Source organism: Ranitomeya imitator, chromosome 5 (genome assembly GCF_032444005.1).
Source record: "Ranitomeya imitator isolate aRanImi1 chromosome 5, aRanImi1.pri, whole genome shotgun sequence".
Taxonomy (NCBI): Eukaryota; Metazoa; Chordata; class Amphibia; order Anura; family Dendrobatidae; genus Ranitomeya; species Ranitomeya imitator.
In genome coordinates, this window is record NC_091286.1 from 627,310,983 (window position 1) to 627,599,340 (window position 288,358).

The following is a 288,358-nucleotide window of genomic DNA, read 5'->3' on the forward strand; positions in this document are numbered from 1 at the left end:
GCCTCCAATTTGGACACTTATGCCGGTAAAGGCTCTATAATCTGGCTCCACTCCTCCATACAAAGGATTACATGCTTCGACACTGGTGCCGCTATTCACCTTCCTCTGCGATTTAGAAAAAAAAGGCCTATTTTTGTATACAGCTCCAATGCAGACCTATGTGTCTCCATGATAAAAGGAAAGAATCAAACTCCCTTTTTTTCTGATCTTGAACAATCTCTTCCATCTGCTCCCAACTTCTTATGAAGCTGCCACATGTACGTTACCTTAAAGGTAGAGGAAAAAATGGACGGAAGGTCAGACTATGTAGGATTTGTTTTTTGTCTGTTACCGTGGAAATGTATAGGTTTGTAGAGGGCCTGGAGACACAAACTGGTAGGAACTTCGGAATGCAGATTACTTGCAAAGTGTGGATCATCTATCTATCTATCTATCTATCTATCTATCTATCTATCTATCTATCTATCTATCTATCTATTATCTATCTCATATCTATCTATTATCTATCTATCATCTATCTATCTATCTATCTATCTATCTATCTATCTATCTATCTATCTATCTATCTATCTATCTATCTATCCCATATCTATCTATCATCTATCTATCTATCTATCTATCTATCTATCTATCTATCTATCTATCTCATATCTATCTATCTATCTATCTATCTATCTATCTATCTATCTATCTATCTATCTATCTATCTATCTATCCCATATCTATCTATCATCTATATATCTATCTATCTATCTATCTATCTATCTATCTATCTATCTATATATCTATCTCATATCTATCTATCTATCCATCTATCTCATATCTATCTATTATCTATCCATCTATCTCATATCTATCTATCTCGTATCTGTCTATATATCTATCTGTTTGTCTATCTATCTATTATCTATCTATCTACAGTATCTATCTATCTATCTATCTCTCTCATATCTATCTATTATCTTTCTTTCTATCTATATATCTATCCATCATCCATCCATCCATGCGTCTATCCCTTTAGAATTTTCTCCATATTTCACCATTTTTTAAATGTAATATTCACGGCTGTTTTATACCGATCGTGTACAGTGATAATCATGTGAGCAACGTGTTTATTGTATGATGGGAAATCCCATGGATTTACTGTGATTCCGGCCTCTAACATTGAGTCGTGGAGGTCGTATGAAGTGTGAGTCTCTGGCGGCGGCTCATGACTCCCTGGCAGTTCACCCAGTGACTGGCATGATGCACACCAGTGAGTCAGTGCCTTCTGTTCATGGAAATGAATCTTGACATTTCGGTTACGCTTGGTTAGGGAACGACTTGCTGTCTTTTCGGTTTGCATGTCAATGTTAAAGTGACTTTTCTTTTCTGTAAATAGTGTATGTGCGATGTGCGGTATTTCCCAGTCTGACTATGTAATAATTTAATATGTACAAGTTTTTTTTTTATTAAATAAAATACATACTATGTACATGTGTCCATATTACTTACTGACTGTTACTCTTTTATTTTGTTTGAGTTTAAAGTGGTAATCCCACCTGTGATGCTATGACCCCTGTTACAGGTAGGGGGCGCTGCATGGTCTTCCCAGGATATGCACGGAGGACTACTGAGGCCGTGAGAGTGCATGGCAGTTGCACGCACAAATATGATGGTGAGACAAAGTCCTGCATTGTTGTGAATGGCCAGTATGTGTGTTACAGAGGAAGTTACTCTGCGCTGTCAGCTTAAAGCAATGTTGTTGTTCTGGGACCTGTAGTCCCACAAGAATAGTTCTTGGTATGATTATGAAGGGAAGCTGGCAGGGCTAGTTATGAGAGATGGGCGGGTCGAACTAGCCACACACACACTCCCATCTAGGGGAATGGTTTCAACCATATAATGTGACTGAGGTCTGGTCACATGGTCTCTGAGTGTGGACCTGAAAGGTCCATGTACTGAAGGTCCTGGAGAGCCTATGTGTTGGGAGTGCCGTTTCTCTGAAGAGCACGTGGTGAGGCTTTGGACCTCATGGCCTGGGGTGTTGGACAAACGTCCAGAATAGCACCCGGACAAGCCACATGCCTGTGTGTTGGACAGTCCCAGGTGGGATGGACGTCCTGAATAGCACCCGGACAAGCCACATGCCTGTGTGTTGGACAGTCCCAGGTGGGATGGACGTCCTGAATAGCGCACAGTGAAACCGTGGTCCTGAATGGTCTGTGTTGGGAGCTCCTGTGAGTGGAGTCTTCCTGGAGCACCTGAGACCGTGGACCTGGATGGTCTGTGTCGGGGAAGCTACGGTCCTTCCGTGGCTCTGGACTGACTGATGTGTGCCTACCAGGCAAGTTGGTGATCCCCGTGAGGCAGCTTTCCCAGGAAAGAGGACTGACATGGAGTTAGCGTGTGGAGCAGGAGCTCCTGTAAGGTACCATAGACTGATGATGCTTATGATACTGTATGAACTGTGCGGTCACCCTATGGCAACTGGTCAGATAAGGATCAGCGTGTTTAGTGATGCAAGCTAATGATGTGAAGCCTGATATAAAGACTGTCCATCTGTTGTTGGTTTTGGTGGTCTATGCTGTATAAAATAAACCCACATAGACTGTTTAAGTGAAAAATCGTGCCCGTGTGCTTGAATTCCGTGCCAAGCGAGTGTCCCCCCAACACATGCTGTAGGCGCTATCTTACACATCCAAGAAATATGTCATATCCATAAATGTACCATAACAGTCTAATATGTCCAGAAACTAACCAAATTCTCATGCTTTATAACTTGCTACCCACTCTTTTTGAGCAGGCAGTTCTTCTAGATCATCATTCTGCCAGCACTGTATGTGCTGGAACTTCCTTTTTTCCCAACTTCACAGCATACATTACTTTTGCCTTTCTCCAATGGCTGGCCTGCCCTGAACTAGAAATCCAACTCTTTGTCTTAGTACAATTTAACAGTCAACAGGGCAGGAGCCCCCTCTTCCTCTAATCTATCTCATGGTGTCTGCTGCTAGAGACGGATTACACTTGACAACAGGCAGTGGACAGCAAGTTAGACAGAAAGGAGACACCTAGTGATTTACCAGACACCAGATAAAATGATTTTTACTGATGATGAAGCTGTGGTTAACATTCAGTAGACCTGGGAGTATAGAAATTTGTAAGATGAAAGCCGAATATTCAGATTCTCCATACGTCTGTGGACTTACAAAATTGTTGATGGCCCATAAATGGTAAAAGTGTGGTACACCTATATTTTGATGTAATTTTCATTAATCCCAAAGCAATATTATCCATTTACGGATAATCTGAATTGCACTTTGTACGTGTCAATCCTGCCGATTCTTGCGCCAATAGTCAGGTTTTGGCACCAGCTGAATTTAATTTGGCACAGTAAGAAAGATAGTACAGAGGGCGTAAGTCAACATGAGCAAAAATGTGATATTGTCAGTGAGGAAGGAAGGAGGGAAAAGGATAAATACGCACAGTTGAATAATCATCCCTATAACCTTCTCGACATATTGATACCACAAGGTTGCCTTACGTTGCATTGTCCTTCATTTTCATATAGAGGCCGTTGATGTTTTTCTGGAGATCCTTACACTTGTGATGCTGTTGAATGGTCTCCAATGTCCGCGAGGATCAGTGGACTGGTCAGGTCACCCATTACATAGAACACTAATGTGCAATCCAAGACTTCTGAGCTAACGATGGAACTGATGGACACGTACATTTATTTACGCACTTGGCCAATAATATTAATGATTGTTCATGTGGTCCTCGTACGTGAGGAACATTACTGTGCATTTCAGGCGGAGGTTGATACGGAGAGATTTATGCTACTTTTACTGCAAGACATGTTCATAGTGTCCATGAACAGTTGTCGGAATGAAGAAGACACCATGTTGTAGAGGACGGGGTTCACGGCAGAACTGACGTAGAACAACGTGTTTGTCAGCATGTAGAAATAGTGGTAAAATGTGTACAGGAACCTGCAGGAAGAAAGTATCAAGATTAAAGACCACATCCAGTTTGAAGATTGGGCAACTAAACCATAGGGCCACCAAACAAAATGTAGAATGGGTCCCAACTCCACTAAGGCCCTTTTCACACATCAGTTTTTTGCTGTCAGGCACAATCCGGCGAGTTTTGAAAAAACGGATCAGGCAACAGTTGCTGCCGGATCAGTTTTTTTCTCATAGACTTGTATTAGCGACGGATTGCGATGGATGGCCTCACGTTTCATCCGTTTTTTGCCGGATCCGTTGAAAATTTGTTTTCCGGGAGCCGGAGAAAACAGACATAGGAACGTTTTTTGTGTCCGTCCAAAAAACGGAAAGCGATGGATCCGTCGCCATCCGTCGTTTCCTATAATGGAACCCTGTGGCGCCGGATTCGTCAAATGATGGAATCCGGTGACGGATTCCTTTTTTTTAAACTAAGCATGCATTTTCCATTCTGGGGTCTCTCTCTCTCTCTCTCTCTCTCTCTCTCTCTCCTCCACAGAATACAATTAGCTAGATCAGCTAGTGGGATCTGGCTAAAAACCGGATCCATCACATCAGTTTTTCACAATTTACGACGGATCCGTTTTTTTCAAAATTCGCCGGATTGAGCCAGATGGCAAAAACCTGATGTGTGAAAGTAGCCTTAGAGATCCTCCAAATCCTCTTTTTTTATTATCAATTCCTCCTATCATGGCATGGTTGGATCTAAAGCTATCCACATATGTAACTGCTTTGCTTACTCTCCGCAGGGGATATTTTGTAGTGGAATTTTTGGATTTTGATGTGGAAATGTTGCAGATTTCACCTTTTTGCAGTGCAAAGGGTGAAATCCGAAGCTGCAGAGTTGTTTAATTTTGGTTTTGGATTCTCTTATCCCCAATGGTGTTGCAGTAATACACAATGGATTTTCCACCAGAAAATTCTCTGAATATGCCACACCATGTGCATGTACCTTTGGAGCTCCAAATCCTGTTTTATTTTTGCCAAGACAGGGTAAGGACCCCTTCACACATCCTGGTGATTCCTGTACAGGAAATACCAGTACAGGTGACATCTGTGGTCCGTGTGCTATATAATCAGGGCTTTGTGTGTTTTTTTTTTAAAATAATTTAAAAAAATGCGTGGGCTCCCGCATAATTTGAAAACCAGCAGAGGGAAAGCCGACTGCTGGGGGCTGATATTAATAATCTAGGAAAGGGGCCATTAGTCCTAAATGTTCTCAGGTTATTAATAACAGCTCACAGCTATTTGCTTAGCCTTTCCCAGTTAGTTTACATGGGGACCCCAGAAAAAAAATGATGTAAGGTCTCCCTACAAATTCTAACCAGCAAAGGCTAAACAGACAGTTGTGGGCTGATATTAATAGCCAGGGAAGGGGCAATGGATATTCGCCCCCCTCCCAAGATAATAAATTCAACCCTCAGCGGCCCCAGAAATGGTGCATCAATAAGATGCGCTTAAGCTCGCTTTTGCACTTGCCCTGGTGCGGTGTCAAGTGGAGTAATAGGGTTGGGGCTGATATCATCTTTGTATTGTCAGTTGACATCAAGCCCAGGGTCTGTGAGCTGATATTAATAGCCTGGGAACTTTTTGGGATATTGTCCCCGTTCCCAGATTAGTAACATCAGCTCCAGCCATGGATTTTCCCTCGGCTGGTTATCAAAATTATGCGGTAGCCAACACCAATTTTTTTATTTAATTCTTAATTTTAGACATGATGTACATAGCGGGTGCTGGATACAACTCCCATCATTGTCGCCTGGTTGTGCTGACCTCAGGAAGGCTAGGCGACAATGATGAGAGCTGTCTTCAGCACACGTCATCTGGGAACAGCGGTAACTGTACCGCTTTTTCCCAGGCGCTGGCACATGTCATCTGTTTTCACGTGTGTCGCACGCATTTTTGCGCAAAAAAGAACATGTCTTCTGGTTATTCCCATGGACACATGGTCCATGTGAAAAAACCTGATGTGCACAACACCATTGAATACAATGGGTGTGCGTGTGTCCGTATTTGCAGTTCTTAAAAAACGTACCACATACGGACATGAAAAATGAATGTGTGAAGGGGCCTCTCATCTTTAAAAATTGTGTACACATTTGGGCAATTCATCAAGACTGGCAAATCTCTCACTGGTCTTCAGTAGGTGGGGATTTGGAGCATATGCTCCTGATTCATTAAGATGCTCTCGTGTATTTATTTTGAGGTCTGGGTTCAATTTTTATTTAGGCATCCATAGCATTTTGGGATCTAGTCTGTTGTCATCCCAACAGACTAGATGTGAGTCTGGGCATCTATATTTTTTATGGGTTTGGAAGTGTATGCGCACCACTGCTGCATTAATTCTCTTCTTTCCTCGGCTTTCCCATAGACAATAGATTTAACACTGGAGTACATCTCAGAGCCCCGTTCTCCGGATCAGTACAGGGGATGTGGAGAGATGATCACTTTTATAACCATTAAGATTGATAAAAACATATGGTACTCACCCAGACCATTCATCATCCGGAATGTAGCAAAACATCAGTCTCCTGGCGTGATAAGGTAACCAGCATACAACGTAGGCAATCACAATCGCCCCTGTTGATTGCATAAAAGAAAGTGTGAATATCCTGAATAAACATCTCATAGTAATGACAGGATGGCGAAGACTTCACTGATATCTGTGCAGCATCGTGTGTGGCTCAGATTGCAACTATATCCACAATAATATGGCTGATTATTGACATAAGAATCTATCTATCTATCTCTCTATATATCTATCTCATATCTATCTATTTCCAGTTGTGCTCAAAAGTTTACATACCCAGGCAGAATTTTTGCTTTCTTGGCCTTTTTTCAGAGAATATGAATGATAACACCAAAACTTTTTCTCCACTCATGGTTAGTGGTTGGGTGAAGCCATGTATTGTCAGACTACTTTTTCTCTTTTTAAATCATATTGACAACCCAAAACATCCAAATGACCATGCTCAAAAGTTCACATACCCCCATTTCTTAATACCGTGTATTGCCCCCTCTAACAACAGACAGCTTGAAGTCTTTTGTGGTAGTTGTGGATGAGGTTCTTCATTTTCTCAGATGGTAAAGCTGCCCACTCTTCTTGGCAATTCCCTCCAGTTCCTGTATATTCCTGGGCTGTCTAGCATGAATTGCGCGCTTGAGATCTCCCCAGAGTGGCTCAATGATATTGAGGTTGGGTGACTGAGATGGCCACTCCAGAACCTTCACTTTGTCCTGCTGTAGCCATTGACAGGTCAACTTGGTCTTGTGTTTTGGATAATGAGTGATTCTTTACTAAAATTTAAGAGGGGACTGGATACCTTTCTTGAAAAGTATAATGTTACAGGTTATATATACTAGATTCCTTGATAGGGCATTGATCCAGGGAACTAGTCTGATTGCCGTATGTGGAGTCGGGAAGGAATTTTTTTCCCCAATGTGGAGCTTACTCTTTGCCACATGGGTTTTTTTTGCCCTCCTCTGGATCAACATGTTAGGGCATGTTAGGTTAGGCTATGGGTTGAACTAGATGGACTTAAAGTCTTCCTTCAACCTTAATAATTATGTTACTATGTTACTATTGTCATGTTGGAATGTCCAAGTGTGTCCCATGCGCAGCTCCCGAGCTGATGAGTACAAATTTACCTCCAATATTTGGTGATAACGTGCTGCATTCATCTTTCCTTCAACTTTGATCAAGTTTCCTGTGTCTTTGTAGCTCACACATCCCAAAAACATCAGCGATCCACCTCTGTGCTTTACAGTAGGAATGGTGTTCCTTTCATCATAGGCCTTGTTGACCTCTCTCCAAATGTAACGTTCATGGTTGTGGCAAAAATGTTCAATTTTTGTCTCATCACTCCAAATTAACTTATTCTATAAGTTTTGAGGCTTGTCTCTGTGCTGTTTTGCATACTGAAGGTGAGATACTGTGTGGCATTTGCGCAGTAATGGCTTTCTTCTGGCGACTCGACCATGCAGCCCATTTTTCGTGCCTCCTTATGGTGCATCTTGAAACAGCCACACTACTAGTTTTCAGAGAGGATGGGGACCATATGCCAGGATGGGGGACCATATGCCACTGGGGATATGTACAAGGATGGAAGCCATAATCATCAACATTAACTAAAATAAACACTTGAAATAGATGACTCTGCTTGTAATGACTCTATGTAATATGAGTTTCACTTTTTGTATTGAAGAACTGAAATAAATTAACTTTTTGATGATATTCTAATTTTGTGAGAAACACCTGTACTACGATGGATGGACATATGTCAGGATGGGGGGGCATATACCAGGATGAAGTGGAGCATATACCAGGATGGGGAGCATATTCCTTTATATCTGCAGTCTGGAACCCCTGTTCCTGTCTGTGGCTGCACCTTGTAGCCTCTGCCTGCTCTGATACCCCTGCTGGCTCTCTGCTGCCCCTGTCTGCTCTTTGTATGAGTTGTTTTTTTCTACACTAAAATCTCAGTATTCAGGTTAAATTGCCATGTTGCAACTTGGTCTCTAAAAGGTTCACCATCACTGTTGTAGTACATGACTTCAATAAAAATGACGCCAGAGTCAGCGCTTGCGTATACCACGATCTCCGGCGGCATTTTATTGGAGACCCTGTATATGCAAAGTCGCAGACACAGTGTGTTAAAAAAATGGCGTAAAATTTAAAATGTACTTTTTTTCTGTGTTTTTGTGCTGTTCCAATAAACACAAAGGAAATAAACGTGTATAACAAACGTGTATTTGCAATTATTTCTTGGGGAAATACTTTTTCTGGAACAATTTCATGGGTTCCAACACTTTCAGCCATCACTATAACTGTAAGTTAGGCCAGAGTCACACTACCTTAGAATACCGGACCATGCAAGTGCTGTCCGATTTTTACGCATCGGTGTCCTCTGAAAAGCCGGCAATTCATGTGCCACACACAGTAAATCACAGAGTGACAGGTTAGAATAGAATAGATATATACACATAGAATACATAGATATATAGATGCCAGTGATACACACATGCATATACAGTACAGACCAAAAGTTTGGACACACCTTCTCATTTAAAGATTTTTCTGTATTTCTATGACTATGAAAATTGTACATTCACACTGAAGGCATCAAAACTATGAATTAACACATGTGGAATTATATACTTAACAAAAAAGTGTGAAACAACTGAAAATATGTCTTATATTCTAGGTTCTTCAAAGTAGCCACCTTTTGCTTTGATGACTGCTTTGCACACTCTTGGCATTCTCTTGATGAGTTTCAAGAGGTAGTCACTGGGAATGGTCTTCTAACAATCTTGAAGGAGTTCCCAGAGATGCTTAGCACTTGTTGGTCCTTTTGCCTTCACTCTGCGGTCCAGCTCACCCCAAACCATCTCGATTGGGTTTAGATCTGGTGACTGTGGAGGCCAGGTCATCTGGCGTAGCACCCCATCACTCTCCTTCTTAGTCAAATATCCCTTGGGGTCATTATCCTGTTGAATAATAAATGATGGTCCAACTAAACACAAACCGGATGGAATAGCATGCCGCTGCAAGATGCTGTGGTAGCCATGCTGGTTCAGTATGCCTTCAATTTTGAATAAATCCCCAACAGTGTCACCAGCAAAGCACCCCCACACCATCACACCTCCTTCTCCATGCTTCACGGTGGGAACCAGGCATGTAGAGTCCATCCGTTCACCTTTTCTGTGTTGCACAGAGACACGGTGGTTGGAATCAAAGATCTCAAATTTGGACTCATCAGACCAAAGCACAGATTTCCACTGGTCTAATGTCCATTCCTTGTGTTCTTTAGCCCAAACAAGTCTCTTCTGCTTGTTCCCTGTCCTTAGCAGTGGTTTCCTAGCAGCTATTTTACCATGAAGGCCTCCTGCACATAGTCTCCTCTTAACAGTTGTTCTAAAGATGTGTCTGCTGCTAGAACTCTGTGTGGCATTGATCTGGTCTCTAATCTGAGCTGCTGTTAACCTGCAATTTCTGAGGCTAGTGACTCGGATAAACTTATCTTCAGAAGCAGATGTGACTCTTGGTCTTCCTTTCCTGGGGCGGTCCTCATGTGAGCCAGTTTCTTTGTAGCACTTGATGGTTTTTGCCACTGCAGTTGGGGACACTTTCAAAGTTTTCCCAATTTTTCGGACTGACTGACCTTCATTTCTTAAAGTAATGATGGCCACTTGTTGTTCTTTACTTAGCTGCTTTTTTCTTGCCATAATACAAATTCTAACAGTCTTTTCAGTAGCACTATCAGCTGTGTATGCACCAGACTTCTGCACAACACAACTGATGGTTCCAACCCCATATATAAGGCAAGAAATCCCACTTATTAAACCTGACAGGGCACACCTGTGAAGTCAAAACCATTCCCGGTGACTACCTCTTGAAGCTCATCAAGAGAATGCCAAGAGTGTGCAAAGCAGTCATCAAAGCAAAAGGTGGCTACTTTGAAGAACCTAGAATATAAGACATAATTTCAGTTGTTTCACACTTTTTTGTTAAGTATATAATTCCACATGTGTTAATTCATAGTTTTGATGCCTTCAGTGTGAATGTACAATTTTCATAGTCATGAAAATACAGAAAAATCTTTAAATTAGGTGTGTCCAAACTTTTGGTCTGTACTGTATGTATATATATTACATATATAGAAGAAAAGCTGGCAATTCAACAGCCGCGTAGTGTAAAATGCTGTCGGCGTAGAATAGATGGGTTACAGGTAGATATATAGATGTCTGTGACAAATACAATTAATACAGTGTGTGCAGCATACTGTACATATATTTAATTAATAGAAGATGATTTTTCTGAAAAAAAAATGGCGTGGGCTTCTGCATAATTTTTGTAACCAGCAGAGTTAAAGCTGACAGCTGGGGGCCAATGTTTATAGCCTGGGAAGGGGGTAATATCCATGGAGCTTCCCAAGCTATTAATATCAGCTCACAACTGTATACCATATATACTCGAGTATAAGCCGAGATTTTGAGCCCAAATTTTTGGGCTGAAAATGCCCCTCTCGGCTTATACTCGAGTCACGGTCGTCGGCGGGTGAGGGGGAGAGGGGTCTGTTGCATACTTACCTGCTCCCGGCGCTCCTATGCTCCCCCTGCCTGTCCCACGGTCTTCGGGTGCCACAGCTCTTCCCCTGTTCAGCGGTCACATGGGACCGATCATTAAACTTATGAATATGGACTCCACACCCATAGGGGTGGAGCCGCATATTCATTCCTCTAATGAGCGGTGCCAGTGACCGCTGACAGAGGAAGAGGCTGCGGCACCCGAAGACCAGCTGTCCGGGAGAAGGAGCGGGACGCCGGGAGCAGGTAAGTATTACATATTCACCTGTCCACATTCCACCCGCCGGGCGCCGCTCAGTCTTCCCGTCCTCTGCACTGACTGTTCAGGTCAGAGGGCGCGATGACGTATTAGTGTTCGCGCCGCCCTCTGCCTGAACAGTCAGCGTGGAGAGACGCCAAGACGGGACACTGAGGTAGCGAGAGGTGAGTATGGCTTTTTTTTTTTAATTGCAGCAGCCGCAGCATTATATATACCGGTAGCACAGTTTTATATGGCACATCTATGGGGCGATAATGAACGGTGCAGAGCACTATATGGCTGAGCTTTCTATGGCACATCTATGGGACAATAATGAACGGTGCAGAGTACTATATGGCAGAGCTTTCTATGGCACATCTATGGGGCAATAATGAACGGTGCAGAGCACTATATGGCAGAGCTTTCTATGGCACATCTATGCGGCAATAATGAACGATGCAGAGCACTATATGGCACATCTATGGGGCAATAATGAACGGTGCAGAGCACTATATGGCACAGCTTTATATGGCACATCTATGGGGCAATAATGAACAGTGCAGAGCATTCTATATGGCACAGCTTTATATGGCACATCTATGGGGCAATAATGAACGGTGCAGAGCACTATATGGCACAGCTTTATATGGCACATCTATGGGGCAATAATGAACGGTGCAGAGCACTATATGGCACAGTTTTATATGGCACATCTATGGGGCAATAATGAACGGTGCAGAGCACTATATGGCAGAGCTTTCTATGGCACATCTATGGGGCAATAATGAACAGTATGGAGCATTATATATGGCACAGCTTTATATGGAGCATCTATGGGGCAATAATGAACAATATGGAGCATTATATGTGGCACAGCTTTATATGGAGCATCTATGGGGCAATAATGAACAGTATGGAGGATTATATGTGGCACAGCTTTATACGGAGCATCTATGGGGCAATAATGAACAGTATGCAGCATTATATGTGGCACAGCTTTATATGGAGCATCTTATGGGGCAATAATGAACGGTATGGAGCATCTATTTTTATTTTTGAAATTCACCGGTAGCTGCTGCATTTCCTACCCTAGGCTTATACTCGAGTCAATAAGTTTTCCCAGTTTTTGTGGCAAAATTAGGGGGGTCGGCTTATACTCGAGTATATACGGTACTTAACCTTTATTGCCTATTAAAATGGGGGACCCTAAAAAAGATGATGTAGGGTCCCCATATAATTAATAACCAGCAAAGGCTATGCAGACAGTTGTGGGCTGATATTAATTGCCTAGGAAGGGGCCATGGATACTGGCTCCCTCTCAGGCTAAAAATACCAGCTCTCAGCCGCCCCAGAAAAGAAGCATCTCCAAGATGCCCAATTCTGGCACTTAGCCTCGGTCTTCCCACTTGCCCTGTAGTGATAGCAGGTGGGATCAGAGTTGGGGGGTTGATATCACCTTTGTATTCTCAGGTGACATCAAGCCCTGAGGTTAGTAATGGAGAGGCATCAACAAGACACCCCCATTACTAATGTTATGGAAATTTGGTTTGGATAAATCTATCCCTGTGTGTGCTGCGGCCGTTCCCAATAAGACTGAGTATTTTGAGTGCTCATCAAGAATGGACTGTACACAATTGTGACAGAAAAGCATTCCATCAATACTGATGATTTATTGTACATACATAGTTTTATAATTGCATATAGAAAGGAATGGTTAGGGGTGGTTAGTTAATTACCATATTGTCTGCTCCTCTGTTATTGACTATCTAAGTATATATGGAATAATGTGATTAATGCACATATGAATACTGATTAAGCAACTAAACTGTAGTTCTCTGCATCTAGGACAAAGTTGAGACATCTGATCAGCACTTAATACATGTGGCTTTGTTCCGCTTTTCGGGTGCCTGGAAAACATCGAGGAACCATCTGGCCTAGCTCATGTGGTCTGGTCGAGCAATTGATTATAAACTAGCTGACTATATATTAGCTGTGGATATATGAGTATATATGATTATAGAGGAGTATACATGCAAGTGAGATCTACATGATATATATATTTCCATCACAAGCCCCCCTTAGATATCACTTGCCCTAATCCTAGCCTACTGTCCCAAAGCGCTGCAACTCTTTTGTGCTGCCGGTGAACTGACACAAGCCTAGCGCCTACGCCCCAGTCCGTACAGACTACACCAGCAAAATAATAAAAGAAATTATATCATAAGTGACCACTTGCAGGTCTTGTTTTGGTGCTTACAAAGGCCCTCCTGATAACTGTCCCCAACACACCAGGAATGAACCTGCTTGGCCAGCCTCTGCTCACAGAGGTTATCTCCTTAGCCACCATTTCTGGAAGCACAGCTCTTAGGGACCATTTAAGCGCTAGAAAAGGACATACAGGGAATTGGTCAAGGTAAAGATTAATTTTTAACAGTTTTTTTTGCTGTTCTGTACCCTTTTAAATATAAATATCACTGCCTCTAAAACCCCTTTAATTTGAAAAGGAACACTCATTTTAGTGCGCGGTCTCTTCAGAATATCATGGCAAACAACAAATATGCAGCGTAAATATCACTGTCTTGTTTTGCTGTATCTAGGGACATTGATTATGAAGTTTACCAACTCATCATTATTCTCATGAGGTAGCGTCTTCCCATAATGAAACATCAATCAAAGACGGAGAATAAAAATAATCTTGGTTTCGTTGTAATTTGCTGCCGTTACAACCATATTCTCTGGGTTATATTACTATGAATCTATCTCCTTCCCGCACCTTACGGAAGTCACAAACTACAGTATATCAGGCGTGATCCTAAATATGGGTTCCAGTCTGGCAGTCCTGGAGGAGAACATAACAAAATCTGCAGGATGGTCAGAGAAATTAATCTATATATAGAAGTAAATTAATCCAAGGCGCAGGTAGGAATGTGAGAAGTGAAACGCGTCGCCCAAAGATAAATATTCAATCAAACGCAATGATGAGAATACACATAAAGGATTATGATGGGATGGTGGTTTCTGCCTGACCCGGGAAGTTCATATTAATAGGGACCTATTTTATAGAAATAATTTATGGGTGGAAGGCTAGGTTTTATTACTACTCACAGGGAAGGCAATTCCCAATATATCAGTTGAATGGTCCATCTTAAATATCAGAGATGAGAGAGAAAATGTTTTTCTGAACCAGATCTTTACTTGAGTTTCCTGTAACTTACATGATGACAGCGTATAATTATTTATCTACATACTGTATATTCTACTTAACATATACAAATTTAGGAAGACATTGCTTTACTAATGCCCAACATCCTATCCATTTGCTTTCACAATCAAATCCTTATAAATGGATTTTGGGTTCAATCTCTGGTCAATCAGGATTGTTTCAAATTTTGACAATGTGCGCAATTTATCATAAAATCAAGGGAAATATGCAATGGACCTCTGGTTGACTATGGTTTCATTTCCTTTGGAATGACGCAGAACTGCATGGTTAGCAAACAAGTGGTGGAGAATTGGCCCAATGGACACATAAAAGGTGGTGAAGTGCAATACAACACCAAGACCTCGTTTTCAATAGATATTCACTTAAAAATGTCTTACTTTTTATGCAGTTCTCTGTTCTGATGCAGATTTGTATGCATTTTTTAGAACTATTTTCTCACGCTTTTGTTTGGTGTTTTTAACTTCAATGTCAAGTTTAGTGTAATTTCCACCAGGTACCTGCGGAAAAAAGTGACAGACCATGATGCATGTGTAAAGTGCTGCAGAGCGGTATTCGCGACAGAGATGCTGTCCAGTTGCACTCTGGCAATTTAGAGATAAGAGATGTCCTAGTCCCAGTGGGCTGTAGGGTGTGGGGTACATCACACTCACTTGTAGGCCACAGGTCTCCGCTGCCTCCAGGCTTCCGTCCTCAGGAAGGTTATTTTTAACAGTCAAACTTTTACTAAACAGTCCAAGTTCATCAGGTGGGAAAGGACACAGAAATTGACACTTCCTTCCTCCTTAGCACAACTTCTCTTCTGTTCTGTCACCCATTCATCTTGACTACCTCCAAGCCCGCTGACTCCATCAACCTCAGGGATTCATTTTCCGGCAGTGTACCACGGACCGGCCACCTGCCCCACATGTAACACCATGTCCCAGACCTCGTGACGTTGGAAGACCAGGCCAACTCTGTGTTACCTGGCCTGAGCTCTAGGCTCCAGACATCATTAGAATGTCTATCGGGGATCTCCATTTCACCGCCCACTGCCCTGAACGTTTGGCCCATGCTGCGCCTAGCAGCCCAGCCCACCTGAACTTGAACTCTCCTCCACACTTCACTAGCTGACACTATGGGCGCCCATCTTAAAGGAAAGGTCTTTAAAGGGGATTTTGAAATAAAGAAAGTTTGTGACGCCACCTGTGGTATTCGGTCAGAGGTGACCAACGATGCTTAAAGGGGTCCTTTGAGGTGATGTGATGGCAGCCAGATGGTAAACTTCCCACAGGTGAAGTGGGTCCCCAGGGCTCCTGGTGAATAGATGGAAGATGGTGAGTGGTGCAGTAAAGAACGAAGGACGCAGTTGTGCAGTCTTTTTACCTGGTTTACTGATGGTAGCAGGCAGCTTCAGTCCTGGGTACCAGATCACAGGTAAAGACAGCCTGGGTCTGGCCAGATTGGAAGCAAGTTCACAGTTCAGCATTACCAGGTGGAGTTAAAAGCCTTCCTTCTAGCGCTGTGGTGTAGTTCCTTACTGCCTATGGCTTCTTAGCAAGGTCCTCTCTGTTATCTCTGTTCTTTATTGAAGTGGGACACAAACCCATATGACAGGTGACTTGAGCCTTTTTACAGGGTCTCTATCATGACTCGGGCTCTATGGGTCACTGTGTCTCCTGGGCTTTAGGGCAGACAGGTTGCATGTAGTCTAGCTGTCTTACCGGTTTCTGCTGAGCCTCCTAGAGTATGACACAACCTCGGTCTTCCAGGTTACCGGTATCTGCGATCTGTCAGGGAGGTAGCCCAGTCGCTGCTATTCTCCCTTGTTGTCACTCTCCTGTGCTCTCTGCAGCACGTTAGCTAAAGGCTGTTCTTCCTTCTGTATCTCGCTATCTAGGAGCTACAGCACCTCAGGCTGTACGGCCCCTCACCCGTCCTTCTGCCTTAGACTGCTCCAGTATGCTGTCCAGCACCAACTGACTAATTCTTCCCAACTGCCTAGCAACTAACTCCTCCTCCTGACCAGAGAGAGCAGCTCCCCTTCAGTCGGGTGTAGAGCTCTCCCTTCTGGCCTGGAGTCAGAACGGTGTTGTATGTGCTTTGTGGTTATCTGATAAAGGGAATCCTTCATCGCTTCCAAGCGTGACATCACTCTTCCCGTGATGAAAGCAATGCCACTGTGACAACCAGGACCCTGGGGCGTCACACTAGTGCCCACTCACTGGGCTAATCCTAACCTTAACCATTTCCTATCTACATGCTAACCTGTTCCATATTCATGCCGTCCTAAGTTTATCCTTATGCTATACTGTACAACACCATAATACAATATATCACATTACATTACACACACGTTACTTCACATATAAAGCCACACAACGGTATTTGCAGTGTGTCTGTTGTCTTCATGGGCTGGAACAGGGTAAGGCAGTCAATATCCTTACACACGGACTGCCTGCGAATCTCCTGACTTGAACGTGACAGTCTCATTCATGTGAGTCTATGAGGCTGTCAAGTTTGGGTCAGGAGACCAGCGAACAGTCCATGCGTCATGGTCCATACTTGGACCATGACTGAATGCAGCATTACACGGACACATGACCTGTCCATTAGCCTCTGCTGATGGCAGGGTGCTCCAGTTACTGTAGCTAGCAGACCCTGAGACCATGACATGGCTTTGAGTTGCGATCAAATCATAGGGGTGCCAGTGAGGTTCAAGTGGGAGCCCCCCACTGTCAACCATCTAGGTGCTACTGTTGCTAATGGCAACTAGTGGCAGCCACAATGGGTGGTAACACTGATCGTGACAAATTGAGCAGGGTGTAAATTGTAGTATATAACTCACACCCGCTCACCCTCTACCAGTTAAGTTCTATGCTTATTCCTCAGCATAAGGACCCTCAGAATAGGTACCCTTAATAATTCCTGTAAAAAGGCATAAAAGGGTTAAAAAAGTAGTTTTTACTTGTCTGCTGTTTATGCTCCACACTCCTAGTAAAAGCATATGTGTTATTTTCTTCCAATCTTCTTATGCAGCTGTACTTTATACCATCAGACCATGAAAGTCCCAGGCCATCTGCTTCTAGATTAATTAAGATTTATTTAAATTGCAATAGTAAATTGAGTATGAGGTTTAAGAAAAGAAAATGTTGCATTGAGTAGAAACTGTGGAGTGCTTCACTAAGTTCAGAATAAAAATTAAGTAGAAATGTTGATCAGTCTTAAAGGGTGACTGTACTTTCAAGAAATTTTAAGAATAAATTGCCATGTGCATTCAGGAGGTATAACACCATTTCTGGACATTTTATGACTAGTATCCAGAATTTTAACAAGTTAATTCTCTCCATGCTCTGTGTCTTAATTTGTAATTGGTTCTGAGCTGGTGGGAGGAGGCTACCTTTTATTAAATCTGACATACACAGCACAATACACAAAGATGGATTCCTGTTCTTCATTCTTAGTTAGCTCACAGAGACAAGCAGTAGAAGCAAGGAGGAAATTATTCAAGAATACTGAGCTGTGTGGATGTGAATACAGCTCTGGGGTGAGGTAAAAGAATTGTTAGAACGCTCAGGATGGTCTTTCTGTGTCTCTCTTTGCTTGTTTTTTTTTCAGTCTGCTTCTTACTTCTCTATTCTCCTCCTCTCCCTATACAGTATGAGTGGATGTGTAATCTGACACCTCACTGTGCTAGCAGTTCCTCCTGTCTTCAGTAAGGCTAGTTTCACAATAGCGTTCGGCAGGACTGCGCACCGTCAAAACGACGCATGCGAATGCGAAGGCATCCGCATACATCCGCATGACCTGCGTACCCAATGTTAAAGATAGGGCACGCAGTAGGCAGGCAGACTTAGGCGGAGCTGAAGGAAGAAGCGGCAGTGGGCGGGGCTTAATGGTCGAAGAGGGCTGCCATCCGCAGCCCTGCTCAACGCAAATGTGAAACTAGCCTAAGACAGGGTTTAATAGCTATTTTCAAACTGAATGATAAATTTATGAGGCTGGGGTAAGGGAAAAAGTGGCTCCAAAGGTGGATAAGGAAACAGATTTCTCTGATAAGACATATTACAGAGCTTCCTATAGTCACATGTACTTTTGATTTATGGAGTTTGTTTCCAAGGTCTGTTCCTATTTAACATTAAAGAGAACCTGACAGGTTTTCCCAACACTGGTGGCATTTAGGATACTTAAGTCAAGTGAAGGAAGCGTGAGAATGGCGATTGCGTCATGAGAAGAGGCGCCTAAGCAAGACCATTGGACTGGGTCACACTGTACAGAAGTATGATAAATGTTAATTTTTGTGCTATACAGAGGGGATTGGGAACTTACGCAAATCATACTAGAATACTGTAAAAGAAGCCTTAAAGGTGGTGGCCATACTTTATATTGGTAAAACTTGGTGACAGGTTCCATTTAAAGGCATAGACAAGAGAAGAGAACACAATGATTTTTTGTGACAATGGCACCTGTGATGGATAAGATATATTAGGCAGCAAATGAGCATATTTTGTGGGGTGTCCACAACTGGACCGATGCAATCAGGATGCCCACACATCAGACTAGAGCAAGAAAGTTAACAATCTTTGCAAAAATATAAATGAGGCAGCACTCCAAATACTTTACACAAATCAACAAAGAAAGGATCCATGTAGGGATAGTCATACGAAATCACAAGACTTTGGTCCATCAGCCAGGACAGAAATCTCTGGCCGTTAAACAGGAGACTTGCAAATCTTTTACCTTCCGGCTTTTGATTACCCACCGACTTTGTGTGTCTTACCACAGTGATGATATGGCGTTAGTGAGTCGTCTGCTTGGGCAGTGGGGTACTCGGTACCGGGTCCGGTCGCACTTAAAGGGATTCGTCACGGTGGCTGTGACCCAATCCGTGGCCCTGGGTGCCCAAATAAAGGGAAAGGTCTTTTAACCCCTTCATGACCATGGGATTTTTCATTTTTCCGTGTTCGTTTTTCACTCCCCTCCTTCCCAGAGCCATAACTTTTTTATTTTTCTGTCAATTTGGCCATGTGAGGGCTTATTTTTTGCGGGACGAGTTGTACTTTTGAACGACATCATTGGTTTTAGCATGTTGTGTACTAGAAAATGGGAAAAAAATTCCAAGTGCGGTGAAATTGCAAAAAAAGTGCAATCCCACACTTGTTTTTTGTTTGGCTTTTTTGCTAGGTTCACTAAATGCTAAAACTGACTTGACATTATGATTCTCCAGGTCAGTACGAGTTCATAGACACCTAACATGACTAGGTTATTTTTTAACTAAGTGGTGAAAAAAAATTCCAAACTTTGCTAAAAAAAAAAAAAAATTGCGCCATTTTCCGATACTCGTAGCGTCTCCATTTTTCGTGATATGGGGTCGGTTGAGGGCTTATTTTTTGCGTGCCGAGATGACGTTTTTAATGATAGCATTTCGGTGCAGATACGTTCTTTTGATCGCCCGTTATTGCATTTTAATGCAATGTCGCGGCGACCAAAAAAATGTAATTCTGGTGTTTCGAATTTTTTTCCCGCTACGCTGTTTAGCGATCAGGTTAATGCTTTTTTTTAATTGATAGATCGGGCGATTCTGAGCGCGGCGTTACCAAATATGTGTAGATTTGATTTTTTTTTATTGATTTATTTTGATTGGGGCGAAAGGGGGGTGATTTAAACTTTTTTTTTTTTTTTTTAACATTTTTTTCAACTTTTTTTTTTTTACTTTTGCCATGCTTCAATAGCCTCCATGGGAGGCTAGAAGCAGGCACAACGCGATCGGCTCTGCTACATAGCAGCGATCTGCTGATCGCTGCTATGTAGCAGAAATGGAGGTGTGCTGTGAGCGCCGACCACAGGGTGGCGCTCACAGCCACCGGTCATCAGTAACCATAGAGGTCTCTAGGACCTCTATGGTTACCATCCAGATGCATCGCCGACCCCCGATCATGTGACGGGGGTCGGCAATGACGTCATTTCCGGCCGCCCGGCCGGAAGCGGTAGTTAAATGCCGCTGTCTGCGTTTGACAGCGGCATTTAACTAGATCGCGATTCTGCCCGCACCTATTATGGGCACATGTCAGCTGTTCAAAACAGCTGACATGTCCCGGCTTTGGTGCGGGCTCACCGCGGAGCCCTGCATCAAAGCAGGGGATCTGACCTTGGACGTACTATCCCGTCCAAGGTCAGATAGGGGTTAAGGGATTTGTAATAAAGTTTGTTCATGACGCCACCTGTGGTATTCGGTCAGTAGAGACCGACGCTGCTTAAAGGGGTCCTCTGGGGTGATGGTATGGCAGCTAGATGGTATAACTTCCCACAGGTGAAGTAGGTCCCCAGGGCTCCCGTGTGTAGATGGAGATGGTGAATGGTTCAGTAAATAGCGAGGACACAGGTTTGCAGTCTCTTTACCTGCTTTACTGTAGCTTCAGGCACCCACAGTCCAGGGCATCAGATCATGGGTACAGGCAGGGTCCGGCCGGTTTGGAAGCAAGTTGGGAGTCCCCCTCACCAGGTGGAGGTAGAAGCCTTCTTATAAGTACGGTGGTGTTGTGGTTCCTCACTACCTAAGGCTTCTGATAAGATCCCCACGATTCTCACTGTCCTCCATAAAGGTTAGGACACAAATCCGTATGACAGGTGACTTGAGCCATTTTATAGGGTCTCTATCATGACCTGGGCTCCATATGTGCCAAAGTGTCTCCTGGGTATTAAGGCAGACAGGTGATGTACAGTCCAGCGGTCGTGCCGGTCTCTGCCGGATCTCATAGAGTTAGACGCGGCCTCGGTCTTCCGGCTACCGGAATCTGTGCACGGCCAGGGAGACAGTCCATACGCTGCTTTGCTGCCCTGGTGTCACTTCTCCTTTGCTTCCTACTCCTGCACACTTTCCACAAACTGTCCTTTCCTTCTCAATTCTTGTTCTCCAGGAGCTGTAGCAACTCAGGCTACACGGCCCCTTCAGTCCTGCTGACACTCAATTTCCCACTGCCTTCCTATCTGTCCTCTGACAGACTGACTTCCTTTCCCTCCAGACCAGAATATAGGGAGGTTCCCCTTAATCCGGGTTCAGAGCTCCCCCTTCTGGCCTGGAGTGTGAACGTGTTGCATGTGTGATTACCTGGTGAAAGATATCCTTCCTTGCTTCCAAGCGTGACCTCACTCTCCCCGTGGGGAAAGCGATGCCACTGTGATGACCAGGACCCTGGGGTGCCAAATTAGCCCTGGTAATTTAAGAGATTTGTGAGCCTCCTGTCCAGTGAAAGGAGACTGACCTGGCTGATGGACTAGAATCCCCATGAATCGATCAGCTCCATGTAAGGGTTTCTTAAAAGGATATTATTTGTCTTCGTTGTATTGTTTTCCATTGACAGCACATGGGCACATTATTATTATTAATAATTTTTAAAGCACCATTAATTCCAGGGTGCTGTACATGTGAGAGGGTTTCATAATTAGCACATATATAGAAAATAAAGTAAAGAAACTGACAGGCTGGTATAGATGAGAAAAGGACCCTGCCCTCGTGGGTTTACTATCTGTATGGTAATGGGGAGAAGATAGAAAGTCGGAGGGTTGGATTCATTCCAGTAATAGTGAGATGGCAATGGGGTTATTGCAGGCTGTAGGTTTTCCTAAAGAGATGAGTTTTCAGGTTGGGCCTGAAGGTTCCAAATGTGGAAGACAATTAGAGGTGCAGAGACACTGAATTCCAGAGGACTGGGTTACTCGTGAAAATATTTGGAGGCAATTGGGTCAGCAATGTACAAAAGTGGGAGAGAGAAGTTAGCTTTGGCAGTTAGTAATTCATTAACAATTTTAGTCACACAGTTTCAGTGCAGTGGTGTGGACAGAAGCCGGATTGTAGGTTGTCGAATAGTGTGCTGGATGAAAGGAGGAAGGAAAGTTCAATATGGACGTGCTGTTTGAGGGTTTTTGAGGGGAATGGGAGTAGCAATATGAGGGTAACAGAAAGAGGTTGGTTCAAGGGATGGCTTCTTTATGATAGGGGTGTTTGTTGTCTGTTTGAAAGCAGTTAGTTAATGATAGGTTGTAGAGGTGGCTTAGGGATGAGGAAAGCATGGTGGTGAAGTTATATGGTGGTGGGATGGTATAGGGTCTAGTGCACAAGTGGTGAGATGTGGAGAGAGAATGAGTAAGTTTTTCTTCAGTGGGAAAGAACAATATTATTATATTCTATGGTGCTGTTCAGATGTGTAAATTATTTTGTGGACAGATGGTCCACATATATAAACAGAGACATGTCCTACTTTGGTGCGCTCTGGGTCCATAAATAAACGACTCCTCAAAAAGAATGTAAAGCACATGGATGATATCTATGTTCTGGGTGTTCATATGGGTCAGTTGCTAGAAGAAGCTTGGTAAATCTTCCATGTATTTTTTCTTGCTTGAAAAATGGAGGACACATGGAAGGGAAAAGAAAAAAAAAACAACATATCGCATGCAACCAACAAAAGAGAAAGACAGTCAGCTTTTTGTGGATGCCTTACAGAGCTAAAACTTCAGAAATAGGACAATAATGTCCACCAATTACTTCACTACATGTTTTCTGTGCTCTCTTTATATATGTATTTCTCTATCTATCTATCTATCTATCTATCTATCTATCTATCTATCTATCTATCTATCTATCTATCTATCTATTAAAGACATTTAAGCTATCATAGTTTGCACCATTTTATGATTTTTTTCTTTTTTTAAATAATCGTTACATAATATTATTATTACAGTATATAATATGCCGTAAAATTTGAATTTGCACACTAAATCCATCCTGAACATGTTCCTTGGTTGAAAAAATCCACAAAGCAATTGTAACCTCAATTGTAATTTGTCATTTTTTACAAAATAACTATGTTGAATCACGGTTCACTGAATAAAACAAATAAAATTAGTAATTCCTTCCAATTCCCCCAAAATTTTGAAGGTGTTTATTAACGAATAGAAATAAATGGCAATTGTTTTATTTTTTGTAAAACACTATGCACATTACAGAGCAGATTTATTTTGATGTAATATATACTGTATATATAATATATATATAGATGATAATTTGCATTGTGCAGTGTACAAGAAACAGTGATGAAAAGGTTCCAAAAAAGAAAGCCAATTATCACACCGGAATAAGTCTGTAATTAACTCTGTATACAACCCTCATTTGGACAAGAACATGATGTTGCCAATTTTCTCTACAAATTACAAGTACATGTACATAGTAATTCATCCATCCAGAATAAGAAATAATAAAAAAATATATACCGTAAATTCTAAACATAACTAGAAAGTTACCATTTGCTGTAACACATTTACTTATCTTTGCATGAGGCCGGGGTCACACCTGCGTGTGCAATGCGAGAAACTTGCACGAATCTCTCACATCAATGCCGCCGGCACTGCCGCCGGCACTCAGGACTGGAGCATTCAGCTGCATGTATTTCTATGCAGCCGCACGCTCCGGTCCGAGTGCCAGCGGCAGTGCCGGGTATTGATGCGAGAGATTCGTGCAAGTTTCTCGCATTGCACACGCAGGTGTGACCCCGGCCTTATGGTGTTAAACGTCTCCATATAAGACCATGATATCGGCTACCACAGCTAAAAACATTACTGCCAAAATTACTGTTCATTATATTAATTGTAGCCTACATTTTGCATCAGTTTCAGGTTATTTCTCTAATTTTCAGTTGTTTTTGAGCTAGTGGGTGGACACTAGCTTCTATGAAGTCTCCTTTACAAAGTACACACAGATTTGAGGGATTGCAGCTCTCCTTTCTCTATGAAGCACATGATCTGCAGCAACAGCATGGAGGTCATTAATAGAGATGAACGAACATTGTCAGCTCCCTCCTTATTCGGCAAGCTATAGCGCTTCCTGAAGAAGCTGCATCAGGAACTTGGATACCTGGAGCGCTCCCGATAATCAGCTACATAGAGTGATAACTCTATGATTATAACTTTCCACTGACGTGCTGCTATGGTAAACAAGATAGACTGGTGCCTCAATGAAAATTATAGTATAGCGATATCCTGGATGAAAACCTCTTCCAGAGTGATCTGGACCTTAGGGTACCGTTACACTATACGATTTACCAACGATCACGACCAGCGATACGACCTGGCCGTGATCGTTGGTAAGTCGCTGTGTGGTCGCTGGAGAGCTGTCACACAGACAGCTCTCCAGCGACCAACGATGCCGAAGTCCCCGGGTAACCAGGGTAAACATCGGGTTACTAAGCGCAGGGCCGCGCTTAGTAACCCGATGTTTACCCTGGTTACCAGCGTAAAAAAAAACAAACACTACATACAGTCATGGCCAAAAGTATTGACATCCCTGCAATTCTGTCAAATAATACTCAGTTTCTTCCTGAAAATGATTGCAAACACAAATTCTTTGTTATTATTATCTTCATTTCATTTGTCTTAAATGAAAAAAACACAGAAAGAATTGTCCTAAAGCCAAATTGGATATAATTCCACACCAAGCATAAAAAAGGGGGTGGACAAAAGTATTGGCACTGTTGGAAAAATCATGTGATGCTTCTCTAATTTGTGGAATTAACAGCACCTGTAACTTACCTGTGGCACCTAACAGGTGTTGGCAATAACTAAATCACACTTGCAGCCAGTTGACATGGATTAAAGTTGACTCAACCTCTGTCCTGTGTCCTTGTGTGTACCACATTGAGCATAGAGAAAAGAAAGAAGACCAAAGAACTGTCTGAGAACTTGAGAAACCAAATTGTGAGGAAGCATGAGCAATCTCAAGGCTACAAGTCCATCTCCAAACACCTGAATGTTCCTGTGTCTACCGTGCGCAGTGTCATCAAGAAGTTTAAAGCCCATGCCACTGTGGCTAACCTCACTAGATGTGGATGGAAAAGAAAAATTGACAAGAGATTTCAACGCAAGATTGTGCGGATGTTGGATAAAGAACCTCGACTAACATCCAAACAAGTTCAAGCTGCCCTGCAGTCCGAGGGTGCAACAGTGTCAACCCGTACTATCCATCGGCATCTGAATGAAAAGGGACTGTATGGTAGGAGACCCAGGAAGACCCCACTTCTTACCCCGAGACATAAAAAAAACCAGGCTGGAGTTTGCCAAAACTTCCCTGGAAAAGCCTGAAACGTTTTGGAAGAATGTTCTCTGGTCAGATGAGACAAAAGTAAAGCTTTTTGGGCAAAGGCATCAACACTGAGTTTACAGGAGAAAAAAAGAGGCATTCAAAGAAAAGAACACGGTCCCTCCAGTCAAACATGGCAGAGGTTCCCTGATGTGTTGGGGTTGCTTTGCTGCCTCTGGCACTGGACTGCTTGACCGTGTGCATGGCATTATGAAGTCTGAAGACTACAAACAAATTTTGCAGCATAATGTAGGGTCCAGTGTGAGAAAGCTGGGTCTCCCTCAGAGGTCATTGGTCTTCCAGCAGGACAATGACCCAAAACACACATCAAAAAGCACTAGAAAATGGTTTGAGAGAAAGCACTGGAGACTTCTAAGGTGGCCAGAAATGAGTCCAGACCTGAATCCCATAGAACACCTGTGGAGAGATCTAAAAATGGCAGTTTGGAGAAGGCACCCTTCAAATATCAGGGACCTGGAGCAGTTTGCCAAAGAAGAATGGTCTAAAATTCCAGCAGAGCATTGTAAGAAACTCATTGATGGTTACCGGAAGCGGTTGGTCGCAGTTATTTTGGCTAAAGGTTGTGCAACCAAGTATTAGGCTGAGGGTGCCAATACTTTTGCCTGGCCCATTTTTGGAGTTTTGTGTGAAATGATCAATGTTTTGCTTTTTGCTTCATTCTCTTTTGTGTTTTTTCATTTTAGACAAATTAAATGAGGATAATAATACCAAAGAATTTGTGTTTGCTATCATTTTCAGGAAGAATCTGAGTATTATCTGACAGAATTGCAGGGGTGTCAATACTTTTGGCCATGACTGTACTTACATTCCGGTGTCTGTCCCTTGCCGTCTGCTTCCCGCACTGACTGACTGCCGGCCGTATAGTGAAAGCACAGCACAGCGGTGACGTCACCACTGTGCTCTGCTTTCACTTTACGGCCGGCAGTCAGTCAGTGCGGGAAAGCAGACGGCAAGGGACCTGACGGACACCGGAATGTAAGTATGTAGTGTTTGTTCTTTTTTACATTTACGATGGTAACCAGGATAAACATCGGGTTACTAAGAGCGGCCCTGCGCTTAGTAACCCGATGTTTACCCTGGTTACAAGCGAACGCATCGCTGGATCGGTGTCACACACACCGATCCAGCGATGACAGCGGGAGATCCAGCGACGAAAGAAAGTTCCAAACGATCTGCTACGACGTACGATTCTCAGCAGGGTCCCTGATCGCTGCTGCGTGTCAGACACAGCGATATCGTATGGATATCGCTGGAATGTCACGGATCGTACCGTCGTAGCGACAAAAGTGCCACTGTGAGACGGTACCCTTAGATTTGGCCGAAGGTTCACCTTCCAACAAGACACTGACCCTAAGCACACAGCTAAAATAACAAAGGAGTGGCTTCAGAACAACTCTGTGACCATTCTTGACTGGCACAGCCAGAGCCCTGACCTAAACCCAAATGAGCATCTCAGGAGAGACCTGAAAATGGCTGTTCACCAACGTTCACCATCCAACCTGACAGAACTGGAGAGGATCTGCAAGGAAGAATGGCAGAGGATCCCCAAATCCAGGTTTTGCATCATTCCCAAGAAGACTCATGGCTGTACTAGCTCAAAAGGTTCCACTCAATACTGAGCAAATTGTCTGAATACTTATGACCATGTGATATTTCAGTTTTTCTTTTTTAAGAAATTTGCAAAACTTTCTACATTTCTGTTTTTTTTCAGTTAAGATGGGGTGCAGAGTGTACATTAATGAGAAAAAAATGAACTTTTTTAAATTTACCAATTGGCTGCAATGAAACAAAGAGTGAAACATTTAAAGGGGTCTGAATACTTTCTGTACCCACTGTATATTTTCGCACAGTTGTTTTACTAGTCAAATTTTATATCGAAACATACCACTCCAATACAATACTCACGTTTTGGCTTTTTGGATATGTAGCATTTCTTGTTACATCTTTTTTTGGGAAATGGGGTTACATTTTGCTAGAAAGATAGAAACTAAAAATATACACATTTAACTTTTTGCATGGTGTTTTACTAGTCCGATTTGACAACCGTGCATGCCATAACAATACTGTAGAAAAAAATTGGAGTCCAGCTCAACAGGATTGGATTTTCTTTTTCTTTTTCAAAAGAAAATTTTACATGGTCGACATGTCCCAGTCGACGCGTTTCGACTGCACTAGGCAGTCTTACTCATGAGTCATGCAGCTACGGCAACTCCAACATAGTGTTCAAGCACACTGAAGACACTCTATTAGCACACAAGCATACTCACATAGCACCTTATCCGAGCTCGTTCGTTCATAACTTTAATACCTATTAATATTAATAAATTATGTATCAGTGCACATAGAGGATTATTGTAACCTAAAAATAACACTGACATATATATCTGCTGGACATGATTGTTAGACCAATCATTGTTTATCTACAAACATCTTTATTGAAAATGCAAGTTGCACTGCGGGAGCTAAGGAAAATATTTTACAACAACAACTTCTTCTAGTTCATTTTTTGGATAAGATAGTCAGCTTTTGTTCTCAGATGACATGAATCCGGAAGAGTTTGGGTAGGGTGATAGGGGCACTGTCAGTGGTAGTCACATTATAAGTTAGTACACATCTAGAGGTGGGATTCAGGTGGCAGTTTGGATGGGGGAAAGTAGATTTCTCACACTAAGGCAACTGTAAGACGAGTCAGGGATGATTATGACAACGAAGATAACGATTGTGTGGTGGACAAGACCTGGGAACCAGATTGACATGCGGAGGAGATGTCACTAGAGGAAAAGGAGGGTGGTGTGGGCTATAAAGAGCTGAGTCAGAGTTACTCTTTGCTGAGCTTGGGGAAAGTTGAGGCCACCACTACTACTGTTGGTGGAGGAAGCTCAACAACGCTCTGGTCATGGTGGTGGGTGTATTGGCAAAGATCGAATAAGAAGTATGGTTCTCCATGAGCACTGAAGCAGCATCTCCTCTTCTTGTGGGAAAAGCAAACTGACCAGCAATGTAATAAAGGCTCAAGCCTTTCTCGTCTTGATGTTTCTGGTTGTCAAGCCCAATTCTCAAGCAATGTGTGGTCATTGTTATCACCAATAATCACCCTCAACTACTGCTTTCCATACTCTTCACCCTTTACAACATTAGTAAGCCATATGTATGACCAAGAAATGTGTCCAGTTGTACAATAGGCAAACATTTTATTTAAAAAAAAATTCTTATCTTATTGGTTTGCAGTTTTCATTAACCAAATTATCATTTTATTTTTTTTAAATTAGGATTTTTTTGTGTTTTGACTGGAGTAAACTTCTCCAGTAGAATCCAGTGCAGAATTGGGTTCCTGCCTAGACTGGGAACATAAATGACCATGGTAGTGTTATTTTCCATCACTCATTCACATGATTGGAGATGTTGATCAAACCAGGAATCAAACCCTAACTAAATGTTTGAACACCATTTTAGAAACAGAAAATAATATACAATGTTGTTAGGACATATAATGTCAGTGACACAAGAATGGATGGTCTTCATCAAGTCTTCTTCCTTATGGGCACTGTTTAAAAAATGAATGGTGAACCAGATTTGGCATGGACCACAGATCTAGGTAGGTGACTTCTAAGTAGGTCCATGTAGCTCACTAATATCAATAAGTTTAGCGAGCTGCATCCACCTTCTTCAAATCCCATCATATAGTTTCTATGGGATACAAGTCAGATGGCGACTCCAAGATCTTCCAGGCATTGATCGAGGTATGAGGTTTGCTGTGGATCATTGTCCGATAGGAAAGTCTAGTGGCACCCAAGCTTCAGCTTTCTCACAGAAGACATGTTTTCTCATGATGTTTTCTCTTCGAATTTCTAGATACAGAAATTAAATCGATCTTGCAGTCCACACACTGAAGGTTTCCAGTGCCAGAGGAGGCAAATCAGCCATCACCATGATTCACTGTAGACATCACCTAGCCATCACCATACTTCAATTAAGGCATGGTATTCTATTTCAGTGTGCTTGATTCTTCCTCCTTCAGATATACCAATGACCCATAGGCTCAAAAAGTTCCAGTTTTGTTTCATTGCTCCGCAGATCAGAATCCCAAACTCCTGAGACTTAGTAATATGATTTTGAGCATAACGGAGCCAACTTTTCTCGTGTTTTAGGGTCAGTACATGTGTATATCTTGGGAGTTTTGGCATGAAGACCTTTAGCATTTAGTGTACAAACAAAAACCTCAGAAATACAAGGGTTTGTATCCACCTGCAACAGCTTCCTTTTTACGCCGCATATTTTTGAGCTTATGAACTCTGGTTCCAATTGTATCTGTGAGAACATTCATTTGTCTTTGAATATTTTTGTATCCTTGTTATTGTTTGTGTAGCACAATGATGTGTTTGCACCCATTAAAATAAAAGTACTTATACTCGCCTCCCGTACTGGCACTATTTTAGCAGGATTGGCACTCGCTCTCCCATGGCTCATGTGAGGTTGTTACACCATACAATCCCTATAGTCCCTGTCCCCACCTTCGAACGCATACGTATCAAGTATCATCTTGATTACTTATATGTCTGAAAGTGGGGACAGTGAAACTGGCACTGATTGGGCGCATGGCTCATGTGATGTGACAACCTCACGCGAGCCACGTGAGAGTGAGTTCCAACATCACTGGAACAGTGCCGACACCGCTGGAATGGCGCCGGCATCGGACGTGAGTATAAATGAGTTTATTTTAATGGGGGCATACACTCAGATTGAGAAGAGGTTGTCCGAATAGCTGGCAATCCCTTTTTAAAATTTTGGACTACTCTCTTGACAACCCAAGAAGACTAGACAACTGGATGCAATTACCCACGAGGAATGAGCTACTTTTCCTTAGAAACTCTTCTCACTGTGTATTTCATTTGCATTACTAAATATTAAAGATACTTGTGATGAAAGGGGGTGCATAATTCAAAGTCTGTAGTAGTCAATAAAAGGGGCATTTTGTGCTGAAGTTGGAGAAATCAATTGTTATATTAGTTGTGTTGAGATATATAAATGGTTCTTGTGGGACTGGTTAATTGCAAACATAATATACCTAATTTGCATTGGGTTGAATAATTTTGATTGCAACTTTGTATCAATGTGTTCAACTCCCCCTGCAATAAGCATGTTGCCTGCAGATTAGAAATCATCTTGCCTTTTTTGTTTTGCTTCTTTACTGTTAATCACTTGTTTCTCTGTTCTGCTGGCTGCTTACTATCTAAAACATTTAATGAAGGGAAAATTAAAAAAAATAATAAAGTGTAAAATAATGATGGCGCACTTGAGAATGAAACAGTACTTGGTTTACAAAATAACCTATTGCTCTTGATGCAAATTGTAATGGTTACTGTAACTTTTGTGAGTAATTTATCCTAGTTGATTCCTTTGCTTCTAAACCCACAAAAACATCATCAATCAACTGAGAATTCAATATCTGAAATCAAAGTGATTGCTCGTGTCCTTGTAACGTCCTTGAGTACCAACATTTTCGTTCTGCCGTCAGAGGGTCTTATTTACCTTTTAAAATGGGTTTAGAATTGTTATAGAGAAATGATTTCAGGTTTCATCAGTTTGAAGTTAGATTTGACCAGCTTTTCCATGTGTATACACAGTGAGTGCAGAAGAATTTGGACATTATAAAGCACAAACTATGGAGCTGCAAGGGACTAAATACAGGTTGTAATTTTACCTCCGTGCAGGTCTCATATAAGGACACGATTAAGGCTAGGTTCACATCGCGTCAAGTACATGGCTTTAAACGGATGCGTTAAACGCATGTACAGAAAAGGAGCAAAATATGTGAAATTCGTCGTCACGGTAACGCTAGCGTTAACGCATGTGATCGCGTTTTTTCATTTTGATGTCCGTTTACGAAGTATCCGTTTGTCTGCGTTTGTCACTGTCAATAAAGTTGTTCTTTTTTTTTTCCCTTTTGTCATTGTCGGGTGTGGGCACAGACTCATTCTCCATTTTGAAAGCATTGAGTGAACTTCTGCTAGCAAGATGTTTGTGTCTGAGCTCGTCAGATTTCGCTTGATGCGGTTGCGACTTCGGCAGAGAACACTCTGTCACGTGCAGTAGACCTAAATGTGTGGGTGGTATATTCCTCCTTTAATGGCCGAAATCACATTTCCTGTCACATGACACATGTGACCACCCTCAAACGCTATTAAAACGTGTGGTCTTATTTGGAAATTTTTCATGATTTGCGTCTGACTGCGTTTGCCATAGCCTTCTATGGCAGAATGAACGCTTCCGTTAGTAGTGCGTTAGCTTGACCGGACCCGAGAACGCTGCAAGCCGCGTTGAAGGTCCGTCAGAAAAAAAACGTTATGTGACAAACGCATACCAATTTAGGGATGCGTCACGATGCGTTAGACAATGCAAGTCTATGGGCGCGTTAGTATGTGCGTTACATTGCGTTTTTACTACTTAAAAACGAGTCCGTTAGACGGACACACCTAGCGCAATGTGAACCCAGCCTTAGTGCTCAAATAATACCACCTGTGAAGGCTTAAGTCATAGCGAGTGGCCCAAATAACCACTCTATATACTAAATATCACATTAGATGATAGCAGTGTACAGTGCTCAAATAATACTGCCAAATATTGCTTAAGTAATGGGATTTTACAATCCATTGATCATTTTGTAGCACCATGAAGAGCAGAAGTAGTACCTCTATAAACATCTGAAATAATACCACTATTTGGAGTGTTCAATCAATATAACCATACGTCTGTTAAGGTTAAGTGAGGTTCCTATTACTAGGTCTCCTGTTTTTTTGGAGAACTAGAGTCTATGGACATTGGTCCAACCAAGCTAATGAGCTGTGGGTCATATCATCCCGCTTAATACTGGTGTCTCTGTCCTTTCAAGTTTATGAGACTCATGATGGAAGAGGCATCTCAGCTTGACTAAAAAGAGGTTAAACCTGGCTTCCAAAATGTACAATTCAAGCAAAGCCACTAGTGACCAAAGAATCTATAGTTCAGCAAGTTAAATAACTTGCCTCAACTTTTTTTTTTTACAAGGCTAGAGGTGGCCACTAGGGTTAAGCGAAATGGATCGGCCAATTTCATAAGTCGCCGACTTTCTGCAAAGTCGGGTTTCATGAAACCCGACCCGATCCCAGTGTGGGATCGGCCATGCGGTACGTGATCTTCGCGCCAAAGTCGCATTTCATATGACGCGTTCAGCGCCAATTCTCAGCCAATGAAGGTGGACGCAGAGTGTGGGCAGCGTGATGACATAGGTCTCAGTCCCCACCATCTTAGAGAAGGGCATTACAGTGATTGGCTTGCTTTCTGTGGCGTTACAGGGGCTATAAAGGGGCGTGCACGCCGACCGCCATCTTACTTCTGCTGATCTGCGCATAGGGAGAGGTTGCTGTAGCTTCGTCTGAAGCAGGGATATTGTTAGGGAGGAAAGCTTAACCCCCAAACCGCTTGTGCTGTAGCGATTTCCATTGTCCAACACCACCTTTTCTTTGCAGGGACAGTGGAGGCTAGATTTCTGTGCATCAGCTCTGTAGCTTATAAGGCTCCCTGATAGCTGCATAGCTGTTTGTACGCCGCTGTGCAAACCAACTGCTTTTTTCAAAGCAAAAATCCTGTTGCTCCTTCTTTTATGCACAGTTCTCTTGTTTCTTTGTCCACACTCTTGTGTGCAGCAGTCCTTTTTATTGCTGCCATACTTGTCCTTTGATCATTGTAGGGAGATTGAAATTCTACTACAGCCTTTGTATTTTTTGATATATCTGTCAGCCACTTTCTGCCACTCAAACTGTGTAGTGTAATACAGTGGGCCTGATTTTTTCCTGCATTCTCCCACACATAAAAAAGGGAGATTTATATTGCCACTGAGTGCATCTGCGTCAGTCCTGTTTGTGGCATATCTGTCAGCCACTTTCAGACACAGAAACTGTGTAGTGTAATACAGTGGTCCTGATTTTCCCAGCAGTCTTCCACACTAATAAAGGGAAATTTCTATTGCCACTAAGTGCATCTGTGTCAGTCCTGTTTGTGGCATATCTGTCAGCCACTTTCAGACACAAAAACTGTGTAGTGTAATACAGTGGGCCTGATTTTCCCAGCAGTCTCACACACCTATAAAGGGAAATTTAAATTCACAACAAGTTAACGTACACCTTCTAACTGGTTTTACAGTACCATATAACGATTGTTAGTTTGGTTACATTTTTCCAAGAATGAGGAAGTCTGTTGGAAGAGGTCGTGGCCGTGGGAGGTCATTGTCAGCTGGTAATGATGGTAGTGGTGGTGGAGCATCAGGTAGTCGTGGGAAAAGCAATATAGCACCTAAGTCTCGAGTTGTTGAGCCAGCTACACAAGGCCTCGAACGCTCCCTTTTCTGGGAGTAGGAAAACCGCTTTTAAAGCCGGAGCAGCAGGAACAAGTTTTGGCTTTCCTTGCTGACTCTGCCTCTAGCTCTTTCGCCTCCTCTACGGAATGTGCAAAATTTAAAAGCAGGATGTCGTCAGTGGATGCTCCCGATCAGGAACAAGTCGCTTCCTTGTGTCCTTCACCCAGAACAACAGAGAAGGATGCGTCAGGCGACCCAACGGGATACTCCATGGAGCTCTTTATACATACTGTGCCTGGGTTAGAAAGGGAAATTGTTAACAGGCCATGCCCATTACAAGATGAATCGGACATGCAGTGCACAGATGCACAGCCACAGCTAGATTATTATGCTGTTCCATTGACTCAGATCACAACATTGCCCTCGCAGTGTACTGATCCAGAATCTGACCCTGATGAGACTATGGTGCCCCCTCCCGAATGCTATACAGCACCGGCTTACTCGGTGACACAGAGGAAGGTGCACAGGACATAGAAGAGGAGGTGATAGATGACCCAGTTGTTGACCCCGATTGGCAGCCATTGGGGGAACAGGGTGCCGCCGGCAGTAGCTCTGAAGCGGAGGAGCAGGAGCCGCAGCAGGCATCAACATCGCAACAGCTTTCATCTGGCAGGCCCGTATCTGGCCAAAAACGTGTGTCAATACCAAAAACAGTTGTAGGACAGAGTGGCCATCCGGTTAAAGTAGCTCAGTGTGCAATGCCTGAAAAGGTATTCGATAGTTGGAAGAGTGCAGTCTGGCAATTTTTTAACCAAGATCCGAATGATCAGTGCAAAGTCATCTGCAAGAAATGCTCAAGGACCTTTAGCAGAGGTCAGAATGTGAAAAATCTAAACACAACTTGCATGCGTGGACATTTAACCACCATGCAAATGCACAAAGCGGCTAGGGGCGCTGCATATAATATATATGAATGATGATGTCACTCCTGCTGCGGATATATGGACACCACTACCTAAAATGTCCAATGTTGTGAAAAAAACACAAGTAAATCTTATACATATATCTATATCTGCGCTGGGGACATCATAATGCGCAAGCCTGAACATACAAGAACTATAGAAATGTCTATTCTGATTAAAATAGGTAATAACCCAATTGTACGATACTGCAGTATTCAGATGCACATATAAACTGAGAGAAAAAGAAAAAAATGATTACCGGAAAATAACTAGTGGTCGTCTATTAGTCCGGATTCCTCCACTGTTTGTCCGTTGATGGGGAAAAAATTGTACTGTCTTGAGGTAGATATATATCTTGAGGTAGATATGTGAGGAGAGGGAGTAAAAAAGCCTGTCCCGGCCGGTGACAGACCCCACTCACACACTCACAAGATTGTTCGTTCTTCAGCGCTGCACGGCGCCTTCACACGCTGATGGCCGGCGAGGTGCAGGAAGCTTGCAAGACCTCGCGTGACGTCACACCCACGTGATAGTTCACGTGGACGGCTAAGGAATACACACTGTGCCAAAAAGGTGCTGGTCCTGTCCAACGCGTTTCGGAGTCTGCGGACTTCTTCTTCAGGGATGGATCAGTGCGTATCATTAGGCTTATTTATATTGCATTGCGGGTGGAAGTGTTGAATTTAATTGATTCAAAACCAAAAGTGCAGCTGCTGTAGATTTATACAAAAAGTGAAAATACCACGTTCTAAGTATTGAAAGCAAAGAGTTCTATCTCACTGTTAAGTCCATTTGGAATTAATGTGTTTAATTCAAAAATCCACTTGCTTTCCTCCCGTGACATCTGATGTATAAAATTGCCTCGCCGCCAGTTCTTCTTCACAATTTTAATGCCCGTGACTGTAATATTTTTTTTTATGGAGCCCCCGTGATATTCTTCAAAATGCTTCGATAGTGGGTGTCCCGCAAATTTATTGTTAATATTGCGCAGATGTTCCGCTATGCGTATATTCATGGGACGGATGGTGCGCCCTATATACAATTTTTCACACGGGCATTTGATGCCGTACATAACTCCTCTGGTGGAACAAGTTATAAAATCCTTAATGTCTACCACATTATCTTTATAGATAATGCTCGGTTGCTTCTCAATGTTCAATTTTCTACATGGAAGACACTTTTTACAAGGAAAAAAGCCGGACAAGGTCTGTAAGGTGGACAATGGTTTAGGAAATGTCGGTTTACGAACAGGCGGAGCTAATATATTACCCAAATTACTAGCCCTCCTGTAGATAAATCTTGGGCGTTCAGTTAATTTGTTACCGATTATTTTGTCTTCCTTTAATAAATTCCAGTGTTTGCTGACAATATTTCTTAAAAGGTGGCTGTTGGAATTATATGCCGTAATTATTGGTATCACCTCATTTCCTATGGTATTATTTTTATTCTCTTTTGGTTCAAGTAATTTCTATCTTGGCTTCTTTCCTACTTGGTCCATAACCCGTATTAAACTTTCCTTGTCATATCCTTTCTGACAAAACCTGTCAATCAGAGTGCTGGTCTCCTTTTGGTAGTCCTCTGTTTTAGAGCAGTTTCTGTGGGCTCGTATGAATTGGCTCTTAGGTACGTTTAGGAGCCAACTGGGTAAATGGCAGCTGCTTAATGAGATATAGTTATTAAAGTCAGTGGGTTTGTGGAATAAGGTGGTCTGGATTTTGTTCTCCTCTATAAAAAATTTTAAATCTAAAAAATCAATTTCTTTATTATTTGTAGTAGCTGTAAACTTTAAAAAATAATTATTTTTATTAAGACTATCAATAAAATCTAATAATAAAACTGGACCCCCGGCCCATATAAAAACTATATCGTCTATAAAACGCTGCCATAGGACCAGGTTCGCCCGTGGGAGTACACCTGTATAGATGTGTTCTTCCTCCCATTTTCCAACATATAAATTAGCATAACTAGGGGCGAACCTGGTACCCATGGCAGTGCCCCACTGCTGGGAGTAGTAGTCCTCACCAAAATTAAAATAGTTGTGGGTTAATATAAAATCAATACATTCAATAATAAAACCAATCTGATCACAAGGTAAAGTGCCGTCTTTGCATAAAAAGTGTTGAACCGTTTCGCATCCTTTTTGATGCTGAATGACCGTGTACAAGGAAGTAATATCCAAAGTGCCCAGTATATAATGGTCCTGCCATTTTATGGTCTGTAATATTCGTAGAATATGTGCGCTGTCTTTTAAGTATGATGGAAGTGATAGACATAGTTTCTGTAAATGACAGTCAACAAATCTAGACAGATTGCTGGTGAGGCCTCCTATGGCTGAAATTATTGGTCTACCTGGCGGGTGTACTAAGTCTTTGTGGACCTTCGGCAAATAATAAAAATATGGGACTCTGGGGTGTGCTGTATTTATATAGTCATATTCAGATTTATTTAAAAAACCTTTCTGGAGTCCCATTTTTATTAAATTTTGCATCTCGCAAGTGAAGCTCTCAGTTGGATCTCTTTCCAATATCTTATACGTGGTTTTGTCCCCCAATAGGCGTAAGGCTTCTTTATTGTAGTCCTCAGTATTTAAGATGACTATTCCTCCCCCTTTATCTGCCGGTCTTATTGTAATATTTTGGTTATTTTGGAGTTGCCTAATAGCCATGCGTTCCTGATAGGTCAAATTGTATTGGTATTTGGAACATTTTTTGTTAGATATTTTTCTGATGTCGTTAACAACATTTTTTTGAAAGGCATTAAATGCCTCAGAATATTCCTGAGTCGGATGAAAGTTAGATTTTTTCTTTAGAGAAGTATGACGATATGGGTCAAATATAGCTGTATTCTCGTCTACTTCATTACTAACAATTTGTCTCTTCATATAATGTTTTTTGATGGCTAATTTCCTCATGAACTGTTTCACTCCAATGAAAGCTTCAAACTTATTAAATTTTGTACTTGGTGCAAATTTTAGGCCCTTATTCAATAAAGTGACCTCCTTATTATCTAAAGTGAGCTTACTAAGATTAAAAATTTTTTGTTCTACCGGGGTGGATTTATTTTCTTGTTGTTTTTGTGGTTGTTTACATTTATTCTTTTTTTTGGTAAATTTCCCGGCCCTGCATCCCCTCTTTCGTGGTTTTTTCGAACCACCTGAAAAAAAGGAAGGTGACTTTGTTTAGTTCTCTGAGTTTTTGATTTTCTCTGTTCCAAGGCTCGAGTGGAGTTTCTGCTAGTTGTTGGCCCTTGAGGGCTCTGTTCTCTCTGATTCTTCTCAGGAGAAGTTGTTGCATTGTCAAGTGGAAAAAATCTATTCTGCGTATTGACAGAGGGTATCGGGGTAGAGATTTCAGGCCCGTTGCTTAAAGTACACTCTTCAATATCTAGGTGGGTATTTCTGTTACCCTCAATAATTTCGCTTGGAGATTTCTCCACATCTGAGGTGACATGGATGGAAAATCTCTCGCTTAAAGATAGTGTGGAACCCTCACCATCTTGAATTTCGTCAATTGTAACTAGTGGATTATTTTTTCTTGTAGAGCTCTCATTTTCATGGTGCGATATATTCTCCCTAGTGCAGTGGGGGTTCTCACTTAGATTTGTCTCGTATGGTTGAAGAAAGCCACTATTTTCTAATCTTAAATCTCTAAAGAATTTTTTTTGTTTTTTCTCTATGATCTCTTTTTCTTTTATTTTAATGCGTCTTCTAATGCTATCAGTCAAATGTATAATTTCCTGAGAAGTTTCAAAAGGTTTTATCTCCTCAAATAAATCAGAAATTTCGTTACGAATTTTGATTAATTCATCTTTTCTTTTTTTGATGATAAACGATACCACACTTCTAGAGAAGTCCTTGAACATGGCGTCCCATTCGGCCATGGTATCTAAATCACCAATATCACCTGATAAAGGCTTGTAAACCACCAAACCTTTGGGTATATGATTTATAGATAAATATCTTTCCAGTGTGGCTATCTCCCATAGATCTCGCATTTCTTTTATTAGATGTTGTTCCAAAGCTTTTAACGAATCAATAGCTTTACTGAGATCCTCCTTACTGGGATCTACGTATGTAGTTTGTAAATCCGTTTGAAAGAACCTATGGATCTTATAGATCCTCTCTTTTCTGTCACACCAAAGTTCACTCATCATCACTGGTAAAATCGAAATGCTGCAGCCCCTCAGCAACAGTAGTTGTAACAATTTTATAAAAAGATATAAAATGTGTAAATGAAAATGCACAAAGCGGCTAGGGGCGCTGCATATAATACAGTTAGGGCCAGAAATATTTGGACAGTGACACAAGTTTTGTTATTTTAGCTGTTTACAAAAACATGTTCAGAAATACAATTATATATATAATATGGGCTGAAAGTGCACACTCCCAGCTGCAATATGATAGTTTCCACATCCAAATCGGAGAAAGGGTTTAGGAATCATAGCTCTGTAATGCATAGCGTCCTCTTTTTCAAGGGACCAAAAGTAATTGGACAATGGACTCTAAGGGCTGCAATTAACTCTGAAGGCGTCTCCCTCGTTAACCTGTAATCAATGAAGTAGTTAAAAGGTCAGGGGTGGATTCCAGGTGTGTGGTTTTGCATTTGGAAGCTGTTGCTGTGAGCAGACAACATGCGGTCAAAGGAACTCTCAATTGAGGTGAAGCAGAACATCCTGAGGCTGAAAAAAAAATCCATCAGAGAGATAGCAGACATGCTTGGAGTAGCAAAATCAACAGTTGGGTACATTCTGAGAAAAAAGGAATTGACTGGTGAGCTTGGGAACTCAAAAAGGCCTGGGTGTCCACGGATGACAACAGTGGTGGATGATCGCCGCATACTTAATTGGGGGAAGAAGAACCCTTTCACAACATCAACTGAAGTCCGGAACACTCTCAGTGAAGTAGGTGTATCTGTCTCTAAGTCAACAGTAAAGAGAAGACTCCATGACAGTAAATACAAAGGGTTCACATCTAGATGCAAACCATTCATCAATACCAAAAATAGACAGGCCAGAGTTAAATTTGCAGAAAAACACCTCAAGAAGCCAGCTCAGTTCTGGAAAAGTATTCTATGGACAGATGAGACAAAGATCAACCTGTACCAGAATGATGGGAAGAAAAAAGTTTGGAGAAGAAAGGGAACGGCACATGATCCAAGGCACACCACATCCTCTGTAAAACATGGTGGAGGCAACGTGATGGCATGGGCATGCATGGCTTTCAATGGCACTGGGTCACTTGTGTTTATTGATGACATAAGAGCAGACAAGAGTAGCCGGATGAATTCTGAAGTGTACCGGGATATACTTTCAGCCCAGATTCAGCCAAATGCTGCAAAGTTGATTGGACGGCGCTTCATAGTACAGATGGACAATGACCCCAAGCATACAGCCAAAGCTACCCAGGAGTTCATGAGTGCCAAAAAGTGGAACATTCTGCAATGGCCAAGTCAATCTCCAGATCTAAACCCAATTGAGCAGGCATTTCACTTGCTCAAATCCAGACTTAAGACGGAAAGACCCACAAACAAGCAAGACCTGAAGGCTGCGGCTGTAAAGGCCTGGCAAAGCATTAAGAAGGAGGAAACCCAGCGTTTGGTGATGTCCATGGGTTCCAGACTTAAGGCAGTGATTGCCTCCAAAGGATTTGCAACAAAATATTGAAAATAAAAATATTTTGTTTGGGTTATGTTTATTTGTCCAATTACTTTTGACCTCCTAAAATGTGGAGTGTTTGTAAAGAAATGTGTACAATTCCTACATTTTCTATCAGATATTTTTGTTCAACCCTTCAAATTAAACGTTACAATCTGCACTTGAATTCTGTTGTAGAGGTTTCATTTCAAATCCAATGTGGTGGCATGCAGAGCCCAACTCGCGAAAATTGTGTCACTGTCCAAATATTTCTGGCCCTAACTGTATATATGAATGATGATGTCACTCCTGCTGCGGATATATGGACACCACTACCTAAAATGTCCAATGTTGTGAAAAAAACACAAGTAAATCTTATACATATATCTATATCTGCGCTGGGGACATCATAATGCGCAAGCCTGAACATACAAGAACTATCTGATTAAAATAGGTAATAACCCAATTGTACGATACTGCAGTATTCAGATGCACATATAAACTGAGAGAAAAAGAAAAAAATGATTACCGGAAAATAACTAGTGGTCGTCTATTAGTCTGGATTCCTCCACTGTTTGTCCGTTGATGGGGAAAAAATTGTACTGTCTTGAGGTAGATATATATCTTGAGGAAGATATGTGAGGAGAGGGAGTAAAAAAGCCTGTCCCAGCCGGTGACAGACCCCACTCACACACTCACAAGATTGTTCGTTCTTCAGCGCTGCACGGCGCCTTCACACGCTGATGGCCGGCGAGGTGCAGGAAGCTTGCAAGACCTCGCGTGACGTCACACCCACGTGATAGTTAACGTGGAAGGCTAAGGAATACACACTGTGCCAAAAAGGTGCTGGTCCTGTCCAACGCGTTTCGGAGTCTGCGGACTCCTTCTTCAGGGATGGATCAGTGCGTATCATTAGGCTTATTTATATTGCATTGCGGGTGGAAGTGTTGAATTTAATTGGTTCAAAACCAAAAGTGCAGCTGCTGTAGATTTATACAAAAAGTGAAAATACCACGTTCTAAGTATTGAAAGCAAAGAGTTCTATCTCACTGTTAAGTCCATTTGGAATTAATGTGTTTAATTCAAAAATCCACTTGCTTTCCTCCCGTGACATCTGATGTATAAAATTGCCTCGCCGCCAGTTCTTCTTCACAATTTTAATGCCCGTGACTGTAATATTTTTTTTTTATGGAGCCCCCGTGATATTCTTCAAAATGCTTCGATAGCGGGTGTCCCGCAAATTTATTGTTAATATTGCGCAGATGTTCCGCTATGCGTATATTCATGGGACGGATGGTGCGCCCTATATACAATTTTTCACACGGGCATTTGATGCCGTAAATAACTCCTCTGGTGGAACAAGTTATAAAATCCTTAATGTCTACCACATTATCTTTATAGATAATGCTCGGTTGCTTCTCAATGTTCAATTTTCTACATGGAAGACACTTTTTACAAGGAAAAAAGCCGGACAAGGTCTGTAAGGTGGACAATGGTTTAGGAAATGTCGGTTTACGAACAGGCGGAGCTAATATATTACCCAAATTACTAGCCCTCCTGTAGATAAATCTTGGGCGTTCAGTTAATTTGTTACCGATTATTTTGTCTTCCTTTAATAAATTCCAGTGTTTGCTGACAATATTTCTTAAAAGGTGGCTGTTGGAATTATATGCCGTAATTATTGGTATCACCTCATTTCCTATGGTATTATTTTTATTCTCTTTTGGTTCAAGTAATTTCTGTCTTGGCTTTTTTCCTACTTGGTCCATAACCCGTATTAAACTTTCCTTGTCATATCCTTTCTGACAAAACCTGTCAATCAGAGTGCTGGTCTCCTTTTGGTAGTCCTCTGTTTTAGAGCAGTTTCTGTGGGCTCGTGTGAATTGGCTCTTAGGTACGTTTAGGAGCCAACTGGGTAAATGGCAGCTGCTTAATGAGATATAGTTATTAAAGTCAGTGGGTTTGTGGAATAAGGTGGTCTGGATTTTGTTCTCCTCTATAAAAATTTTTAAATCTAAAAAATCAATTTCTTTATTATTTGTAGTAGCTGTAAACTTTAAAAAATAATTATTTTTATTAAGACTATCAATAAAATCTAATAATAAAACTGGACCCCCGGCCCATGTAGAAAATTGAACATTGAGAAGCAACCGAGCATTATCTATAAAGATAATGTGGTAGACATTAAGGATTTTATAACTTGTTCCACCAGAGGAGTTATGTACGGCATCAAATGCCCGTGTGAAAAATTGTATATAGGGCGCACCATCCGTCCCATGAATATACGCATAGCGGAACATCTGCGCAATATTAACAATAAATTTGCGGGACACCCGCTATCGAAGCATTTTGAAGAATATCACGGGGGCTCCATAAAAAATATTACAGTCACGGGCATTAAAATTGTGAAGAAGAACTGGCGGCGAGGCAATTTTATACATCAGATGTCACGGGAGGAAAGCAAGTGGATTTTTGAATTAAACACATTAATTCCAAATGGACTTAACAGTGAGATAGAACTCTTTGCTTTCAATACTTAGAACGTGGTATTTTCACTTTTTGTATAAATCTACAGCAGCTGCACTTTTGGTTTTGAACCAATTAAATTCAACACTTCCACCCGCAATGCAATATAAATAAGCCTAATGATACGCACTGATCCATCCCTGAAGAAGGAGTCCGCAGACTCCGAAACGCGTTGGACAGGACCAGCACCTTTTTGGCACAGTGTGTATTCCTTAGCCGTCCACGTGAACTATCACGTGGGTGTGACGTCACGCGAGGTCTTGCAAGCTTCCTGCACCTCGCCGGCCATCAGCGTGTGAAGGCGCCGTGCAGCGCTGAAGAACGAACAATCTTGTGAGTGTGTGAGTGGGGTCTGTCACCAGCCGGGACAGGCTTTTTTACTCCCTCTCCTCACATATCTACCTCAAGATATATATCTACCTCAAGATATATATCTACCTCAAGACACTACAATTTTTTCCCCATCAACGGACAAACAGTGGAGGAATCCGGACTAATAGACGACCACTAGTTATTTTCCGGTAATCATTTTTTTCTTTTTCTCTCAGTTTATATGTGCATCTGAATACTGCAGTATCGTACAATTGGGTTATTACCTATTTTAATCAGAATAGACATTTCTATAGTTCTTGTACGTTCAGGCTTGCGCATTATGATGTCCCCAGCGCAGATATAGATTTAACCACCATGCACTTGCAAGCCTGGACTAACTACCAAACGTCCCGTAACGTTGTTGCACCCGCTCACAATGAAGCTAGTCAGCAACGCTACATTCCTTCCCTCACTGTAAGCCCACCGTTTACCACACCACCTGCAGCAAATGTGGAGGTATCGTCGCAAGGCCAAAGCAGTCAGGGATTCACTAGGTTCTTGGTAGGAAACACTGTATGTAGGCCAACAGCAAGAATACCAACCCTCTCTCAGTCTGCCATGTCCACCACCACCCCCGCTAGTTCCACCATATGCAGCTCTCCAGTCCAGCTCACCCTACAAGAGACTCTCGTTAGGAAAAGGAAGTACTCATCCTCTCATCCGCGTACACAGGGTTTGAACGCCCACTTTGCTAGACTAATCTCGTTAGAGATGATGCCCTACCGGTTAGTTGAAAGCGAAGCTTTCAAAGCCCTGATGGACTACGCAGTACCACGCTATGACCTACCCAGTCGACACTTCTTTGCGAGAAAAGCCATCCCAGCCCTCCACCAGCATGTAAAAGACCGCATTGTCCATGCACTCTGGCAATCTGTCAGTAGAAAGGTGCACCTCACAACAGATGCATGGACCAGTAGGCATGGCCAGGGACATTACGTGTCCATCACGGCACACTGGGTTAATGTGTTGGATGCAGGGTCCACAGGCGACAGCCAGATTGGGACAGTTCTGCCTAGCCCACGGTCTAGGAAACATTTGGCTGTAGGTGTTCACCACCCGTCCTCCTCCTCCTCGTCCTCTAGCAGAAGCGAGAGCTCGTCCACAGACCGCAGTCGCACGACCACTCCATCCGCAGCTGCCAGTGTTGCACACGAGGTGTCCCATTATGGAACAGCTAGTGGTAAGCGTCAGCAGGCTGTGTTGGAAATGAAGTGTTTGGACGACAACAGACACACCGCGGAAGTTCTGTCCGAGTTCTTGCAGCAAGAAACTCTGTCATGGCTGGGCAGTGTACATCTTGAGGCAGGCAAGGTAGTCAGTGATAACGGAAGGAATTTTATGGCTGCCAAGGTGGAACTCCACACTGCACATGCCTCAGAGGCTGTGCGAACAGAGGCGTGCTGTTATGTATTTGTGGGAGGATACACATACACGGGCAGGCAGTTTGATGGCAGACATGGAGTTGTCAGGTGTGCAGTGGTCGAAGCTACAAGACCTGTGTCAAGTCCTTCAGTGTTTTGAGGAATGCACATGCCTGGTTAGTGCAGACGACGCCATCATAAGCATGAGCATCCCCATAATGTGTCTGCTGATGCAAAGTATAACGTACATAAAGGAGCAGGCGTCTGCAGCCGAGGACGAGGGAAGCCTTGATGACAGTCAGCCATTGTCTGGTCTGGGAAGTCTCCTGGACGAGGTGGCGGACGAAGAGGAGGAGGATGAGGAGGATGATGGGGATGAATATTTTTGGGAGGAGGAAGCTTCTCAGGGGGCAATAGAAACTGGTGGCGTTGCAAGGTCAGGTACAGGGTTTTTGAGGGAGACAAGTGATGTTGATTTTCCAAAAAGTGCTCCTCAACCAGCACAAGCAGTGAATTGACACCTGGAACATTGGCCCACATGGCGGATTATGCCTTGCGTATCCTAAAAAGGACCCCCCGCAATGATGACCGATGACGATTACTGGTTGGCCTGCCTTCTGGATCCACGCTATAAAGGGAAATTGCAAAATATCATGCCACATGAGAACCTTCAGCAAATATTGGCAACCAAACAAGCAACTCTTGTAGACCGTTTGATTCAGGCATTCCCAGCCCACAGCGGTGGTGATGGTTCTCACATGAGCTGCAGGGGACAACATGGCAGAGGTGTTAGAGGTGCACAAATCAGAAGTGGCGTTGGACAGAGGGGTTTTATGACCAGGTTGTGGAGTGATTTCGCAATGACCGCAGACAGGACAGGTACTGCAGCATCAATTCAAAATGACAGGAGACAACATTTGTCCAGTATGGTTACTAACTATTTTTCCTCCCTTATCGATGTTCTCCCTCACACGTCATTCCCATTTGATTACTGGGCATCCAAAATAGACACCTGGCCTGAATTGGCAGAATATGCATTGCAGGAGCTTGCTTGCCCAGCAGCTAGTGTGCTATCAGAAAGAGTATTCAGTGCTGCTGGTTCAATACTGACCAAAAAAAGGAGTCGTCTGGCTACCCAAAATGTTGATGATCAAACCTTCATTAAAATGAACCAATCATGGATTTCTAATTATTTTGCCCCACCTTTCCCGGCTGACACCTAGCTTTCCTGTAAAAAGTTCTTGCTTTTGGACTGGTCTTACTGACTGTTCCAATTTCTCCATTTGCAGCTGTTGTATGTCAAGCATATGCCATTTTTACACCTCCCTAAATGGGCTGACTCCCCCCACGGGGCCGTGGTCACCACTTGGCGCAAGCACCCGTGCGAGTGCCGTTTGGCTGAAGAGGTGGGTGTGCCCACTTTTGGGCAATGGCACTGGCACAGGGTCCCTCATAGTACAATGAAGTGTCTCTGGCGGTGGTGGTGCGCACCCAACGTCAGACACACCGTTGTAACATGAGGGGCCCTGGGCCAGTACCGCCAGCCACGAGAGAGTGTTTCCTCCCCAGCTCAAACAGTGCTCTACCACTTACAAAATTAATTCTCACTGCTCCACCACTGTTTAGTCTATGCGGTTAAATCCTTCAATGACACTGCCAATACCAATTTGTTGACATGTATGATGCTAGTAAAAATATTCAGGGGCCTTGTCCTACATTTACACCAGTTAATACTTTGCGCCAAATACCACTGTCTGCAAGTCAGCAGAGGAGCCCACCCCTGTATGCCACCTGTTTATTTGTTTTTTTGTTTTTTTTGCCAGACATTAACCTCAATTTATTATTTTGGCCTACTAACTGTGTCAGACACTCCTTCCAATTGTCCTCCGCTGACCACACCAATGCTGCCTGTGTACACCTGGAACCTATTTAAGAGTGCATAGAGCCTACTTTTTTAATTTTAGGCCTTGTAAGTCTGTCTGCGGTTCCTCCTTCCAATTGTCCTCCGCTGACCACACCAATGCTGCCTGTGTACCCCTGGAGCCTATTTAAAAGTGCATAGAGCTTACTTTTTTAATTTAAGGCCTAGTAAGTCTGTCTGCGGTCCCTCCTTCCAAATGTCCTCCGTTGACTACACGCTGACCACACCAATGCTGCCTGTGTACCCCTGAAACCTATTTAAAAGTGCATGGAGCCTACTTTTTTAATTTTAGGCCTAGTAAGTCTGTCTGCGGTCCCTCCTTCAAATTGTCCTCCGCTGACAACACCAATGCTGTCTGTGTACCCCTGGAACCTATTTAAAAGTGCATAGAGCTTACTTTTTTAATTTTAGGCCTATTAAGTCTGTCTGCGGTCCCTCCTTCCAAATGTCCTCCGCTGACAACACGCTGACCACACCAATGCTGCCTGTGTACCCCTGGAACCTATTAAAAAGTGCATAGAGCCTACTTTTTTAATTTTAGGCCTAGTAAGTCTGTCTGCGGTCCCTCCTTCCAATTGTCCTCCGCTGACCACACCAATGCTGCCTGTGTACCCCTGGAACCTATTTAAAAGTGCATAGAGCCTACTTTTTTAATTTTAGGCCTAGTAAGTCTGTCTGCGGTCCCTCTTTCCAATTGTCCTCTGCTGACCACACCAATGTTGCCTGTGTACCCCTGGAACCTATTTAAAAGTGCATAGATCCTCCTTTTTATTTTAGGCATAGTAAATCTGTCTGTGGTCCCTCCTTCCAATTGTCCTCTGCTGACCACACCAATGCTGCCTGTGTACCCCTGGAGCCTATTTAAAAGTGCATAGAGCCTACTTTTTTAATTTTAGGCCTTGTAAGTCTGTCTGCGGCTCCTCCTTCCAATTGTCCTCCGCTGACCACACCAATGCTGCCTGTGTACACCTGGAACCTATTTAAGAGTGCATAGAGCCTACTTTTTTAATTTTAGGCCTTGTAAGTCTGTCTGCGGTTCCTCCTTCCAATTGTCCTCCGCTGACCACACCAATGCTGCCTGTGTACCCCTGGAGCCTATTTAAAAGTGCATAGAGCTTACTTTTTTAATTTAAGGCCTAGTAAGTCTGTCTGCGGTCCCTCCTTCCAAATGTCCTCCGTTGACTACACGCTGACCACACCAATGCTGCCTGTGTACCCCTGAAACCTATTTAAAAGTGCATAGAGCCTACTTTTTTAATTTTAGGCCTAGTAAGTCTGTCTGCGGTCCCTCCTTCAAATTGTCCTCCGCTGACAACACCAATGCTGTCTGTGTACCCCTGGAACCTATTTAAAAGTGCATAGAGCTTACTTTTTTAATTTTAGGCCTATTAAGTCTGTCTGCGGTCCCTCCTTCCAAATGTCCTCCGCTGACAACACGCTGACCACACCAATGCTGCCTGTGTACCCCTGGAACCTATTAAAAAGTGCATAGAGCCTACTTTTTTAATTTTAGGCCTAGTAAGTCTGTCTGCGGTCCCTCCTTCCAATTGTCCTCCGCTGACCACACCAATGCTGCCTGTGTACCCCTGGAGCCTATTTAAAAGTGCATAGAGCTTACTTTTTTAATTTTAGGCCTAGTAAGTCTGTCTGCGGTCCCTCTTTCCAATTGTCCTCTGCTGACCACACCAATGTTGCCTGTGTACCCCTGGAACCTATTTAAAAGTGCATAGATCCTCCTTTTTATTTTAGGCATAGTAAATCTGTCTGTGGTCCCTCCTTCCAATTGTCCTCTGCTGACCACACCAATGCTGCCTGTGTACCCCTGGAGCCTATTTAAAAGTGCATAGAGCCTACTTTTTAAATTTTAGGTCTAGTAAGTCTGTCTGCGGTCCCTCCTTCCAATTGTCCTCCGCTGACAACACCAATGCTGCCTGTGTACCCCTGGAGCCTATTCAAAAGTGCATAGAGCTTACTTTTTTAATTTTAGGCCTAGTAAGTCTGTCTGCGGTCCCTCCTTCCAAATGTCCTCCGCTGACCACACGCTGACCACACCAATCCTGCCTGTGTACACCTGGAACCTATTTAAAAGTGCATAGAGCCTACTTTTTTAAATTTAGGCCTAGTAAGTCTGTCTGCGGTCCCTCCTTCCAATTGTCCTCCGCTGACCACACCAATGCTGCCTGTGTACCCCTGGAGCCTATTTAAAAGTGCATAGAGCTTACTTTTTTAATTTTAGGCCTAGTAAGTCTGTCTGCGGTCCCTCCTTCCAAATGTCCTCCACTGACCACTTCAAGTTTGTATGTTCTAGCGCTGCAGTGTGCTGCCTTATTTATTTAACCATATACGAGTTGGCGACTCTAGGTTCAGCACCTGTTCACACTTAGTCTATATTTGGATGTGCAGGTCAGGTTTGTGAAATGTATTCTCTAGCCTTCTGATCGTGCACTCCGCCTTCTAGCCACAGGTGTTTTAATTACAGCAGGTCCAATACCCCTCCATAGAGAGAGAGAATTTTAGTCTAGGAAGAGGTTTCACATGTACCCATTCAGATGGAGACGTTTATTCTCAGCGAGGTAAGGCAAGCGTAGGACCTGGTATAAGAGAGATGCCGTAAAGTGGCTACCAGGTACACATAAAATTGGCCATTTTTATGCGCTAAACGCTCTCATTTTTCATATTTATAGTGCAGTAATGCAGTTCAAATTTCGTATTTCAAGTTTGTATGTTCTAGCGCTGCAGTGTGCTGCCTTATTTATTTAACTATATATGAGTTGGCGACTCTAGGTTCAGCACCTGTTCACAATTAGTCTATGTTTGGATGTGCAGGTCAGGTTTGTGAAATGTATTCTCTAGCCTTCTGATCGTGCACTCCGCCTTCTAGCCACAGGTGTTTTAATTACAGCAGGTCCAATATCCCTCCATAGAGAGAGAGAATTTTAGTCTAGGAAGAGGGTTCACATGTACTCATTCAGATGGAGACGTTTATTCTAAGCGAGGTAAGGCAAGCGTAGGACCTGGTATAAGAGAGATGCCGTAAAGAGGCTACCAGGTACACATAAAATTGGCCATTTTTATGCGCTAAACGCTCTCATTTTTCATATTTCTAGTGCAGTAATGCAGTTCAAATTTCGTATTTCAAGATTGTATGTTCTAGCGCTGCAGTGTGCTGCCTTATTTATTTAACCATATACGAGTTGGCGACTCTAGGTTCAGCACCTGTTCACACTTAGTCTATGTTTGGATGTGCAGGTCAGGTTTGTGAAATGTATTCTCTAGCCTTCTGATCGTGCACTCCGCCTTCTAGCCACAGGTGTTTTAATTACAGCAGGTCCAATACCCCTCCATAGAGAGAGAGAATTTTAGTCTAGGAAGAGGTTTCACATGTACCCATTCAGATGGAGACGTTTATTCTCAGCGAGGTAAGGCAAGCGTAGGACCTGGTATAAGAGAGATGCCGTAAAGTGGCTACCAGGTACACATAAAATTGGCCATTTTTATGCGCTAAACGCTCTCATTTTTCATATTTCTAGTGCAGTAATGCAGTTCAAATTTCGTATTTCAAGTTTGTATGTTCTAGCGCTGCAGTGTGCTGCCTTATTTATGTAACTATATACGAGTTGGCGACTCTAGGTTCAGCACCTGTTCACAATTAGTCTATGTTTGGATGTGCAGGTCAGGTTTGTGAAATGTATTCTCTAGCCTTCTGATCGTGCACTCCGCCTTCTAGCCACAGGTGTTTTAATTACAGCAGGTCCAATATCCCTCCATAGAGAGAGAGAATTTTAGTCTAGGAAGAGGTTTCACATGTACCCATTCAGATGGAGACGTTTATTCTCAGCGAGGTAAGGCAAGCGTAGGACCTGGTATAAGAGAGATGCCGTAAAGTGGCTACCAGGTACACATAAAATTGGCCATTTTTATGCGCTAAACGCTCTCATTTTTCATATTTATAGTGCAGTAATGCAGTTCAAATTTCGTATTTCAAGTTTGTATGTTCTAGCGCTGCAGCGTGCTGCCTTATTTATTTAACTATATACGAGTTGGCGACTGTAGGTTCAGCACCTGGTCACACTTAGTCTATGTTTGGATGTGCAGGTCAGGTTTGTGAAATGTATTCTCTAGCCTTCTGATCGTGCACTCCGCCTTCTAGCCACAGGTGTTTTAATTACAGCAGGTCCAATACCCCTCCATAGAGAGAGAGAATTTTAGTCTAGGAAGAGGGTTCACATGTACCCATTCAGATGGAGACGTTTATTCTAAATGAGATAAGGCAAGCGTAGGACCTGGTATACGAGAGATGCCGTAAAGAGGCTACCAGGTACACATAAAATTGGCCATTTTTATGCGCTAAACGCTCTCATTTTTCATATTTCTAGTGCAGTAATGCAGTTCAAATTTCGTATTTCAAGATTGTATGTTCTAGCGCTGCAGTGTGCTGCCTTATTTATTTAACTATATACGAGTTGGCGACTCTAGGTTCAGCACCTGTTCACACTTAGTCTATGTTTGGATGTGCAGGTCAGGTTTGTGAAATGTATTCTCTAGCCTTCTGATTGTGCACTCCGCCTTCTAGCCACAGGTGTTTTAATTACAGCAGGTCCAATATCCCACCATAGAGAGAGATAATTTTAGTCTAGGAAGAGGTTTCACATGTACCCATTCAGATGGAGACGTTTATTCTCAGCGAGGTAAGGCAAGCGTAGGACCTGGTATAAGAGAGATGCCGTAAAGTGGCTACCAGGTACACATAAAATTGGCCATTTTTATGCGCTAAACACTCTCATTTTTCATATTTCTAGTGCAGTAATGCAGTTCACATTTCGTATTTCAAGTTTGTATGTTCTAGCGCTGCAGTGTGCTGCCTTATTTATTTAACTATATACGAGTTGGCGACTCTAGGTTCAGCACCTGTTCACACTTAGTCTATGTTTGGATGTGCAGGTCAGGTTTGTGAAATGTATTCTCTAGCCTTCTGATCGTGCATTCCGCCTTCTAGCCACAGGTGTTTTAATTACAGCAGGTCCAATACCCCTCCATAGAGAGAGAGAATTTTAGTCTAGGAAGAGGTTTCACAAGTACCCCTTCAGATGGAGACGTTTATTCTCAGCGAGGTAAGGCAAGCGTAGGACCTGGTATAAGAGAGATGCCGTAAAGTGGCTACCAGGTACACATAAAATTGGCCATTTATATGCGCTAAACGCTCTCATTTTTCATATTTATAGTGCAGTAATGCAGTTCAAATTTCGTATTTCAAGTTTGTATGTTCTAGCGCTGCAGTGTGCTGCCTTATTTATTTAACTATATACGAGTTGGCGACTCTAGGTTCAGCACCTGTTCACACTTAGTCTATGTTTGGATGTGCAGGTCAGGTTTGTGAAATGTATTCTCTAGCCTTCTGATCGTGCACTCCGCCTTCTAGCCACAGGTGTTTTAATTACAGCAGGTCCAATACCCCTCCATATAGAGAGAGAATTTTAGTCTAGGAAGAGGTTTCACATGTACCCATTCAGATGGAGACGTTTATTCTCAGCGAGGTAAGGCAAGCGTAGGACCTGGTATAAGAGAGATGCCGTAAAGTGGCTACCAGGTACACATAAAATTGGCCATTTTTATGCGCTAAACGCTCTCATTTTTCATATTTCTAGTGCAGTAATGCAGTTCAAATTTCGTATTTCAAGTTTGTATGTTCTAGCGCTGCAGTGTGCTGCCTTATTTATTTAACTATATACGAGTTGGCGACTCTAGGTTCAGCACCTGTTCACACTTAGTCTATGTTTGGATGTGCAGGTCAGGTTTGTGAAATGTATTCTCTAGCCTTCTGATCGTGCACTCCGCCTTCTAGACACAGGTGTTTTAATTACAGCAGGTCCAATAACCCTCCATAGAGAGAGAGAATTTTAGTCTAGGAAGAGGTTTCACATGTACCCATTCAGATGGAGACGTTTATTCTCAGCGAGGTAAGGCAAGCGTAGGACCTGGTATAAGAGAGATGCCGTAAAGTGGCTACCAGGTACACATAAAATTGGCCATTTTTATGCGGTAAACGCTCTCATTTTTCATATTTCTAGTGCAGTAATGCAGTTCAAATTTCGTATTTCATGTTTGTATGTTCTAGCGCTGCAGTGTGCTGCCTTATTTATTTAACTATATACGAGTTGGCGACTCTAGGTTCAGCACCTGTTCACACTTAGTCTATGTTTGGATGTGCAGGTCAGGTTTGTGAAATGTATTCTCTAGCCTTCTGATCGTGCACTCCGCCTTCTAGCCACAGGTGTTTTAATTACAGCAGGTCCAATACCCCTCCATAGAGAGAGAGAATTTTAGTCTAGGAAGAGGTTTCACATGTACCCATTCAGATGGAGACGTTTATTCTCAGCGAGGTAAGGCAAGCGTAGGACCTGGTATAAGAGAGATGCCGTAAAGTGGCTACCAGGTACACATAAAATTGGCCATTTTTATGCGCTAAACGCTCTCATTTTTCATATTTCTAGTGCAGTAATGCAGTTCAAATTTCGTATTTCAAGTTTGTATGTTCTAGCACTGCAGTGTGCTGCCTTATTTATTTAACTATATACGAGTTGGCGACTCTAGGTTCAGCACCTGTTCACACTTAGTCTATGTTTGGATGTGCAGGTCAGGTTTGTGAAATGTATTCTCTAGCCTTCTGATCGTGCACTCTGCCTCCTAGCCTACAGGTGTTTTAATTAGAGCAGGTCCAATACCCCTCCATAGAGAGAGAGAATTTTAGTCTAGGAAGAGGTTTCACATGTACCCATTCAGATGGAGACGTTTATTCTCAGCGAGGTAAGGCAAGCGTAGGACCTGGTATAAGAGAGATGCCGTAAAGTGGCTACCAGGTACACATAAAATTGGCCATTTTTATGCGCTAAACGCTCTCATTTTTCATATTTCTAGTGCAGTAATGCAGTTCAAATTTCGTATTTCAAGTTTGCATGTTCTAGCGCTGCAGTGTGCTGCCTTATTTATTTAACTATATACGAGTTGGCGACTCTAGGTTCAGCACCTGTTCACACTTAGTCTATGTTTGGATGTGCAGGTCAGGTTTGTGAAATGTATTCTCTAGCCTTCTGATCGTGCACTCCGCCTTCTAGCCACAGGTGTTTTAATTACAGCAGGTCCAATACCCCTCCATAGAGAGAGAGAATTTTAGTCTAGGAAGAGGTTTCACATGTACCCATTCAGATGGAGACGTTTATTCTCAGCGAGGTAAGGCAAGCGTAGGACCTGGTATAAGAGAGATGCCGTAAAGTGGCTACCAGGTACACATAAAATTGGCCATTTTTATGCGCTAAACGCTCTCATTTTTCATATTTCTAGTGCAGTAATGCAGTTCAAATTTCGTATTTCAAGTTTGTATGTTCTAGCGCTGCAGTGTGCTGCCTTATTTATTTAACTATATACGAGTTGGCGACTCTAGGTTCAGCACCTGTTCACACTTAGTCTATGTTTGGATGTGCAGGTCAGGTTTGTGAAATGTATTCTCTAGCCTTCTGATCGTGCACTCCGCCTTCTAGCCAAAGGTGTTTTAATTACAGCAGGTCCAATACCCCTCCATAGAGAGAGAGAATTTTAGTCTAGGAAGAGGTTTCACATGTACCCATTCAGATGGAGACGTTTATTCTCAGCGAGGTAAGGCAAGCGTAGGACCTGGTATAAGAGAGATGCCGTAAAGTGGCTACCAGGTACACATAAAATTGGCCATTTTTATGCGCTAAACGCTCTCATTTTTCATATTTCTAGTGCAGTAATGCAGTTCAAATTTCGTATTTCAAGTTTGTATGTTCTAGCGCTGCAGTGTGCTGCCTTATTTATTTAACTATATACGAGTTGGCGACTCTAGGTTCAGCACCTGTTCACACTTAGTCTATGTTTGGATGTGCTGGTCAGGTTTGTGAAATGTATTCTCTAGCCTTCTGATCGTGCACTCCGCCTTCTAGCCACAGGTGTTTTAATTACAGCAGGTCCAATACCCCTCCATAGAGAGAGAGAATTTTAGTCTAGGAAGAGGTTTCACATGTACCCATTCAGATGGAGACGTTTATTCTCAGCGAGGTAAGGCAAGCGTAGGACCTGGTATAAGAGAGATGCCGTAAAGTGGCTACCAGGTACACATAAAATTGGCCATTTTTATGCGCTAAACGCTCTCATTTTTCATATTTCTAGTGCAGTAATGCAGTTCAAATTTCGTATTTCAAGTTTGTATGTTCTAGCGCTGCAGTGTGCTGCCTTATTTATTTAACTATATACGAGTTGGCGACTCTAGGTTCAGCACCTGTTCACACTTAGTCTATGTTTGGATGTGCAGGTCAGGTTTGTGAAATGTATTCTCTAGCCTTCTGATCGTGCACTCCGCCTTCTAGCCACAGGTGTTTTAATTACAGCAGGTCCAATACCCCTCCATAGAGAGAGAGAATTTTAGTCTAGGAAGAGGTTTCACATGTACCCATTCAGATGGAGACGTTTATTCTCAGCGAGGTAAGGCAAGCGTAGGACCTGGTATAAGAGAGATGCCGTAAAGTGGCTACCAGGTACACATAAAATTGGCCATTTTTATGCGGTAAACGCTCTCATTTTTCATATTTCTAGTGCAGTAATGCAGTTCAAATTTCGTATTTCAAGTTTGTATGTTCTAGCGCTGCAGTGTGCTGCCTTATTTATTTAACTATATACGAGTTGGCGACTCTAGGTTCAGCACCTGTTCACACTTAGTCTATGTTTGGATGTGCAGGTCAGGTTTGTGAAATGTATTCTCTAGCCTTCTGATCGTGCACTCCGCCTTCTAGCCACAGGTGTTTTAATTACAGCAGGTCCAATACCCCTCCATAGAGAGAGAGAATTTTAGTCTAGGAAGAGGTTTCACATGTACCCATTCAGATGGAGACGTTTATTCTCAGCGAGGTAAGGCAAGCGTAGGACCTGGTATAAGAGAGATGCCGTAAAGTGGCTACCAGGTACACATAAAATTGGCCATTTTTATGCGCTAAACGCTCTCATTTTTCATATTTCTAGTGCAGTAATGCAGTTCAAATTTCGTATTTCAAGTTTGTATGTTCTAGCACTGCAGTGTGCTGCCTTATTTATTTAACTATATACGAGTTGGCGACTCTAGGTTCAGCACCTGTTCACACTTAGTCTATGTTTGGATGTGCAGGTCAGGTTTGTGAAATGTATTCTCTAGCCTTCTGATCGTGCACTCTGCCTCCTAGCCTACAGGTGTTTTAATTACAGCAGGTCCAATACCCCTCCATAGAGAGAGAGAATTTTAGTCTAGGAAGAGGTTTCACATGTACCCATTCAGATGGAGACGTTTATTCTCAGCGAGGTAAGGCAAGCGTAGGACCTGGTATAAGAGAGATGCCGTAAAGTGGCTACCAGGTACACATAAAATTGGCCATTTTTATGCGCTAAACGCTCTCATTTTTCATATTTCTAGTGCAGTAATGCAGTTCAAATTTCGTATTTCAAGTTTGTATGTTCTAGCGCTGCAGTGTGCTGCCTTATTTATTTAACTATATACGAGTTGGCGACTCTAGGTTCAGCACCTGTTCACACTTAGTCTATGTTTGGATGTGCAGGTCAGGTTTGTGAAATGTATTCTCTAGCCTTCTGATTGTGCACTCCGCCTTCTAGCCACAGGTGTTTTAATTACAGCAGGTCCATTACCCCTCCATAGAGAGAGAGAGAATTTTAGTCTAGGAAGAGGTTTCACATGTACCCATTCAGATGGAGACGTTTATTCTCAGCGAGGTAAGGCAAGCGTAGGACCTGGTATAAGAGAGATGCCGTAAAGTGGCTACCAGGTACACATAAAATTGGCCATTTTTATGCGCTAAACGCTCTCATTTTTCATATTTCTAGTGCAGTAATGCAGTTCAAATTTCGTATTTCAAGTTTGTATGTTCTAGCGCTGCAGTGTACTGCCTTATTTATTTAACTATATACGAGTTGGCGACTCTAGGTTCAGCACCTGTTCACACTTAGTCTATGTTTGGATGTGCAGGTCAGGTTTGTGAAATGTATTCTCTAGCCTTCTGATCGTGCACTCCGCCTTCTAGCCACAGGTGTTTTAATTACAGCAGGTCCAATACCCCTCCATAGAGAGAGAGAATTTTAGTCTAGGAAGAGGTTTCACATGTACCCATTCAGATGGAGACGGTTATTCTCAGCGAGGTAAGCCAAGCGTAGGACCTGGTATAAGAGAGATGCCGTAAAGTGGCTACCAGGTACACATAAAATTGGCCATTTTTATGCGCTAAACGCTCTCATTTTTCATATTTCTAGTGCAGTAATGCAGTTCAAATTTCGTATTTCAAGTTTGTATGTTCTAGCGCTGCAGTGTGCTGCCTTATTTATTTAACTATATACGAGTTGGCGACTCTAGGTTCAGCACCTGTTCACACTTAGTCTATGTTTGGATGTGCTGGTCAGGTTTGTGAAATGTATTCTCTAGCCTTCTGATCGTGCACTCCGCCTTCTAGCCACAGGTGTTTTAATTACAGCAGGTCCAATACCCCTCCATAGAGAGAGAGAATTTTAGTCTACGAAGAGGTTTCACATGTACCCATTCAGATGGAGACGTTTATTCTCAGCGAGGTAAGGCAAGCGTAGGACCTGGTATAAGAGAGATGCCGTAAAGTGGCTACCAGGTACACAAAAAATTGGCCATTTTTATGCGCTAAACGCTCTCATTTTTCATATTTCTAGTGCAGTAATGCAGTTCAAATTTCGTATTTCAAGTTTGTATGTTCTAGCGCTGCAGTGTGCTGCCTTATTTATTTAACTATATACGAGTTGGCGACTCTAGGTTCAGCACCTGTTCACACTTAGTCTATGTTTGGATGTGCAGGTCAGGTTTGTGAAATGTATTCTCTAGCCTTCTGATCGTGCACTCCGCCTTCTAGCCACAGGTGTTTTAATTACAGCAGGTCCAATACCCCTCCATAGAGAGAGAGAATTTTAGTCTAGGAAGAGGTTTCACATGTACCCATTCAGATGGAGACGTTTATTCTCAGCGAGGTAAGGCAAGCGTAGGACCTGGTATAAGAGAGATGCCGTAAAGTGGCTACCAGGTACACATAAAATTGGCCATTTTTATGCGCTAAACGCTCTCATTTTTCATATTTCTAGTGCAGTAATGCAGTTCAAATTTCGTATTTCAAGTTTGTATGTTCTAGCGCTGCAGTGTGCTGCCTTATTTATTTAACTATATACGAGTTGGCGACTCTAGGTTCAGCACCTGTTCACACTTAGTCTATGTTTGGATGTGCAGGTCAGGTTTGTGAAATGTATTCTCTAGCCTTCTGATCGTGCACTCCGCCTTCTAGCCACAGGTGTTTTAATTACAGCAGGTCCAATACCCCTCCATAGAGAGAGAGAATTTTAGTCTAGGAAGAGGTTTCACATGTACCCATTCAGATGGAGACGTTTATTCTCAGCGAGGTAAGGCAAGCGTAGGACCTGGTATAAGAGAGATGCCGTAAAGTGGCTACCAGGTACACATAAAATTGGCCATTTTTATGCGCTAAACGCTCTCATTTTTCATATTTCTAGTGCAGTAATGCAGTTCAAATTTCGTATTTCAAGTTTGTATGTTCTAGCACTGCAGTGTGCTGCCTTATTTATTTAACTATATACGAGTTGGCGACTCTAGGTTCAGCACCTGTTCACACTTAGTCTATGTTTGGATGTGCAGGTCAGGTTTGTGAAATGTATTCTCTAGCCTTCTGATCGTGCACTCTGCCTCCTAGCCTACAGGTGTTTTAATTACAGCAGGTCCAATACCCCTCCATAGAGAGAGAGAATTTTAGTCTAGGAAGAGGTTTCACATGTACCCATTCAGATGGAGACGTTTATTCTCAGCGAGGTAAGGCAAGCGTAGGACCTGGTATAAGAGAGATGCCGTAAAGTGGCTACCAGGTACACATAAAATTGGCCATTTTTATGCGCTAAACGCTCTCATTTTTCATATTTCTAGTGCAGTAATGCAGTTCAAATTTCGTATTTCAAGTTTGTATGTTCTAGCGCTGCAGTGTGCTGCCTTATTTATTTAACTATATACGAGTTGGCGACTCTAGGTTCAGCACCTGTTCACACTTAGTCTATGTTTGGATGTGCAGGTCAGGTTTGTGAAATGTATTCTCTAGCCTTCTGATTGTGCACTCCGCCTTCTAGCCACAGGTGTTTTAATTACAGCAGGTCCATTACCCCTCCATAGAGAGAGAGAGAATTTTAGTCTAGGAAGAGGTTTCACATGTACCCATTCAGATGGAGACGTTTATTCTCAGCGAGGTAAGGCAAGCGTAGGACCTGGTATAAGAGAGATGCCGTAAAGTGGCTACCAGGTACACATAAAATTGGCCATTTTTATGCGCTAAACGCTCTCATTTTTCATATTTCTAGTGCAGTAATGCAGTTCAAATTTCGTATTTCAAGTTTGTATGTTCTAGCGCTGCAGTGTACTGCCTTATTTATTTAACTATATACGAGTTGGCGACTCTAGGTTCAGCACCTGTTCACACTTAGTCTATGTTTGGATGTGCAGGTCAGGTTTGTGAAATGTATTCTCTAGCCTTCTGATCGTGCACTCCGCCTTCTAGCCACAGGTGTTTTAATTACAGCAGGTCCAATACCCCTCCATAGAGAGAGAGAATTTTAGTCTAGGAAGAGGTTTCACATGTACCCATTCAGATGGAGACGGTTATTCTCAGCGAGGTAAGCCAAGCGTAGGACCTGGTATAAGAGAGATGCCGTAAAGTGGCTACCAGGTACACATAAAATTGGCCATTTTTATGCGCTAAACGCTCTCATTTTTCATATTTCTAGTGCAGTAATGCAGTTCAAATTTCGTATTTCAAGTTTGTATGTTCTAGCGCTGCAGTGTGCTGCCTTATTTATTTAACTATATACGAGTTGGCGACTCTAGGTTCAGCACCTGTTCACACTTAGTCTATGTTTGGATGTGCTGGTCAGGTTTGTGAAATGTATTCTCTAGCCTTCTGATCGTGCACTCCGCCTTCTAGCCACAGGTGTTTTAATTACAGCAGGTCCAATACCCCTCCATAGAGAGAGAGAATTTTAGTCTACGAAGAGGTTTCACATGTACCCATTCAGATGGAGACGTTTATTCTCAGCGAGGTAAGGCAAGCGTAGGACCTGGTATAAGAGAGATGCCGTAAAGTGGCTACCAGGTACACAAAAAATTGGCCATTTTTATGCGCTAAACGCTCTCATTTTTCATATTTCTAGTGCAGTAATGCAGTTCAAATTTCGTATTTCAAGTTTGTATGTTCTAGCGCTGCAGTGTGCTGCCTTATTTATTTAACTATATACGAGTTGGCGACTCTAGGTTCAGCACCTGTTCACACTTAGTCTATGTTTGGATGTGCAGGTCAGGTTTGTGAAATGTATTCTCTAGCCTTCTGATCGTGCACTCCGCCTTCTAGCCACAGGTGTTTTAATTACAGCAGGTCCAATACCCCTCCATAGAGAGAGAGAATTTTAGTCTAGGAAGAGGTTTCACATGTACCCATTCAGATGGAGACGTTTATTCTCAGCGAGGTAAGGCAAGCGTAGGACCTGGTATAAGAGAGATGCCGTAAAGTGGCTACCAGGTACACATAAAATTGGCCATTTTTATGCGCTAAACGCTCTCATTTTTCATATTTCTAGTGCAGTAATGCAGTTCAAATTTCGTATTTCAAGTTTGTATGTTCTAGCGCTGCAGTGTGCTGCCTTATTTATTTAACTATATACGAGTTGGCGACTCTAGGTTCAGCACCTGTTCACACTTAGTCTATGTTTGGATGTGCAGGTCAGGTTTGTGAAATGTATTCTCTAGCCTTCTGATCGTGCACTCCGCCTTCTAGCCACAGGTGTTTTAATTACAGCAGGTCCAATACCCCTCCATAGAGAGAGAGAATTTTAGTCTAGGAAGAGGTTTCACATGTACCCATTCAGATGGAGACGTTTATTCTCAGCGAGGTAAGGCAAGCGTAGGACCTGGTATAAGAGAGATGCCGTAAAGTGGCTACCAGGTACACATAAAATTGGCCATTTTTATGCGCTAAACGCTCTCATTTTTCATATTTCTAGTGCAGTAATGCAGTTCAAATTTCGTATTTCAAGTTTGTATGTTCTAGCACTGCAGTGTGCTGCCTTATTTATTTAACTATATACGAGTTGGCGACTCTAGGTTCAGCACCTGTTCACACTTAGTCTATGTTTGGATGTGCAGGTCAGGTTTGTGAAATGTATTCTCTAGCCTTCTGATCGTGCACTCTGCCTCCTAGCCTACAGGTGTTTTAATTACAGCAGGTCCAATACCCCTCCATAGAGAGAGAGAATTTTAGTCTAGGAAGAGGTTTCACATGTACCCATTCAGATGGAGACGTTTATTCTCAGCGAGGTAAGGCAAGCGTAGGACCTGGTATAAGAGAGATGCCGTAAAGTGGCTACCAGGTACACATAAAATTGGCCATTTTTATGCGCTAAACGCTCTCATTTTTCATATTTCTAGTGCAGTAATGCAGTTCAAATTTCGTATTTCAAGTTTGTATGTTCTAGCGCTGCAGTGTGCTGCCTTATTTATTTAACTATATACGAGTTGGCGACTCTAGGTTCAGCACCTGTTCACACTTAGTCTATGTTTGGATGTGCAGGTCAGGTTTGTGAAATGTATTCTCTAGCCTTCTGATTGTGCACTCCGCCTTCTAGCCACAGGTGTTTTAATTACAGCAGGTCCAATACCCCTCCATAGAGAGAGAGAGAATTTTAGTCTAGGAAGAGGTTTCACATGTACCCATTCAGATGGAGACGTTTATTCTCAGCGAGGTAAGGCAAGCGTAGGACCTGGTATAAGAGAGATGCCGTAAAGTGGCTACCAGGTACACATAAAATTGGCCATTTTTATGCGCTAAACGCTCTCATTTTTCATATTTCTAGTGCAGTAATGCAGTTCAAATTTCGTATTTCAAGTTTGTATGTTCTAGCGCTGCAGTGTACTGCCTTATTTATTTAACTATATACGAGTTGGCGACTCTAGGTTCAGCACCTGTTCACACTTAGTCTATGTTTGGATGTGCAGGTCAGGTTTGTGAAATGTATTCTCTAGCCTTCTGATCGTGCACTCCGCCTTCTAGCCAAAGGTGTTTTAATTACAGCAGGTCCAATACCCCTCCATAGAGAGAGAGAATTTTAGTCTAGGAAGAGGTTTCACATGTACCCATTCAGATGGAGACGTTTATTCTCAGCGAGGTAAGGCAAGCGTAGGACCTGGTATAAGAGAGATGCCGTAAAGTGGCTACCAGGTACACATAAAATTGGCCATTTTTATGCGCTAAACGCTCTCATTTTTCATATTTCTAGTGCAGTAATGCAGTTCAAATTTCGTATTTCAAGTTTGTATGTTCTAGCGCTGCAGTGTGCTGCCTTATTTATTTAACTATATACGAGTTGGCGACTCTAGGTTCAGCACCTGTTCACACTTAGTCTATGTTTGGATGTGCAGGTCAGGTTTGTGAAATGTATTCTCTAGCCTTCTGATCGTGCACTCCGCCTTCTAGCCACAGGTGTTTTAATTACAGCAGGTCCAATACCCCTCCATAGAGAGAGAGAATTTTAGTCTAGGAAGAGGTTTCACAAGTACCAAATCAGATGGAGACGTTTATTCTCAGCGAGGTAAGGCAAGCGTAGGACCTGGTATAAGAGAGATGCCATAAAGTGGCTACCAGGTACACATAAAATTGGCCATTTTTATGCGCTAAACGCTCTCATTTTTCATATTTCTAGTGCAGTAATGCAGTTCAAATTTCGTATTTCAAGTTTGTATGTTCTAGCGCTGCAGTGTGCTGCCTTATTTATTTAACTATATACGAGTTGGCGACTCTAGGTTCAGCACCTGTTCACACTTAGTCTATGTTTGGATGTGCAGGTCAGGTTTGTGAAATGTATTCTCTAGCCTTCTGATCGTGCACTCCGCCTTCTAGCCACAGGTGTTTTAATTACAGCAGGTCCAATACCCCTCCATAGAGAGAGAGAATTTTAGTCTAGGAAAAGGTTTCACATGTACCCATTCAGATGGAGACGTTTATTCTCAGCGAGGTAAGGCAAGCGTAGGACCTGGTATAAGAGAGATGCCGTAAAGTGGCTACCAGGTACACATAAAATTGGCCATTTTTATGCGCTAAACGCTCTCATTTTTCATATTTCTAGTGCAGTAATGCAGTTCAAATTTCGTATTTCAAGTTTGTATGTTCTAGCGCTGCAGTGTGCTGCCTTATTTATTTAACTATATACGAGTTGGCGACTCTAGGTTCAGCACCTGTTCACACTTAGTCTATGTTTGGATGTGCAGGTCAGGTTTGTGAAATGTATTCTCTAGCCTTCTGATCGTGCACTCCGCCTTCTAGCCAAAGGTGTTTTAATTACAGCAGGTCCTATACCCCTCCATAGAGAGAGAGAATTTTAGTCTAGGAAGAGGTTTCACATGTACCCATTCAGATGGAGACGTTTATTCTCAGCGAGGTAAGGCAAGCGTAGGACCTGGTATAAGAGAGATGCCGTAAAGTGGCTACCAGGTACACATAAAATTGGCCATTTTTATGCGCTAAACGCTCTCATTTTTCATATTTCTAGTGCAGTAATGCAGTTCAAATTTTGTATTTCAAGTTTGTATGTTCTAGCGCTGCAGTGTGCTGCCTTATATATTTAACTATATACGAGTTGGCGACTCTAGGTTCAGCACCTGTTCACACTTAGTCTATGTTTGGATGTGCAGGTCAGGTTTGTGAAATGTATTCTCTAGCCTTCTGATCGTGCACTCCGCCTTCTAGCCACAGGTGTTTTAATTACAGCAGGTCCAATACCCCTCCATAGAGAGAGAGAATTTTAGTCTAGGAAGAGGTTTCACATGTACCCATTCAGATGGAGACGGTTATTCTCAGCGAGGTAAGCCAAGCGTAGGACCTGGTATAAGAGAGATGCCGTAAAGTGGCTACCAGGTACACATAAAATTGGCCATTTTTATGCGCTAAACGCTCTCATTTTTCATATTTCTAGTGCAGTAATGCAGTTCAAATTTCGTATTTCAAGTTTGTATGTTCTAGCGCTGCAGTGTGCTGCCTTATTTATTTAACTATATACGAGTTGGCGACTCTAGGTTCAGCACCTGTTCACACTTAGTCTATGTTTGGATGTGCTGGTCAGGTTTGTGAAATGTATTCTCTAGCCTTCTGATCGTGCACTCCGCCTTCTAGCCACAGGTGTTTTAATTACAGCAGGTCCAATACCCCTCCATAGAGAGAGAGAATTTTAGTCTAGGAAGAGGTTTCACATGTACCCATTCAGATGGAGACGTTTATTCTCAGCGAGGTAAGGCAAGCGTAGGACCTGGTATAAGAGAGATGCCGTAAAGTGGCTACCAGGTACACATAAAATTGGCCATTTTTATGCGCTAAACGCTCTCATTTTTCATATTTCTAGTGCAGTAATGCAGTTCAAATTTCGTATTTCAAGTTTGTATGTTCTAGCGCTGCAGTGTGCTGCCTTATTTATTTAACTATATACGAGTTGGCGACTCTAGGTTCAGCACCTGTTCACACTTAGTCTATGTTTGGATGTGCAGGTCAGGTTTGTGAAATGTATTCTCTAGCCTTCTGATCGTGCACTCCGCCTTCTAGCCACAGGTGTTTTAATTACAGCAGGTCCAATACCCCTCCATAGAGAGAGAGAATTTTAGTCTAGGAAGAGGTTTCACATGTACCCATTCAGATGGAGACGTTTATTCTCAGCGAGGTAAGGCAAGCGTAGGACCTGGTATAAGAGAGATGCCGTAAAGTGGCTACCAGGTACACATAAAATTGGCCATTTTTATGCGCTAAACGCTCTCATTTTTCATATTTCTAGTGCAGTAATGCAGTTCAAATTTCGTATTTCAAGTTTGTATGTTCTAGCGCTGCAGTGTGCTGCCTTATTTATTTAACTATATACGAGTTGGCGACTCTAGGTTCAGCACCTGTTCACACTTAGTCTATGTTTGGATGTGCAGGTCAGGTTTGTGAAATGTATTCTCTAGCCTTCTGATCGTGCACTCCGCCTTCTAGCCACAGGTGTTTTAATTACAGCAGGTCCAATACCCCTCCATAGAGAGAGAGAATTTTAGTCTAGGAAGAGGTTTCACAAGTACCAATTCAGATGGAGACGTTTATTCTCAGCGAGGTAAGGCAAGCGTAGGACCTGGTATAAGAGAGATGCCGTAAAGTGGCTACCAGGTACACATAAAATTGGCCATTTTTATGCGGTAAACGCTCTCATTTTTCATATTTCTAGTGCAGTAATGCAGTTCAAATTTCGTATTTCAAGTTTGTATGTTCTAGCGCTGCAGTGTGCTGCCTTATTTATTTAACTATATACGAGTTGGCGACTCTAGGTTCAGCACCTGTTCACACTTAGTCTATGTTTGGATGTGCAGGTCAGGTTTGTGAAATGTATTCTCTAGCCTTCTGATCGTGCACTCCGCCTTCTAGCCACAGGTGTTTTAATTACAGCAGGTCCAATACCCCTCCATAGAGAGAGAGAATTTTAGTCTAGGAAAAGGTTTCACATGTACCCATTCAGATGGAGACGTTTATTCTCAGCGAGGTAAGGCAAGCGTAGGACCTGGTATAAGAGAGATGCCGTAAAGTGGCTACCAGGTACACATAAAATTGGCCATTTTTATGCGCTAAACGCTCTCATTTTTCATATTTCTAGTGCAGTAATGCAGTTCAAATTTCGTATTTCAAGTTTGTATGTTCTAGTGCTGCAGTGTGCTGCCTTATTTATTTAACTATATACGAGTTGGTGACTCTAGGTTCAGCACCTGTTCACACTTAGTCTATGTTTGGATGTGCAGGCCAGGTTTGTGAAATGTATTCTCTAGCCTTCTGATCGTGCACTCCGCCTTCTAGCCACAGGTGTTTTAATTACAGCAGGTCCAATACCCCTCCATAGAGAGAGAGAATTTTAGTCTAGGAAGAGGTTTCACATGTACCCATTCAGATGGAGACGTTTATTCTCAGCGAGGTAAGGCAAGCGTAGGACCTGTTATAAGAGAGATGCCGTAAAGTGGCTACCGGTTACACATAAAATTGGCCATTTTTATGCGCTAAACGCTCTCATTTTTCATATTTCTAGTGCAGTTATGCAGTTCAAATTTCGTATTTCAAGTTTGTATGTTCTAGCGCTGCAGTGTGCTGCCTTATTTATTTAACTATATACGAGTTGGTGACTCTAGGTTCAGCATCTGTTCACACTTAGTCTATGTTTGGATGTGCAGGTCAGGTTTGTGAAATGTATTCTCTAGCCTTCTGATCGTGCACTCCGCCTTCTAGCCACAGGTGTTTTAATTACAGCATGTCCAATACCCCTCCATAGAGAGAGAGAATTTTAGTCTAGGAAGAGGTTTCACATGTACCCATTCAGATGGAGACGTTTATTCTCAGCGAGGTAAGGCAAGCGTAGGACCTGGTATAAGAGAGATGCCGTAAAGTGGCTACCAGGTACACATAAAATTGGCCATTTTTATGCGCTAAACGCTCTCATTTTTCATATTTCTAGTGCAGTAATGCAGTTCAAATTTCGTATTTCAAGTTTGTATGTTCTAGCGCTGCAGTGTGCTGCCTTATTTATTTAACTATATACGAGTTGGCGACTCTAGGTTCAGCACCTGTTCACACTTAGTCTATGTTTGGATGTGCAGGTCAGGTTTGTGAAATGTATTCTCTAGCCTTCTGATCGTGCACTCCGCCTTCTAGCCACAGGTGTTTTAATTACAGCAGGTCCAATACACCTCCATAGAGAGAGAGAATTTTAGTCTAGGAAGAGGTTTCACATGTACCCATTCAGATGGAGACGTTTATTCTCAGCGAGGTAAGGCAAGCGTAGGACCTGGTATAAGAGAGATGCCGTAAAGTGGCTACCAGGTACACATAAAATTGGCCATTTTTATGCGCTAAACGCTTTCATTTTTCATATTTCTAGTGCAGTAATGCAGTTCAAATTTCGTATTTCAAGTTTGTATGTTCTAGCACTGCAGTGTGCTGCCTTATTTATTTAACTATATACGAGTTGGTGACTCTAGGTTCAGCACCTGTTCACACTTAGTCTATGTTTGGATGTGCAGGTTAGGTTTGTGAAATGTATTCTCTAGCCTTCTGATTGTGCACTCCGCCTCCTAGCCTACAGGTGTTTTAATTACAGCAGGTCCAATACCCCTCCATAGAGAGAGAGAATTTTAGTCTAGGAAGAGGTTTCACATGTACCCATTCAGATGGAGACGTTTATTCTCAGCGAGGTAAGGCAAGCGTAGGACCTGGTATAAGAGAGATGCCGTAAAGTGGCTACCAGGTACACATAAAATTGGCCATTTTTATGCGCTAAACGCTCTCATTTTTCATATTTCTAGTGCAGTAATGCAGTTCAAATTTCGTATTTCAAGTTTGTATGTTCTAGCGCTGCAGTGTGCTGCCTTATTTATTTAACTATATACGAGTTGGTGACTCTAGGTTCAGCACCTGTTCACACTTAGTCTATGTTTGGATGTGCAGGTTAGGTTTGTGAAATGTATTCTCTAGCCTTCTGATCGTGCACTCCGCCTTCTAGCCAAAGGTGTTTTAATTACAGCAGGTCCAATACCCCTCCATAGAGAGAGAGAATTTTAGTCTAGGAAGAGGTTTCACATGTACCCATTCAGATGGAGACGTTTATTCTCAGCGAGGTAAGGCAAGCGTAGGACCTGGTATAAGAGAGATGCCGTAAAGTGGCTACCAGGTACACATAAAATTGGCCATTTTTATGCGCTAAACGCTCTCATTTTTCATATTTCTAGTGCAGTAATGCAGTTCAAATTTCGTATTTCAAGTTTGTATGTTCTAGCGCTGCAGTGTGCTGCCTTATTTACTTAACTATATACGAGTTGGCGACTCTAGGTTCAGCACCTGTTCACACTTATTCTATGTTTGGATGTGCAGGTCAGGTTTGTGAAATGTATTCTCTAGCCTTCTGATCGTGCACTCCGCCTTCTAGCCACAGGTGTTTTAATTACAGCAGGTCCAATACACCTCCATAGAGAGAGAGAATTTTAGTCTAGGAAGAGGTTTCACATGTACCCATTCAGATGGAGACGTTTATTCTCAGCGAGGTAAGGCAAGCGTAGGACCTGGTATAAGAGAGATGCCGTAAAGTGGCTACCAGGTACACATAAAATTGGCCATTTTTATGAGCTAAATGCTCCCATTTTTCATATTTCTAGTGCAGTAATGCAGTTCAAATTTCGTATTTCAAGATTGTATGTTCTAGCGCTGCAGTGTGCTGCCTTATTTATTTAACTATATACGAGTTGGCGACTCTAGGTTCAGCACCTGTTCACACTTAGTCTATGTTTGGATGTGCAGGTCAGGTTTGTGAAATGTATTCTCTAGCCTTCTGATCGTGCACTCCGCCTTCTAGCCACAGGTGTTTTAATTACAGCAGGTCCAATACCCCTCCATAGAGAGAGAGAATTTTAGTCTAGGAAGAGGTTTCACATGTACCCATTCAGATGGAGACGTTTATTCTCAGCGAGGTAAGGCAAGCGTAGGACCTGGTATAAGAGAGATGCCGTAAAGTGGCTACCAGGTACACATAAAATTGGCCATTTTTATGCGCTAAACGCTCTCATTTTTCATATTTCTAGTGCAGTAATGCAGTTCAAATTTCGTATTTCAAGTTTGTATGTTCTAGCGCTGCAGTGTGCTGCCTTATTTATTTAACTATATACGAGTTGGTGACTCTAGGTTCAGCACCTGTTCACACTTAGTCTATGTTTGGATGTGCAGGTTAGGTTTGTGAAATGTATTCTCTAGCCTTCTGATCGTGCACTCCGCCTTCTAGCCACAGGTGTTTTAATTACAGCAGGTCCAATACCCCTCCATAGAGAGAGAGAATTTTAGTCTAGGAAGAGGTTTCACATGTACCCATTCAGATGGAGACGTTTATTCTCAGCGAGGTAAGGCAAGCGTAGGACCTGGTATAAGAGAGATGCCGTAAAGTGGCTACCAGGTACACATAAAATTGGCCATTTTTATGCGCTAAACGCTCTCATTTTTCATATTTCTAGTGCAGTAATGCAGTTCAAATTTCGTATTTCAAGTTTGTATGTTCTAGCGCTGCAGTGTGCTGCCTTATTTATTTAACTATATACGAGTTGGCGACTCTAGGTTCAGCACCTGTTCACACTTAGTCTATGTTTGGATGTGCAGGTCAGGTTTGTGAAATGTATTCTCTAGCCTTCTGATCGTGCACTCCGCCTTCTAGCCACAGGTGTTTTAATTACAGCAGGTCCAATACCCCTCCATAGAGAGAGAGAATTTTAGTCTAGGAAGAGGTTTCACATGTACCCATTCAGATGGAGACGTTTATTCTCAGCGAGGTAAGGCAAGCGTAGGACCTGGTATAAGAGAGATGCCGTAAAGTGGCTACCAGGTACACATAAAATTGGCCTTTTTTATGCGCTAAACGCTCTCATTTTTCATATTTCTAGTGCAGTAATGCAGTTCAAATTTCGTATTTCAAGTTTGTATGTTCTAGCGCTGCAGTGAGCTACCTTATTTATTTAACTATATGCGAGTTGGTGACTCTAGGTTCAGCACCTGTTCACACTTAGTCTATGTTTGGATGTGCAGGTCAGGTTTGTGAAATGTATGCTCTAGCCTTCTGATCGTGCACTCCGCCTTCTAGCCACAGGTGTTTTAATTACAGCAGGTCCAATACCCCTCCATAGAGAGAGAGAATTTTAGTCTAGAAAGAGGTTTCACATGTACCCATTCAGATGGAGACGTTTATTCTCAGCGAGGAAAGGCAAGCGTAGGACCTGGTATAAGAGAGATACCGTAAAGTGGCTACCAGGTACACATAAAATTGGCCATTTTTATGCGCTAAACGCTCTCATTTTTCATATTTCTAGTGCAGTAATGCAGTTCAAATTTCGTATTTCAAGTTTGTATGTTCTAGCGCTGCAGTGTGCTGCCTTATTTATTTAACTATATACGAGTTGGCGACTCTAGGTTCAGCACCTGTGCACACTTAGTCTATGTTTGGATGTGCAGGTCAGGTTTGTGAAATGTATTCTCTAGCCTTCTGATCGTGCACTCCGCCTTCTAGCCACAGGTGTTTTAATTACAGCAGGTCCAATACCCCTCCATAGAGAGAGAGAATTTTAGTCTAGGAAGAGGTTTCACAAGTACCCATTCAGATGGAGACATTTATTCTCAGCGAGGTAAGGCAAGCGTAGGACCTGGTATAAGAGAGATGCCGTAAAGTGGCTACCAGGTACACATAAAATTGGCCATTTTTATGCGCTAAACGCTCTCATTTTTCATATTTCTAGTGCAGTAATGCAGTTCAAATTTCGTATTTCAAGTTTGTATGTTCTAGCGCTGCAGCGTGCTGCCTTATTTATTTAACTATATACGAGTTGGCGACTCTAGGTTCAGCACCTGTTCACACTTAGTCTATGTTTGGATGTGCAGGTCAGGTTTGTGAAATGTATTCTCTAGCCTTCTGATCGTGCACTCCGCCTTCTAGCCACAGGTGTTTTAATTACAGCAGGTCCAATACCCCTCCATAGAGAGAGAGAATTTTAGTCTAGGAAGAGGTTTCACAAGTACCAATTCAGATGGAGACGTTTATTCTCAGCGAGGTAAGGCAAGCGTAGGACCTGGTATAAGAGAGATGCCGTAAAGTGGCTACCAGGTACACATAAAATTGGCCATTTTTATGCGCTAAACGCTCTCATTTTTCATATTTCTAGTGCAGTAATGCAGTTCAAATTTCGTATTTCAAGTTTGTATGTTCTAGCGCTGCAGTGTGCTGCCTTATTTATTTAACTATATACGAGTTGGCGACTCTAGGTTCAGCACCTGTTCACACTTAGTCTATGTTTGGATGTGCAGGTCAGGTTTGTGAAATGTATTCTCTAGTCTTCTGATCGTGCACTCCGCCTTCTAGCCACAGGTGTTTTAATTACAGCAGGTCCAATACCCCTCCATAGAGAGAGAGAATTTTAGTCTAGGAAAAGGTTTCACATGTACCCATTCAGATGGAGACGTTTATTCTCAGCGAGGTAAGGCAAGCGTAGGACCTGGTATAAGAGAGATGCCGTAAAGTGGCTACCAGGTACACATAAAATTGGCCATTTTTATGCGCTAAACGCTCTCATTTTTCATATTTATAGTGCAGTAATGCAGTTCAAATTTCGTATTTCAAGTTTGTATGTTCTAGTGCTGCAGTGTGCTGCCTTATTTATTTAACTATATACGAGTTGGTGACTCTAGGTTCAGCACCTGTTCACACTTAGTCTATGTTTGGATGTGCAGGCCAGGTTTGTGAAATGTATTCTCTAGCCTTCTGATCGTGCACTCCGCCTTCTAGCCACAGGTGTTTTAATTACAGCAGGTCCAATACCCCTCCATAGAGAGAGAGAATTTTAGTCTAGGAAGAGGTTTCACATGTACCCATTCAGATGGAGACGTTTATTCTCAGCGAGGTAAGGCAAGCGTAGGACCTGTTATAAGAGAGATGCCGTAAAGTGGCTACCAGGTACACATAAAATTGGCCATTTTTATGCGCTAAACGCTCTCATTTTTCATATTTCTAGTGCAGTTATGCAGTTCAAATTTCGTATTTCAAGTTTGTATGTTCTAGCGCTGCAGTGTGCTGCCTTATTTATTTAACTATATACGAGTTGGTGACTCTAGGTTCAGCATCTGTTCACACTTAGTCTATGTTTGGATGTGCAGGTCAGGTTTGTGAAATGTATTCTCTAGCCTTCTGATCGTGCACTCCGCCTTCTAACCACAGGTGTTTTAATTACAGCATGTCCAATACCCCTCCATAGAGAGAGAGAATTTTAGTCTAGGAAGAGGTTTCACATGTACCCATTCAGATGGAGACGTTTATTCTCAGCGAGGTAAGGCAAGCGTAGGACCTGGTATAAGAGAGATGCCGTAAAGTGGCTACCAGGTACACATAAAATTGGCCATTTTTATGCGCTAAACGCTCTCATTTTTCATATTTCTAGTGCAGTAATGCAGTTCAAATTTCGTATTTCAAGTTTGTATGTTCTAGCGCTGCAGTGTGCTGCCTTATTTATTTAACTATATACGAGTTGGCGACTCTAGGTTCAGCACCTGTTCACACTTAGTCTATGTTTGGATGTGCAGGTCAGGTTTGTGAAATGTATTCTCTAGCCTTCTGATCGTGCACTCCGCCTTCTAGCCACAGGTGTTTTAATTACAGCAGGTCCAATACACCTCCATAGAGAGAGAGAATTTTAGTCTAGGAAGAGGTTTCACATGTACCCATTCAGATGGAGACGTTTATTCTCAGCGAGGTAAGGCAAGCGTAGGACCTGGTATAAGAGAGATGCCGTAAAGTGGCTACCAGGTACACATAAAATTGGCCATTTTTATGCGCTAAACGCTTTCATTTTTCATATTTCTAGTGCAGTAATGCAGTTCAAATTTCGTATTTCAAGTTTGTATGTTCTAGCACTGCAGTGTGCTGCCTTATTTATTTAACTATATACGAGTTGGCGACTCTAGGTTCAGCACCTGTTCACACTTAGTCTATGTTTGGATGTGCAGGTTAGGTTTGTGAAATGTATTCTCTAGCCTTCTGATCGTGCACTCCGCCTCCTAGCCTACAGGTGTTTTAATTACAGCAGGTCCAATACCCCTCCATAGAGAGAGAGAATTTTAGTCTAGGAAGAGGTTTCACATGTACCCATTCAGATGGAGACGTTTATTCTCAGCGAGGTAAGGCAAGCGTAGGACCTGGTATAAGAGAGATGCCGTAAAGTGGCTACCAGGTACACATAAAATTGGCCATTTTTATGCGCTAAACGCTCTCATTTTTCATATTTCTAGTGCAGTAATGCAGTTCAAATTTCGTATTTCAAGTTTGCATGTTCTAGCGCTGCAGTGTGCTGCCTTATTTATTTAACTATATACGAGTTGGTGACTCTAGGTTCAGCACCTGTTCACACTTAGTCTATGTTTGGATGTGCAGGTTAGGTTTGTGAAATGTATTCTCTAGCCTTCTGATCGTGCACTCCGCCTTCTAGCCACAGGTGTTTTAATTACAGCAGGTCCAATACCCCTCCATAGAGAGAGAGAATTTTAGTCTAGGAAGAGGTTTCACATGTACCCATTCAGATGGAGACGTTTATTCTCAGCGAGGTAAGGCAAGCGTAGGACCTGGTATAAGAGAGATGCCGTAAAGTGGCTACCAGGTACACATAAAATTGGCCATTTTTATGCGCTAAACGCTCTCATTTTTCATATTTCTAGTGCAGTAATGCAGTTCAAATTTCGTATTTCAAGTTTGTATGTTCTAGCGCTGCAGTGTGCTGCCTTATTTACTTAACTATATACGAGTTGGCGACTCTAGGTTCAGCACCTGTTCACACTTAGTCTATGTTTGGATGTGCAGGTCAGGTTTGTGAAATGTATTCTCTAGCCTTCTGATCGTGCACTCCGCCTTCTAGCCACAGGTGTTTTAATTACAGCAGGTCCAATACACCTCCATAGAGAGAGAGAATTTTAGTCTAGGAAGAGGTTTCACATGTACCCATTCAGATGGAGACGTTTATTCTCAGCGAGGTAAGGCAAGCGTAGGACCTGGTATAAGAGAGATGCCGTAAAGTGGCTACCAGGTACACATAAAATTGGCCATTTTTATGCGCTAAACGCTCTCATTTTTCATATTTCTAGTGCAGTAATGCAGTTCAAATTTCGTATTTCAAGTTTGTATGTTCTAGCGCTGCAGTGTGCTGCCTTATTTATTTAACTATATACGAGTTGGCGACTCTAGGTTCAGCACCTGTTCACACTTAGTCTATGTTTGGATGTGCAGGTCAGGTTTGTGAAATGTATGCTCTAGCCTTCTGATCGTGCACTCCGCCTTCTAGCCACAGGTGTTTTAATTACAGCAGGTCCAATACCCCTCCATAGAGAGAGAGAATTTTAGTCTAGAAAGAGGTTTCACATGTACCCATTCAGATGGAGACGTTTATTCTCAGCGAGGAAAGGCAAGCGTAGGACCTGGTATAAGAGAGATACCGTAAAGTGGCTACCAGGTACACATAAAATTGGCCATTTTTATGCGCTAAACGCTCTCATTTTTCATATTTCTAGTGCAGTAATGCAGTTCAAATTTCGTATTTCAAGTTTGTATGTTCTAGCGCTGCAGTGTGCTGCCTTATTTATTTAACTATATACGAGTTGGCGACTCTAGGTTCAGCACCTGTGCACACTTAGTCTATGTTTGGATGTGCAGGTCAGGTTTGTGAAATGTATTCTCTAGCCTTCTGATCGTGCACTCCGCCTTCTAGCCACAGGAGTTTTAATTACAGCAGGTCCAATACCCCTCCATAGAGAGAGAGAATTTTAGTCTAGGAAGAGGTTTCACAAGTACCCATTCAGATGGAGACATTTATTCTCAGCGAGGTAAGGCAAGCGTAGGACCTGGTATAAGAGAGATGCCGTAAAGTGGCTACCAGGTACACATAAAATTGGCCATTTTTATGCGCTAAACGCTCTCATTTTTCATATTTCTAGTGCAGTAATGCAGTTCAAATTTCGTATTTCAAGTTTGTATGTTCTAGCGCTGCAGTGTGCTGCCTTATTTATTTAACTATATATGAGTTGGCGACTCTAGGTTCAGCACCTGTTCACACTTAGTCTATGCTTGGATGTGCTGGTCAGGTTTGTGAAATGTATTCTCTAGCCTTCTGATCGTGCACTCCGCCTTCTAGCCACAGGTGTTTTAATTACAGCAGGTCCAATACCCCTCCATAGAGAGAGAGAATTTTAGTCTAGGAAGAGGTTTCACATGTACCCATTCAGATGGAGACGTTTATTCTCAGCGAGGTAAGGCAAGCGTAAGACCTGGTATAAGAGAGATGCCGTAAAGTGGCTACCAGGTACACATAAAATTGGCCATTTTTATGCGCTAAATGCTCTCATTTTTCATATGTCTAGTGCAGTAATGCAGTTCAAATTTCGTATTTCAAGTTTGTATGTTCTAGCGCTGCAGTGTGCTGCCTTATTTATTTAACTATATACGAGTTGGCGACTCTAGGTTCAGCACCTGTTCACACTTAGTCTATGTTTGGATGTGCAGGTCAGGTTTGTGAAATGTATGCTCTAGCCTTCTGATCGTGCACTCCGCCTTCTAGCCACAGGTGTTTTAATTACAGCAGGTCCAATACCCCTCCATAGAGAGAGAGAATTTTAGTCTAGAAAGAGGTTTCACATGTACCCATTCAGATGGAGACGTTTATTCTCAGCGAGGAAAGGCAAGCGTAGGACCTGGTATAAGAGAGATACCGTAAAGTGGCTACCAGGTACACATAAAATTGGCCATTTTTATGCGCTAAACGCTCTCATTTTTCATATTTCTAGTGCAGTAATGCAGTTCAAATTTCGTATTTCAAGTTTGTATGTTCTAGCGCTGCAGTGTGCTGCCTTATTTATTTAACTATATACGAGTTGGCGACTCTAGGTTCAGCACCTGTGCACACTTAGTCTATGTTTGGATGTGCAGGTCAGGTTTGTGAAATGTATTCTCTAGCCTTCTGATCGTGCACTCCGCCTTCTAGCCACAGGAGTTTTAATTACAGCAGGTCCAATACCCCTCCATAGAGAGAGAGAATTTTAGTCTAGGAAGAGGTTTCACAAGTACCCATTCAGATGGAGACATTTATTCTCAGCGAGGTAAGGCAAGCGTAGGACCTGGTATAAGAGAGATGCCGTAAAGTGGCTACCAGGTACACATAAAATTGGCCATTTTTATGCGCTAAACGCTCTCATTTTTCATATTTCTAGTGCAGTAATGCAGTTCAAATTTCGTATTTCAAGTTTGTATGTTCTAGCGCTGCAGTGTGCTGCCTTATTTATTTAACTATATATGAGTTGGCGACTCTAGGTTCAGCACCTGTTCACACTTAGTCTATGCTTGGATGTGCTGGTCAGGTTTGTGAAATGTATTCTCTAGCCTTCTGATCGTGCACTCCGCCTTCTAGCCACAGGTGTTTTAATTACAGCAGGTCCAATACCCCTCCATAGAGAGAGAGAATTTTAGTCTAGGAAGAGGTTTCACATGTACCCATTCAGATGGAGACGTTTATTCTCAGCGAGGTAAGGCAAGCGTAAGACCTGGTATAAGAGAGATGCCGTAAAGTGGCTACCAGGTACACATAAAATTGGCCATTTTTATGCGCTAAATGCTCTCATTTTTCATATGTCTAGTGCAGTAATGCAGTTCAAATTTCGTATTTCAAGTTTGTATGTTCTAGCGCTGCAGTGTGCTGCCTTATTTATTTAACTATATACGAGTTGGCGACTCTAGGTTCAGCACCTGTTCACACTTAGTCTATGTTTGGATGTGCAGGTCAGGTTTGTGAAATGTATTCTCTAGCCTTCTGATCGTGCACTCCGCCTTCTAGCCACAGGTGTTTTGATTACAGCAGGTCCAATACACCTCCATAGAGAGAGAGAATTTTAGTCTAGGAAGAGGTTTCACATGTACCCATTCAGATGGAGACGTTTATTCTCAGCGAGGTAAGGCAAGCGTAGGACCTGGTATAAGAGAGATGCTGTAAAGTGGCTACCAGGTACACATAAAATTGGCCATTTTTATGCGCTAAATGCTCCCATTTTTCATATTTCTAGTGCAGTAATGCAGTTCAAATTTCGTATTTCAAGTTTGTATGTTCTAGCGCTGCAGTGTGCTGCCTTATTTATTTAACTATATACGAGTTGGCGACTCTAGGTTCAGCACCTGTTCACACTTAGTCTATGTTTGGATGTGCAGGTCAGGTTTGTGAAATGTATTCTCTAGCCTTCTGATCGTGCACTCCGCCTTCTAGCCACAGGTGTTTTAATTACAGCAGGTCCAATACCCCTCCATAGAGAGAGAGAATTTTAGTCTAGGAAGAGGTTTCACATGTACCCATTCAGATGGAGACGTTTATTCTCAGCGAGGTAAGGCAAGCGTAGGACCTGGTATAAGAGAGATGCCGTAAAGTGGCTGCCAGGTACACATAAAATTGGCCATTTTTATGCGCTAAACACTCTCATTTTTCATATTTCTAGTGCAGTAATGCAGTTCAAATTTCGTATTTCAAGTTTGTATGTTCTAGCGCTGCAGTGTGCTGCCTTATTTATTTAACTATATACGAGTTGGCGACTCTAGGTTCAGCACCTGTTCACACTTAGTCTATGTTTGGATGTGCAGGTCAGGTTTGTGAAATGTATTCTCTAGCCTTCTGATCGTGCACTCCGCCTTCTAGCCACAGGTGTTTTGATTACAGCAGGTCCAATACACCTCCATAGAGAGAGAGAATTTTAGTCTAGGAAGAGGTTTCACATGTACCCATTCAGATGGAGACGTTTATTCTCAGCGAGGTAAGGCAAGCGTAGGACCTGGTATAAGAGAGATGCTGTAAAGTGGCTACCAGGTACACATAAAATTGGCCATTTTTATGCGCTAAATGCTCCCATTTTTCATATTTCTAGTGCAGTAATGCAGTTCAAATTTCGTATTTCAAGTTTGTATGTTCTAGCGCTGCAGTGTGCTGCCTTATTTATTTAACTATATACGAGTTGGCGACTCTAGGTTCAGCACCTGTTCACACTTAGTCTATGTTTGGATGTGCAGGTCAGGTTTGTGAAATGTATTCTCTAGCCTTCTGATCGTGCACTCCGCCTTCTAGCCACAGGTGTTTTAATTACAGCAGGTCCAATACCCCTCCATAGAGAGAGAGAATTTTAGTCTAGGAAGAGGTTTCACATGTACCCATTCAGATGGAGACGTTTATTCTCAGCGAGGTAAGGCAAGCGTAGGACCTGGTATAAGAGAGATGCCGTAAAGTGGCTGCCAGGTACACATAAAATTGGCCATTTTTATGCGCTAAACACTCTCATTTTTCATATTTCTAGTGCAGTAATGCAGTTCAAATTTCGTATTTCAAGTTTGTATGTTCTAGCGCTGCAGTGTGCTGCCTTATTTATTTAACTATATACGAGTTGGCGACTCTAGGTTCAGCACCTGTTCACACTTAGTCTATGTTTGGATGTGCAGGTCAGGTTTGTGAAATGTATTCTCTAGCCTTCTGATCGTGCACTCCGCCTTCTAGCCACAGGCGTTTTAATTACAGCAGGTCCAATACCCCTCCACAGAGAGAGAGAATTTTAGTCTAAGAAGAGGTTTCACATGTACCCATTCAGATGGAGACGGTTTTTCTCAGCGAGGTAAGCCAAGCGTAGGACCTGGTATAAGAGAGATGCCATAAAGTGGCTACCAGGTACACATAAAATTGGCCATTTTTATGCGCTAAATGCTCCCATTTTTCATATTTCTAGTGCAGTAATGCAGTTCAAATTTCGTATTTCAAGTTTGTATGTTCTAGCGCTGCAGTGTGCTGCCTTATTTATTTAACTATATACGAGTTGGCGACTCTAGGTTCAGCACCTGTTCACACTTAGTCTATGTTTGGATGTGCAGGTCAGGTTTGTGAAATGTATTCTCTAGCCTTCTGATCGTGCACTCCGCCTTCTAGCCACAGGTGTTTTAATTACAGCAGGTCCAATACCCCTCCATAGAGAGAGAGAATTTTAGTCTAGGAAGAGGTTTCACATGTACCCATTCAGATGGAGACGTTTATTCTCAGCGAGGTAAGGCAAGCGTAGGACCTGGTATAAGAGAGATGCCGTAAAGTGGCTGCCAGGTACACATAAAATTGGCCATTTTTATGCGCTAAACACTCTCATTTTTCATATTTCTAGTGCAGTAATGCAGTTCAAATTTCGTATTTCAAGTTTGTATGTTCTAGCGCTGCAGTGTGCTGCCTTATTTATTTAACTATATACGAGTTGGCGACTCTAGGTTCAGCACCTGTTCACACTTAGTCTATGTTTGGATGTGCAGGTCAGGTTTGTGAAATGTATTCTCTAGCCTTCTGATCGTGCACTCCGCCTTCTAGCCACAGGCGTTTTAATTACAGCAGGTCCAATACCCCTCCACAGAGAGAGAGAATTTTAGTCTAAGAAGAGGTTTCACATGTACCCATTCAGATGGAGACGGTTTTTCTCAGCGAGGTAAGCCAAGCGTAGGACCTGGTATAAGAGAGATGCCATAAAGTGGCTACCAGGTACACATAAAATTGGCCATTTTTATGCGCTAAACGCTCTCATTTTTCATATTTCTAGTGCAGTAATGCAGTTCAAATTTCGTATTTCAAGTTTGTATGTTCTAGCGCTGCAGTGTGCTGCCTTATTTATTTAACTATATACGAGTTGGCGACTCTAGGTTCAGCACCTGTTCACACTTAGTCTATGTTTGGATGTGCAGGTCAGGTTTGTGAAATGTATTCTCTAGCCTTCTGATCGTGCACTCCGCCTTCTAGCCACAGGTGTTTTAATTACAGCAGGTCCAATACACCTCCATAGAGAGAGAGAATTTTAGTCTAGGAAGAGGTTTCACACGTACCCATTCAGATGGAGACGTTTATTCTCAGCGAGGTAAGGCAAGCGTAGGACCTGGTATAAGAGAGATGCCGTAAAGTGGCTACCAGGTACACATAAAATTGGCCATTTTTATGCGCTAAACGCTCTCATTTTTCATATTTCTAGTGCAGTAATGCAGTTCAAATTTCGTATTTCAAGTTTGTATGTTCTAGCACTGCAGTGTGCTGCCTTATTTATTTAACTATATACGAGTTGGCGACTCTAGGTTCAGCACCTGTTCACACTTAGTCTATGTTTGGATGTGCAGGTCAGGTTTGTGAAATGTATTCTCTAGCCTTCTGATCATGCACTCCGCCTTCTAGCCACAGGTGTTTTAATTACAGCAGGTCCAATACCCCTCCATAGAGAGAGAGAATTTTAGTCTAGGAAGAGGTTTCACATGTACCCATTCAGATGGAGACGTTTATTCTCAGCGAGGTAAGCCAAGCGTAGGACCTGGTATAAGAGAGATGCCGTAAAGTGGCTACCAGGTACACATAAAATTGGCCATTTTTATGCGCTAAACGCTCTCATTTTTCATATTTCTAGTGCAGTAATGCAGTTCAAATTTCGTATTTCACGTTTGTATGTTCTAGCGCTGCAGTGTGCTGCCTTATTTATTTAACTATATACGAGTTGGCGACTCTAGGTTCAGCACCTGTTCACACTTAGTCTATGTTTGGATGTGCAGGTCATGTTTGTGAAATGTATTCTCTAGCCTTCTGATCGTGCACTCCGCCTTCTAGCCACAGGTGTTTTAATTACAGCAGGTCCAATACACCTCCATAGAGAGAGAGAATTTTAGTCTAGGAAGAGGTTTCACATGTACCCATTCAGATGGAGACGTTTATTCTCAGCGAGGTAAGGCAAGCGTAGGACCTGGTATAAGAGAGATGCCGTAAAGTGGCTGCCAGGTACACATAAAATTGGCCATTTTTATGCGCTAAACACTCTCATTTTTCATATTTCTAGTGCAGTAATGCAGTTCAAATTTCGTATTTCAAGTTTGTATGTTCTAGCGCTGCAGTGTGCTGCCTTATTTATTTAACTATATACGAGTTGGCGACTCTAGGTTCAGCACCTGTTCACACTTAGTCTATGTTTGGATGTGCAGGTCAGGTTTGTGAAATGTATTCTCTAGCCTTCTGATCGTGCACTCCGCCTTCTAGCCACAGGCGTTTTAATTACAGCAGGTCCAATTCCCCTCCACAGAGAGAGAGAATTTTAGTCTAAGAAGAGGTTTCACATGTACCCATTCAGATGGAGACGGTTTTTCTCAGCGAGGTAAGCCAAGCGTAGGACCTGGTATAAGAGAGATGCCGTAAAGTGGCTACCAGGTACACATAAAATTGGCCATTTTTATGCGCTAAACGCTCTCATTTTTCATATTTCTAGTGCAGTAATGCAGTTCAAATTTCGTATTTCAAGTTTGTATGTTCTAGCGCTGCAGTGTGCTGCCTTTTTTATTTAACTATATACGAGTTGGCGACTCTAGGTTCAGCACCTGTTCACACTTAGTCTATGTTTGGATGTGCAGGTCATGTTTGTGAAATGTATTCTCTAGCCTTCTGATCGTGCACTCCGCCTTCTAGCCACAGGTGTTTTAATTACAGCAGGTCCAATACACCTCCATAGAGAGAGAGAATTTTAGTCTAGGAAGAGGTTTCACATGTACCCATTCAGATGGAGACGTTTATTCTCAGCGAGGTAAGGCACGCGTAGGACCTGGTATAAGAGAGATGCCGTAAAGTGGCTGCCAGGTACACATAAAATTGGCCATTTTTATGCGCTAAACACTCTCATTTTTCATATTTCTAGTGCAGTAATGCAGTTCAAATTTCGTATTTCAAGTTTGTATGTTCTAGCGCTGCAGTGTGCTGCCTTATTTATTTAACTATATACGAGTTGGCGACTCTAGGTTCAGCACCTGTTCACACTTAGTCTATGTTTGGATGTGCAGGTCAGGTTTGTGAAATGTATTCTCTAGCCTTCTGATCGTGCACTCCGCCTTCTAGCCACAGGCGTTTTAATTACAGCAGGTCCAATTCCCCTCCACAGAGAGAGAGAATTTTAGTCTAAGAAGAGGTTTCACATGTACCCATTCAGATGGAGACGGTTTTTCTCAGCGAGGTAAGCCAAGCGTAGGACCTGGTATAAGAGAGATGCCGTAAAGTGGCTACCAGGTACACATAAAATTGGCCATTTTTATGCGCTAAACGCTCTCATTTTTCATATTTCTAGTGCAGTAATGCAGTTCAAATTTCGTATTTCAAGTTTGTATGTTCTAGCGCTGCAGTGTGCTGCCTTTTTTATTTAACTATATACGAGTTGGCGACTCTAGGTTCAGCACCTGTTCACACTTAGTCTATGTTTGGATGTGCAGGTCAGGTTTGTGAAATGTATTCTCTAGCCTTCTGATCGTGCACTCCGCCTTCTAGCCACAGGTGTTTTAATTACAGCAGGTCCAATACACTTCCATAGAGAGAGAGAATTTTAGTCTAGGAAGAGGTTTCACATGTACCCATTCAGATGGAGACGTTTATTCTCAGCGAGGTAAGGCAAGCAAAGGACCTGGTATAAGAGAGATGCCATAAAGTGGCTACCAGGTACACATAAAATTGGCCATTTTTATGCGCTAAACGCTCTCATTTTTCATATTTCTAGTGCAGTAATGCAGTTCAAATTTCGTATTTCAAGTTTGTTTGTTCTAGCGCTGCAGTGTGCTGCCTTATTTATTTAACTATATACGAGTTGGCGACTCTAGGTTCAGCACCTGTTCACACTTAGTCTATGTTTGGATGTGCAGGTCAGGTTTGTGAAATGTATTCTCTAGCCTTCTGATCGTGCACTCCGCCTTCTAGCCACAGGTGTTTTAATTACAGCAGGTCCAATACACCTCCATAGAGAGAGAGAATTTTAGTCTAGGAAGAGTTTTCACACGTACCCATTCAGATGGAGACGTTTATTCTCAGCGAGGTAAGGCAAGCGTAGGACCTGGTATAAGAGAGATGCCGTAAAGTGGCTACCAGGTACACATAAAATTGGCCATTTTTATGCGCTAAACCCTCTCATTTTTCATATTTCTAGTGCAGTAATGCAGTTCAAATTTCGTATTTCAAGTTTGTATGTTCTAGCACTGCAGTGTGCTGCCTTATTAATTTAACTATATACGAGTTGGCGACTCTAGGTTCAGCACCTGTTCACACTTAGTCTATGTTTGGATGTGCAGGTCAGGTTTGTGAAATGTATTCTCTAGCCTTCTGATCGTGCACTCCGCCTTCTAGCCACAGGTGTTTTAATTACAGCAGGTCCAATACCCCTCCATAGAGAGAGAGAATTTTAGTCTAGGAAGAGGTTTCACATGTACCCATTCAGATGGAGACGTTTATTCTCAGCGAGGTAAGCCAAGCGTAGGACCTGGTATAAGAGAGATGCCGTAAAGTGGCTACCAGGTACACATAAAATTGGCCATTTTTATGCGCTAAACGCTCTCATTTTTCATATTTCTAGTGCAATAATGCAGTTCAAATTTCGTATTTCAAGTTTGTATGTTCTAGCGCTGCAGTGTGCTGCCTTATTTATTTAACTATATATGAGTTGGCGACTCTAGGTTCAGCACCTGTTCACACTTAGTCTATGTTTGGATGTGCAGGTCAGGTTTGTGAAGTGTATTCTCTAGCCTTCTGATCGTGCACTCCGCCTCCTAGCCTACAGGTGTTTTAATTACAGCAGGTCCAATACCCCTCCATAGGGAGAGAGAATTTTAGTCTAGGAAGAGGTTTCACATGTACCCATTCAGATGGAGACGTTTATTCTCAGTGAGGTAAGGCAAGCGTAGGACCTGGTATAAGAGAGATGCCGTAAAGTGGCTACCAGGTACACATAAAATTGGTCATTTTTATGCGCTAAACGCTCTAATTTTTCATATTTCTAGTGCAGTAATGCAGTTCAAATTTCGTATTTCAAGTTTGTATGTTCTAGCGCTGCAGTGTGCTGCCTTATTTATTTAACTATATACGAGTTGGCGACTCTAGGTTCAGCACCTGTTCACACTTAGTCTATGTTTGGATGTGCAGGTCAGGTTTGTGAAATGTATTCTCTAGCCTTCTGATCGTGCACTCCGCCTTCTAGCCACAGGTGTTTTAATTACAGCAGGTCCAATACACCTCCATAGAGAGAGAGAATTTTAGTCTAGGAAGAGGTTTCACATGTACCCATTCAGATGGAGACGTTTATTCTCAGCGAGGTAAGGCAAGCGTAGGACCTGGTATAAGAGAGATGCCGTAAAGTGGCTACCAGGTACACATAAAATTGGCCATTTTTATGCGCTAAACGCTCTCATTTTTCATATTTCTAGTGCAGTAATGCAGTTCAAATTTCGTATTTCAAGTTTGTATGTTCTAGCGCTGCAGTGTGCTGCCTTATTTATATAACTATATGCGAGTTGGCGACTCTAGGTTCAGCACCTGTTCACACTTAGTCTATGTTTGGATGTGCAGGTCAGGTTTGTGAAATGTATGCTCTAGCCTTCTGATCGTGCACTCCGCCTTCTAGCCACAGGTGTTTTAATTACAGCAGGTCCAATACCCCTCCATAGAGAGAGAGAATTTTAGTCTAGGAAGAGGTTTCACATGTACCCATTCAGATGGAGACGTTTATTCTCAGTGAGGTAAGGCAAGCGTAGGACCTGGTATAAGAGAGATGCCGTAAAGTGGCTACCAGGTACACATAAAATTGGTCATTTTTATGCGCTAAACGCTCTAATTTTTCATATTTCTAGTGCAGTAATGCAGTTCAAATTTCGTATTTCAAGTTTGTATGTTCTAGCGCTGCAGTGTGCTGCCTTATTTATTTAACTATATACGAGTTGGCGACTCTAGGTTCAGCACCTGTTCACACTTAGTCTATGTTTGGATGTGCAGGTCAGGTTTGTGAAATGTATTCTCTAGCCTTCTGATCGTGCACTCCGCCTTCTAGCCACAGGTGTTTTAATTACAGCAGGTCCAATACACCTCCATAGAGAGAGAGAATTTTAGTCTAGGAAGAGGTTTCACATGTACCCATTCAGATGGAGACGTTTATTCTCAGCGAGGTAAGGCAAGCGTAGGACCTGGTATAAGAGAGATGCCGTAAAGTGGCTACCAGGTACACATAAAATTGGCCATTTTTATGCGCTAAACGCTCTCATTTTTCATATTTCTAGTGCAGTAATGCAGTTCAAATTTCGTATTTCAAGTTTGTATGTTCTAGCGCTGCAGTGTGCTGCCTTATTTATATAACTATATGCGAGTTGGCGACTCTAGGTTCAGCACCTGTTCACACTTAGTCTATGTTTGGATGTGCAGGTCAGGTTTGTGAAATGTATGCTCTAGCCTTCTGATCGTGCACTCCGCCTTCTAGCCACAGGTGTTTTAATTACAGCAGGTCCAATACCCCTCCATAGAGAGAGAGAATTTTAGTCTAGGAAGAGGTTTCACATGTACCCATTCAGATGGAGACGTTTATTCTCAGCGAGGTAAGCCAAGCGTAGGACCTGGTATAAGAGAGATGCCGTAAAGTGGCTACCAGGTACACATAAAATTGGCCATTTTTATGCGCTAAACGCTCTCATTTTTCATATTTCTAGTGCAGTAATGCAGTTCAAATTTCGTATTTCAAGTTTGTATGTTCTAGCGCTGCAGTGTGCTGCCTTATTTATTTAACTATATACGAGTTGGCGACTCTAGGTTCAGCACCTGTGCACACTTAGTCTATGTTTGGATGTGCAGGTCAGGTTTGTGAAATGTATTCTCTAGCCTTCTGATCGTGCACTCCGCCTTCTAGCCACAGGTGTTTTAATTACAGCAGGTCCAATACCCCTCCATAGAGAGAGAGAATTTTAGTATAGGAAGAGGTTTCACAAGTACCCATTCAGATGGAGACATTTATTCTCAGCGAGGTAAGGCAAGCGTAGGACCTGGTATAAGAGAGATGCCGTAAAGTGGCTACCAGGTACACATAAAATTGGCCATTTTTATGCGCTAAACGGTCTCATTTTTCATATTTCTAGTGCAGTAATGCAGTTCAAATTTCGTATTTCAAGTTTGTATATTCTAGCGCTGCAGTGTTCTGCCTTATTTATTTAACTATATACGAGTTGGCGACTCTATGTTCAGCACCTGTTCACACTTAGTCTATGTTTGGATGTGCAGGTCAGGTTTGTGAAATGTATTCTCTAGCCTTCTGATCGTGCACTCCGCCTTCTAGCCACAGGTGTTTTGATTACAGCAGGTCCAATACACCTCCATAGAGAGAGAGAATTTTAGTCTAGGAAGAGGTTTCACATGTACCCATTCAGATGGAGACGTTTATTCTCAGCGAGGTAAGGCAAGCGTAGGACCTGGTATAAGAGAGATGCTGTAAAGTGGCTACCAGGTACACATAAAATTGGCCATTTTTATGCGCTAAATGCTCCCATTTTTCATATTTCTAGTGCAGTAATGCAGTTCAAATTTCGTATTTCAAGTTTGTATGTTCTAGCGCTGCAGTGTGCTGCCTTATTTATTTAACTATATACGAGTTGGCGACTCTAGATTCAGCACCTGTTCACACTTAGTCTATGTTTGGATGTGCAGGTCAGGTTTGTGAAATGTATTCTCTAGCCTTCTGATCGTGCACTCCGCCTTCTAGCCACAGGTGTTTTAATTACAGCAGGTCCAATACCCCTCCATAGAGAGAGAGAATTTTAGTCTAGGAAGAGGTTTCACATGTACCCATTCAGATGGAGACGTTTATTCTCAGCGAGGTAAGGCAAGCGTAGGACCTGGTATAAGAGAGATGCCGTAAAGTGGCTGCCAGGTACACATAAAATTGGCCATTTTTATGCGCTAAACGCTCTCATTTTTCATATTTCTAGTGCAGTAATGCAGTTCAAATTTCGTATTTCAAGTTTGTATGTTCTAGCGCTGCAGTGTGCTGCCTTATTTATTTAACTATATACGAGTTGGCGACTCTAGGTTCAGCACCTGTTCACACTTAGTCTATGTTTGGATGTGCAGGTCAGGTTTGTGAAATGTATTCTCTAGCCTTCTGATCGTGCACTCCGCCTTCTAGCCACAGGCGTTTTAATTACAGCAGGTCCAATACCCCTCCACAGAGAGAGAGAATTTTAGTCTAAGAAGAGGTTTCACATGTACCCATTCAGATGGAGACGGTTTTTCTCAGCGAGGTAAGCCAAGCGTAGGACCTGGTATAAGAGAGATGCCGTAAAGTGGCTACCAGGTACACATAAAATTGGCCATTTTTATGCGCTAAACGCTCTCATTTTTCATATTTCTAGTGCAGTAATGCAGTTCAAATTTCGTATTTCAAGTTTGTATGTTCTAGCGCTGCAGTGTGCTGCCTTTTTTATTTAACTATATACGAGTTGGCGACTCTAGGTTCAGCACCTGTTCACACTTAGTCTATGTTTGGATGTGCAGGTCAGGTTTGTGAAATGTATTCTCTAGCCTTCTGATCGTGCACTCCGCCTTCTAGCCACAGGTGTTTTAATTACAGCAGGTCCAATACACCTCCATAGAGAGAGAGAATTTTAGTCTACGAAGAGGTTTCACATGTACCCATTCAGATGGAGACGTTTATTCTCAGCGAGGTAAGGCAAGCGTAGGACCTGGTATAAGAGAGATGCCATAAAGTGGCTACCAGGTACACATAAAATTGGCCATTTTTATGCGCTAGACGCTCTCATTTTTCATATTTCTAGTGCAGTAATGCAGTTCAAATTTCGTATTTCAAGTTTGTATGTTCTAGCGCTGCAGTGTGCTGCCTTATTTATTTAACTATATACGAGTTGGCGACTCTAGGTTCAGCACCTGTTCACACTTAGTCTATGTTTGGATGTGCAGGTCAGGTTTGTGAAATGTATTCTCTAGCCTTCTGATCGTGCACTCCGCCTTCTAGCCACTGGTGTTTTAATTACAGCAGGTCCAATACACCTCCATAGAGAGAGAGAATTTTAGTCTAGGAAGAGGTTTCACACGTACCCATTCAGATGGAGACGTTTATTCTCAGCGAGGTAAGGCAAGCGTAGGACCTGGTATAAGAGAGATGCCGTAAAGTGGCTACCAGGTACACATAAAATTGGCCATTTTTATGCGCTAAACGCTCTCATTTTTCATATTTCTAGTGCAGTAATGCAGTTCAAATTTCGTATTTCAAGTTTGTATGTTCTAGCGCTGCAGTGTGCTGCCTTATTTATTTAACTATATACGAGTTGGCGACTCTAGGGTCAGCACCTGTTCACACTTAGTCTATGTTTGGATGTGCAGGTCAGGTTTGTGAAATGTATTCTCTAGCCTTCTGATCGTGCACTCCGCCTTCTAGCCACAGGTGTTTTAATTACAGCAGGTCCAATACCCCTCCATAGAGAGAGAGAATTTTAGTCTAGGAAGAGGTTTCACATGTACCCATTCAGATGGAGACGTTTATTCTCAGCGAGGTAAGCCAAGCGTAGGACCTGGTATAAGAGAGATGCCGTAAAGTGGCTACCAGGTACACATAAAATTGGCCATTTTTATGCGCTAAACGCTCTCATTTTTCATATTTCTAGTGCAGTAATGCAGTTCAAATTTCGTATTTCAAGTTTGTATGTTCTAGCGCTGCAGTGTGCTGCCTTATTTATTTAACTATATATGAGTTGGCGACTCTAGGTTCAGCACCTGTTCACACTTAGTCTATGTTTGGATGTGCAGGTCAGGTTTGTGAAATGTATTCTCTAGCCTTCTGATCGTGCACTCCGCCTCCTAGCCTACATGTGTTTTAATTACAGCAGGTCCAATACCCCTCCATAGAGAGAGAGAATTTTAGTCTAGGAAGAGGTTTCACATGTACCCATTCAGATGGAGACGTTTATTCTCAGCGAGGTAAGGCAAGCGTAGGACCTGGTATAAGAGAGATGCCGTAAAGTGGCTACCAGGTACACATAAAATTGGCCATTTTTATGCGCTAAACGCTCTCATTTTTCATATTTCTAGTGCAGTAATGCAGTTCAAATTTCGTATTTCACGTTTGTATGTTCTAGCGCTGCAGTGTGCTGCCTTATTTATTTAACTATATACGAGTTGGCGACTCTAGGTTCAGCACCTGTTCACACTTAGTCTATGTTTGGATGTGCAGGTCAGGTTTGTGAAATGTATTCTCTAGCCTTCTGATCGTGCACTCCGCCTTCTAGCCACAGGTGTTTTAATTACAGCAGGTCCAATACACCTCCATAGAGAGAGAGAATTTTAGTCTAGGAAGAGGTTTCACATGTACCCATTCAGATGGAGACGTTTATTCTCAGCAAGGTAAGGCAAGCGTAGGACCTGGTATAAGAGAGATGCCGTAAAGTGGCTGCCAGGTACACATAAAATTGGCCATTTTTATGCGCTAAACGCTCTCATTTTTCATATTTCTAGTGCAGTAATGCAGTTCAAATTTCGTATTTCAAGTTTGTATGTTCTAGCGCTGCAGTGTGCTGCCTTATTTATTTAACTATATACGAGTTGGCGACTCTAGGTTCAGCACCTGTTCACACTTAGTCTATGTTTGGATGTGCAGGTCAGGTTTGTGAAATGTATTCTCTAGCCTTCTGATCGTGCACTCCGCCTTCTAGCCACAGGCGTTTTAATTACAGCAGGTCCAATTCCCCTCCACAGAGAGAGAGAATTTTAGTCTAAGAAGAGGTTTCACATGTACCCATTCAGATGGAGACGGTTTTTCTCAGCGAGGTAAGCCAAGCGTAGGACCTGGTATAAGAGAGATGCCGTAAAGTGGCTACCAGGTACACATAAAATTGGCCATTTTTATGCGCTAAACGCTCTCATTTTTCATATTTCTAGTGCAGTAATGCAGTTCAAATTTCGTATTTCAAGTTTGTATGTTCTAGCGCTGCAGTGTGCTGCCTTTTTTATTTAACTATATACGAGTTGGCGACTCTAGGTTCAGCACCTGTTCACACTTAGTCTATGTTTGGATGTGCAGGTCAGGTTTGTGAAATGTATTCTCTAGCCTTCTGATCGTGCACTCCGCCTTCTAGCCACAGGTGTTTTAATTACAGCAGGTCCAATACACTTCCATAGAGAGAGAGAATTTTAGTCTAGGAAGAGGTTTCACATGTACCCATTCAGATGGAGACGTTTATTCTCAGCGAGGTAAGGCAAGCGTAGGACCTGGTATAAGAGAGATGCCATAAAGTGGCTACCAGGTACACATAAAATTGGCCATTTTTATGCGCTAAACGCTCTCATTTTTCATATTTCTAGTGCAGTAATGCAGTTAAAATTTCGTATTTCAAGTTTGTATGTTCTAGCGCTGCAGTGTGCTGCCTTATTTATTTAACTATATACGAGTTGGCGACTCTAGGTTCAGCACCTGTTCACACTTAGTCTATGTTTGGATGTGCAGGTCAGGTTTGTGAAATGTATTCTCTAGCCTTCTGATCGTGCACTCCGCCTTCTAGCCACAGGTGTTTTAATTACAGCAGGTCCAATACACCTCCATAGAGAGAGAGAATTTTAGTCTAGGAAGAGTTTTCACACGTACCCATTCAGATGGAGACGTTTATTCTCAGCGAGGTAAAGCAAGCGTAGGACCTGGTATAAGAGAGATGCCGTAAAGTGGCTACCAGGTACACATAAAATTGGCCATTTTTATGCGCTAAACGCTCTCATTTTTCATATTTCTAGTGCAGTAATGCAGTTCAAATTTCGTATTTCAAGTTTGTATGTTCTAGCGCTGCAGTGTGCTGCCTTATTTATTTAACTATATACGAGTTGGCGACTCTAGGTTCAGCACCTGTTCACACTTAGTCTATGTTTGGATGTGCAGGTCAGGTTTGTGAAATGTATTCTCTAGCCTTCTGATCGTGCACTCCGCCTTCTAGCCACAGGTGTTTTAATTACAGCAGGTCCAATACACCTCCATAGAGAGAGAGAATTTTAGTCTAGGAAGAGGTTTCACATGTACCCATTCAGATGGAGACGTTTATTCTCAGCGAGGTAAGCCAAGCGTAGGACCTGGTATAAGAGAGATGCCGTAAAGTGGCTACCAGGTACACATAAAATTGGCCATTTTTATGCGCTAAACGCTCTCATTTTTCATATTTCTAGTGCAGTAATGCAGTTCAAATTTCGTATATTTCAAGTTTGTATGTTCTAGCGCTGCAGTGTGCTGCCTTATTTATTTAACTATATACGAGTTGGCGACTCTAGGTTCAGCACCTGTTCACACTTAGTCTATGTTTGGATGTGCAGGTCAGGTTTGTGAAATGTATTCTCTAGCCTTCTGATCGTGCACTCCGCCTTCTAGCCACAGGCGTTTTAATTACAGCAGGTCCAATTCCCCTCCACAGAGAGAGAGAATTTTAGTCTAAGAAGAGGTTTCACATGTACCCATTCAGATGGAGACGGTTTTTCTCAGCGAGGTAAGCCAAGCGTAGGACCTGGTATAAGAGAGATGCCGTAAAGTGGCTACCAGGTACACATAAAATTGGCCATTTTTATGCGCTAAACGCTCTCATTTTTCATATTTCTAGTGCAGTAATGCAGTTCAAATTTCGTATTTCAAGTTTGTATGTTCTAGCGCTGCAGTGTGCTGCCTTTTTTATTTAACTATATACGAGTTGGCGACTCTAGGTTCAGCACCTGTTCACACTTAGTCTATGTTTGGATGTGCAGGTCAGGTTTGTGAAATGTATTCTCTAGCCTTCTGATCGTGCACTCCGCCTTCTAGCCACAGGTGTTTTAATTACAGCAGGTCCAATACACTTCCATAGAGAGAGAGAATTTTAGTCTAGGAAGAGGTTTCACATGTACCCATTCAGATGGAGACGTTTATTCTCAGCGAGGTAAGGCAAGCGTAGGACCTGGTATAAGAGAGATGCCATAAAGTGGCTACCAGGTACACATAAAATTGGCCATTTTTATGCGCTAAACGCTCTCATTTTTCATATTTCTAGTGCAGTAATGCAGTTCAAATTTCGTATTTCAAGTTTGTATGTTCTAGCGCTGCAGTGTGCTGCCTTATTTATTTAACTATATACGAGTTGGCGACTCTAGGTTCAGCACCTGTTCACACTTAGTCTATGTTTGGATGTGCAGGTCAGGTTTGTGAAATGTATTCTCTAGCCTTCTGATCGTGCACTCCGCCTTCTAGCCACAGGTGTTTTAATTACAGCAGGTCCAATACACCTCCATAGAGAGAGAGAATTTTAGTCTAGGAAGAGTTTTCACACGTACCCATTCAGATGGAGACGTTTATTCTCAGCGAGGTAAGGCAAGCGTAGGACCTGGTATAAGAGAGATGCCGTAAAGTGGCTACCAGGTACACATAAAATTGGCCATTTTTATGCGCTAAACGCTCTCATTTTTCATATTTCTAGTGCAGTAATGCAGTTCAAATTTCGTATTTCAAGTTTGTATGTTCTAGCACTGCAGTGTGCTGCCTTATTTATTTAACTATATACGAGTTGGCGACTCTAGGTTCAGCACCTGTTCACACTTAGTCTATGTTTGGATGTGCAGGTCAGGTTTGTGAAATGTATTCTCTAGCCTTCTGATCGTGCACTCCGCCTTCTAGCCACAGGTGTTTTAATTACAGCAGGTTCAATACCCCTCCATAGAGAGAGAGAATTTTAGTCTAGGAAGAGGTTTCACATGTACCCATTCAGATGGAGACGTTTATTCTCAGCGAGGTAAGCCAAGCGTAGGACCTGGTATAAGAGAGATGCCGTAAAGTGGCTACCAGGTACACATAAAATTGGCCATTTTTATGCGCTAAACGCTCTCATTTTTCATATTTCTAGTGCAATAATGCAGTTCAAATTTCGTATTTCAAGTTTGTATGTTCTAGCGCTGCAGTGTGCTGCCTTATTTATTTAACTATATATGAGTTGGCGACTCTAGGTTCAGCACCTGTTCACACTTAGTCTATGTTTGGATGTGCAGGTCAGGTTTGTGAAATGTATTCTCTAGCCTTCTGATCGTGCACTCCGCCTCCTAGCCTACAGGTGTTTTAATTACAGCAGGTCCAATACCCCTCCATAGAGAGAGAGAATTTTAGTCTAGGAAGAGGTTTCACATGTACCCATTCAGATGGAGACGTTTATTCTCAGTGAGGTAAGGCAAGCATAGGACCTGGTATAAGAGAGATGCCGTAAAGTGGCTACCAGGTACACATAAAATTGGTCATTTTTATGCGCTAAACGCTCTCATTTTTCATATTTCTAGTGCAGTAATGCAGTTCAAATTTCGTATTTCAAGTTTGTATGTTCTAGCGCTGCAGTGTGCTGCCTTATTTATTTAACTATATACGAGTTGGCGACTCTAGGTTCAGCACCTGTTCACACTTAGTCTATGTTTGGATGTGCAGGTCAGGTTTGTGAAATGTATTCTCTAGCCTTCTGATCGTTCACTCCGCCTTCTAGCCACAGGTGTTTTAATTACAGCAGGTCCAATACACCTCCATAGAGAGAGAGAATTTTAGTCTAGGAAGAGGTTTCACATGTACCCATTCAGATGGAGACGTTTATTCTCAGCGAGGTAAGCCAAGCGTAGGACCTGGTATAAGAGAGATGCCGTAAAGTGGCTACCAGGTACACATAAAATTGGCCATTTTTATGCGCTAAACGCTCTCATTTTTCATATTTCTAGTGCAGTAATGCAGTTCAAATTTCGTATATTTCAAGTTTGTATGTTCTAGCGCTGCAGTGTGCTGCCTTATTTATTTAACTATATACGAGTTGGCGACTCTAGGTTCAGCATCTGTTCACACTTAGTCTATGTTTGGATGTGCAGGTCAGGTTTGTGAAATGTATTCTCTAGCCTTCTGATCGTGCACTCCGCCTTCTAGCCACAGGTGTTTTAATTACAGCAGGTCCAATACCCCTCCATAGAGAGAGAGAATTTTAGTCTAGGAAGAGGTTTCACATGTACCCATTCAGATGGAGACGTTTATTCTCAGCGAGGAAAGGCAAGCGTAGGACCTCGTATAAGAGAGATACCGTAAAGTGGCTACCAGGTACACATAAAATTGGCCATTTTTATGCGCTAAACGCTCTCATTTTTCATATTTCTAGTGCAGTAATGCAGTTCAAATTTCGTATTTCAAGTTTGTATGTTCTAGCGCTGCAGTGTGCTGCCTTATTTATTTAACTATATACGAGTTGGCGACTCTAGGTTCAGCACCTGTGCACACTTAGTCTATGTTTGGATGTGCAGGTCAGGTTTGTGAAATGTATTCTCTAGCCTTCTGATCGTGCACTCCGCCTTCTAGCCACAGGTGTTTTAATTACAGCAGGTCCAATACCCCTCCATAGAGAGAGAGAATTTTAGTATAGGAAGAGGTTTCACAAGTACCCATTCAGATGGAGACATTTATTCTCAGCGAGGTAAGGCAAGCGTAGGACCTGGTATAAGAGAGATGCCGTAAAGTGGCTACCAGGTACACATAAAATTGGCCATTTTTATGCGCTAAACGGTCTCATTTTTCATATTTCTAGTGCAGTAATGCAGTTCAAATTTCGTATTTCAAGTTTGTATGTTCTAGCGCTGCAGTGTGCTGCCTTATTTATTTAACTATATACGAGTTGGCGACTCTAGGTTCAGCATCTGTTCACACTTAGTCTATGTTTGGATGTGCAGGTCAGGTTTGTGAAATGTATTCTCTAGCCTTCTGATCGTGCACTCCGCCTTCTAGCCACAGGTGTTTTAATTACAGCAGGTCCAATACCCCTCCATAGAGAGAGAGAATTTTAGTCTAGGAAGAGGTTTCACATGTACCCATTCAGATGGAGACGTTTATTCTCAGCGAGGTAAGGCAAGCGTAGGACCTGGTATAAGAGAGATGCCGTAAAGTGGCTACCAGGTACACATAAAATTGGCCATTTTTATGCGCTAAACGCTCTCATTTTTCATATTTCTAGTGCAGTAATGCAGTTCAAATTTCGTATTTCAAGTTTGTATGTTCTAGCGCTGCAGTGTGCTGCCTTATTTATTTAACTATATATGAGTTGGCGACTCTAGGTTCAGCACCTGTTCACACTTAGTCTATGCTTGGATGTGCAGGTCAGGTTTGTGAAATGTATTCTCTAGCCTTCTGATCGTGCACTCCGCCTTCTAGCCACAGGTGTTTTAATTACAGCAGGTCCAATACCCCTCCATAGAGAGAGAGAATTTTAGTCTAGGAAGAGGTTTCACATGTACCCATTCAGATGGAGACGTTTATTCTCAGCGAGGTAAGGCAAGCGTAAGACCTGGTATAAGAGAGATGCCGTAAAGTGGCTACCAGGTACACATAAAATTGGCCATTTTTATGCGCTAAACGCTCTCATTTTTCATATGTCTAGTGCAGTAATGCAGTTCAAATTTCGTATTTCAAGTTTGTATGTTCTAGCGCTGCAGTGTGCTGCCTTATTTATTTAACTATATACGAGTTGGCGACTCTAGGTTCAGCACCTGTGCACACTTAGTCTATGTTTGGATGTGCAGGTCAGGTTTGTGAAATGTATTCTCTAGCCTTCTGATCGTGCACTCCGCCTTCTAGCCACAGGTGTTTTGATTACAGCAAGTCCAATACACCTCCATAGAGAGAGAGAATTTTAGTCTAGGAAGAGGTTTCACATGTACCCATTCAGATGGAGACGTTTATTCTCAGCGAGGTAAGGCAAGCGTAGGACCTGGTATAAGAGAGATGCCGTAAAGTGGCTACCAGGTACACATAAAATTGGCCATTTTTATGCGCTAAACGCTCTCATTTTTCATATTTCTAGTGCAGTAATGCAGTTCAAATTTCGTATTTCAAGTTTGTATGTTCTAGCGCTGCAGTGTGCTGCCTTATTTATTTAACTATATACGAGTTGGCGACTCTAGGTTCAGCACCTGTTCACACTTAGTCTATGTTTGGATGTGCAGGTCAGGTTTGTGAAATGTATTCTCTAGCCTTCTGATCGTGCACTCCGCCTTCTAGCCACAGGTGTTTTAATTACAGCAGGTCCAATACCCCTCCATAGAGAGAGAGAATTTTAGTCTAGGAAGAGGTTTCACATGTACCCATTCAGATGGAGACGTTTATTCTCAGCGAGGTAAGCCAAGCGTAGGACCTGGTATAAGAGAGATGCCGTAAAGTGGCTACCAGGTACACATAAAATTGGCCATTTTTATGCGCTAAACGCTCTCATTTTTCATATTTCTAGTGCAGTAATGCAGTTCAAATTTCGTATTTAAAGTTTGTATGTTCTAGCGCTGCAGTGTGCTGCCTTATTTATTTAACTATATATGAGTTGGCGACTCTAGGTTCAGCACCTGTTCACACTTAGTCTATGTTTGGATGTGCAGGTCAGGTTTGTGAAATGTATTCTCTAGCCTTCTGATCGTGCACTCCGCCTCCTAGCCTACAGGTGTTTTAATTACAGCATGTCCAATATCCCTCCATAGAGAGAGAGAATTTTAGTCTAGGAAGAGGTTTCACATGTACCCATTCAGATGGAGACGTTTATTCTCAGCGAGGTAAGGCAAGCGTAGGACCTGGTATAAGAGAGATGCCGTAAAGTGGCTACCAGGTACACATAAAATTGGCCATTTTTATGAGCTAAATGCTCCCATTTTTCATATTTCTAGTGCAGTAATGCAGTTCAAATTTCGTATTTCAAGTTTGTATGTTCTAGCGCTGCAGTGTGCTGCCTTATTTATTTAACTATATATGAGTTGGCGACTCTAGGTTCAGCACCTGTTCACACTTAGTCTATGTTTGGATGTGCAGGTCAGGTTTGTGAAATGTATTCTCTAGCCTTCTGATCGTGCACTCCGCCTCCTAGCCTACAGGTGTTTTAATTACAGCAGGTCCAATACCCCTCCATAGAGAGAGAGAATTTTAGTCTAGGAAGAGGTTTCACATGTACCCATTCAGATGGAGACGTTTATTCTCAGCGAGGTAAGGCAAGCGTAGGACCTGGTATAAGAGAGATGCCGTAAAGTGGCTACCAGGTACACATAAAATTGGCCATTTTTATGCGCTAAACGCTCTCATTTTTCATATTTCTAGTGCAGTAATGCAGTTCAAATTTCGTATTTCAAGTTTGTATGTTCTAGCGCTGCAGTGTGCTGCCTTATTTATTTAACTATATACGAGTTGGCGACTCTAGGTTCAGCACCTGTTCACACTTAGTCTATGTTTGGATGTGCAGGTCAGGTTTGTGAAATGTATTCTCTAGCCTTCTGATCGTGCACTCCGCCTTCTAGCCACAGGTGTTTTAATTACAGCAGGTCCAATACACCTCCATAGAGAGAGAGAATTTTAGTCTAGGAAGAGGTTTCACATGTACCCATTCAGATGGAGACGTTTATTCTCAGCGAGGTAAGGCAAGCGTAGGACCTGGTATAAGAGAGATGCCGTAAAGTGGCTACCAGGTACACATAAAATTGGCCATTTTTATGCGCTAAACGCTCTCATTTTTCATATTTCTAGTGCAGTAATGCAGTTCAAATTTCGTATTTCAAGTTTGTATGTTCTAGCGCTGCAGTGTGCTGCCTTATTTATATAACTATATACGAGTTGGCGACTCTAGGTTCAGCACCTGTTCACACTTAGTCTATGTTTGGATGTGCAGGTCAGGTTTGTGAAATGTATGCTCTAGCCTTCTGATCGTGCACTCCGCCTTCTAGCCACAGGTGTTTTAATTACAGCAGGTCCAATACCCCTCCATAGAGAGAGAGAATTTTAGTCTAGGAAGAGGTTTCACATGTACCCATTCAGATGGAGACGTTTATTCTCAGCGAGGTAAGCCAAGCGTAGGACCTGGTATAAGAGAGATGTCGTAAAGTGGCTACCAGGTACACATAAAATTGGCCATTTTAATGCGCTAAACGCTCTCATTTTTCATATTTCTAGTGCAGTAATGCAGTTCAAATTTCGTATATTTCAAGTTTGTATGTTCTAGCGCTGCAGTGTGCTGCCTTATTTATTTAACTATATACGAGTTGGCGACTCTAGGTTCAGCACCTGATCACACTTAGTCTATGTTTGGATGTGCAGGTCAGGTTTGTGAAATGTATTCTCTAGCCTTCTGATCGTGCACTCCGCCTTCTAGCCACAGGTGTTTTAATTACAGCAGGTCCAATACCCCTCCATAGAGAGAGAGAATTTTAGTCTAGGAAGAGGTTTCACATGTACCCATTCAGATGGAGACGTTTATTCTCAGCGAGGAAAGGCAAGCGTAGGACCTCGTATAAGAGAGATACCGTAAAGTGGCTACCAGGTACACATAAAATTGGCCATTTTTATGCGCTAAACGCTCTCATTTTTCATATTTCTAGTGCAGTAATGCAGTTCAAATTTCGTATTTCAAGTTTGTATGTTCTAGCGCTGCAGTGTGCTGCCTTATTTATTTAACTATATACGAGTTGGCGACTCTAGGTTCAGCACCTGTGCACACTTAGTCTATGTTTGGATGTGCAGGTCAGGTTTGTGAAATGTATTCTCTAGCCTTCTGATCGTGCACTCCGCCTTCTAGCCACAGGTGTTTTAATTACAGCAGGTCCAATACCCCTCCATAGAGAGAGAGAATTTTAGTCTAGGAAGAGGTTTCACAAGTACCCATTCAGATGGAGACATTTATTCTCAGCGAGGTAAGGCAAGCGTAGGACCTGGTATAAGAGAGATGCCGTAAAGTGGCTACCAGGTACACATAAAATTGGCCATTTTTATGCGCTAAACGGTCTCATTTTTCATATTTCTAGTGCAGTAATGCAGTTCAAATTTCGTATTTCAAGTTTGTATGTTCTAGCGCTGCAGTGTGCTGCCTTATTTATTTAACTATATACGAGTTGGCGACTCTAGGTTCAGCATCTGTTCACACTTAGTCTATGTTTGGATGTGCAGGTCAGGTATGTGAAATGTATTCTCTAGCCTTCTGATCGTGCACTCCGCCTTCTAGCCACAGGTGTTTTAATTACAGCAGGTCCAATACCCCTCCATAGAGAGAGAGAATTTTAGTCTAGGAAGAGGTTTCACATGTACCCATTCAGATGGAGACGTTTATTCTCAGCGAGGTAAGGCAAGCGTAGGACCTGGTATAAGAGAGATGCCGTAAAGTGGCTACCAGGTACACATAAAATTGGCCATTTTTATGCGCTAAACGCTCTCATTTTTCATATTTCTAGTGCAGTAATGCAGTTCAAATTTCGTATTTCAAGTTTGTATGTTCTAGCGCTGCAGTGTGCTGCCTTATTTATTTAACTATATATGAGTTGGCGACTCTAGGTTCAGCACCTGTTCACACTTAGTCTATGCTTGGATGTGCAGGTCAGGTTTGTGAAATGTATTCTCTAGCCTTCTGATCGTGCACTCCGCCTTCTAGCCTCAGGTGTTTTAATTACAGCAGGTCCAATACCCCTCCATAGAGAGAGAGAATTTTAGTCTAGGAAGAGGTTTCACATGTACCCATTCAGATGGAGACGTTTATTCTCAGCGAGGTAAGGCAAGCGTAAGACCTGGTATAAGAGAGATGCCGTAAAGTGGCTACCAGGTACACATAAAATTGGCCATTTTTATGCGCTAAACGCTCTCATTTTTCATATGTCTAGTGCAGTAATGCAGTTCAAATTTCGTATTTCAAGTTTGTATGTTCTAGCGCTGCAGTGTGCTGCCTTATTTATTTAACTATATACGAGTTGGCGACTCTAGGTTCAGCACCTGTTCACACTTAGTCTATGTTTGGATGTGCAGGTCAGGTTTGTGAAATGTATTCTCTAGCCTTCTGATCGTGCACTCCGCCTTCTAGCCACAGGTGTTTTGATTACAGCAGGTCCAATACACCTCCATAGAGAGAGAGAATTTTAGTCTAGGAAGAGGTTTCACATGTACCCATTCAGATGGAGACGTTTATTCTCAGCGAGGTAAGGCAAGCGTAGGACCTGGTATAAGAGAGATGCCGTAAAGTGGCTACCAGGTACACATAAAATTGGCCATTTTTATGCGCTAAACGCTCTCATTTTTCATATTTCTAGTGCAGTAATGCAGTTCAAATTTCGTATTTCAAGTTTGTATGTTCTAGCGCTGCAGTGTGCTGCCTTATTTATTTAACTATATACGAGTTGGCGACTCTAGGTTCAGCACCTGTTCACACTTAGTCTATGTTTGGATGTGCAGGTCAGGTTTGTGAAATGTATTCTCTAGCCTTCTGATCGTGCACTCCGCCTTCTAGCCACAGGTGTTTTAATTACAGCAGGTCCAATACCCCTCCATAGAGAGAGAGAATTTTAGTCTAGGAAGAGGTTTCACATGTACCCATTCAGATGGAGACGTTTATTCTCAGCGAGGTAAGGCAAGCGTAGGACCTGGTATAAGAGAGATGCCGTAAAGTGGCTACCAGGTACACATAAAATTGGCCATTTTTATGCGCTAAACGCTCTCATTTTTCATATTTCTAGTGCAGTAATGCAGTTCAAATTTCGTATTTAAAGTTTGTATGTTCTAGCGCTGCAGTGTGCTGCCTTATTTATTTAACTATATATGAGTTGGCGACTCTAGGTTCAGCACCTGTTCACACTTAGTCTATGTTTGGATGTGCAGGTCAGGTTTGTGAAATGTATTCTCTAGCCTTCTGATCGTGCACTCCGCCTCCTAGCCTACAGGTGTTTTAATTACAGCAGGTCCAATACCCCTCCATAGAGAGAGAGAATTTTAGTCTAGGAAGAGGTTTCACATGTACCCATTCAAATGGAGACGTTTATTCTCAGCGAGGTAAGGCAAGCGTAGGACCTGGTATAAGAGAGATGCCGTAAAGTGGCTACCAGGTACACATAAAATTGGCCATTTTTATGCGCTAAACGCTCTCATTTTTCATATTTCTAGTGCAGTAATGCAGTTCAAATTTCGTATTTCAAGTTTGTATGTTCTAGCGCTGCAGTGTGCTGCCTTATTTATTTAACTATATACGAGTTGGCGACTCTAGGTTCAGCACCTGTTCACACTTAGTCTATGTTTGGATGTGCAGGTCAGGTTTGTGAAATGTATTCTCTAGCCTTCTGACCGTGCACTCCGCCTTCTAGCCACAGGTGTTTTAACCCTGCTGTTCTGTTGGTCAAAAATGACCGACTTTGAACTTCAATATTCTTTAAAATATTCAAGATGCGGCTCTGAATCCCGTGGCCGACCGACCCATCCTCATTTAAGTCAATCAACCACAAGTTTCAGAACCGCATCTTGAACACCCCAAAAAATACCAAAGTTCAAAATAGGTCTCCCCAGACCGAACAGAACAGCAGGGTTAAATACAGCAGGTCCAATACCCCTCCATAGAGAGAGTGAATTTTAGTCTAGGAAGGGGTTTCACATGTACCCATTCAGATGGAGACGTTTATTCTCAGCGAGGTAAGGCAAGCGTAGGACCTGGTATAAGAGAGATGCCGTAAAGTGGCTACCAGGTACACATAAAATTGGCCATTTTTATGAGCTAAATGCTCCCATTTTTCATATTTCTAGTGCAGTAATGCAGTTCAAATTTCGTATTTCAAGATTGTATGTTCTAGCGCTGCAGTGTGCTGCCTTATTTATTTAACTATATACGAGTTGGCGACTCTAGGTTCAGCACCTGTTCACACTTAGTCTATGTTTGGATGTGCAGGTCAGGTTTGTGAAATGTATTCTCTAGCCTTCTGATCGTGCACTCCGCCTTCTAGCCACAGGTGTTTTAATTACAGCAGATCCAATACCCCTCCATAGAGAGAGAGAATTTTAGTCTAGGAAGAGGTTTCACAAGTACCCATTCAGATGGAGACATTTATTCTCAGCGAGGTAAGGCAAGCGTAGGACCTGGTATAAGAGAGATGCCGTAAAGTGGCTACCAGGTACACATAAAATTGGCCATTTTTATGCGCTAAACGGTCTCATTTTTCATATTTCTAGTGCAGTAATGCAGTTCAAATTTCGTATTTCAAGTTTGTATGTTCTAGCGCTGCAGTGTGCTGCCTTATTTATTTAACTATATACGAGTTGGCGACTCTAGGTTCAGCATCTGTTCACACTTAGTCTATGTTTGGATGTGCAGGTCAGGTTTGTGAAATGTATTCTCTAGCCTTCTGATCGTGCACTCCGCCTTCTAGCCACAGGTGTTTTAATTACAGCAGGTCCAATACCCCTCCATAGAGAGAGAGAATTTTAGTCTAGGAAGAGGTTTCACATGTACCCATTCAGATGGAGACGTTTATTCTCAGCGAGGTAAGGCAAGCGTAGGACCTGGTATAAGAGAGATGCCGTAAAGTGGCTACCAGGTACACATAAAATTGGCCATTTTTATGCGCTAAACGCTCTCATTTTTCATATTTCTAGTGCAGTAATGCAGTTCAAATTTCGTATTTCAAGTTTGTATGTTCTAGCGCTGCAGTGTGCTGCCTTATTTATTTAACTATATATGAGTTGGCGACTCTAGGTTCAGCACCTGTTCACACTTAGTCTATGCTTGGATGTGCAGGTCAGGTTTGTGAAATGTATTCTCTAGCCTTCTGATCGTGCACTCCGCCTTCTAGCCACAGGTGTTTCAATTACAGCAGGTCCAATACCCCTCCATAGAGAGAGAGAATTTTAGTCTAGGAAGAGGTTTCACATGTACCCATTCAGATGGAGACGTTTATTCTCAGCGAGGTAAGGCAAGCGTAAGACCTGGTATAAGAGAGATGCCGTAAAGTGGCTACCAGGTACACATAAAATTGGCCATTTTTATGCGCTAAACGCTCTCATTTTTCATATTTCTAGTGCAGTAATGCAGTTCAAATTTCGTATTTCAAGTTTGTATGTTCTAGCGCTGCAGTGTGCTGCCTTATTTATTTAACTATATACGAGTTGGCGACTCTAGGTTCAGCACCTGTTCACACTTAGTCTATGTTTGGATGTGCAGGTCAGGTTTGTGAAATGTATTCTCTAGCCTTCTGATCGTGCACTCCGCCTTCTAGCCACAGGTGTTTTAATTACAGCAGGTCCAATACCCCTCCATAGAGAGAGAGAATTTTAGTCTAGGAAGAGGTTTCACATGTACCCATTCAGATGGAGACGTTTATTCTCAGCGAGGTAAGCCAAGCGTAGGACCTGGTATAAGAGAGATGCCGTAAAGTGGCTACCAGGTACACATAAAATTGGCCATTTTTATGCGCTAAACGCTCTCATTTTTCATATTTCTAGTGCAGTAATGCAGTTCAAATTTCGTATTTAAAGTTTGTATGTTCTAGCGCTGCAGTGTGCTGCCTTATTTATTTAACTATATATGAGTTGGCGACTCTAGGTTCAGCACCTGTTCACACTTAGTCTATGTTTGGATGTGCAGGTCAGGTTTGTGAAATGTATTCTCTAGCCTTCTGATCGTGCACTCCGCCTCCTAGCCTACAGGTGTTTTAATTACAGCAGGTCCAATACCCCTCCATAGAGAGAGAGAATTTTAGTCTAGGAAGAGGTTTCACATGTACCCATTCAGATGGAGACGTTTATTCTCAGCGAGGTAAGGCAAGCGTAGGACCTGGTATAAGAGAGATGCCGTAAGGTGGCTACCAGGTACACATAAAATTGGCCATTTTTATGCGCTAAACGCTCTCATTTTTCATATTTCTAGTGCAGTAATGCAGTTCAAATTTCGTATTTCAAGTTTGTATGTTCTAGCGCTGCAGTGTGCTGCCTTATTTATTTAACTATATACGAGTTGGCGACTCTAGGTTCAGCACCTGTTCACACTTAGTCTATGTTTGGATGTGCAGGTCAGGTTTGTAAAATGTATTCTCTAGCCTTCTGACCGTGCACTCCGCCTTCTAGCCACAGGTGTTTTAAATACAGCAGGTCCAATACCCCTCCATAGAGAGAGTGAATTTTAGTCTAGGAAGGGGTTTCACATGTACCCATTCAGATGGAGACGTTTATTCTCAGCGAGGTAAGGCAAGCGTAGGACCTGGTATAAGAGAGATGCCGTAAAGTGGCTACCAGGTACACATAAAATTGGCCATTTTTATGAGCTAAATGCTCCCATTTTTCATATTTCTAGTGCAGTAATGCAGTTCAAATTTCGTATTTCAAGTTTGTATGTTCTAGCGCTGCAGTGTGCTGCCTTATTTATTTAACTATATACGAGTTGGCGACTCTAGGTTCAGCACCTGTTCACACTTAGTCTATGTTTGGATGTGCAGGTCAGGTTTGTGAAATGTATTCTCTAGCCTTCTGATCGTGCACTCCGCCTTCTAGCCACAGGTGTTTTAATTACAGCAGGTCCAATACCCCTCCATAGAGAGAGAGAATTTTAGTCTAGGAAGAGGTTTCACAAGTACCCATTCAGATGGAGACATTTATTCTCAGCGAGGTAAGGCAAGCGTAGGACCTGGTATAAGAGAGATGCCGTAAAGTGGCTACCAGGTACACATAAAATTGGCCATTTTTATGCGCTAAACGGTCTCATTTTTCATATTTCTAGTGCAGTAATGCAGTTCAAATTTCGTATTTCAAGTTTGTATGTTCTAGCGCTGCAGTGTGCTGCCTTATTTATTTAACTATATACGAGTTGGCGACTCTAGGTTCAGCATCTGTTCACACTTAGTCTATGTTTGGATGTGCAGGTCAGGTTTGTGAAATGTATTCTCTAGCCTTCTGATCGTGCACTCCGCCTCCTAGCCTACAGGTGTTTTAATTACAGCAGGTCCAATACCCCTCCATAGAGAGAGAGAATTTTAGTCTAGGAAGAGGTTTCACATGTACCCATTCAGATGGAGACGTTTATTCTCAGCGAGGTAAGGCAAGCGTAGGACCTGGTATAAGAGAGATGCCGTAAAGTGGCTACCAGGTACACATAAAATTGGCCATTTTTATGCGCTAAACGCTCTCATTTTTCATATTTCTAGTGCAGTAATGCAGTTCAAATTTCGTATTTCAAGTTTGTATGTTCTAGCGCTGCAGTGTGCTGCCTTATTTATTTAACTATATACGAGTTGGCGACTCTAGGTTCAGCACCTGTTCACACTTAGTCTATGTTTGGATGTGCAGGTCAGGTTTGTGAAATGTATTCTCTAGCCTTCTGACCGTGCACTCCGCCTTCTAGCCACAGGTGTTTTAAATACAGCAGGTCCAATACCCCTCCATAGAGAGTGAATTTTAGTCTAGGAAGGGGTTTCACATGTACCCATTCAGATGGAGACGTTTATTCTCAGCGAGGTAAGGCAAGCGTAGGACCTGGTATAAGAGAGATGCCGTAAAGTGGCTACCAGGTACACATAAAATTGGCCATTTTTATGAGCTAAATGCTCCCATTTTTCATATTTCTAGTGCAGTAATGCAGTTCAAATTTCGTATTTCAAGTTTGTATGTTCTAGCGCTGCAGTGTGCTGCCTTATTTATTTAACTATATACGAGTTGGCGACTCTAGGTTCAGCACCTGTTCACACTTAGTCTATGTTTGGATGTGCAGGTCAGGTTTGTGAAATGTATTCTCTAGCCTTCTGATCGTGCACTCCGCCTTCTAGCCACAGGTGTTTTAATTACAGCAGGTCCAATACCCCTCCATAGAGAGAGAGAATTTTAGTCTAGGAAGAGGTTTCACAAGTACCCATTCAGATGGAGACATTTATTCTCAGCGAGGTAAGGCAAGCGTACGACCTGGTATAAGAGAGATGCCGTAAAGTGGCTACCAGGTACACATAAAATTGGCCATTTTTATGCGCTAAACGGTCTCATTTTTCATATTTCTAGTGCAGTAATGCAGTTCAAATTTCGTATTTCAAGTTTGTATGTTCTAGCGCTGCAGTGTGCTGCCTTATTTATTTAACTATATACGAGTTGGCGACTCTAGGTTCAGCATCTGTTCACACTTAGTCTATGTTTGGATGTGCAGGTCAGGTTTGTGAAATGTATTCTCTAGCCTTCTGATCGTGCACTCCGCCTTCTAGCCACAGGTGTTTTAATTACAGCAGGTCCAATACCCCTCCATAGAGAGAGAGAATTTTAGTCTAGGAAGAGGTTTCACATGTACCCATTCAGATGGAGACGTTTATTCTCAGCGAGGTAAGGCAAGCGTAGGACCTGGTATAAGAGAGATGCCGTAAAGTGGCTACCAGGTACACATAAAATTGGCCATTTTTATGCGCTAAACGCTCTCATTTTTCATATTTCTAGTGCAGTAATGCAGTTCAAATTTCGTATTTCAAGTTTGTATGTTCTAGCGCTGCAGTGTGCTGCCTTATTTATTTAACTATATATGAGTTGGCGACTCTAGGTTCAGCACCTGTTCACACTTAGTCTATGCTTGGATGTGCAGGTCAGGTTTGTGAAATGTATTCTCTAGCCTTCTGATCGTGCACTCCGCCTTCTAGCCACAGGTGTTTTAATTACAGCAGGTCCAATACCCCTCCATAGAGAGAGAGAATTTTAGTCTAGGAAGAGGTTTCACATGTACCCATTCAGATGGAGACGTTTATTCTCAGCGAGGTAAGGCAAGCGTAAGACCTGGTATAAGAGAGATGCCGTAAAGTGGCTACCAGGTACACATAAAATTGGCCATTTTTATGCGCTAAATGCTCTCATTTTTCATATGTCTAGTGCAGTAATGCAGTTCAAATTTCGTATTTCAAGTTTGTATGTTCTAGCGCTGCAGTGTGCTGCCTTATTTATTTACCTATATACGAGTTGGCGACTCTAGGTTCAGCACCTGTTCACACTTAGTCTATGTTTGGATGTGCAGGTCAGGTTTGTGAAATGTATTCTCTAGCCTTCTGATCGTGCACTCCGCCTCCTAGCCACAGGTGTTTTGATTACAGCAGGTCCAATACACCTCCATAGAGAGAGAGAATTTTAGTCTAGGAAGAGGTTTCACATGTACCCATTCAGATGGAGACGTTTATTCTCAGCGAGGTAAGGCAAGCGTAGGACCTGGTATAAGAGAGATGCCGTAAAGTGGCTACCAGGTACACATAAAATTGGCCATTTTTATGCGCTAAACGCTCTCATTTTTCATATTTCTAGTGCAGTAATGCAGTTCAAATTTCGTATTTCAAGTTTGTATGTTCTAGCGCTGCAGTGTGCTGCCTTATTTATTTAACTATATACGAGTTGGCGACTCTAGGTTCAGCACCTGTTCACACTTAGTCTATGTTTGGATGTGCAGGTCAGGTTTGTGAAATGTATTCTCTAGCCTTCTGATCGTGCACTCCGCCTTCTAGCCACAGGTGTTTTAATTACAGCAGGTCCAATACCCTCCATAGAGAGAGAGAATTTTAGTCTAGGAAGAGGTTTCACATGTACCCATTCAGATGGAGACGTTTATTCTCAGCGAGGTAAGGCAAGCGTAGGACCTGGTATAAGAGAGATGCCGTAAAGTGGCTACCAGGTACACATAAAATTGGCCATTTTTATGCGCTAAACGCTCTCATTTTTCATATTTCTAGTGCAGTAATGCAGTTCAAATTTCGTATTTAAAGTTTGTATGTTCTAGCGCTGCAGTGTGCTGCCTTATTTATTTAACTATATATGAGTTGGCGACTCTAGGTTCAGCACCTGTTCACACTTAGTCTATGTTTGGATGTGCAGGTCAGGTTTGTGAAATGTATTCTCTAGCCTTCTGATCGTGCACTCCGCCTCCTAGCCTACAGGTGTTTTAATTACAGCAGGTCCAATACCCCTCCATAGAGAGAGAGAATTTTAGTCTAGGAAGAGGTTTCACATGTACCCATTCAGATGGAGACGTTTATTCTCAGCGAGGTAAGGCAAGCGTAGGACCTGGTATAAGAGAGATGCCGTAAAGTGGCTACCAGGTACACATAAAATTGGCCATTTTTATGCGCTAAACGCTCTCATTTTTCATATTTCTAGTGCAGTAATGCAGTTCAAATTTCGTATTTCAAGTTTGTATGTTCTAGCGCTGCAGTGTGCTGCCTTATTTATTTAACTATATACGAGTTGGCGACTCTAGGTTCAGCACCTGTTCACACTTAGTCTATGTTTGGATGTGCAGGTCAGGTTTGTGAAATGTATTCTCTAGCCTTCTGACCGTGCACTCCGCCTTCTAGCCACAGGTGTTTTAAATACAGCAGGTCCAATACCCCTCCATAGAGAGAGTGAATTTTAGTCTAGGAAGGGGTTTCACATGTACCCATTCAGATGGAGACGTTTATTCTCAGCGAGGTAAGGCAAGCGTAGGACCTGGTATAAGAGAGATGCCGTAACGTGGCTACCAGGTACACATAAAATTGGCCATTTTTATGAGCTAAATGCTCCCATTTTTCATATTTCTAGTGCAGTAATGCAGTTCAAATTTCGTATTTCAAGTTTGTATGTTCTAGCGCTGCAGTGTGCTGCCTTATTTATTTAACTATATACGAGTTGGCGACTCTAGGTTCAGCACCTGTTCACACTTAGTCTATGTTTGGTTGTGCAGGTCAGGTTTGTGAAATGTATTCTCTAGCCTTCTGATCGTGCACTCCGCCTTCTAGCCACAGATGTTTTAATTACAGCAGGTCCAATACCCCTCCATAGAGAGAGAGAATTTTAGTCTAGGAAGAGGTTTCACATGTACCCATTCAGATGGAGACGTTTATTCTCAGCGAGGTAAGGCAAGCGTAGGACTCGGTATAAGAGAGATGCCGTAAAGTGGCTGCCAGGTACACATAAAATTGGCCATTTTTATGCGCTAAACGCTCTCATTTTTCATATTTCTAGTGCAGTAATGCAGTTCAAATTTCGTATTTCAAGTTTGTATGTTCTAGCGCTGCAGTGTGCTGCCTTATTTATTTAACTATATACGAGTTGGCGACTCTAGGTTCAGCACCTGTTCACACTTAGTCTATGTTTGGATGTGCAGGTCAGGTTTGTGAAATGTATTCTCTAGCCTTCTGATCGTGCACTCCGCCTTCTAGCCACAGGCGTTTTAATTACAGCAGGTCCAATACCCCTCCACAGAGAGAGAGAATTTTAGTCTAAGAAGAGGTTTCACATGTACCCATTCAGATGGAGACGGTTTTTCTCAGCGAGGTAAGCCAAGCGTAGGACCTGGTATAAGAGAGATGCCGTAAAGTGGCTACCAGGTACACATAAAATTGGCCATTTTTATGCGCTAAACGCTCTCATTTTTCATATTTCTAGTGCAGTAATGCAGTTCAAATTTCGTATTTCAAGTTTGTATGTTCTAGCGCTGCAGTGTGCTGCCTTTTTTATTTAACTATATACGAGTTGGCGACTCTAGGTTCAGCACCTGTTCACACTTAGTCTATGTTTGGATGTGCAGGTCAGGTTTGTGAAATGTATTCTCTAGCCTTCTGATCGTGCACTCCGCCTTCTAGCCACAGGTGTTTTAATTACAGCAGGTCCAATACACCTCCATAGAGAGAGAGAATTTTAGTCTAGGAAGAGGTTTCACATGTACCCATTCAGATGGAGACGTTTATTCTCAGCGAGGTAAGGCAAGCGTAGGACCTGGTATAAGAGAGATGCCATAAAGTGGCTACCAGGTGCACATAAAATTGGCCATTTTTATGCGCTAAACGCTCTCATTTTTCATATTTCTAGTGCAGTAATGCAGTTCAAATTTCGTATTTCAAGTTTGTATGTTCTAGCGCTGCAGTGTGCTGCCTTATTTATTTAACTATATACGAGTTGGCGACTCTAGGTTCAGCACCTGTTCACACTTAGTCTATGTTTGGATGTGCAGGTCAGGTTTGTGAAATGTATTCTCTAGCCTTCTGATCGTGCACTCCGCCTTCTAGCCACAGGTGTTTTAATTACAGCAGGTCCAATACACCTCCATAGAGAGAGAGAATTTTAGTCTAGGAAGAGGTTTCACACGTACCCATTCAGATGGAGACGTTTATTCTCAGCGAGGTAAGGCAAGCGTAGGACCTGGTATAAGAGAGATGCCGTAAAGTGGCTACCAGGTACACATAAAATTGGCCATTTTTATGCGCTAAACGCTCTCATTTTTCATATTTCTAGTGCAGTAATGCAGTTCAAATTTCGTATTTCAAGTTTGTATGTTCTAGCACTGCAGTGTGCTGCCTTATTTATTTAACTATATACGAGTTGGCGACTCTAGGTTCAGCACCTGTTCACACTTAGTCTATGTTTGGATGTGCAGGTCAGGTTTGTGAAATGTATTCTCTAGCCTTCTGATCGTGCACTCCGCCTTCTAGCCACAGGTGTTTTAATTACAGCAGGTCCAATACACCTCCATAGAGAGAGAGAATTTTAGTCTAGGAAGAGGTTTCACATGTACCCATTCAGATGGAGACGTTTATTCTCAGCGAGGTAAGGCAAGCGTAGGACCTGGTATAAGAGAGATGCCGTAAAGTGGCTACCAGGTACACATAAAATTGGCCATTTTTATGCGCTAAACGCTCTCATTTTTCATATTTCTAGTGCAGTAATGCAGTTCAAATTTCGTATTTCAAGTTTGTATGTTGTAGCGCTGCAGTGTGCTGCCTTATTTATTTAACTATATACGAGTTGGCGACTCTAGGTTCAGCACCTGTTCACACTTAGTCTATGTTTGGATGTGCAGGTCAGGTTTGTGAAATGTATTCTCTAGCCTTCTGATCGTGCACTCCGCCTTCTAGCCTACAGGTGTTTTAATTACAGCAGGTCCAACACCCCTCCATAGAGAGAGAGAATTTTAGTCTAGGAAGAGGTTTCACATGTACCCATTCAGATGGAGACGTTTATTCTCAGCGAGGTAAGGCAAGCGTAGGACCTGGTATAAGAGAGATGCCGTAAAGTGACTACCAGGTACACATAAAATTGGCCATTTTTATGCGCTAAATGCTCCCATTTTTCATATTTCTAGTGCAGTAATGCAGTTCAAATTTCGTATTTCAAGTTTGTATGTTCTAGCGCTGCAGTGTGCTGCCTTATTTATTTAACTATATACGAGTTGGTGACTCTAGGTTCAGCACCTGTTCACACTTAGTCTATGTTTGGATGTGCAGGTCAGGTTTGTGAAATGTATTCTCTAGCCTTCTGATCGTGCACTCCGCCTTCTAGCCACAGGTGTTTTAATTACAGCAGGTCCAATACCCCTCCATAGAGAGAGAGAATTTTAGTCTAGGAAGAGGTTTCACATGTACCCATTCAGATGGAGACGTTTATTCTCAGCGAGGTAAGGCAAGCGTAGGACCTGGTATAAGAGAGATGCCGTAAAGTGGCTACCAGGTACACATAAAATTGGCCATTTTTATGCGCTAAACGCTCTCATTTTTCATATTTCTAGTGCAGTAATGCAGTTCAAATTTCGTATTTCAAGTTTGTATGTTCTAGCGCTGCAGTGTGCTGCCTTATTTATTTAACTATATACGAGTTGGCGACTCTAGGTTCAGCACCTGTTCACACTTAGTCTATGTTTGGATGTGCAGGTCAGGTTTGTGAAATGTATTCTCTAGCCTTCTGATCGTGCACTCCGCCTTCTAGCCACAGGTGTTTTAATTACAGCAGGTCCAATACCCCTCCATAGAGAGAGAGAATTTTAGTCTAGGAAGAGGTTTCACATGTACCCATTCAGATGGAGACGTTTATTCTCAGCGAGGTAAGGCAAGCGTAGGACCTGGTATAAGAGAGATGCCGTAAAGTGGCTACCAGGTACACATAAAATTGGCCATTTTTATGCGCTAAACGCTCTCATTTTTCATATTTCTAGTGCAGTAAAGCAGTTCAAATTTCGTATTTCAAGTTTGTATGTTCTAGCGCTGCAGTGTGCTGCCTTATTTATTTAACTATATACGAGTTGGCGACTCTAGGTTCAGCACCTGTTCACACTTAGTCTATGTTTGGATGTGCAGGTCAGGTTTGTGAAATGTATTCTCTAGCCTTCTGATCGTGCACTCCGCCTTCTAGCCACAGGTGTTTTAATTACAGCAGGTCCAATACACCTCCATAGAGAGAGAGAATTTTAGTCTAGGAAGAGGTTTCACATGTACCCATTCAGATGGAGACGTTTATTCTCAGCGAGTTAAGGCAAGCGTAGGACCTGGTATAAGAGAGATGCCGTAAAGTGGCTACCAGGTACACATAAAATTGGCCATTTTTATGCGCTAAACGCTCTCATTTTTCATATTTCTAGTGCAGTAATGCAGTTCAAATTTCGTATTTCAAGTTTGTATGTTCTAGCGCTGCAGTGTGCTGCCTTATTTATTTAACTATATACGAGTTGGCGACTCTAGGTTCAGCACCTGTTCACACTTAGTCTATGTTTGGATGTGCAGGTCAGGTTTGTGAAATGTATTCTCTAGCCTTCTGATCGTGCACTCCGCCTTCTAGCCACAGGTGTTTTAATTACAGCAGGTCCAATACCCCTCCATAGAGAGAGAGAATTTTAGTCTAGGAAGAGGTTTCACATGTACCCATTCAGATGGAGACGTTTATTCTCAGCGAGGTAAGCCAAGCGTAGGACCTGGTATAAGAGAGATGCCGTAAAGTGGCTACCAGGTACACATAAAATTGGCCATTTTTATGCGCTAAACGCTCTCATTTTTCATATTTCTAGTGCAGTAATGCAGTTCAAATTTCGTATTTCAAGTTTGTATGTTCTAGCGCTGCAGTGTGCTGCCTTATTTATTTAACTATATACGAGTTGGCGACTCTAGGTTCAGCACCTGTTCACACTTAGTCTATGTTTGGATGTGCAGGTCAGGTTTGTGAAATGTATTCTCTAGCCTTTTGATCGTGCACTCCGCCTCCTAGCCTACAGGTGTATTAATTACAGCAGGTCCAATACCCCTCCATAGAGAGAGAGAATTTTAGTCTAGGAAGAGGTTTCACATGTACCCATTCAGATGGAGACGTTTATTCTCAGCGAGGTAAGGCAAGCGTAGGACCTGGTATAAGAGAGATGCCGTAAAGTGGCTACCAGGTACACATAAAATTGGCCATTTTTATGCGCTAAACGCTCTCATTTTTCATATTTCTAGTGCAGTAATGCAGTTCAAATTTCGTATTTCAAGTTTGTATGTTCTAGCGCTGCAGTGTGCTGCCTTATTTATTTAACTATATATGAGTTGGCGACTCTAGGTTCAGCACCTGTACACACTTAGTCTATGTTTGGATGTGCAGGTCAGGTTTGTGAAAGGTATTCTCTAGCCTTCTGATCGTGCACTCCGCCTTCTAGCCACAGGTGTTTTAATTACAGCAGGTCCAATACCCCTCCATAGAGAGAGAGAATTTTAGTCTAGGAAGAGGTTTCACATGTACCCATTCAGATGGAGACGTTTATTCTCAGCGAGGTAAGGCAAGCGTAGGACCTGGTATAAGAGAGATGCCGTAAAGTGGCTACCAGGTACACCTAAAATTGGCCATTTTTATGCGCTAAACGCTCTCATTTTTCATATTTCTAGTGCAGTAATGCAGTTCAAATTTCGTATTTCAAGTTTGTATGTTCTAGCGCTGCAGTGTGCTGCCTTATTTATTTAACTATATACGAGTTGGCGACTCTAGGTTCAGCACCTGTTCACACTTAGTCTATGTTTGGATGTGCAGGTCAGGTTTGTGAAATGTATTCTCTAGCCTTCTGATCGTGCACTCCGCCTTCTAGCCACAGGTGTTTTAATTACAGCAGGTCCAATACCCCTCCATAGAGAGAGAGAATTTTAGTCTAGGAAGAGGTTTCACATGTACCCATTCAGATGGAGATGTTTATTCTCAGCGAGGTAAGGCAAGCGTAAGACCTGGTATAAGAGAGATGCCGTAAAGTGGCTACCAGGTACACATAAAATTGGCCATTTTTATGCGCTAAACGCTCTCATTTTTCATATGTCTAGTGCAGTAATGCAGTTCAAATTTCGTATTTCAAGTTTGTATGTTCTAGCTCTGCAGTGTGCTGCCTTATTTATTTAACTATATACGAGTTGGCGACTCTAGGTTCAGCACCTGTTCACACTTAGTCTATGTTTGGATGTGCAGGTCAGGTTTGTGAAATGTATTCTCTAGCCTTCTGATCGTGCACTCCGCCTTCTAGCCACAGGTGTTTTAATTACAGCAGGTCCAATACACCTCCATAGAGAGAGAGAATTTCAGTCTAGGAAGAGGTTTCACATGTACCCATTCAGATGGAGACGTTTATTCTCAGCGAGGTAAGGCAAGCGTAGGACCTGGTATAAGAGAGATGCCGTAAAGTGGCTACCAGGTACACATAAAATTGGCCATTTTTATGCGCTAAACGCACTCATTTTTCATATTTCTAGTGCAGTAATGCAGTTCAAATTTCATATTTCAAGTTTGTATGTTCTAGCGCTGCAGTGTGCTGCCTTATTTATTTAACTGTATACGAGTTGGTGACTCTAGGTTCGGCACCTGTTCACACTTAGTCTATGTTTGGATGTGCAGGTCAGGTTTGTGAAATGTATTCTCTAGCCTTCTGATCGTGCACTCCGCCTTCTAGCCACAGGTGTTTTAATTACAGCAGGTCCAATACCCCTCCATAGAGAGAGTGAATTTTAGTCTAGGAAGAGGTTTCACATGTACCCATTCAGATGGAGACGTTTATTCTCAGCGAGGTAAGGCAAGCGTAGGACCTGGCATAAGAGAGATGCCGTAAAGTGGCTACCAGGTACACATAAAATTGGCCATTTTTATGCGCTAAACGCTCTCATTTTTCATATTTCTAGTGCAGTAATGCAGTTCAAATTTCGTATTTCAAGTTTGTATGTTCTAGCGCTGCAGTGTGCTGCCTTATTTATTTAACTATATATGAGTTGGCGACTCTAGGTTCAGCACCTGTACACACTTAGTCTATGTTTGGATGTGCAGGTCAGGTTTGTGAAAGGTATTCTCTAGCCTTCTGATCGTGCACTCCGCCTTCTAGCCACAGGTGTTTTAATTACAGCAGGTCCAATACCCCTCCATAGAGAGAGAGAATTTTAGTCTAGGAAGAGGTTTCACATGTACCCATTCAGATGGAGACGTTTATTCTCAGCGAGGTAAGGCAAGCGTAGGACCTGGTATAAGAGAGATGCCGTAAAGTGGCTACCAGGTACACCTAAAATTGGCCATTTTTATGCGCTAAACGCTCTCATTTTTCATATTTCTAGTGCAGTAATGCAGTTCAAATTTCGTATTTCAAGTTTGTATGTTCTAGCGCTGCAGTGTGCTGCCTTATTTATTTAACTATATACGAGTTGGCGACTCTAGGTTCAGCACCTGTTCACACTTAGTCTATGTTTGGATGTGCAGGTCAGGTTTGTGAAATGTATTCTCTAGCCTTCTGATCGTGCACTCCGCCTTCTAGCCACAGGTGTTTTAATTACAGCAGGTCCAATACCCCTCCATAGAGAGAGAGAATTTTAGTCTAGGAAGAGGTTTCACATGTACCCATTCAGATGGAGATGTTTATTCTCAGCAAGGTAAGGCAAGCGTAAGACCTGGTATAAGAGAGATGCCGTAAAGTGGCTACCAGGTACACATAAAATTGGCCATTTTTATGCGCTAAACGCTCTCATTTTTCATATGTCTAGTGCAGTAATGCAGTTCAAATTTCGTATTTCAAGTTTGTATGTTCTAGCGCTGCAGTGTGCTGCCTTATTTATTTAACTATATACGAGTTGGCGACTCTAGGTTCAGCACCTGTTCACACTTAGTCTATGTTTGGATGTGCAGGTCAGGTTTGTGAAATGTATTCTCTAGCCTTCTGATCGTGCACTCCGCCTTCTAGCCACAGGTGTTTTAATTACAGCAGGTCCAATACACCTCCTTAGGGAGAGAGAATTTCAGTCTAGGAAGAGGTTTCACATGTACCCATTCAGATGGAGACGTTTATTCTCAGCGAGGTAAGGCAAGCGTAGGACCTGGTATAAGAGAGATGCCGTAAAGTGGCTACCAGGTACACATAAAATTGGCCATTTTTATGCGCTAAACGCACTCATTTTTCATATTTCTAGTGCAGTAATGCAGTTCAAATTTCATATTTCAAGTTTGTATGTTCTAGCGCTGCAGTGTGCTGCCTTATTTATTTAACTGTATACGAGTTGGTGACTCTAGGTTCGGCACCTGTTCACACTTAGTCTATGTTTGGATGTGCAGGTCAGGTTTGTGAAATGTATTCTCTAGCCTTCTGATCGTGCACTCCGTCTTCTAGCCACAGGTGTTTTAATTACAGCAGGTCCAATACCCCTCCATAGAGAGAGTGAATTTTAGTCTAGGAAGAGGTTTCACATGTACCCATTCAGATGGAGACGTTTATTCTCAGCGAGGTAAGGCAAGCGTAGGACCTGGCATAAGAGAGATGCCGTAAAGTGGCTACCAGGTACACATAAAATTGGCCATTTTTATGCGCTAAACGCACTCATTTTTCATATTTCTAGTGCAGTAATGCAGTTCAAATTTCGTATTTCAAGTTTGTATGTTCTAGCGCTGCAGTGTGCTGCCTTATTTATTTAACTGTATACGAGTTGGTGACTCTAGGTTCGGCACCTGTTCACACTTAGTCTATGTTTGGATGTGCAGGTCAGGTTTGTGAAATGTATTCTCTAGCCTTCTGATCGTGCACTCCGCCTTCTAGCCACAGGTGTTTTAATTACAGCAGGTCCAATACACCTCCATAGAGAGAGAGAATTTCAGTCTAGGAAGAGGTTTCACATGTACCCATTCAGATGGAGACGTTTATTCTCAGCGAGGTAAGGCAAGCGTAGGACCTGGTATAAGAGAGATGCCGTAAAGTGGCTACCAGGTACACATAAAATTGGCCATTTTTATGCGCTAAACGCACTCATTTTTCATATTTCTAGTGCAGTAATGCAGTTCAAATTTCGTATTTCAAGTTTGTATGTTCTAGCGCTGCAGTGTGCTGCCTTATTTATTTAACTGTATACGAGTTGGTGACTCTAGGTTCGGCACCTGTTCACACTTAGTCTATGTTTGGATGTGCAGGTCAGGTTTGTGAAATGTATTCTCTAGCCTTCTGATCGTGCACTCCGCCTTCTAGCCACAGGTGTTTTAATTACAGCAGGTCCAATACCCCTCCATAGAGAGAGTGAATTTTAGTCTAGGAAGAGGTTTCACATGTACCCATTCAGATGGAGACGTTTATTCTCAGCGAGGTAAGGCAAGCGTAGGACCTGGTATAAGAGAGATGCCGTAAAGTGGCTACCAGGTACACATAAAATTGGCCATTTTTATGCGCTAAATGCTCCCATTTTTCATATTTCTAGTGCAGTAATGCAGTTCAAATTTCGTATTTCAAGTTTGAATGTTCTAGCGCTGCAGTGTGCTGCCTTATTTATTTAACTATATACGAGTTGGCGACTCTAGGTTCAGCACCTGTTCACACTTAGTCTATGTTTGGATGTGCAGGTCAGGTTTGTGAAATGTATTCTCTAGCCTTCTGATCGTGCACTCCGCCTTCTAGCCACAGGTGTTTTAATTACAGCAGGTCCAATACCCCTCCATAGAGAGAGAGAATTTTAGTCTAGGAAGAGGTTTCACATGTACCCATTCAGATGGAGACGTTTATTCTCAGCGAGGTAAGGCAAGCGTAGGACCTGGTATAAGAGAGATGCCGTAAAGTGGCTTCCAGGTACACCTAAAATTGGCCATTTTTATGCGCTAAACGCTCTCATTTTTCATATTTCTAGTGCAGTAATGCAGTTCAAATTTCGTATTTCAAGTTTGTATGTTCTAGCGCTGCAGTGTGCTGCCTTATTTATTTAACTATATACGAGTTGGCGACTCTAGGTTCAGCACCTGTTCACACTTAGTCTATGTTTGGATGTGCAGGTCAGGTTTGTGAAATGTATTCTCTAGCCTTCTGATCGTGCACTCCGCCTTCTAGCCACAGGTGTTTTAATTACAGCAGGTCCAATACCCCTCCATAGAGAGAGAGAATTTTAGTCTAGGAAGAGGTTTCACATGTACCCATTCAGATGGAGATGTTTATTCTCAGCGAGGTAAGGCAAGCGTAAGACCTGGTATAAGAGAGATGCCGTAAAGTGGCTACCAGGTACACATAAAATTGGCCATTTTTATGCGCTAAACGCTCTCATTTTTCATATGTCTAGTGCAGTAATGCAGTTCAAATTTCATATTTCAAGTTTGTATGTTCTAGCGCTGCAGTGTGCTGCCTTATTTATTTAACTGTATACGAGTTGGTGACTCTAGGTTCGGCACCTGTTCACACTTAGTCTATGTTTGGATGTGCAGGTCAGGTTTGTGAAATGTATTCTCTAGCCTTCTGATCGTGCACTCCGCCTTCTAGCCACAGGTGTTTTAATTACAGCAGGTCCAATACCCCTCCATAGAGAGAGTGAATTTTAGTCTAGGAAGAGGTTTCACATGTACCCATTCAGATGGAGACGTTTATTCTCAGCGAGGTAAGGCAAGCGTAGGACCTGGCATAAGAGAGATGCCGTAAAGTGGCTACCAGGTACACATAAAATTGGCCATTTTTATGCGCTAAACGCACTCATTTTTCATATTTCTAGTGCAGTAATGCAGTTCAAATTTCGTATTTCAAGTTTGTATGTTCTAGCGCTGCAGTGTGCTGCCTTATTTATTTAACTGTATACGAGTTGGTGACTCTAGGTTCGGCACCTGTTCACACTTAGTCTATGTTTGGATGTGCAGGTCAGGTTTGTGAAATGTATTCTCTAGCCTTCTGATCGTGCACTCCGCCTTCTAGCCACAGGTGTTTTAATTACAGCAGGTCCAATACACCTCCATAGAGAGAGAGAATTTCAGTCTAGGAAGAGGTTTCACATGTACCCATTCAGATGGAGACGTTTATTCTCAGCGAGGTAAGGCAAGCGTAGGACCTGGTATAAGAGAGATGCCGTAAAGTGGCTACCAGGTACACATAAAATTGGCCATTTTTATGCGCTAAACGCACTCATTTTTCATATTTCTAGTGCAGTAATGCAGTTCAAATTTCGTATTTCAAGTTTGTATGTTCTAGCGCTGCAGTGTGCTGCCTTATTTATTTAACTGTATACGAGTTGGTGACTCTAGGTTCGGCACCTGTTCACACTTAGTCTATGTTTGGATGTGCAGGTCAGGTTTGTGAAATGTATTCTCTAGCCTTCTGATCGTGCACTCCGCCTTCTAGCCACAGGTGTTTTAATTACAGCAGGTCCAATACCCCTCCATAGAGAGAGTGAATTTTAGTCTAGGAAGAGGTTTCACATGTACCCATTCAGATGGAGACGTTTATTCTCAGCGAGGTAAGGCAAGCGTAGGACCTGGTATAAGAGAGATGCCGTAAAGTGGGTACCAGGTACACATAAAATTGGCCATTTTTATGCGCTAAATGCTCCCATTTTTCATATTTCTAGTGCAGTAATGCAGTTCAAATTTCGTATTTCAAGTTTGTATGTTCTAGCGCTGCAGTGTGCTGCCTTATTTATTTAACTATATACGAGTTGGCGACTCTAGGTTCAGCACCTGTTCACACTTAGTCTATGTTTGGATGTGCAGGTCAGGTTTGTGAAATGTATTCTCTAGCCTTCTGATCGTGCACTCCGCCTTCTAGCCACAGGTGTTTTAATTACAGCAGGTCCAATACCCCTCCATAGAGAGAGAGAATTTTAGTCTAGGAAGAGGTTTCACATGTACCCATTCAGATGGAGACGTTTATTCTCAGCGAGGTAAGGCAAGCGTAGGACCTGGTATAAGAGAGATGCCGTAAAGTGGCTACCAGGTACACATAAAATTGGCCATTTTTATGCGCTAAACGCTCTCATTTTTCATATTTCTAGTGCAGTAATGCAGTTCAAATTTCGTATTTCAAGTTTGTATGTTCTAGCGCTGCAGTGTGCTGCCTTATTTATTTAACTATATACGAGTTGGCGACTCTAGGTTCAGCACCTGTTCACACTTAGTCTATGTTTGGATGTGCAGGTCAGGTTTGTGAAATGTATTCTCTAGCCTTCTGATCGTGCACTCCGCCTTCTAGCCACAGGTGTTTTAATTACAGCAGGTCCAATACCCCTCCATAGAGAGAGAGAATTTTAGTCTAGGAAGAGGTTTCACATGTACCCATTCAGATGGAGACGTTTATTCTCAGCGAGGTAAGGCAAGCGTAGGACCTGGTATAAGAGAGATGCCGTAAAGTGGCTACCAGGTACACATAAAATTTGCCATTTTTATGCGCTAAACGCTCTCATTTTTCATATTTCTAGTGCAGTAAAGCAGTTCAAATTTCGTATTTCAAGTTTGTATGTTCTAGCGCTGCAGTGTGCTTCCTTATTTATTTAACTATATACGAGTTGGCGACTCTAGGTTCAGCACCTGTTCACACTTAGTCTATGTTTGGATGTGCAGGTCAGGTTTGTGAAATGTATTCTCTAGCCTTCTGATCGTGCACTCCGCCTTCTAGCTACAGGTGTTTTAATTACAGCAGGTCCAATACCCCTCCATAGAGAGAGAGAATTTTAGTCTAGGAAGAGGTTTCACATGTACCCATTCAGATGGAGACGTTTATTCTCAGCGAGGTAAGGCAAGCGTAGGACCTGGTATAAGAGAGATGCGGTAAAGTGGCTACCAGGTACACATAAAATTGGCCATTTTTATGCGCTAAACGCTCTCATTTTTCATATTTCTAGTGCAGTAATGCAGTTCAAATTTCGTATTTCAAGTTTGTATGTTCTAGCGCTGCAGTGTGCTGCCTTATTTATTTAACTATATACGAGTTGGCGACTCTAGGTTCAGCACCTGTTCACACTTAGTCTATGTTTGGATGTGCAGGTCAGGTTTGTGAAATGTATTCTCTAGCCTTCTGATCGTGCACTCCGCCTTCTAGCCACAGGTGTTTTAATTACAGCAGGTCCAATACCCCTCCATAGAGAGAGAGAATTTTAGTCTAGGAAGAGGTTTCACATGTACCCATTCAGATGGAGACGGTTATTCTCAGCGAGGTAAGCCAAGCGTAGTACCTGGTATAAGAGAGATGCCGTAAAGTGGCTACCAGGTACACATAAAATTGGCCATTTTTATGCGCTAAACGCTCTCATTTTTCATATTTCTAGTGCAGTAATGCAGTTCAAATTTCGTATTTCAAGTTTGTATGTTCTAGCGCTGCAGTGTGCTGTCTTATTTATTTAACTATATACGAGATGGCGACTCTAGGTTCAGCACCTGCAGCACCTGTTCACACTTAGTCCATGTTTGGATGTGCAGGTCAAGTTTGTGAAATGTATTCTCTAGCCTTCTGATCGTGCACTCCGCCTTCTAGCCACAGGTGTTTTAATTACAGCAGGTCCAATACACCTCCATAGAGAGAGAGAATTTTAGTCTAGGAAGAGGTTTCACACGTACCCATTCAGATGGAGACGTTTATTCTCAGCGAGGTAAGGCAAGCGTAGGACCTGGTATAAGAGAGATGCCGTAAAGTGGCTACCAGGTACACATAAAATTGGCCATTTTTATGCGCTAAACACTCTCATTTTTCATATTTCTAGTGCAGTAATGCAGTTCAAATTTCGTATTTCAAGTTTGTATGTTCTAGCGCTGCAGTGTGCTGCCTTATTTATTTAACTATATACGAGTTGGCGACTCTAGGTTCAGCACCTGTTCACACTTAGTCTATGTTTGGATGTGCAGGTCAGGTTTGTGAAATGTATTCTCTAGCCTTCTGATCGTGCACTCCGCCTTCTAGCCACAGGTGTTTTAATTACAGCAGGTCCAATACCCCTCCATAGAGAGAGAGAATTTTAGTCTAGGAAGACGTTACACATGTACCCATTCAGATGGAGACATTTATTCTCAGCGAGGTAAGCCAAGCGTAGGACCTGGTATAAGAGAGATGCCGTAAAGTGGCTACCAGGTACACATAAAATTGGCCATTTTTATGCGCTAAACGCTCTCATTTTTCATATTTCTAGTGCAGTAATGCAGTTCAAATTTCGTATTTCAAGTTTGTATGTTCTAGCGCTGCAGTGTGCTGCCTTATTTATTTAACTATATACGAGTTGGCGACTCTAGGTTCAGCACCTGTTCACACTTAGTCTATGTTTGGATGTGCAGGTCAGGTTTGTGAAATGTATTCTCTAGCCTTCTGATCGTGCACTCCGCCTTCTAGCCACAGGTGTTTTAATTACAGCAGGTCCAATACCCCTCCATAGAGAGAGAGAATTTTAGTCTAGGAAGAGGTTTCACATGTACCCATTCAGATGGAGACATTTATTCTCAGCGAGGTAAGCCAAGCGTAGGACCTGGTATAAGAGAGATGCCGTAAAGTGGCTACCAGGTACACATAAAATTGGCCATTTTTATGCGCTAAACGCTCTCATTTTTCATATTTCTAGTGCAGTAATGCAGTTCAAATTTCGTATTTCAAGTTTGTATGTTCTAGCGCTGCAGTGTGCTGCCTTATTTATTTAACTATATACGAGTTGGCGACTCTAGGTTCAGCACCTGTTCACACTTAGTCTATGTTTGGATGTGCAGGTCAGGTTTGTGAAATGTATTCTCTAGCCTTCTGATCGTGCACTCCGCCTCCTAGCCTACAGGTGTTTTAATTACAGCAGATCCAATACCCCTCCATAGAGAGAGAGAATTTTAGTCTAGGAAGAGGTTTCACATGTACCCATTCAGATGGAGACGTTTATTCTCAGCGAGGTAAGGCAAGCGTAGGACGTGGTATAAGAGAGATGCCATAAAGTGGCTACCAGGTACACATAAAATTGGCCATTTTTATGCGCTAAACGCTCTCATTTTTCATATTTCTAGCGCAGTAATGCAGTTCAAATTTCGTATTTCAAGTTTGTATGTTCTAGCGCTGCAGTGTGCTGCCTTATTTATTTAACTATATACGAGTTGGCGACTCTAGGTCCAGCACCTGTTCACACTTAGTCTATGTTTGGATGTGCAGGTCAGGTTTGTGAAATGTATTCTCTAGCCTTCTGATCGTGCACTCCGCCTTCCAGCCACAGGTGTTTTAATTACAGCAGGTCCAATACACCTCCATAGAGAGAGAGAATTTTAGTCTAGGAAGAGGTTTCACATGTACCCATTCAGATGGAGACGTTTATTCTCAGCGAGGTAAGGCAAGCGTAGGACCTGGTATAAGTGAGATGCCGTAAAGTGGCTACCAGGTACACATAAAATTGGCCATTTTTATGCGCTAAACGCTCTCATTTTTCATATTTCTAGTGCAGTAATGCAGTTCAAATTTCGTATTTCAAGTTTGTATGTTCTAGCGCTGCAGTGTGCTGCCTTATTTATTTAACTATATACGAGTTGGCGACTCTAGGTTCAGCACCTGTTCACACTTAGTCTATGTTTGGATGTGCAGGTCAGGTTTGTGAAATATATTCTCTAGCCTTCTGATCGTGCACTCCGCCTTCTAGCCACAGGTGTTTTAATTACAGCAGGTCCAATACCCCTCCATAGAGAGAGAGAATTTTAGTCTAGGAAGAGGTTTCACATGTACCCATTCAGATGGAGACATTTATTCTCAGCGAGGTAAGCCAAGCGTAGGACCTGGCATAAGAGAGATGCCGTAAAGTGGCTACCAGGTACACATAAAATTGGCCATTTTTATGCGCTAAACGCTCTCATTTTTCATATTTCTAGTGCAGTAATGCAGTTCAAATTTCGTATTTCAAGTTTGTATGTTCTAGCCCTGCAGTGTGCTGCCTTATTTATTTAACTATATACGAGTTGGCGACTCTAGGTTCAGCACCTGTTCACACTTAGTCTATGTTTGGATGTGCAGGTCAGGTTTGTGAAATGTATTCTCTAGCCTTCTGATCGTGCACTCCGCCTCCTAGCCTACAGGTGTTTTAATTACAGCAGGTCCAATACCCCTCCATAGAGAGAGAGAATTTTAGTCTAGGAAGAGGTTTCACATGTACCCATTCAGATGGAGACGTTTATTCTCAGCGAGGTAAGGCAAGCGTAGGACCTGGTATAAGAGAGATGCCGTAAAGTGGCTACCAGGTACACATAAAATTGGCCATTTTTATGCGCTAAACGCTCTCATTTTTCAAATTTCTAGCGCAGTAATGCAGTTCAAATTTGGTATTTCAAGTTTGTATGTTCTAGCGCTGCAGTGTGCTGCCTTATTTATTTAACTATATACGAGTTGGCGACTCTAGGTTCAGCACCTGTTCACACTTAGTCTATGTTTGGATGTGCAGGTCAGGTTTGTGAAATGTATTCTCTAGCCTTCTGATCGTGCACTCCGCCTTCTAGCCACAGGTGTTTTAATTACAGCAGGTCCAATACCCCTCCATAGAGAGAGTGAATTTTAGTCTAGGAAGAGGTTTCACATGTACCCATTCAGATGGAGACGTTTATTCTCAGCGAGATAAGGCAAGCGTAGGACCTGGTATAAGAGAGATGCCGTAAAGTGACTACAGGTACACATAAAATTGGCCATTTTTATGCGCTAAATGCTCCCATTTTTCATATTTCTAGTCCAGTAATGCAGTTCAAACTTCGTATTTCAAGTTTGTATGTTCTAGCGCTGCAGTGTGCTGCCTTATTTATTTAACTATATACGAGTTGGCGACTCTAGGTTCAGCACCTGTTCACACTTAGTCTATGTTTGGATGTGCAGGTCAGGTTTGTGAAATGTATTCTCTAGCCTTCTGATCGTGCACTCCGCCTTCTAGCCACGGGTGTTTTAATTACAGCAGGTCCAATACCCCTCCATAGAGAGAGAGAATTTTAGTCTAGGAAGAGGTTTCACATGTACCCATTCAGATGGAGACGTTTATTCTCAGCGAGGTAAGGCAAGCGTAGGACCTGGTATAAGAGAGATGCTGTAAAGTGGCTACCAGGTACACATAAAATTGGCCATTTTTATGCGCTAAACGCTCTCATTTTTCATATTTCTAGTGCAGTAATGCAGTTCAAATGTCGTATTTCAAGTTTGTATGTTCTAGCGCTGCAGTGTGCTGCCTTATTTATTTAACTATATACGAGTTGGTGACTCTAGGTTCAGCACCTGTTCACACTTAGTCTATGTTTGGATGTGCAGGTCAGGTTTGTGAAATGTATTCTCTAGCCTTCTGATCGTGCACTCCGCCTTCTAGCCACAGGTGTTTTAATTACAGCAGGTCCAATACACCTCCATAGAGAGAGAGAATTTTAGTCTAGGAAGAGGTTTCACATGTACCCATTCAGATGGAGACGTTTATTCTCAGCTAGGTAAGGCAAGCGTAGGACCTGGTATAAGAGAGATGCCGTAAAGTGGCTACCAGGTACACATAAAATTGGCCATTTTTATGCGCTAAACGCTCTCATTTTTCATATTTCTAGTGCAGTAATGCAGTTCAAATTTCGTATTTCAAGTTTGTATGTTCTAGCGCTGCAGTGTGCTGCCTTATTTATTTAACTATATACGAGTTGGCGACTCTAGGTTCAGCACCTGTTCACACTTAGTCTATGTTTGGATGTGCAGGTCAGGTTTGTGAAATGTATTCTCTAGCCTTCTGATCGTGAACTCCGCCTTCTAGCCACAGGTGTTTCAATTACAGCAGGTCCAATACCCCTCCATAGAGAGAGAGAATTTTAGTCTAGGAAGAGGTTTCACATGTACCCATTCAGATGGAGACGTTTATTCTCAGCGAGGTAAGGCAAGCGTAGGACCTGGTATAAGAGAGATGTCGTAAAGTGGCTACCAGGTACACATAAAATTGGCCATTTTTATGCGCTAAACGCTCTCATTTTTCATATTTCTAGTGCAGTAATGCAGTTCAAATTTCGTATTTCAAGTTTGTATGTTCTAGCGCTGCAGTGTGCTGCCTTATTTATTTAACTATATACGAGTTGGCGACTCTAGGTTCAGCACCTGTTCACACTTAGTCTATGTTTGGATGTGCAGGTCAGGTTTGTGAAATGTATTCTCTAGCCTTCTGATCGTGCACTCCGCCTTCTAGCCACAGGTGTTTTAATTACAGCAGGTCCAATACCCCTCCATAGAAAGAGAGAATTTTAGTCTAGGAAGAGGTTTCACATGTACCCATTCAGATGGAGACGTTTATTCTCAGCAAGGTAAGCCAAGCGTAGGACATGGTATAAAAGAGATGCCGTAAAGTGGCTACCAGGTACACTTAAAATTGGCCATTTTTATGCGCTAAACGCTCTCATTTTTCATATTTCTAGTGCAGTACTGCAGTTCAAATTTCGTATTTCAAGTTTGTATGTTCTAGCGCTGCAGTGTGCTGCCTTATTTATTTAACTATATACGAGTTGGCGACTCTAGGTTCAGCACCTGTTCACACTTAGTCTATGTTTGGATGTGCAGGTCAGGTTTGTGAAATGTATTCTCTAGCCTTCTGATCGTGCACTCCGCCTTCTAGCCACAGGTGTTTTAATTACAGCAGGTCCAATACCCCTCCATAGAGAGAGAGAATTTTAGTCTAGGAAGAGCTTTCACATGTACCCATTCAGATGGAGACGTTTATTCTCAGCGAGGTAAGGCAAGCGTAGGACCTGGTATAAGAGAGATGCCGTAAAGTGGCTACCAGGTACACATAAAATTGGACATTTTTATGCGCTAAACGCTCTCATTTTTCATATTTCTAGTGCAGTAATGCAGTTCAAATTTCGTATTTCAAGTTTGTATGTTCTAGCGCTGCAGTGTGCTGCCTTATTTATTTAACTATATACGAGTTGGCGACTCTAGGTTCAGCACCTGTTCACACTTAGTCTATGTTTGGATGTGCAGGTCAGGTTTGTGAAATGTATTCTCTAGCCTTCTGATCGTGCACTCCGCCTTCTAGCCACAGGTGTTTTAATTACAGCAGGTCCAATACACCTCCATAGAGAGAGAGAATTTTAGTCTAGGAAGAGGTTTCACATGTACCCATTCAGATGGAGACGTTTATTCTCAGCGAGGTAAGCCAAGCGTAGGACCTGGTATAAGAGAGATGCCGTAAAGTGGCTACCAGATACACATAAAATTGGCCATTTTTATGCGCTAAACGCTCTCATTTTTCATATTTCTAGTGCAGTAATGCAGTTCAAATTTCGTATTTCAAGTTTGTATGTTCTAGCGCTGCAGTGTGCTGCCTTATTTATTTAACTATATACGAGTTGGCGACTCTAGGTTCAGCACCTGTTCACACTTAGTCTATGTTTGGATGTGCAGGTCAGGTTTGTGAAATGTATTCTCTAGCCTTCTGATCGTGCACTCCGCCTTCTAGCCACAGGTGTTTTAATTACAGCAGGTCCAATACCCCTCCATAGAGAGAGAGAATTTTAGTCTAGGAAGAGCTTTCACATGTACCCATTCAGATGGAGACGTTTATTCTCAGCGAGGTAAGGCAAGCGTAGGACCTGGTATAAGAGAGATGCCGTAAAGTGGCTACCAGGTACACATAAAATTGGACATTTTTATGCGCTAAACGCTCTCATTTTTCATATTTCTAGTGCAGTAATGCAGTTCAAATTTCGTATTTCAAGTTTGTATGTTCTAGCGCTGCAGTGTGCTGCCTTATTTATTTAACTATATACGAGTTGGCGACTCTAGGTTCAGCACCTGTTCACACTTAGTCTATGTTTGGATGTGCAGGTCAGGTTTGTGAAATGTATTCTCTAGCCTTCTGATCGTGCACTCCGCCTTCTAGCCACAGGTGTTTTAATTACAGCAGGTCCAATACACCTCCATAGAGAGAGAGAATTTTAGTCTAGGAAGAGGTTTCACATGTACCCATTCAGATGGAGACGTTTATTCTCAGCGAGGTAAGCCAAGCGTAGGACCTGGTATAAGAGAGATGCCGTAAAGTGGCTACCAGATACACATAAAATTGGCCATTTTTATGCGCTAAACGCTCTCATTTTTCATATTTCTAGTGCAGTAATGCAGTTCAAATTTCGTATTTCAAGTTTGTATGTTCTAGCGCTGCAGTGTGCTGCCTTATTTATTTAACTATATACGAGTTGGCGACTCTAGGTTCAGCACCTGTTCACACTTAGTCTATGTTTGGATGTGCAGGTCAGGTTTGTGAAATGTATTCTCTAGCCTTCTGATCGTGCACTCCGCCTTCTAGCCACAGGTGTTTTAATTACAGCAGGTCCAATACCCCTCCATAGAGAGAGAGAATTTTAGTCTAGGAAGAGGTTTCACATGTACCCATTCAGATGGAGACGTTTATTCTCAGCGAGGTAAGGCAAGCGTAGGACCTGGTATAAGAGAGATGCCGTAAAGTGGCTACCAGGTACACATAAAATTGGCCATTTTTATGCGCTAAACGCTCTCATTTTCCATATTTCTAGTGCAGTAATGCAGTTCAAATTTCGTATTTCAAGTTTGTATGTTCTAGCGCTGCAGTGTGCTGCCTTATTTATTTAACTATATACGAGTTGGTGACTCTAGGTTCAGCACCTGTTCACACTTAGTCTATGTTTGGATGTGCAGGTCAGGTTTGTGAAATGTATTCTCTAGCCTTCTGATCGTGCACTCCGCCTTCTGCCACAGGTGTTTTAATTACAGCAGGTCCAATACCCCTCCATAGAGAGAGAGAATTTTAGTCTAGGAAGAGGTTTCACATGTACCCATTCAGATGGAGACGTTTATTCTCAGCGAGGTAAGGCAAGCGTAGGACCTGGTATAAGAGAGATGCCGTAAAGTGGCTACCAGGTACACATAAAATTGGCCATTTTTATGCGCTAAATGCTCTCATTTTTCATATTTCTAGTGCAGTAATGCAGTTCAAATTTCGTATTTCAAGTTTGTATGTTCTAGCGCTGCAGTGTGCTGCCTTATTTATTTAACTATATACGAGTTGGCGACTCTAGGTTCAGCACCTGTTCACACTTAGTCTATGTTTGGATGTGCAGGTCAGGTTTGTGAAATGTATTCTCTAGCCTTCTGATCGTGCACTCCGCCTTCTAGCCACAGGTGTTTTAATTACAGCAGGTCCAATACCCCTCCATAGAGAGAGAGAATTTTAGTCTAGGAAGAGGTTTCACATGTACCCATTCAGATGGAGACATTTATTCTCAGCGAGGTAAGGCAAGCGTAGGACCTGGTATAAGAGAGATGCCGTAAAGTGGCTACCAGGTACACATAAAATTGGCCATTTTTATGCGCTAAACGCTCTCATTTTTCATATTTCTAGTGCAGTAATGCAGTTCAAATTTCGTATTTCAAGTTTGTATGTTCTAGCGCTGCAGTGTGCTGCCTTATTTATTTAACTATATACGAGTTGGCGACTCTAGGTTCAGCACCTGTTCACACTTAGTCTATGTTTGGATGTGCAGGTCAGGTTTGTGAAATGTATTCTCTAGCCTTCTGATCGTGCACTCCGCCTTCTAGCCACAGGTGTTTTAATTACAGCAGGTCCAATACACCTCCATAGAGAGAGAGAATTTTAGTCTAGGAAGAGGTTTCACATGTACCCATTCAGATGGAGACGTTTATTCTCAGCGAGGTAAGGCAAGCGTAGGACCTGGTATAAGAGAGATGCCGTAAAGTGGCTACCAGGTACACATAAAATTGGCCATTTTTATGCGCTAAACGCTCTCATTTTTCATATTTCTAGTGCAGTAATGCAGTTCAAATTTCGTATTTCAAGTTTGTATGTTCTAGCGCTGCAGTGTGCTGCCTTATTTATTTAACTATATACGAGTTGGCGACTCTAGGTTCAGCACCTGTTCACACTTAGTCTATGTTTGGATGTGCAGGTCAGGTTTGTGAAATGTATTCTCTAGCCTTCTGATCGTGCACTCCGCCTTCTAGCCACAGGTGTTTTAATTACAGCAGGTCCAATACCCCTCCATAGAGAGAGAGAATTTTAGTCTAGGAAGAGGTTTCACATGTACCAATTCAGATGGAGACGGTTATTCTCAGCGAGGTAAGCCAAGCGTAGGACCTGGTATAAGAGAGATGCCGTAAAGTGGCTACCAGGTACACATAAAATTGGCCATTTTTATGCGCTAAACGCTCTCATTTTTCATATTTCTAGTGCAGTAATGCAGTTCAAATTTCGTATTTCAAGTTTGTATGTTCTAGCGCTGCAGTGTGCTGCCTTATTTATTTAACTATATACGAGTTGGCGACTCTAGGTTCAGCACCTGTTCACACTTAGTCTATGTTTGGATGTGCAGGTCAGGTTTGTGAAATGTATTCTCTAGCCTTCTGATCGTGCACTCCGCCTTCTAGCCACAGGTGTTTTAATTACAGCAGGTCCAATACCCCTCCATAGAGAGAGAGAATTTTAGTCTAGGAAGAGGTTTCACATGTACCCATTCAGATGGAGACGTTTATTCTCAGCGAGGTAAGGCAAGCGTAGGACCTGGTATAAGAGAGATGCCGTAAAGTGGCTTCCAGGTACACATAAAATTGGCCATTTTTATGCTCTAAACGCTCTCATTTTTCATATTTCTAGTGCAGTAATGCAGTTCAAATTTCGTATTTCAAGTTTGTATGTTCTAGCGCTGCAGTGTGCTGCCTTATTTATTTAACTATATACGAGTTGGCGACTCTAGGTTCAGCACCTGTTCACACTTAGTCTATGTTTGGATGTGCAGGTCAGGTTTGTGAAATGTATTCTCTAGCCTTCTGATCGTGCACTCCGCCTTCTAGCCACAGGTGTTTTAATTACAGCAGGTCCAATACCCCTCCATAGAGAGAGAGAATTTTAGTCTAGGAAGAGGTTTCACATGTACCCATTCAGATGGAGACGTTTATTCTCAGCGAGGTAAGGCAAGCGTAGGACCTGGTATAAGAGAGATGCCGTAAAGTGGCTACCAGGTACACATAAAATTGGCCATTTTTATGCGCTAAACGCTCTCATTTTTCATATTTCTAGTGCAGTAATGCAGTTCAAATTTCGTGTTTCAAGTTTGTATGTTCTAGCGCTGCAGTGTGCTGCCTTATTTATTTAACTATATACGAGTTGGCGACTCTAGGTTCAGCACCTGTTCACACTTAGTCTATGTTTGGATGTGCAGGTCAGGTTTGTGAAATGTATTCTCTAGCCTTCTGATCGTGCACTCCGCCTTCTAGCCACAGGTGTTTTAATTACAGCAGGTCCAATACCCCTCCATAGAGAGAGAGAATTTTAGTCTAGGAAGAGGTTTCACATGTACCCATTCAGATGGAGACGTTTATTCTCAGCGAGGTAAGGCAAGCGTAGGACCTGGTATAAGAGAGATGCCGTAAAGTGGCTACCAGGTACACATAAAATTGGCCATTTTTATGCGCTAAACGCTCTCATTTTTCATATTTCTAGTGCAGTAATGCAGTTCAAATTTCGTATTTCAAGTTTGTATGTTCTAGCGCTGCAGTGTGCTGCCTTATTTATTTAACTATATACGAGTTGGCGACTCTAGGTTCAGCACCTGTTCACACTTAGTCTATGTTTGGATGTGCAGGTCAGGTTTGTGAAATGTATTCTCTAGCCTTCTGATCGTGCACTCCGCCTTCTAGCCACAGGTGTTTTAATTACAGCAGGTCCAATACCCCTCCATAGAAAGAGAGAATTTTAGTCTAGGAAGAGGTTTCACATGTACCCATTCAGATGGAGACGTTTATTCTCAGCAAGGTAAGCCAAGCGTAGGACATGGTATAAAAGAGATGCCGTAAAGTGGCTACCAGGTACACTTAAAATTGGCCATTTTTATGCGCTAAACGCTCTCATTTTTCATATTTCTAGTGCAGTACTGCAGTTCAAATTTCGTATTTCAAGTTTGTATGTTCTAGCGCTGCAGTGTGCTGCCTTATTTATTTAACTATATACGAGTTGGCGACTCTAGGTTCAGCACCTGTTCACACTTAGTCTATGTTTGGATGTGCAGGTCAGGTTTGTGAAATGTATTCTCTAGCCTTCTGATCGTGCACTCCGCCTTCTAGCCACAGGTGTTTTAATTACAGCAGGTCCAATACCCCTCCATAGAGAGAGAGAATTTTAGTCTAGGAAGAGGTTTCACATGTACCCATTCAGATGGAGACGTTTATTCTCAGCGAGGTAAGGCAAGCGTAGGACCTGGTATAAGAGAGATGCCGTAAAGTGGCTACCAGGTACACATAAAATTGGCCATTTTTATGCGCTAAACGCTCTCATTTTTCATATTTCTAGTGCAGTAATGCAGTTCAAATTTCGTGTTTCAAGTTTGTATGTTCTAGCGCTGCAGTGTGCTGCCTTATTTATTTAACTATATACGAGTTGGCGACTCTAGGTTCAGCACCTGTTCACACTTAGTCTATGTTTGGATGTGCAGGTCAGGTTTGTGAAATGTATTCTCTAGCCTTCTGATCGTGCACTCCGCCTTCTAGCCACAGGTGTTTTAATTACAGCAGGTCCAATACCCCTCCATAGAGAGAGAGAATTTTAGTCTAGGAAGAGGTTTCACATGTACCCATTCAGATGGAGACGTTTATTCTCAGCGAGGTAAGGCAAGCGTAGGACCTGGTATAAGAGAGATGCCGTAAAGTGGCTACCAGGTACACATAAAATTGGCCATTTTTATGCGCTAAACGCTCTCATTTTTCATATTTCTAGTGCAGTAATGCAGTTCAAATTTCGTATTTCAAGTTTGTATGTTCTAGCGCTGCAGTGTGCTGCCTTATTTATTTAACTATATACGAGTTGGCGACTCTAGGTTCAGCACCTGTTCACACTTAGTCTATGTTTGGATGTGCAGGTCAGGTTTGTGAAATGTATTCTCTAGCCTTCTGATCGTGCACTCCGCCTTCTAGCCACAGGTGTTTTAATTACAGCAGGTCCAATACCCCTCCATAGAAAGAGAGAATTTTAGTCTAGGAAGAGGTTTCACATGTACCCATTCAGATGGAGACGTTTATTCTCAGCAAGGTAAGCCAAGCGTAGGACATGGTATAAAAGAGATGCCGTAAAGTGGCTACCAGGTACACTTAAAATTGGCCATTTTTATGCGCTAAACGCTCTCATTTTTCATATTTCTAGTGCAGTACTGCAGTTCAAATTTCGTATTTCAAGTTTGTATGTTCTAGCGCTGCAGTGTGCTGCCTTATTTATTTAACTATATACGAGTTGGCGACTCTAGGTTCAGCACCTGTTCACACTTAGTCTATGTTTGGATGTGCAGGTCAGGTTTGTGAAATGTATTCTCTAGCCTTCTGATCGTGCACTCCACCTTCTAGCCACAGGTGTTTTAATTACAGCAGGTCCAATACCCCTCCATAGAGAGAGAGAATTTTAGTCTAGGAAGAGGTTTCACATGTACCCATTCAGATGGAGACGTTTATTCTCAGCGAGGTAAGGCAAGCGTAGGACCTGGTATAAGAGAGATGCCGTAAAGTGGCTACCAGGTACACATAAAATTGGACATTTTTATGCGCTAAACGCTCTCATTTTTCATATTTCTAGTGCAGTAATGCAGTTCAAATTTCGTATTTCAAGTTTGTATGTTCTAGCGCTGCAGTGTGCTGCCTTATTTATTTAACTATATACGAGTTGGCGACTCTAGGTTCAGCACCTGTTCACACTTAGTCTATGTTTGGATGTGCAGGTCAGGTTTGTGAAATGTATTCTCTAGCCTTCTGATCGTGCACTCCGCCTTCTAGCCACAGGTGTTTTAATTACAGCAGGTCCAATACACCTCCATAGAGAGAGAGAATTTTAGTCTAGGAAGAGGTTTCACATGTACCCATTCAGATGGAGACGTTTATTCTCAGCGAGGTAAGCCAAGCGTAGGACCTGGTATAAGAGAGATGCCGTAAAGTGGCTACCAGATACACATAAAATTGGCCATTTTTATGCGCTAAACGCTCTCATTTTTCATATTTCTAGTGCAGTAATGCAGTTCAAATTTCGTATTTCAAGTTTGTATGTTCTAGCGCTGCAGTGTGCTGCCTTATTTATTTAACTATATACGAGTTGGCGACTCTAGGTTCAGCACCTGTTCACACTTAGTCTATGTTTGGATGTGCAGGTCAGGTTTGTGAAATGTATTCTCTAGCCTTCTGATCGTGCACTCCGCCTTCTAGCCACAGGTGTTTTAATTACAGCAGGTCCAATACCCCTCCATAGAGAGAGAGAATTTTAGTCTAGGAAGAGGTTTCACATGTACCCATTCAGATGGAGACGTTTATTCTCAGCGAGGTAAGGCAAGCGTAGGACCTGGTATAAGATAGATGCCGTAAAGTGGCTACCAGGTACACATAAAATTGGCCATTTTTATGCGCTAAACGCTCTCATTTTTCATATTTCTAGTGCAGTAATGCAGTTCAAATTTCGTATTTCAAGTTTGTATGTTCTAGCGCTGCAGTGTGCTGCCTTATTTATTTAACTATATACGAGTTGGCGACTCTAGGTTCAGCACCTGTTCACACTTAGTCTATGTTTGGATGTGCAGGTCAGGTTTGTGAAATGTATTCTCTAGCCTTCTGATCGTGCTCTCCGCCTTCTAGCCACAGGTGATTTAATTACAGCAGGTCCAATACACCTCCATAGAGAGAGAGAATTTTAGTCTAGGAAGAGGTTTCACATGTACCCATTCAGATGGAGACGTTTATTCTCAGCGAGGTAAGGCAAGCGTAGGACCTGGTATAAGAGAGATGCCGTAAAGTGGCTACCAGGTACACATAAAATTGGCCATTTTTATGCGCTAAACGCTCTCATTTTCCATATTTCTAGTGCAGTAATGCAGTTCAAATTTCGTATTTCAAGTTTGTATGTTCTAGCGCTGCAGTGTGCTGCCTTATTTATTTAACTATATACGAGTTGGCGACTCTAGGTTCAGCACCTGTTCACACTTAGTCTATGTTTGGATGTGCAGGTCAGGTTTGTGAAATGTATTCTCTAGCCTTCTGATCGTGCTCTCCGCCTTCTAGCCACAGGTGATTTAATTACAGCAGGTCCAATACACCTCCATAGAGAGAGAGAATTTTAGTCTAGGAAGAGGTTTCACATGTACCCATTCAGATGGAGACGTTTATTCTCAGCGAGGTAAGGCAAGCGTAGGACCTGGTATAAGAGAGATGCCGTAAAGTGGCTACCAGGTACACATAAAATTGGCCATTTTTATGCGCTAAACGCTCTCATTTTCCATATTTCTAGTGCAGTAATGCAGTTCAAATTTCGTATTTCAAGTTTGTATGTTCTAGCGCTGCAGTGTGCTGCCTTATTTATTTAACTATATACGAGTTGGCGACTCTAGGTTCAGCACCTGTTCACACTTAGTCTATGTTTGGATGTGCAGGTCAGGTTTGTGAAATGTATTCTCTAGCCTTCTGATCGTGAACTCCGCCTTCTAGCCACAGGTGTTTCAATTACAGCAGGTCCAATACCCCTCCATAGAGAGAGAGAATTTTAGTCTAGGAAGAGGTTTCACATGTACCCATTCAGATGGAGACGTTTATTCTCAGCGAGGTAAGGCAAGCGTAGGACCTGGTATAAGAGAGATGTCGTAAAGTGGCTACCAGGTACACATAAAATTGGCCATTTTTATGCGCTAAACGCTCTCATTTTTCATATTTCTAGTGCAGTAATGCAGTTCAAATTTCGTATTTCAAGTTTGTATGTTCTAGCGCTGCAGTGTGCTGCCTTATTTATTTAACTATATACGAGTTGGCGACTCTAGGTTCAGCACCTGTTCACACTTAGTCTATGTTTGGATGTGCAGGTCAGGTTTGTGAAATGTATTCTCTAGCCTTCTGATCGTGCACTCCGCCTTCTAGCCACAGGTGTTTTAATTACAGCAGGTCCAATACCCCTCCATAGAAAGAGAGAATTTTAGTCTAGGAAGAGGTTTCACATGTACCCATTCAGATGGAGACGTTTATTCTCAGCAAGGTAAGCCAAGCGTAGGACATGGTATAAAAGAGATGCCGTAAAGTGGCTACCAGGTACACTTAAAATTGGCCATTTTTATGCGCTAAACGCTCTCATTTTCCATATTTCTAGTGCAGTAATGCAGTTCAAATTTCGTATTTCAAGTTTGTATGTTCTAGCGCTGCAGTGTGCTGCCTTATTTATTTAACTATATACGAGTTGGCGACTCTAGGTTCAGCACCTGTTCACACTTAGTCTATGTTTGGATGTGCAGGTCAGGTTTGTGAAATGTATTCTCTAGCCTTCTGATCGTGAACTCCGCCTTCTAGCCACAGGTGTTTCAATTACAGCAGGTCCAATACCCCTCCATAGAGAGAGAGAATTTTAGTCTAGGAAGAGGTTTCACATGTACCCATTCAGATGGAGACGTTTATTCTCAGCGAGGTAAGGCAAGCGTAGGACCTGGTATAAGAGAGATGTCGTAAAGTGGCTACCAGGTACACATAAAATTGGCCATTTTTATGCGCTAAACGCTCTCATTTTTCATATTTCTAGTGCAGTAATGCAGTTCAAATTTCGTATTTCAAGTTTGTATGTTCTAGCGCTGCAGTGTGCTGCCTTATTTATTTAACTATATACGAGTTGGCGACTCTAGGTTCAGCACCTGTTCACACTTAGTCTATGTTTGGATGTGCAGGTCAGGTTTGTGAAATGTATTCTCTAGCCTTCTGATCGTGCACTCCGCCTTCTAGCCACAGGTGTTTTAATTACAGCAGGTCCAATACCCCTCCATAGAAAGAGAGAATTTTAGTCTAGGAAGAGGTTTCACATGTACCCATTCAGATGGAGACGTTTATTCTCAGCAAGGTAAGCCAAGCGTAGGACATGGTATAAAAGAGATGCCGTAAAGTGGCTACCAGGTACACTTAAAATTGGCCATTTTTATGCGCTAAACGCTCTCATTTTTCATATTTCTAGTGCAGTACTGCAGTTCAAATTTCGTATTTCAAGTTTGTATGTTCTAGCGCTGCAGTGTGCTGCCTTATTTATTTAACTATATACGAGTTGGCGACTCTAGGTTCAGCACCTGTTCACACTTAGTCTATGTTTGGATGTGCAGGTCAGGTTTGTGAAATGTATTCTCTAGCCTTCTGATCGTGCACTCCGCCTTCTACCCACAGGTGTTTTAATTACAGCAGGTCCAATACCCCTCCATAGAGAGAGAGAATTTTAGTCTAGGAAGAGCTTTCACATGTACCCATTCAGATGGAGACGTTTATTCTCAGCGAGGTAAGGCAAGCGTAGGACCTGGTATAAGAGAGATGCCGTAAAGTGGCTACCAGGTACACATAAAATTGGACATTTTTATGCGCTAAACGCTCTCATTTTTCATATTTCTAGTGCAGTAATGCAGTTCAAATTTCGTATTTCAAGTTTGTATGTTCTAGCGCTGCAGTGTGCTGCCTTATTTATTTAACTATATACGAGTTGGCGACTCTAGGTTCAGCACCTGTTCACACTTAGTCTATGTTTGGATGTGCAGGTCAGGTTTGTGAAATGTATTCTCTAGCCTTCTGATCGTGCACTCCGCCTTCTAGCCACAGGTGTTTTAATTACAGCAGGTCCAATACACCTCCATAGAGAGAGAGAATTTTAGTCTAGGAAGAGGTTTCACATGTACCCATTCAGATGGAGACGTTTATTCTCAGCGAGGTAAGCCAAGCGTAGGACCTGGTATAAGAGAGATGCCGTAAAGTGGCTACCAGATACACATAAAATTGGCCATTTTTATGCGCTAAACGCTCTCATTTTTCATATTTCTAGTGCAGTAATGCAGTTCAAATTTCGTATTTCAAGTTTGTATGTTCTAGCGCTGCAGTGTGCTGCCTTATTTATTTAACTATATACGAGTTGGCGACTCTAGGTTCAGCACCTGTTCACACTTAGTCTATGTTTGGATGTGCAGGTCAGGTTTGTGAAATGTATTCTCTAGCCTTCTGATCGTGCACTCCGCCTTCTAGCCACAGGTGTTTTAATTACAGCAGGTCCAATACCCCTCCATAGAGAGAGAGAATTTTAGTCTAGGAAGAGGTTTCACATGTACCCATTCAGATGGAGACGTTTATTCTCAGCGAGGTAAGGCAAGCGTAGGACCTGGTATAAGAGAGATGCCGTAAAGTGGCTACCAGGTACACATAAAATTGGCCATTTTTATGCGCTAAACGCTCTCATTTTTCATATTTCTAGTGCAGTAATGCAGTTCAAATTTCGTATTTCAAGTTTGTATGTTCTAGCGCTGCAGTGTGCTGCCTTATTTATTTAACTATATACGAGTTGGCGACTCTAGGTTCAGCACCTGTTCACACTTAGTCTATGTTTGGATGTGCAGGTCAGGTTTGTGAAATGTATTCTCTAGCCTTCTGATCGTGCTCTCCGCCTTCTAGCCACAGGTGATTTAATTACAGCAGGTCCAATACACCTCCATAGAGAGAGAGAATTTTAGTCTAGGAAGAGGTTTCACATGTACCCATTCAGATGGAGACGTTTATTCTCAGCGAGGTAAGGCAAGCGTAGGACCTGGTATAAGAGAGATGCCGTAAAGTGGCTACCAGGTACACATAAAATTGGCCATTTTTATGCGCTAAACGCTCTCATTTTCCATATTTCTAGTGCAGTAATGCAGTTCAAATTTCGTATTTCAAGTTTGTATGTTCTAGCGCTGCAGTGTGCTGCCTTATTTATTTAACTATATACGAGTTGGTGACTCTAGGTTCAGCACCTGTTCACACTTAGTCTATGTTTGGATGTGCAGGTCAGGTTTGTGAAATGTATTCTCTAGCCTTCTGATCGTGCACTCCGCCTTCTGCCACAGGTGTTTTAATTACAGCAGGTCCAATACCCCTCCATAGAGAGAGAGAATTTTAGTCTAGGAAGAGGTTTCACATGTACCCATTCAGATGGAGACGTTTATTCTCAGCGAGGTAAGGCAAGCGTAGGACCTGGTATAAGAGAGATGCCGTAAAGTGGCTACCAGGTACACATAAAATTGGCCATTTTTATGCGCTAAATGCTCTCATTTTTCATATTTCTAGTGCAGTAATGCAGTTCAAATTTCGTATTTCAAGTTTGTATGTTCTAGCGCTGCAGTGTGCTGCCTTATTTATTTAACTATATACGAGTTGGCGACTCTAGGTTCAGCACCTGTTCACACTTAGTCTATGTTTGGATGTGCAGGTCAGGTTTGTGAAATGTATTCTCTAGCCTTCTGATCGTGCACTCCGCCTTCTAGCCACAGGTGTTTTAATTACAGCAGGTCCAATACCCCTCCATAGAGAGAGAGAATTTTAGTCTAGGAAGAGGTTTCACATGTACCCATTCAGATGGAGACATTTATTCTCAGCGAGGTAAGGCAAGCGTAGGACCTGGTATAAGAGAGATGCCGTAAAGTGGCTACCAGGTACACATAAAATTGGCCATTTTTATGCGCTAAACGCTCTCATTTTTCATATTTCTAGTGCAGTAATGCAGTTCAAATTTCGTATTTCAAGTTTGTATGTTCTAGCGCTGCAGTGTGCTGCCTTATTTATTTAACTATATACGAGTTGGCGACTCTAGGTTCAGCACCTGTTCACACTTAGTCTATGTTTGGATGTGCAGGTCAGGTTTGTGAAATGTATTCTCTAGCCTTCTGATCGTGCACTCCGCCTTCTAGCCACAGGTGTTTTAATTACAGCAGGTCCAATACACCTCCATAGAGAGAGAGAATTTTAGTCTAGGAAGAGGTTTCACATGTACCCATTCAGATGGAGACGTTTATTCTCAGCGAGGTAAGGCAAGCGTAGGACCTGGTATAAGAGAGATGCCGTAAAGTGGCTACCAGGTACACATAAAATTGGCCATTTTTATGCGCTAAACGCTCTCATTTTTCATATTTCTAGTGCAGTAATGCAGTTCAAATTTCGTATTTCAAGTTTGTATGTTCTAGCGCTGCAGTGTGCTGCCTTATTTATTTAACTATATACGAGTTGGCGACTCTAGGTTCAGCACCTGTTCACACTTAGTCTATGTTTGGATGTGCAGGTCAGGTTTGTGAAATGTATTCTCTAGCCTTCTGATCGTGCACTCCGCCTTCTAGCCACAGGTGTTTTAATTACAGCAGGTCCAATACCCCTCCATAGAGAGAGAGAATTTTAGTCTAGGAAGAGGTTTCACATGTACCAATTCAGATGGAGACGGTTATTCTCAGCGAGGTAAGCCAAGCGTAGGACCTGGTATAAGAGAGATGCCGTAAAGTGGCTACCAGGTACACATAAAATTGGCCATTTTTATGCGCTAAACGCTCTCATTTTTCATATTTCTAGTGCAGTAATGCAGTTCAAATTTCGTATTTCAAGTTTGTATGTTCTAGCGCTGCAGTGTGCTGCCTTATTTATTTAACTATATACGAGTTGGCGACTCTAGGTTCAGCACCTGTTCACACTTAGTCTATGTTTGGATGTGCAGGTCAGGTTTGTGAAATGTATTCTCTAGCCTTCTGATCGTGCACTCCGCCTTCTAGCCACAGGTGTTTTAATTACAGCAGGTCCAATACCCCTCCATAGAGAGAGAGAATTTTAGTCTAGGAAGAGGTTTCACATGTACCCATTCAGATGGAGACGTTTATTCTCAGCGAGGTAAGGCAAGCGTAGGACCTGGTATAAGAGAGATGCCGTAAAGTGGCTACCAGGTACACATAAAATTGGCCATTTTTATGCTCTAAACGCTCTCATTTTTCATATTTCTAGTGCAGTAATGCAGTTCAAATTTCGTATTTCAAGTTTGTATGTTCTAGCGCTGCAGTGTGCTGCCTTATTTATTTAACTATATACGAGTTGGCGACTCTAGGTTCAGCACCTGTTCACACTTAGTCTATGTTTGGATGTGCAGGTCAGGTTTGTGAAATGTATTCTCTAGCCTTCTGATCGTGCACTCCGCCTTCTAGCCACAGGTGTTTTAATTACAGCAGGTCCAATACCCCTCCATAGAGAGAGAGAATTTTAGTCTAGGAAGAGGTTTCACATGTACCCATTCAGATGGAGACGTTTATTCTCAGCGAGGTAAGGCAAGCGTAGGACCTGGTATAAGAGAGATGCCGTAAAGTGGCTACCAGGTACACATAAAATTGGCCATTTTTATGCGCTAAACGCTCTCATTTTTCATATTTCTAGTGCAGTAATGCAGTTCAAATTTCGTGTTTCAAGTTTGTATGTTCTAGCGCTGCAGTGTGCTGCCTTATTTATTTAACTATATACGAGTTGGCGACTCTAGGTTCAGCACCTGTTCACACTTAGTCTATGTTTGGATGTGCAGGTCAGGTTTGTGAAATGTATTCTCTAGCCTTCTGATCGTGCACTCCGCCTTCTAGCCACAGGTGTTTTAATTACAGCAGGTCCAATACCCCTCCATAGAGAGAGAGAATTTTAGTCTAGGAAGAGGTTTCACATGTACCCATTCAGATGGAGACGTTTATTCTCAGCTAGGTAAGGCAAGCGTAGGACCTGGTATAAGAGAGATGCCGTAAAGTGGCTACCAGGTACACATAAAATTGGCCATTTTTATGCGCTAAACGCTCTCATTTTTCATATTTCTAGTGCAGTAATGCAGTTCAAATTTCGTATTTCAAGTTTGTATGTTCTAGCGCTGCAGTGTGCTGCCTTATTTATTTAACTATATACGAGTTGGCGACTCTAGGTTCAGCACCTGTTCACACTTAGTCTATGTTTGGATGTGCAGGTCAGGTTTGTGAAATGTATTCTCTAGCCTTCTGATCGTGCACTCCGCCTTCTAGAAACAGGTGTTTTAATTACAGCAGGTCCAATACCCCTCCATAGAGAGAGAGAATTTTAGTCTAGGAAGAGGTTTCACATGTACCAATTCAGATGGAGACGGTTATTCTCAGCGAGGTAAGCCAAGCGTAGGACCTGGTATAAGAGAGATGCCGTAAAGTGGCTACCAGGTACACATAAAATTGGCCATTTTTATGCGCTAAACGCTCTCATTTTTCATATTTCTAGTGCAGTAATGCAGTTCAAATTTCGTATTTCAAGTTTTTATGTTCTAGCGCTGCAGTGTGCTGCCTTATTTATTTAACTATATACGAGTTGGCGACTCTAGGTTCAGCACCTGTTCACACTTAGTCTATGTTTGGATGTGCAGGTCAGATTTGTGAAATGTATTCTCTAGCCTTCTGATCGTGCACTCCGCCTTCTAGCCACAGGTGTTTTAATTACAGCAGGTCCAATACCCCTCCATAGAGAGAGAGAATTTTAGTCTAGGAAGAGGTTTCACATGTACCCATTCAGATGGAGACGTTTATTCTCAGCGAGGTAAGGCAAGCGTAGGACCTGGTATAAGAGAGATGCCGTAAAGTGGCTACCAGGTACACATAAAATTGGCCATTTTTATGCTCTAAACGCTCTCATTTTTCATATTTCTAGTGCAGTAATGCAGTTCAAATTTCGTATTTCAAGTTTGTATGTTCTAGCGCTGCAGTGTGCTGCCTTATTTATTTAACTATATACGAGTTGGCGACTCTAGGTTCAGCACCTGTTCACACTTAGTCTATGTTTGGATGTGCAGGTCAGGTTTGTGAAATGTATTCTCTAGCCTTCTGATCGTGCACTCCGCCTTCTAGCCACAGGTGTTTTAATTACAGCAGGTCCAATACCCCTCCATAGAGAGAGAGAATTTTAGTCTAGGAAGAGGTTTCACATGTACCCATTCAGATGGAGACGTTTATTCTCAGCGAGGTAAGGCAAGCGTAGGACCTGGTATAAGAGAGATGCCGTAAAGTGGCTACCAGGTACACATAAAATTGGCCATTTTTATGCGCTAAACGCTCTCATTTTTCATATTTCTAGTGCAGTAATGCAGTTCAAATTTCGTGTTTCAAGTTTGTATGTTCTAGCGCTGCAGTGTGCTGCCTTATTTATTTAACTATATACGAGTTGGCGACTCTAGGTTCAGCACCTGTTCACACTTAGTCTATGTTTGGATGTGCAGGTCAGGTTTGTGAAATGTATTCTCTAGCCTTCTGATCGTGCACTCCGCCTTCTAGCCACAGGTGTTTTAATTACAGCAGGTCCAATACCCCTCCATAGAGAGAGAGAATTTTAGTCTAGGAAGAGGTTTCACATGTACCCATTCAGATGGAGACGTTTATTCTCAGCGAGGTAAGGCAAGCGTAGGACCTGGTATAAGAGAGATGCCGTAAAGTGGCTACCAGGTACACATAAAATTGGCCATTTTTATGCGCTAAACGCTCTCATTTTTCATATTTCTAGTGCAGTAATGCAGTTCAAATTTCGTATTTCAAGTTTGTATGTTCTAGCGCTGCAGTGTGCTGCCTTATTTATTTAACTATATACGAGTTGGCGACTCTAGGTTCAGCACCTGTTCACACTTAGTCTATGTTTGGATGTGCAGGTCAGGTTTGTGAAATGTATTCTCTAGCCTTCTGATCGTGCACTCCGCCTTCTAGCCACAGGTGTTTTAATTACAGCAGGTCCAATACCCCTCCATATAGAGAGAGAATTTTAGTCTAGGAAGAGGTTTCACATGTACCCATTCAGATGGAGACGGTTATTCTCAGCTAGGTAAGCCAAGCGTAGGACCTGGTATAAGAGAGATGCCGTAAAGTGGCTACCAGGTACACATAAAATTGGCCATTTTTATGCGCTAAACGCTCTCATTTTTCATATTTCTAGTGCAGTAATGCAGTTCAAATTTCGTATTTCAAGTTTGTATGTTCTAGCGCTGCAGTGTGCTGCCTTATTTATTTAACTATATACGAGTTGGTGACTCTAGGTTCAGCACCTGTTCACAATTAGTCTATGTTTGGATGTGCAGGTCAGGTTTGTGAAATGTATTCTCTAGCCTTCTGATCGTGCACTCCACCTTCTAGCCACAGGTGTTTTAATTACAGCAGGTCAAATACCCCTCCATAGAGAGAGAGAATTTTAGTCTAGGAAGAGGTTTCACATGTACCCATTCAGATGGAGACGTTTATTCTCAGCGAGGTAAGGCAAGCGTAGGACCTGGTATAAGAGAGATGCCGTAAAGTGGCTACCAGGTACACATAAAATTGGCCATTTTTATGTGCTAAACGCTCTTATTTTTCATATTTCTAGTGCAGTAATGCAGTTCAAATTTCGTATTTCAAGTTTGTATATTCTAGCGCTGCAGTGTGCTGCCTTATTTATTTAACTATATACGAGTTGGCGACTCTAGGTTCAGCACCTGTTCACACTTAGTCTATGTTTGGATGTGCAGGTCAGGTTTGTGAAATGTATTCTCTAGCCTTCTGATCGTGCACTCCGCCTTCTAGCCACAGGTGTTTTAATTACAGCAGGTCCAATACCCCTCCATAGATAGAGAGAATTTTAGTCTAGGAAGAGGTTTCACATGTACCCATTCAGATGGAGACGTTTATTCTCAGCGAGGTAAGGCAAGCGTAGGACCTGGTATAAGAGAGATGCCGTAAAGTGGCTACCAGGTACACATAAAATTGGCCATTTTTATGCTCTAAACGCTCTCATTTTTCATATTTCTAGTGCAGTAATGCAGTTCAAATTTCGTATTTCAAGTTTGTATGTTCTAGCGCTGCAGTGTGCTGCCTTATTTATTTAACTATATACGAGTTGGCGACTCTAGGTTCAGCACCTGTTCACACTTAGTCTATGTTTGGATGTGCAGGTCAGGTTTGTGAAATGTATTCTCTAGCCTTCTGATCGTGCACTCCGCCTTCTAGCCACAGGTGTTTTAATTACAGCAGGTCCAATACCCCTCCATAGAGAGAGAGAATTTTAGTCTAGGAAGAGGTTTCACATGTACCCATTCAGATGGAGACGTTTATTCTCAGCGAGGTAAGGCAAGCGTAGGACCTGGTATAAGAGAGATGCCGTAAAGTGGCTACCAGGTACACATAAAATTGGCCATTTTTATGCGCTAAACGCTCTCATTTTTCATATTTCTAGTGCAGTAATGCAGTTCAAATTTCGTGTTTTAAGTTTGTATGTTCTAGCGCTGCAGTGTGCTGCCTTATTTATTTAACTATATACGAGTTGGCGACTCTAGGTTCAGCACCTGTTCACACTTAGTCTATGTTTGGATGTGCAGGTCAGGTTTGTGAAATGTATTCTCTAGCCTTCTGATCGTGCACTCCGCCTTCTAGCCACAGGTGTTTTAATTACAGCAGGTCCAATACCCCTCCATAGAGAGAGAGAATTTTAGTCTAGGAAGAGGTTTCACATGTACCCATTCAGATGGAGACGTTTATTCTCAGCGAGGTAAGGCAAGCGTAGGACCTGGTATAAGAGAGATGCCGTAAAGTGGCTACCAGGTACACATAAAATTGGCCATTTTTATGCGCTAAACGCTCTCATTTTTCATATTTCTAGTGCAGTAATGCAGTTCAAATTTCGTATTTCAAGTTTGTATGTTCTAGCGCTGCAGTGTGCTGCCTTATTTATTTAACTATATACGAGTTGGCGACTCTAGGTTCAGCACCTGTTCACACTTAGTCTATGTTTGGATGTGCAGGTCAGGTTTGTGAAATGTATTCTCTAGCCTTCTGATCGTGCACTCCGCCTTCTAGCCACAGGTGTTTTAATTACAGCAGGTCCAATACCCCTCCATAGAGAGAGAGAATTTTAGTCTAGGAAGAGGTTTCACATGTACCAATTCAGATGGAGACGGTTATTCTCAGCGAGGTAAGCCAAGCGTAGGACCTGGTATAAGAGAGATGCCGTAAAGTGGCTACCAGGTACACATAAAATTGGCCATTTTTATGCGCTAAACGCTCTCATTTTTCATATTTCTAGTGCAGTAATGCAGTTCAAATTTCGTATTTCAAGTTTGTATGTTCTAGCGCTGCAGTGTGCTGCCTTATTTATTTAACTATATACGAGTTGGCGACTCTAGGTTCAGCACCTGTTCACACTTAGTCTATGTTTGGATGTGCAGGTCAGGTTTGTGAAATGTATTCTCTAGCCTTCTGATCGTGCACTCCGCCTTCTAGCCACAGGTGTTTTAATTACAGCAGGTCCAATACCCCTCCATAGAGAGAGAGAATTTTAGTCTAGGAAGAGGTTTCACATGTACCCATTCAGATGGAGACGTTTATTCTCAGCGAGGTAAGGCAAGCGTAGGACCTGGTATAAGAGAGATGCCGTAAAGTGGCTACCAGGTACACATAAAATTGGCCATTTTTATGCGCTAAACGCTCTCATTTTTCATATTTCTAGTGCAGTAATGCAGTTCAAATTTCGTATTTCAAGTTTGTATGTTCTAGCGCTGCAGTGTGCTGCCTTATTTATTTAACTATATACGAGTTGGCGACTCTAGGTTCAGCACCTGTTCACACTTAGTCTATGTTTGGATGTGCAGGTCAGGTTTGTGAAATGTATTCTCTAGCCTTCTGATCGTGCACTCCGCCTTCTAGCCACAGGTGTTTTAATTACAGCAGGTCCAATACCCCTCCATATAGAGAGAGAATTTTAGTCTAGGAAGAGGTTTCACATGTACCCATTCAGATGGAGACGGTTATTCTCAGCTAGGTAAGCCAAGCGTAGGACCTGGTATAAGAGAGATGCCGTAAAGTGGCTACCAGGTACACATAAAATTGGCCATTTTTATGCGCTAAACGCTCTCATTTTTCATATTTCTAGTGCAGTAATGCAGTTCAAATTTCGTATTTCAAGTTTGTATGTTCTAGCGCTGCAGTGTGCTGCCTTATTTATTTAACTATATACGAGTTGGTGACTCTAGGTTCAGCACCTGTTCACACTTAGTCTATGTTTGGATGTGCAGGTCAGGTTTGTGAAATGTATTCTCTAGCCTTCTGATCGTGCACTCCGCCTTCTAGCCACAGGTGTTTTAATTACAGCAGGTCCAATACCCCTCCATAGAGAGAGAGAATTTTAGTCTAGGAAGAGGTTTCACATGTACCCATTCAGATGGAGACGTTTATTCTCAGCGAGGTAAGGCAAGCGTAGGACCTGGTATAAGAGAGATGCCGTAAAGTGGCTACCAGGTACACATAAAATTGGCCATTTTTATGCGCTAAACGCTCTTATTTTTCATATTTCTAGTGCAGTAATGCAGTTCAAATTTCGTATTTCAAGTTTGTATATTCTAGCGCTGCAGTGTGCTGCCTTATTTATTTAACTATATACGAGTTGGCGACTCTAGGTTCAGCACCTGTTCACACTTAGTCTATGTTTGGATGTGCAGGTCAGGTTTGTGAAATGTATTCTCTAGCCTTCTGATCGTGCACTCCGCCTTCTAGCCACAGGTGTTTTAATTACAGCAGGTCCAATACCCCTCCATAGAGAGAGAGAATTTTAGTCTAGGAAGAGGTTTCACATGTACCCATTCAGATGGAGACGTTTATTCTCAGCGAGGTAAGGCAAGCGTAGGACCTGGTATAAGAGAGATGCCGTAAAGTGGCTACCAGGTACACATAAAATTGGCCATTTTTATGCTCTAAACGCTCTCATTTTTCATATTTCTAGTGCAGTAATGCAGTTCAAATTTCGTATTTCAAGTTTGTATGTTCTAGCGCTGCAGTGTGCTGCCTTATTTATTTAACTATATACGAGTTGGCGACTCTAGGTTCAGCACCTGTTCACACTTAGTCTATGTTTGGATGTGCAGGTCAGGTTTGTGAAATGTATTCTCTAGCCTTCTGATCGTGCACTCCGCCTTCTAGCCACAGGTGTTTTAATTACAGCAGGTCCAATACCCCTCCATAGAGAGAGAGAATTTTAGTCTAGGAAGAGGTTTCACATGTACCCATTCAGATGGAGACGTTTATTCTCAGCGAGGTAAGGCAAGCGTAGGACCTGGTATAAGAGAGATGCCGTAAAGTGGCTACCAGGTACACATAAAATTGGCCATTTTTATGCGCTAAACGCTCTCATTTTTCATATTTCTAGTGCAGTAATGCAGTTCAAATTTCGTGTTTTAAGTTTGTATGTTCTAGCGCTGCAGTGTGCTGCCTTATTTATTTAACTATATACGAGTTGGCGACTCTAGGTTCAGCACCTGTTCACACTTAGTCTATGTTTGGATGTGCAGGTCAGGTTTGTGAAATGTATTCTCTAGCCTTCTGATCGTGCACTCCGCCTTCTAGCCACAGGTGTTTTAATTACAGCAGGTCCAATACCCCTCCATAGAGAGAGAGAATTTTAGTCTAGGAAGAGGTTTCACATGTACCCATTCAGATGGAGACGTTTATTCTCAGCGAGGTAAGGCAAGCGTAGGACCTGGTATAAGAGAGATGCCGTAAAGTGGCTACCAGGTACACATAAAATTGGCCATTTTTATGCGCTAAACGCTCTCATTTTTCATATTTCTAGTGCAGTAATGCAGTTCAAATTTCGTATTTCAAGTTTGTATGTTCTAGCGCTGCAGTGTGCTGCCTTATTTATTTAACTGTATACGAGTTGGCGACTCTAGGTTCAGCACCTGTTCACACTTAGTCTATGTTTGGATGTGCAGGTCAGGTTTGTGAAATGTATTCTCTAGCCTTCTGATCGTGCACTCCGCCTTCTAGCCACAGGTGTTTTAATTACAGCAGGTCCAATACCCCTCCATAGAGAGAGAGAATTTTAGTCTAGGAAGAGGTTTCACATGTACCAATTCAGATGGAGATGGTTATTCTCAGCGAGGTAAGCCAAGCGTAGGACCTGGTATAAGAGAGATGCCGTAAAGTGGCTACCAGGTACACATAAAATTGGCCATTTTTATGCGCTAAACGCTCTCATTTTTCATATTTCTAGTGCAGTAATGCAGTTCAAATTTCGTATTTCAAGTTTGTATGTTCTAGCGCTGCAGTGTGCTGCCTTATTTATTTAACTATATACGAGTTGGCGACTCTAGGTTCAGCACCTGTTCACACTTAGTCTATGTTTGGATGTGCAGGTCAGGTTTGTGAAATGTATTCTCTAGCCTTCTGATCGTGCACTCCGCCTTCTAGCCACAGGTGTTTTAATTACAGCAGGTCCAATACCCCTCCATAGAGAGAGAGAATTTTAGTCTAGGAAGAGGTTTCACATGTACCCATTCAGATGGAGATGTTTATTCTCAGCGAGGTAAGGCAAGCGTAGGACCTGGTATAAGAGAGATGCCGTAAAGTGGCTACCAGGTACACATAAAATTGGCCATTTTTATGCGCTAAACGCTCTCATTTTTCATATTTCTAGTGCAGTAATGCAGTTCAAATTTCGTGTTTCAAGTTTGTATGTTCTAGCGCTGCAGTGTGCTGCCTTATTTATTTAACTATATACGAGTTGGCGACTCTAGCTTCAGCACCTGTTCACACTTAGTCTATGTTTGGATGTGCAGGTCAGGTTTGTGAAATGTATTCTCTAGCCTTCTGATCGTGCACTCCGCCTTCTAGCCACAGGTGTTTTAATTACAGCAGGTCCAATACCCCTCCATAGAGAGAGAGAATTTTAGTCTAGGAAGAGGTTTCACATGTACCCATTCAGATGGAGACGTTTATTCTCAGCGAGGTAAGGCAAGCGTAGGACCTGGTATAAGAGAGATGCCGTAAAGTGGCTACCAGGTACACATAAAATTGGCCATTTTTATGCGCTAAACGCTCTCATTTTTCATATTTTTAGTGCAGTAATGCAGTTCAAATTTCGTATTTCAAGTTTGTATGTTCTAGCGCTGCAGTGTGCTGCCTTATTTATTTAACTATATACGAGTTGGCGACTCTAGGTTCAGCACCTGTTCACACTTAGTCTATGTTTGGATGTGCAGGTCAGGTTTGTGAAATGTATTCTCTAGCCTTCTGATCGTGCACTCCGCCTTCTAGCCACAGGTGTTTTAATTACAGCAGGTCCAATACCCCTCCATATAGAGAGAGAATTTTAGTCTAGGAAGAGGTTTCACATGTACCCATTCAGATGGAGACGGTTATTCTCAGCGATGGAAACAGGAACACATGGGCTACATGTATGTTCTAGCGCTGCAGTGTGCTGCCTTATTTATTTTACTTTTTCATTTTAGGCCTAGTAAGTCTGTCTGCGGCCCCTCCTTCCAATTGTCCTCCACTGACCACACCAATGCTGCCTGTGTACCCCTGGAACCTATTTAAAAGTGCATAGAGCCTCCTTTTTTTATTTTAGGCCTAGTAAGTCTGTCTGCGGTCCCTCCTTCCAATTGTCCTCCACTGACCACACCAATGCTGTCTGTGTACCCCTGGAACCTATTTAAAAATGTATAGAGCCAACTTTTTTTATTTTAGTACTAGTATGTCTGTCTGCGGTCCCTCCTTCCAATTGTCCACCGCTGACAACACCAATGCTGCCCGTGTACCCCTGTAACCTTTTTTAAACTGCATAGAGCCTCCTTTTTTAATTTTAGGCCTAGTAAGTCTGTCTTCGGTCCCTCCTTCCAATTGTCCTCCACTGACCACACCAATGCTGCCTGTGTACCCCTGGAACCTATTTAAAAGTGCATAGAGCCAACTTTTTTAATTTTAGGCCTAGTAAGTCTGTCTACGGTCCCTCCTTCCAATTGTCCACCGCTGACCACACCAATGCTGCCCGTGTACCCCTGTAACCTTTTTTAAACTGCTTTGAGCCAACTTTTTGGTTTAAGGCCTACTACCTGTGTCTGTTTGCGCCACTCAATACAGCTGTCCTCCTCTTAAAAAAGCTGAGCTTCAATTGTCAGGTTTTCAGCCTATCAGAATTTGAAAACTGCATTGGGACTAGTAGTTTGGTTGGGGCCTACTAACGGTGTCTGCCGCTCCTAGGTGTTCTCCTGGTTTACTTTCCTGAGCTTCAATCTTCAGGCTTTCGTTAAGTAGTTTTAATATTCAACTGCATTTGGCCTACTACTTTGGTTGGGGCCTACTAACGGTGTCTGCCGCTCCTAGGTGTTCTCCTGGTTTACTTTCCTGAGCTTCAATCTTCAGGCTTTCGTTAAGTAGTTTTAATATTCAACTGCATTTGGCCTACTACTTTGGTTGGGGCCTACTAACTGTGTCAGCCTCTCATTACAGTTGTCCTCCACTGAACAAAGCAATGCCGCCTGGTTAGTCCTGTTACCAATTTTGAACTGCATTTAGCCTACTTTATTATTTGGGCCTATATCTGTGTTTCCTCCTCATCCTGCCCATTGCCCAGCCAGTGCTAGATGAGTCTGCTGGTACATTGACCCAGACCACTACATTCCCCTTGCACGCTACACAGAATGTGACCCTGCTGAAAGTCAGGTTCCCCTTCCCGCATACTATACCACCTTACACGGGGACAAAGAGGAAGGTGCAGATGAAAGTGCAGGTTCCTTCATCAGGTGGGGGGGCATACTCGTTGGCGACGTCACTGGCACAGGGCCCCTCATAGTAGGCAAAAGTGTCGCTGCCAGTGGGAGGCGCCCCCGCCGTGCAAACACACCACCGTACTTTGAGTGAGTGGGCCCCCCCTGCTCACTTTGAGTGAGTGGGCCCCCCCGCCGTACTTTGAGTGAGTGGGCCCCCTGTTATGAACAGGTAATTCAGAACCACAATGGACCTTGAAGTTCAGAGCACACAAAGTGACCTGACAATTACCAAAAACATAGGACGAGCTCTGAGACGTGGGAACTCTGCTGACCGCAATCCCTAATCCTATCCAACCACACTAGAGGTAGCCGTGGAGCGCTCCTGACCAGTCCTATGCGCCTCGAGCACAGCCTGAGAAACTAGCTAGCCCTAAGAAAGAAAAATAAGCCTAGCTTGCCTCAGAGAAATACCCCAAAGGAAAAGGCAGCCCCCCACATATAATGACTGTGAGTTGAGATGAAAATACAAACGCAGAGATAAAATAGATTTAGCAAAGTGAGGCCCAACTTACTGAACAGACCGAAGATAGGAAAGATTGCTTTGCGGTCAACACAAAACCCTACAAACAACCACGCAGAGGGGGCAAAAAGACCCTCCGCACCGACTAACGGTACGGAGGTGCTCCCTCTGCGTCCCAGAGCTTCCAGCAAGCAAGAAAAACCAATATAGCAAGCTGGACAGAAAAAATAGCAAACAAAAATAACACAAGCAAAACTTAGCTTATGCAGGAAGACAGGCCACAGGAACGATCCAGGAGAAAGCAAGACCAATACTAGAACATTGACTGGAGGCCAGGATCAAAGCACTAGGTGGAGTTAAATAGAGCAGCACCTAACGACTTAACCTCATGACCTGAGGAAGGAAACTCAGAAGCCGCAGTACCACTCTTATCCACCAAAGAAGCTCATAGACAAAACCAGCCGAAGTACCACTCACGATCACAGGAGGGAGCTTGGCCACAGAATTCACAACAGTACCCCCCCCTTGAGGAGGGGTCACTGAACCCTCACCAGAGCCCCCAGGCCGACCAGGATGAGCCACATGAAAGGCACGAACCAGATCGGCAGCATGGACATCAGAGGCAAAGACCCAGGAATTATCTTCCTGACCTTAACCTTTCCACTTAACCAGATACTGGAGTTTCCGTCTCGAAACACGAGAATCCAAAATCTTCTCCACTATATACTCCAACTCCCCTTTAACGAAAACCGGAGCAGGAGGATCAATAGATGGAACCACAGGTGCCACGTATCTCCGCAACAATGACCTATGGAACACGTTATGGATGGAAAAAGAAGCTGGAAGAGTCAAACGAAAAGACACAGGATTAAGAACCTCAGAAATCCTATATGGACCAATGAAACGAGGCTTAAACTTAGGAGAGGAAACCTTCATAGGAATAGAACGAGATGACAACCAAACCAAATCCCCAACATGAAGTCGGGGACCCACACAGCGCCTGCGGTTAGCGAAACGTTGAGCCTTCTCCTGGGACAAAGTCAAATTGTCCACTACATGAGTCCAAATCTGCTGCAACCTATCCACCACAGTATCCACACCAGGACAGTCCGAAGACTCAACCTGCCCTGAAGAGAAACGAGGGTGGAACCCAGAATTGCAGAAAAACGGCGAAACCAAAGTAGTCGAGCTGGCCCGATTATTAAGGGCGAACTCAGCCAAAGGCAAAAAGGACACCCAATCATCCTGATCAGCAGAAACAAAACATCTCAGATATGTTTCCAAGGTCTGATTGGTTCGTTCAGTCTGGCCATTTGTCTGAGGATGGAAAGCCGAGGAAAAAGACAAATCAATGCCCATCCTAGCACAAAAGGCTCGCCAAAACCTCGAAACAAACTGGGAACCTCTGTCAGAAACGATGTTCTCTGGAATGCCATGTAAACGAACCACATGCTGGAAAAACAATGGCACCAAATCAGAGGAGGAAGGCAATTTAGACAAGGGCACCAAATGGACCATCTTAGAGAAGCGATCACAAACCACCCAAATGACCGACATTCTTTGAGAGACGGGGAGATCCGAAATAAAATCCATAGAGATATGTGTCCAAGGCCTCTTCGGGACCGGCAAGGGCAAAATCAACCCACTGGCACGAGAACAGCAGGGCTTAGCCCGAGCACAAATCCCACAGGACTGCACGAAAGAACGCACATCCCGCGACAGAGACGGCCACCAAAAGGATCTAGCCACCAAATCTCTGGTACCAAAGATTCCAGGATGACCAGCAAACACCGAACAATGAACCTCAGAGATAACTTTATTCGTCCACCTATCAGGGACAAACAGTTTCTCCGCTGGGCAACGGTCAGGTCTATTAGCCTGAAATTTTTGCAGCACCCGCCGCAAATCAGGGGAGATGGCAGACAAAATTACCCCCTCTTTGAGAACACCTTCCGGCTCAGGCAAACCCGGAGAATCGGGCACAAAACTCCTAGACAGGGCATCCGCCTTCACATTTTTAGAGCCCGGAAGGTACGAAACCACAAAGTCAAAACGGGAGAAAAACAGCGACCAACGAGCCTGTCTAGGATTCAACCGTTTGGCAGACTCGAGATAAGTCAAGTTCTTGTGATCAGTCAAGACCACCACGCGATGCTTAGCTCCTTCAAGCCAATGACACCACTCCTCGAATGCCCACTTCATGGCTAGCAACTCTCGATTGCCAACATCATAATTTCGCTCAGCAGGCAAAAATTTCCTGGAAAAGAAGGCGCATGGTTTCATCACCGAGCAATCAGAACTTCTCTGCGACAAAACAGCCCTTGCTCCAATTTCAGAAGCATCAACCTCGACCTGGAACGGAAGCGAAACATCTGGTTGGCACAACACAGGGGCAGAAGAAAAACGACGCTTCAACTCCTGAAAAGCTTCCACAGCAGCAGAAGACCAACTAACCACATCAGCACCCTTCTTGGTTAAATCAGTCAACGGTTTAGCAATACTAGAAAAATTATTGATGAAGCGACGATAAAAATTAGCAAAGCCCAGGAACTTCTGCAGACTCTTCAGAGATGTTGGCTGAGTCCAATCATAAATGGCCTGAACTTTAACAGGATCCATCTCGATAGTAGAAGGAGAAAAAATGAACCCCAAAAATGAAACCTTCTGAACACCAAAGAGACACTTTGACCCCTTCACAAACAAAGAATTAGCACGCAGGACCTGGAACACCTTTCTGACCTGCTTCACATGAGACTCCCAATCATCCGAGAAGACCAAAATATCATCCAAGTATACAATCAGGAATTTATCCAAGTACTCTCGGAAGATGTCATGCATAAAGGACTGAAACACTGATGGAGCATTAGAAAGCCCGAATGGCATAACCAGGTACTCAAAATGGCCCTCGGGCGTATTAACCCCTTCCCGACCTGTGACACAGCGTATGCGTCATGAAAGTCGGTGCCAATCCGACCTGTGACGCATATGCTGTGTCACAGAAGGATTGCGTTCCTGCGGGCCGGGTGACCGGGGTTAATGAAAGTTCACCCGACCCGCAGGTGCAGGGGGACCTATACTTGACCCCAGGGGGGGTGGCTTTGCCCCCCCGGGTCTACGATCACCGCTGCTGACCTTTTTGTCACCCCCCTCTGATCTGATTGGAGCTAGCGTCCATGTGACGCTAGCCCTCCAATTAGATGTGGAGGGGCGGAGAAAAACAATGTCTGCCTCGCTCCTCAGCTTCATCCCATCCGTGGAAGCTGAGGAGCGAGGTGCCTGACTGCCCACCTGCCCCCCCAGACACCGCGATCGCCGCCGCAGCCGCCGCACACCTCTTCAAAGTGTCGGCGCCGCTGCTGCCACCGCCTCCCCCACTGCCACTGCCAGTACCGCCGCTGCTGCAGAGGACAGGTACCTTCCCTCTCCTGTCCTCCACTCCCCCCAACCTCCGCTCACTCCCCCCTGCACCCCTGTTCACCCCCTGCTCCGGTGATCACCCCCCTGCCCCCCCTTTGTCACCTGCAGCTGCAGTTATTTTTTTCTGCTCTCCTACCGCCCCCTGCGCCTGTCTGCCCCTCCTCCCCTGGTGATCACTCTCTGCAGTGATCACCGCTAATCACCCCCTGCCCCCCCTGATCACCCCCCGCCCCACCTAATCACCCCCTGCCCCCCCTGTCCACCTGATCACCCTCCTGCCCCCCTTTATCACCTGCTGCTGCCTGCTCCGTTTTCTCCTCTCCTACCCCCCACGCCTGTCAGCCCCTCCTCCCCTAGTGATCACCCTCTTTAGTGATCACCCCCTGATCACCCCCAGCCCCCCCGCTCCCCCTAAGCCCCCCTGATCACCCCCTGCCCCCCACTGATCACCCCCTGCCCCCCCTTTGTCACCTGCAGCTGCTGTGCTTATTTCTGCTCTCCTACCGCCCCCTGCGCCTGTCTGCCCCTCCTCCCCTGGTGATCACTCTCTGCAGTGATCACCGCTAATCACCCCCCGCCCCCCCTGATCACCCCCCGCCCCACCTAATCACCCCCTGCCCCCCCCTGTCCACCTGATCACCCTCCTGCCCCCCTTTATCACCTGCTGCTGCCTGCTCCGTTTTCTCCTCTCCTACCCCCCACGCCTGTCAGCCCCTCCTCCCCTAGTGATCACCCTCTTTAGTGATCACCCCCTGATCACCCCCAGCCCCCCCGCTCCCCCTCCGCCCCCCTGATCACCCCCTGCCCCCCACTGATCACCCCCTGCCCCCCTTTTTCACCTGCAGCTGCTGTGCTTATTTCTGCTCTCTTACCGCCCCCTGCGCCTGTCAGCTCATCCTCCCCTTGTGATCACTCTCTTCAGTGATCACCGCTAATCACCCCCTGCCCCCCCTGATCACCCCCTGCGCCCCTGATCACCCCCTGCCCCCCACTGATCACCCCCTGCCCCCCTTTATCACCTGCAGCTGCTGTGCTTATTTCTGCTCTCCTACCGCCCCCTGCGCCTGTCAGCTCATCCTCCCCTTGTGATCACTCTCTTCAGTGATCACCGCTAATCACCCCCTGCCCCCCCTGATCACCCCCTGCGCCCCTGATCACCCCCTGCCCCCCACTGATCACCCCCTGCCCCCCTTTATCACCTGCAGCTGCTGTGCTTATTTCTGCTCTCCTACCGCCCCCTGCGCCTGTCAGCTCATCCTCCCCTTGTGATCACTCTCTTCAGTGATCACCGCTAATCACCCCCTGCCCCCCCTGATCACCCCCTGCGCCCCTGATCACCCCCTGCCCCCCTTTATCACCTGCAGCTGCTGTGCTTATTTCTGCTCTCCTACCGCCCCCTGCGCCTGTCAGCTCATCCTCCCCTTGTGATCACTCTCTTCAGTGATCACCGCTAATCACCCCCTGCCCCCCCTGATCACCCCCTGCGCCCCTGATCACCCCCTGCCCCCCACTGATCACCCCCTGCCCCCCTTTATCACCTGCAGCTGCTGCGCTAATTTCTCCTCTTTTACCGCCCCCTGCGCCTGTCAGCCCCTCCTCACCTAGTGATCACCCTCTTCAGTGATCACCACTAATCACCCCCTGCCCCGCTGATGACCCCCTGATCACCCCCTGCCCCCCCTGTCCACCTGATCACCCCCCTTTATCACTTGCTGCTGCCAGCTCCATCTCCATCTGACGCTGCATCTCCTCAGCCCCTTCCTGCCCCCCCGCGCTTGACAGCCCCCCCACGCCTGACAGCCCCCCGCGCTTGACAGCCCCCCCGCGCCTGACAGCCCCCCGCACCTGACAGCCTCCTCCTGCAGAATAGTTTCACCAAACACTCGCACATACACACGCAACACTATAATAAAGTTTCAATTTTTTATTACACACACGCACACACACCCCACACACAATGTCCCGCTCATCCCAGTCACAAAGGCTGTACTCAGCTGAGGAGGCATATTCCTTTCTTGCCTCCGAAGCTGATAGTGAGGGAGAGGACCCCACTTTTCTGTATTTCTCCCACTCTTCCTCCTCTAGTGACACCGACTCGCCACCCCCAAGATGTCGCAGGTCGAGAAATCGTCCGGAGCCCAGGGGAGGAGAGCCGGAGCCCAGGGGAGGAGAGTCGGAGCCAAGTGTAAGTAACCCCCAACCTAGTGCTAGTCACGCCCAACCTAGCACTAGTGCCCCCGTCTGGACCCCCGTCCCTGAAAATTTTGCTCAACGGATTCCTGATTTCATTCCCCAATCAGGAATCCAATTTGAGACTGCCAACCTCCGGGAAATAGACTTTTTCAAAGTCTTTTTCTCGGAGTCAATTGTCAGTCTCATGGTGGAGCAAACAAATTTGTACGCCCTGCAATTTTTTTCCCAAAACCCAGTTTCATCATTTTCTGCTTGGAGTCCCGTTGACTCTGCAGAAATGTTGAAATATTGGGGACTGGTCCTTCACATGGGGATTGTGAAGAAACCAGAAATTCGCCAATACTGGAGTACTGATATTTTCTATCAAACTCCATTATATGGCTTGGTTATGCATCGCAAACGTTTTGAGGCGATTCATAAATTTCTCCACTTTAGGGACAATACGGACATCCTTCCTCGCGATGACCCGAATTTTGATAGACTGTTCAAAATTCGGCCAGTTATCGAACACTTCAGCAACAAGTTTGCTGAAGTGTACATTCCCCAAAGGGAAATTTGTGTGGATGAATCCCTCATCCACTTCAAAGGGAGGCTTCAGTTCCGTCAGTACCTGCCCAGCAAAAGGGCGAGGTACGGGATAAAACTCTACAAGATCTGTGAGAGTACCTCAGGGTACACTCTCAGCTTTAGGGTTTATCAAGGAAAGGACCGCAGTATCCAGCCCCCAGAATGTCCACCTGCTCTGGGGGTGAGTGGGAAAATAGTGTGGGATTTAGTCCACCCACTGCTTGATAAAGGTTACCATCTGTACGTTGATAACTTTTATACAAGCATCCCACTCTTTCAATCCCTCTCTGCCAGAGCTACCGTCGCTTGCGGTACCGTGCGCAGAAACAAGAGGGGTCTCCCTTTGTCACTAATTGAGCAGGCTCTCCCAAAGGGTGAGAGCCGGGCCCAATGTAGTGGCAACATGCTTGTGGTCAAGTTCAAAGACAAAAGGGATGTCTTTTTCTTGACAACAATCCATGGTCCCGGCACCACGGCCACCACCGTTCGAGGTACCCCAGTACAGGTCCAAAAACCGGACTGTGCCCTGGGGTACAACAAACACATGGGGGGAGTTGATCTTTCTGATCAAGTCCTCCAGCCCTACAGTGCCATGCGGAAAACGAAGGTGTGGTATAAAAAACTGGCTGTGCACATCGTACAAATGACACTGTATAACGCATATGTGCTATCACGATGTGCAGGCCAGACCAACAACACCTTCCTTCAGTTCCAGGAGGCGGTGATAAAGGCCCTGATGTTTGGAGGCGAGGAAGGAGCGGGCCCCAGCACCTCTGGAACTCAAGTTTCCCGTATGGTACCAGGGCAACATTTTCCCAGAGAGGGGATAAGAAAAAGGTGCCGAGTGTGCTATAAAAGGGGGACAAGAAAAACAACTCGTTTCCAATGTGAAACGTGTCCTGACAAACCTGGACTGTGTTTGAATGAATGCTTCAAAATTCATCACACGTCCATTGACTAAACACATCCTGACATGAACTCACCCACACCAGGCTGACATACACAACACCACCCTGACGTACACTATACCACACCACACACCAACGTGACGTACACTACGCCACACACACCAGCCTGACACACTACGTCAGGTTGGTGTGTGTGGTGTAGTGTACGTCAGGTTGGTGTGTTTGGTGTAGTATACACCACAAGCACCAACCTGACGTACACTATACCACACACCAACCTGACGTACACAGCGCCACACACACCAACCTGACACGCTACGTCAGGTTGGTGTGTGTGGTGTAGTGTATGTCAGGTTGATGTTTGGTGTAGTGTATGTCAGGTTGGAGTGTGTGGTGTATACACCACACACACACCAACCTGATGTACACTATACCACACCACACACCAACGTGACGTACACTACGCCACACACACCAGCCTGACACACTACGTCAGGTTGGTGTGTGTGGTGTAGTGTACGTCAGGTTGGTGTGTTTGGTGTAGTATACACCACAAGCACCAACCTGACGTACACTATACCACACACCAACCTGACGTACACAGCGCCACACACACCAACCTGACACGCTACGTCAGGTTGGTGTGTGTGGTGTAGTGTATGTCAGGTTGATGTTTGGTGTAGTGTACGTCAGGTTGGAGTGTGTGGTGTATACACCACACACACACCAACCTGACGTACACTGCACCACACACACCAACCTGACGTAGTGTCAGGTTGGTGTGGTATAGTGTATGTCAGGTTGGTGTGTGTGTGTGTGGTGTATACTACACAACACACACCATCCTGATGTACACTAAACCACATACCAACCTGACATATACTACATACTTTCGTTGCGCAACGTGTCCGCTAATGATTGGAGCTAATTTTCCATTCAAAAAGTCAAATGGCGCTCCTTCCCTTCCGAGCCTTGTCGTGCGCCCAAACAGTGGTTCACCCCCACATGTGAGGTATCGGTATACTCAGGAGAAATTGCCCAACAAATTTTAGGATCCATTTTATCTTGCTGCCCATGTAAAAATTAAAAAAATTGAAGCTAAAATAAATTTTTTGTGGAAAAAAAGTACTTTTTCATAATTATGGATCAATTTGTGAAGCACCGGGGGGTTCAAAGTGCTCATTATGCATCTAGATAAGTTCCTTAGGGGGTCTAGTTTCCAAAATGGGGTCACTTGTGGGGGAGCTCCAATGTTTAGGCCCACAGGGGCTCTCTAAGCGTGGCATGGTGTCCGCTAACAATTGGAGCTAATTTTTCACTCAAAAAGTCAAATGGCGCTGCTTCCCTTCGCAGCCTTGCTGTGCGCCCAAACAGTGGTTCACCCCCACATGTGAGGTATCGGTATACTCAGGAGAAATTGCCCAACAAATTTTAGGATCCAGATTATCTTGCTGCCCATGTAAAAATTAAAAAAATTGAAGCTAAAATAATTTTTTTGTCGAAAAAAAAGTACTTTTTCATAATTACGGATCAATTTTTGAAGCACCGGGGGGTTCAAAGTCCTCACTATGCATCTGGATAAGTTCCTTAGGGGGTCTAGTTTCCAAAATGGGGTCACTTGTGGGGGAGCTCCAATGTTTAGGCCCACAGGGGCTCTCTAAGCGTGGCATGGTGTCCGCTAACAATTGGAGCTAATTTTTCACTCAAAAAGTCAAATGGTGCTGCTTCCCTTCGGAGCCTTGCCGTGCGCCCAAACAGTGGTTCACCCCCACATGTGAGGTATCGGTATACTCAGGAGAAATTGCCCAACAAATTTTAGGATCCATTTTATCTTGCTGCCCATGTAAAAATTAAAAAAATTGAAGCTAAAATAAATTTTTTGTGGAAAAAAAAGTACTTTTTCATAATTACGGATCAATTTGTGAAGCACCGGGGGGTTCAAAGTCCGCACTATGCATCTGGATAAGTTCCTTAGGGGGTCTAGTTTCCAAAATGGGGTCACTTGTGGGGGAGCTCCAATGTTTAGGCCCACAGAGGCTCTCTAAGCGTGGCATGGTGTCCGCTGACAATTGGAACTAATTGTTCACTCAAAAAGTCAAATGGCGCTGCTTCCCTTCGGAGCCTTGCCGTGCGCCCAAACAGTGGTTCACCCCCACATGTGAGGTATCGGTATACTCAGGAGAAATTGCCCAACAAATTTTAGGATCCATTTTATCTTGCTGCCCATGTAAAAATTAAAAAAATTGAAGCTGAAATAAATTTATTGTGAAAAAAAAGTACTTTTTCATAATTACGGATCAATTTGTGAAGCACCAGGGGGTTCAAAGTGCTCACTATGCATCTAGATAAGTTCCTTGGGGGGTCTAGTTTCCAAAATGGGGTCAATTATGGGGGAGCTCCAATGTTTAGGCCCACAGGGGCTCTCTAAGCGTGGCATGGTGTCCGCTGACAATTGGAACTAATTTTTCACTCAAAAAGTCAAATGGCGCTGCTTCCCTTCGGAACCTTGCCGTGCGCCCAAACAGTGGTTCACCCCCACATGTGAGGTATTGGTATACTCAGGAGAAATTGCCCAACAAATTTTAGGATCAATTTTATCTTGCTGCCCATGTAAAAATTAAAAAAATTGAAGCTGAAATAAATTTATTGTGAAAAAAAAGTACTTTTTCATAATTACGGATCAATTTGTGAAGCACCGGGGGGTTCAAAGTGCTCACTATGCATCTAGATAAGTTCCTTGGGGTGTCTAGTTTCCAAAATGGGGTCACTTGTGGGGGAGCTCCAATGTTTAGGCCCACAGGGGCTCTCTAAGCGTTGCATGGTGTCCGCTAACAATTGGAGCTAATTTTTCATTCAAAAGTCAAATGGCGCTCCTTCCCTTCTGAGCCTTGCCGTGTGCACAAACAGTGGTTTATCCCCACATGTGAGGTATCAGTGAACTCAGGAGAAATTGCCCAACAAATTTTAGGATCCATTTTATCCTGTTGCCCATGTAAAAATGAAAAAATTGAGGCTAAAATAAATTTTTTGTGAAAAAAAAGTACTTTTTCATTTTTACGGATCAATTTGTGAAGCATCTGGGGGTTCAAAGTGCTCACTATGCATCTAGATAAGCTCCTTGGGGGGGTCTAGTTTCCAAAATGGGGTCACTTGTGGGGGAGCTCTAATGTTTAGGCACACAAGGGCTCTCCAAATGTGACATGGTGTCCGCTAAAGATTGGAGCCAATTTTTCATTGAAAAAGTCAAATGGCGCTCCTTCCCTTCCGAGCCCTGTCGTGCACCCAGACAGTGGTTCCCCCCCACATATGAGGTATCGGCGTACTCAGGACAAATTGTACAATAATGTTTGGGGTCCAGTTTCTCTTTTTACCTTTGGGAAAATAAAAAAATTGTTGCTAAAACATAATTTTTGTGACTAAAAAGTTAAATGTTCATTTTTTCCTTCCATGTTGCTTCTGCTGCTGTGAAGTACCTGAAGGGTTAATAAACTTCTTGAATGTGGTTTTGAGCACCTTGAGGGGTGCAGTTTTTAGAATAGTGTCATTTTGGGGTATTTTCAGCCATACAGACCCCTCAAACTGACTTCAAATGTGAGGTGGTCCCTAAAAAAAATGGTTTTGTAAATTTCGTTGTAAAAATGAAAAATCGCTGGTCAAATTTTAACCCTTATAACTTCCTAGCAAAAAAAAATTTAGTTTCCAAAATTGTGCTGATGTAAAGTAAACATGTAGGAAATGTTATTTATTAACTATTTTGTGTCACATAACTCTCTGGTTTAACAGAATAAAAATTCAAAATTTGAAAATTGCGAAATTTTCTAAATTTTAGCCAAATTTCCATTTTTTTCACAAATAAACGTAAAAATTATTGACCTAAATTTACCACTAACATGAAGCCCAATATGTCACGAAAAAACAATCTCAGAACCGTTAGGATCCATTGAAGCGTTCCCGAGTTATTACCTCATAAAGGGACACTGGTCAGAATTGCAAAAAACGGCCAGGTCATTAAGGTCAAAATAGGCTGGGTCATGAAGGGGTTAAATGCTGTTTTCCATTCATCTCCCCGTTTAATACGCACAAGATTATATGCACCACGAAGATCTATCTTGGTGAACCAACTAGCCCCCTTAATCCGAGCAAACAAATCAGACAGCAGCGGCAAGGGGTACTGAAATTTGACCGTAATTTTATTTAGAAGGCGGTAATCAATACAAGGTCTTAGCGAACCATCCTTCTTGGCCACAAAAAAGAACCCCACTCCCAATGGCGACGATGACGGGCGAATATGACCCTTCTCCAAAGACTCCTTCATGTAACTCCGCATAGCGGCGTGCTCAGGTACAGATAAATTAAACAGTCGACCCTTAGGAAACTTACTACCAGGAATCAAATCGATAGCACAATCACAATCCCTATGCGGAGGTAGGGCATTGGACTTGGGCTCATCGAATACATCCCGGTAATCAGACAAGAACTCTGGGACCTCAGAAGGGGTGGATGATGAGATAGACAGAAATGGAACATCACCATGTACCCCCTGACAACCCCAGCTGGACACAGACATTGATTTCCAATCTAATACTGGGTTATGGACTTGTAGCCATGGCAACCCCAACACGACCACATCATGCAGATTATGCAACACCAGAAAGCGAATATCCTCCTGGTGCGCAGGAGCCATGCACATGGTCAGCTGGGTCCAATACTGAGGCTTATTCTTGGCCAAAGGCGTAGCATCAATTCCTCTCAATGGATTAGGACACTGCAAGGGCTCCAAGACAAACCCACAGCGCCTAGTGCACAGATTTACGCTCACGCAAGCGTCGACCGATCTGAATGGCCAAAGACATAGACTCATTCAGACCAGCAGGCATAGGAAATCCCACCATGACATCCTTAAGGGCTTCAGAGAGACCCTTTCTGAAAATAGCTGCCAGCGCACATTCATTCCATTGAGTGAGCACGGACCACTTTCTAAACTTCTGTCAATAAATCTCTATCTCATCCTGACCCTGACACAGAGCCAGCAAGATTTTCTCTGCCTGATCCACTGAATTAGGTTCATCGTACAGCAATCCGAGCGCCAGAAAAAACGCATCAATATTACATAATGCAGGATCTCCTGGCGCAAGGGAAAATGCCCAGTCTTGAGGGTCGCCATGTAATAAAGAAATAATGATCTTAACTTGTTGAACTGGGTCACCAGAGGAGCGGGGTTTCAAAGCCAGAAATAGTTTACAATTATTTTTAAAATTCAAAAACTTAGCTCTATCTCCAGAAAATAACTCAGGAATAGGAATTTTAGGTTCTAACATAGGATTCTGAACCACTAAATCTTGAATATTCTGTACATTTATAGCGAGATTATCCATCAAAGAGAACAGACCCTGAATGTCCATGTCCACACCTGTGTTCTGAACCACCCTGATGTAAAGGGGAAAAGAAAGACAGAACACAGTGCAAAGAAAAAAAATGGTCTCAGAACTTCTCTTTTCCCTCTATTGAGAAGCATTAGTACTTTGGGCCTCCAGTACTGTTATGAACAGGTAATTCAGAACCACAATGGACCTTGAAGTTCAGAGCACACAAAGTGACCTGACAATTACCAAAAACATAGGACGAGCTCTGAGACGTGGGAACTCTGCTGACCGCAATCCCTAATCCTATCCAACCACACTAGAGGTAGCCGTGGAGCGCTCCTGACCAGTCCTATGCGCCTCGAGCACAGCCTGAGAAACTAGCTAGCCCTAAGAAAGAAAAATAAGCCTAGCTTGCCTCAGAGAAATACCCCAAAGGAAAAGGCAGCCCCCCACATATAATGACTGTGAGTTGAGATGAAAATACAAACGCAGAGATAAAATAGATTTAGCAAAGTGAGGCCCAACTTACTGAACAGACCGAAGATAGGAAAGATTGCTTTGCGGTCAACACAAAACCCTACAAACAACCACGCAGAGGGGGCAAAAAGACCCTCCGCACCGACTAACGGTACGGAGGTGCTCCCTCTGCGCCCCAGAGCTTCCAGCAAGCAAGAAAAACCAATATAGCAAGCTGGACAGAAAAAATAGCAAACAAAAATAACACAAGCAAAACTTAGCTTATGCAGGAAGACAGGCCACAGGAAAGATCCAGGAGAAAGCAAGACCAATACTAGAACATTGACTGGAGGCCAGGATCAAAGCACTAGGTGGAGTTAAATAGAGCAGCACCTAACGACTTAACCTCATCACCTGAGGAAGGAAACTCAGAAGCCGCAGTACCACTCTCATCCACCAAAGAAGCTCATAGACAGAACCAGCCGAAGTACCACTCACGACCACAGGAGGGAGCTTGGCCACAGAATTCACAACAGCCCCCCCTGTTTGCTCAGGATCACAGCACTTGCAAAGTTGAAATACTTACCTCTCCCTGCTCCACTGCCGTGACGTAGTCCACATTTCCTGGGCCCACTAAATACTTGAACCAGCCCTACCCCACAACTTTAGCCAAATGACCCCCAATTTCCAATGCCCAACTATTATTATAAGGTAAATTGAGATTGACAAGCTTCAGTAACAAGAATGGATGTTTTTGCCATTACAATGGGCTCTGTTGGTGCTTTCCTGGCCTCCCCACACTGCCAACTATGCTTCCCCATTGACTTGCATTGGGTTTCGTGTTTCGGTCGATCCCCGACTTTTCGCGATAATCGGACGATTTCACTCGACTCGACTTTTGAGAAAGTCGGGTTTCGCGAAACCCAACTCGATCCTAAAAAAGTAAAAGTCACTCAACCCTAGTGGCCACTACTGGTACTCAGATCATTAAGTTCCCCATACACCTAAGATGTCTGTTGGCTGAATGATAGTTCAGCCGTCAGCTACCTCAGCCATCTATCCAATACACAGGAGTACTCAATATGCCGAGAATTCCTGTTTACTCCATGAAAGACACTGCCAAACTCATCTGGCGGTGACTTATCTCAGGAAAAACAAAAGGAACAGCAGTTGAAAGTTGGACATGCAGGATCCTTATCTCCCCATACATAATCTCTTTGGAACCACTATACATATTGCATTGTCAGCTGAACTTGTTGATACCGGTGGGTAGGGTTGAGCGAAACGGGTCGAACATTTTCAAAAGTCGCCGACTTTTGGCTAAGTCGGGGTTTCATGAAACCCGATCCGACCCCTGTGCGGGGTCGGCCATGCGGTACGCGACTTTCGCGCCAAAGTCGCGTTTCAATGACGCGAAAAGCGCCATTTCTCAGCCAATGAAGGTAAACGCAGAGTGTGGGCAGCGTGATGACATAGGTCCTGGTCCCCACCATCTTAGAGAAGGGCATTGCAGTGATTGGCTTGCTGTCTGCGACGTCACAGGGGCTATAAAGAGGCGTTCCCGCCGACCGCCATCTTACTGCTGCTGATCTGAGCTTAGGGAGAGGTTGCTGCCGCTTTGTCAGAAGCAGGGATAGCGTTAGGCAGGGTCCATTAACCACAAAACCGCTTGTGCTGCAGCGATTTGCACTGTCCAACACCACCCTCGGTGTGCAGGGACAGTGGAGGTTTTTTTTTTTTTTTTTTTCCCCTCAGCGCTGTAGCTCATTGGGCTGCCCTAGAAGGCTCCCTGATAGCTGCATTGCTGTGTGTACGCCGCTGTGCAAACCAACTGCTTTTTTCAAAGCACAAATCCTCTTGTTCCTTCCTTTCTGCACAGCTATCTTTTTTGTTTGTCCACACTTTTTATTTCATTTGTGCATCAGTCCACTCCTTATTGCTGCCTGCCATACCTGGCTGAGATTACTGCAGGCAGGGAGATAGTAGCTGCCTGCCATACCTGGCTGAGATTACTGCAGGCAGGGAGATAGTAATTGTAGGACATTCCCTGTTTTTTTTTTTTTTTTTTTTTTGGTGGGAGATTAAGATTGGCAATTTGGCATTTCTGCTAGAGTGCCATCCCTGTGTGTGCCATCTCTCTCACATAGTGGGCCATAGAAAGCCTTTTCATTTTTCTGTATTTTTTTTTGTGGGGTGTATAAATTCTCCCTGATAAAAATACAGTGGGAGATTAATATTGGCCTTTGGGCTTGTGTGCCAGTCCTGAGTGTGCCATCTCTCTCACAAATAGTGGGCCATAGAAAGCCTATTTTATTTTTTTTGGGGTTTTATAAATTCTCCCTGAAAAAAAGGGAGATTAATATTGGCCTCTGGGCTTGTGTGCCAGTCCTGAGCGTGCCATCTGTGCCAGCCCTAGGCGTGCCATCTCTCTCACAAATAGTGGGCCATAGAAAGCCTATTTATTTTTTTTTTTGGTTTTATAAATTCTCCCTGAAAAAAAGGGAGATTAATATTGGCCTCTGGGCTTCTGTGCCAGTCCTGAGCGTGCCATCTGTGCCAGTCCTGAGCGTCCCATCTCTCTCACAAATAGTGGGCCATAGAAAGCCTATTTTATTTTTTTTGGGGGTTTTATAAATTCTCCCTGAAAAAAAGGGAGATTAATATTGGCCTCTGGGCTTGTGTGCCAGTCCTGAGCGTGCCATCTGTGCCAGCCCTGAGCGTGCCATCTCTCTCACAAATAGTGGGCCATAGAAAGCCTATTTAATTTTTTTTTTGTTTTATCAATTTTCCCTGAAAAAAGGGAGATTAATATTGGCCTCTGGGCTTGTGTGCCAGTTGTGAGCGTGCCATCTGTGCCAGTCCTGAGCGTGCCATCTCTCTCACAAATAGTGGGCCATAGAAAGCCTATTTAAATATTTTTTTGGTTTTATAAATTCTCCCAGAAAAAAAGGGAGATTAATATTGGCCTCTGGGCTTCTGTGCCAGTCCTGAGCGTGCCATCTGTGCCAGTCCTGAGCGTCCCATCTCTCTCACAAATAGTGGGCCATAGAAAGCCTATTTTATTTTTTTTGGGGGTTTTATAAATTCTCCCTGAAAAAAAGGGAGATTAATATTGGCCTCTGGGCTTGTGTGCCAGTCCTGAGCGTGCCATCTGTGCCAGCCCTGAGCGTGCCATCTCTCTCACAAATAGTGGGCCATAGAAAGCCTATTTAATTTTTTTTTTTGTTTTATCAATTTTCCCTGAAAAAAGGGAGATTAATATTGGCCTCTGGGCTTGTGTGCCAGTTGTGAGCGTGCCATCTGTGCCAGTCCTGAGCGTGCCATCTCTCTCACAAATAGTGGGCCATAGAAAGCCTATTTAAATATTTTTTTGGTTTTATAAATTCTCCCAGAAAAAAAGGGAGATTAATATTGGCCTCTGGGCTTCTGTGCCAGTCCTGAGCGTGCCATCTGTGCCAGTCCTGAGCGTCCCATCTCTCTCACAAATAGTGGGCCATAGAAAGCCTATTTTATTTTTTTTGGGGGTTTTATAAATTCTCCCTGAAAAAAAGGGAGATTAATATTGGCCTCTGGGCTTGTGTGCCAGTCCTGAGCGTGCCATCTGTGCCAGCCCTGAGCGTGCCATCTCTCTCACAAATAGTGGGCCATAGAAAGCCTATTTAATTTTTTTTTTTGTTTTATCAATTTTCCCTGAAAAAAGGGAGATTAATATTGGCCTCTGGGCTTGTGTGCCAGTTGTGAGCGTGCCATCTGTGCCAGTCCTGAGCGTGCCATCTCTCTCACAAATAGTGGGCCATAGAAAGCCTATTTAAATATTTTTTTGGTTTTATAAATTCTCCCAGAAAAAAAGGGAGATTAATATTGGCCTCTGGGCTTCTGTGCCAGTCCTGAGCGTGCCATCTGTGCCAGTCCTGAGCGTCCCATCTCTCTCACAAATAGTGGGCCATAGAAAGCCTATTTTATTTTTTTTGGGGGTTTTATAAATTCTCCCTGAAAAAAAGGGAGATTAATATTGGCCTCTGGGCTTGTGTGCCAGTCCTGAGCGTGCCATCTGTGCCAGCCCTGAGCGTGCCATCTCTCTCACAAATAGTGGGCCATAGAAAGCCTATTTAATTTTTTTTTTTGTTTTATCAATTTTCCCTGAAAAAAGGGAGATTAATATTGGCCTCTGGGCTTGTGTGCCAGTTGTGAGCGTGCCATCTGTGCCAGTCCTGAGCGTGCCATCTCTCTCACAAATAGTGGGCCATAGAAAGCCTATTTAAATATTTTTTTGGTTTTATAAATTCTCCCAGAAAAAAAGGGAGATTAATATTGGCCTCTGGGCTTCTGTGCCAGTCCTGAGCGTGCCATCTGTGCCAGTCCTGAGCGTCCCATCTCTCTCACAAATAGTGGGCCATAGAAAGCCTATTTTATTTTTTTTGGGGGTTTTATAAATTCTCCCTGAAAAAAAGGGAGATTAATATTGGCCTCTGGGCTTGTGTGCCAGTCCTGAGCGTGCCATCTGTGCCAGCCCTGAGCGTGCCATCTCTCTCACAAATAGTGGGCCATAGAAAGCCTATTTAATTTTTTTTTTTGTTTTATCAATTTTCCCTGAAAAAAGGGAGATTAATATTGGCCTCTGGGCTTGTGTGCCAGTTGTGAGCGTGCCATCTGTGCCAGTCCTGAGCGTGCCATCTCTCTCACAAATAGTGGGCCATAGAAAGCCTATTTAAATATTTTTTTGGTTTTATAAATTCTCCCAGAAAAAAAGGGAGATTAATATTGGCCTCTGGGCTTGTGTGCCAGTCCTGAGCGTGCCATCTGTGCCAGTCCTGAGCGTCCCATCTCTCTCACAAATAGTGGGCCATAGAAAGCCTATTTTTTTTTTTTTTTGGGTTTTAGAAATTCTCCCTGGAAAAAAAAAGGGAGATTAATATTGCCCTTTGGGCTTGTGTGCCAGTACTAAGCGTTCCATCTCTCTCTCTCTCTCTCAGTCAGTGGGCCATAGAACGCCTATTTTTGGTTTTATTTGTTTTCTAAATTCTCCCTGAAAAAATCATTTTATTTTATTTGGTTTCTAAATTCTTCCTGATAAAATCATATTTTTTTTATTATTTTTTTTTCTAAAGTCTCCCTGAAAAAAAAAAAAAAAAAAAAAAAAAAAAAAAAACAGTGGGAGATTAATATTGGCCTTTCTGCTTGTGTGCCAGTCTTGACTCCTGGGTGTGCCATCTCTCTCTCTCTCTCTCTCCAATTGTGGTCCATAGAAAGCCTACATTTTTTTTCCTTGATTTGGGTTCCAAAATCTACCAGAGAAAATAACTCCATCAATCATTGGTAGAAAAATATTGGCCTCTGGGTTTGTGTGCCACTCCTGACTCCTGTGTGCGTCATCTCTCAGTCAGTGGGCCATAGAACGCCTATTTTTGTTTTTATTTGTTTTATAAATTCTCCCTGAAAAAATCATTTTATTTTATTTGGTTTCTAAATTCTTCCTGATAAAATCATATTTTTTTTATTATTTTTTTTTCTAAAGTCTCCCTGAAAAAAAAAAAAAAAAAAAACAAAAAAAAAAAACAGTGGGAGATTAATATTGGCCTTTCTGCTTGTGTGCCAGTCTTGACTCCTGGGTGTGCCATCTCTCTCTCTCTCTCTCTCCAATTGTGGTCCATAGAAAGCCTACATTTTTTTTCCTTGATTTGGGTTCCAAAATCTACCAGAGAAAATAACTCCATCAATCATTGGTAGAAAAATATTGGCCTCTGGGCTTGTGTGCCACTCCTGATTCCTGTGTGCGTCATCTCTCACTCAGTGGCCCATAGAAAGCATATAGTTTGTTACATTTGTTTTCTAAATTCTCCCTGCAAAAATCTATTTTTTTTTTTTTGGGGGGTTTCTAAAGTGTTCCTGAAAAAAATAAAAATAAAAAAAAAATAATAGTGTGACATTAATATTAACATTTGTGCTTCAGTGACAGTCCTGCGTGTGGGGCATCTCTCTAATTTGCAGCCACCAAAAAAAGAGTGTGTAACATTGGGCCTGATTTTCGCTGTGGTCTCACCAACCTGTAAAGGGGTAGCTAAATCATACTGAAGTTATAGCTCACCGTGTAAGTTGTGTGACTGCAACAAATAACGTTAGTTTGGTTACGTTTTTAAAACAATGAGGAAGTCTAGTGGAAGAGGTCGTGGCCGGGGGCGTTCATTGTCAGCTGGTAATGAGGGTAGTGGTAGTGGTGGAGCATCAGGTGGTCGTGGGGGAAAAAATATTGCACCTAAGTCTGGAGCTGTGGAGCCAGGTTCGTCGTCCGGCTACACAAGGCCTCGAACGCTCCCTTTTCTGGGATTAGGAAAACCGCTTTTAAAGCCGGAGCAGCAAGAGCAAGTTTTGGCTTATCTTGCTGACTCAGCCTCTAGCTCTTTTGCCTCATCTCGTGAAACTGGTAAAAGTAAAAGCAGCGCGTCGTTAGTGGATGTTCACGGTCAGGGACAAGTCACTTCCTTGTCCTCTTCAGCAAAAACAACAACAGAGAAGAATGCAGCAGGCGACACAATGGGTTACTCCATGGAGCTCTTTACACATACCGTCCCTGGCTTAGAAAGTGAAGCAGTTAACAGTCCATGCCCATTACAAATTGAATCTGACATGGAGTGCACTGACGCACAGCCACAGCCAGACTACTATGCTGGTCCTTTGACTCAGACCACAACATTGCCCTCGCAGGGTGCTGATCAAGAATCAGACCCTGATGAGACTATGTTGCCCCATCACGAACGCTATACCACCGAACGACACGGTGACACAGACGAAGTTGCGCAGGAGGTACAAGAAGAGTTATTAGATGACCCAGTTCTTGACCCCGATTGGCAGCCATTGGGGGAACAGGGTGCAGGCGGCAGCAGTTCTGAAGCAGAGGAGGAGGAGGGGCCGCAGCAGGCATCAACATCGCCACAGGTTCCATCTGCCGGGCCCGTATCTTGCCCAAAACGCGTGGCAAAGCCAAAACCTGGTGGAGGACAGCGTGGCCATCCGGTTAAAGCTCAGTCTGCAATGCCTGAAAAGGTATCCGATGCTAGAAAGAGTGCAGTCTGGCATTTTTTTAAACAACATCCAATTGATCAGCGCAAAGTCATCTGTCAAAAATGTTCTACTTCCTTAAGCAGAGGTCAGAATCTGAAAAGTCTCAATACTAGTTGCATGCATAGACATTTAACCACCATGCATTTGAAAGCTTGGACTAACTACCAAACGTCCCTTAAGGTTGTTGCACCCTCGGCCAATGAAGCTAGTCATCAACGCAACATCCCTTCCGGCAGTGTAGGACCACCATTTAGCGCACCACCTGCTGTATCTGTGCAGGTATCTTTGCCAGGCCAAAGCAGTCAGGGTCAGGGAATCACCAGTTTCGTAGTAGGAAACACTGCATCTAGGGCACCGGCGGCAACAATACCATCTCCCACCGTCTCTCAGTCTGCCATGTCCACCGGCACCCCCGCTAGTTCCACGATCTCCAGCTCTCCAGTCCAGCTCACCCTACATGAGACTATGGTTAGAAAAAGGAAATACTTAGCCTCGCATCCGCGTACACAGGGTTTGAACGCCCACATAGCTAGACTAATCTCGTTAGAGATGATGCCCTACCGGTTAGTTGAAAGCGAAGCTTTCAAAGACCTGATGGACTACGCTGTACCACGCTACGAGCTACCCAGTCGACACTTTTTTTCCAGAAAAGCCATCCCAGCCCTCCACCAGCATGTTAAAGAGCGCATCGTCCATGCACTCAGGCAATCTGTGAGCACAAAGGTGCACCTGACAACAGATGCATGGACCAGTAGGCATGGCCAGGGACGTTACGTGTCCATCACGGCACACTGGGTAAATGTGGTGGATTCAGGGTCCACAGGGGACAGCAAGTTTGGGACAGTTCTGCCTAGCCCACGGTCTAGTAAACAGTTGTCTGTAGCCGTTCGCACCCCCTCCTCCTCCTCCTCCTCGTCCTCCTGCAGAAGCAAGAGCTCGTCCACAGACTGCAGTCGCACAAACACTCCATCCGCACCTGCCACTGTTGCACACCAGGTCTCCCATTATGGGGCAGCTACTGGCATACGTCAGCAGGCTGTATTGGCTATGAAGTGTTTGGGCGACAATAGACACACCGCGGAAGTTCTGTCCGAGTTCTTGCAGCAAGAAACGCAGTCGTGGCTGGGCACTGTAGATCTTGAGGCAGGCAAGGTAGTGAGTGATAACGGAAGGAATTTCATGGCTGCCATCTCCCTTTCCCAACTGAAACACATTCCTTGCCTGGCTCACACCTTAAACCTGGTGGTGCAGTGCTTCCTGAAAAGTTATCCGGGGTTATCCGACCTGCTCCTCAAAGTGCGTGGACTTTGCGCACATATCCGCCGTTCGCCTGTACACTCCAGCCGTATGCAGACCTATCAGCGTTCTTTGAACCTTCCCCAGCATCGCCTAATCATAGACGTTGCAACAAGGTGGAACTCAACACTGCACATGCTTCAGAGACTGTGCGAACAGAGGCGGGCTGTTATGTTTTTGTGGGAGGATACACATACACGGGCAGGCAGTAGGATGGCAGACATGGAGTTGTCAGGTGTGCAGTGGTCGAAGATTCAAGACATGTGTCAAGTCCTTCAGTGTTTTGAGGAATGCACACGGCTGGTTAGTGCAGACAACGCCATAATAAGCATGAGCATCCCCCTAATGCGTCTGCTGATGCAAAGTTTGACGCACATAAAGGATCAGGCGTCTGCACCAGAGGAAGAGGAAAGCCTTGATGACAGTCAGCGATTGTCTGGTCAGGGCAGTGTACATGACGAGGTACCGGGCGAAGAGGAGGTGGAGGATGAGGAGGATGATGGGGATGAGTATATTTTTAATGAGGAAGCTTTCCCGGGGGCACGGGAAATTGGTGGCGTGGCAAGGCCGGGTTCTGGTTTTTTGAGGGACACAAGTGACGTAGATTTGCCTGCAACTGCCCCTCAACCAAGCACAACCGCAGATTTGACAACGGGAACTTTGGCCCACATGGCGGATTATGCCTTGCGTATCCTCAAAAGGGACACACGCATTACAAAAATGATGAACGATGACGATTACTGGTTGGCCTGCCTCCTTGATCCTCGCTATAAAGGCAAATTGCAAAATATTATGCCACATGAGAACTTGGAACTAATATTAGCAACAAAACAATCAACTCTTGTTGACCGTTTGCTTCTGGCATTCCCTGCACACAGCGCCCGTGATCGTTCTCACACGAGCTCCAGGGGCCAGCAGACCAGAGGTGTTAGAGGGGCAGAAATCAGAAGTGGCGTTGGACAGAGGGGTTTTCTGACCAGGTTGTGGAGTGATTTTTCTATGACCGCAGACAGGACAGGTACTGCAGCATCAATTCAAAGTGACAGGAGACAACATTTGTCCAGTATGGTTACAAACTATTTTTCATCCCTTATCGACGTTCTCCCTCAACCGTCATTCCCATTTGATTACTGGGCATCCAAATTAGACACCTGGCCAGAATTGGCAGAATATGCATTGCAGGAGCTTGCTTGCCCGGCAGCTAGTGTCCTATCAGAAAGAGTATTCAGTGCTGCAGGTTCAATACTAACAGAAAAAAGGACTCGTCTGGCTACCCAAAATGTAGATGATCTAACCTTCATTAAAATGAACCACAACTGGATTTCAAAATCTTTTGCCCCACCCTGCCCGGCTGACACCTAGCTTTCCTATGAAAAGGTCTTGCCTGTGGACTATTCTGAATGACTTTTCCAATCTCGTAATTTTCTTCACCTGATTGTCCAGCATACGACATGTTTCCACCTCACGAAATGGCCAAACTCCCCACACGGGGCCGTGCTATCGCCACTTTGCGCTTGGACCCTTGAGAGTGCTGTTTGTCTGAAGAGGTGGGTGTGGCCGCTTTTGGTCGACGGCACTGCCACTGGGTCCCTCATAGTACAATAAAGTGTCTCTGGCGGTGGTGGTGCGCACCCAACGTCAGACACACCGTTGTAATATGAGGGGCCCTGTGCCTGTACCGCCGGCCACAAGACAGTTCCCCCCCCCAGCTCAAACAGTGCTCTACCACTAGCAAAATTATCTCTCACAGCTTCACCAATGTGTAGTCTAGCCGCTGACATCCTTCAATGCCTGGCACTGACAATACCATTGTTTTGACATTTTTGTTATGTTAGGCCTTCGAAGCCTGTCTGCGGTCCCTTCTTTCTACAACTACTACACTGACCAGGCCACTGCTGGCCGTGTTACCCTGGAACCAATTTAAAAGTGCCTACAGTCAGCCCAATTTTGTTATGTTAGGCCTTCGAAGACTGTCTGCCGTCACTCCTTCCACTAGACTTCCACTGACCATACACTGCTGCCCATGTACCCCTGGAACCAATTTAAAGTGCCTACAGCCAGCCCAATTTTGTTATGTTAGGCCTTCGAAGCCTGTCTGCGGTCCATTCTTTCAACTACTACTACACTGACCAGGTCACTGCTGCCCGTGTACCCCTGGAACCAATTTAAAATTGCCTACAGCCATGTGTTATTATTTTAGGCATTCGATGCCTGTCTGCGGTCCATTTTTTCAACTACTACTACACTGACCAGGTCACTGCTGCCCGTGTACCCCGGGAACCAATTTAAAATTGCCTACAGCCATGTGTTATTATTTTAGGCATTTGATGCCTGTCTGCGGTCCATTTTTTCAACTACTACTACACTGACCAGGTCACTGCTGCCCGTGTACCCCTGGAACCAATTTAAAATTGCCTACAGCCATGTGTTATTATTTTAGGCCTTCGATGCCTGTCTGCGGTCACTCCTTCCACTAGGCCTCCACTGACCACACCACTGCTGTCCGTGTACCCCTGGAACCAATTTAAAATTGCCTACAGCCAGCCCAATTTTTTTATTTTAGGCCTTCGATGCCTGTCTGCGGTCCATTCTTTCAACTACTACTACACTGACCAGGTCACTGCTGCCCGTGTACCCCTGGAACCAATTTAAAATTGCCTACAGCCATGTGTTATTATTTTAGGCCTTCGATGCCTGTCTGCGGTCACTCCTTCCACTAGGCCTCCACTGACCACACCACTGCTGCCCGTGTACCCCTGGAACCAATTTAAAATTGCCTACAGCCATGTGTTATTATTTTAGGCATTCGATGCCTGTCTGCGGTCCATTTTTTCAACTACTACTACACTGACCAGGTCACTGCTGCCCGTGTACCCCGGGAACCAATTTAACATTGCCTACAGCCATGTGTTATTATTTTAGGCCTTCGATGCCTGTCTGCGGTCACTCCTTCCACTAGGCCTCCACTGACCACACCACTGCTGCCCGTGTACCCCTGGAACCAATTTAAAATTGCCTACAGCCATGTGTTATTATTTTAGGCATTCGATGCCTGTCTGCGGTCCATTTTTTCAACTACTACTACACTGACCAGGTCACTGCTGCCCGTGTACCCCGGGAACCAATTTAAAATTGCCTACAGCCATGTGTTATTATTTTAGGCATTCGATGCCTGTCTGCGGTCCATTTTTTCAACTACTACTACACTGACCAGGTCACTGCTGCCCGTGTACCCCTGGAACCAATTTAAAATTGCCTACAGCCATGTGTTATTATTTTAGGCCTTCGATGCCTGTCTGCGGTCACTCCTTCCACTAGGCCTCCACTGACCACACCACTGCTGCCCGTGTACCCCTGGAACCAATTTAAAATTGCCTACAGCCATGTGTTATTATTTTAGGCATTCGATGCCTGTCTGCGGTCCATTTTTTCAACTACTACTACACTGACCAGGTCACTGCTGCCCGTGTACCCCGGGAACCAATTTAAAATTGCCTACAGCCATGTGTTATTATTTTAGGCATTCGATGCCTGTCTGCGGTCCATTTTTTCAACTACTACTACACTGACCAGGTCACTGCTGCCCGTGTACCCCTGGAACCAATTTAAAATTGCCTACAGCCATGTGTTATTATTTTAGGCCTTCGATGCCTGTCTGCGGTCACTCCTTCCACTAGGCCTCCACTGACCACACCACTGCTGCCCGTGTACCCCTGGAACCAATTTAAAATTGCCTACAGCCATGTGTTATTATTTTAGGCATTCGATGCCTGTCTGCGGTCCATTTTTTCAACTACTACTACACTGACCAGGTCACTGCTGCCCGTGTACCCCGGGAACCAATTTAAAATTGCCTACAGCCATGTGTTATTATTTTAGGCATTCGATGCCTGTCTGCGGTCCATTTTTTCAACTACTACTACACTGACCAGGTCACTGCTGCCCGTGTACCCCTGGAACCAATTTAAAATTGCCTACAGCCATGTGTTATTATTTTAGGCCTTCGATGCCTGTCTGCGGTCACTCCTTCCACTAGGCCTCCACTGACCACACCACTGCTGTCCGTGTACCCCTGGAACCAATTTAAAATTGCCTACAGCCAGCCCAATTTTTTTATTTTAGGCCTTCGATGCCTGTCTGCGGTCCATTCTTTCAATTACTACTACACTGACCAGGTCACTGCTGCCCGTGTACCCCTGGAACCAATTTAAAATTGCCTACAGCCATGTGTTATTATTTTAGGCCTTCGATGCCTGTCTGCGGTCACTCCTTCCACTAGGCCTCCACTGACCACACCACTGCTGCCCGTGTACCCCTGGAACCAACATCAGAAAATATAAAAATAAGTATTTTGCTTATAAAAAAGAAAATACTGGTGAGATATCAAATGCAGACATTTTAACATTAAAAACAAACACACAACTAAAATCTGGTACAGTACTAAAAATGGCCACCAGCTACAATTACTTTCTCCTGCAAGTAGTTAACTGAAAGTTTTTTTAAATTGAAAACACACATATGGCATCCACCGAGTGTTGTCCTGTCGCGTCTTCTTTATATTATTGCCGAGAAGATGCAAAATAATGAAAATAATAAAATCATTAATTACCAAAATAATAGAGAAAGTCAACACCACATTGCAAATAAACATTCATTCCAAATAAAGAAGCAGGGCGCGTCCGAGGGTGAGTATATACCTAATAAGAATATAATCACCCTCGGACGCGCAATGCTTATTTCCAACAGCCTTCCTTCCTAAGAATCAGCCCTTCCGTCGTGTAGAGAGACGTTGTGTTACACTCCAAGGTGTTCCCCAGGTTGCCTTTCCTGAGCTTCGATATTCCGGCTCTCGTTTAGTAGTTGTCGGAAACTACGCTGCATTAGGCCTACAAATTGGGTATGGGGTGTAGAGAGAGGGTTTGTTACACTCCAAGGTGTTCCCCAGGTTGCCTTTCCTGAGCTTCGATCTTCCGGCTCTCGTTTAGTAGTTGTTGGAAACTACGCTGCATTAGGCCTTCAAATTGGGTATGGGGTGTAGCGAGAGGGTGTGTTACACTCCAAGGTGTTCCCCAGGTTGCCTTTCCTGAGCTTCGATCTTCCGGCTCTCGTTTAGTAGTTCTTGGAAACTACACTGCATTAGACCTTCAAATTGGGTATGGGGTGTAGAGAGAGGGTGTGTTACACTCTAAGGTGTTCCCCAGGTTTCCTTGCCATTGCTTCGGTCTTCCGACTCTCGTTTAGTAGTTGTAGAAAAGTACACTGCATTAGGCCATACAAAATGGGTATGGGGTGGAGAGAGATGGTGTGTTACACTCCAAGGTGTTCCCCAGGTTGCCTTTCCTGAGCTTCTATCTTCAGGCTCTCATTAAATTGTGGTTAAATGGAACAACTGCATTTGGCGTACTAGTTGGTTTGGGGCCTACTATCGGTGTCTGCCACTCCTTGCTGTTCTCCTCCACTGAACAAAGCTGTGCCGCCTGTTTACTACGGTTGCCAATTTTGAACTGCATTTCGACTACTTACTGATTTGGCCCTACTCTCTGTGTCAGCCTCTCATTCCAGTTGTCCTCCACTGCAATGCCCCCTGGTTATTCCTGTGTTACCAATTTTGAACTGCATTTAGCCCACTTTCTTCTTTGGGCCTATATCTGTGTTTCCACTTCATCGTGCCCATTGCCCAGCCAGTGATAGATGAGTCTGCTGGTACATTGACCCATAACGCAACATTCCCCGTGCACGCTACACAACAACATTGTGACCCTGCTGAAAGTCAGGTTGCTCTTCCCGCATACCATACCACCTTACACGGGGACAAAGAGGAAGGTGCAGATGAAAGTGCAGGTTCCTTCATCAGGTGGGGGGAGGAATACTAGTTGGCGACGTCACTGGCACAGGGCCTCTCATAGTACGCAAAAGTGTTGCTGCCGGTGGGAGGCGCCCCCGCCGTGCAAACACACCGCTGTACTTTGAGGGGCCCTGTGCCAGTGCCAATGCCAACGAGTGGGCCCCCCCTGCTTGCTCAGGTTCACAGCACTTGCAAAGTTGAAATACTTACCTCTCCCTGCTCCACTGCCGTGACGTGGTCCAGATTTCCTGGGCCCACTAATTACTTGAACCAGCCCTACCCCCCACAACTTTAGCCAAATGACCCCCAATTTCAAATGCCTTCCAATTATTATAAGGTAAATTACGCTTGACAAGCTTCATTAAGAAGAATGGATGGTTTTGACATTAAAATGGCCACTCTCGGTGTTTTCCTGGCCCCCACTCACTGCCGACTATGCAGCCCCATTGACTTGCATTGGGTTTCGTGTTTCGGTCGATCCCGACTTTACGTCATAATCGGCCGATTTCACTCGACCCGACTTTGGACATAGTCGGGTTTCGCAAAACCCGGCTCGACTCTAAAAAGGTCAAGGTCGCTCAACTCTACCGGTGGGTATAGCCAAAGTTAGGCCATGTGCACATGTTCAGGTTTTTTTGCGTTTTTTCGCGCTAAAAACGCTATAAAAACTCATTACAAATGCATACATTATACATTCTATCATTTAGAATGCATTCTGCATGTTTTGTGCACATGGATGCGTTTTTTTCCGCGAAAAGAATGCATCGCGGTAAAAAAATGAGCATGTTCATTATTTTTGCGGATTTTTTGCATTTTTCCCGCAATTCTATGCATTTGGGCAAAAAACGCACAAAAAACGTGTCAAAAATGCATCAAAAACGCGTCAAAAAACGCACATACCCTGAGTCTAATGGGTACGAGATTGTGGGGGGATTTATTATTTGCCAGCAGGAATCAGGTCTACATACTAGATGGTCTGTAAGAGTAACCCACTACCGTGAGCATGACCACCAGCACTTTACTTGTACAGTGATCCTTAGCCAGCTTACCACAACCTGCCCAAATCCTACAGAACTGCTTTTTGATACACATTGTAGAAAGTCTCTCCCAATGCAGCTATTATATCTACCATCAGGAGTGGAACTCTCGTTGGACCTGATAACCAAGGTCACAATGGGAGAGTCTCAAGATGTTGTGTGCAATGGCATCTGAAGGTGAAAAGGACCCAGGAGCAGCACATATAAAATTTTCTTTCTTTGGTCTGAAATTTCATTCATTTTTTGTTTTGTTTTCAGTTAATTTAAAGAGTGTATAAATGTAGAGGTCTGTTCTGGGGTCAGAATGATTTTGGAGGTCTGAGTTATGGTATGAATTTGTTATGCTATTGAAGCTACTCACTCGGAACAACAGATAAATCTAAATACTGAAACTGACCCTGCCAGTTTCTGTACAGACTAGAGATCCAGTCCCTAGTGGTTCTTGCATGAGCAGAGATTACCCTAACCACAAACTAGAAGATGGCAACTCAGATCTATGCTGCCTAAATGGCTGTCGAGCACATCATATTTACCCTAAAGAACCGTAGGGCAGACCAGAGTGTAAATTAGCTACAAAATGTAAAGTGTGCTGAAAAAAGGAAAGATCTCAGAGTGAGTAAAATAAACCATCAAATAAAAAATAAGGTATAAAGTGAGTACTGTTAGAAAATGTGTCACCTACCTCATAAAAGGAAACAAGATAGGTGCAAAGTACAGAAACAGCAAAGAGATAAACTCTAGATTGATTTTCAGTGACTAGCTTAAAGCTACAGCAGAATGGCTGAAGATCCACAAGAAGCTGTCATCAGCAGGAAATGCACTAAGAGGAAAGAATATAAAGCCGCACATGAAAGGTGATAGGGCAGACAAATGAAAACACCTGTATTAAGATAAACAAGCTAGAATAACAGAGCCTAAACACCCGGAGAAAAGGTATGTCTGCTGTGGCTCGGCCAACAGAGAAGCTGACCACAGAACACAGTCTCAAGGGTTTGAACCCAGGAGCGTGCCAGAATTATTTTAGAGGTTTGGCCTTGATTGTGAATTATATTAGACGTCTGATCTGGGGTCTTCTGCTGTGGAGTGTAAATTAACCTGGAGGTTTGGTCTAAGGTCTAAATTAATTTAGAGATTTGATGTCATATTCAAGTAATTTTAAAGGTCCGATTTGGTGTCTAAATTATCTTGGGAAGTCTAATTTGAGTAACCAAATGATTTCATATGTCCCATCTAGCATCTGAATGATTTCAGAGGTCTAATTTGACGTTCAAACTATTTTGAAGGTTTGGTCTGGGGTCTGAATTTGTTTAGAGGTCTGATTTGAGTCCTAATTCATTTAGAGGTTTAGTTTTTCTCATTTTTCAACCGATAAATAATAATAAATCTTTTTTTTCTTTTCTAAAATCTCTAATAATAATAAATCTTGATCTAAACTGTTTCACAAGTTTAGCAAAAGGCAGAGAAATTCTTAGAAAAATATATATTTTTGTGCATTTCTTGGTTGACACATGTTTAATCACATCTCATTCATTCATGCATTTATTCATACCATCTTAATCAAATCACTCTGTCTTCTCCCTCAGATGTGGCCTTTGTTCATACTGAACACAATATACTGTAATCATTATAGAAATAATAATCCTGGTGTCACATACAATTCATTATACTGGCATTATGTTAAGCTATAAATGATTTAATTTGCTCATACTGTATATTGGATGCAACTATATTAAAAGGACCCTGGTACAATATGTACAACTGGAGGGTGATACTGGGGAACATCATGAGGGGCTTCAACAAGCCTCTCTGCCTTGGTCAGGCGATTATAATGTAGACATAGAGCAGTGAACTAAGTCTTTGAATTTGGACAAGTGAAAGCCTATTAATTATCACTCATATTTGTAATTAATTAGCAGTTTTCGTCAAAGCTTAACTCGATGTCAATCATTACATACGCAGGGTGCAGCCAGTGTCATATCCCTTAGTAGAATCTTTGATTATTGCTCTTCTTGCCATTACTCCTTAGTAGTGATGAACAAACGTGCTGGGATAAGGTGTTATCCAAGCATGCTCGTGTGCTAGCAGAGTGTTTTCGGCGTGCTAGAAAAATATGTTTAAGTCCCCATGGCTACTTGTCTTGCAGCTGTTCGACAGCCGTAACACAAGCAGGGATTGCCTATTTGTTAGTTAATCACTGCATGTGTTGCGACTGTCAAGCAGCTGCGAGATATGCAGGCGCATGGACTTGAACATACTTTTTGAGCACATGGAATTAATAGGGTTAGTAAGCGAGCATGCTCGGATAAATCCTTATCTGAGCATGTTCGCTCATCGCCAGGTACAGACTGGGGCTGAAATTCAGCTCAGGCATTTGAAATCACACAGGCCCATGTTGTCCCCGTCCCCATGAACCAGATGGGATATATTACTAATATTACCCTGGATGAAGGAAAGGAAGATTTTCTACAAGACCAATATTTCTATTGATACTCGTGGCCTGCTGGGATAAGTGACGGAGTCAGCAACTTTGTGCTCCATCACAACTCTTAACATTATGGGTATCTTGAGAACACCGATTCTGTTAACAATGTAGGAGACAATGCAGCCCATGACCAGACAGGCCCTTCTGCCATTTACCAGAATTTCCAGATGGCCAGTCTGGCCCTGCTCATCGCTACACCTTAGTGTACTCCTTAAGATGTGTCAGTTCAGGATGTACAGCAACCATGTAATTTGATATCACCTTTTCCCAAGTTGGAGGTGGCTATGTGTACAGGGTGCTCCCAGGTGAAGGGACGCACTAAGGCAAACACGTCAATGCTTATATCTGTGTGCTGAGATGGAGAACATGACAAGAGATCCAGAAAAAAACTCTTGAAATGCTGGATGCTTAGTCACATGCTTAGTCCAAATTTTCAGAAATCTTGGATTTAAGGTTCATCGCGAACAGACTGCCTCTTCTCAGATAAAAGACATCCTGTAGGCTCTACTCACATTGATCCATTGTGTGTAGCGATGGACGAACACAAACAGTAAAGTTTTGGGTCTGTACCGAACACCTACTGTTCGGGCACGGACCCCGAACACTGACTTCTCCAGGAATTCTGTGTTTCTACTATGGTTCGGCATCCCAAACATCAGGTGTTTCCCATGCTGTCATCTGCATGACAGCGAGAGAAACACCGGCGGCTCTGATTGGCAGTAAGATTATTCCCGCCGGTCAGAGTGCCAGCAGCTGTGACTGGCAGGAAAAGGTTAACCTCCAGTCACAGAGATGTTGACTAATGTGAGTACAATTCCCATCAACCTACACCTGCTGTCGCTAATAACAGCGAGAGCAGGTGCTGCAGATGGGAGTATTCATCAGCCGGCAACTGCACAATAAATACTTTTAAAAAATGATGTGAGGTCTGTTCTATTTTTGAAAATCAGCATAGCAAAACTGACAGCTGCAGGCTGCAACCCTCAGCAGTCAACTTTATTATGGCTCGTTATCAAGAATAGGTGGGTCCCTATGCCGTTTTTTTTAGTTATTTAAATAAATAATTAATAAAATAATGGCGTGAGGTCTCCCGCATTTTTGACAACCAGCTAAGCTAAAGCAGACAGCTGGGGCTGGTATTCACAGGATGGTAAGGGGTCATGGATATTGGCCCTTTCAGCCTAAAATTAGCAACCCGCAACGGCCCCCAAAATGGTGCATCTCTTAATTTTTTTAAATGTTCGGACGAACCCAAACATTCAGGGGTTTGCCCATTACTAATTCTGTGTAGACTTCATTTTCCAAGTAGTGGCACACTTCTACAGAAGTCTACTTTTTCTAAAGAAGTTTTTAGACCATCAACTATGCAGTCCTTTCTTATATGGGTTTTCATGAATCATCAATCCTCAGGGTTAATCTTGAATCATGAAACTTCAGGAGCACAAAACTTCACGGCCCCCCAGTTTCCTTCTTCTAAGGGGCTTGTGTACTCCTTAATGATTGACAGTTAGAGCAGGTTGTATAACTAATCTATGAGCCTATGCTGTGTACTTTGAGATGCTGCAAGCAGAGGAAGCTTTGCATCTGTTGCATCAGGGGACAGGGGCACGGATCCAGAGATCCCACTAGATTTAGAGTAACACTTACAAGCTGTATAGCAAGAACTTGCAAAGGCACCCTTCTTGTCTAGGAGATTGGCCTCCGCTGGTAGACTGCAAAGGTGGACAGTAACCTTAGCAAGAGCAGTACACTGTAAAATTATATATCCTTCAGTTCTTGAGAATGGAGAGATTTTTTTATAAAAACAAATTTGATTAATTATACAATAAATACAAAATAACAAGATGGAGACCTTTAAAAAACATAAAAAATACCAAGTTGTGAGATGAACCCCATTTTCCCTGCTCAGACAAGGTCACTGTTATTATATCTAGGAAAAAAAAAAAGGAAAAAAAAAGAGCATGAGTGCTGTGGGGCAACAGGCCGTCCACCCTGCTGGTGCATGGCCGCTGTGGCGGTGGTTGCCGCATGGCTCCGCTCCGTTAGGGCGGTAGGACCCACTACGAGGTTTGCCGTGAAGTGGCAGTGGGCTTCATACAGTCTGATCAGAATGTTAAACTGAAAACCTCATGTTGAGTATATAAAGTTTTGCCTAGCGGCTTTAGATCAGCGTATGATTTTGGGATGTGCGGTTCATGCTCTTTTTTTTTTTCCTTTTTGTACAAAGCATGTTATTATATCTAGCCAAAAGGTAGTCACATACCATAAACAGTAGCACAAAAATACATACAAATTATAATATATGAAAATATCTAAAAGAAACAAGGTGTTAAAGAACATTTAGGTGTCTCAACATGATAATAAAAATATACAAGTGCCAAGTAAAAAAAAAAAGTCACTGATTAAAGGAACAAAAAAGCAACAACAACAAAAGGCATTAAAGGGAACCTGTCACCCCGTTTTTTGAGATTGAGCTATAAATACTGTTAAATAGGGCCTGCGCTGTGTGTTCCTATAGTGTATGTAGTGTACCCCGATTCCCCACCTATGCTGAGAAATAACTTACCAAAGTCGCCGTTTTCGCCTGTCAATCAGGCTGGTCAGGTCGGGAGGGTGTGTTCACATCGCTGGTTCTTCCTCAGCTTTACGTTGGTGGCGTAGTGGCGTAGTGGTGAACAAGCAGCGCGCGATCTGCGCTGTAATCCCTTGCATCGGTGGGGGCGGCCATCTTCCTGGGGCCGCGCGTGCGCAGATCGAGTGCTCTGCTGCACGGGGCTTCAGGAAAATGGCCGCGGGATGCCGCGCATGCGCATTAGAGATCGCGGCGGCCATTTTCCCAAAGCCGAGTTTGCATCTCGGCTTTGGGAAAATGGCCGCCGCGATCTCTAATGCGCACGCGCGGCATCCCGCGGCCATTTTCCTGAAGCCCCGTGCAGCAGAGCACTCGATCTGCGCACGCGCGGCCCCAGGAAGATGGCCGCCCCCACCGATGCAAGGGATTTCAGCGCAGATCGCGCGCTGCTTGTTCACCACTACGCCACTACGCCACCAACGTAAAGCTGAGGAAGAACCAGCGATGTCACCACGCCCTCCCGACCTGACCAGCCTGATTGACAGGCGAAAACGGCGACTTTGGTAAGTTATTTCTCAGCATAGGTGGGGAATCGGGGTACACTACATACACTATAGGAACACACAGCGCAGGCCCTATTTAACAGTATTTATAGCTCAATCTCAAAAAACGGGGTGACAGGTTCCCTTTAATCATTTTTTAAATAAATAAAGGATCAAATTCCAGATGTGCCAAAACAAATCATCCATAAACTCTGGCCACTTCTGGAATATTAGAGGATTTTTAGTAAGAGGTAAATTGCTAAGTGGCTCGTTTTTACAATCTTATAATTAATTATATATAATATACATAATTATATTTAAGATTACATAAGCTAGGACAAAACTTTTACAATTATTCTCAGCTGAGAACTTGTGGTTTATTTCCACCTGGTTATATTGGAGACCTTCCAAAACTGAATGCTATATACAAAGAAGATCTAAAAGTGCCAATCGTTTTCATACAGGCTTGTTCCTGAACTTTTCAATCTTTACTCAGATACACACCTCAACCAGTACCTTGAAGAGAAAGTCAATGGAGCTACCAAATCAGGAAGAAGAGCTGAGGAGAACATTGCTCCACATACCTTTGCTAGGACTTCTATCAAGAGTAGTTTGCAAATTCCCTTTATTCCTGGCAGAAGTCCTCCTCTAAATCCTGATGAGTCAACTTCTCATGTGGACTGAATGGCACTACGATAGGTGAGGGTATTGCTGTAGTGCATCCAACGGCAAATAACCTGATAGATTTTTTCACATCACCTGGAAGTTGCTTTGATGACATGATCAAAAAAAGTCTATCCGATGATACAGAAGGGTTTATCAGAAGTTAGAGGAATATGCTACCATTTTGGAAGACCCTATTCTGCTCTACTGAGTCTGCTTACACCACCATCTGCTGGACATGTTGGACATGCTCTATGAGCAGTTGAGTATGATAAGTTTAGTACTTGTTTGGAGATCAGAAATTAGAAATGTCCATCACATCATCCTTTAATAAAGACCACCAGCTGGATTACAAGAGCGACAGCCATAGAGGAACAGAGGTTTTTTTGGTAAGCATTATGTGTTTGTGAAGTCATTGCCTATTCATGAAATCACATAGACAATGCCTATAGCTATGAACGTTTGGATTTTTCCCATGTTAGAAGCAAGGTCTTCTTGGATTTAGATGAAAAAAACTATTTTGCCCTATGTATTGACTAAGCATCTACATATAAAAACATCTGAGAAACTTGTGAGCTTTGATCTAGCTTTTAAAAACTACCATTATATAGCATTTTGTTGGTTTTTCAGTGTAAATGTCTTTTGACAGATGACTTATAGAGTTATATGGTACACTAGATGGCAGCCCGATTCTAAAGAATCGGGAGTCTAGAATCCAAATATACTTTATTTATTCAAATGTAAGAATAATACAATTAATAAATAATAGTAAGAAAGAACAAAAATAATAGGCAGTATATGGAGAAAACACCAAACAAAAGTTCAAAATTGGTGTGAAAATGTCACTGAACCACTTCACAACTAAATATATATAGTTTTGGTAAATGGTATTATCATTTTTTTGATGAAATTCAGCAGGAGCTTGAAGAGCAACGTCACTGGGCCCGCCTCCACGCAGTAGAAACTTGCTGTGAGGTAAAAATTCCAAAATCACACACAAAATGGCGGGCGGAGTGTGTCACAGTACGGCACGTTTCTGATTGGTCGCTCGCAGCAGGCGGCAACCAATCAGACACTGGACACTGTTGACGTCACTTATCTCCGGACATTAGCTCCGGACATTAGCTCCGGACATTAGCTCCGGACAAAGCCACGGAAGTTGGCACAAATTGCAGGAAGTAGTATTCTAGGCAATTATATATTAGATGACTAATTTGTATGAATTAATATTAAAAAGTACATAGGTTCTAGATTATTTTGTGCTTTGCTTCCTGGACAGAAGATTTGCTGCAAGCAAAATAAATTAAGCATACACATTTTCATATTCCGTAAGACCATAATTTATACATTGATAATATGTGTTATTTATGCGTTAATATAACAAAAGAAATGACATAACAAAAGAAATGAGCAATTTCCTTAACTGAGCATATAAATGCTGTGCTGTAGAGCCTGGATGCGGTTGGGTTCACTGGACACAGTCAGGTTCTTCTTACCCCTTGTTCCTCCAACGCTTATCTTTGTTAGACCGGTGGAAGAGACAGACCTTTGATACTCATGTGCGTCTTTGAAAGCTCTGTTACTCTTGCAAGAAGAGTGCAGCGTCAAAGATGAGCGGGAGCGTAACGTCTCAAGTTTATTCACGGTTATGCAGTTTAGTCCTCCAATCAAGGTCACTGGAAGGACAAAGGACATAAATGCATTGACCTGAAAGGGAACAAAAATCATATGTAACTGGTACAACTGCCACAATACAACCAGATAAAGCTGATGTGTAACTGGACACTCCTGGTCAAAATGACTTATCGTGAAGCAAGTTGAAGATGAACTGATCTCTAAAAGGCCTACGTTGAAGATTACACATATTCTTTGTATTTTAGGCAAAAAAATATATATATTGTAATTTTTTTCATTTAAATGTAACTGGTACACCTGCCACAATACAACCAGATAAAGCTGATGTGTAACTGGACAGGGTTAACATGATCTTGGCCTTTAGAAAGTCCTCATTTAACATGTCAAAATCTAATTATAGAAATAGCTCCATGTATCTTCATAAGTGAGGGATATGGCTAGAAGAATATCCTCACCTTAGAGAGATTTAATGTGTTTTACCAACAGAACAATTCCAAATAATATCCAAATCAAATTGTCCTCTCAGGGCCCTCCACCTACACAACCCTGTCAGGCTCTGTGAATAGCATAAAATATTTCTACAACTACACATCACAAAAATGTTCACGGTATTTTCAGGCTTGTTCACATTTGATAGATAATGCAATAAATAGAAAATCTGCAAATTGTATTATTTATAAATTCTGTCTTCTCACCCCTGAGAAATTATTCTAAAGTGCCAGCCACAATTTGCCTCCCTTCTGTCTAACTTGCTCTTCACTGCCTGTTGTCAAGTGTGATCCATCTCCAGCCGAGAGGCCAAGGTGGATTATGGAGGTGTTTGTGTGTGGTGTTGTCTTTCTGCTCCTCTTCTACTGTCACTTTAGTCAAGGATAACAGATAAAGGCCAGGCAAGCCATTGGACTGTGGCAGGCGAAATACATTTTGGGATCTATCAGAAAGATTCAGTACCTATAGGGTTGCAATATGCTTGTGTATTGAAACGGCCAAATGAATCAGGATAGTCCCTAGGCATATTAGTCTGGCATGTGCACCAAAACTTTTTAACTATTTGCTAGTGATTGGGGCTGCAATACCATATTTTTCAACAGATGTACACTTTAAAAGCTTTGACTTGCTTTTATAATGCCTGCTCAGGGGCTTTATATTTTTGGCTTCAGAATGGTAGCTGTCCGTGGGGCATTATGCCGTCTGATTACAGTCAATCAATTTTAATGAAAGTAACAAAAAGCACCCAAAAATAATGAAAAATAGAAAGTATGCACAACTCTAAAGGACTATATTTTTAACTTACCAGAGAAGGTAGAGAGTATACGTGCCGTGAAAATTATATATTTTTTGAAAATTAAATATTAAAAACAAGATGACAAAAAATGTTTGAACAATGTAAGAGGCTGCAGGGCGAAATGTTAATAACAGGAGACCCTATAAGATGAGCATAGACCTTTAGTTGCTAAAGTGCATAGAGTGTAAGGTGCTGCTGTAAAGCGTGCATACCCAGTACAAAAGAGAAATAAGGAAAAGAACGTACATAATACTTACATACTCCATTATACCCTGTCTTACTCATGTACGTACGTCCTTTTCTTTATCTTTTGTATTGTGTATGCACGCTTTACAGCAGCACCTTACACTCTATGCACTTTAGCAACTAAAGGTCTCTGCAAATTCTCATTAATGCACGGACATTGTGTGCAGTTCTAGCTGGCAAATCACAATACATGCCAAGATGACAGAGACATTGAGATATTGATGCAGGAGCATTGAGCTACAGGCGCAAAAGATAAGGCACAACCAAAATGATTCACTTTTCTGTGTGTTGAAGAAAATTTAATTTTGGCATGTTGAGCATGTTAGACAGTAATCGCAGAGACTAGCTACAGCTTACAATACCTTCTTCTGGATTATATTATACAGTGGCATGTAAAAGTTAGGGCACCCCTAGTCAAAATTACTATGATTGTGAACAGTTAGGCAAGTTGAAGATGAAATGATCTCTAAAAGGCCTAAAGGTAAAGATTACATATTTTCTTTGTATTTTAGGCAAAAAAAATATATATAGTAATTTTTTTTTTTCATTTTAAAAGCTACAAAAAGGAAAATTAGGCTGATGCAAAAATGTGGCATCCTTGGAAATTTGTGTGTTCAGATAACTTTGATCAAGGTTTCAGATCTTAATTAGCGTGTTATGGTTATGGCTTGCTCACTATGAGAGCTGCTCGTAGGATTGTTAGAGAGGTAAATAAGAGCCCATGCTTTACTGCAAAAAGATTTATCAGACTCTGGAATTGTGGCACATTGTTCTACTGTTCAGAGACACTCGCACAAATATGGCTTTCATGTAAGAGTCATCAGAAGAAAACCTCTCCTCCATCCTCACCATAAAATTCAGCATTAGCAGTATGCAAAAGAACATCTAAGCAAGCCTGATGCAGTTTGGAAACAAGACCTGTGGATCAATGAAGTTAAAATCGAACTCTTTGGTCACAATGATCAAAGGTCTGTGTGGAGGAAAAAGGGTACAGAATTTCAGGAAAAGAACATCTCGCCAACCATGAAGCATGGGGGAATATTTCATGGGTAGAGGGAAGAATGGATTCAATGAAATTTCAACATATTCTTGATGCAAACATAACCCCATCTCTAAAATAAAAGCTGAAGTTGAAAAGAGGATGGCTTCTACAAATGGATAATGATCCTAAACACACGTCAAAATCCACAATAAACTTCCTCAAGAGGGGCAAGCTGAAGGTTTTACAATGGCCCTCACAGTCCCCTGATCTGAACAACATTGAAAATCTGTGACTAGACTGTTGTGAATTCTTTTGTCGGGCTCCCTCCTGTGGTCATGAATGGTACTTCGGCTGGTTCTGTCCATGGACTTCCTCTGGTGGGTGTTTCTGAGTTTCACAGGTGACGAGGTTAATTCGTTAGCTGCTGCTCTATTTAACTCCTCTTAGATCTTTGCTCCATGCCACCTCTCAATGTTCCAGTATTGGTCTGTTCACTCCTGGATCGTTCTTGTGACCTGTCTTCCCATCAGAAGCTAAGTTCCAGCTTGTATTTCTTTGGTTTGCTATTTTTCTGTCCAGCTTGCTATTTAATTTGTTGTCTTGCTTGCTGGAAGCTCTGGGACACAGAGGGAGTGCCTCCGCACCGTGAGTCGGAGCGGAGGGTCTTTTTGCGCCCTCTGCGTGGTCTTTTTGTAGGTTTTTGTGCTGACCGCAAAGTAACCTTTCCTATCCTCGGTCTGTTCAGTAAGTCGGGCCTCACTTTGCTAAATCTATTTCATCTCTGTGTTTGTATTTTCATCTTTACTCACAGTCATTATATGTGGGGGGCTGCCTTTTCCTTTGGGGAATTTCTCTGAGGCAAGGTAGGCTTTATTTTTCTATCTTCAGGGCTAGCTAGTTTCTTAGGCTGTGCCGAGTTGCATAGGGAGCGTTAGGCGCAATCCACGGCTATTTCTAGTGTGTTTGATAGGTTTAGGGATTGCGGTCAGCAGAGTTCCCACGTCTCAGAGCTCGTCCTGTATTATCAGTAACTATCAGGTCATTCTGTGTGCTCTTGACCACCAGGTCCATTATTGTCCTGACCACCAGGTCATAACAGTACAGGTGGCCCAAAGTACTAATGCATCTCAATAGAGGGATAAGAGAAGTTCTGAGACCATTTTTTTCTTTGCAGTGTGTTTTGTCTTTATTTTCCCCTTTACCTCTGGGTGGTTCAGGACACTGGTGTAAACATGGTCATTCAAGGTCTGTCCTCTTGGATGGATAATCTCACTACAAGGATACAAAACATTCAAGATTTTGTGGTTCAGAATCCAATGTCAGAGCCTAGGATTCCAATTCCTGATTTGTTTTTTGGTGATAGATCTAAGTTCTTGAATTTCAAAAATAATTGTAAATAGTTTCTTGCCTTGAAACCTCGCTCCTCAGGTGACCCTGTTCAACAAGTAAAGATCATTTCTTTGTTACGTGGTGACCCTCAAGACTGGGCATTTTCCATTGCGCCAGGAGATCCGGCATTGCGTGATGTTGATGCGTTTTTCCTGGCGCTTGGATTGCTTTATGACGAACCTAATTCAGTGGATCAGGCAGAGAAAATCTTGCTGGCTCTGTGTCAGGGTCAGGATGAAGCAGAGATATATTGTCAGAAGTTTAGAAAGTGGTCTGTGCTCACTCAGTGGAATGAATGTGCCCTGGCAGCAATCTTCAGAAAGTGTCTCTCTGAAGCCCTTAAGGATGTCATGGTGGGGTTTCCCATGCCTGCTGGTCTGAATGAGTCTATGTCCTTGGCCATTCAGATCGATCGACGCTTGCGTGAGCGTAAAGCTGTGCACCATTTGGCGGTATTATCTGAGCATGGGCCTGAGCCTATGCAATGTGATAGGACTTTGACCAGAGCTGAACGGCAAGAACACAGACGTCGGAATGGGCTATGTTTTTACTGTGGTGATTCCACTCATGCTATGTCCGATTGTCCTAAGCGCACTAAGCGGTTCGCTAGATCTGCCACCATTGGTACGGTACAGTCTAAATTTCTATTGTCTGCTACTCTGATTTGCTCTTTGTCATCCTATTCTGTTATGGCATTTGTGGATTCAGGCGCTGCCCTGAATTTGATGGACTTGGAGTATGCTAGGCGCTGTGGTTTTTTCTTGGAGCCCTTGCAGTGTCCTATTCCATTGAGAGGAATTGATGCTACGCCTTTGGCCAAGAATAAGCCTCAGTACTGGACCCAATTGACCATGTGCATGGCTCCTGCACATCAGGAGGATATCCGCTTTCTGGTGTTGCATAATCTGCATGATGTGGTCGTTTTGGGGTTGCCATGGCTACAGGTTCATAATCCAGTATTGGACTGGAAATCTATGTCTGTGTCCAGCTGGGGTTGCCAGGGGGTACATGGTGATGTTCCATTTTTGTCTATTTCGTCTTCCACTCCTTCTGAAGTTCCAGAGTTTTTGTCGGATTATCGGGATGTATTTGATGAGCCCAAAGCCAGTGCCCTACCTCCTCATAGGGATTGCGATTGTGCAATTAATTTGATTCTTGGTAGTAAGTTTCCTAAGGGCCGATTGTTCAATTTATCTGTGCCAGAACACGCCGCTATGCAGAGTTATATAAAGGAATCCTTGGAGAAAGGCCATATTCGCCAGTCGTCATCACCGTTAGGAGCAGGGTTCTTTTTTGTGGCCAAGAAGGATGGTTCTTTGAGACCTTGTATTGATTACTGCCTTCTTAATAAAATTACAGTCAAATTTCAGTATCCTTTGCCGTTGCTGTCTGATTTGTTTGCTCGTATTAAAGGGGCTAGTTGGTTCACCAAGATAGATCTTCGAGGGGCGTATAATCTTGTGTGTATTAAACAAGGCGATGAATGGAAAACAGCATTTAATACGCCCGAGGGCCATTTTGAGTACCTGGTTATGCCATTCGGGCTTTCCAATGCTCCATCAGTATTTCAGTCCTTTATGCATGACATCTTCCGAGAGTGCCTGGATAAATTCCTGATTGTGTATTTGGATGATATTTTGGTCTTTTCGGATGATTGGGAGTCTCATGTGAAGCAGGTCAGAATGGTGTTCCAGGTCCTTCGTGCGAATTCCTTGTTTGTGAAGGGGTCAAAGTGTCTCTTTGGAGTTCAGAAGGTTTCATTTTTGGGGTTCATTTTTTCCCCTTCTACTATCGAGATGGACCCTGTTAAAGTCCAAGCCATTTACGATTGGACTCAGCCGACATCTGTGAAGAGCCTGCAAAAAATCCTGGGTTTTTGCCTCTGATGTTCATGCTGCTGATCTGGTTCGTGCCTTTCATTTGGCTCATCCTGGTCGGCCTGGGGGCTCTGGTGAGGGTTCGGTGACTCCTCCTCAAGGGGGGGTACTGTTGTGAATTCTGTTGTCGGGCTCCCTCCTGTGGTCATGAATGGTACTTCGGCTGGTTCTGTCCATGGACTTCCTCTGGTGGGTGTTTCTGAGTTTCACAGGTGACGAGGTTAATTCGTTAGCTGCTCTATTTAACTCCTCTTAGATCTTTGCACCATGCCACCTGTCAATGTTCCAGTATTGGTCTGTTCACTCCTGGATCATTCTTGTGACCTGTCTTCCCATCAGAAGCTAAGTTCCAGCTTGTATTTCTTTGGTTTGCTATTTTTCTGTCCAGCTTGCTATTTAATTTGTTGTCTTGCTTGCTGGAAGCTCTGGGACGCAGAGGGAGCGCCTCCGCACCGTGAGTCGGTGCGAAGGGTCTTTTTGCGCCCTCTGCGTGGTCTTTTTGTAGGTTTTTGTGCTGACCGCAAAGTAACCTTTCTTATCCTCGGTCTGTTCAGTAAGTCGGGCCTCACTTTGCTAAATCTATTTCATCTCTGTGTTTGTATTTTCATCTTTACTCACAGTCATTATGTGGGGGGCTGCCTTTTCCTTTGGGGAATTTCTCTGAGGCAAGGTAGGCTTTATTTTTCTTTCTTCAGGACTAGCTAGTTTCTTAGGCTGTGCCGAGTTGCATAGGGAGCGTTAGGCGCAATCCACGGCTATTTCTAGTGTGTTTGATAGGTTTAGGGATTGCGGTCAGCAGAGTTCCCACGTCTCAGAGCTCGTCCTGTATTATCAGTAACTATCAGGTCATTCTGTGTGCTCTTAACCACCAGGTCCATTATTGTCCTGACCACCAGGTCATAACACTAGACCTCAAATTAGCAATGCATACAAGACAACCCAGGAATCTCACAGAACTGGAAGAATTGTCTAAGGAAGAATGGACAAAAATCCATCAAACAAGAATTGAAAGACGATTGGCTGGCTACAAAAAGCGTTTACAAGCTGTGATACTTTCAAAAGGGAGTATACTAACCATGCAGAGTGCCCAAACTTTAGCATTTTCCCATTTCCTTTTTTTAACTTTTAAAATGTAAAAGATAAAAATATGTATATATTTTGCCTAAAATACACAGGATATATGTCATCTTTAACCCCTTCACCCCGAAGCCTATTTTCAACTTCCTAACCAAGCCATTTTTTTCAATTCTGACCACTGTCTCTTTATGAGGCCATAACTCTGGAACGCTTCAACGGATCCCGGTGATTCTGACATTGTTTTCTCGTGACATATTCTACTTTATGATACTGGTAACATATGACTTATGTTTATTTGTGAAAAAAGATGGAAATTTGGCGAAAATTTTGCAATTTTTTTGCTTTGAATTTTTATGCCCTTACATCAGAAAGATATGTCAGAAAAATTAGTTCATAAATAACATTTCCCACATGTGTACTAAACATCAGCACAATTTTGGAACCAAAATATTTTTTTGTCAGAAAGTCATAAGGATTAAAAGTTGACCAGCGATTTTTCATTTTTTCAATAAAATTTCCAAAACCATATTTTTAGGGACCACCCCACACTTGAAGTCACTTTGAGGGGTCTATATGACAGAAAATACCCAAAAGTGACACCATTCCAAAAACCCTTCAGGTGCTTCACAGGAGCTGAAGCAATGTGGAAGGAAAAAATGAACATTTAACTTTTTAGTCACAAAAATAATCTTTTGGCAATGATTTTTTATTTTCATATGTGTAAAAGGAGAAAACGGTCCACTAAAATTGTTGGGCAATTTCTCCTGAGTACACTGATACCCCATATGTGGAGGAGAACCACTGTTTGGACGCACGGCAAGGCTCGGAAGAGAAGGAGCATCTTTTGACTTTTTGAACGCAAAATTGGCTGGAATTGAGAGCGGACGCCATGTCACGTTTGAAGGGCCCCTGATGTGCCTAAACATTGGAAAAACCCCACAAGTGACCCCATTTTGGAAACTAGATCCTTTAATGAACTTATTTAGCTGTGTGGCGAGCAGTTTGAACCCCCAGGCTCTTCACAGAAGTTTATAGCGTAGAGCCGTGAAAAAAAAAATCACATTTTTTTTCACGAAAATGATCTTTTGGCAACGATTTTTTTATTTTCACAATCATAAAAGGAGAAAACGATCCACTAAAATTGTTGAGCAATTTTTCCTGAGTACGTCGATACTCCATATGTGGGGGAAGACCACTGTTTGTGCGCATGGCAGGGCTCAGAATGGAAGGAGTGATGTTTTGGATTGCAGACTTTGATGGAATGGTCTGCAGGCGTCATGTTGCGTTTGCAGAGCCCCTGATGTGCCTTAACAGTGGAAATCCTCCATAACGGACCCCATTTTGGAAACTACACCTCTGAAGGAATTTATCTAGAGGCATAGTTTTATAGTAAAAATTATAATGCTTTTTGTTTTAATGGTGTATGAATTTATAATGTGGTGTTATATGTAAGATGTGCGGGGTACATCACATTATAAAAGTGTGTTGTGTCAACAGGGTATAAACTAATTTTAGTAATTTGTGGACGTGTGGTACGCTTTGAAGCAATCCTTCATGCAAAGGCCAGGTTTCTCGGGGCAGGTTTCACAATGGTAAGTTGTGTCCTTTCGGATTTCCTTCTTGGAGCATACTCTGCACCGTTTTTCTGTTTGGCCTGTCCTCGCTGTTTGGGGAACCTGTCCTGGAAAATGTTGACCTGGGACAATACGGGCACTATCAGATTCAGAAGTACTGGGGCCCTCACCTCCCCAAGTGCCAAACATTAGGGCCTTGATGGCTTCCTCCTGAAACTGAAGGAAGGTCCCTGCATTGCCTGCAGATCGGAACAGCACAAAAGCATTGTGTAGTGCCATCTGTACAATGTGCACGGCCAATTTTTTGTACCATACTTTGGCTTTTCGCATGGCACTGTATACATAGTTTGAGGACCTGATCTGAAAGATCCTCACCCCCATGTACCGATTGTAATCCAAGATCCAAAATTGGCTTTCGGACTTGGGCTGTGGTCCCACGAACAGTGACAAGGGTGCTGTTGTCACGGTGTATGGTGGTCAAGACAAGGACATCCCTTTTGTCCTTATACTTGACCACCAGCATGTTGTCACTGCATTGGCTCTGCTTTCCCCTTTTCTCAGCAAGTTGCTTGATCACAGCAGAAATAAGTATGATTACTGGCACACTCAGGAATCAGGAAATCTGATAGAAAGGTTTGTATTGTGACCCTGCTAAACTCTGCTGCACTGTCCCTCTCCCCCCCACACCGAGTGCAGTGGGTTAGACAAGGAGATCAGAGCTGTATCATAAGATCTCACACACTGAGAAAACAGCTCTAAGCTATGATGGTGGCGTGTTCTTCTTTCTTTTGAGTGATGCTGCCTGCTTATGATTGGTGAGTATTATACAGGGAGAATAAGTACACAATCCCAGTGAAAACTATCTAATAACTAACACCCACCTGGACTTGGTGAAAGATCCTTTTAACATTTTTATATAATTTTTTTTACATTCTTTATTAGTCCCCTTAGGGCACTTGAACTCTTGTATATGCGATCTCTTTATTGCTTATATAATACACCACAATTTTACCATATTGTAAAAACTATTATTCCATCCACAGCAGAAAGCTAGTGAACTGGAGGTCATTGCCTATGAGGAATGGGCTACGATTCCTCAGGTATGATGTCAGAAGCCGGTGTTTGGCTATGCGTCATGTTTTCAGCAGATTATAACAGCCAGAAGGGCTATTAAGTACTAAAGTTGGTTGTCATGACGGGGTGAATAATTCTCTGACTGCAGGCATCAGTAACTGTGATTTTGTGATATTTGTCCATCCATCATTATCTATACTACCCTGAATTCCCACCACTGCACTTCAGATTTATCTGAGGTCCATGAAAATTTCAAGCCTAAAATATTAGTCTTAAACTTTGTAGCTGCTACATGGATCATTCTTTATTATCAAGCTGAGCACTTTATACCCATCACCTGCAATCCTCAGATCTCAGAGGTCCTCTTGGTCCATTGCTACTTTCTGTGTATAAAGTGTGCAAATCTGTCACTGAAAAGTCTGCACAGCCGGGCGGCTGAGGGTGCAAAAGGGGGATGCAGAGCTAAGGCTACGTTCACATTTGCATTGTTGTGTGTTGCGTCGGCGATGCAACGTCGACGCAACGCACAACTCATGCAAAGCGCATGCAAAAACTCATTGTTTTGTGACGCATGCGTCCTTTTTTGGCCGATTTTGGACGCAAAAAAAATGCATCTTGCTGCGTCCTCTGTTGTGACCTGGTGGTCAGGACAATAATGGACCTGCTGGTTAAGAGCACACGGAATGACCTGATAGTTACTGATAATATAGGACGAGCTCTGGGACGTGGGAACTCCGCTGACCGCAATCCCCAATCCCACCAACCACACCAGAAATAGCCGTGGACCGCTCCCAACGCTCCCCATGCAACCCGGCACAGCCTAAGGAACCAGCTAGCCCCAAAGACAGAAAAATAAAGCCTACCTTGCCTCAGAGAAACTCCCCAAAGGAAAAGGCAGCCCCCCCACACACAATGACCGTGAGTAAAGATGAAAACACAAACACAGAGATGAAATAGATTAAGCAAAGTGAGGCCCGACTTACTGAACAGACTGAGGATAGGAAAGGTAGCCTTGCAGTCAGCACATAAACCTACAAAAAGACCACGCAGAGGGCGCAAAAAGACCCTCCGCACCGGCTTCTGCTGGGAAGACAGGTCACAAGAACGATCCAGGAGTGAACTAGACCAATACTGGAACATTGACAGGTGGCATGGAGCAAAGATCTAAGTGGAGTTAAATAGAGCAGCCAGCTAACGAATTAACCTTGTCACCTGAGGAAGGAAACTCAGGCACACCCACAGCCACCAGAGAAAGTCCATGGACAGAACCAGCCGAAGTACCATTCATGACCACAGGAGGGAGCCCGACAATAGAATTCACAACAGTCCTCTGCACCCTGACGCTTGCGCCAAAAAAGACAAGACAACACATGTCCATGCGCCCCCATGTTAAATATAGGGGCGCATGACGCATACGTCGCCGCAGTTGCGCCCGACGCACCGCAAATGTGAACGTAGCCTAATCTGTTCTCTATATAGTATATACTGTAAATCTAAGACTCGTCCCTTATACATATTACTTACTCTCTCCCTGTGTCTTCCTCTGGCCCATCCATCACCACTTTAGGTTGCCAACTACTATTTTTATTGCTATATACAAAAAAGGCAAGGAGTAAAAAAATACCCATATAAAATATATTAATATTTTGTTATTTGTTTATAAATATTCAAAATAAAAAAATTGCTAAAAAAAAACTGAACAACAGTAATCACAGTGAAGAACACAAACAAAAAGTCTGACACTAATACAAATGTATACGGACTGGGAATACAGAGATCATAATACACTCCATAATGCAATATAATACTATAGCTGTATCCATATAACAGCACTATCACAGTACTAGGAAAATAAGATAAATATAATGCCATGGGTTTAATTAGAATAAAAAATGTATTGCTAGCATGGCTGTGGCACCATAAACACTCAAAATGTATATATAATATAAATCTAGCTCTGAAAAAACTATCTCACCCAAATCAGTCCTTAGAAGTAGTCAGACCAGGCAGCCCTGACGCGCGTTTCGCGTGGGCTTTCTCAAGGGGCTGTTTTTATTGGCATGAAGACAGTCACACCTGCAGTAAAACCTATAGATCACGTGCCATAATTCCACTTTAGTAGGCTCTTCAATAGTAACTGATAAAGGGTAGATAATCACCTGCCATAATGATGACATGACAGCTTTACTTGTGTGCCTGGAAGAAGAGAACTAAATGGACAAGTTTTGTACAAGCTGAGGGTGCGCAAAGGATCCGTGAGAGGATTGTCTTTCATTTAGGCTAATCCTTTGGCTTTTTGAGCTCAATAAGTATAGTGCTAATTATTTCTGTGGCTTTTTACTTTCAGGCTGAGGACAAAATGCAAAGGGCCTGATTCATGAATGGCATTTCGTACACCAGTGTTCAGGACAGTGCACTGCATGTGCACTTAAAGAGGTTGTCCACTACTTTATCATTGATGACTAGTGATGAGCGAATATACTTGTTACTCGAGATTTCCCGAGCACGCTCGGGTGTCCTCAGAGTATTTTTTAGAGCTCGGAGATTTAGTTTTTTTCACCGCAGCTGGATGATTTACAGCTACTAGCCAGCTTGATTATATGTGGGGATTCCCTAGCAACCAGGCAACCCCCACATGTACTTATGCTGGCTGACAGATGTAAATCATTCAGCTGAGGCAATGAAAACTAAATCTCCGAGCACTAAAAAATACTCAGAGGACATCCGAGCGTGCTCGGGAAATCTCGAGTAGGGAGTATATTCGCTCATCACTATTTATGACCTATCCTTATGTCTGATCGGTCGAGGTCCGACACCCAGCACCAGTGCTGATCAGCTGTTCTTGGTGTTGTAGTCAGGCTGAAATGCTCAATTGCAGAGCTGCTTCATCTTCTGTTAGGGGCCGTCAACATTTCAGGCTGGCCGCTGCCGCCAAGAACAGCTGATCGGCTAGGGTGCAGAGTATAGGACCCTGACCGATCAGACATTGATTACTTATCCTAAGGTTAGGTCATCAATGATAAATTAGTGGACAACCACCATCAGAAATGTTACTCCAGCCAAGGGTTGGCCACATTAGTGTCATATTATCATGCACTAGTTGGGCACACTTGTTTTTTCTCCATCCTGCCCAATTTTTTTTATAAGAAAAGTTTGAACTGGCATCAAATCATCAATATTTGCAATTTTTTTGTGCAGCCTAGATATTTCAAGATATTGTATGCCTGAATTTTGAAAAAAAAACACTTTGATGAATTGGAATTGGAAATGCTAGCTGTGTCCCCCACATGTCAGATGAAACCAAAGTAGAATATTTGGGCTTAATGCAAAACGTTATGTTTGGTGGAAAACTAACACTGCAGATCACCCTGAAAATACCATACCCACCGTCACACATGGTGGCAACATAGTGATGTCGGGAGGCTTTTCTTTCATATGGACAGGGAAACTGGTCAGAGTTGAGCAAAGCACAGGGCGCTTCTGGAGGATAACCTGCTACAGGCTCCAAAAGAATTGAGACTGGGTGTAGATTTAACTTCCAGCAGGACAATGACCCTAAACATCCTGCCAGAGATATACCGTATATACTCGAGTATAAGCCGACCCGAGTATAAGCCGACCCCCCCTAATTTTGCCACAAAAAACTGGGAAAACTTATTGACTCGAGTATAAACCTAGGGTGGAAATGCAGCATTTACCGGTGAATTTCAAAAATAAAAATAGATCATTATTTCCCCATAGCTGTGCCGTATAGTGCTCTGCAACGTTCATATTTCCCCATAGCTGTGCCCCATACTGTGCTCTGCACCGTTCATTTTGTCCCATAGCTGTGCCCCATATAGTGCTCTGCACTGTTCATTTTGTCCCATAGCTGTGCCCCATACTGTGCTCTGCACCGTTCATTTTGTCCCATAGCTGTGCCCCATACTGTGCTCGGCACCGTTCATTATTGCCCCATATCTGTGCCCCATATACATTGCTCTGCACCGTTCATTTTGTCCCATAGCTGTGCCCCATATACAATGCTCTGCACCGTTCATTTTGTCCCATAGATGCTCCACATAAATCTGTGCCGCAGCTGCTGCAATAAAAAATTTTTTAAAAAAAACACATACTCACCTCTCTTGCTTGCAGCTCCCGGCGTCTCTGTACTGACTGATCAGGCAGAGGGCGCCGCGCACACTATATGCGTCATCGCGCCCTCTGACCTGAACAGTCAGAGCGCAGACGCTGGGAAGATGGAGCGGCGCCCGGCGGCTGGAACGCGGACAGGTGAATATTACATACTTACCTAGTCCCAACGATCCTGACGCTCACTCTGCCTGTCACAGCTGGTCTTCGGTGCCGCAGCTTCTTTCTCTATCAGCGGTCACCGTTACCGTTGATTAGAGAAATGAATACGCGGCTCCACCCCTATGGGAGGTGGAGCCGCCTATTCATTTCTCTAATGAGCGGTCCCACGTGACCGCTGAAGAGGGGAAGAGCTGCAGCACCGAAGACCGTGGGACAGCAGGGACAGCGCCAGGATCGCTGGGACTAGGTGAGTATGCCTCAGCGCCCTCTCCCCCTCACCCGCCGACCCTGCCACCCACCTTGACTCGAGTATAAGCCGAGAGGGGCACTTTCAGCCCAAAAATTTGGGCTGAAAATCTCGGCTTATACTCGAGTATATACGGTAATTAGTGGTTTAGAGCAAGGCATATTCATGTGTGCTAATGGACCAGTCACAGTCCAGACCAAAATCTTATTGAGAATATCTAACAAGACGTGAAAATTGCTGTTCATAGATGTCTCCATCCAATCTCACTGCATGAGAGCAAGTGTGCAAAGAAGAATGGGTAAAAATCTTAGGCTCCAGATGTGCCAAGCTGACAGAGACAGACCCCAAACGACTTGCAGCAGTAATTGCAGTGAAATATGGTCCTACAAAGTATTGACATGGGGGGCTGAATACAAATGCACTCCACAATTTCAGATTTTTATTTTAAAAATATTTAGAAAACCATGTATCATTTTCTTTACATTTCACAAATACTTGCTACTTTGTGTATCACACAAAATTCCAATAAAATATATAATGTTAGTGACAGTTGTGTTTTGCCCAGCACTAGGTAGTTGACTGGAAAAGTTGGAGTTTATAGTTGGGACTAGCCCAGCGTGGGAGGGGTTATGTGGGGACATAGGAGACATCAGAGGAGTGCAGGGTGACTGAAGCTGGTTCTATGGAGGGAATCAGCCAACTTCAGACCAGCGCATGCAGGCTGTAAAGCATGGAGCTTGTTCACACAGCTCATTTCTTACTTAGGTAACTGGACACTTTGGGACTACAAGATGGCTGGCAACCTTTGCAATGATCTGTACACTTTAAAATTAAAAATCCTTCTGTTCTTGAGAACTGTACAATTTTAGTAAGTGGTAAATTGCAAAGTTGTATGTTTTTACACACACTTTATTTTGCCCATTTATAAACTTGAAACAACGCCTTTATTAGCAGCCACGATAAGGTGATTCTCTCTGCTGGGAACCTGCCTAATGCGATTCCTCTCCTAGGCTGAAGTCTGCATTTCTGTGGGTAGATAGGATCCTGCTGTGATTAAAACAGCTGAAAATTTCAGCACAGAATCTGCACAGGAATCCATGAGATATCGGAATAAAGCCCAAATGTGACGGAATAGGATGTGCCAAAGGACGAAGCATCTCAACTATATGTGACACACTGAGCTCCTACATCTTTGGATAACCATTCTACATACCATTTATCATAAATTCTGTGATATCAAAACGGGAATATTCTCAAACTATGAAAACTGGAGATATAATATATTTACACAGAAATTCAGGTGATTACTTTTCCCTTTACTTAAAGCCTCATCACTCCTGTAAGATCAGCGCATAGATTAGTCCAGATGTTGCAGGAAAGGAATAGAAAGCAGACACATCTCATGTCATCTTCCCGATAAATGTACAGATGTAGCAGAGCAGAGTTTGAGGCTGAAGGACAGGAGATTGCAGACTAAAACTTGCTGCAATTGTCTTAACAAAATCTTCCCACTATATATGTAACATTATTTTTCCCATGTCAAAGGTTCCCATAGCTTATTTTTTCTATTGTGTCTGTACTCTCTGTCAATCACTCCTGTCTCCTGAGCTACGCACCTCTCGGGGTTTTCCTTTGTGCGATCTCGGAATCTGGACCCCCTAATGATTTCCTAGCAATTAAAATGACGCAAGAATGTAACAAAAAGTGTGAAAGGTTTAGTTAGTCGTCCAGTTCAAGACCAAACACAATGCAGCCGTGAAAAGTTACGTGACCAATTCAGCTCTGCTACATCCTCAGATTATAAATGATGGGCTTGTAATAAAAAAAATCTGGTACATACCTGTATAAAGATCTTCAGAGTGGCTGTAGACACCAAACTGGTGCACACTAAAGATGAAGGGTCAAGCTCTCCCTCTGGGTTCTGATATTTTACCCCCATGATAAAAGCCATGGGCAGGGCAAAGACTATAGAGGAGATCCATATGACAGAGAGAATCTTATTGGTCCTGTTCCTGGACATGATCATCTTAGCCTTCATGGGATGACAGATGGCCAGGTACCTTTCGCAGCTCAAGCTGGCGATGTTCAGCACGGTGGCATAGGAGCAGATATCGCGCAAGAAATAGTAACTTCTGCACACAGTATCACCAAATACCCAGGGGTAATGGATCCAGATGAAGTTATACAGCTCTATGGGGATACTGATGACCAGGATGAGGATGTCAGACAGCGCCAGGCTCACCAGGTGGTAGTGCACCGTGCCCTGTAAGCTGTGCAGGCTGCACTTCTTCAGGACCAGCTGTATGGTCAGCACGTTCCCTATAGTACCCACCAAGAAGATGAGGATGTAAAGAACAGTGATGAACACTTTCGATGACAAGCTGGTATCGACGCCCAATGGGTGAGACGTGTCTTTGGTGGCATTCGGAACTTCTTGGAACCAAGTGACATTGCTTAGGACCAATGTCTCAGCTTCCATCCTGCAACTGGTTCCTCACACTGTTTGGATAGCACTAGAAGAAGGTTTCTCAGACCAGGTGTGGACCACACGTCACTCCATGTCTCCTCCAGACTGGGTCCTTCCACAGTTGAGTTATTCTGCTTCCCAAAGCCCCCCACACTCATGAATTTGTTGAATGCACTTGTTACCAGAGACGTATGCCAATCACAATCCCGTTGGGAAACTTCATTGTCCTACCTACATGAATGCATGAATGGATCATACTATGGAGGAGAAGTCTGTGAGCTCTGGAGAGCGGCAGCAGAAAGCCAGCAGAGGTGTAGGAGGTATTTCAGGGGCTGCAGACAGGGAGGGCTCTGCTTCCAGAATTATCAGCCAGGGACCTATCAGCTCATATGTTCTCCTCCAGACCCCATACAGTATAGTTTCCAAGGATTCAGTTCCTGGAGGAACAGATTAATATAACTGAGACACTGAACAGGTGTGTGCTTGCCGGTGTCTCAGCTGTGGGTACAGTAAATGATAATCAGTTTTACATGTCACAATGACAGGAGATTACGTTACCTGCTGCAGAAATTACAGTTCGGAGCTAAGAGACTGGAGATCAAAGAAATATTAGAAAATCAGCCCTATATCTTCCATGGAAATTGCTCATTCATGCACTGCCATGATAATCGACCGGGCTCACAATTGCATTATTACCGTCTAGTCCCGTAATGTTTCCCTGATACCGCATGTTTAAATCAATGGGGATTTGTAATAGATTCAAACCAAACAAAAGAACAATGCAACAAGAAAAATGTCGCAAAGTTGGAGCATATAGTGCAAAAGTAACAATCCGAACGAGATAAAACGCAAAGATGCGAGGGGGGGGAGGCAGACGAGACAGATGCAAAAGGAGTTACGGACCGAAAATGAGTGTGAAAGAAAATCGCAACGTGCACTGGTTCCTTCCGTGAATCGGATGAGGCTCACACATTGAAGTCTATGGGTGCACAAAAAAAATCAGATGCCATACGGAGACGCAGTGTAACATCTGATTTTTACGGATACATTGCAATTCTGTAACATAGGAAACTAAATGGTCCTGTAAATGATTAATGGCTGCTGTAAAAAAATGGATTGTATATGGAAGAAAAGTGAAAAAAAAATTGTCCCACTTTTCTGGATGAAGGTGTGAATGATTTTTTATACGCTTGTGTGAACCTGACCTTATACGATTGCTTTGTTAATGAAAGGCCTTCAGCTGCAGCCAAGAAGGCAATGGCATCCCAATGCAGGCGGCACAAAGATGTCACTGCATTGCACCCTCTACACCATAAAAAGAAAGAGACACGGAGAGCTGAGAGGTGTGTTTAATTCATGGAGGCATCTCTGTGTTTATTATCCCTGTACTGTGACATCACTGTGTTTATTATCCCTGTACTGTGACATCACTGTGTTTATTATCTCTGTACTGTGACATCACTGTGTATATTATCCCTGTACTGTGACATCACTGTATATATTATCCCTGTACTGTGACATCACTGTGTATATTATCCCTGTACTGTGACATCACTGTGTATATTATCTATGTACTGTGACATCACTGTATATTATCCCTCTACTGTGACATTGTAAGAGGGTGGTGCTCTTATGGACAGTAAGGAACTCGCTGTCACTTTAAGAGGCTGCACCCCTTGTCTGGCGTGATGGAATGTTCTGCTTCTCCCCTGCAATAATCGATGTAATGAACTAGTCTGCTCAGAGTGCAGGTGTGGAGCTGGAGCAGCCTGTGTGAGCTGAGGCTGCTGCAGAGCTGATAGCTGAAAGAGAGTAGAACTGTGTCCTTATACTGCAAGAGAGCCACGAAGATACAGAGAAAGGGATTTACAGTTTCCAGGAGCATCCCTAGGATCCAGAAGCAAGGAGAAGACAACGTTTCACAGAGCTGACAGAAAGCCTTGCGCACCACCGTATTAGACTGCTGGGGGCCCCCTTGGGACTGGACCTGATTTTGCAACATCACCGTGAGTTTGTTCCTGTTTGGTGCACCTGTTGGGGCCTAGTGTAGGCTTCAATAGTCAGTACACGGGAGCCGTGTGGCCTGCTTAGTAAAGGCTAGGGAGGTTATACGTAGAGTAGCATCATCACTCGTTTATTGTTTACATTTGCTTGTTAGACATATTTTGAGTCTGTTATAGCTGGAGCACCGTGCTATTTTACGGAAAAGATAAAGTTTATTACTCTTGTAAATTATCTTTTGCCATTGTATACCCCTGTTTGCATCTTCCTCATTCCCTTCATTCCTTGCCTTCCAATAAATCTACCCGTTGTTGTTTGCACCTCATCTTGTGTACAGTAGTCTTCCTGCACCGTGGTGGTCCCCCGGCCATCGCTTCAACATCACTGTATATATTATCCCTGTACTGTGACCTCACTGTGTATATTATCCCTGTACTGTGACATCACTGTATATATTATCCCTGTACGGTGACATCACTGTGTATATTATCCCTGTACTGTGACATCACTGTATATATTATCCCTGTACGGTGACATCACTGTGTATATTATCCCTGTACTGTGACATCACTGTGCTTATTATCCCTGTACTGTGACATCACTGTGTGTATTATTCCTGTAGTGTGTCATCACTGTGTTTATTATCCCTGTACTGTGACATCACTGTTTATTATCTCTGTACTGTGACATCACTGTATATATTATCCCTGTACTGTGACATCACTGTGTTTATTATCCCCTGGACTGTGACATCACTGTCTGTATTATCCCTGTACTGTGACATCACTGTGTATATTATCCCTGTACTGTGACATCACTGTGTTTATTATCCCTGTACTGTGATATCACTGTGTATATTATCCCTGTACTGTGATATCACTGTGTATATTATCCCTGTACTGTGACATCACTGTGTGTATTATCTCTGTCCTGTGATATCACTGTGTATATTGTCCCTGTACTGTGACATTATTGTGTTTATTATCCCTGTACTGTGACATCACTGTGTTTATTACATAGTTATTAAGGTTGAAGGAAGACTATAAGTCCATCTAGTTCAACCCATAGCCTAACCTAACATGCCTGTTATGATTAGGTAATTCAGAACCACAATGGACCTTGAAGTTCAGAGCACACAAAGTGACCTGACAATAACCAAAAGACATAGGACGAGCTCTGAGACGTGGGAACTCTGCTGACCGCAATCCCTAATCCTATCCAACCACACTAGAGGCAGCCGTGGATTGCGCCTAACGCTCCCTATGCAACTCGGCACAGCCTGAGAAACTAGCTAGGCCTAAGATAGAAAAATAAGCCTACCTTGCCTCAGAGAAATACCCCAAAGGAAAAGGCAGCCCCCCACATATAATGACTGTGAGTAGAGATGAAAATACAAACGCAGAGATGAAATAGATTTAGCAAAGTGAGGCCCAACTTACTGAACAGACTGAAGATAGGAAAGATAACTTTGCGGTCAACACAAAACCCTACAAACAACCACGCAGAGGGGCAAAAGACCCTCCGCACCGACTAACGGTACGGAGGTGCTCCCTCTGCGTCCCAGAGCTTCCAGCAAGCCAGAAAAACCAATTAAGCAAGCTGGACAGAAAAAATAGCAAACAAAAATAACACAAGCAAAACTTAGCTTATGCAGAGCAGACAGGCCACACAAACATAGTAACATACATAGTAACATAGTTAGTAAGGCCGAAAAAAGACATTTGTCCATCCAGTTCAGCCTATATTCCATCATAATAAATCCCCAGATCTACGTCCTTCTACAGAACCTAATTGTATGATACAATATTGTTCTGCTCCAGGAAGACATCCAGGCCTCTCTTGAACCCCTCGACTGAGTTCGCCATCACCACCTCCTCAGGCAAGCAATTCCAGATTCTCACTGCCCTAACAGTAAAGAATCCTCTTCTATGTTGGTGGAAAAACCTTCTCTCCTCCAGACGCAAAGAATGCCCCCTTGTGCCCGTCACCTTCCTTGGTATAAACAGATCCTCAGCGAGATATTTGTATTGTCCCCTTATATACTTATAAATGGTTATTAGATCGCCCCTCAGTCGTCTTTTTTCTAGACTAAATAATCCTAATTTCGCTAATCTATCTGGGTATTGTAGTTCTCCCATCCCCTTTATTAATTTTGTTGCCCTCCTTTGTACTCTCTCTAGTTCCATTATATCCTTCCTGAGCACCGGTGCCCAAAACTGGACACAGTACTCCATGTGCGGTCTAACTAGGGATTTGTACAGAGGCAGTATAATGCTCTCATCATGTGTATCCAGACCTCTTTTAATGCATCCCATGATCCTGTTTGCCTTGGCAGCTGCTGCCTGGCACTGGCTGCTCCAGGTAAGTTTATCATTAACAAGGATCCCCAAGTCCTTCTCCCTGTCAGATTTACCCAGTGGTTTCCCATTCAGTGTGTAATGGTGACATTGATTCCTTCTTCCCATGTGTATAACCTTACATTTATCATTGTTAAACCTCATCTGCCACCTTTCAGCCCAAGTTTCCAACTTATCCAGATCCATCTGTAGCAGAATACTATCTTCTCTTGTATTAACTGCTTTACATAGTTTTGTATCATCTGCAAATATCGATATTTTACTGTGTAAACCTTCCACCAGATCATTAATGAATATGTTGAAGAGAACAGGTCCCAATACTGACCCCTGCGGTACCCCACTGGTCACAGCGACCCAGTTAGAGACTATACCATTTATAACCACCCTCTGCTTTCTATCACTAAGCCAGTTACTAACCCATTTACACACAATTTCCCCCAGACCAAGCATTCTCATTTTGTGTACCAACCTCTTGTGCTGCACGGTATCAAACGCTTTGGAAAAATCGAGATATACCACGTCCAATGACTCACCGTGGTCCAGCCTATAGCTTACCTCTTCATAAAAACTGATTAGATTGGTTTGACAGGAGCGATTTCTCATAAACCCATGCTGATATGGAGTTAAACAGTTATTCTCATTGAGATAATCCAGAATAACATCACTCAGAAACCCTTCAAATATTTTACCAACAATAGAGGTTAGACTTACTGGCCTATAATTTCCAGGTTCACTTTTAGAGCCCTTTTTGAATATTGGCACCACATTTGCTATGCGCCAATCCTGTGGAACAGACCCTGTCGCTATAGAGTCCCTAAAAATAAGAAATAATGGTTTATCTATTACATTACTTAGTTCTCTTAGTACTCGTGGGTGTATGCCATCCGGACCCGGAGATTTATCTATTTTAATCTTATTTAGCCGGTTTCGCACCTCTTCTTGGGTTAGATTGGTGACCCTTAATATAGGGTTTTCATTGTTTCTTGGGATTTCACCTAGCATTTCATTTTCCACCGTGAATACCGTGGAGAAGAAGGTGTTTAATATGTTAGCTTTTTCCTCGTCATCTACAACCATTCTTTCCTCACTATTTTTTAAGGGGCCTACATTTTCAGTTTTTATTCTTTTACTATTGATATAGTTGAAGAACAGTTTGGGATTAGTTTTACTCTCCTTAGCAATGTGCTTCTCTGTTTCCTTTTTGGCAGCTTTAATTAGTTTTTTAGATAAAGTATTTTTCTCCCTATAGTTTTTTAGAGCTTCAGTGGTGCCATCCTGCTTTAGTACTGCAAATGCTTTCTTTTTACTGTTAATTGCCTGTCTTACTTCTTTGTTTAGCCACATTGGGTTTTTCCTATTTCTAGTCCTTATATTCCAACAAGGTATAAACCGCTTACACTGCCTATTTAGGATGTTCTTAAACATTTCCCATTTATTATCTGTATTCTTATTTCTGAGGATATTGTCCCAGTCTACCAGATTAAGGGCATCTCTAAGCTGGTCAAACTTTGCCTTCCTAAAGTTCAGTGTTTTTGTGACTCCCTGACAAGTCCGCCTAGTGAAAGACAGGTGAAACTGTACAATATTGTGGTCGCTATTTCCTAGATGCCCGACCACCTGCAGATTTGTTATTCTGTCAGGTCTATTAGATAGTATTAGGTCTAAAAGTGCTGCTCCTCTGGTTGGATTCTGCACCAATTGTGAAAGATAATTTTTCTTGGTTATTAGCAGAAACCTGTTGCCTTTATGGGTTTCACAGGTTTCTGTTTCCCAGTTAATATCCGGGTAGTTAAAGTCCCCCATAACCAGGACCTCATTATGGGTTGCAGCTTCATCTATCTGCTTTAGAAGTAGACTTTCCATGGTTTCTGTTATATTTGGTGGTTTGTAACAGACCCCAATGAGAATTTTGTTACCATTTTTCCCTCCATGAATTTCGACCCATATGGACTCGACATCCTCATTTCCTTCGCTAATATCCTCCCTTAAAGTGGACTTTAGACAAGACTTTACATAGAGACAAACCCCTCCTCCTCTCCGATTTTTACGATCCTTTCTAAACAGACTGTAACCCTGTAAGTTAACTGCCCAGTCATAGCTTTCATCTAACCATGTCTCGGTTATTCCCACTATGTCAAAGTTACCTGTAGATATTTCTGCTTCTAGTTCTTCCATCTTGTTTGTCAGGCTTCTGGCGTTTGCGAGCATGCAGTTTAGAGGATTTTGTTTTGTTCCAATCTCCTCGCTGTGGATTGTTTTAGAAATGTTCTTACCTCCCTTCTGAGTATGTTTTCCTGGATCTTCTTTGTTCAAGTCTAATGTTTTTCTTCCCGTCCCCTCTTCTTCTAGTTTAACGATCCAGGAGGAAGCAAGACCAATACTAGAACATTGACTGGAGGCCAGGAGCAAAGCACTAGGTGGAGTTAAATAGAGCAGCACCTAACGACTTCACCACATCACCTGAGGAAGGAAACTCAGAAGCCGCAGTACCACTTGTGACCACAGGAGGGAGCTCTGCCACAGAATTCACAACAGTACCCCCCCCCTTGAGGAGGGGTCACTGAACCCTCACCAGAGCCCCCAGGCCGACCAGGATGAGCCATATGAAAGGCACGAACAAGATCGGCAGCATGGACATCAGACCCAGGAATTATCTTACTGACCATAACCCTTCCACTTAAAGGGACTCTGTCACCTGAATTTGGCGGGACTGGTTTTGGGTCATATGGGCGGAGTTTTCGGGTGTTTGATCACCCTTTCCTTACCCACTGGCTGCATGCTGGCTGCAATATTGGATTGAAGTTCATTCTCTGTCCTCCATAGTACACGCCTGCGCAAAGCAATCTTGCCTTGTGCAGGCGTGTACTATGGAGAACAGATAATGAACTTCAATCCAATATTGCAGCCAGCATGCAGCCAGCGGGTAAGGAAAGGGTGAATCAAACACCCGAAAACTCCGCCCATATGACCCAAAACCAGTCCCGCCAAATTCAGGTGACAGGTTCCCTTTAAACAGATACTGGAGTTTCCGTCTCGAAACACGAGAATCCAAAATCTTCTCCACAATATACTCCAACTCCCCCTCCACCAAAACCGGGGCAGGAGGATCAACAGATGGAACCATAGGTGCCACGTATCTCCGCAACAATGACCTATGGAATACGTTATGGATGGAAAAAGAATCTGGAAGGGTCAAACGAAAAGACACAGGATTAAGAACCTCAGAAATCCTATACGGACCAATGAAACGAGGCTTACACTTAGGAGAGGAAGCCTTCATAGGAATATGACGAGATGACAACCAAACCAAATCCCCAACACGAAGTCGGGGACCCACACAGCGTCTGCGATTAGCGAAACGTTGAGCCTTCTCCTGGGACAAGGTCAAATTGTCCACTACATGAGTCCAAATCTGCTGTAACCTGTCCACCACCGTATCCACACGAGGACAGTCCGAAGACTCAACCTGCCCTGAAGAGAAACGAGGATGGAACCCAGAGTTGCAGAAAAACGGCGAAACCAAGGTAGCCGAGCTGGCCCGATTATTAAGGGCGAACTCAGCCAAAGGCAAGAAGGACACCCAATCATCCTGATCAGCAGAAACAAAGCATCTCAGATATGTTTCCAAGGTCTGATTGGTTCGTTCGGTCTGGCCATTAGTCTGAGGATGGAAAGCCGAGGAAAAAGACAAATCAATGCCCATCCTAGCACAAAAAGCTCGCCAAAACCTCGAAACAAACTGGGAACCTCTGTCAGAAACGATGTTCTCTGGAATGCCATGTAAACGAACCACATGCTGGAAGAACAATGGCACCAAATCAGAGGAGGAAGGTAATTTAGACAAGGGTACCAAATGGATCATGTTAGAGAAGCGATCACAAACCACCCAAATGACAGACATTTTTTGAGAGACGGGAGATCCGAAATAAAATCCATAGAGATATGTGTCCAAGGCCTCTTCGGGACCGGCAAGGGCAAAAGCAACCCACTGGCACGAGAACAGCAGGGCTTAGCCTGAGCACAATTCCCACAGGACTGCACAAAAGAACGCACATCCCGCGACAGAGACGGCCACCAAAAGGATCTAGCCACTAAATCTCTGGTACCAAAGATTCCAGGATGACCAGCCAACACCGAACAATGAACCTCAAAGATAACTTTATTCGTCCACCTATCAGGGACAAACAGTTTCTCTGCTGGGCAACGATCAGGTTTATTAGCCTGAAATTTTTGCAGCACCCGCCGCAAATCAGGGGAGATGGCAGACAAAATTACTCCCTCTTTGAGAATACCCGCCGGCTCAGACAAACCCGGAGAGTCGGGCACAAAACTCCTAGACAGGGCATCCACCTTCACATTTTTAGAGCCCGGAAGGTACGAAACCACAAAGTCAAAACGGGAGAAAATCAGCGACCAACGAGCCTGTCTAGGATTCAACCGTTTGGCAGACTCGAGATAAGTCAAGTTCTTGTGATCAGTCAAGACCACCACGCGATGCTTAGCTCCTTCAAGCCAATGATGCCACTCCTCGAATGCCCACTTCATGGCCAGCAACTCTCGATTGCCAACATCATAATTTCGCTCAGCAGGCGAAAACTTCCTGGAAAAGAAGGCGCATGGTTTCATCACCGAGCAATTAGAACTTCTCTGCGACAAAACAGCCCCCGCTCCAATTTCAGAAGCATCAACCTCGACCTAGAACGGAAGCGAAACATCTGGTTGACACAACACAGGGGCAGAAGAAAAACGACGCTTTAACTCTTGAAAAGCTTCCACAGCAGCAGAAGACCAATTGACCACATCAGCACCCTTCTTGGTCAAATCGGTCAATGGTTTAGCAATACTAGAAAAATTACAGATGAAGCGACGATAAAAATTAGCAAAGCCCAGGAACTTTTGCAGACTCTTCAGAGATGTCGGCTGGGTCCAATCATAGATGGCCTGGACCTTAACAGGGTCCATCTCGATAGTAGAAGGGGAAAAAATGAACCCCAAAAATGAAACCTTCTGAACACCAAAGAGACACTTTGATCCCTTCACAAACAAAGAATTAGCACGCAGGACCTGAAAAACCGTTCTGACCTGTTTCACATGAGACTCCCAATCATCCGAGAAGATCAAAATGTCATCCAAGTACACAATCAGGAATTTATCCAGGTACTCTCGGAAGATGTCATGCATAAAGGACTGAAACACTGATGGAGCATTGGCAAGTCCGAAAGGCATCACTAGATACTCAAAATGACCCTCGGGCGTATTAAATGCAGTTTTCCATTGATCGCCTCGCCTGATTCGCACCAGATTATACGCACCACGAAGATCAATCTTGGTGAACCAACTAGCCCCCTTAATCCGAGCAAACAAATCAGACAACAAAGGCAAGGGGTACTGAAATTTAACAGTGATCTTATTAAGAAGGCGATAATCTATACAAGGTCTCAGCGAACCATCCTCTTTGGCTACAAAAAAGAACCCTGCTCCTAATGGCGACGATGACGGGCGAATATGCCCCTTCTCCAGGGATTCCTTCACATAACTGCACATAGCGGTGTGCTCAGGCACGGATAAATTAAACAGTCGACCTTTTGGGAATTTACCACCAGGAATCAAATTGATAGCGGAGGTAGGGCATCGGACTTGGGCTCATCAAATACATCCCGGTAATCAGACAAGAACTCTGGAACCTCAGAAGGGGTGGATGACGAAATTGACAAAAATGGAACATCACCATGTACCCCCTGACAACCCCAGCTGGACACCGACATGGATTTCCAATCTAATACCGGATTATGGGCTTGTAGCCATGGCAACCCCAACACGACCACATCATGCAGATTATGCAACACCAGAAAGCGAATAACCTCCTGATGTGCAGGAGCCATGCACATGGTCAGCTGGGTCCTGTATTGAGGCTTATTCTTGGCCAAAGGCGTAGCATCAATTCCTCTCAATGGAATAGGACACTGCAAGGGCTCCAAGAAAAACCCACAACGCTTAGCATATTCCAAGTCCATCAAATTCAGAGCAGCGCCTGAATCCACAAACGCCATGACAGAATATGATGACAAAGAGCAGATCAAGGTAACGGACAGAAGAAATTTTGACTGTACCGTACCAATGGTGGCAGACCTAGCGAACCGCCTAGTGCGCTTAGGACAATCAGAGATAGCATGAGTGGAATCACCACAGTAGAAACACAGCCCATTCAGACGTCTGTGTTCTTGCCGTTCAACTCTGGTCAAAGTCCTATCGCACTGCATAGGCTCAGGTTTAAGCTCAGGTAATACCGCCAAATGGTGCATAGATTTACGCTCACGCAAGCATCGACCGATCTGAATAGCCAAAGACATAGACTCATTCAAACCAGCAGGCATAGGAAATCCCACCATGACATCCTTAAGGGCTTCAGAGAGACCCTTTCTGAACATAGCTGCCAGCGCAGATTCATTCCATTGAGTGAGCACTGACCATTTTCTAAATTTCTGGCAATATACCTCTATCTCATCCTGACCCTGACAAAGAGCCAGCAAATCCTTTTCTGCCTGATCCACTGAATTAGGCTCATCGTACAGCAATCCGAGCGCCAGGAAAAACGCATTGATATTACTTAATGCAGGATCTCCTGGCGCAAGAGAAAATGCCCAGTCCTGAGGGTCGCCGTGCAAAAAAGAAATAATAATCAAAACCTGTTGAACTGGATCACCAGAGGAACGAGGTTTCAAGGCCAGAAATAACTTACAATTATTTTTGAAACTCAGAAACTTTGTTCTATCTCCAAAAAACAAATCAGGAATAGGAATTCTTGGTTCTAACATAGATTTCTGATAAATAGTGTCTTGAATCTTTTGTACTCTTGCCGAGAGCTGATCCGCAAATGAAGACAGACTTCTAATGTCCATCGCTACACCTGTGTACTGAACCACCCAAATGTCTAGGGGAAAAAAAAGACAAAACACAATGCCAAGAAAAAAAAATGGTCTCAGAACTTCTTTTTTCCCTCTATTGAGAATCATTAGTACTTTTGGCTTCCTGTTCTGTTATGAAAGGCAATTCAGTATAACAATGGACATGGAGGTCAGAGCACACACAGTGATCTGACAATAACCCAAAATAACAGAACGAGCTCTGAGACGTGGGAACTCTGCAGACCGCAATCCCTGATCCTCTCCAAACACAACTAGAGGCAGCCGTGGATTGCGCCTAATGCTTCCTATGCAACTCGGCACAGCCTGAGAAACTAACTAGCTTGAAGATAGAAAAATAAGCCTACCTTGCCTCAGAGAAATACCCCAAAGGATAAGGCAGCCCCCCACATATAATGACTGTGAGTAAGATGAAAAGACAAACGTAGGGATGAAATAGATTCAGCAAAGTGAGGCCCGATATTCTAGACAGAATGAGGATAGGAAAGATAACTTTGCGGTCTACACAAAACCCTAAAGAAAACCACGCAAAGGGGCAAAAAGACCCTCCGTACCGAACTAACGGCACGGAGGTACACCCTTTGCGTCCCAGAGCTTCCAGCAAAACAAATAGACAAGCTGGACAGAAAAAATAGCAACAAATAGCAAAGAAGCACTTAGCTATGCAGAGCAGCAGGCCACAGGAATGATCCAGAGAAACACAAGTCCAACACTGGAACATTGACAGGAAGCATGAATCAAAGCATTAGGTGGGGTTAAGTAGAGAAGCACCTAACGACCTCACCAGATCACCTGAGGGAGGAAACTCAGAAGCAGCAGTACCAGTTTCCTCCACAAACGGAAGCTCCCAGAGAGAATCAGCCGAAGTACCACTTGTGACCACAGGAGGGAGCTATGCCACAGAATTCACAACACATCCCTGTGTTTAGTATGCCTGTACTGTGAAATCACAGTGTTTATTGTGGTGCCCCAGGGTCCTGGTCATCACAGTGGTATTGCTTTCCTCCCGGGGAGAGTGATGCTACGTTTAGAGGCAAGGAAAGATAACTGCATCCAGGTACCACAAACATGTAACACATTCACAGTCCAGGCCACCAGGGGGAGCTTTTGATCCTATTTACTAGGTGACTTCCCATATATAAGGTAGTTTGGAGGGAAAGTCAGGGCAGTTCCTGTCAGAGAAACAGAGAGGAAGGAAACAGAAAGATGTGCTAGAGAGAGAGATTGCCAGAAGAGAGCTTGTCATGGAACATCAGCTGAGGCGGAGCTGATACGATAGGAGAATAGCTGAGCAGATGTGGGGGTCTGCAGCTCCTGGCAGCAAGAGGAAACTAAGAAGGAAAGAACATCAGCTCAGAAAGTTCCAGACATCCGTCTGAGGAGGATAGAGGGTTCACGGAGTTGTGCATGCTCTAAGAGCTGTAGCTCCCAGAAAGACATTTCAGAAAGCGGAATTGTATTGCAGCGAGCGTGAAGGAAAGCAAAGCATGGGAGAGGATACCAGAAGGGGACCAGCCCCGAGCAGGCTGCCTCCTTCTGAGGCGCAGATAACTGGTAGCAAGAACACTGAGGGAGTAAGGACCTCTACGTCTTATTTCGGAGACCGGTAGGACAGCTGAATTCCAAGTTCCCTGTCTGACCTAATACCAAGGAGGCACGGTGTCACCCAGCAGAGCCGGGTCATCTAAGAGATCCTATAAACAGGCTAAAGTCACCAGTCATATGGGTTATGTCCTATCCTATACAGGTGACAGAGAGAGAGAGACACAACATCTGTGAGGCCCTTATTCGAAGCTTATGCAGTAAGGGATTACACCACCATGGCGCTAGAGGAAAGGTTTTTATTCTCCACCTGGACAAGGGAACTCTGGACTTGCCTCCAAACCGGCCGGACTCTATCTGCCCTGTGTTCTGGTGCTCTGGACTGTGGATGCTGAAGTCTTCAGTAAAGGTAAAGACACTGCAACCTTGTGTCCTTGTTCTTCTCTGCGCCTCTGACCATACCACCATCTTCACACTGGGAAGCCCTGGGGATATACTTCACCTGTGGGAAGGTATACCATCTAGCTTCCGTAACATCACCCCAGCGGATCCCTTAAAGCAGCGTCGGTCACCCTGACCGAATACCACAGGTGGCATCACGAACATAAACTCTATCCCTTTAAAGACCTTACCCCCCTTATATGCGGATGTCCCAGGGCCACGGACTGGGTCAACCAACGTGACATCCTGCTGTGAACCGCAGGACCCGGTACCGAGTACCCCACTGCCCTGACGGAGCGCTCCATTATTATCCCAGTACTGTGACATCACTGTGTTAATTATCCTAGTACTGTGACATCACTATGTCTATTATCACTGTACTGTGACCCCACTATGTCTATTATTTCTGTACTGTGACATCACTGTGTTTATTACCCCTGTACTGTGACATCACTGTGAGTATTATTCCTGCTATGTGATATCACTGTTTATTATCCCAGTACTATGCCATCTCTGTGTATATTATCCCTGTACTGTGACAGCACTGTGTAAATTATTCCTGTACTGTGACATCACTGTGTTTATTATCCCTGTACTGTGACATCACTGTGTTTATTATCCCTGTACTGTGACATCACTGTGTTTATTATCCATGTACTGTGACATCACTGTGTCTATTATCTCTGTACTGTTGTCACGGTCAGCTGCAGCCGCAGATGCGGCCCCGGCCAAAGACGCCCCCAAGCCGACCAACCTCAGAAGGTGTGGGGCGTGCGTCCCCCAGGGACGAAATATAAAGCCTTTAAACCGCAGAGGGGGACCTGGCCTACCCGAACTAGGGGAAGGCAGAGACCGGGGTTCTGTGGCAGCTGAGCATGTGGACAAGGAAAGAGACACGTAGGACGTGATTACACCGTTACTTCAGGTATAGAGAAAGTAAAGTTTACTAAAGTAAAGTCACACAGTACATAAACAAAACATGACGATGTCAGGCTCTCGTTTCCACACCTCAGAAGGGTACCACTCAGTGGACCCCAAGGCACCAACGGATCACCGAGGCACAGACAGGTGGGACATCAGGACCCAGGCAGAACATCAGGGTACACGAAGACATCAGGGTACAAGCAAGACATCAGGATACAGACAGGACATCAGGACATCTAGACACAGGAAAGACCTCAGGACATCAGGACACAGGCAGAGCATCAGGACATCAGGGAACAGACAGGATATCAGGACATCAGGGTCCATGAGGTCATCAAGACACAGGCAGGACATCAGGGCACAGACAGGACATCAGGACATCTGGACCCAGGGTCACCGGCAGACATCAGACAGGAGTCGTTCGGTTCCGGACATCCGACACGACCTACAGGCACCACCAGAGACCTCACGCTCCAAGCTCCAGACAGCGGTCATCAGGTTGCAGACTGCGGTCATCAGGCTCCGGGCATCGGACCTAGGAAGGAACTCAAGCGTGATGGTGCAAACACCGCCGTACTAGACATGAGGCAGACGGTGTTAACACCGCATGGTAGTCAGAACACAGAGTAGTAGATGCTCAGCAGAAACACCGGTTTCAAGAGACTCAAAGTCACTGGGAGTGAGGCTCCAGATGCAGAGGGATTCTAGGAACATAATCACAACAGACACAGTTCAGACAGGTTCAGGTACAGATACATGCTCAGCTGAGTCTGAGGCCTGAGCTTCTGTCACGGTCAGCTGCAACCGCAAATGCGGCCCAGCCCATAGACGCCCCCAAGCCGACCAACCTCAGAAGGCGTGGGGCGTGCGTCCCCCAGGAGCGAAATATGGACCCTTTAAACCGCAGAGGGGGACCCAGCCTACCCGAACTAGGGGAAGGCAGAGACCGGGGTTCTGTGGCAGCTGGGCATGTGGACAAGGAAAGAGACACGTAGGACGTGATTACACCGATACTTCAGGTATAGAGAAAGTAAAGTTTACTAAAGTAAAGTCACACAGTACATAAACAAAACATGACGATGTCAGGCTCCCGATTCCACACCTCAGAAGGGTACCACCCAGTGGACCCCAAGGCACCAATGGATCACCGAGGCACAGATAGGCGGGACATCAGGACCCAGGCAGAACATCAGGGTACATGAAGACATCAGGGTACAAGCAAGACATCAGGATATAGACAGGACATCAGGACATCTAGACACAGGAAAGACCTCAGGACATCAGGACACAGGCAGGACATCAGGGAACAGACAGGATATCAGGACATCAGGGTCCATGAGGTCATCAAGACACAGGCAGGACATCAGGACATCTGGACCCAGGGTCACCGGCAGACATCAGACAGGAGTCGTTCGGTTCCGGACATCCGACACGACCTACAGGCACCACCAGAGACCTCAGGCTCCAAGCTCCAGACAGCGGTCATCAGGTTCCAGACTGCGGTCATCAGGCTCCGGGCATCGGACCTAGGAAGGAACTCAACTGTGATGGTGCAAACACCACCATACTGGACATGAGCCAAATGGGGTTAACACCACATGGTAATCAGAGCACAGAGTAGTAGATGCTCAGCAGAAACACCGGTTTCAAGAGACTCAAAGTCACTGGGAGTGAGGCTCCAGATGCAGATGGATTCCAGGAACATAATCACAGCAGACACAGTTCAGGTACAGGACAGGTACAGGATCAAGGATTCGGGCCTGGATATACCACCTCCAGGACAGGCGCCAGAACAGGACAAAACAGGAATTAAGGCAAGGACTTTGGTACCAAAACATAGACAGGAGAGGTGCAGGAACAGAAACACACATAGCAAAGTTCAGGAGGTTTGTGAGTGTAGCTCAGGCCCCGCCCATAGGGCAGGGGAACTTTATATATGAGCTGCCCCTCAGCAATTGGATGGGGACAGCATTTGAAGTACACACCCTAACCCTGATAAAAGCAGGGGAGGCATGGCCGCGCACGCCCTAAGCACAAACAGAAACCATTACAGCACACAGTGCAGGATCTGAGGCTCAGGGCACCTGGCTGAGACTGCAAGCACTGAACCACGTGGAAAGTCATGCACCAACTGCAAATGACCTCACAACCCATGGACAGCTTCAAAGCAGCAACCAGGGACCACACATGAGGAAGGTATGCAGCAGGGCAAATACCTAAACACCCATATATGACTGTGCAGCAGAGCAGGGAACTGAGAAGGCTCCATTAAGGTAACAGCCAACAGTATCCCAGCTAAAATTAGGGGGAAATAGTAAAGGGTTAAAGCAAACATGCATTGTCATGCCGAAAACCAGAAACAGACAGAACGGCATGACAACTGTGACATCACTCTGTGTTTATTATCCCTGTACTGTGGCATCACTGTGTGTATTATTCCTGCTATGTGATATCACTGTTTATTATCCCTGTATTGTGATATCACTATTATTTCTGTACTGTGACATCACTGTGTTTATTATTCCTGTACTGTGACATCACAGTGTTTATTATTCCTGTACTGTGACATCACAATGTTTATTATCCCCTGTACTGTGACATCACTGTGTTTATTATCCCTGTACTGTAACATCACTGTTTATTATCCCTATACTGTGACATCACTGTGAATATTATCCATGTACTGTGACATCACTGTGTATATTATCCCTGTACTGTGACATCACTGTATTATCCCTGCTATGTGATATCACTGTTTATTATCCCTATACTGTGACATCACTGTGTTTATTATCCCCTGTAGTGTAACTTCACTGTTTATTATCTCTGTACAGTGATATCATTGTGTTTATTATCCCTGTACTGTGACATCACTGTGTTTATTATCCCTGTACTGTGACATCACTGTGTTTATTATCCCTGTACTGTGACATCGCTGTTTATTATCCCTGTACTGTGACATCACTGTGTATATTATCCCTGTACTGTGACATCACTGTGTATATTATCCCTGTACTGTGACATCACTGTGTTTATTATCCCTGTTATGTGACATCACTGTGTTTATTATCTCTGTTATGTGACATCACTGTGTTTATTATCCCTGTACTGTGACATCACTGTGTTTATTATGCCTGTCCTGTGACATCACTGTGTGTATTATCCCTGTACTGTGACATCACTGTGTATATTATTTCTGTACTGTGACATCACTGTGTTTATTATCCCCTGTACTGTGACATCACTGTTTTTATTATCCCTATACTGTGACATCTGTCATGATTCCAATGGCAGGGAATCACAAAAGGACAAGCACCAACGAGCTCTAGGGTGATGGAACCTGAGCTGACCGCGACCCTAAACCTGAACACACAAATAACAATAGCCGGGGAACGTGCCTACGTTGATCCTAGACGTCTCGCACCAGCCGAAGATCTAACTTCCCCTATTAGAAGAAACACAGACCTCTCTTGCCTCCAGAGAAATACCCCACAGAAATAGCAGCCCCCCACATATAATGACGGTGAAATGAGAGGAAGGCACATACACAGTATGAAAACAGATTCAGCAAAATGAGGCCCGCTAAAACTAGATAGCAGAGGATACAAAAGTAAACTGCGCGGTCAGCAAAAAACCCTTCAAAAAACCATCCTGTAATTACTTGAACTCATGTTCCAACTCATGGAACATGAGGGTCAATTACAGCCCACTAGAGCAACCAGCAGCAAAGAAACAATTATATGCAAGCTGGACAAGACAAAAATAAAGCAAAACGTGGAACAAGAAAAATCAAAAACTTAGCTTGTCCTGAAGATTACTGAAGCCAGAAGCTGAGGTAACAAAACACTCTGATAACCTTGATAGCCGGCGGGGAAATGACAAGAAAGCCCGGTTAAATAGGAAACTCCCAAATGCTAATAGAACAGGTGGACACAAGAGACAGCAGAACACAAATCACCCAGTACCATCAGTAACCACCAGAGGGAGCCCAAAAACAGAACTCACAACAGTACCCCCCCCTTGAGGAGGGGTCACCGAACCCTCACGAGAACCACCAGGGCGACCAGGATGAGCCCTATGAAAAGCGCGGACCAAATCATCAGCATGAACATCAGAGGCAACCACCCAAGAATTATCCTCCTGACCATAACCCTTCCACTTGACCAAATATTGGAGTTTCCGTCTGGAAACACGAGAATACAAGATCTTCTCCACAACATACTCCAATTCTCCCTCCACCAGCACCGGAGCAGGAGGCTCAAGCGAAGGAACAACAGGTACCTCATACCTCCGCAACAACGACCGATGGAACACATTATGAATAGCAAACGATGCCGGGAGATCCAAACGAAACGACACAGGGTTAAGAATTTCCAAGATCCTATAAGGACCGATGAACCGAGGCTTGAACCTAGGAGAAGAGACCTTCATAGGAACAAAACGAGAAGACAACCACACCAAGTCCCCAACACGAAGTCGAGGACCCACGCGGCGACGGCGATTAGCAAACTGCTGAGCCTTCTCCTGGGACAACTTCAAATTGTCCACCACATGACTCCAAATCCGATGCAACCCATCCACCACCATGTCCACTCCAGGACAATCAGAAGGCTCCACCTGACCAGAGGAAAAACGAGGATGAAACCCCGAATTACAAAAGAAAGGAGAAACCAAGGTAGCAGAACAAGCCCGATTATTAAGGGCAAACTCGGCCAGCGGCAAAAAGGTAACCCAGTCATCCTGATCAGCAGAAACAAAACACCTCAAATAAGTTTCCAAGGTCTGATTAGTTCGCTCCGTCTGGCCATTCGTCTGAGGGTGGAATGCAGACGAAAAGGACAAATCAATGCCCATCTTAGCACAGAACGTCCGCCAAAATCTAGACACAAACTGGGATCCCCTGTCAGAAACGATGTTCTCCGGAATCCCATGCAAACGAACCACGTTCTGGAAAAACAGAGGGACCAACTCAGAGGAGGAAGGCAACTTAGGCAAGGGTACAAGATGAACCATTTTAGAAAAGCGGTCACACACAACCCAGATGACGGACATTTTTTGAGAGACAGGGAGATCCGAAATAAAGTCCATGGAAATGTGCGTCCGAGGCCTCTTCGGGATAGGCATAGGTGACAACAATCCACTGGCTCGAGAACAGCAAGGCTTAGCCCGAGCACAAACCTCACAAGACTGCACAAAAGAACGCACATCCCTCGACAAGGAAGGCCACCAAAAAGACCTGGCCACCAAGTCTCTAGTACCAAATATTCCAGGATGACCTGCCAACGCAGAAGAATGGACCTCGGAGATGACTCTACTGGTCCAACTATCCGGAATAAACAGTCTCTCAGGCGGACAACGATCAGGTTTACCCGCCTGAAACTCCTGCAAAGCACGTCGCAAGTCTGGGAAGACGGCCGACAAAATCACCCCATCCCTAAGGATACCAGTGGGCTCAGAATTTCCAGGGGAGTCAGGCACAAAACTCCTAGATAGAGCATCCGCCTTCACATTCTTTGAACCTGGCAGGTATGAAACAACAAAATTGAAACGAGAGAAAAACAGTGACCAACGAGCCTGTCTAGGATTCAGACGCCTGGCAGACTCAAGGTAAATCAGATTTTTGTGATCAGTCAAGACCACCACACGATGTCTAGCACCCTCCAGCCAATGACGCCACTCCTCAAATGCCCACTTCATGGCCAAAAGTTCCCGATTACCCACATCATAATTCCGCTCAGTGGGCGAAAACTTCCTAGAAAAGAACGCACATGGCTTCATCACCGAGCAATCGGAGCCTCTCTGCGACAAAACCGCCCCCGCTCCAATCTCGGAAGCATCAACCTCAACCTGGAAAGGAAGCGAAACATCAGGCTGACGCAACACAGGAGCAGAAGAAAACCGGCGTTTAAGTTCCTGAAAGGCCTCCACAGCCGCAGGAGACCAATCAGCAACATCAGCACCCTTCTTAGTCAAATCCGTCAAAGGCTTAACAACACTAGAAAAATTAGTTATAAAACGACGATAGAAATTAGCAAAGCCCAAGAACTTCTGCAGACTCTTAAGAGATGCAGGCTGCGTCCAGTCACAAATAGCCCGAACCTTGACGGGATCCATCTCAATAGTAGAAGGGGAAAAAATATACCCCAAGAAAGAAATCTTCTGGACTCCAAAGAGACACTTTGAGCCCTTTACAAACAAGGAATTAGCCCGCAGGACCTGAAACACCTTCCTGACCTGCTGAACATGAGACTCCCAGTCATCAGAAAAAACCAAAATATCATCCAAATACACAATCATAAATTTATCCAGATATTCACGGAAAATATCGTGCATAAAGGACTGGAAGACTGAAGGAGCATTAGAAAGTCCGAAAGGCATTACCAAATACTCAAAATGGCCCTCAGGCGTATTAAATGCGGTTTTCCACTCATCACCTTGCTTTATTCGTATAAGATTATACGCACCCCGAAGATCAATCTTAGTGAACCATTTAGCCCCCTTAATGCGAGCAAACAAATCAGTCAACAAAGGCAAAGGATACTGATATTTTACGGTAATCTTATTCGAAAGACGATAATCTATACAAGGCCTCAAGGACCCATCTTTTTTGGCCACGAAAAAAAAACCTGCTCCCAAAGGGGACGAAGATGGACGGATATGTCCCTTTTCCAAGGACTCCTTAACATAATCCCGCATAGCAGTATGCTCTGGCACTGACAGATTGAACAAACGACCTTTAGGAAATTTACTACCAGGAATTAAATCTATAGCACAATCGCAATTCCTGTGAGGAGGAAGCGAACTGAGCTTAGGCTCCTCAAAAACATCCCGATAATCAGACAAAAATACAGGAACCTCAGAAGGAGTAGATGAAGCGATAGAAATTGGAGGTGCATCATCATGAACCCCCTGACATCCCCAGCTTAACACAGACATTGTTTTCCAGTCAAGGACTGGATTATGAGTTTGTAACCATGGCAGACCAAGTACTAGAACATCATGTAAATTATACAATACCAGGAAGCGAATCACCTCCTGATGAACGGGAGTCATACGCATGGTCACTTGTGTCCAGTACTGAGGTTTATTCATAGCCAAAGGTGTAGAGTAAATTCCCTTCAAAGGAATAGGGACTTCCAGAGGCTCAAGACTAAACCCACATCGCTTGGCAAATGACCAATCCATAAGACTCAGGGCAGCGCCTGAATCTACATAGGCATCGACGGAAATGGATGATAATGAGCAAATCAGTGAACTTAGACTGTAACGTACTAATGGCAACAGACTTATCAACCTTTTTTGTGCGTTTAGAGCATGCTGATATAACATGAGCTGAATCACCACAATAAAAACACAACCCATTTTTCTGCCTATAGTTTTGCCGTTCACTTCTAGACTGAACTCTATCACATTGCATTGTCTCAAGTGCCTGTTCAGAAGACACAGCCAAATGGTGCACAGGTTTGCGCTCCCGTAAACGCCGATCAATCTGAATAGCCATAGTCATAGACTCATTCAGACCCGTAGGCGCAGGGAACCCCACCATAACATCTTTAATGGCCTCAGAAAGGCCATCTCTGAACTTTGCAGCCAGGGCGCACTCATTCCACTGAGTAAGCACTGACCATTTCCGAAATTTTTGACAATATATTTCTGCTTCATCTTGCCCCTGAGAGAGAGCTAATAAAGCTTTTTCAGCCTGAATCTCCTGGTTAGGTTCCTCATAGAGCAAACCCAATGCCAGAAAAAACGCATCCACATTAAGCAACGCAGGATCCCCTGGTGCCAATGCAAATGCCCAATTTTGAGGGTCACCCCGCAGGAAAGATATAATAATCTTAACCTGCTGAGCAGGGTCTCCAGAAGAGCGAGATTTCAAAGAAAGGAACAGCTTGCAATTGTTCCTAAAATTCAGAAAACTAGATCTATCTCCAGCAAAGAACTCTGGAATAGGAATTCTAGGTTCAGACATAGGAGCATGTACAACAAAATCTTGTATATTTTGAACCTTAGTAGCAAGATTATTCAAGCTGGAAGCTAAACTCTGGACGTCCATGATAAACAGCTAAGGTCAGAGCCATTCAAGGATTAAGAGGAGGAAAAAAAAAATCAGCCAGGCTGCAATTAAGGCTAGGCAGCAACCTCAGAGGAGAGAAAAAAAAAAAAAAAAACTTCCTCAGACTACTTTTCCTCCTACTTCAGCCCAAACATTCAGGCCGGCTATACTGTCATGATTCCAATGGCAGGGAATCACAAAAGGACAAGCACCAGCGAGCTCTAGGGTGATGGAACCTGAGCTGACCGCGACCCTAAACCTGAACACACAAATAACAATAGCCGGGGAACGTGCCTACGTTGATCCTAGACGTCTCGCACCAGCCGAAGATCTAACTTCCCCTATTAGAAGAAACACAGACCTCTCTTGCCTCCAGAGAAATACCCCACAGAAATAGCAGCCCCCCACATATAATGACGGTGAAATGAGAGGAAGGCACATACACAGTATGAAAACAGATTCAGCAAAATGAGGCCCGCTAAAACTAGATAGCAGAGGATACAAAAGTAAACTGCGCGGTCAGCAAAAAACCCTTCAAAAAACCATCCTGTAATTACTTGAACTCATGTTCCAACTCATGGAACATGAGGAGCAATTACAGCCCACTAGAGCAACCAGCAGCAAAGAAACAATTATATGCAAGCTGGACAAGACAAAAATAAAGCAAAACGTGGAACAAGAAAAATCAAAAACTTAGCTTGTCCTGAAGATTACTGAAGCCAGAAGCTGAGGTAACAAAACACTCTGATAACCTTGATAGCCGGCGGGGAAATGACAAGAAAGCCCGGTTAAATAGGAAACTCCCAAATGCTAATAGAACAGGTGGACACCAGAGACAGCAGAACACAAATCACCCAGTACCATCAGTAACCACCAGAGGGAGCCCAAAAACAGAACTCACAACAGACATCACTGTATTTATTATCTCTGTGCTGTGACATCACTGTGTTTATTATCCCTGTACTGTGACATCAATGTGTTTATTATCCCTGTACTGTGACATCCCTGTGTTTATTATCCCTGTATGGTGACATCACTGTGTATATTATCCCTATACTGTGACATTACTGTGTTTATTAATGTTCTGTCTTCATACACGTTGATACGGTGTGTGATCCAACATACAGCATAAACCACTTCTGTATTCCAAATAAGCAGACTGTTCTCTGTAGTCTAACTTGTTTATTGGTAACAGGTATTGAAATGCGGTAAAACTAAAGAAATACAAATGACATATATAAGTATTGGGCTAAACAATCACACAGCTGATACTTTACAACTGACAAAGAAAGTATACAGTATGATGCAACCTATGTACATAACTACATACAGTAAGTCCATGGTAATCACATTTCCTGTGTACTGACTGCTATACAGTTAATCACATTCTGTACAACACTACATTGCAAGAACAGGGATAATGATCTTACCGGATAAACTTAACCAGGATGGCAGGTAAGTGAGGTAGTTCCAACACAGCAGAAGAACACGTGTGTCCAGGAAGAACACAGGGAGAAAATGGAGGTCCCTCATCCCAAAATGCCTTGGTGCAATCCCACAATGCAACACTCTAATTATTACTAAAAAACACAGGTAATAAATTTAACCACCACTGGGTGGTGCTATAACACAGCAAACCAAACACTGTAGTACTAAAACTTTAATACATAATTGGAATCCTACTGTCCTTTTGAATGGACAGAACAATCCCCGCTTGGCATCAACCGATGCCACACACAGCTCTTTTGGCGAAAACAGTAAGACAAGTTCCGCAACTGGTCTGAGGAATTAAACGAACGAGGGCACAAACAAGTGAGTTCCTAGTTGAGAACCTATTGAAACGGTGGGATTTGAGGGGATTGTCTTTAGTCACTGTACGTAGAACGGATACCTGAGAACGGATTTCCTCATCTGCCTCTGGATCTACCAGTTCAAAGGTGTTTGACTCGTCAATGTATGGCGTCGAATGGCAAAAGAATGTAGGGCCAGTAAACCAGGTTGTGTCCTTAAGATCCTATAAGAGGACTGGCTACACATATGGCACTTCCCAAATTCAAAAACACCTATAAATTATGGAAGCTGATGCCAAAATCCAAGTATCTTAAAAAATATCTTTATTCAATATATTTAATAAAAGCATATCACATTGGAGATACATATGCATACAGAATAGTACCGCCATATAGAGGTGAACAGTAACAGGAATGTATACACAATTCCACATATATATGGTTGTTAATTCAAACTGACACAAAGGCATATACAAAGAGTCCTTATAACCAGAGACAAAAGTGTCACAATTAGGCGAGATGTGTTATAGTACAAGAGAGGTATAGAAAATATTTAGTGCCATATTCATAGCTACATGCCTAATCTAAATCCCCTTCAAAGTTTACAAGATTAGAGGGATAACGCCATAGTAGGACCAGTATGCAGAGCTTTCTCAAGGAAAAATACAAATGCCTCATATGAGCCTCAATGCCAGACAAGTAAGTAAACAAGGGTTAATACATAACCTGTATATGCGGCACCTTCCTGTGGTCCGCAGGATTGTGGTTTGTGGACACATAGTGCCACTGTTTAGGTTCGGTGGATCTCCTGATCCTTAGCACCCGATTGCTGACATAGACATAAAAGCGACGAGTTTCATTGCAAATGTACCCCAGCACTACCTTGCTGCAGTGCAGAACTCGACTTCTTTGACTTCCAGGTCCATTTCTGTCGAGATAAGTTCAGCTAACTCTACTGCTAGCACAGCTGCACAGAGTTCCAGTCTGGGTACTGTGTGTTCACAGAATGGGGCCAGTTTTGTCCAGCTCATAACAAGCCTTACATGGCATTATTCATTGATGTCGGTAGTTTTCAAATACGCTACTGCTGCAATTGCTTTGGTTGAGGCATCGCAGAAGATACAAAGCCTTTGCATCTTGACTTCTGTTGATGGCACGGAAGCATATGGTCGTGCCACGTAGAGACTTGACAGGGCTTCTAAAGAGTTCTTCCATCTTACCTATAAGTCTCTTTTCTCGCTGGGAAGCAGATCATCCCAATCGGAAGTCTCTTGGGTGTCTCTCAACATCATTTTACCTTGGATAGTTACAGGAGTTACAAATCCCAGAGGATCGTACAAGCTGTTTACTAAGGACAGGACGCCTCTGCGCGTGAAGGGTTTCTCTTTGCTGAACTGGAAGGTGAATGCATCCTTTTTCAAATCCCAGAGTAAACCAAGGCTCCGCTGCATAGGAAGGGAGTCCATGCTTAAATCCAAGTCTTTTAAATCGGTTGAGTAATCTTGAGAGCGAAAGGCTGCCATTAGTTTTTGGCTGTTGGAAGCAATTTTGTGCAACCTCAAAATGGACAAAGTGAGCATTTCTTGTGCCCTTTTTAGGAGACTGACTGCCGACTCATCTGTGGGTGTGGATTTCAGGCAGTCATCTACGTAGAAATCCTTTTCTACAAACGATCTTACATCCGATCCATACTTTGCTTCACCCTCTCTGGCTGAATGTCTAAGGCTAGGTTCAGATTGCGTTAGTGCAATCCGTTTAGCGCCTAGCGCTAGCGGATTGCGCTAATGCATTGTATTGTAAAGGGGTCGCGTTAAATCTGCGAGCAGCGTCCGAGGCGCGCCACAAAACACTGGCACATCGCTAGCGCGTGCCGAAAATGGCACGCGCTAGTGATGCGCGTCCCCATTGCTGTTAATGGGCGCACTAACGGACGCGTTGCACGGCGTTAATTTTGCCGTGCAACGCTGTCCGTTAGCGCGGTCCCATTAACGCAGTGGGAACCTAGCCTAAGGCCATAGATAGCGACAGCAGGGGAGGGGCTGTTCCCAAAGATATGTACCTTCATACGATATTCCATGATGTTCTTGTAGGGGTCATTATCGCGATACCAGAAGAACCTCAAGTCGTTTCTGTGTTCTTCCTTAACAAGGAAGCAGTGGAACATCTGTTGTATGTCAGCCATAAATGCTACTGCATCTTTGCGGAAATGAAGAAGTACTCCCAGAAGTCTGTTGTTGAGGTCTGGACAAGACAGGAAGACGTCATTTAAATAAACACCTTCGTATCTGGTTGACTTGAGTCAAATACCACTCTTATCTGACCTGGTTTCTTCGGATGATAAAACGCCGAAAATAGGTAAATACCAACATTCCTCGGAATCTTGAAGTACAGGTGCAATTTCCACGTGGCCACTCTGGAATATTCTCTCCATGAAGGTAAAGAAGTGTTCCTTTGTCTCTGTCTTCTGCAGTTTGCGTGTGAGACAAATCGACTGTAGACAACTTCTCTGTTGTTGGGTAAGCGTTGCCTCTGTGGTTTGAATGGTAAAGGTGCGACCCAACTCTTTGATTCATCTCTTACTATCTCTCGCTCCATGATGTCCAAGAACAGTTTGTCCTCTATGGACGTCGCTACCTGGTCTTCTCTTGTCCTGTGGAAAACTGTGCACCCTATATGATCTTCTTCACTGTCGCATGCATGGTCTTCACAGGAAGGATCAGCTAACGGACAAGGTGGAGGGGCGTTGTGTGGCAATTCTTTAATCAGGAAACTGCTCTCGCATGGCTGGAAGAGAGACGGATGTCCATTTTCAAGAGTATTGGTGAGCATATTGTTGACTGATGTTGGCCTGTGTGCTCCACCCAAACAGACGTCTCCCACGATGACCCATCCCAGGTCAAGTCTCTGAGCATATGGGGCATTTTGTGGGCCGTTAATCTGTCCTCTAGCCTTGTGGACCCGTAGTATGTCTCTTCCGAGGAGTAAGACGATTGGAGCTCCTTGGTCCAGTTCCGGTATCAGGTGAGCTATACGTTTCAAGTGGGTATGATGAGCTGCTACCTCTGATGTAGGTATCTCAGACCTGTTGTCGGGAATCTGGTTGCACTCCAGTATTGATGGCAAGGATATGCAGGTTTGACCATCCGTAGACTCTACCTTGAATCCGGTCGCTTTCCTCCCCGCCGTCAAGGAGTACCGAGAGCTAGGACCAGCAATGTTGAAGGTGTCGAAGAAAAAGGACTTAGCTAGAGACCTGTTGCTCTGATCATCCAAGATTGCATATACCTTGATTGCCTTATCCTGTTGGCTCGCTGGGAATACTCTGACAAGACAGATCTTCGAGCAGGATCTTCCTGCTACAAGTTCCTTGCAGATCTCTGTACACTGAGAAGTGACCACTGGAGTGTCTATGTCAGTGTCCGTCTGTTTTTCGGCAGACTCTTCTACTCGCGACGATACCCCTGAGGGTGGCCCAGGGTGTAAGGCCGTGTTGTGCTCCACACTACTACATTCTGCGCATTTCACACTGGTTTCACTGTTCTTTGTGAAGTGTGAGGTCGTCGCGCAGCATCTGAAGCATATCTTGTTTTCCTTTAGGAAACTCTTATGGTCTTCTAGAGACTTCTCCCTGAAGGCTCTATATTTTAGTAGAGGATGAGGTTTCTTGTGTAGGGGGCAGTGTTTGCTGAGATCCTGAGGTTTGTCCTCTTCTGGAGAGGACTTACTTGCCCTGTAAGGAAAACCTGTGGAGGTAACGTTAGTTTTGTGGACTGCCACTGGTGTTTTACTGGGTTTTACACCAGAGGCAGTGGTACATGACATAGTGAAATCGAAACTGGGGTCATTTCTAACTTTAGCCTGCTGAGCAACAAAGTCTACAAACACCCTGAAAGGAGGAAATGGTACCTTATGAGCCTGTTTGTAACGGGACCCGTGACTGACCCACTTTTCTTGTAAGTTGTAAGAGAGTTTTTGGACAATTGGGTTGGGTTGTGATCGCACATCAGAGGACAGAAAAATAGGGGGATTCGGGGACCCTATTATACTTACCGGTGTCCCTGGATCCTCCTGCTGCTCCTCCTCGCTGCCGGGGAAAAGAAAATGGCGGGCGCATGCGCAGTGCGCCCGCCATCTATCGCCACCTGCCAGCCGACAGGAGAAGAGCAGTTGGGGCTAAAATTAGGGTTAGGGTTAGGGCTAGGGTTAGGGTTAGGGTTAAGGTTAGGGCTAGGGTTAGGGCTGCGGGCTAAATTTAGGGTTAGGGTTGGGGCTAAATTCAGGGTTAGGGTTCTTTCACACTTACGTCGGTACGGGGCCGTCGCAATGCGTCGGCCCGACATACCGACGCACGTTGTGAAAATTGTGCACAACGTGGGCAGCGGATGTAGTTTTTCAATGCATCCGCTGCCCAATCTATGTCCTGGGGAGGAGGGGGCAGAGTTACGGCCACGCATGCGCGGTCAGAAATGGCGGACGCGACGTACAAAAAAACGTTACATTGAACGTTTCTCGTGCCAACGGTCCGCAAAAACACAACTGATCCAGTGCACGACGGATGCGACGTGTGGCCATCCGTCACGATCCGTCGGCAATACAAGTCTGTGGGCAAAAAAACGCATCCTGCAGGCACATTTGGAGGATCCGTTTTTTGTCCAAAACGACGGATTGCGACGGATGCCAAACGACGCAAGTGTGAATGTAGCCTTAGGGTTAGGGTTGGGGCTAAAGTTAGGGTTAGATTTGGGGTTAGGGTTTGGATTAGAGTTGGTATTAGGGTTAGGGTTGGCATTAGGGTTACGCTTGGGATTAGGGTTAGGTTTGGGATTAGGGTTAAGGTTAGGGTTGTGATTAGGGGTGTATTGGGATTAGGGTTAGGTTTGAGGTTAGGGTTGAGATTAGGATTAGGGGTGTGTTGGATTTAGGGTTTTGATTAGGGTTATGGTTAGGGTTGACATTAGGGTTGTTTTGGGGTAAGGGTTGTGATTATCGTTAGGGTTAGTGATTAGGATTATGGATCGGGTTGGGATTAGGGTTAGGGGTGTGTTGGGGTTAGGGTTGGAGCTAGAATTGGGGGGTTTCCACTGTTTAGTTACATCAGGGGGTCTCCAAACACGACAGCCAATTTTGCGCTCAAAAAGTCAAATGGTGCTCCCTCCCTTCTGAGCTCTGCCGTGTGCCCAAACAGTGGGTTACCCCCACATATGGGGCATCAGCGTACTCGGGATAAATTGGACAACAACTTTTGGGGTCCAATTTCTCCTGTTACCCTTGTGAAAATAAAAACTTGGGGGCTACAAAATCTTTTTTGATGAAAAAAAAATATTTTTTTATTTTCACGACTCTGCATTCTAAACTTCTGTGAAGCACTTGGGCATTGAAAGTTCTCACCACACATCTAGATAAGTTCCTTTGGGGGTCTAGTTTCCAAAATGGGGTCACTTGTGGGGGGTTACTACTGTTTAGGTACATCAGGGGCTCTGCAATCGCAACATAACGCCCACAGACCATTCTATCAAAGTCTGCATTCCAAAACAGCGCTCCTTCCCTTCCGAGCTCTGCCGTGCGCCCAAACAGTGGTTTACCCCCACATATGGGGCATCAGCATACTCGGGATAAATTGGACAACAACTATTGTGGTCCAATTTCTCCTGTTACCCTTGTGAAAATAAAAACTTGGGGGCTACAATATCTTTTTTTGTGGAAAACAAAATATTTTTTATTTTCACGACTCTGCATTCTAAACTTCTGTGAAGCACTTGGGCATTCAAAGTTCTCACCACACATCTAGATAAGTTCCATGGGGGGTCTAGTTTCCAAAATGGGGTCACTTGTGGGGGGTTTCCACTGTTTAGGCTCATCAGGGGCTCTCCAAACGCGACATGGCATCCAATCTCAATTCCAGACAATTCTACATTGAAAACGTAAAACGGCACTCCTTCTCTTCCAAGCTCTGCGGTGCACCCAAACAGTGGTTTACCCCCACATATTGGATATCGACGTACTCAGGAGAAATTACACTACAACTTTTGTGGTCTAATTTCTCCTGTTACCCTTGTGAAAATAAAAATTTGATGGCAAAATATCATTTTTGTAGAAAAAATGCGATTTTTTATTTTCACGGCTCAACGTTATATACTTCTGTGAAGCACATGGGGGTTCAAAGTGCTCACCACACATCTAGATAAGTTCCTTAAGGGGTCTAGTTTCCAAAATGGTGTCACTTGTGGGGGGTTTCCACTGTTTAGGCACTTCAGGGGCTCTCCAAACGCGACATGGCATCCAATCTCAATTCCAGACAATTCTACATTGAAAAAGTGAAACGGCACTCCTTCTCTTCCAAGCTCTGCGGTGCGCCCAAACAGTGGTTTACCCCCACATATTGGGTATCGACGTACTCAGGAGAAATTGCACTACAACTTTTGTGGTCTAATTTCTCCTGTTACCCTTGTGAAAATAAGAATTTGTGGGCGAAAAGATCATTTTTGTGTAAACAAATGCGATTTTTTATTTTCACGGCTCTACGTTATAAACTTCTGTGAAGCTCTTGGGGGTTCAAAGTGCTCACCACACATCTAGATAAGTTCCTTAAGGGGTCTAGTTTACAAAATGGTGTCACTTGTGGGGGGTTTCCACTGTTTAGGCACATCAGGGGCTCTCTAAACGTGACATGGCGTCCGATCTCAATTCCAGCCAATTCTGCATTGAAAAAGTCAAACGGCGCTCCTTCACTTCCAAGTTCTGCGGTGCGCCCAAACAGTGGTTTACCCCCACATATGGGGTATTGGCGTATTCAGGAGAAATTGCATAACAAAATTTATGTTTACATTTCTGTTTTTACACTTGTGAAAATAAAAAAATGGCTCTGAATTAAAATGTTTGCAAAAAAAAGTTAAATGTTCATTTTTTCCTTCCACATTGTTTCAGTTCCTGTGAAGCACGTAAAGGGTTAATAAACTTCTTGAATGTGGTTTTGAGAACCTTGAGGGGTGCAGTTTTTAGAATGGTGTCACACTTCGTTATTTTCTATCATATAGACCCCTCAAAATGATTTCAAATGTGATGTGGTCCCTAAAAAAAAAGGTGCTGTAAAAATGAGAAATTGCTGGTCAACTTTTAACCCTTATAACTCCCTAACAAAAAAAATTTTGTTTCCAAAATTGTGCTGATGTAAAGTAGACATGTGGGAAATGTTATTTATTAACTATTTTTTTGTGACATATCTCTCTGATTTAAGGGCATAAAAATACAAAGTTTGAAAATTGCAAAATTTTAAAAATTTTCGCCATATTTCCGTTTTCTTCATAAATAATCGCAAGTAATATCGAAGAAATGTTACCAAAAACATGAAGTACAATATGTCACGAAAAAACAATCTCAGAATCAGCGGGATCCGTTGAAGCGTTCCAGAGTTATAACCTCATAAAGTGACAGTGGTCAGAATTGCAAAAATTGGCTCGGTCATTAAGTACCAAATTGGCTCTGTCACTGAGGGGTTAAAGAACCTTAAAGATACATAAATGCATACAATGATAATACCTGGATTATTTACAGTCAATGCTGCATTTCCCTATAACAGAGAATAAAAAATGTGGCACGACTAACCTTTTTTATCCATTAAAGATGGTACCCTCAAAGTTCCGTAAACCTGTTCATGGGAACGCCAATAACTATATAAGCGGAAATGTCAATAATCACAGAAAACAGGCGTAGGAGACATTTTCATTTAGGCCCAATGGGGCAATGCTATTTATCCGGTGAATCCATGCACACTCTTTCTGTAACAGAAATCTATCAAAATTTCCCCCTCTCGGCTTTGGTGTATACACCTCAATGACACAGAAAGAGATCTCATCAACTCTACCCTCATGTATCTCATTCATGTGTCTGGCTACCGGGGTGTCACGTTTGTGCTTGATGTCGCCCACGTGTTCACCCACACGTCTCCTAAGCTCTCTTTTCGTCTTACCTATGTAGTCTTTAGGACAACTACACGTGACAATGTAAATCAAACCACTGGTTTTACAGTTGGAAAAATTGCGAAGGTAGAACTTCCCGGTTGCTGAGCTGGTAATGTATTATCATGGTCTCATAACTTTACAGTTTACACAACCCCCACACTTAAAAAACCCACATGTCTTGCAGTCGAGCCATGTTCCTACTGGGGTACGTCTCTTAAAGTGACTATGCACCAGATTGTCTTTAAGAGACCGCCCTTTTCTGTATGTAATAAGGGGACCAGGACTGATACACTCACTTATATCAGGGTCAGTTGCGAGAATATCCCAGTATTTTGATAAGACCTTGGTGACTCTTTCATTTTGACAGTCAAAAGTGCCAATGATTCTGGTAACATCATAGTTGGTCAAAGGTGGCTTGATTCGTGTTTGTAATAAGGTACCTCTATCCTGTACAAGAGCTTGTTTAAATGATGTCTCGATGACTGCTCTTGGATAACCTTTATCAATAAATCTCATCTTCATATCACATGATTGTTGTATTATGTATCAGCATCTGAGCAGTTCCTTCTGAGCCTCGTAAATTGCCCCTTGGGGATACCGCGTTTTAGAGCACTAGGGTGATGGCTGTCCCATCTTAGCAAACTATTTGTGCTAGTGGGTTTTCGGTAGATCTGAGTTTTTAACATGCCATCATCACATTTCTGGATTTGGACGTCCAGGAATGACAGGGTACTATCGGCAATCTCAAAGGTGAATTTCATGCCTATTTCGTTATTATTAAGCTCCTGAATAAAATCAATAAACCCTGTATCCCCACATCACTTGGGGATACAGGTGGTCGGTCACTTTCTGAGATCTAGAGCAGTCCAGACCATGGCACATAGTCAATTTGTGGTAGATCTCCTATACTTCACACTTACCAAAAATGTTTTCATCATTGACAGGAAGTACTTCCACCAGCTCAGGGGCACTGCGATGGGGAGTCCCTGTGCCCCATCGTATGCCAATCTGTTCCTGGGCTGGTGGGAGGACACCATAGTCTTCTCTGTCTTCTCTGATGACAATAAGTGGTGGCATCAATATGTGGGGGTGTGGTATAGATTTATTGATGACATTTTTTTCATATGGCAAGGGACAAAACAAGGGTTTATTGATTTTATTCAGGAGTTTAATAATAACGATGTAGGCATGAAATTCACCTTTGAGATTGCCGATAGTACCCTGTCATTCCTGGACGTCCAAATCCAGAAATGTGATGATGGCATGTTAAAAACTCAGATCTACCGAAAACCCACTAGCACAAATAGTTTGCTAAGATGGGACAGCCATCACCCTAGTGCACTAAAATGCGGTATCCACAAGGGGCAATTTACGAGGCTCAGAAGGAACTGCTCAGATGCTGATACATACATACAACAATCATGTGATATGAAGATGAGATTTATGGATAAAGGTTATCCAAGAGCAGTCATCGAGACATCATTTAAACAAGCTCTTGTACAGGATAGAGAGGTACCTTATTACAAACACGAATCAAGCCACCTTTGACCAACTATGATGTTACCAGAATCATTGGCACTTTTGACTGTCAAAATGAAAGAGTCACCAAGGTCTTATCAAAATACTGGGATATTCTCGCAACTGACCCTGATATAAGTGAGTGTATCAGTCCTGTTCCCCTTATTACATACAGAAAAGGGCGGTCTCTTAAAGACAATCTGGTGCATAGTCACTTTAAGAGACGTACCCCAGTAGGAACATGGTTCGACTGCAAGACATGTGGGTTTTTTAAGTGTGGGGTTTGTGTAAACTGTAGAGTTATGAGACCAGGATAATACATTACCAGCTCAGCAACCGGGAAGAAGTTCTACCTTCGCAATTTTTCCAACTGTAAAACCAGTGGTTTGATTTACATTGCCACGTGTAGTTGTCCTAAAGACTACGTAGGTAAGACGAAAAGAGAGCTTAGGAGACGTGTGGGTGAACACGTGGGCGACATCAAGCACAAACGTGACACCCCGGTAGCCAGACACATGAATGAGATACATGAGGGTAGAGTTGATGAGATCTCTTTCTGTGTCATTGAGGTGTATACACCAAACCCGAGAGGGGGAAATTTTGATAGATTTCTGTTACAGAAAGAGTGTGCGTGGATAAATAGCATTGCCCCATTGGGCCTAAATGAAAATGTCTCCTACGCCTGTTTTCTGTGATTATTGACATTTCCGCTTATATAGTTATTGGCGTTCCCATGAACAGGTTTACGGAACTTTGAGGGTACCATCTTTAATGGATAAAAAAGGTTAGTCGTGCCACATTTTTTATTCTCTGTTATAGGGAAATGCAGCATTGACTGTAAATAATCCAGGTATTATCATTGTATGCATTTATGTATCTTTAAGGTTCTTTAATACATTTTCCACTATATATACATGATTAAATCTAACCTTCTGTCCTCTGTTCTAGTCACCTCATTAATGTAGGGAATATATTCATCATGACCCTATTTACATTTCCATATATGGTATAATGAGGGATATTATTTGGTATTAATGCCTTTCTGAATATGACTAAACATAATCTATTATTGGCTTATTAGGTAGAGGGTGTCTTTATATATGTAACTTATTTTATTATACAAAGAAGGGAGTGCGTTTTTCTCCTATGGCGGTGAGCTGTGTACCCACAGTTGGTTTCAATCATCTAACGCCTGGGGCGTGCATTATCGTGCCATGAAATAGCACTGGCCGGCGCTGTACCTTGTTTTGCGCAGTACCATATATACTGGCAGACATGCAGGCCGTGGTTACCAGAGCAGCGGCACATTCACATGCGCAGTAATGGGCCGGGGGCGTGCACAACCTCAGTGTTGTGTCGCGCTGGTCGGCTTGCATGTCTGGTCATGCGCAGTAGGTCACTCTGATGGTGTGTACTAGGGTTGAGCGAAACGGGTCGTTCATTTTCAAAAGTCGCCGACTTTTGGCAAAGTCGGGTTTCATGAAACCCGATCCGACCCCTGTGCGGGGTCGGCCATGCGGTACGCGACTTTCGCGCCAAAGTCGCGTTTCAATGACGCGAAAAGCTCCATTTCTCAGCCAATGAAGGTAAACGCAGAGTGTGGGCAGCGTGATGACATAGGTCCTGGTCCCCACCATCTTAGAGAAGGGCATTGCAGTGATTGGCTTGCTGTCCGCGGCGTCACAGGGGCTATAAAGGGGCGTTCCCGCCGACCGCCATGTTACTGCTGCTGATCTGAGCTTAGGGAGAGGTTGCTGCCGCTTCGTCAGAAGCAGGGATAGCGTTAGGCAGGGTCCATTAACCACCAAACCGCTTGTGCTGTAGCGATTTCCACAGCCCAACACCACCTTCGGTGTGCAGGGACAGTGGAAGCTACATCTTTTTTTTTTTCCTCAGCGCTGTAGCTCATTGGGCTGCCCTAGAAGGCTCCCTGATAGCTGCATTGCTGTGTGTACGCCGCTGTGCAAACCAACTGCTTTTTTCAAAGCACAAATCCTCTTGTTCCTTCCTTTCTGCACAGCTATCTTGTTTGTTTGTCCACACTTTTTATTTAATTTGTGCATCAGTCCACTCCTTATTGCTGCCTGCCATACCTGGCTGAGATTACTGCAGGGAGATAGTAATTGAAGGACAGTTCCTTTTTTTTTTTTTTTTTTTTGTGGGAGATTAAGATTGACATTTCTGCTAGAGTGCCATCCCTGTCTGTGTCATCTCTCACTCAGTGGGCCATAGAAAGCCTATTTATTTTTTTGCTTGATTTGGGTTATAAAATCTACCTGAAAAAATCACTACATCAATCAGTGGGAGAAAAATATTGGCCTCAGGGCTTGTGTGCCACTCCTTACTCCTGTGTGTGCCATCTCTCACTCAGTGGGCCATAGAAAGCCTATTTATTTTTTTGCTTGATTTGGGTTCTAAAATCTACCTGAAAAAAATCACAACATCAATCAGTGGGAGAAAAATATTGGCCTCAGGGCTTGTGTGCCACTCCTGACTCCGGTGTGTGCCATCTCTCACTCAGTGGGCCATAGAAAGCCTATTAATTTTTTTGCTTGATTTGGGTTCTAAATTCTACCTGAAAAAATCAATAAATCAATCAGTGGGAGATTAATATTGGCCTTTGGGCTTGTGTGCCAGTCCTAAGCGTGCCATCTCTCTCTCTCAGATAGTGGGCCATAGAAAGCCTATTTATTATTTTTTTTATTGGGTTTATAAATTTTCCCTGGAAAAAAAAAAAAAAGTGGGAGATTAATATTGGCCTCTGGGCTTGTGTGCCAGTCCTGAGCGTGCCATCTCTCTCACAAATAGTGGGCCATAGAAAGCCTATTTATTTTTTTAGTTGATTTGGGTTCTAAATTCTACCTGAAAAAATCAATAAATCAATCAGTGGGAGATTAATATTGGCCTCTGGGCTTGTGTGCCAGTCCTGAGCGTGCCATCTCTCTCACAAATAGTGGGCCATAGAAAGCCTATTTATTTTTTTGCTTGATTTGGGTTCCAAAATCTACCTGAAAAAATCACTAAATCAATCAGTGGGAGATAAATATTGGCCTCTGGGCTTGTGTGCCACTCCTGACTCCTGTGTGCAATCTCTCTCACTCAGTGGGCCCTACAAAGCCTATTTTTTTTTTTATTTGTTTTCTAAATTCTCCCTGAAACAATCATTTTATTTTATTTTGTTTCTAAATTCTTCCTGAAAAATTCATTTTTTTGTATTTTTTTTTTCTAAAGTCTCCCTGAAAAAAAAAAAAAATCAAATCAGTGGGAGATTAATATTGCCCTTTCTGCTTGTGTGCCAGTCTTGACTCCTGGGTGTGCCATCTCTCTCTCTCTCCAATTGTGGGCCATAGAAAGCCTATTAATTTTTTTGCTTGATTTGGGTTCCGAAATCTACCTGAAAAAATCACTAAATCAATCAGTGGGAGATAAATATTGGCCTCTGGGCTTGTGTGCCACTCCTGACTCCTGTGTGCAATCTCTCTCACTCAGTGGGCCCTACAAAGCCTATTTTTTTTTTTATTTGTTTTCTAAATTCTCCCTGAAACAATCATTTTATTTTATTTTGTTTCTAAATTCTTCCTGAAAAATTCATTTTTTTGTATTTTTTTTTTCTAAAATATCCCTGAAAAAAAAAAAAATCAAATCAGTGGGAGATTAATATTGCCCTTTCTGCTTGTGTGCCAGTCTTGACTCCTGGGTGTGCCATCTCTCTCTCTCTCCAATTGTGGGCCATAGAAAGCCTATTAATTTTTTTGCTTGATTTGGGTTCCGAAATCTACCTGAAAAAATCACTAAATCAATCAGTGGGAGATAAATATTGGCCTCTGGGCTTGTGTGCCACTCCTGACTCCTGTGTGCGTCCTCTCTCACTCAGTGGGCCCTACAAAGCCTATTTTTTTTTATTTGTTTTCTAAATTCTCCCTGAAACAATCATTTTATTTTATTTTGTTTCTAAATTCTTCCTGAAAAATTCATTTTTTTGTATTTTTTTTTTCTAAAGTCTCCCTGAAAAAAAAAAAAAAATCAAATCAGTGGGAGATTAATATTGCCCTTTCTGCTTGTGTGCCAGTCTTGACTCCTGGGTGTGCCATCTCTCTCTCTCCAATTGTGGGCCATAGAAAGCCTATTAATTTTTTTGCTTGATTTGGGTTCCAAAATCTACCTGAAAAAATCACTAAATCAATCAGTGGGAGATAAATATTGGCCTCTGGGCTTGTGTGCCACTCCTGACTCCTGTGTGCGTCCTCTCTCACTCAGTGGGCCATAGAAAGCCTATTTTTTTTTAATTTGTTTTCTAAATTCTCCCTGAAACAATCATTTCATTTTATTTGGTTTATAAATTCTTCCTTAAAAAATCATTTTTTTTTATTATTTTTTTTTTTCTAAAGTCTCCCTTTTAAAAAAACAAAAACAAATCAGTGGGAGATTAATATTTACATTTGCGCTTCAGTGACAGTCCTGCGTGTGTGGCATCTCTCTCATTTGTTGCCACCAACAACAGAGTGTGTAACATTGTGCCTGATTTTCGTTGTGGTCTCACCCACCTGTAAAGGGGTAGCTAAATCATACTGAAGTTATAGCTCACCGTGTAAGTTGTGTGACAGCAACAAATACCGTTAGTTTGGTAACGTTTTTAAAACAATGAGGAAGTCTGGTGGAAGAGGTCGTGGCCGGGGGCGTTCATTGTCAGCTGGTAATGAGGGTAGTGGTAGTGGTGGAGCATCAGGTGGTCGTGGGAAAAAAAATATTGCACCTAAGTCTGTCTGGTGCAATCCCCATTAGGAAATGTGCTCCACGATTGTTAATGCCATCCAGTGCACATTTTGCCACATGTATGCAGTCCTTGAGCAGCCGATCGAGGGTGCATACTGCTGTGCGAGATGTGAGCACGTTGTGCATTTGGAAACCCAGATTCTGACTCTAAATGTGCAGCTGACAACACTGAGATCCATAGACAATATGGAGAGGAGTCTTCTGCTCACGGAGCAGACGCTCAATGGGACAGATGAGGGGGGTGATGGTGGGATGGAGCTGCAGGACAATGAAGTAGCAAGCTGGGTGACAGTTAGGAAGCGGGGTAGAGGGAAGAGTGCCAGGGAGGCTAGTCCTGATCTGGAACACCCCAATAAGTTTGCTAAGTTGGCAGATGAGGGGGGTGCCAGTACAGGGGTAGCACTGCTGCAGCCAGGCATGTCCTCTGAAAGCCGGAGGAGTGACTGCTCCAGTAAGGAGGGAAATAGGAGAGCAGGGCAGGCCAGACAGGTGCTGGTAGTGGGGGACTCAATTATTAGGGGAACAGATAGGGCAATCTGTCACAAAGACAGGGATCGTCGAACGGTGTGCTGCCTACCTGGCGCTCGAGTCCGACACATCGCTGATCGGGTGGACAGATTATTGGGAGGGGCTGGTGAGGACCCAGCGGTCATGGTGCACATTGGCACTAATGACAAAGTTAGAGGTAGGTGGAAGGTCCTTAAAGATGATTTCAGGGAATTAGGCTGCAAGCTGAAAGCAAGGACCTCCAACGTGGTATTTTCCGAAATACTGCCGGTACCACGTGCCACGCCAGAGAGGCAACGGGAGATTAGGGAGGTTAATAAGTGGCTCAAGAATTGGTGTAGGAAAGAGGGGTTTGGGTTCCTGCAGAACTGGGCCGACTTCTCAGTTGGCTACAGGCTCTACGCTAGGGACGGGCTGCACCTCAATGGGGAGGGTGCAGCTGTGCTGGGGGAGAGAATGGCTAGAAGGTTGGAGGAGTGTTTAAACTAGGAATTGGGGGGGAGGGTATTCATTTTATAGGAGGGGAAGATAGTGCAGACAGAGACCTGGGCACAAATAAGGAAGTTGGGGGTGGCGGTGGCATGGGGGTTGGGGTCAGAACAGTTAATAATTTAAGAAATAGAAGTACAGAGAGGAACATAAAGTGCATGTATACTAATGCCAGAAGCCTCGCCAACAAAATGGACGAATTAGAACTAATGTTGTTGGAGCATAATTATGACATGGTGGGGATATCTGAAACGTGGCTGGATGAGAGCCATGACTGGGCTGTTAACTTGCAGGGCTACAGCCTGTTCAGAAATGACCGTATAGATAAGCGAGGGGGAGGGGTGTGTCTATATGTAAAATCATCCTTAAAACCCATCCTGCGCGATAATATAGGTGAATTTAATGAAAATGTAGAATCCCTGTGGGTGGAGATAAGGGGAGGGGGAAAAAATAATAAATTACTGATAGGGGTTTGTTATAAATCTCCAAAAATAATGGAAGCAATGGAGAATATCCTCGTAAAGCAAATAGATGAAGCTGCGACTCAAGGAGAAGTCATTATTATGGGGGACTTCAACTACCCTGAAATAGATTGGGGAATAGAAACCTGCAGTTCCAGCAAAGGTAATCAGTTTTTGACAATTATGAGAGACAATTACCTTTCACAACTGGTTCAGGACCCAACAAGAAGGGGGGCACTGCTAGACCTAATATTAACCAACAGGCCAGACCGCATATCAAATATAAGGGTTGGGGGTCACTTGGGAAATAGCGATCACAAAATAATAAGTTTTCAAGTATCCTTTAAAAAGATGTGTAGTAGAGGGGTTACAAGGACACTAAACTTCAGGAGGGCAAATTTCCAACGGATGAGAGAGGATCTTGGTGCAATTAACTGGGACGATATCCTGAGACACAAAAATACACAAAGAAAATGGGAGACGTTTATTAGCATCCTGGATAGGACCTGTGCACAGTATATACCGTATGGGAATAAACATACTAGAAATAGGAGGAAACCAATATGGCTAAATAGAGCTGTAAGGGGCGCAATAAGTGACAAAAAGAAAGCATTTAGAGAATTAAAGGAAGTAGGTAGTGAGGAGGCATTAAATAAATACAGAAAATTAAATAAATTCTGTAAAAAGCAAATCAAGGCAGCAAAGATTGAGACAGAGAGACTCATTGCCAGAGAGAGTAAAAATAATCCTAAAATATTCTTTAACTACATAAATAGTAAGAAACTAAAAAATTATAGTGTTGGCCCCCTTAAAAATAGTCTGGGTGAGATGGTGGATGAGGATGAGGAAAAAGCCAATATGCTAAATGACTTTTTTTCATCAGTATTTACACAAGAAAATCCCATGGCAGACAAAATGTCTAGTGATAAAAATTCCCAATTAAATGTCACCTGCTTAACCCAGCAGGAAGTGCGGCGGCGTCTAAAAATCACTAAAATTGACAAATCTCCGGGCCCGGATGGGATACACCCTCGAGTACTGCAGGAATTAAGTACAGTCATTGATAGACCATTATTTTTAATCTTTAAAGACTCCATAATAACAGGGTCTGTGCCACAGGACTGGCGTATAGCAAATGTGGTGCCAATATTCAAAAAGGGGACAAAAACTGAACTCGGAAATTATAGGCCAGTAAGCTTAACCTCTACTGTGGGTAAAATACTGGAGGGCATTCTAAGGGATGCTATACTGGAGTATCTGAAGAGGAATAACCTCATGACCCAGTATCAGCACGGGTTTACTAGGGACCATTCATGTCAGACTAATTTGATCAGTTTCTATGAAGAGGTAAGTTCCAGATTGGACCAAGGGAACCCAGTGGATGTAGTGTATATGGACTTTTCAAAAGCTTTTGATACGGTGCCACACAAAAGGTTGATACATAAAATGAGAATAATGGGGATAGGGGAAAATATGTGCAAGTGGGTTGAGAGCTGGCTCAGGGATAGGAAACAAAGGGTGGTTATTAATGGTGCACACTCGGACTGGGTAGCGGTTAGCAGTGGGGTACCACAGGGGTCAGTATTGGGCCCTCTTCTTTTTAACATATTTATTAATGACCTTGTAGGGGGCATTCAGAGTAGAATTTCAATATTTGCAGATGACACTAAACTCTGCAGGGTAATCAATACAGAGGAGGACAATTTTATATTACAGGATGATTTATGTAAACTAGAAGCTTGGGCTGATAAATGGCAAATGAGCTTTAATGGGGATAAATGTAAGGTCATGCACTTGGGTAGAAGTAATAAGATGTATAATTATGTGCTTAATTCTAAAACTCTGGGCAAAACCGTCAATGAAAAAGACCTGGGTGTATGGGTGGATGACAAACTTAAATTCAGTGGCCAGTGTCAGGCAGCTGCTACAAAGGCAAATAAAATAATGGGATGCATTAAAAGAGGCATAGATGCTCATGAGGAGAACATAATTTTACCTCTATACAAGTCACTAGTTCGACCACACTTAGAATACTGTACACAGTTCTGGTCTCCGGTGTTTAAGAAAGACATAGCTGAACTGGAGCGGGTGCAGAGAAGAGCGACCAAGGTTATTAGAGGACTGGGGGGTCTGCAATACCAAGATAGGTTATTACACTTGGGGCTATTTAGTTTGGAAAAACGAAGACTAAGGGGTGATCTTATTTTAATGTATAAATATATGAGGGGACAGTACAAAGACCTTTCTGATGATCTTTTTAATCATAGACCTGAAACAGGGACAAGGGGGCATCCTCTGCGGTTGGAGGAAAAAAGGTTTAAGCATAATAACAGACGCGGATTCTTTACTGTAAGAGCAGTGAGACTATGGAACTCTCTGCCGTATGATGTTGTAATGAGTGATTCATTACTTAAATTTAAGAGGGGACTGGATACCTTTCTGGAAAAGTATAATGTTACAGGGTATATACACTAGATTCCTTGATAGGGCGTTGATCCAGGGAACTAGTCTGATTGCCGTATGTGGAGTCGGGAAGGAATTTTTTTCCCCAATGTGGAGCTTACTCTTTGCACATGGGTTTTTTTTGCCTTCCTCTGGATCAACATGTTAGGTTAGGCTATGGGTTGAACTAGATGGACATATAGTCTTAATTCAACCTTAATAACTATGTAACTATGTAACTATGTAAGTCGGGAGCTGTGGAGCCAGGTTCGTCGTCTGGCTACACAAGGCCTCGAACAATCCCTTTTCTGGGAGTAGGAAAACCGCTTTTAAAGCCGGAGCAGCAAGAGCAAGTTTTGGCTTATCTTGCTGACTCAGCCTCTAGCTCTTTTGCCTCCTCTCATGAAACTGGTAAAAGTAAAAGCAGCGCGTCGTTAGTGGATGTTCACGGTCAGGGACAAGTCGCTTCCTTGTCCTCTTCAGCAAAAACAACAACAGAGAAGAATGCAGCAGACGACACAACGGGTTACTCCATGGAGCTCTTTACACATACCGTCCCTGGCTTAGAAAGTGAAGCAGTTAACAGTCCATGCCCATTACAAGTTGAATCTGACATGGAGTGCACTGATGCACAGCCACAGCCAGACTACTATGCTGGTCCTTTGACTCAGACCACAACATTGCCCTCGCAGGGTGCTGATCAAGAATCAGACCCTGATGAGACTATGTTGCCCGATCACGAACGCTATACCACCGACCGACACGGTGACACAGACGAAGTTGCACACGAGCTACAAGAAGAGGTAATAGATGACCCAGTTCTTGACCCCGATTGGCAGCCATTGGGGGAACAGGGTGCAGGCGGCAGCAGTTCTGAAGCGGAGGAGGAGGGGCCGCAGCAGGCATCAACATCGCAACAGGTTCCATCTGCCGGGCCCGTATCTTGCCCAAAACGCGTGGCAAAGTCAAAACCTGTTGGAGGACAGCATGGCCATCCGGTTAAAGCTCAGTCTGCAATGCCTGAAAAGGTATCCGATGCTAGAAAGAAAGCAGTCTGGCATTTTTTTAAACAACATCCAATTGATCAGCGCAAAGTCATCTGTCAAAAATGTTCAACTACCTTAAGCAGAGGGCAGAATCGGAAAAGTCTCAATACAAGTTGCATGCATAGACATTTAACCACCATGCATTTGCAAGCTTGGACTAACTACCAAACGTCCCTTAAGGTTGAAGACACAAAAGAGAATAGTAAAACCAAAAACACTCAGTTTGAAAAAATGTTGCAGTAATCCGCAAGTGCTAGTAAAAGATGTAAAAAACAGGGTATTTGGTTGATACGTTTTTTGCAAAAAATGTATACTAAGCTGCTCTACCAATCTTCACGGTATACCCTTATCAGAGCAGTCCTAACTAATGTATGCAATCCCTATCTGATGTATTAAAAACCTGATCATCTGTATATAACCTGTGTGAACAGGGTTCAGAGAGGAAAAATCCATGTGTGCATACAGGGTAGAACAGCTTTTGTGCAGATAGCCCAAGAGGAGTGGTGGAACTCCCCAGTCTTGTAGACACAAGAGAACAATTATGGAAACAGGAACACATGGGCTACTTGCACAGTGAACAAGTCTGTATGATCATGTTCACACACCACCAAGAAACCTGAAGACACAAAAGAGAATAGTAAAACCAAAAACACTCAGTTTGAAAAAATGTTGCAGTAATCCGCAAGTGCTAGTAAAAGATGTAAAAAACAGGGTATTTGGTTGATACGTTTTTTGCAAAAAATGTATACTAAGCTGCTCTACCAATCTTCACGGTATACCCTTATCAGAGCAGTCCTAACTAATGTATGCAATCCCTATCTGATGTATTAAAAACCTGATCATCTGTATATAACCTGTGTGAACAGGGTTCAGAGAGGAAAAATCCATGTGTGCATACAGGGTAGAACAGCTTTTGTGCAGATAGCCCAAGAGGAGTGGTGGAACTCCCCAGTCTTGTAGACACAAGAGAACAATTATGGAAACAGGAACACATGGGCTACTTGCACAGTGAACAAGTCTGTATGATCATGTTCACACACCACCAAGAAACCTGAAGACACAAAAGAGAATAGTAAAACCAAAAACACTCAGTTTGAAACGTCCCTTAAGGTTGTAGCACCCTCAGCCAATGAAGCTAGTCATCAACGCAACATCCCTTCCGGCAGTGTAGGGCCACCATTTTCTGCACCACCTGCAGTATCTGTGCAGGTTTCTTTGCCAGGCCAAAGCAGTCAGGGTCAGGGAATCACCAGTTTCGTAGTAGGAAACACTGCATCTAGGACACCGGCGGCAACAATACCATCTCCCACCGTCTCTCAGTCTGCCATGTCCACCGGCACCCCCGCTAGTTCCACGATCTCCAGCTCTCCAGTCCAGCTCACCCTACATGAGACTATGGTTAGAAAAAGGAAGTACTTAGCCTCGTACACAGGGTTTGAACGCCCACATAGCTAGACTAATCTCGTTAGAGATGATGCCCTACCGGTTAGTTGAAAGCGAAGCTTTCAAAGCCATGATGGACTACGCTGTACCACGCTACGAGCTACCCAGTCGACACTTTTTTTTCCAGAAAAGCCATCCCAGCCCTACACCAGCATGTTAAAGAGCGCATCGTCCATGCACTCAGGCAATCTGTGAGCACAAAGGTTCACCTGACAACAGATGCATGGACCAGTAGGCATGGCCAGGGACGTTACGTGTCCATCACGGCACACTGGGTAAATGTGGTGGATGCAGGGGGGTCCACAGGGGACAGCAAGTTTGGGACAGTTCTGCCTAGCCCACGGTCTAGGAAACAGTTGGCTGTAGCCGTTCGCACCCCCTCCTCCTCCTCCTCGTCCTCCTGCAGAAGCGAGACCTCGTCCACAGACCGCAGTCGCACAACCACTCCATCCGCAGCTGCCACTGTTGCACACCAGGTCTCCCATTATGGGGCAGCTACTGGCAAACGTCAGCAGGCTGTATTGGCTATGAAGTGTTTGGGCGACAACAGACACACCGCTGAAGTTCTGTCCGAGTTCTTGCAGAAAGAAACGCAGTCGTGGCTGGGCACTGTAGATCTTGAGGCAGGCAAGGTAGTGAGTGATAACGGAAGGAATTTCATGGCTGCCATCTCCCTTTCCCAACTGAAACACATTCCTTGCCTGGCTCACACCTTAAACCTGGTGGTGCAGTGCTTCCTGAAAAGTTATCCGGGGTTATCCGACCTGCTCCTCAAAGTGCGTGGACTTTGCTCACATATCCGCCATTCGCCCGTACACTCCAGCCGTATGCAGACCTATCAGCGTTCTTTGAACCTTCCCCAGCATCGCCTAATCATAGACGTTGCAACAAGGTGGAACTCAACACTGCACATGCTTCAGAGACTGTGTGAACAGAGGCGGGCTGTTATGTTTTTGTGGGAGGATACACATACACGGGCAGGCAGTAGGATGGCAGACATGGAGTTGTCAGGTGTGCAGTGGTCGAAGATTCAAGACATGTGTCAAGTCCTTCAGTGTTTTGAGGAATGCACACGGCTGGTTAGTGCAGACAACGCCATAATAAGCATGAGCATCCCCCTAATGCGTCTGCTGATGCAAAGTTTGACGCACATAAAGGATCAGGCGTCTGCAGCTGAGGAAGAGGAAAGCCTTGATGACAGTCAGCCATTGTCTGGCCAGGGCAGTGTACAGGACGAGGTAGCGGGCGAACAGGAGGAGGAGGACGAGGAGGATGATGGGGATGATTATATTTTTAATGAGGAAGCTTTTCCGGGGCCAGTGGAAATTGTTGGCGCGGCAAGGCCGGGTTCTGGTTTTTGGAGGGACACAAGTGACGTGGATTTGCCTGAAACTGCCCCTCAACCAAGCACAACCACAGATTTGAGAACTGGAACTTTGGGCCACATGGCGGATTATGCCTTACGTATCCTCAAAAGGGACACACGCATAACTAAAATGATGAACGATGACGATTACTGGTTGGCCTGCCTCCTTGATCCTCGCTATAAAGGCAAATTGCAAAATATAATGCCACATGAGAACTTGGAACTAATATTAGCAACCAAACAATCAACTCTTATTGACCGTTTGCTTCTGGCATTCCCTGCACACAGCGCCCGTGATCGTTCTAACACGAGCTGCAGGGGCCAGCAGACCAGAGGTGTTAGAGGGGCAGAAATCAGAAGTGGCGTTGGCCAGAGGGGTTTTCTGACCAGGTTGTGGAGTGATTTTGCTATGACCGCAGACAGGACAGGTACTGCAGCATCAATTCAAAGTGACAGGAGACAACATTTGTCCAGTATGGTTACTAACTATTTTTCATCCCTTATCGACGTTCTCCCTCAACCGTCATTCCCATTTGATTACTGGGCATGCAAATTAGACACCTGGCCAGAATTGGCAGAATATGCATTGCAGGAGCTTGCTTGCCCGGCAGCTAGTGTCCTATCAGAAAGAGTATTCAGTGCTGCAGGTTCAATACTAACAGAAAAAAGGACTCGTCTGGCTACCCAAAATGTAGATGATCTAACCTTCATTAAAATGAACCACAACTGGATTTCGAAATCTTTTGCCCCACCTTGCCCGGCTGACACCTAGCTTTCCTATGTAAAGGTCTTGCCTGTGGACTATTCTGAACGACTTTTCCAATCTCGTAATTTGCAGCACCTGATTGTCCAGCATCCGACATGTTAACACCTCCCTAAATGACCAAAGTCCCCACACGGGGCCGTGGTATCGCCACTTGGCGCCAGCACCCGTGAGAGTACTGTTTGTCTGAAGAGGTGGGTGTGCCCGCTTTTGGTCGACGGCACTGCCACTAGGTCCCTCATAGTACAATAAAGTGTCTGGCGGTGGTGGTGCGCACCCAACGTCAGACACACCGTTGTAATATGAGGGGCCCTGGGCCTGTACCGCCGGCCACAAGACAGTCCCCCCCAGGTCAAACAGTGCTCTACGACTTGCAAAATTTTGTCTCACAGCTCCACCAATGTTTAGTCTATGCGCTGACATCCTTCAATGCCTGGCACTGTCAATACCATTGTATTGACATTTTTCTTATGTTAGGCCTTCGAAGCCTGTCTGCGATCACTCCTTCCACTAGGCCTCCACTGACCTGTCTACTGCTGCCCGTGTTCCCCTGGAACCAATTTTAAATTGCCTACAGCCAGCCCAATTTATTATGTTAGGGCTTCGAAGCCTGTCTGCGGTCCCTCCTTCCACTAGGCCTCCACTGACCTGTCTACTGCTGCCCGTGTTCCCCTGGAACCAATTTTAAATTGCCTACAGCCAGCCCAATTTATTATGTTAGGGCTTCGAAGCCTGTCTGCGGTCCCTCCTTCCACTAGGCCTCCACTGACCTGTCTACTGCCGCCCGTGTTCCCCTGGAACCAATTTTAAATTGCCTACAGCCAGCCCAATTTATTATGTTAGGGCTTCGAAGCCTGTCTGCGGTCCCTCCTTCCACTAGGCCTCCACTGACCTGTCTACTGCTGCCCGTGTTCCCCTGGAACCAATTTTAAATTGCCTACAGCCAGCCCAATTTATTATGTTAGGGCTTCGAAGCCTGTCTGCGGTCCCTCCTTCCACTAGGCCTCCACTGACCTGTCTACTGCTGCCCGTGTTCCCCTGGAACCAATTTTAAATTGCCTACAGCCAGCCCAATTTATTATGTTAGGGCTTCGAATCCTGTCTGCGGTCCCTCCTTCCACTAGGCCTCCACTGACCTGTCTACTGCCGCCCGTGTTCCCCTGGAACCAATTTTAAATTGCCTACAGCCAGCCCAATTTATTATGTTAGGGCTTCGAAGCCTGTCTGCGGTCCCTCCTTCCACTAGGCCTCCACTGACCTGTCTACTGCTGCCCGTGTTCCCCTGGAACCAATTTTAAATTGCCTACAGCCAGCCCAATTTATTATGTTAGGGCTTAGAAGCCTGTCTGCGGTCCCTCCTTCCACTAGGCCTCCACTGACCTGTCTACTGCTGTCCGTGTTCCCCTGGAACCAATTGTTAATTGCCTACATCCCAATTTTTGTTATGTTAGGCCTTCGAAGCCTGTCTGCGGCCCGTTCTTTCCACTACTACTACACTGACCAGGCCACTGCTGCCCGTGTTCCCCTGGAACCAATTTTAAATTGCCTACAGCCAGCCCAATTTATTATGTTAGGCCTTCAAAGCCTGTCTGCGGTCCCTCCTTCCACTAGGCCTCCACTGACCTGTCTACTGCTGCCCGTGTACCCCTTGAACCAACATCAGAAAATATAAAAATAAGTATTTTGCTTATAAAAAAGAAAATACTGGAGAGATATCAAATGCAGACATTTTAACATTAAAAACAAACACATACAACAAAAATCTGGTACAGTACTAAAAATGGCCACCAGCTACAATAACTTTCTCCTGCAAGTAGTTAACTGAAAGTTTTTTTCAATTTAAAACACAGATATGGCATCCACCGAGTGTTGTCCTGTCGCGTCTTCTTTATATTATTGCCAAGAAGATGCAAAACAATGAAAATAATAAAATCATTATTTACCAAAAAAATAGAGTAAGTCAAAACCACATTGCAAATAAACATTCATTACAAATAAAGAAGCAGGGCGCGTCCGAGGGTGAGTATATACCTAATAAGAATATAATCACCCTCGGACGCGCCCTGCTTCTTTCCGACAGCCTTCCTTCCTAAGAATCAGCCCTTCCGTGGTGTAGAGAGAGGGTGTGTTACACTCCAAGGTGTTCCCCAGGTTGCCTTTCCTGAGCTTCGATCTTCATGCTCTCGTTTAGTAGTTGTCGGAAAGTAGGCTGCATTAGGCCTACAAATTGGGTATCGGGTGGAGAGAGATGGTGTGTTACACTCCAAGGTGTTCCCCAGGTTTCCTTGCCATTGCTTCGGTCTTCCGACTCTCGTTTAGTAGTTGTAGAAAACTACACTGCATTAGGCCTACAAAATGGGTATCGGGTGGAGAGAGATGGTGTGTTACACTCCAAGGTGTTCCCCAGGTTTCCTTGCCATTGCTTCGGTCTTCCGACTCTCGTTTAGTAGTTGTAGAAAACTACACTGCATTAGGCCTACAAAATGGGTATCGGGTGGAGAGAGATGGTGTGTTACACTCCAAGGTGTTCCCCAGGTTTCCTTGCCATTGCTTCGGTCTTCCGACTCTCGTTTAGTAGTTGTAGAAAACTACACTGCATTAGGCCTACAAAATGGGTATCGGGTGGAGAGAGATGGTGTGTTACACTCCAAGGTGTTCCCCAGGTTTCCTTGCCATTGCTTCGGTCTTCCGACTCTCGTTTAGTAGTTGTAGAAAACTACACTGCATTAGGCCTACAAAATGGGTATCGGGTGGAGAGAGATGGTGTGTTACACTCCAAGGTGTTCCCCAGGTTTCCTTGCCATTGCTTCGGTCTTCAGACTCTCATTTAGTAGTTGTAGAAAACTACACTGCATTAGGCCTACAAAATGGGTATCGGGTGGAGAGAGATGGTGTGTTACACTCCAAGGTGTTCCCCAGGTTTCCTTGCCATTGCTTCGGTCTTCCGACTCTCGTTTAGTAGTTGTAGAAAACTACACTGCATTAGGCCTACAAAATGGGTATGGGGTGGAGAGAGATGGTGTGTTCCACTCCAAGGTGTTCTCCAGGTTGCCTTTCCTGAGCTTCTATCTTCAGGCTCTCGTTAAATTGTGGTTAAATGGAACAACTGCATTTGGCGTACTAGTTGGTTTGGGGCCTACTAACAGTGTCTGCCGCTCCTTGCTGTTCTCCTGGTTTCGTGTCCTGAAATTCCGTTTTCAGGCGCTCGTTAAGTAGTTGTTAATGTTAGACTGCATTTGGCCTACTAGTTGGGTTGGGGCCTACTATCGGTGTCTGCCACTCCTTGCTGTTCTCCTCCACTGAACAAAGCTGTGCCGCCTGTTTACTACGGTTGCCAATTTTGAACTGCATTTCGACTACTTACTGATTTGGGCCTACTCTCTGTGTCAGCCTCTCATTCCAGTTGTCCTCCACTGCAATGCCCCCTGGTTATTCCTGTGTTACCAATTTTGAACTGCATTTAGCCAACTTTATTCTTTGGGCCTATATCTGTGTTTCCTCCTCATCCTGCCCATTGCCCAGCCAGTGATAGATGAGTCTGCTGGTACATTGACCCATAACGCAACATTCCCCGTGCACGCTACACAACAACATTGTGACCCTGCTGAAAGTCAGGTTGCTCTTCCCGCATACCATACCACCTTACACGGGGACAAAGAGGAAGGTGCAGATGAAAGTGCAGGTTCCTTCATCAGGTGGGGGGAGGAATACTAGTTGGCGACGTCACTGGCACAGGGCCTCTCATAGTACACAAAAGTGTTGCTGCCGGTGGGAGGCGCCCCCGCCGTGCAAACACACCGCTGTACTTTGAGGGGCCCTGTGCCAGTGCCAATGCCAACGAGTGGGCCCCCCCTGCTTGCTCAGGTTCACAGCACTTGCAAAGTTGAAATACTTACCTCTCCCTGCTCCACTGCCGTGACGTGGTCCAGATTTCCTGGGCCCACTAATTACTTGAACCAGCCCTACCCCCCACAACTTTAGCCAAATGACCCCCAATTTCAAATGCCTTCCAATTATTATAAGGTAAATTACGCTTGACAAGCTTCATTAAGAAGAATGGATGGTTTTGACATTAAAATGGGCACTCTAGGTGTTTTCCTGGCCCCCACTCACTGCCGACTATGCTGCCCCATTGACTTGCATTGGGTTTCGTGTTTCGGTCGATCCCGACTTTACGTCATAATCGGCCGATTTCACTCGACCTGACTTTTGAGATAGTCGGGTTTCGCGAAACCCGGCTCGACTCTAAAAAGGTCAAGGTCGCTCAACTCTAGTGTGTACCATGCAGGGTGAACAGGTGAGCGGCTGAATGCTGACATGCGCAATAGAGTGCGGAAAGCCGGGGGATGTGAACAATTCCATCGCTGAGACACACTGGCCGGCTCCCGTACCTGAGCATGCGCAGTGCGCCACTCGGCTGATTTGTGGGCCGTGGTTGTCATTTGAGAGCGGTGCCGTGCAGACATGCGCAGTTGTGTGCGGTGTTGCTGGCATGCATGCCAAAGGCACTTCCTGGAGTGTGAAGCATGATGGGTAGGATGTTCCAGCCTGCACACTTGATATATGCTATAAAGCGGTGCTAGAGCAGGAGGGCTATGGCAGCCTTGGGCTTACATGTAGTTGTTTATGGCCTATGGCTATTTTCCTGTCATCTATTTGAACTACAACAAAATGGCGGCTCTACATCTGCCTCTGCTGTTCATTTTAAGCACTGCCCACATGGTTACTGGGATATGTATATAAGTGGATGAATCTTGATTCCATGCAGCATCCACATATCATGGCCTCCTGATGATCCGCTGAGGTGAAACGCGTAGAGGCGTATAAACCATCATCTCTTGATAAGTATCATGTTTCTTACTCTTTGCTGTCATGACCTGCGTATGCTTGTAACTTTCAGCTGATAATCAGAGCTGAAAAATGATGTTTGTTACATTGCCTTAAATTATCATTTCCAGACATGGTTATAATCCCAGCTAACCTATCAGGTTAACAATATATATCAATAGGGTTTTTCCAGGGTCAGCCGCCGCTGAGTGGGGCGCCATATCCGCTGACAAGTAGGGTGCCAACCCCCGCAGCTAGGCAGGTGAATATCAGCAAGGGACACTGAGAGTTAAAATATTTGTTTTCACATGCCCTTTTTTTCGTTTTTGCACCATTGTCTTTGTCCGTGTACTGCACCCCGCTTCAATTAAGTTGATCCATATAATTCTATCTCCATTTTTCCTGTCAGGTACAGCTGGTGGCCCGTATGAGACATTTTAATTAGGGCTCATTGCAGGAGATATAGGGCCAGCCGACGGTGAGTGGGGGCACCAATCTCGTATTATTGTTTAGGGTGTCAACCTCTGCTGACAGGTAGAATTTGATATAGGATTAACAGCTGCAGGGAATATCTAGAGTGCACGGTTGTGTGATTTTTTGTGAATATTTGTTTGTGGCTGTCTCATGGTTTTAGGATTTATATTAATAAAATTTAGTATTTTATCTTTGGTATCAAAAATTATAAATGTTATTCTTGATTTCTTTCTCCGCTGGTATTTAGCCTCTGTTTTACTGGCCTCCGCTTGTATTTAGCCTCCGTTTTACTGTTCTGTCTTCATACAAGTTGATACGGTGTGTGATCCAACATACAGCATAAACCACTTCGGTCTTCCAAATAAGCAGACTGTTCTCTGTAATCTAACTTGTTTATTGGTAACAGGTATTGAAATGCGGTAAAACTAAAGGAATACAAATGACATATATAAGTATTGGGCTAAACAATCACACAGTTGATACTTTACAACTGACAAAAAAGTATACAGTATGATGCAACCTATGTACATAACTACATACAGTAAGTCCATGGTAATCACATTTCCTGTGTACTGACTGCTATACAGTTAATCACATTCTGTACAACACTACATTGCAAGAACAGGGATAATGATCTTACAGGATAAACTTAACCAGGATGGCAAGTAAGTGAGGTAGTCCCAACACAGCAGAAGAACACATGTGTCCAGGAAGAACACAGGGAGAAAATGGAGGTTCCTCATCCCAAAATGCCTTGGTGCAATCCCACAATGCAGCACTCTAATTATTACTAAAAACACAGGTAATACATTTAACCACCACTGGGTGGTGTTATACCACAGCAAACCAAACACTGTAGTACTAAAACTTTAATACATAATTGGAATCCTACTGTCCTTTTAAATGGACAGAATAATTATCCCTATTCTGTGATATCACTGTTTATTATCCCTGTACTGTGACATCACTTTATTATCCAGTACTGTGATATCACTGTGTTTATTATCCCTGTACTGTGACATCACTGTGTGTATTATTCCTGCTATGTGATATCACGATTTATTATCCCTGTACTGTGACATCACTGTGTTTATTATTCCAGTACTGTGACATCACTGTCTATTATCCCTGTACTGTGACATCACTGTGTCTATTATCCCTGTACTGTGACATCACTGTGTTTATTATTCCTGTACTGTGACATCACTGTGCCGATTATTTCTGTACTGTGACATCTTTGTGTTTATTATCCCTTAACTGTGACATCACTGTGTTTATTATCCCTGTACTGTGACATCACTGTGTTTATTACCTCTGTGCTGTGACATCATTGTGTTTATTATCCCTGTACTGTGACATCACTGTGTTTATTATCTCTGTGCTGTTACATCACTGAACTTGATCTCAAGCTGTGAACTCGAGCATGGGAAAATATTCAGAAAACTTCTCAGGCTCGAGTTCATATGAGGACATCCAGCAGAGGGGCATCACCACAACTCGAGGTAACTACAGTTCATTCCCCTGCATTCCATTCATTCCCCAGGATTTTACAGTCAGGAGCACAGCTGCATTAGCAGAGCTCCTGGGTGTAAAATTATTTCACCCCTTCAGATGGATTTACAGCGTGGGACATGACTGAGCATCAGAGAGGTATGGAATATTGTTTCCATAAAAATACCAGTAGCGCTTCAACCCTGAAGACACTCGGCAGCAAGTAATGATACAATTCCACCTTTTTGTATCGAAATCTATATACAGAAGTAAAAAGCAAGTAATACCTGCGCTGAGTGACAAAAAATCCTCCAAACCACACGAATTATGTTCTCAATAAAAATTTTTTTTATAGGTTACCATACCAGAATAACCAGAGCATAACCGTGGTGTGGACAAGTGTTCTTATTTCATAAGGTACCAGGAGTGTTTTGGTTGTCAAATAGATAAGTATAACCAATTGTTACCCTTGAATAATCAATAGAACTCACCGGCTCCTTGTGGTGATCTTTACTGAATCATGTCCGTTATATCCATAGTATAGAAGAAACTGGCAGGCTTCCTCCAATTGTCCTATTAGGCTATATCCACTGCGGTTGTAGTCTTCAGATGAAGCCACTCTGGGTTGAGTCCGCTGCGTCCGTAGTTCCAGTGTGTATCTTCAGGTGGAGCCGCTCTGTGCGCTGCCCCGGCCGGCGGCAGAACGCTCAAAGCACGCTCCCCGCTTAGGACTAATGAGCGCTGGAGTAGCCGCTGGGTTCTCTGCCGAAGCAGGACCTTCCGTGACGTCACGGTCACGTGGATAAACACGTGACTAGGCTAAGGAGAGCAGCAAGGACCAAATCCTACGCGTTTCGGAACTACCGTGTTCCTTCTTCAGGGATGGTCCATACTAGCAGCTCTCCATCTTATATATCCTCCAGTGCTCTTACAATGCCCTTAATTGGTGAACGCAAACAGCTCTACTTCGCTATTAAGGCCCCTTGGGGCCAGTGTATCCAGTTCAAAGATCATTTTTGTTTCTTCTCTTGACATTTGTCTGATATAGTCACCCTTCCTCCAGCTTTTATGTACAGTTTTCAAACCTGTGATACATGTACCGCTGGGTGAACTTCCGTGATAGATAAAGAAATGCTTAGATAAAGGGTGACCCTGAAATTTTTTCTTTATGTTCCTAAGATGTTCATTTATCCTCACATATAGGGGACGCTTCGTCCTTCCGACGTAGATCTTATCACACGGACACCTAATGGCGTAAATTACCCCTTCAGTCTTGCAGGAAATGTGATCCTTAATGCGCCAGTTGGTATTTGCATTTGACAATAAAAATTGTTTTTTGGTGTTCAGTAACTTGCAAGATTTACATTTTAGGCAAGGATAGAAACCTGGTGGTTTATAGACAAATGGATATGACTTCACTGCGTAGGAGTGTGGTACAGTGGGGGCTATTTTATTTCCCAGGTTGTTTGCCCTTCTATAAATAAATTTTGGACGATCCGGAATCTTCTCCCCAATTATTTTATCTTCTTTTAATATGTCCCAATGTCTATTGACTATGCGTTTCAGGAGATACGTGTTCGCATTAAATTGTGTAATAATAGGAGTGATCTCCAATGGGAGTTGTTTTTCTTTCTCTCTCGTATTTTTATTTGTATTCAAAAATTGGGTTCTTGGGATCTCCCCAATTATATTCTTAGTTTTAAACAGAGAGTTTTGATTATATCCCTTCTGTACAAATTTCTGTGTCAAGATATCCACCTCTTTATTGAAATCCTGTGTCTTAGAGCAATTTCTATGCGCACGTATGAACTGACTCTTGGGAATGTTCATTAACCAACTGGGGAGATGACAACTACCCAAGGAGATATAATTATTCACATCAGTGGACTTATGAAAAGTTTTGGTACAAATATGTTTATCCTCTATAAAAATAGTGAGATCCAAAAAATCTATGGATACGGTGCTGGTGACCGCTGTGAAATTTAAAAAATACGAGTTTTTATTTAAATTAGTAATAAAATCCAATAATAAACTAGGGCCACCAGACCAAATAAAAACAATATCATCAATAAAACGCTGCCAGAGTACCAGGTTCGCACCAAGGGAGCCATTCTCATAAATGGTATGATGCTCCCATTCCCCCACATATAAATTAGCATAACTCGGTGCGAACCTGGTACCCATCGCTGTACCCCACTGCTGGGAGTAGTAGTGCACATTGTGTTTAAAATAATTATGTGTTAAAATAAACTTCATACAATCTAAAATAAACTCCATTTGCTCACCCGGAACATCCCCCTGTGTGTCTAGAAAGAATTTAGTAGCCTCACACCCTTTGTCATGCTGTATAACTGTATATAAGGATGTGATGTCCAGGGTTCCCAGGATATAGTGGTCCTTCCATTCTACATCCTCTAGAATTTGCAATATATGTGTACTGTCCCTTAGATACGAGGGGAGTTTCGGAACAAGTTTCTGTGGATGGCTATCCACATATTTCGACATGTTCGCTGTTAAACACCCAATCCCTGATATGATTGGTCTCCCAGGGGGATTGATTATACTTTTATGTATTTTAGGGAGATAGTAAAAGAAGGGAATTCGTGGATGTTCCGTATTGATAAATTAAAATTCATGTTTATTGAGGATCCCTTGTTGGAAGCCTCTTTTAATTAGTACCTTCATCTCTTGGATATATCCCTCTGACGGGTCTTCTGGTAGGATACTATATGTTTGTTTATCCCCAAGTATACGTAGGGCCTCTTTCATGTAATCTTCTGAATCCAAAATAACAATGCATCCCCCTTTGTCAGCTGGGCGGATAATTATTTCCTTGTTATCTTGAATCCGTTTTATGGCCTTCCGTTCCTCATTTGTCAAATTATTTTTAAATCTGGAACATCTTTTATCAGAAACTTTCTTGATGTCCCTAATGACATTTTTTTGGAAGGCTTCAAATGATTCCGAATACTCATGAGACGGATTAAAGTTGGATTTGGCTCTTAATGAGGTGTGAATAAATGGATCAGACTTGGGGGGGGAAATTGAGGTAACATTAGCAGTAGAGACCTGATTTTTCATAAAATATTTTTTTATGGCAAGTTGTCTCATAAATTGTTTGATACCAATAAAAGCTTGGAACTTGTCAAATTTTGTGTTTGGAGCATATTTTAGTCCCTTATTTAATAAAGAAATTTCATTGGTATCCAGAGTGTGCTTGCTCAGATTAAAAATAGTACATTGTTGTTGATCACTTTTCTCTAGTGCTTTTTGTTTATATTTCCTCTTTTTTTGGGGGCATATTTCCCGCCCCTACACCCCCTTTTCCTTGTCTTCTTTGGACCAACTGAAAAAAAGGATGATTACGATGTTTATTCTTTTTTTGCGTAATAGTCTCAGTATGATGATTTTCTGCATTCATTGTGGCAGATTTTTTTAGACCATTGGTGGTTTTGTTGGAGCAATTCCCAATCTGAGATTGATTTTGACTTTTGTGATCCAAAGTGGCCATTCTACTTGTACATGGGGAATCGGCATCTCTATCCAGGATCTGATACCTATTTTGAAATGCCTGTGAGGAAATAGGTGTATACACAGAGATGTCATGACCTGAGTTCCATGAGCCCCTAGAGTTATTGTTCATTACTGATATATTGGAACCCTCTTGGATCTGACTACTTTCCAGATTATCTGTAGGATGAATAGAGAATCTCTCCCAAGATGAGACACTATTCATAGTTTCATCTAATGTGACAAATTGGTCAGAAGTATTATTTTTATCTTTATCATATACCTCCCTTCTTGCCTCTTTATTACTTGGATGTCCAGAATTACTCTGATTCTCATTGTTCTTTAGGGGTACTGATTTGTCCCAATTAGGGATTAAATCCCTGCCAAATTTCGTTCGTTTTTTATCAAGAATTTATTTTTCTTTTGCAAGGATTCTGCTTCTAATACTTTTAGAGAGTTGAATAATATCGGGATGTTGTTCGAAGGGTGTTATTTCCTCAAACAATTTCGATATATTATGCTTAAGTACATTAAGATGTTGTCTCCTTTTTTCAATAATAAAGGACACTGTTCTAATTGAGAATTCTCTGAACATACTGTCCCATTCTTTCACTGTCTCTGGGTCACCAATGTCCCCTGATATTGGTTTATAGACTTTTAGACCCTTGGGTATGCAATTAAACGATAGATATCTTTCCAGAGTTGCTATCTCCCAGAGATCTCTCATTTCTTTGATTAGATGAGTTTCTAAATTTCTCAAGGACCCTAATGCTTTTGTAATATTATCCTTATTTGATCTCCTTGGGGATACCGAGTGAGCTAAGTTAAAAAATTTACTGATGGTCTGTATTCTCATACTTCTATCAGCACAGAGATCTTTCATGGTGAGGAAAATCGGGGATGCCGCTAGCTGGAAAGAGTGGAAAAAATAATAAAATCGTGTTTCCATAAAAATACCAGTAGCGCTTCAACCCTGAAGACACTCGGCAGCAAGTAATGATACAATTCCACCTTTTTGTATCGAAATCTATATACAGAAGTAAAAAGCAAGTAATACCTGCGCTGAGTGACAAAAAATCCTCCAAACCACACGAATTATGTTCTCAATAAAAAAATTTTTTATAGGTTACCATACCAGAATAACCAGAGCATAACCGTGGTGTGGACAAGTGTTCTTATTTCATAAGGTACCAGGAGCGTTTTGGTTGTCAAATAGATAAGTATAACTAATTGTTACCCTTGAATAATCAATAGAACTCACCGGCTCCTTGTGGTGATCTTTACTGAATCATGTCCGTTATATCCATAGTATAGAAGAAACTGGCAGGCTTCCTCCAATTGTCCTATTAGGCTATATCCACTGCGGTTGTAGTCTTCAGATGAAGCCACTCTGGGTTGAGTCCGCTGCGTCCGTAGTTCCAGTGTGTATCTTCAGGTGGAGCCGCTCTGTGCGCTGCCCCGGCCGGCGGCAGAACGCTCAAAGCACGCTCCCCGCTTAGGACTAATGAGCGCTGGAGTAGCCGCTGGGTTCTCTGCCGAAGCAGGACCTTCCGTGACGTCACGGTCACGTGGATAAACACGTGACTAGGCTAAGGAGAGCAGCGAGGACCAAATCCTACGCGTTTCGGAACTACCGTGTTCCTTCTTCAGGGATGGTCCATACTAGCAGCTCTCCATCTTATATATCCTCCAGTGCTCTTACAATGCCCTTAATTGGTGAACGCAAACAGCTCTACTTCGCTATTAAGGCCCCTTGGGGCCAGTGTATCCAGTTCAAAGATCATTTTTGTTTCTTCTCTTGACATTTGTCTGATATAGTCACCCTTCCTCCAGCTTTTATGTACAGTTTTCAAACCTGTGATACATGTACCGCTGGGTGAACTTCCGTGATAGATAAAGAAATGCTTAGATAAAGGGTGACCCTTAGCCTAGTCACGTGTTTATCCACGTGACCGTGATGTCACGGAAGGTCCTGCTTCGGCAGAGAACCCAGCGGCTACTCCAGCGCTCATTAGTCCTAAGCGGGGAGCGTGCTTTGAGCGTTCTGCCGCCGGCCGGGGCAGCGCACAGAGCGGCTCCACCTGAAGATACACACTGGAACTACGGACGCAGCGGACTCAACCCAGAGTGGCTTCATCTGAAGACTACAACCGCAGTGGATATAGCCTAATAGGACAATTGGTGGAAGCCTGCCAGTTTCTTCTATACTATGGATATAACGGACATGATTCAGTAAAGATCACCACAAGGAGCCGGTGAGTTCTATTGATTATTCAAGGGTAACAATTGGTTATACTTATCTATTTGACAACCAAAACGCTCCTGGTACCTTATGAAATAAGAACACTTGTCCACACCACGGTTATGCTCTGGTTATTCTGGTATGGTAACCTATAAAAAATTTTTTTATTGAGAACATAATTCGTGTGGTTTGGAGGTATGGAATATTGTTGTTTGTTTTGTTTAACTTTGTTTCAGGTGACAAGGTTCTTCAGGTGGATTAAGAGTCTTAGAAAATATTAAAACACATTGTGTCTTTATTTCATTAAAATACTTTGTAATAATATGTGTGTGTTTTATTAACCATTTTGTACTATTGGATTAATAATGGATAGGTGTCACAATTGACGCCTCTCCATTATTAATCTGGCTTAAAGGGAAGGTACCGCGTTTGTAGATCATTCATTAATCAATGTAATGTAGCATAACATGCTGTTATAACCCAGATTTGAATGCATGTAAAACAGATTTTGTGTGATATATGAGTAGAAAGAATGCACTGGGGGCTGACATCTTGGTTTTGCAGCAGTAGCACGTCACTATCAGTGTCAGATTACGGCGCCCCATGGACATAGGAGATAATAGACCGGCTCGGACCTTATCTGTAACATTGCAGCAGCATTAGCAGGGAGCTGGGCACGCCTCTGTGGGCTGCACAACTCACTGCTGTAGGTGTGACTAGCTGCCATTTTATTATAGTCCAGTGCTATTTGTTGAGCTCCACTTACTCTCTATCGCAGGACAGAAGCACTCACTGCTCCTCTGTACTCCAGGCACTGCAGGTTCTGGGCAGACGTCCTCTGCTCTCACACGCTGCCCTGTGTGCTTCCCTGTGCTCTGTCTCCGCCTCCCCACAATCCCAGTGATCTCCGGTGAACTGCACTCTCCCCCTGTGTCGCTCTCCCTCTCTGTGCGGCGTGGGGGGGTCTCTGTGTGGCGTGGGGGGGTCTCTGTGCGGCATGGGGGGGTCTCTGTGCAGCTTGGGGGGGTCTCTGTGCGGCGTGGGGGGTCTCTGTGCGGCGTGGGGGGTCTCTGTGCGGCGTGGGGGGTCTCTGTGCAGCTTGGGGGGGTCTCTGCGGCGTGGGGGGTCTCTGTGCGGCGTGGGGGGTCTCTGTGCGGCGTGGGGGGTCTCTGTGCGGCGTGGGGGGTCTCTGTGCGGCGTGGGGGGTCTCTGTGCGGCATGGGGGGGTCTCTGTGCAGCTTGGGGGGGTCTCTGTGCGGCGTGGGGGGTCTCTGTGCGGCGTGGGGGGTCTCTGTGCGGCGTGGGGGGTCTCTGTGCGGCGTGGGGGGTCTCTGTGCGGCATGGGGGGTCTCTGTGCAGCTTGGGGGGGTCTCTGTGCGGCGTGGGTGATCTCTGTGCGGCGTGGGGGGATCTCTGTGCGGCGTGGGGGGGTCTCTGTGCGGCGTGGGGGGGGGGTCTGTGTGCGGCGTGGGGGGGTCTCTGTGCGGCGTGGGGGGGTCTCTGTGCGGCGTGGGGGATCTGCGGCGTGGGGGGATCTCTGTGCGGCGTGGGGGGTCTCTGTGCGGCGTGGGGGGGGTCTCTGCGGCGTGGGGGGTGTCTCTGTGCGGCGTGGGGGGTCTCTGTGCGGCATGGGGGGGTCTCTGTGCAGCGTGGGGGGGTCTGTGCAGCGTGGGGGGGGTCTCTATGCGTGTATGCAAGCATCGTCCGATGGGACTATAAGTCTACAAGTCCGATGGGACTACATTCTGAAGTCTGGAAGGAGGGGGCGGAGCTTTGGCAGCGCATGCGCGGTAGAAAATGGCGGACGCGCTGGACAAAAAAGTTCACTTGAACGTTTTTTCGTGCCGACGGTCCGCCAAAACACGACGGATCCGTTGCACGACAGACGCGACCACGCGACGTGTGGCCATCCGTCACGATCCGTCGCTAATACAAGTTTATGGGAAAAAAACGCATCCTGCGAGCACATTTGCAGAATCCGTTTTTTTCCGCCAGATCCGTTTTTTCCACCGGATCCATTTTTTTCCCGCCGGATCCGTTTTTTTCCGCCGGATCCATTTTTTCCTGCTGGATCCGTTCATTCCCGCCGTATCCACTTTTTTCCGCCTTATCCGTTTTATTTCCACAATTTCCTTTTTTTTCTGCCAGATGAGTTTTTTTTCCATCGGATCCTTTTTTTCCCGCCTGATCCGTTTCTTTCCGCTGGATCCGTTTTTTTTCCACAATTTCCTTTTTTTTCTGCCAGATCAGTTGTTTTTGCATCGGATCCTTTTTTTCCCGCCTGATCCGTTTTTTTCCACAATTTCCTTTTTTTTCTGTCAGATCATTTTTTTTCCATCGGATCCTTTTTTTTCCCGCTGGATCCGTTTTTTTTCCACAAGTTCCTTTTTTTTCTGCCAGATCAGTTTTTTCCGCCTGATCCGTTTTTTTCCGCCGGATCCATTTTTTTTTTCCACAATTTCCTTTTTTTTCTGCCAGATCAGTTTTTTTTCCATCGGATCCTTTTTTTCCCGCCTGATCCGTTTCTTTCCGCTGGATCCGTTTTTTTTCCACAATTTCCTTTTTTTTCTGCCAGATCAGTTGTTTTTGCATCGGATCCTTTTTTTCCCGCCTGATCCGTTTTTTTCCACAATTTCCTTTTTTTTTTCTGTCAGATCATTTTTTTTTCCATCGGATCCTTTTTTTTCCCGCTGGATCCGTTTTTTTCCACAATTTCCTTTTTTTTCTGCCAGATCAGTTTTTTTTCCATCGGATCCTTTTTTTCCCGCCTGATCCGTTTCTTTCCGCTGGATCCGTTTTTTTTCCACAATTTCCTTTTTTTTCTGCCAGATCAGTTGTTTGCATCGGATCCTTTTTTTCCCGCCTGATCCGTTTTTTTCCACAATTTCCTTTTTTTTTCTGTCAGATCATTTTTTTTTCCATCGGATCCTTTTTTTTCCCGCTGGATCCGTTTTTTTTCCACAAGTTCCTTTTTTTTCTGCCAGATCAGTTTTTTCCGCCTGATCCGTTTTTTTCCGCCGGATCCATTTTTTTTTTCCACAATTTCCTTTTTTTTCTGCCAGATCAGTTTTTTTTCCATCGGATCCTTTTTTTCCCGCCTGATCCGTTTCTTTCCGCTGGATCCGTTTTTTTTCCACAATTTCCTTTTTTTTCTGCCAGATCAGTTGTTTTTGCATCGGATCCTTTTTTTCCCGCCTGATCCGTTTTTTTCCACAATTTCCTTTTTTTTCTGTCAGATCATTTTTTTTTCCATCGGATCCTTTTTTTTCCCGCTGGATCCGTTTTTTTCCACAATTTCCTTTTTTTTCTGCCAGATCAGTTTTTTTTCCATCGGATCCTTTTTTTCCCGCCTGATCCGTTTCTTTCCGCTGGATCCGTTTTTTTTCCACAATTTCCTTTTTTTTCTGCCAGATCAGTTGTTTTTGCATCGGATCCTTTTTTTCCCGCCTGATCCGTTTTTTTCCACAATTTCCTTTTTTTTTCTGTCAGATCATTTTTTTTTTCCATCGGATCCTTTTTTTTCCCGCTGGATCCGTTTTTTTTCCACAAGTTCCTTTTTTTTTCTGCCAGATCAGTTTTTTCCGCCTGATCCGTTTTTTTCCGCCGGATCCATTTTTTTTTTCCACAATTTCCTTTTTTTTCTGCCAGATCTTTTTTTTTTCCATCGGATCCTTTTTTTCCCGCCTGATCCGTTTCTTTCCGCTGGATCCGTTTTTTTTCCACAATTTCCTTTTTTTTCTGCCAGATCAGTTGTTTTTGCATCGGATCCTTTTTTTCCCGCCTGATCCGTTTTTTTCCACAATTTCCTTTTTTTTTCTGTCAGATCATTTTTTTTTCTATCGGATCCTTTTTTTTCCCGCTGGATCCGTTTTATTTCCACAAGTTCCTTTTTTTTCTGCCAGATCAGTTTTTTTTCCATCGGATCCTTTTTTTCCCGCCTGATCCGTTTTTTTCCGCCGGATCCATTTTTTTTTTCCACAATTTCCTTTTTTTTCTGCCAGATCAGTTTTTTTTCCATCGGATCCTTTTTTTCCCGCCTGATCCGTTTTTTTCCGCTGGATCTGTTTTTTTTCCACAAGTTCCTTTTTTTCTGCCAGATCAGTTTTTTCCGCCGGATCCGTTTTTTCCCGCCAGATACGTTTTTTTCCACAAGTTCCTTTTTTTCTGCCAGATCAGTTTTTTTTCGCCGGATCCGTTATTTTCTCATTGAGTTGTATTAGCGCCTGATGGCCACACGTTTCATACGTTTTTTGCAGGATCCGTCAAAACAGCTGTTTCCGCCGGACGGAAAATACATACAGAGGAACGGTTGAATCGCGATTTCACCCGCCGCTATTGCGGGCACATGTCAGTCATGTTTTTTTTTATTGACAGATCGGGTGATTCTGAACGCGGCGATACTAAATATGTGTAGGTTTGATTTTTTTTATTGTTTTATTTTTGATGGGGCAAAAGGGGGGTGATTTAAACTTTAATTTTTTTTTTTTCATATTTTTAAAAACATTTTTTTTACATTTGCCATGCTTCAATAGCCTCCATGGGAAACTAGAAGCTGGCACAACTCGATCGGCTCAGCTACATAGCAGCGATCATCAGATTACTGCCCCGTAGCTGAATTACAGGCTCGCTATGAGCGCCGACCACAGGGTGGCGCTCACAGCAGGCCGGCATCAGTAACTATAGAGGTCTCAAGGACCTCTATGGTGACCATCCTGACGCTATTGCGTGCACATGTCAGCTGTACAAAACAGCCGACATGTCGTGACTTTGATGTGGGCTCACCGCCAGAGCCCACATCAAAGGAGGAGACACGACATGCGCAGAACATGTTGCGTTTTTAACTGCGATGCGTTTTTTACCCAGAAAAAATGCAACATATGCACAAAAATTGCGGAATGCATTATAAATGATGGGATGCATATGTATGCATTTTTAAATAGTTTTTATCGCATTTTTATAGCGAACAAACGCAAAAATATGCAAAAAATCCTGAACGTGTGCACACAGCCTCAATGTGTATCTCCCCATCACACTCCATATGTGTCTCACTCATCATACTTCACGCCTCTTTCTCTCCCATCAGTCACTCTTAGGCCGGGGACACACACAACGTATAAAAAAAGGTCCGTTTTTGACGGACGAGAATCGCACAAAAGTTACCAAAACAGTGATCCGTGTGCAGTGCGAGGATGCGATTTTCTCGCATCCAATGATCCGTGTGACATCCGTATGGTGAGATTTTCTCACACACTTGCAAAATGAGCAAATAATGGCTGAGCCTTTCCTGTCACCTGCCCAATGCCTGAGAATTTCTCGCACGTCACACTGATGGTCCGTGTGCTGTGCGATTTTTTTTTTCTCACCCCCATAGACTTTCATTGTCGATTCTCGGCCGAGATACGCTGAGAATTGCAGCATGCTGCGATTTCACTCGGATCCTGAATACGGCCGAGAGAATATCGGATGATGGGAGCTGCCCCATAGATTAACATTGGGACGAGTGCTATGCGATTTTTTATCGCATTGCACTCGTCCGTATTGCGGTCTAGTGTGACCCCGGCCTTAGCCATACAATGCATCTCTCCCCTCCCTCCATAATGCCTGGCTATTCACTGCAGAGCTGGAGCTCCCAGACAGCTCCTAATGCTGCTCCATGCACACCACATGTCTTCACTCTTCTTGGGTCCAGATTCTGCTGAGCCCACTGTGTTCTGCTCCTCTGTAAACGAGCTGTGCCTCTGATGCAGTAACTGCTGGTGACAGCAGATCACAGGGCAGTCACACACAAAATGGCTCTGCCCTGTGAAGCTGCTCTTCATTCTTACTGTTGGGGCAGTAACTGCTGACATCACCATTTCCCTCCCCTTTTGGGTGGTCTAACATCCCTGGGGCAGAGCTGCTAAATCTTACTATAGCTGCTTGAGGTCTAAAATGGAAAATGCTCCCCCTAGTGGTAAATATGTATATTTGTAGAAAAATATATAATATTTTTCATATAGAAATGTTTGCAAACAGTGCAAACATTGCATTAATACATTTTAATTACTATTTTAAGCTTAATTTCACAAAAAAACAAAATACAAGAAAACTGATGGCACCTTCCCTTTAATAACATAGTAACATAGTTAGTAAGGCCGAAAAAAGACATTTGTCCATCCAGTTCAGCCAATATTCCATCATAATAAATCCCCAGATCTACGTCCTTCTACAGAACCTAATAATTGTATGATACAATATTGTTCTGCTCCAGGAAGACATCCAGGCCTCTCTTGAACCCCTCGACTGAGTTCGCCATCACCACCTCCTCAGGCAAGCAATTCCAGATTCTCACTGCCCTAACAGTAAAGAATCCTCTTCTATGTTGGTGGAAAAACCTTCTCTCCTCCAGACGCAAAGAATGCCCCCTTGTGCCCGTCACCTTCCTTGGTATAAACAGATCCTCAGCGAGATATTTGTATTGTCCCCTTATATACTTATACATGGTTATTAGATCGCCCCTCAGTCGTCTTTTTTCTAGACTAAATAATCCTAATTTCGCTAATCTATCTGGGTATTGTAGTTCTCCCATCCCCTTTATTAATTTTGTTGCCCTCCTTTGTACTCTCTCTAGTTCCATTATATCCTTCCTGAGCACCGGTGCCCAAAACTGGACACAGTACTCCATGTGCGGTCTAACTAGGGATTTGTACAGAGGCAGTATAATGCTCTCATCATGTGTATCCAGACCTCTTTTAATGCACCCCATGATCCTGTTTGCCTTGGCAGCTGCTGCCTGGCACTGGCTGCTCCAGGTAAGTTTATCATTAACTAGGATCCCCAAGTCCTTCTCCCTGTCAGATTTACCCAGTGGTTTCCCATTCAGTGTGTAATGGTGATATTGATTCCTTCTTCCCATGTGTATAACCTTACATTTATCATTGTTAAACCTCATCTGCCACCTTTCAGCCCAAGTTTCCAACTTATCCAGATCCATCTGTAGCAGAATACTATCTTCTCTTGTATTAACTGCTTTACATAGTTTTGTATCATCTGCAAATATCGATATTTTACTGTGTAAACCTTCTACCAGATCATTAATGAATATGTTGAAGAGAACAGGTCCCAATACTGACCCCTGCGGTACCCCACTGGTCACAGCGACCCAGTTAGAGACTATACCATTTATAACCACCCTCTGCTTTCTATCACTAAGCCAGTTACTAACCCATTTACACACAATTTCCCCCAGACCAAGCATTCTCATTTTGTGTACCAACCTCTTGTGCGGCACGGTATCAAACGCTTTGGAAAAATCGAGATATACCACGTCCAATGACTCACCGTGGTCCAGCCTATAGCTTACCTCTTCATAAAAACTGATTAGATTGGTTTGACAGGAGCGATTTCTCATGAACCCATGCTGATATGGAGTTAAACAGTGATTCTCATTGAGATAATCCAGAATAACATCCCTCAGAAACCCTTCAAATATTTTACCAACAATAGAGGTTAGACTTACTGGCCTATAATTTCCAGGTTCACTTTTAGAGCCCTTTTTGAATATTGGCACCACATTTGCTATGCGCCAGTCCTGCGGAACAGATCCTGTCGCTATAGAGTCCCTAAAAATAAGAAATAATGGTTTATCTATTACATTACTTAGTTCCCTTAGTACTCGTGGGTGTATGCCATCCGGACCCGGAGATTTATCTATTTTAATCTTATTTAGCCGATTTCGCACCTCTTTTTGGGTTAGATTGGTGACCCTTAATATAGGGTTTTCATTGTTTCTTGGGATTTCACCTAGCATTTCATTTTCCACCGTGAATACCGTGGAGAAGAAGGTGTTTAATATGTTTGCTTTTTCCTCGTCATCTACAACCATTCTTTCCTCACTATTTTTTAAGGGGCCTACATTTTCAGTTTTTATTCTTTTACTATTGATATAGTTGAAGAACAGTTTGGGATTAGTTTTACTCTCCTTAGCAATGTGCTTCTCTGTTTCCTTTTTGGCAGCTTTAATTAGTTTTTTAGATAAAGTATTTTTCTCCCTATAGTTTTTTAGAGCTTCAATGGTGCCATCCTGCTTTAGTAGTGCAAATGCTTTCTTTTTACTGTTAATTGCCTGTCTTCTTTGTTTAGCCACATTGGGTTTTTCCTATTTCTAGTCCTTTTATTCCCACAAGGTATAAACCGCTTACACTGCCTATTTAGGATGTTCTTAAACATTTCCCATTTATTATCTGTATTCTTATTTCTGAGGATATTGTCCCAGTCTACCAGATTAAGGGCATCTCTAAGCTGGTCAAAATTTGCCTTCCTAAAGTTCAGTGTTTTTGTGACTCCCTGACAAGTGCCCCTAGTGAAAGACAGGTGAAACTGTACAATATTGTGGTCGCTATTTCCTAGATGCCCGACAACACGCAGCTTTGTTATTCTGTCAGGTCTATTAGATAGTATTAGGTCTAAAAGTGCTGCTCCTCTGGTTGGATTCTGCACCAATTGTGAAAGATAATTTTTCTTGGTTATTAGCAGAAACCTGTTGCCTTTATGGGTTTCACAGGTTTCACTTTCCCAGTTAATATCCGGGTAGTTAAAGTCCCCCATAACCAGGACCTCATTATGGGTTGCAGCTTCATCTATCTGCTTTAGAAGTAGACTTTCCATGGTTTCTGTTATATTTGGGGGTTTGTAACAGACCCCAATGAGAATTTTGTTACCATTTTTCCCTCCATGAATTTCGACCCATATGGACTCGACATCCTCATTTCCTTCGCTAATATCCTCCCTTAAAGTGGACTTTAGACAAGACTTTACATAGAGACAAACCCCTCCTCCTCTCCGATTTTTATGATCCTTTCTAAACAGACTGTAACCCTGTAAGTTAACTGCCCAGTCATAGCTTTCATCTAACCATGTCTCGGTTATTCCCACTATGTCAAAGTTACCTGTAGATATTTCTGCTTCTAGTTCTTCCATCTTGTTTGTCAGGCTTCTGGCGTTTGCGAGCATGCAGTTTAGAGGATTTTGTTTTGTTCCAATCTCCTCGCTGTGGATTGCTTTAGAAATGTTCTTACCTCCCATCTGAGTATGTTTTCCTGGGTCTTCTTTGTTCAAGTCTAATGTTTTTCTTCCCGTCCCCTCTTCTTCTAGTTTAACGCCCTCCTGATGAGTGTAGCGAGTCTTCTGGCGAATGTGTGTTTCCCAGGTTTGTTGAGGTGTAGTCCATCTCTGGCGAGGAGTCCATCGTACCAGTAATTCACACCGTGGTCCAGGAATCCGAATCCTTGTTGTCTGCACCATCGTCTTAGCCAGTTGTTTGCATCAAGTATCCTGTTCCATCTCCTGGTGCCATGCCCGTCTACTGGAAGGATAGAAGAAAAAACTACCTGTGCATCCAGTTCCTTTACTTTCTTCCCCAACTCTTCAAAGTCTTTGCAGATTGTCGGTAGGTCTTTCCTTGCCGTGTCATTGGTGCCAACATGTATCAGAAGAAATGGGTGGACGTCCTTGGAGCTGAAGAGCTTTGGTATCCTATCGGTCACATCCTTGATCATCGCACCTGGAAGGCAGCATACTTCTCTTGCAGTTATGTCCGGTCTGCAGATGGCTGCTTCTGTGCCTCTAAGTAGTGAGTCTCCCACCACCACCACTCTTCGTTGCTTCTTCGCTGTACTTTTTGCTGTCACTTGTTGCTGTGTGCCCTTTTCTTTTTTGCCTGCTGGTATTGCTTCATCCTTAGGTGTGCCATCTTCATCCTCTACAAAGATTTGATATCGGTTCTTCAGTTGTGTGGTTGGTGATTTCTCCATGGTCTTCTTGCTTCTTTTGGTCACATGCTTCCACTCATCTGCTTTTGGAGGTTCTCTGACACTTTTTTCACCTTCTGTGACCAGTAGAGATGCTTCTGTTCTGTCTAGAAAGTCTTCATTCTCTTTGATGAGTTTCAAAGTTGCTATTCTTTCTTCCAGACCCCGCACCTTTTCTTCTAAAAGGGCCACTAGTCTACACTTCTGACAGGTGAAATTTGATTCTTCTTCTGGTCGGTCTGTGAACATGTAGCACATGCTGCAGCTCACCATGTAGGTTGTCACATCTGCCATGTTGCTCTTAGATCCTGCTGACTTGCTGTGTGTTTTCCTTCTTGTGTAATCTACTCAGCCAAGCTCTCTTGCAATAATATCCTACAGGCAAAAATTACGGCGCGCGGTTTGGCGATGCTTTCCAAGCAGCTGGTCCCGGCTGTACCCAACGATCTTTTAGCTTAGGGAGACTTCGCTTTTCCCAGAAGGCACCTGGAATATGCAAATTAGCCTCCTCAAGCTTGAATCCCTGGTTTGGCGATGCTTTCCAAGCAGCTGGTCCCGGCTGTACCCAACGATCTTCTAGCTTAGGGAGACTTCGCTTTTCCCAGAAGGCACCTGGAATATGCAAATTAGCCTCCTCAAGCTTGAATCCCTGGTTTGGCGATGCTTTCCAAGCAGCTGGTCCCGGCTGTACCCAAAGATCTTCTAGCTTAGGGAGACTTCGCTTTTCCCAGAAGGCACCTGGAATATGCAAATTAGCCTCCTCAAGCTTGAATCCCTGGTTTGGCGATGCTTTCCAAGCAGCTGGTCCCGGCTGTACCCAACGATCTTCTAGCTTAGGGAGACTTCGCTTTTCCCAGAAGGCACCTGGAATATGCAAATTAGCCTCCTCAAGCTTGAATCCCTGGTTTGGCGATGCTTTCCAAGCAGCTGGTCCCGGCTGTACCCAACGATCTTCTAGCTTAGGGAGACTTCGCTTTTCCCAGAAGGCACCTGGAATATGCAAATTAGCCTCCTCAAGCTTGAATCCCTGGTTTGGCGATGCTTTCCAAGCAGCTGGTCCCGGCTGTACCCAACGATCTTCTAGCTTAGGGAGACTTCGCTTTTCCCAGAAGGCACCTGGAATATGCAAATTAGCCTCCTCAAGCTTGAATCCAAGGTGACATTAACCCTTCATTACCCTGTATCCCAGCACTACAGGGGAGTGGGAAGAGAGAGGCTAAGTGCCAGAATAGGCGCATCTTCCCGATGTGCCTTTTCTGGGGTGGCTGGGGGCAGATGTTTGTAGCCGGGGGGGGGGGGGAGAGGGGGAATAACCATGGACCCTCTTCAGGCTATTAATATCTGCCCTCAGTCACTGGCTTTCCCACTCTGGCGGAGAAAATTGCGCGGGAGCCCACACCAATTTTTTCCGCGATATAACCCTTTAATTTAATAGCTAGAGCCACCAAATTTTACACCAAGATGCTTCTCACATTACTAAAGAGGAATATGTAATAAAAGAAGGTATATGAGATGGTTTACTGTATGTAAACCATGTCTCATATCCTGTCGGATTTTGGAAGGAGATAGCAAAAGCCGGCAATTGAATTACCGGCTTTTATGCTATCTAGCGCTGTATGAAATATTAATATATATATGTGTCTCACTGACATATATATATATATATATATATATATATATTGACAGTATATATGTTTTAACGAATATTTGAGCCCATGGATCCATTGTATGTCGGTTTTGCAATGGAAAATCTTGCAGTACAGATGTCATACGGATTACATACGGAGGATGCCATGCGCAAAATACGCTGACACACCCTGCCTATGGAGGAGATACGGACCACTATTTTGGGAACATTTCTGCATATTACGGCCGTAAAAAACGGACCGTATTTTCATACGCTGAGTGTGACGCCGGCCTATGTCTGGGCCCACTGTAACCGTTTCTGCTTGTGAACACTGTTTAGGGGTGGCCGAATAGTATGTTTATGCACCACAGGAAGCCTTTGAAAGATCCTACACCTTGAGATTCGGGGGACTCCAGAGGCACCAGCAGCTTCAAATAACTGTTTGCTGCTTTGTAATGGCTTTTTAGCAGCTGCTCTCTTAATCCGATGAACTTGCCTGGCAGAAACCTTCCTCATTCTGCCTTTATCAGCACAAACACGTCTGTGCTCAGAATCAGCCACAAATCTCTTAACAGTACGATGATGACGCTTAAGTTTTCGGGAAATACCTAATGTTGTTTTCATCCCTTGACCAAGGCATTGCACTATTTGATGCTTTTCTGCAGCAGAGAGATCCATTTTCTTTCCCATGTTACTCTTGAAAACTACTACTACTACTACTACATGTTACTACTTGAAAACGGTGGCCTGCTTAATAATGTGGAACATCATTTTTAAGTAGTTTTCCTTTAATTAGAATCATCAGTTTATTTGAAAAACAAAACAATTAAATCTTTATGACACATAAATCCAATTTGCATAATAATTTGGTATCAGCCCTGTATAAGAATTACGGGCTGTAGACATGGATCACTTGTAATCATAATGATTTCTTATGGTTTTCCAATGTGTCAGTAAAAATTATTGTTTGTCTGCGATTTTTTGACAAGCAGTCTAGAGGAAAGTTGGCAACCATGCAGCAATCATAGAAGGTTGTTGAAATGTTAGACTTAGAGGAGCCAAAACACAAATGCTTGACCACTTGATCCATTAAAATGGTGGACACAAGACTCATTATCTAGTTTGTGATCGTTAGAAATCCCAGCAGAAGGATTAATATGAGGATTTTTTTCTCAGTGTATACATAGGTCGTGTAGAAGTAGGAGTCTCATCTGGGCCCTGAAGATTGAGGGCAAGGCCAGCACCAGGCTTTTGTGGCCCCCGGGTGAAAGAGTCTCAGTGGGCCCCTTTAAGACATAACATGATTCATGAGGCACTGACACAGCAGATAAATATAGGTATAGTACAACATCAAAGATTTCACTTCTTATATAACATGAGTGATATCTAATGTAAGTTCTACAATAGCTCGGAAATTGGTGAATCCTCACAGTTAGGGTTGAGCGAAACGGATCGTTCATTTTCAAAAGTCGCCGACTTTTGGCAAAGTCGGGTTTCATGAAACCCGACCCGATCCCTGTGTGGGGTCGGCCATGCGGTACGCGACTTTCGCGCCAAAGTCGCGTTTCGTATGACGCGCTTGGCGCCATTTTTTTCAGCCAATGAAGGGGCGTGGGCAGAGTGATGACATAGGCGTCCACGCCCCTAAGACCTATCGCCAAGTTGTCGCTTGTGCGCTGTAGCGATTTGCATTGTGTAACACCAGCTTTTCAGTTCAGGGACGGAGGAGAGAGAGAGAGAGAGAGAGAGAGAGAGGGAGGGAGGGAGGGAGAGAGAGAGAGAGAGGGAGGGAGAGAGAGAGAGAGAGAGAGAGAGAAGGAAAAAAAAAAAAAAAATCCCATTGGCTTTGCATTGGGTTTCGTGTTTCGGTCGATCCTCGACTTTTCGCCATAATCGGCCGATTTCACTCGACTCGACTTTTGAGATAGTCGGGTTTCGCGAAACCCGGCTCGACCCTAAAAAAGTCAAGGTCGCTCAACCCTACTCACAGTAAACAGTGCGTGTCCTGGGGGATTCAAAAGTCTGCAGCCACACATAGTGTAGTCCTCCATACGGTATTATGGGCACCACATAGTCCTTCATACAATTTAATGAGCCCCACATAGTCCTCCTTACAGTATAAAGGGCCCCATATAGTGATCCATACTTTATAATGGGCCCCATATATTGCTCCGTACAGTATAATAGGTCCCATATAATGCTCTATACAGTATAATGGCCCCATATAATGCTCCAAACAGTATAATGGCAACATATATTGCTCCATACAGTATAATAGGTCCCATATATTGCTCCATACAGTACAATAGGTCCCATATATTGCTCCATATATTATAATAGGTCCCATATATTGCTCCATTCAGTATAATAGGTCCCATATAGTGCTCCATACAGTATAATGGCCCCCTATATTGCTCCATAGAGTATAATGGTCCCATATAGTGCTCCATACAATATAATGGCCCCATACATTGCTCCATACAGTATAATAGGTCCCATGTAGTGCTCCATACAGTATAATGGCCCCATATAGTGCTCCATACAGTATAATGGCCCCATATATTGCTCCATACAGTATAATAGGTCCCATGTAGTGCTCCATACAGTATAATGGCCCCATATAGTGCTCCATACAGTATAATGGCCCCATATATTGCTCCATACAGTATAATAGGTCCCATATATTGCTCCAGGCATTATAATAGGTCATATTGTTCCATACACTATAATAGGGTCCATATATTGTTCCACACAGTATAATAGGTCCCATATAGTGCTCCATATAGTATAATAGGTCCCATATATTGCCCCATACAGTATGGGAGGTCCCATATATTGCTCCATACAGTATAATGGCCCCATATAGTGCTCCATACAGTATAATAGGTCTCATATATTGCTCCATGCATTATAATAGGTCATATATATATAGTTCCATACACTATAATAGGGTCCATATATTGCTCCATACAGTATAATAGGTCCCATATAGTGCTCCATATAGTATAATAGGTCCCATATATTGCTCCATACAGTATGGGAGGTCCCATATATTGCTCCATACAGTATAATGGCCCCATATAGTGCTCCATACAGAATAATAGGTCCCATATATTGCTCCATGCATTATAATAGGTCATATATATAGTTCCATACACTATAATAGGGCCCATATATTGCTCCATAAAGTATAATCAGTACACAAAAAGGGTCACCTATTAACAGATGGCATTGTGAGTTATAAATAGACTATTGATTGATAATGTACAACTGTTCGAGAAAGGTTGAACTTGATGAATTTTTTTAACCCCTGTAACTCTGTAACTCTTCCATCCACAGTCATTTTCTCCAACTGCTAAATTTTAGATTGGAAAATGAGTAGGTATATGCAGTGCACAATATGCAGTCTACCATGATGCCTTATTGTGCGTATTAACTCCTCAATAGACTGCAATCACTCAGTCTACAGCGGCAGAAATAATAGAAATGATAACATGTAAAATTCATTATTCCAGCAGCAGAGCTCTCACATCTGGGAACGAGAATTAACCTTGTATAGACAAAGAGACCCGCGGCCCCCATTAGATTCAGTAAATTGGGTCAGTGACTGACTGCACCCAGAAAATAACTTGGCATATAAATAGCCGATAACGTTACAGTACGGCAGCCTGGAATTTTAGGCATAATGATAGACAGTTATCATTGTGTTTGCGCCCAAAAATTTGTGTAATTTGTTACATTTCTTTTATTATACGATATCTAATACACATTTGTTTTCAGTACCTGTGCCAAAACCCTAAAACTTTTGACAAAACACTTTGGTATCAAATATAACGCATTTATGAGTACATTTCTATATTAAAGTCGAATATATTAGAAAGGTCACAGGCGGCTTTAACAAAAATTGGACTATTACATTTATGCTGCAGTCATTTTTAACTTCCTGAAAAAGTCACAATTCTACATTTTTTGCAGCTGTAAAATTCCAATATTTTTTGCAAAGTTTTTGAAAATTGAGGATAAAACGGAACCATTTTTTTTTAAGGAAAGAGAAAAAAAATGTACTGCGGCTACATCATGTGAATGCAGCTTTAAAGAGGTCATTTTTAACTGAGTCTGAAGGGTCTTTAAGCTATTAGTGCTGTTGTTACCTCCTGGTTAGATATTCAGATCACACTCGACCATGCAAGTCATTGAGTCTGTCGGATGACATCTGAGTGCAGTTCGATTTCCATGGACTTACGTAATGGAAATTATGTCTCATCTACTATATTAATAGATTCTTATCAGACCCTTTTAAAGAATGTAGCACAAAATAAGATCATCCGCCATACTGGAATTATATCGGAAGGTTTAATTTGCATTATGATTTTCTATGATTTTCCAATCAAACATATTTCTATTTCCCGAAGAAGTGAGAAAAAAAGGACTATTGACTACAGTTCTGTGCACCGTCATCGAGTGCTAAAGCATAATAATATGTTGGGATGTATTTATAGCAATAAGCGGCTACGGATGAAGAGATAAGAATTGTCGAATTGAATCACACAGTTAATATATGAATTCGCACCATTTTATTGCCCACAAAAAGCCAAGGAATAAAAATGGAATGTGACAAAATAAACATAATTAACAACACCTAAGTTGACAACACACTGGGTTCTAAATCCAAGGTAATACAGAAATAGACAAACATTAACCATGCACAATCTGTACTATATATGAACTAAATGTACGCCGGAGGATCTGTCGCACCCGGCAGTGGTCACTAAACATGGAGCTGTGCTGTTCAGCTCCGCAAGTGCAAACAGCAGACCGCCGCAGCACTGAGAACAGCTGATCGGTGGGCTCCCATTATGCACTTGTAAGGAGGAAGACCAAACTGCAAGTTCCTGTATTCAGCCAGGTCTTGAACTGCGGAGGCTGCACCCCCTGTTTCCTGGGGGAAGGAATAGGGGACCAGACAGGTCCCATGACCCAGGAAGAGGGGGCGTGTTTAGAGAGGGAAACCGACGGAAAGCTGAGGGAGAAAGCGCGCAAGCTGCAGAGAGGCCCCCTCCGCCAGCGGTCAAGAAGCAGGGCAGGCAGCACGCTCCACTCCCGACCTGCCAGCGCTGCGACGGACTGTAATGGACAGACCCGGTGGCCTAGAGAGAGACTCAGTGGGAAGAGAAAGCGTGCAGCAGGGGACGTGAGTGTTCCAGCCCTCAAGCATAAATATAGCGCAGGCCAGCGCTCAACCTTTCCCGCCAACCGTGAGAAGAGCAAGGTGCGAGTGCAGCGTGCTTTGCTAGGTGGGCAGCCGGGTCGAGACAAAATGGGGCCGGCCTTATGCCAGGACGCTATTGGAGCCTTCCACTGGGAGAGAGCCGGGAGCCCTGTTCAGCTGAACGCTGCACATAAGCTTAAGAGCCAGGGCAGAGTGCAGGACTGATTGTTGCTGTGCACATTACCGGATGTTGCCACACTGTTCGACCAGTACCCTGACAGTATTGCGGCCTTGCCTGCGTTGGCAGCAGTCACTTATGGACTAGGGGCCCAGTGGAAGGTACCGGACACCGACCAATGCCGCCAGAAGACCGACCACTGTTACCAGCAGAACCTTCTTGGACAAGCACCGTGCCAGCTGTTGTCAGCGATACTGACTTTCACTCAGCATTTACAGTCGGAGAAACTTATGACACGACTAGATGGTGGCCCGATTCTAACACATCGGGTATTCTAGAATATGCATGTCCACGTAGTATATTGCACAGCCCACGTAGTATATTGCCCAGCCATGTAGTATATTGCCCAGCCACGTAGTATATTGCCCAGTCACGTAGTATATTGCCCAGTCACGTAGTATATTGCCCAGTGACGTAGTATATTGGCCAGTGACGTAATATATTGTCCAGCCACGTAGTATATTGCCCAGTTACGTAGTATATTGCCGAGCTATGTAGTATATTGCGCAGCCACGTAGAATATTGCCCAGTGACGTAGTATATTGCCCAGCCACGTAGTATATTGCCCAGCCACGTAGTATATTGCCCAGTGACGTAGTATATTGCCCAGTGACGTAGTATACAGCAAAGAGCCACGTAGTATATTGCACAGCGAAGTAGTACACAGCACAGAGCCACGTAGTATATTGGCCAGTCACGTAGTATATTCCCCAGCCAGGTTTGTCACAGGTGAAAAAAAAAATAAACATATACTCACCTTTCCGAGGGAGTCCTTGTAGTCCACGGCAGCTTTCGGTCCCAGGGTTGGTATTAGCGCAGAACCTGTGATGTCGTGGTCACATGACCGTGACGTCATGGCAGGTCTTTGTAGCGCAGGCCCTGTGATGATGTCGCGGTCACATGACCGTGACGTCATGTCAGGTCCTTGTCGCGCAGGCGCACAAGGCCTGTGATGACGTCACGGTCACATGACCGTGACGTCATGGCAGGTCCTTCTGCCACCGGAACCTGCAACGGAAGCTGGTGGCCGGCGCGAGCTGCTACGGACGGTGAGTATAGCAGGTTTTTTATTTTTTTAATTATTTTTAACATTACATTTTTTACTATTGATGCCGCATAAGCAGCGTCAATAGTAAAAAGTTGGGGACACACAGGGTTAATAGCGGCGGTAACGGAGTGAGTTACCCGCGGCATAACGTGGTCCGTTACCGCCGGCATTAACCCTGTGTTAGCGGTGACCGGAGGCGAGTATGCGGGCGACAGGCACTGACTGCGGGGAGTAAGGAGCAGCAATTTTCTTCCGGACTGTGCCCCTCGCTGATTGGTCGCGGCAGCCATGACAGGCAGCTGCCGAGACCAATCAGCGAATGAATAACCATGACAGAAGGAAAGAAGGACAGACGGAAGTGACCCTTAGACAATTATATAGTAGATAAGTATACAAAAGAACTTCCGTTATTGAATCCACTGTTTTTCAACCCTTCATATCCTTTTGCCATTGAACCGTTCATTCTGCCATTGAACTGTTTATTTCTCCGTTTAACAGTTTTCCTCCCGGCGTGGAGTATCGCCGTTAAATTAAAATTGTTAACCCTTGCTCTGCCTCCTGTCTGTCACTGCATCCCGCAGCCTGCTTACACACTCACAGCATGCTGCAATTGTATTCTCATGCTGAATCAGAATGAGAAAATAATCTCAGATCTGCACTGCCTGTAGTAAACATTGTCTGAATGCTATCAGTTTACACATCAGATAGCACTTGGCCATTTTATACAGCAGTGTGTGAGAGTCCTAATACCTACAGAATGCATGAAGCCAAAGAGCTGGCACAAAGATGTGTTGTATCTGTTTTGCAAACTGTCTTTTCAGAGAGCAAGAGGACTAGAACGCTAAAGCGCCACCTATTGTATCGGGAGTAACAAGCCTAAAAGTCAATGTCGACTCTCTAACGAGCCTTGTCACATGACTTAAGATAAAAGCCAAAATCAAAATCTCAATTTGCAGTCATGGTGATTCAGGGTACTGCCCCTCATCAGTGCAAAGTGTGAGATCTGGTTTGGCTGGGTGAGAGGCGTCACGGGATAATGTTTCTTCTTGTGGAGAGGAACACTTCAAGCCTGATATTTTGATGTGAGGAGACTTTTAAAGGGAATCTGTCACCCAAAAATGGCCTATAAACTAAGGCCACCGGCCCCTGGGTGAGTATAATCTAACCTCTTTTTCTCATCTTTCAGGATGCATCGGGGGGCTTATCTACAGCATTACAGAATGCTGTAGATAAGCCCCTGATGTCGGTGGCCTTAGCTTATATGCCATTTTTGGGGTGACAGATTCCCTTTAAGCCATTCAATGCTCCTCTGGGAAATAAGCAAATTGTCTCTTCAGAGAGGAAGAGGTCTAGTACTCTAGCGCCACCTATAGGAAGATTGTATTTGACATCATCATCACTGCCCCCATTGTGGCTGATATTCTAAATTACTTGCCAGCATGTATTTGGGGTGTTGCATATATCAGCTATGTTCTACATATGAGAAAGAACAGGTGGTGCATTAGTGTCTGCCCATGCACAGTAAAGGGTCACAGAGGCAGAGTATAAGGTGATATTATAGAAAAATTAAAATCCATATGACCTCTCCAAAATGGAAAAAGCTGACGACTCAAACTCCTTTTGAAGCAGCAAACACTTTGCAGCTTACCTCCTCCTTTGGGGATGATTCAGGAAAATCTTCATGGCTAGCAGATATGAGGCCACTCTTAGCTTCAATGCACAAGAATGCAGAGAATGGCAGATTTACAAGGTAAGAGGTCTGAGCCCCAGCTAAAAAGAAAACTTTAAATCCTTTGTCTATCTTATAGAAATCATAAACTGTGTAAATTTAATAAATAGGAAATTCATATTTTCTGAAACGTGACGAAATGGCCATGGCAAAGTATGATTTCTCTTCGATGTGCAATTGCTTGGGTCCACCAAATACAGTGGTGAGTGGTGACCAAATGTTTTGCATTTTTTTTAAAGAAGTGTGATTACTTCTGTCTGGTTGTTGTGATGCTATTTTCCTGGTGATGAATTGAAAGTGCATGAAGTTCAATATGCAAGACCTTACATTTAACCAAAATGCTTTAGAATATAGATATGGTTTTTTAATGAAAGAAAACTGACTGCCAGAAGTTTTACATATAATATTTATTGATCACAACACAGGGAGTAATTCATTGTTTACAATGCCATAACTTAGTATTTTGTAGCAGAGCCTCTTGCTTTAATTACTGCACCACACCGACCGGTCATTGAAGCCACTCAGGTATTCAGAACATCTTGAGGAATCTTGCTCCATTCTATTTGCAAATCTGCAAATAATTCATCTTTATTGCTATGGGTAAAGGCCCTAACTCCTCACCCTAACTCATCCCAAAGGTGCTCTACAGCATTTAAATCAGGTGAATGTTTTGGCCATTGCAACCATGACATTGCCACCACCATGCTTCACTGTAGGTGTTTGGTACCTTACATTATTAGTTTTTCCAATTGCTAGGTATATATAGTGCTTGCCATCACGACCAAGCAGCATGAACTTGCATTCATCCGACCACAACACCTTAGACCAATCTGTCTCTTTCCATTGGCTATGTTCTTTAACAAACTTGACCTTTTGGTTCTTTGATGGCAGTTAACAGGAACAGTGGAGGTCAAGATAAGGTTTGGTTTCAGTGAGAGCTGCTCGTAGGATTGCTAGAGAGGCAAATCAGAGCCTTCACTTGACTGCAAAAGACCCTCAGAACAATGTACCACAACTCTAGAGTCTGCTAAATCTTTCTACTGTTTAGAGACACCTGCATAGACATGACCTTAATGGAGGAGTCATCAGAAGAAAACCTCTCCTGCATCCTCATCATAAAATTCAGAGTCAGAAGTATGCAAAAGAACATCTAAACAATCCTGATACATTTTGGAAACAAATCCACCAAACGTCTTCTATACAATAATAACTACTAACAACCTCCCGCCATGAAGCATAAGCTCATGCTGACAATGAGTGCTAGCCAGGGCCTATATTATATAGGAGACTGGAGTGGCTGACAGTGCACAGCTGAGCCTAAATGCAGGAAAGCTTTCAGGAGGTCTCAACTAAGCAAATTAACTCCTGCACTGCTAAAATAAACGTGCACAATTTAATATGAAGGTGAAGTGCTTCAAATCAGTGCAGGAGTAGAAGAAATCAGATGCTGCAGTCTTGTGGTTCCTCTCCATCATGGTAAAGGCGTGACCGAAACATCATAACAACAGTAAAATATGGTGGTGGTAGTGTGATGTTTAGGGCTATCTATTTTGCTGCTTCAGGACTTCGAAGACTTCTGCTGTCTATCAAAAAATAATGAAGGAGAATGTCTGGCCATCTGTTCGTGACCTCAAGCTGAAGAGCACATGGGTTATGCAGCAGGACAATGATCCAAAACATACCAGCAAGTCCACCTCTGAATTCGCTTAAGGTAAACAAAATTAAGAGTGGATTGGCCTAGTAAAAGTCCTGACCTTAATCCGATTGAGATGCTGTGGCATGACCTTAAAAAGATGGTTGATGCTCGGAAACCCTCCAATGTGTCGGAATTACAACAATTCTGCGAAGATGAATGGGCCAAAATTCCCCCAGAGCGTTGTAAAAGATTCATAATGTGGCACCCCTAGGGGTATTTGCCACAAAAATAGTTACTGACAGTAAATACAAATACTAAAATAGCAAGACTGCACTACCACCTCCGGCCAGAAGGGGGAGCTCCAGAGACTCCCCTTGATCCATTCTCGTCTGAGAGAAGAACTGGCAGTTGGGCTAAGGAGCTGAAAGTGAGAGGTCATACAGCTGAATTTCTAACAGTCCTGTGACTGTTTCCAGGCCTAAATCACCGGCCTGAGGAGAAGAGGGACAGAGAAAAAGGACATTGTGAGAACCGGGTAGCATTAATCACTGCCCAGAACAGGCGCAAAGACGGATACCGGATCCGTGGCTGTATTCATTATATATAATACAGCAACCGGAAAAACGTGAGGTGATATCAGCTTCACTAGGGCCGAACGCAGCAACAGACACAGAGTTCAGCGGTACTCCCTGAGGGGGTAAGCTGATAAAAGGACTCGGGTTGCCCGTCGAACCAGGACCCGGAGGGGACAGATTGGGCCGGCAGCCAGTTCACATACAGCAGCAGGGCCACACAGAAATTGCGTACAATAAGAGGCGAAGACCCCGGCAGGGTCAAAGTAACTCAGAGTTCCCATACAGACTTCGGTGACAGGACTGGTTGTAAATCCCTTTATGTTGAAGTAAACTGGTTAAACGTTTCAGTGCCTCAGTCTTTCATTTGGACAATAGCCATCTATCCAGGATCGGGATCATCACCACTGGGAGAACCTGCTGCTGATCAAGTAAGTGCCTGTTCCCTCACGATACCCCTTACACTGTGCATTGCCTGAGACCACAGCACCGGGTCAAGCCACCCGTGACATCCCCCTCAAGAGACAGACCCCATTGGTCCGGTGCTGGGTACCCCGGTCTCCTGGGCGTCACAATTGGCGTCACGAACAGGATCCAGCCAGCCCGTATACCGGGTATTGTGTGCCGTGATTGGAGCCCAAAACTGTGAAAACTTGGATGAAAAATCTTGAAAATTGACTTTATTAAAGAAAATTCCATTTCCCATTAAAAACTATTGAAAGTGACTTTTCCCCATTGGTTATAATGGAGTAAAGATGGCCGCCATCACCTCATAACCGTTAGGCACGAGACTGTTAATTGAGCTACGCCATTACCTGAGCCCCAGTCTGACTGAAAAACTTCAGAATCCGCCATTACAGAGCACGCGGCGGGCGGGAGCAGCAGGGGGCGTGTCATTGTGGGCGGCACCAAGCTGAGCGCTCTGACGTCAGAGCAAGGGGAAAACCAATCCTGCTGCACAGCGGAACGAATCTACACTATCCCGACGGAAGCGGAGGACCGGAAGGGTCCGGATTAACTAAGGGGGCACAGTATGTCGCAGCACGGAGACGCCGCAGCACCCGGCGACGCTAATGCAGCTGAAAGACAGAGTCTCGATAGAGAGTCCGGTAGTGCAGCAGTGCAAGGAATGGCGCCCATCATGCCAGTGCTGATGCCATATACCCCAGGTGGCCCGTGGCTTCCAATGTATGAAGGTGAGCCTAATACCCTTGATGATTTCAGAGAAAAGATGCTGGCCCATTTTGACATGTTCCCCGTGGGTGAAGTTCAGCGTGTTAGTCTCCTGATGATGCAGTTAAGTGGCCATGCTAAGCGAGAAGTCACAGCATGGGCAGCTGATCTAAAAGGCACTGTTGAACGCATATTTGCTGGATTAAAAGCTACATTTGAAACCACTGCCGGCAGCAAAGCTAAAGTACGATTCTTTAATTGCAAACAAAAAGCTAATGAGGGCGTGAGAGACTTTGCCTTAAACCTGCAGGAAGCCCTTAAATCACTTACACTGGCTGAACCCATTTTTAACACCGGAGCGGATAAACTGCTAAGAGATCAATTTATGGAGGGACTCTACACCCCTTCTCACCGGGGGCATGTGAGTATGCTTGTTTTTAAGAACCCTGAATTGACATTTGCCCAATTAAAGGAGAGCGCTATACGTCTCCAGCTGGCAGAGGCACCTCGGGATCAGGATCCTGCGCAACCCATGGCAGAGGCACCTCAACAACAGGGAGTGCAAGTGACATCAGCTATGTCCGGGGCCATTGCTAAGCCCCTGGGGCCCAGTACTAATGAGGCTCTTCAACAAAAGCTTGACTCTTTAACTGATGTTGTTGCTTCAATGGCTAAAACCATGCAGGAGATGAGAGGACCCAAGATGGAGTTGGCAAACCGTAGAGAGGATGTTCCATGGATGAGACCCCGGAGATACCCGACATGGAGAGGACGACCCCGCGACCGCTACCAACCGGATGGACAGCCCATTTGCCGCCGTTGCCAGCAGCCAGGCCACTTTGCACGAGATTGTGATTTAAACGGGAATCCCCTGGGAATGCGGGCCGCTTCACAGGAATGAACTTTCAAGGCCCAACACCCTGGCACGACAGGTACATCGGAGGACGTCCCATTATCCCTATCGTGCTGGACGGAATTCCCCTCAACGCTTTGCTGGACACAGGTTCCCAGATTTCATCTATACCGTATATCCTTTATAAGAGGTACTGGGCTGATGCAGATATTGATAAAGGGCCCTCTGATGTTGAACTAGATATATGGGCCAGTAATGGTAAGTTGGTACCGAAACTAGGATTCAGGGAGATGACCATAAAGATTGGTAAAGTAGAATTGAAGAAACAGGGTATAATTGTTGTTGATGTTGACCGGCGTAACTGTGAACCAACTGTATTGATAGGAATGAATGTGTTAGAGAACTGCTTTTCCGAAGTTATTTCTGTCTTACAACAAATTGCTGAAACTGCCCAATCCTGCCAGCAGAGAGTTCTCCGGAGGGAAATAAAAGTATTGATGTTAAGGCAACAGGTAGAAGTTGCAGGTGGAGAAATCGGCAGTGTGAGGGTAAGTGATCCAACATCTATTGTAATCCCACCAAAAACAGAAATGCTGGTATGGTGTAGAGCAGTCATTGGTACAAGGGACGAGATTATCAAGCCTTAATAGAACCAGTGTACACCGACAGCAGGCCCACTATACTCACAGCACGAGGGGTAGTCGAGGTACACCGGGGACGAGTGCCGGTACGACTTTTGAACTGTGGAGAGGAAGAGGTCACTTTGCCAAGGTATGCTACAGTGGCAAAGCTATATACTGTTGACAACAATGCCATCACAACCATTGAGCCCTTAGAACCAACCTGTCAGGTGGAAGGCAACGGCTCAGATGGAAAATTGGAGGATTGGTGCCAACAGCTACACGTGGGCATAAATTCAACACCTACCCATCAAAAGCAAGGGGTGTACAGGCTAGTGACGGAATATGAACAAGTCTTCAGTAAACACCCATTGGACTTCGGACGGATAGAAGGGGTAGAACACACAATCCCCACCGGCGACCATCCCCCAATAAAAGAAAGATATAGACCCATACCGCCCGCTCACTATCAATGTGCAAAAGATATGCTGAGGGAGATGAAACAAGCCGGGGTAATAAGAGACAGCTGTAGCCCCTGGGCGGCCCCTCTAGTGATTGTCAAAAAAAAGGACGGAACCATGAGAATGTGCGTAGACTACCGGCGGATTAATAACATCACCCATAAAGACGCCTACCCCTTGCCTAGGATAGAAGAGTCCTTGACTGCTTTGAAATCTGCTAATTATTTTTCCACCTTAGACTTAACAAGCGGGTATTGGCAAGTCCCTGTGGCTGAGAGAGATAAGGAAAAGACGACATTCACCACACCAATGGGTCTATGTGAATTTAATCGCATGCCATTCGGACTCTGCAACGCATCCGGTACCTTCCAGCGGCTGATGGAATGCTGCCTCGGACACAAGAACTTCGAGACCGTCCTCCTGTACCTAGATGATGTGATCGTCTACTCAAAGACTTACGAACAACACTTAAAAGACCTGGCAGAAGTGTTCGAAGCCTTATCCATGTATGGTATGAAAATCAAGCCATCCAAATGTCACCTTCTCAAGCCAAAGGTACAGTACCTGGGACACATCGTGAGTTCGGAGGGAGTAGCACCGGATCCCTAGAAAATAAGCGCCATAAGGGATTGGCCAAGACCTACCAACGCAAAAGAAGTGAGGCAATTCCTGG

General features: G+C 43.5%; 1 protein-coding gene across 1 annotated transcript; it reads right to left on the minus strand.

The window, feature by feature from the left end:
• Positions 1-3,068: 3,068 nt before the first annotated feature.
• On the minus strand, positions 3,069-203,795 carry NTSR2 (neurotensin receptor 2). Its single transcript, XM_069728106.1, has 4 exons — positions 202,761-203,795; positions 186,666-186,948; positions 6,476-6,566; positions 3,069-3,971 (listed from the first exon to the last, which is right to left on the minus strand). The coding sequence occupies exons 1-4, from the start codon at positions 203,397-203,399 to the stop codon at positions 3,788-3,790; spliced, it is 1,197 nt and encodes a 398-aa protein (XP_069584207.1). The 5' UTR covers positions 203,400-203,795; the 3' UTR covers positions 3,069-3,787.
• Positions 203,796-288,358: the final 84,563 nt, after the last annotated feature.

Bases quoted from the DNA above. Each gene is read 5' to 3' on its own strand.
- NTSR2 (XM_069728106.1), bottom strand. From the start codon at position 203,399: ATGGAAGCTGAGACATTGGTCCTAAGCAATGTCACTTGGTTCCAAGAA. The intron at 186,949-202,760 runs GTATGTACCAGA...GTTCCCTTTCAG, and splicing joins CTCTGAAGATCTTTATACAG to GTCAATGCATTTATGTCCTT. The intron at 6,567-186,665 runs GTTAAGGAAATT...TGCAATCAACAG, and splicing joins GCACAGCATTTATATGCTCA to GGGCGATTGTGATTGCCTAC.